Source organism: Sarcophilus harrisii, chromosome 2 (assembly GCF_902635505.1).
Source record: "Sarcophilus harrisii chromosome 2, mSarHar1.11, whole genome shotgun sequence".
Lineage (NCBI taxonomy): Eukaryota > Metazoa > Chordata > Mammalia > Dasyuromorphia > Dasyuridae > Sarcophilus > Sarcophilus harrisii.
This window is the reverse complement of record NC_045427.1, coordinates 117,609,866-117,898,223: the sequence shown is the minus strand read 5'-3', so window position 1 is coordinate 117,898,223 and position 288,358 is coordinate 117,609,866. Positions and strand designations below refer to the sequence as shown.

The following is a 288,358-nucleotide window of genomic DNA, read 5'->3' as shown; positions in this document are numbered from 1 at the left end:
GAGTTAACTTAGAAAGAAGTTTTCAATGAAGAATCCCAATGCTTCACCCCATACTATTGAATATTTTTATTTATGTTTTGGATAAAGTCATTGATAGTAAGCTTATCCAACTAAAATGATACAAAATTGGGGAAAAGCTAACATGCTGAACTCAACCTATCTTTTCATCTTTATTGGATAGTATTCCTCCTCCCACATAAGATTCAGCCAATCTGACCTATTTTCTCTTCTTTACACACGGCACTTCACCTGCTCTCTCTGTGATTTTGTATTAATCTATATTCATTAATTATATATCTATTCTGTACTTGCTCTCATCCTCACCAGAATGTAAACTTGTGAATAAGAGTTATTTCATTGTACTTGTATCTCCAAGACAGAGCATGGTTCTTGACAGACAGTACACACTTAAATGTTTTGTGGATTGACTGATGGATAAAAATCAAAATTTTATTGGCTCAGCTCTAGTAAGATGAAACTTAATCATGATTTTTCCAACATTTTTGTCAAATGAACTGTTCTCTAGGCATGACTCTCACACTTAGTACTTATTTGGTTAATTTTAAGCCAATTTTATTTTTTATTAAAGCTTTTTATTCACAAAGCATATGCATGGGTAATTTTTTCCAACACTGACCCCTGTATAACTCCCTGCCTCAAATTTTCCCCTTCTTCCTCCCATCTCCTCCCCCACCTGGCAGGCAGTCCAATACATGCTAAATATGCTGAAATACATGGCAGATCCAATATGTGTATACATATTCACACAGCTATCTGATTGTGCAAGAAAAACAAATCAAGAAGGAAGAAAAAGAAAAACTGAGAAAAAAAAAAGAAAATGAAAACAAATAATAACAGAGAGAGTGAGAATGAATGCTATGCTGTGTTCCACCCTCTGTTCCCATGGTTCTCTCTCTGGGTATAGATGGCTCTCTTCATCACTGCACAAGTAGAACTGGTCCGAATCATCTCAATGTTGAAGAGAACCGTGTCCAGCAGAATTGATCATCATATAGTCTTGCTGTTGCTGTGTATAATGATCTCCTGGTTCTGCTCATTTCATTTAGCATCAGTTCATGCAAGTCTCTTTTGGCCTCTCTGAAATCATCCTGCTGGTCATTTCTTACAGAACAATAGTATTCCATACCATTCATATACCATAATTTATTCAGCCATTCTCCAATTGATGGGCATCCACTCAGTTTCCAGTTTCTTGCCACTACAAAGAGGGCTGCCACAAACATTTTTGCACATGTGGGTCCCTTTCCCTCTTTTAAGATTTCTTTGTGATATAATCCCAGTAGAAACACTGCTGGATCAAAGACTATGCACAGTTTGATAACTTTTTGAGCACAATTTTAAGCCAATTTTAAAGCTTTATGTTATAGAACTAGAAAAAATAATTGCAATATTCATATGGAAGAAAAAAAGGTCAAGAATCTCAAGAGAAATAATGAAAAGAAATGAGAAAGAAAGAGGCCTGACAGTGCTATATCTCAAACTATATTACAATGCAGAAATTATTAAAGCAATTAAATGCTGGTTAAGAAATAGAGATATTAATCAGTGGGACATATTAAGTCCAAAGAAACAGAAACAAATAGATATAACACCCTAATATTTGATAAACATTTGAAAAAGATTGAGAGTTGTAGAGTATTTCAAACCCATTATAAATGAACAATGTCATATGACTATAAAGAAAGCTAAAAATAGAAACTGAGAGAAACATTACAGTACAAAAGGAAATCAAAGTATATGGGGCATCATAGTTTCAAGACAAAAAAGGATTAGGGTTTTGTGGGGTAGATGGGAAAGATGTTCTCCATTCTTCATTGAAAGGTAGGAGCCAGTGGGAAGATTATGGTAAAATGGCAGAGTAGGTCAGTAATTTCAAGCTCTCCATATTTTCCCCACAAACAGAGCAAATTTGTGACTCAGGGCAAACATAGAGTGGTAAAATATCAAGATGACTTGGGGCAGAACAAAGCTTTTCCTGGCACAACTGAAGAAAATCCAAAGACCAAGACCAGATATTGACCTGTATGAAGGACAGACATCTCTCACACAAAAACTAAGTGGGTACCCCAGGCACAAGTTGGACTAGGATGGAGCTTCTAGCAAGAACCACAGAAACTTTCATGTTCTGGACTATGTGCATAGTCAAGGATATGGATTTGGGAAGACATATATTATATTACTTGCCATCTAGGAGAGGGGTGGAGTGAAGGGAGGCAAAAAATTTGGAATACAAGGTTTTACAAGGATCAATGTTGAAAATTATCTGTGCATATGTTTTGAAAATAAAAAGTTTTAAAAATAAAAAATAAAATAAAAATACAATTGCCAAAAAAAGAAGGGGAAGAAGACAAAAGAGGGATCCTTGAGTGGGGGAAGGTTGAATAAAAGCAAGCCAAATTAAGGAGCAGAATTAAAGCAGAAGAATTAGCAGGGATAGAAAAGAAGAGATAAACATGAACACAACAATAAAGATCAGGAATAGAATTTATTAGGAAAAAAATAGAGCTGGCAATCAATCACTGATATTAGACAGTCAAACTTACATCAAAAAAGAAATCTACACAATATAGCAGTCATACTAATATTGTTTTAGAAGCATTTTTATATATGATTAAATGCATATATATATGTACGTCTGAGTATATGTAAATATGTTTGCATATTGCTCTATGTAAGTATGTAGATAAATATGTTTATATATTTTTGTGGGTCTGTAGGTAGGTGTAAATGTATATTTGTATATATGTGTGTGTGTATGTGTGTGTGTGTGTGAGGGTGGGTTTGAGTGTATACGTATATGTACATATATCTTTGTAAGTATATATAAATATATCTATGCTTCACTATAGCCTGTTTGGGGCAAGTTGAGAAGATGGAAAGGAGGAAAAAACAGCAAAGTAAAAAGTACATAGCAGAGAACAAAAGAGTATCCTACAAAAAAACAAAGAAAAGATGGATACTCATGAATATAATTTCTTCAACTGTTATATATCCTTTCTTGAATAGAAAATTTATTGTTATATATTTTGAATCCTTCCTGATGTTCTGCTGAGCACTTGACAATATTGTTCTGTTCTGTTTTGTTTTCCTTTTCTGTCTTTCTTTTTTCTATTCTGTTTTTTTAAATAGGAAAAAAAAAGAGAAGAAGAGGCCAAGTTTTCAAGATCACACAAGGAGTTTTCCAGGATAGACCTCCTTTTAGATCTGTTGATGGAATATTCTTAGGCTGTTTTAAAAGGGTAATAGTATCTAGGGTTATGGACTATGATAAGATGCTCATTGTATTTTGTTTGAATCAGTCCATGTCTGGACTTCTGTGTTCATTTAGGAAGGACATTGATAAACTGGAACACGTCCAGATATTTTGAATGAATAAAAAGCAAGGAGAGTAAAGACTTGTTTTTCCTGTTCACAGAAAATGGAAATAGCCACAAAATGTGGTGATTATGATCATCTTCATGATGAATGAATGGGTAAACCTCTTATAAGACAGACACTGTTTGAGGTGCCAGGGATACAAATAGAAAAGAGAGTCTTTTGCCAGGTGAGAAGGAAACACTTACTCCTACCTTAATGAGGCAAAAGTACTTATTTGCCTTCAAGAAGCCAACATTCTAATGGGAAAGACAAAATATACAAGAGAATAGTGCCTGAGGATTGGAGTTTTGACCTGGAGAGTCACAGTAATTTATAAATGAAACCATAGGGCAATCAACCATCACCTTTTTCTAGAAACTAGAAATAGTATTATTAAGTTGATTACTGTTTCCAGAGTGAGAGGCTGGAAGAGGAGAGAATAGCCAAGAAGTATTCTTAACAGAACAGATGGCAGGATTCCAGGGTTTTCTGGTGGTAGCTGGATATAGATCTGGAAGACACACTGGACACTGTCTAGTTCAATTCCATCCTCTCATTTTATAGGAAGTTAAGTGATTTGTTAACATCACATAAGTAAAAAAGCATCAGAAGCAGAATTTGAATGCATGATTCCAGAGCTAGTGTGCTTTTTCCATTATACCACAGAAAAGAAAACCCAGAGAAGAGATGATTTAGGAGAAAAAGATGCCATAACTATCTTCATTTGTTTAAAGTATTGTCAAGGAGAGTAAAGACTTGTCACAAAAAGTGGTGATTACAAAGAAGCAAATTACTATTTCATACTAGAAAAAACAATGAGTTATCTTATTGTGCAATGCCTGCCTCACAAAATCTGGATGTCAGCTATGCTGTAGAGAGGATTCATTTTAAGTGAGGGATTGAATCAGATAGTCTCTGGGATCTCCTTTATCATGGGCATGGTCATTCTGTGGGCTTATAGGGTATAGGAGAAATTCAGTGAAGACTAGAATTTCTGGTGTGAAGGCTTGCTCAGTATTTTTTCAGGGATGGTTCATCTAACATTCTAGTTGGCACTCAACTCTCACCTGTAGCTCTAAGAAGTGTAGTATGGTACATCCTGGTAAACAGATTAATAAACCAAACTAAGTTGAGAGTAAACAATGGGCCTAAAACCCATTGGTGAGTTATGGGAACATGTGAAGACTAGCAGGTGAAAACAATTTATTCCAATGGCCATGAAGGCAGCTGAAGCAGGCACTGTGGAACCCATAGCATCTTTTATATATCTCATTAGAAGTTGAGTTCCTCTTTCAAACTGGATCCTGCCTGGAGCCACTCAAACTGATTCATTCTCTAATTGACTTCTCTTTGAAGGGCCACCCAGAGGCATAGCCAATCATTGCTTAGCTGATGACCATTAGGCCTCTATTATAACTAAAAGAATTACTTTCTCCTTTACAATGGGATCACCAGTGGTTACATTTCAATACTAAATTTAAGATCTGGCTATCAAGCCTTCTTATTTCCTATGATTAGATTATAGGTTATAGGTGAAATTAAAACAGTTGGACTAGTTGTTTTCTTCTAGTACCAAATAACACAAATAGAACTAGATATTAAGAAGTTTGAAATATTTTTGAGTCTTTTCAGTCATGTCCAACTCTTCATAACCCTATTTGAAGTCTTCTTAGCAAAGATACTAGAAAGGTTTGCCATTTCTTTCTCTAGCTAATTTTATAGATGAGGAACTGAGGTGGACTGAATTAAAAGACTTGCTTAGAGTCATACAACTAGTAAGTGTCTGATACTGAATTTGAACTCATGAACATAATTCCAAAACCAGTATTCAGTTCACTGAACCACCTAACTACCCTATAATACAGGTACTGGGCATAAATGCTGATGGCTTATTTAAAGTTTTTGGAGTGATCATCTCATATCTCCACTTTTCATCCCAGTCATGTTCCCTATCCCATCCAATGTGGTCAAATTCTGTGTTTCCTCACTGATACAATTTACCTGAAAGGTGCAAATGGAAGAAAGGTAATTAGTAACAACATACCTGGGCTTACTCTCATCCATAGTCAAGTATATATTTAAGTATACACTTATTTAAGTGCACAATTAGACAGTCTAACAGTGGGAAGAAATTCCTGGTACAAAATGCATACATTTGGGGATAAATATCATGTTATTTAATTCTCTGGGATACAAAATCACAGCATCAATCAATTATAATTCCCTCTGTCATCATCTAACTGCCTTTTGTTCATCTTTTATCTCCAAAAAATTTAAAGTTTTATTTCTGACATTTTTTGACATAAGCTTATTATGAGTTCTATTTTTTTTAATTTGCAGTGTAATGTTCAAACTCAGAAATGGCTTATATGTATAGTCAGAATCTAATTTGTAATTGTCAAAACATTAAAGAAAAAGAAAACAGGGAATTTTCTGCAGACACCTTAAACTGAATACCAAAGAAGAGAATCTATTATTCCACATGGAAAATTCACAGTTCAATTAACTCAAAGGGACATTTTGGGGGGAGATTATTTTCAGATAAATTTCCAAGTACTAGAACCAAAGTAGTATGTGAAGTTTTGTAAAGATTTTGTTTTTGTTTTGTATATTAAGTATCTATGTCTGCTTAATAGCCAGTGAGTTTTTAGGTTTAAATTGAAAGTTATGAAGTGATCAGAAGATACAGAATAATGGAATGAAATGAGGTCTTTTATTGGCATAATGAGAAAGAAGTGTGAACCCACAGACCCATCAGCAATGAGTGCAATTCTCTGCAGTATTCAGATCAGCAACCAAGCCTCTATGTTTTCCCCTGATCGTCAGCCTGCTAATTAAAAGGGTATAGTAGAGCTAAATAAGCTTTGCTGGAGATAATCAAGACCACTACCCTAAGTATTTTGCCTGAAAAGTCATTTCTACTCAGGGAAAAACTTTTTTCTATCCCATAAGAGTTAGAAATGATTCTGTAAGATTTTTGTTTTTATTCACTGAAATCAATTCCTACAGAGTGGAAAACTACAGCCTATAACTCTAGGCTTGAGGACTTATTTTTGTTTTAAAATAAAATCCCTCGTAGCTGGCAATACAGAGGGCATCCACAGAAGAGGAGGAGGTTTAAGTTCTGGGCAGATACTTTATGGCTTTGTATAAGGAAGAAAACTGGGATCTGAGAAAAGCTAATTCTGGGGAAGAAAAATATAATTCTGGGGTCAGGAAGACCTGAATACTATCTTACATCTATAGGTTGGTTAATACAACAAAAAGATAAATGTTATGTTGCAACAGATTTTGGGACACTAATGCACTATTGGTGAAGTTGTAAAATGATCCAACCTGTCTGGAGAACAATTTGGAATTATGCCGATAATGCTACATACTCTTTAATTCAGCAATACCACTTCTAGGTATATAATCCAAAGATATCCAAAAAAAGGTAAGAGGACTGATTTGTACAAAAATAGTAATAGCAGCTCTTTTTGTGGTATCTGGGATTGGAAATCAAAAGGATTTTCATCATTTGAAGAATGGCTAAACAAGTTGTGGTATATGAGTGTAATGGAATATTATTGTGCTATAAGAAATGACAAATAGGCAGATTTCAGAAAAAATGGAAAGACTTACGTCAACTAATGCATAGTGAACAGAACCAGGAGAATGTTGTACAAAGTAAGTGATGCTGTTCAATACCAACTGTGAACTTAACTATTGTTAGAAATAACAATGATCTAAGACAATCCCAAACAACTAATGATTAAGCATAGTATCCACTTTCAAATAAAGAACCAAAATTGATTGAAAGACTGAAGCATGCTATTTTTCCACTTTCTTTTATCCAAATTTTCTTGTACAAAATAAATAATATGGAAATATTTAAAATAATGGCACATATATAACTTATATCTGATTCTTTACCATCTTGGAATAGGTAAGAGGAAAGAAGCAATAGAATATGCAACTCAAATTTTTTTTTAAATTTTTAAATAGAAATAATTGATATGAACAAGAAGACCTGAGTTCAAATATAGCCTCAGATATTTACTATGTGAACCTGACCAAGTCACTTAAGCCCAATTGCCTCAAAAAAATTCTGTAAAAGAATAAGAGAAATAGGATTAGTGATATCAAAAATTCTTCCTTTTTCCTTTTAAAGTAACTGTTTGAAGCCAAAAAGGCCATTTTCAAATGTTGCATAAGATGTATATCTGTGCCCTTCCTCACCAGACTCACCCTGGCCCTTTCACTCTATTGACATCTTCCAATTCTGTCACAAACTGTTTACTTTGGTCTCCCTTTGGAAGCTTTCCATGATATTTAGGTTGGAGGTCTTGAATATTCATCATGTGAGTTTCTGGTCAACATTAACCATGATCTAATAGAACAGGAGGACCACTGCATGTGAAGTCAGAGTTCCCGTTTCATTTACTCTTTCATGTGTATCTCTTCCATTTACCCCTCGTATGACATTGGGCAAGTCTCCCCCTTCTCTGGGTTTTGCTTTCTTGAACAAAATAATGTAAGAATAGAAATTAAATTATTTGGTTTTTATCACAAGGGAATATTCCATAGAGAAACAATCATTGGGAAGTAACCAGTTTTTTTTTAATTTATCAGTAAAATATTAAGTAAAAATCAGAAGGTTGGATGAAGGTCTCTTCCTGCTTCAAAACCTGTGATCCATAGGTATGGTTATTTGATTGTTACCTTTACAGCCACCTCTTTCACCAACTCAACTGGTGCTTCCTGGCTCTAATCTTATAATCCTCACTAAGAAAAACAATAACGCACATATTAGGAGATTGATAAATTCTTGCCTTGATTTCACTTGAATAAAATTGAATTTTTGTTCTATTTCTGGCCTGGAAATCAAGAAAATTGAATTCCATTTCTGGCTCTTCTACTAACTTACAGTCAAAAGGCATTTATTAAGCACTTACTATGTGCCAGGCATGAGTAACAAGATAGCATAGTAGATAAGAATTCTGGGCCTGGAATCAGAAAAACTCATTGTCCTGAATTCAAATCTAGCCTCAGACACTTTATTATCTTCATAACCCTAGCCAAGTCAGCTAACTGTTTATCTCAGTTTCCTCACCTGTAAAATGAACTGGAGAAAGAAATGGTAAACTACTTCAGTATCTTTGTCAAGAAAACTCTAAATGGAATTATGAAGAGTTAGACACAATTGCACAATAAAGAGGATGTGCCACACAATGTATTAAGTGGTGGGGAAATCAAAGAAAGACCAAAACATCACCCCAGTTCTCAAGAAGTTCACATTGTAATGAGCAAGACAACATGTAAATAAGCAGGTGCATCCAAAAAATAATAGGTAATCTCAGGGGAATGGCAGTAGCAATGAAAGGTATGGGAGCTGGAATCTTTTGTGGAAGGTGGAATTTGACTGATACTTGAAGGACACAGTGGCAGCTAAGAGGCAGAAGTGAAGGAGTAATCTCTTCTCCTTTCTGTGCTTCAGTCCCACCCTTCACTGTTAGATTGATTGTGACTGTGTATTTAAAAGGATGTATTAGAAATCTATTGAATTTTTCTCATGCAGTCATTGGATTCTAAGAGTCTATTCCTTTAGAGACAGCATGGTATAGTGAGAAGAGTACCATAGTGAGATTCAGAAGACTCAAGTTCTAATTCTAGCTCTGGGCCTATTATCTCTGGACCTTAAAAAACAGCTTAATTTCTCTGAACTTTTCCATCCTCACCTGCAAAATGAGGGATGTTGAACTAGATCATTTCAGAAGTCTCTGATGGCTCTAAGAGTCTGATTATTTGATCTGGAAATGCCATCAGCACAATGCCACTAGTACAAAATCTCTGTACTTTTGGTCAAGGCATGTTAAACCTTTATACTTCTTTTATATATTCCCCTAATTTCTCCAAAAATACCTTTCTGGTCTGTATACTCAGACTAATTTGGAAAAATTAGAGGAACTGTATACTCAGTTCCTTATACAGATCTCCCAATTTACCCTGTCATATGGTATGAATCCATATCCCCCTCATACGTATTCAGATATTTATGATATATAAATACATATTAAAGAAAATTCCTACCTGATCCCAGGAATCTCGCAGTCTCTAAAAATATTTTAAAATATTTAATATAATTGTTTTTAATTGAGTTATGTATAGCTATTTTTTATTTTTTATAACTATATTTAAATATAATTGCTATTTTTATGTACTTAAAAACATCAGTCTCAGAAAGGATCTATTCATGGGGTTTTACCAGACTTTAAAGGATCCATTACACAAAAAAGTTAAGAATCTTTAACTTAAAGCTTCAGGCTTCCATTTTAACCTACACACCTCCAATCCCTAATCTCTTCAAATCACTGTGACTTTTTGGGAAGGGGTAATTTTGCCATACCCTGTTCTATATTTGTAAAATTAAAGTTCCTAGTTATTATTCACCAAAATACATTCATCAAAGTATTTAACACTGCCATAGAAGATGCAAAAAGTCCAAATAGAAAAGGAATTCTTTATAGAGAGTAATCCTCCCTAACTGATGCCAGATGATTCTGTACTGATTGGACTGAGCACAATACTAATTGTACTTCTCAGTAAGATTTACGGGTCACTCAAAGGAGTAACCTTAGCAACTTTCTCCAGAAAAGTTGAATGTATGAAAAATGCATATTTACCAGATCATTAAATTCAGTTTAATGTATAGGTTATTATATTTGCTCATCAGAACATAAGAGTATAGTATCATAGACTCAAAGAAGGAGATCATCTAATTTCCACCCTTGTTTTACAGATGGGCAAATGAAGTCTTAAAGTTTAAATGTAAAATTTAAATGTGAAAAGTAGATACATTTACTTATACAGGTTGTAGGCTTCACAGATGGGATTTGAATCCACAGCCTCCAGCTCTAGAGTTAATGTGTATATACTTAAATATAATACATTATATACATATGTATGTAAATATATAACATAGAATACACAACATCTGCAATATAGACACTGCAGATGAACATTGACCTCAACCTAGAAATGGATAGGAGAAGTTTGAATTGGATGGATTTGGGAGATTTGGCAGATTTTTCAGTCATCCTAGCTTTGTGTTCCCACAAAAGTATATTTCATTAACAGCAATATTCTTCTAGTGATTCTGTTTGGTTGCCAGTCATGGAAGACAGTGCTCTCAGAATAACTATGACAGATGACCCAAATAGTAGGTATAATTTGGCTAGAGCATCATTGCAAATAATAACTTATGCAAATAAACTAATGTGTGAAAGATGGCATCATGGACTGATATCACTGGAAAAGGCATTTTGATTGGTCATGGAGCAAAAACAAGAGATAAAAGATGGACAGTCCAACTGCTACATTATCATATATAAAACATTAAAAGAACTAGGGGAAGGTCTCCTTTGCTTTTGTAGCCCTGAACAATACACTTTTTATTCCAGTCAAAATGGCCTATCACAAATTTAAACCTGAAAGACACCCAAGAATGTATCTAATCCAATCCATTCATTTATAGATGTGGAAACTAAAGTTCAGAGTATGTACCTTGCCCAAGGTTTCTCAGGTAATAAGTGGGAGAGATGATATTATTACTCAGACTATTTTTATATTCTTTCCAGTATACTATACCATTTTATATTTTATCTCCATATTTTTGGTGGACATTGCCCTTCAATTTACCATTCTGACTCCTTCATGGAAGAGTTAAAGAAAGATAGGAATCACAGAGGATAAAAAAGCTTTCAGGGATCATAGATTTATGAAAATATTACCACTACCTGACTTATGGGTTAAGAGGCAGAGGCTTTGGGGAAGTAATATGAATACATGGTAGTCTTGGGTCTTGTAAATGTAAATATAAATGTAAAGCATTTACCAGAATAGAAGCATAGGTGGTAGTAATAATTTCAATGAACAGAAAATTCAGGAAGTCTGGTTGCTTTCCCCAGATAGCACAGAAAATATAAGAAAGAAAGAAAACCTAGTCAATTTATGTAATGGTAGAAAGGGTACAGGTCTGGGGATGAAGAGACTTGGATCTGAGCCCTGACTTCACACTAGCTAGTTCTGTGACCTTGTATATTAAAGGCACTCTCTGGACCTAATGTGCCATACCCACAAGATGAAAGGTGTTGCACTAGATGATTTCCAGGGTTTTTTTCCAGCTCTGATAGTTTATGAATCTAATAATCCGTTTGTGTGTTAGACTAGAGCTTACTTTATTGTTGCTCGGATCCATCAGTACCAATATGCAACAAAATATGAATCAACAGGTTGGGGGCTAGGAGCTAGAAAGTAATAGAGCTGGAATGCTAGTCCACTTCCCTAAAATCAATTCCTGTTCTTAACAAACTTTGGATACAACAAAAACAGTTTTCTTCCTTTGTGAAAAGAGAAACAGTTTTTTTTCCCCTATGTTTCTTTTTTTATTCTTTGTCACAGCGGATGCTTCTCTGGGATGGGGAGAATGAAAGAATATACCCAAAAGTAAAGGTGATATAAAAATAAGAAGTATTTTAAAAATTTTAAAAATAGAGGAGAAACAAAACCAGGATTCTGAGGATAACTAGGGGGAGGGGACCTTAGGAAGGAATCGAGAGAGGGAGAAAGAAAATTACCCGATGTTCTTTTTCTTCTCTTTCTCCAGTTGGTTTTAGTTCATTAACCAATTGGGCAGCTTCTCATCCTGGGAAAGATGATCAGCACTCCCTGTCTCTCCCAAGGTCTGTGCCAGTCTTATCAGCATGCAGCCTCAGGCAGGTGTTGGGGAGGTAATCAGAATGCATAATTGGCTACGGGAGGAATTTTCCCTACCTGCCATTTCACACAACTGGCAAGATTGCAGGAATGATAGCAGAGATGGTTAGTGACCTGAAGTACAAACTGCATTTATATCTAAAATTGGTTGTTCCTGAAACAATTACCTTTCAGTTAGACATATGGTCAAGGAAAGATTTGTTTTAATTATTCACTTATCAAGGACCAAGTGAAGGGAAAGGCATTCTATTATAAGATATTATGGTTCAGAGCTATAACTATGGTGAGATGCTAAGATGAGCATCAGAACATGGAATTTAAAAGGTGCTGACAGTGGAAATCTTTTAGTTATGTAGGACATAGCAAAAAAACAAGAAACAGACAAACCACAACTAATTAGCTAAGCAGTAAGTTACTAGATGACACTATCTGATGAGTTTCACCCAGAGCCTATCCAGTAGAAGCCCTATGGGGTCCCTCTCTTCCCTAAGGGACAACTTGGCCCAGTTATCATTTTTATGCCTCTTGCAAGATTGATAGACTTTGCCATGGATGCAAAAATTTTTATAGTTCTTCCATGATTTAAGAGCAAAAGAAGATAAAAGTAGACAATCCCTGCTCATCCATCCATCATCTGAAGGCTCAGATTTCACCTTCTCTAAGAATAGCAGCTGATATTTCAACTTTAAAGTTCACAGAGTACTGCTTATAGGTTATCTAATTAGATTTTTTTAGCAATCCAGTGAGATGGGTACTATGGGATTATTATCACCATTTTACAGATAAAACAACTTAGATTGGGAGAGTTCACAAAATTCACAAAAGTAATGTCAGAAAAGAGATTTAAGTCCAGATGTCTCATAGACTAATGTCTAGAAGGCATGGTAAATATAATATGAACTTTGGATAGTTAGGTAAGAGTTTTCTCATGATTCCAAGTCCAATGAGCTTTGCATCACATCATTTTATCTGATCTCCCCCAAAAGCTAAGAACCTGTTTCCTTATTTTACAGATTATATTGTGTTACTTTACAAATAACTATGTTATGGGATTACTTTTTTAAAAGTGCTTTCCAAATTTTAAAACATCATAGAAATGTATGCTATTATTGCTATTGTTTCATTACTCCAGCCATCTCTATACAGATGCCACAATTTCATACTATTTCATGAATACTCTGTTAAATTCTGCTATAAACTATTTGAGGGAAGGGATTAGATCTTCTACTCTTTCTTCCATGGAACCTAGTCCAACTTCTGGTTGATTGTTCACTGATGAAACCATGATCTATACTCTCAGGAATTTTGTAAGGAAATCAGAAAGGCAAAATGTTTGAAATCTGTCTTTTGATAAATTAAAAACTTCAGCCTTTTGCCTTATTATAAATAAGTATTATGAAGGAAATAATATGCTGTGGTGTTAAAATCTTCAGAAGCAAAGCTTGTGACAATAGAGGATGATGCAAAAGAAGCCATCTAGCCTAATTCATGTGTAAATATCAATTTCAACATCTCTGATAATGAAATAAACAATATCTCAGATGATGTGTAAGTACTTCCAGCAGTAGGAAACTCACTACCCAAAGAAAGTGCAGTCTACTTTAGGATATCTTAAATTTAAGGATGTATTTTTTGTTACTTTTTTCATAGCATTTCCTTGTACCAGAAAATAACATCTATTTGATATGATTTGTTTTAAATGAACTCATCATGTTATTAGAATATTTTAGATTATTTTGATAGCACACCAGCTTATCTTAGAGCAATAGAAAATTTTGGAATGTGTAAAAATCCTGAATAAAACACTATAATATTGATACAATGACTAAACCTGATTTTGTGTTGTATCCTCTTTCTGGGACACAGAATATTGAAGTATACATTTCTAGAGTCAACCTCTTGACCTCATATTGAACTGGAGTTGGTTTTTTGAAACCATGCTGGTCTTTTCAGTCCAATAAGAAGTAATATGGAGCAAAGGAATGATAAAACTACACTACATCTAGGGAAAATTAATTTATCTTCCAAAAGGGTCTACTTTATAATAAGGAAGTGGCTCATTCCATGAGAAAGTGCATCTCAAATTTTGATGATCTTTACAAGATTAAACGAGAAAAATTTAGAAATAATAATGCCTTCTAAAATTTTAACTGTAGTCAATCAAGGCTCATGAGCCTATGGTTTGCAAACCCATCCTTTTTCTACTTTTTGAAAATTAACATAATTTTATGCCTCTGAAGTCTTGGAACATGTTCCTGTTCTCCATAATTCTCTAAACATAAACAGGAATGGTTCAAAAATTGTATTTTTAAATTCTTTTATGTTTGAAAGATTAGAGGATCCATCTTTCTAGTAAGCTAGAAAATTACAAAATTAAATTAAATTAGGTTGCAAATTACAAAATTCACTAATATCTGAAGTATCTCAAATTTTTCTTAGAAGCCTTTGTAATTACTTATCTTTCTGACCTCTGGAACTCCCTCCTGGGGGAGCTGTTGTCCTAATCACTATGTGCCTTAAAGGGCTGTGGGGAAGCAGAAAAGAAATAAGCATTTAGCAAGTATCAGTTGTATGCCAGGCACTGAGCTAAGTGCTTTATACACATTATCTCATTTCATACTCACAACAACTCTGGAGGGTAGATGCTATTATTATCTTCATTTTGCAATTGAGGAACATGAGGAAGGTATAGATTAAATGACTTGCTCAGGGTCACATAGTTAGTAAGTGCCTCAATCTGGAATTGAAGTTGTGCTTTCTTGACTTGATGTTCAGCACTTTTCCTACTGCTTTATTTCTATTTCTATATGGTCCATTAAGCCATCTCCAGTCATATTTTACTTGACTTTCTAGCCATCTTCTCACTAGCTGCCTTGTGGCCAAATGTGTGCCTGTTTCCTTTCCACTTCCCACCTCCAACATATACATTTCTGAAATTGTAAATAAATCAATACCTCCACTATTACTACATAAGGTATGTTAACTGCCATTATAACTCCCCTTACTATCCTTATAATTTTCCAAACTAAACACAGGTTTCCTGGCCACTATTTTGCTATATATGTTGCCTCTATTAAAATATAAATTCTTTTCAGAGCTCTGGGGGTGGAGCCAAGACAGCAGAGTGAAGCCAGAAAGGTTCTGGAGCTTTCCCAATTTCTGTTAAAAACCACATGAAACCAAGCCTCTGTACAGAGTCTGATGGAATGTAACTACTCTGCAGCTCAAGATAGATTGGAAGGACTTCAAGAAAGATGACTTTCACTGGGGTAAAAGAGGTGTTCAACTTAGCTCAGAGGGTATCCAGGAAAACCAATGAGAGGGTCTTAGTTATAATAAATAAACAACTGAAATCCTGAGTCCTAGCTCAGGAGCAGAGCAGACCAGTGGGGCAGCCTCTAGTCCCACCACAGAAGGCAAATTGCCAACCAGGGAAAACAGGCTGTTTTCTGGAGAGAGCAGTTAGGGTTACCCATTGCTGTGAGCAATATGCCAAACACAAGGTTTCCCTGTGCTCAAAGCCAAAGTTCAGAGTGGTGCAAGAAGCTTGGGTCAGTACCCCTGTGTCCCAGAAGCAGAACTCGACCTTAAAAATCATAAAGTAGTAGAAAGGAAAGAATGAAAGAAAATGAGCAAGAAACAGAAAAAAAAAACCTTAACAATAGAAAACTACTATGGTCACAAAGAAGACCAAAACACCAACTCAGGGGGATGAAGATAAAATACCCACATGGGAAATTTCAAAGGATGATATGAATTGGTCTTAAGCTCAAAGAGGCTTCTTGGAAGTTTAAAAGGCAAATAAGAGAGAGAAGAAGAAGAATTGGGGAAAGAAACAAGAGATATGCAAGACAATCAACAGAATGGAAAAGGAAAACAATTCCTAAAAAATACAATTGGTCAAATGCAAAAAAAAAAAAAAATCAACTGAAGAAAATAATATCTTGAAAAGTAGAATTAATCAAATAGAAAAAGATAAAAATGTTAATTGAAAACATACATTAAAAACTAGAACCAAATAAATGGAAGGTAATGACTCTTTAAGACATCAAGGTTTAGTCAAACAAACTAAAAAGAATGAAAAAATCAAAGAAAATGTAAAATACCCCATTGGGAAAATAGCCAACCAAGAAAATAGATCCAAGAGAGATTATTTTAAAATTATTGGTCTACCTGAAGACCATGATCAAAAATAAAACATATCAAACAAAAGTTTGTATAGCATTCTTCAAGAGATCAAAAACACTAGCTTTAGCAAAGTTATATGATATAAAAAAAAAAAAACTCACACAAATCATCAGCATTTCTACATGTTACTAACAAAGCCCAGCAGTAATAGATAGAAAAATAAATTTCATTTAAAATAACTGTAGAAAAATAAAATATTTGGGTGTCTACCCAACAAGACAAACCCAGGAACAATATGAACACCATTACAAAAATATTTTTCACACAATAAAGTCAAATCTAAACAATTGGGAAAATATCAATTGTTCATGGATAAGTCAAGCTAATATACCAAAAATACAATTCTACCTGGTCTACTTGTTCAGTGCCATGCCAATCAAACTGTCAAAATCAATTTAGAGTCAGAAAAAAATAATAGAATTCATCTAGAAAAGTAAATGTTGAGAATATCAAAGAAATTAATGAAAAAAATATAAAGGATGGTACCTAGCAGTACTAGATATAAAACTCTATTATAAAGCAGCAGTAATCAAAAAACATGGTACTGGCTAAGAAATAGAGTGGTAGATCAAAGGAATGGATTAGATACACAAAAATAATCAATGACTATAGCAATCTAGTATTTGATAAACCCCAAAACTACAGCTACTAGGATAAGAACTCACTATTTCATAAAAACTGCTTGGAAAACTGGACAAGAATATGTCAGAGACTTGACATAGACATGCATTTGTGTAGTTGTAAAATAATTCATCCTTTCTGGACAGCAATATGGAACTATACCCAAAGGGCTATCAAACAGTGCATGTTTGATCCAGTAGTGTCATTAATGTGTCTGTATTCCAAAGAATCCATAAAAGATCTATAAAAGAGAGAAAAAGATCCATATATGCAAAAATATTTGTAGCAGCTCTTTTTGTTGTGGCAAAGAATTGGAAAATGAGTAGGTGGCCATCAACTGAGGAATGGTATATGGAAAGTAATGAAATGCTATTGTTCTATAAAAAAAAATGATGAACAAGCTGATTTCAGAAGGGCTTTAAAAGATTTACATTAACTGATGCTGAGCAAAACAAATACAACCAGGGATACATTATACAGAATAACAGTAACATTGTGTGATGATCAACTATGATAGACTTGTTTCTTCTTAACAATTCAGTGATCCAAGGCAATCTTAATAAACTTGGATGCTAAACACCATCTGCATCCAGAAAAAGAACTATGGGGACTGAATGTAAATCAACACATGTTGTGATCACTTTTCCTCCCTTTCCCTTCTTTTTTTCTCCTGTGATTTTTGCCTCTTACTCTGATTTTTCTCTCCCAACATGATTCATAAGGAAATATGTTTAAAAAAATGTACACATATAACCAAAAAGTTGGCTTTTTAAGTGGAATTGGAGAAAGTAAAAAAAAAATTAAAATATGTAAGCTCTTTGAGAATTTGAACTATCTTCTTTTTTGGGTTTGTATCTCTAACAAGTGGGATAGAAATTGACAAAAAGTAAGGAATTAATAATTCTTTTTTCTTTCATTTCATCAAAAAATAGATTGGGATGTAATACATAAAGATAGATTATATCCTAATTTTCCCAAAGTTCTATCCTTTATTTTTCTTTTGAGCTTGCCTAATACCTTATAATCAAACATATTCATAGTCAGCAACCAGATTAATCAACGCATTTATTGCATATCTGTTCTTGGCAGAAGACTTTATGGACCTTACAAGAGCAGCACAGCACATTTCTTCTGCCTTCATGTAATTGGGGAGATACAATACATAAATGTGTAAATAGTAAGCAACATATATTAAAATAAGCTCATATCAGTGAGCAGGAGAGACCATAAGGACAATGGAAAATCAAAAAAGAGAAAAATAACTAGCATGATCCAAAAAGAATATGAAGAAAGGGCTAAAAGATTCTGAACTAGAATGAATAGACAGAATTTTTTCTATTTTTCTTTCCAAACATCCATTAAAGTCTTACTCTGATGCTTTCTTTTGTTTCCTTACAATGGAGTATAAGATTAGCATTCTATTACATTAGAATATGTAATATTCTATCTAAATATCTATCTATCTAAATAGATACTGTAGAGAATTAAATAGATAAATAGAACTAAATAGATAAATGTAGAGAATTCATTGGAATTTTGCCTTCCATATGATGACCTTTATGGGGGGGAGGGAATAGTGGTGGTGACTAAGAAGACATACTAACTCATAAAAACATCTTCTAAAGGACTGAAGGTATATTAGAATACATTTTTGTGAAGTGGGCAAAAATTTATCATAAACCAATCCCAATACTGAAGGGGGACAGGGAAGAATGTAATATGTTACAGTGTCAGGAACACAAGATATGAAGTCTGAAGACCTGGATTTGAAGTTCTGATATTTTTGTCCCAAGCATATTTCTGGGAGTCAATTTCCTCATTAATAACATGAGTTAAATAATCCTCAGGTTCCTTGTGGCTCAAAATCCTTTGATGAGCTCATTTCACTGGAATAACTATTGCTACCAAAGCTACACTTGTGTTTTCCAAACAACATCAGTACCTAAGATTTATTCTCAAATCACCAGTTGTTTATCTAGTTTAGACCTCTTCCTGAACATTGGGATACAATCCAGTTCTCTCCTACATACACTAAACATGTCTACTGCAGCGTGGCCTTGATACTATCATGTCTTTCTTTCTGGGATGGGGACCCAGTGAAGCTTCTTGCCAATATCTCTTAAAGATGATAGAGATTACTAGCCAGGAAATGTAAGTTACCCTCAGTTTGGAAAGGTTTCTGGCCTTGATCTGGACCATATCTTGATGTAGAGCCTCTCCTGTGATTAATTGGAGAATTTCCTTCCACTTCACTACCTTCCCACTAAGTAATTCTATTTATGTCAAAGTCACAAAGTATCACAAAGAACATACCAGCATCTTGTCACTTGCCAGAATTTATCAGAACTTTTGTTGGATAACTTAAAATTTTCATTCTATGGAGACTATGTATGATATTTTATGACAAAACCATATAGCATCATTGGAAAATTATTAATATTTAAAAGGTGGGCCTTTGTCTCAGGGAGATGCTTATAGTTGTTAAAAAACAGTGAGCCAACTTTATATTATCTTAGATGTTGGTTGTTAGATAATGGATTCAATTTAACAAGGTTAGAGGGATCTCATTGGATCACCCCAAACCTGAGGGTTCAAACAAATATTTTTTAATTTAAAATATATTTTAGTACCCTTTGGTAAAAGCAATTCACTATGAAATTCAAAAGTGGTTCTCAGGTAAATAAAAGCTGCTAAAAACCCTCCAACAAATAGGTTAGAAGTAATGAGCAAGAAAGTTCTTTGGAGTCTGTGGAGCTTCTCAGAAGAAACTTAAGAGCTTGCAAGACAGCTTCAAGTTTTCTTTATATTCTTCTTGCCCAATGAGCTAATAGTTAAGTTTCAGATCAATCCTCTTGGAGGTAAAACTAATTCAAACAGCCTCAAAAACTTCTTTGCTCACCTCAATACTATGTGGTATTATGGGATGTTTTTTATGCTTATTAATAGCTTTTTATTTTCAAAATATATGCAAAAATAATTTTCAACCACTCATGCAAAATCTTGTATTTCAAAATTTTCTCCTTTCCTTCCCCTCATCCTCTCTCCTATTCAGCAAGCAATCCAATATATCTTAAACATATGCAATTCTTCAAAAATATTTCCATATTCATGCTGCACAAGAAAAATCAGATCAAAAGGGGAAAAAATGAGAAACAAGAAGCAAGCAACTAACAATAAAAAAGGTTAAAATACTATGTTGTTATCCACATTCAGTCCCTATCCCTGTCTGTGGATGCAGATGGCATTTTCCATCATCAAGTCTATTGAATTGTCCTGAATTACCTTATTGTTGAAAAGAGCCAAATCCTTCACAATTGAAAAAAAAATCTTGTTGTTGCTCTGTAAAATGTTCTTTTTGTTCTACTCACTTCACTTAGTATCAGTTCATGTAAGTCTATACAGGCCTTTCTGAAATCATCCTGCTGATCTTTCTTATAGAACAATAATATTCCATTACACTCATACATCATAACTTATTCAGACATTCCCCAACTGATGGGCATCTATTCCAGTTTCTACTTCCTTGACATTACAAAAGTGCTGCTACAAACATTTTTTACACATGTGGATTCTTTTGCCTTTTTTTATGGTCTCTTTGGAATATAGACCCAATTAAGGCATTGCTGGCTCAAAAGATATGCAAAGTGTGATAGACCTTTGGGCATAGTTTAAAATTGCTCTCCAGAATGGTTGGAGTAAATTCTGCTTTAGTCTCTATTTTAAGCACTACTAATACAAAGACAAAAGTGAAACATTTCCTGCCCTCAAGATTTCTAATGGGAAAAATAGCATGCACATAAACACACCTATACAGACAAAATAAAACTATCTATATTTTGAATATATACTCACATGTATATGAATATATAAGATACATTCTTAGATACCAGATAAATTTAGAAGGGGAGTCACTAAAAGCTGGGAAACCTAGAAAGGCTTTCTGCAACAGGTGGGGTTTTAGCTCTGTATTGAAGGGAATGAGAGATTCCAAGAAATGGGAGATTCCACAAAAATAATTATGTTTAAAGATTTTCTCATTATTAATATCAAATAAAACATAAAACAAGGAAGCCCTATTCATCAAACATATTTGCCAGTATCATATGTCCTTTAATTCACTCGCTCTTATTTTTTCCAATAATTGCCCCTTCAATCACTTCCTTATTTAAACTTCAGCCCCTTCATAACTACTACTTCATTCCCTGCTGCCTTCAAAGGTGCCCAAATTATTCACATCCTTAAAAAGACTTTCACAAGACTATACCATCCTTTCAACATATAACTTTATATCTCCTTCTTTATGTAGCCAAACTCCCTCCAAACCAAACCAAAACCCTAACCCTAAATTCAGCTTTTTATAGCCTGATTTCTGAACTAATAATCCAAATGAAATTGTTCTATGCAAATTTATCAGATACCTTAATAGACAAGGGTTTTTTTTTTTGTTTTCTCACCCTTTGTGAGCCCTCTCATCTCTCTCACTATTGATCAGTCTATTCCCTTGAAGTTTCTCTGTTTTTTCATGATCCTGACAACTCCTGGGTCTCTTTTTATTTATCTGACTGGTCCTTATTCTTCTTTGCTAGATCATCATTTATCTGCAGAAATGTGCTGGAGCCAGTTTGAACTATCTCCCAAAAGCCCATTATTAAATTTTCAGTATGAGGATTTATACGTCCTAATTGGCAAGTTCTGTAAATCAGAGTTTTATTTACTATTTGGTTCTTTGTCTAGGTTAAAAAAAGTGATGGAGAAAATGTTAATAATACAAATTAAGTTTAAAAGTATGCCATATGTACACTTTTTCAGGAAACTGGTTGTAAAATATCGACCAGCACACAGTTGATACTACACTTCTTAACTTTGGCTGTCCTCTGAGACTATCATGAGCCCTTTCTTTCCCTTGTACACTTTAATAATAATTCATAGGCTTAATTATGATCTCTATACATAAGATTCAAGAAACTAGATATTCAATATCAGTGGCCCTGTTGAGTTTTAATCCTTTATCACCAACTAAACAGTAGAAATTTATTACTGGATGCCCTATAGATATTTCAAATATAACCTGTCAAAAATAGACCTTATCATCTTTCCATTCAAACTTAAACTTTGCTATTTTTGTCAGACACCATCTCTTTTAATTTTCCAGGTCCACAATTTTAGAATTATTCTTAACTTCTCACTCTCTTTCATCTTACATATTCAATCACTTGCCCTTTCCAATTCTACATCTTTCATTCTCTTCACAAAGAACTACTCTACCACTTTAGTTTAGGCTCTCATTATCTCTAATCTTCAATGCTTCAGTATCCTAGATCTCTCTGCTTCAAGGCTCTCCTTACTCCAATACATATTCCATACAGTGACTTGAGTGATTTTCTTTAAACATGGATCTTTGACAATGCGACTTGCCTACTCAGTCATCTTCAATAGATTCTTATTATTCTAAGTAAAAATTTAAAAAATCTTCTGGCTTTTAAATACTCTCACAGAAAGATTCCAAAAGATCTTTTAATGTAGCCATAACTAGAAGGAAAGAAGAAAATTGGGGGGAAATTTTATAGACATTTTCTTGGATAATGGCTGCATATCCTAAATGTATAGAGAATTGAGTCAAATTTATGAGAATATGAGTCATTCCCCAAATGATAATGATAAAAGAATATGACCAGTTTTTGGAAGACAAAATCAAAGATATATATCCATACAAAAATGGTTTAAGTCATTATTAGAGAAATTCAAATAAAAAAACTTTAGGGTACCATTTCATCCCTATTAGATGGGCTAAAATGATAGAAGGGGAAAATGATAAATATTGGACGGGATGTGGAAAGATTGTGAGACTAATACAATTAGTGAAATTGTGAACTGATCCACTCATTTTTAAAGGCAAATTTGAGGTTACACAACTCCATATATAATTTGACCAAGTAATACCACTATTGTGTCTCTTTCCCGAGATGATCAGGAAAAAAGAAAAGAATTCTGCAATATTTATGGTAGCTTTCTTTGTGAACTGTGTCCAGTCCTTGTATTTCTTCTATATATATTTACATATACATGTTGTCACCTCTAAGAGAATACTAAGTAATTTAGGGTAAGGATAATTTCATTTTTGGTATCATTATTTCCAGTGCTGAGCATAGTGTTTGCCTGATTGAAGGTGTTTTATAAATGTCTGCTGGTTGATTGAATGATTATCATGAAAGATGTACTATACAAATCCAGAAAGAATAGGGATTTTCTATAGATGATGTTTTAGGATTCCTCTGTTTGTAACTTGCATTCGTTTAAATGCATCAAGTCTTTGAAGACTAGAGGACCATGTCAATGAAATACACAACATTAAAAGAGATAGCCCTAATTTGCTCAGAAAAAAACTAAGTAGATGAAGAAGCACATTATCTATATACTACACATAGATAATTGAGGCATAAATTACAAGTCTGTCAGTATAGATATTTTGAATAGCCACAACGATAGGTCCCAAAGTAGATAAGAGAAGAAAAAGAGGCTACATTGTATTTGGGAAACTGCATGATGTTTTCAGAGATCCTAATCTCGTTTCTACCAAAAAAAAATACACTAATTTGTTCTGTTAAAAAGATCCTTGGAGAAAGACATATTTAAGGGTCATTACACTCCATGCCACAAAACAGTAAAGAGTTATTAGAATGCTTTTGGTTGCAAGGACACATTTTATTTCAGTTAAGAAATAAACACACCAGAATTAGTTAAAGGCAGCAGAAATTATATCTGTAGGGAAGGTGTTAGGTAGATGGGTGGGAGAGATGAGTAGAAAGAGACTTTTCTTTATATCAATTAACCAGACAGAGCAGTTTGGAGGCCATTCTGCTCTTTTAACTCTGAATTTCTAATGTTGTTCTCAATGCAATACTGTTGCCAAATCTTGGAAAATCTGAAGGCACAATGGTCATCAGGATCTCAAAATCTGGTACAGGGACCTGTCCTCAGGAAATGACAATGATAACCAAAACAACAATAATAGCAATAATTACCATTTATACAGTACTTAATGATTCACAAAATACTTTATTATGTATGAATTTATTTAATGGTCATTATCCTCCACAGTTTATAGAGGCAAGTGAGGTGTAATATGTCTAAGGCCACATGATGAATAAATGGCAAAGCTGGGGAGTGAATTCAGGATATCTGATTCCAAATATTGCATTCTTTTCTGACCTTGGTGGGATTTTTCTTGCATTATTTCGTAAAGTTCTTTCCACATTTCTTTATCTTTTTCATACTTTGTCATTACAGTATTACATAATGTTATAATTTACTTAACCATTTTCTTATTGGTAAGTATTCCAGTTATTCTGATCTTTTAAAAATAATTACAATTAATATTGCTATAAAAATTTTAGTAGCTAGCTTTTTTGTTTTTGTTTTTGTTAACTTTCTAAATTATATCCCTAACAATGCAGTTATTGAATCAATGAAACATGATAAATTTCATAACTTTTACCATTTTTACCAGATTGCTTTTTAAAATATAGTCTTCTACTATGATTCTACTCTCCATGAATAGTATATCTATTTCTCCATATCTATCTTAATATTGACTTTCATTGTTTTTAATTATTTTTGTCAAATTTATAGTTGTGATATCATACTTCAAAGTTATCTAAATTTGTGTATCACAGGGTAAGTATTTTTCAAGTGATTATTAATCATTTGTATTTTCCTCTTATGAAAATTATTCTTATCCTTTTACCTTTTGTCTATTGGTAATTAAAAGTTATCTTTATGAATGTCTAGTGGTTCATTATATATTTTAGATATTAAGCTTTTACCTGTCATGTTCATCATATATATTTTATCAAATAATTTCTTTTTCTTTTGATTATATTTTCTTTTTTATTCAGGCTTTCAAAATTAATATAATCAAGCATAACTATCTCATCTCTAATAATTTATAATATTTATCAAGTAGAAAAGCCTTCTCCCCATCACAGGTGAGATAAATACATTGTGCTTTCATAATCTATAATTTGTTTTATAGTTAGACTTAACTGAACTATATAATGTGAGATATAGTTCTAAATATATGTTTTTCCATTTACTAAGAAGTTTTGCTAAAAATAAATGCACCTTTTCAGTTTCAATTTTCTAAGAGATTATCAAGGATTATTTGTATATACACACACACACACGCACACACACACATGTTAAGGACCATGCCTTAGAGGGAAGAAGAGAGAGATCAGATAACACAACAGCTTTTCAATTTTTTGGGGGGTGGGGTCAGAGAACAGCAACAGCCTCTCAGTCTCATTGTATCATCATCATCCACTCACAAGAAGAGATAACAATTCCAGGTACTGGTGTCTAGATTCTGGAAACCACAAGAGCAGCACATAACACAGACACATATTAAACACATATGGTGTTTAAATATATGTATATATATATGGATGTGTGTACACATGTACACACATACACAAATGTACACACATTGCTTGGCTATCTTCTATTGCTTTTATTTTTCACTTAGTCTTTTATTCTTGCCCAAGATTAGAGAGTTTTGATCATAATTATTTTGTAATATGTTTTAAAGTATAGTAGTACAAATTTACCTTTATCACTTTCCTTTTGTTCACTGTGATCTTTTATATCCTTGACTTTTTCTATACATTCTTCATTATGTTCTATAAATAATCTCTTGAGTAGTGATGTATTAAATATGTAAATTAGTTTGGAAATTATACTACTTTGATATATTTATCTGACCCATTGACAAGTATGAAATATCCCTGCATTCATTTCAAAAAGCTCATCAGCAAGTGTTTATTAAACACCTACTTTGTACATTGTTGCAATTACTAAGAATACAAACCCAAATATGAATAGGTCTTCTTGTCAAGGAGTTGGATTTTTATTGGAAGGATACATTCCCAAATAAGTAAATCAAAAGTACCTATTGTCAAATGAAGTAACTAGGGGAATAAAAGGAAAATTCTTGAAGGAGGTGACAACTAAAATGTGCTTGGTAGAAAGGTGGGGATTATACAAGGTAGAAGTGATGAAGAAGATCATAAAATAAAGGTAGGAATTTCTGGTATTTAATGTTGAGGGAATGACTAGTGGTTTGATTGGAATTTGTGTAAAGGGCTCGTAGGATCTTAGATTTAGAGCTCAAGGGACATCAGAAATAATCTAATCCAGGAATTATTAAAATAGGGTCCATAGATAGATGTCAAGGAGTATATGAACCTAGATGAGAAAAAAATTATTTTTACTAACTTCTAAAAATTAGCATTCCCTACAATTCTACAATTATGCATATGGCAACAAACTACTATTAGCAATACCTGTGACTTTGTTATGAAAAAAAATCACAATTTCATGTCATTCACAATTGATGCAATTATAAAACATTGCTTAGACTTATTACCACTCTAAAATTATTGCCATTATTAGTATCTTTTACTTACATATATATATATAATATATATAGCTTTGTGATTCAATATAATAATAAGCACATATATTACCACACTGCATTCTTCTTCCTTTTAAAAAATTGTATTTAAAACTAAATACAAAATAAGAAAAAATCCAAATAAAATATTGTCATGTGCCCAGCATATCAAGGAAGATTCAAAATATGTAACAGAACAATGGAACAATTGTAATGGAACAAATGTTCCATTTTAAGAAAGCATAATAATAGAGAATATTATATTCATGATTGTCCATCTTTTCTTTGCTTCCTTGTATGTTATTCTTTTGTTCTCTGCTGAGTACTTTTTACTTTATTCTTTTTTACCTTTTATTTCCCCATCTTTCTCAAGCAAGCTACAGTTAAATAAGGATATATGTTTGTGTATGTATGTATGTATTATATATACATATGTATATATACACATCCATACCCATGCACATACATATATCAATACACACACATAAATGTACCTACACACCTACATACACACACAAATATGAATTATGCATACAAAGATATACATCTTAAACAATATTAATATGGCTGTTATATAATATAGATTTCTCTCTTGATTGAATCTTTTAAGTTTGAATGTTGTCTGAGATTGATGATTATTAGTTCTACATTTTTTCCTAATAATTTTACTCCTGATTCTTGTTGTTGTATTTGGTATGTGTATCTTATTTCCTATCCCTGCTAACTCTTTTACTTTAGTTCTATTGCTTAACTTGTCATGCTATTACTTAACCTGCCCCTTTCCATGGATCTCTCCCTTATTTTCTCCCTATACTTTTTTCTCTCCCTCTTTCCTAATTTTCTTATTCCTAATAACCTACATACTTTATCACACTCCCATTACTCTAAATAGCCTTCTGTATTCCACCTTGACTTCTGCTACCTTTCCTTCCTTCTTTATGTCTTCCCATTAATCTATACACCTTGTCCCATTGCCATAAATTTGTAGTGTGCTTTCTAGAGCCCCCAAGCTGGGGTGCCAAAATATACCATCTGGACTAGCATTCTGGAGGATCTCAGGATCAGCCAGACTCCTTGGTCTTAATGGAGGAGTAAAGAAGGCAGGAGACCTACAAGGCTGGTCAAAGATGGAGTCCATTTATTTCCAGTACTCTCAGCCCCTAAATACTTTAGTACAATTCCATCACTACAGCACACTAAGCATGTGCCAACTATAGAACCATTACATCACCACAGCACACTGTGCAAGTATTAACTATAAGCACCCTGCTATTGATATGTAAATGCCTCTCTTTACTGTAAGTATCCCTTGGTTCAAATAGAACACAGGTTGTCATGCCCTCCTTGACTTCTCAGAAAGGGTGAGAGCCACCAAAGTGAGATGAGGAGCCAAACCAGACATTGTCAGCAGGTTCCCTCTGTACTAAAGGGTTTTATACCTTACCCAGAGTTCCCGCACTATCAGCGACCCTCTATAGAAATTCATCATGTTTAATTATGAAAGTATATTTTGGTTCTAAATATTATGATCCTATAACTTATAGACACTTGTTTATAAGAACAATCATTTGAATATATACTAGAATGATGTGATTGTGAGATGAAACAGTGAAAATTCAGAGGATAGGAAAATATGTCCATGGTAGAATCAATGTTCAAGTATTGGATGAATACCTTCCAAATCCCCAGGACAATACCAGAAGATGTAAAGAAGATGGCAACATATAGTGATATACCATATAATCATAATCATTTGGACATAATATCATTAGAAAATCTAAATTTCTCAACCAAAAATTAATTGAAATAATAAATGAATTTAGCAAAATTACAAGATACAAGATGAGCTGATAAAAAATAATTTTCTTCCTTATGAACCAGAAACAAAAGACAGCAAAGCATCACAAAAATAAATTTTATTTACAATAATAACAACAAGCCATAAATTATTTAGGAATTAATCACTTAGAAATACATATGACCTCAGCTACATATACTAAACATAGACTTCAACAACTATAAAAATATTAGGATTAGGGGCAGCTAGGTGGCACAGTGGATAGAGCACTAACCCTAAAGTCAGGAGGACCTGAGTTCAAATCTGGCCTCATACACTTAGCACTTCCTAGCTATATGATTCTGGGCAAGTCACTTAACCCCAATTGCCTCAGCCAGTGAAGTTATGAGACCAAGAAATAACAAAACAAAATATAAAGAATGAAAAAATAGAAGAGAATATGAAATATCTTATAAGAAAAACAATAAATCTGGAGAACAGATAAGAGAAAACATAAGAATAATTGGATTATCTAAAAGCTGTGATTCAAAATAACAAGACAAGAAGTGATAGAACATGAAATGAAAGTAGAAATAGAAAAAATCCTCAATTATCATCTCAAAGAGATCCTATAAGGAAAACACATAGGACCATTATTGCTAAATTTCAAAATCCCCAGATCAAAGAAAAAATTCTATAAAAAACAAAACAAACAAAAAAAGCCAATTCAAGTATGCTGGAGCTACAGCTAGAACTGTATGGGCTTTGTCAGCAGTTACAATAAAAGACTACAGATCCTGGAATATTATATATTGACAATCAAAAAACTAGACCAGTGGCCACAAACATTATATCCAGGAAAAGTTAGCCCAATGTTGAACAAAAAATGTACATTCAATGAACTCACAAATTTAAGTATTTTGTCTTAACTAAACCTGAACTCAACAGAAAATTTAACAAAGAAGAGCCAACATGAAAGATTAATTTCAAGGGATTCAATAATGACAAACTTTTTGCATTTTATACATAGAAATATAAATAATATGTCTAAGACTAATATTAATAATTGAGTGGTCCAAAAGAAAAATTGGGGCATGATAAGAAACAAAATAATCTAGGAAAAAGTAAAATTAGTAATTATGTCATACAAATGAGGTACAGAGAAAGAATCAATACAAAGGCTTTAGATGGGTGAGGAGGATTGGTGATACTGAAAATCTACTCACATTGGAATGGGTTAAATAAGGTATAATTCACACATACACCATCAAGGGTATAGCACCTTCCAAAATCTATAAAGAAATAAGGGGGGAAGAAATAGGATAAGGTAGGGTACAGAAGGATGTATAGATTTATGTAGTGGGCCACAGATAGTGGGGGAATTCTGGGTAAGGTATAAGACCCTTCAGCCCAGAGGGAACCTGCTGACAATGTCTGGTTTGGCTCCCCATCTCTTTGGTGCCTCTCATCCTTCCTGAGAAATCAAGGAGGGAGTGACCACCTGTGTTATACTTGAAGCAAGGATACTTACAGGAAAGAGAAGCATTTATATATCAACAGCAGGGTGCTTATAGCAGGTGTAATACTTACACAATGTGCTGTGGTGATATGGTGATGTAATGGTTCTGTAGTTGGCACATGCTCAGTGTGCTGAAGTAATGTAATTGTACTAAGGTATTTAGGGGTTTAGATGACTGGAAATAAATGGACTCCATCTTTAACCAGCCTCATGAGTCTCTTGCCTTCTTCACTCCTCCACTAAGACCAAGGACTCGAGCTCCAGAGATCCAGTCCAGATAGTATATTTTGGCACCCCAGTGTGGGGGCTCTAGAAAGCATAGTATATTTTGGCAGCCCAATTTGGGGGCTCTAGAAAGCACTCTACAAACCTCCATCATTTTACGATGAAAATATAGAGACTGAGAGAAATTATACCTAAATTCTTTTTTTTTATTTATTTTTTTTATTTAATAGCCTTTTATTTACAGGATATATGCATGGGTAACTTTACAGCATTAACAATTGCCAAACCTCTTGTTCCAATTTTTCACCTCTTACCTCCCCACCCCCCCCCTAGATGGCAGGATGACCAGTAGATGTTAAATATATTAAAATATAAATTAGATACACAATAAGTATACATGACCAAAACGTTATTTTGCTGTACAAAAAGAATCAGACTCTGAAATATTGTACAATTAGCTTGTGAAGGAAATAAAAAATGCAGGTGTGCATAAATATAGGGATTGGGAATTCAATGTAATGGTTTTTAGTCATCTCCCAGAATTCTTTTTCTGGGCATAGCTGGTTCAGTTCATTACTGCTCCATTGGAAATGATTTGGTTGATCTCGTTGCTGAGGATGGCCTGGTCCATCAGAACTGGTCATCATATAGTATTGTTGTTGAAGTATATAATGATCTCTTGGTCCTGCTCATTTCACTCAGCATCAGTTCGTGTAAGTCTCTCCAGGCCTTTCTGAAATCATCCTGTTGGTCATTTCTTACAGAACAGTAATATTCCATAATATTCATATACCACAATTTATTCAGCCATTCTCCAACTGATGGACATCCATTCAGTTTCCAGTTTTTAGCCACTACAAAAAGGGCTGCCACAAACATTCATGCACATACAGGTCCCTTTCCCTTCTTTATAATCTCTTTGGGATATAATCACAGTAGTAACACTGCTGGATCAAAGGGTATGCACAGTTTGATCACTTTTTGAGCATAGTTCCAAACTACTCTCCAAAATGGTTGGATTCGTTCACAACTCCACCAACAATGCATCAATGTCCCAGTTTTCCCGCATCCCCTCCAACAATCATCATTATTTTTTCCTGTCATCTTAGCCAATCTGATAGGTGTGTAGTGGTATCTTAGAGTTGTCTTAATTTGCATTTCTCTGATTAATAATGACTTGGAGCATCTTTTCATATGACTAGAAATAATTTCAATTTCTTCATCTGAGAATTGTCTGTTCATATCCTTTGACCATTTTTCAATTGGAGAATGGCTTGATTTTTTATAAATTAGAGTTAATTCTCTATATATTTTGGAAATGAGGCCTTTATCAGAACCTTTGACTGTAAAAATATTTTCCCAGTTTATTGCTTCCCTTCTAATCTTGTCTGCATTAGTTTTGTTTGTACAAAAACTTTTCAGTTTGGAATTATGCCTAAATTCACATGGGTAGCAAGAGACAGACTAGAGATTTAAACCCATATCCTTTGACTCTAAATCTAGTGCTCTTCCCATGGCACAGCAAGGGTTTACAAGTCATATAATGCTTGCATTCCATGTTTAGCATGTCATATTTAATTGAGTACTGGAAAAGAGAGAGAAATTTGTGGCTTACCCTAGAACATGACAATAAGATAAAAGTATTAGAATCTCATTAATTTTGTCACACTATTTTATTTATGATTTTGTTCAAATCAGAAAGCTTTGACTAGAACATATTGTGTTATTGATGGAATGTTTGATCTCCCTTCCTTTACATGCCCCTTCATCTCCTTGGAATTAGAGAATTTAGGTCTAATTTACAGTTCTGAAAACTTAGGAAAACTAAGGAAGTCTTATGATAAATTGGAAGACCCTTCAACTCTCAGTCCTTTGGTTTCCAATCAAAGGAAAATACATGAATTACCAACCATACGTAATTGATTTTAAAAAGCATTTTGTAGATCTGTAAGTTATATAAGAATATTAGTGTTGTTATCTGAAGCCTGGCCAATTCTTGAAACTGGTACTATTTCCAAATGCAAAGTCAGAATCTGAAAAAGTTCAACAGAACATTATTTCTTCCCCATGGAAAAGTACACACTTGAAATCTGAACATCATACTGAATGACTCTGTTATTGATACTCAACACTTTCTTAACTCTTTCAGATTGTTACTCTTTTATAATTGGAGGGCTCAAAAGTAAAAAAAAAATCTTTCCAAAGTCTTTCAGGAGAAAACTCAGAAATTTGGGGGTAACTATCCACTTTTCATCAGTATTTCTGCTTGATTCTGACTCCACAAAACATCATTCCCCCATGTAAGGTCCCTATATTGGCTCTCTTCTCCAGTTCTCTAATGTTGCTCTTTCTGTTGTGTTTTATTTTCTCCAGTTTCATTGAAAGCTACTTGAAGGTAGGTCTATCTTTTCTCTATTTGTATCCACATAGCTTAGCAAAGTGTGTAGCACATTATAGGTGCTTAATAAATATTTATTGAATTGAACTATCATAAGTATGAATGTGAATGGAGTGAATTTGCCCATAAAGATGAAAAGGACAGTAGAATTAATATGTTATTTGCAAGAAGCAACCTTAAAATATAAATATTCACACAGTAAAAATAAGGGACTAGAAAAAAATCTATAAGCTTTTGATGAGCTTATAAATAAATTAAATAAATAAAAAGGGATAGCATTCATGATTTCAGACAAATTAATAGCAAAAGTTGACTTAAATAAAAAAGACAAATAGACTATGTTAGCATAGATACTGTATCAATATCAATACTTAACATAATTGTTCTGGATGGATTAGCATAGAAATAAAGTAAAAGTTAAATAACATACAAGAAGAAAAAGACATTGCTATATTATATTTCATTATAATAGTGGGAGGCTATAGTGCACATCTTTAATATTTAGAAAAAAACTAACCAAAATACCTTCCCAAGAAATAAGTTAACAAGCAATATAATTTTTGAAAAGTCAGATATGATATCTCTGATGACTATTAATGAGAGGAAAATGAAAAGAGAGAGAAGAGAGGCAAAGGAAATGGAAACTAAATATAGGGTCATATAAATATCTTGAGGAGTGAAGGCAAGATGTCAGAGAGTAGACAGAGAAGCTCTTCCTAGCTTCCCTCAGAATCAACTTTAGATCAAACTTCTGAATGGATACCGGAGAATAGAACCCAGAAATATTCGAAATGTAATGATTTCTAGTTTAAGATATCTTGGTAGGATTTCAGGAAAGGTCTATTTCAATTGGACAAGGTAGAACACAGTCCAACACAGGTGTGGTGTAGAGAAGAGCACCATAGGGTTGCCTAGGTAATGGGAGGCTCTTAGCCAAATATATTGGTTACTCTGTCCTGCATTAGGAGGTCAGTGGATTAGAAAGCCAAGTACAGGATTTCCAAGGCAACAACAAAAAGCAAATTGTGAGCTCCCATATCCAAGCATAACAGCTGAAACTTGGTCTGGCCAACTCATTGCAGTGGGAAAATCTGCAGCACACCCAGTCCCACTGCAGTCAGTTACAGGTCCCTGTTTCCTAACAAAAGGTGCTTGGGACAATCTTCCCTGTGTCTTAAACAGAGTTTAGCTTTTTTAAATGAGCAAAAAAGCAAAAAAAAAAAAAAAAGTCCTGACCTACTATGGAGATAGGGAAAATCAGAATACAAACCCAGAAGAGGAGAGCAATGGTAAAATGCCTACAGGAGAAACCTCAAAGGGGGATATGAACTGTCGTAAATTCAGAAGGCAATCTTGGAAAAGTTCAAAAATGATCTTAAAAGAGAAACAATAAAAATGGGGGAAAGTGGTAACATACATGAAAATTATGAATTTTCTGGGGGAGGAGAAGCCAACAACTTGGAAAAGGAAGCCTAGAAATAGACTGAAGAAAATACTCCTTTAAAAATAGAATTGGCAAAATGGGGAAAAATCCACTAAACAAACAATTCCTTTAAAAGTATAATTGGCCAAATCAAAAGGAGGTTATAAAAGCTAAGCAAAGAAAATTAGATTTGGACAAATGGAAGTGAATAACTCAATAAGACATCAAGAATCAATAAAACAAAATTAAAAAATTAAAAAAAGAAGAAGAAAATGTAAAATACCACATTGGAAAAACAACTGACTTGGAAAATAAAGAACTAAGAATTATTGGACCATGTGAAAGCTGTGGTGAAAAAAAGGGCCTGGACAACACCTTTCAAGAACTTATCAAGGAAAATTGCCCTATTATCTTAGAACCAGAGGGTAAAGTAGTCATCCACCAATCAGCTTATGAAAAAGACCCTTTAATGAAAATTCCGAGGAATATTATAGTTAGCAGATCAAGGAAAAAACAGTGCAAACAGCCAGAAAGGAAGAATGTATATATCAAGAAGTTACAATTAGGATTACTGAAGACCCAGCTTCCACATTAAAGGAACATAGGGCTTGGAATATAATATTCTAGGAAGCAAAGGAGCTTGAATTTCCACCAAGAATCAACTATCCATCAAATTAAGTATTATTTTGTTGGGGGGGAAATGGATATTCAGTGAAAGAGGAGATTTTCAATCATTTATAATGAAAAGACCAGATCTCAACAGAAAAATCAATCTTCAAATACAAGACTGAAGAGAAGCATAAAAAGGTAAATAGGGCAAAAACTATTTTACAAGTTAGAATATTAACATGCCTACATAGGAAGGTGATACTTGTAACTCTTGAGAACTGTATCTTTGTCAGCATACTTATAAGGGATGTACTTAGACAGAGGGTGTAAGTATAATTTGACTTTAATGTGATGATATAAAAAAGAAATTGGAGGGGAAAAGATTGCATTAGGAAAAGAGTAAAGGGGAAGTAAAATGGGGTAAATTATGTCCAATGAAGAAGCACAAAAGAACTATCATAGTTGAGGGGGGAAAGGGAAGTGGATGAGCATTGTTTAAACCTTAATTTCATCGGATTTGGCTCAAAGAGGGAATAATAATAATATACATAGTTTGGCATAGAAATTTGTCTCACCATAGGGGGTGAAAAGGGAAAGGAAAGGGGACTGCTAATAGGAGGGAGAGCTGAAGTAAAAGAAAAGGGAAAAGAAAGGAGAGAGGGCTGAAAAGAGGAGGACAGATAGAGGGAGGTAGTGGTCAAAAGCAAATCACTAATGAAGAGGGAAAGGGTGAAAGGAGAGAGAAAAGAATAACTTGGGGAAAATAGAATGGCAGGAAATACAGAGTTAGAAAATCTTAACTGTCAATGTGAATGGGATGAACTTTTTTGTAAAATAGAAGTGTACAGCAGAATGGAATAAAAATCAGAATACTACAATCTGCTGTTTACAAAAAGCACATTTATAACAGGGAGATACATATGGAGTAAAGGTAAAAGACTGGAGCACATTTCATTATGTTTCAGCTGAAGTTAAGAAAAGTGGGGGTAGTGATCCTGATTTCAGAAAAAGTGAAAGCAAAAATATATCTATTTAAAGGAGATAAGGAAGAAAACTACATCTTGCTAAAAGACGGTGAAGTAATCTAAATACTAAACATATATGCACCTAGTGATATAGCATTCAAATTCTTAGAGAAGAATCTAAATGACTTGCAAGAAGAAAAAGATAGCAAAACTTTTCTGGGAAGAGAGCTCAACCTTCCTCTATCAGAACTAGAAAATCTAAGCACAAAATAAATAAGAAAGAAGTTAAAAAGGTGAACAGAATTTTAGAAAAGTTTGTTATGATAGACCTTTGAGGAAAATTGAATGAGGATAGAAAGCAATATATCTTTTTCTCAGGGTTTGTGTTACTTACCCCCAAATTGACCATATATGAGGGCATGAGAATCTCACAATGCAGAAAGACAGAAATGATAAATGCATCCTTTTCAGATAAAGATGCAAGAAAAAATTACATATAATAAAGGACCACATAAAAATAGACCAAAAATTAATTGGTAACTAAATAATATAACCTTAAAGAATGAGTGGATCAAACAACAAATCATAGAAAAAAATCAATAATTTCATCTAAAAAAGAAAAATAATGAGCTAATATATCAAAACTTATGGGATACAGTCAAAGCATTTCTTGGGGAAATTTTATATCTCTAGATTCTTACATGAATAAAACAAAGAAAGAGAATATCAATGAATTGGACATCCAACTAAAAAAGCTAGAAAATGAACAAATTTAAAACCCCTAATTAAATACCAAATTACTAATTCTGAAAATCAAAGGAAATAATCACAAAATTGAAATAAAACTATTGAAATAATTAACAAAACTAAGAGTTGGTTTTATTTAAAAAAAAAAACTAACAAAATAGGTAAAACTTTGGTTAATTTGATTAGAAAAAAGAAAGAAAAAAAACCAACTTACCTGTACCAAGAGTGAAAAGGGTGAACTTACCAACAATGAAGAGGAAATTAAAGCAATATTAGGAGCTATTTTGCCCAAATGTGTGGCAATAAATCTGAGAGTCTAAGTAAAATGAAATAATATTTATAAAAATATAGATTTCCTATAGAAAATTATATATTATATGATGGAAAATTAGGTGATGAATGAATCCTACCAAATTTCTTTTATATGGTGCTAATAGCTAAATCACAAAAAAGGCAAAAGCATAGTAGAAATTATATTTTATTTAATTTATTTAATTAATATTGATGCAAAAATCTTAAATAAAACATTACAAAGTAATTTATCACCAGGATAATAACCTATGATCAAGTGCAATTTATACCAAGTTCAATATCAGACAAACTATTAGAATAATTGACCATGTCAATGACCAAACTGACAGAAATCATATGATTATTTCAATAGATGCAGAAAAAGGTATTTGCCCTTTCGTTTTAAAAACACTCGAGAATAGAGAAATCAATGGAGTTTTCCTTAAAATGATAAGTAGCAGATACTTAAAATTATCAACAAGCATATATATAATGGGGATAAGCTTAGAAGCATTTCCAATAAGATGAGGGGTGAAACAAAATTGCCCATTATCATCATTATTATTCAATATTGTACTAGAAATATTAGCTTTAGCAATAAGAGAAGAAAAAGAAATTGAAGGAATTAGAGTAAGTATTGAGGAAACAAAACTATTTTGCAAATAATATGATAGAGAATCTTAGAGAATGAACTAAAAAACTACTAGGAAAAAATAACAACTTTAGTAAACTTGCAGTATATAAAATAAACCCACATAAATCATCAGCATTTCTATAAGTAAACAATAATGCCTAACATCAAGATATAGAAAAAGAAATCCCATTTCAAATAACTGTAGAGAATATAAAATATTTGGGGTTTTACCTGCCAAGACAAAGTCAAAAACTATATGAACATGATTACAAAACAATTTTCACATAAATAAAATTAACTCTAAACAATTGAAGGAATATTAAATGCTCAAATGACATTTCTACCTAAATTAACTTTATTCAGTACTATAACAATTAAACTGACAAGAAATTACTTTATAGAGCTAGAAAAAATAATAAAATTTCAATCATTGTAGAGAACAATATGGAACTATGCTCAAAGGACTATAAAATTGTGGCTACCCTTTGATCCAAAAGTGTTTTTATTGAGTCTTTATACCAAATGGATCACAAAAGAGGGAAAAGGACCAACATGTGGAAAAAACATTTGTAGCAGTGGCTACAAACATTTTTGTAGTGGCATGGAACTGGAAATTGAGTGCATACCCATCATTTGGGGAATAGCTGAATAAATTATGGTATATGAATGCAATGAAATATTATTATTCCATAAGAAATGATGAACAGGTTTATTTCAGAAAAGCCTGGAAAGACTTACATGAAATGATAGTGAGGGAAGTAAGTAGAATCAAGAGAACACTGTACACAATAACAACAAGATTATTTGATGATCAACTGTGAGGGGCTTGGCTCTTTTCAATAATGAGATGATTCAAGGCAATTCTGATATACTTGTGATGGAAAATGCCATCCACTTCCAGAGAGAGACATGGACCAAAGCAAGGTATTTTCATCTTTTTTGTTATTTGTTTGCTTAATTTTTTTCTTTTCTTACACTAGAAACATTTTTTAAAAATTACATATATTTAACCTCTATCAGATTGTTTGCTGTCTTGGGGAGGGGGAAGGGACAAACATTTGGAACTCAAAATTTTGCAAAAATGAAGGTGAACATTATGCATAATTTTTCTGACTGATATTTAGGCCTATTTTTTTTGATTGCTAGTATATATGATTTCAGGACTTATGGTCTTTCACTGTGGCTACTGATAATTCTTCTACGATTCTAATTGTAGCTCCAGCATGAGAATTTTTTTCTTGCAAAATTTTCTATTTGATCTGGGGGTTTTAAAATTTGGCAATAATATTCATATGTTTTTTCCACAAAAAAATCTCTTTGAGGTTGTAATCAGTGGATTTTTTCTGTTTCTATTTTACCCTCTTATTCTATCACTCCAGAACATTTTTTTTTTATTATTTCTTGCATTATTGTATCAAAGTTCTTTTTTTCCACAGCTTTCAGGTAGTCCAATTATTCTTATATTTCCTCTTTTTGATATGTTCTCTAGATCTGTTGTTTTTCTCATATTTCATAGTCTTTTTTATTGTATATATTCTGTTTTATTATCTTGATCTCTTATGGCTTCAATGGCTTTCCTTGCTAAATTCTAATTTTCAAAGAGTTATTTTCTTCTTTAAGACTCCATATCTTCTTTTCTAGTTGGATAATTTTTTCCATAATTTTGTTTTTCTTGGATTTCTATTTTTTTAGTTTTCCCTCAATGTTTCTTCCTTGATTTTTAGATTCTTTTTTTAGTTCTTCTCAAAGAATGGGCAAGGAGCCATTTAACATTATTCTTTGGAGTAAAGGAAAAAATTTTTTTTTACTTCAGTGGTCTCCTCTAAAGATGATCCTCAGTCTTCTCTATTCCCATATTGAGTTTCTATGGTTGTGCTCTTTATTCTTTGCCAGATCATTTTTTAGAAGAATTAGATAAGCCCCTCTAATCATGGGGTAGAGGAATGGTATCTCTAGCTTCACATCAGCTCTTCTCTCTGGAGAGCTGGAATCTCAAAGCAAAAACACCTATACTTCTGCAAGTGCTCACAAGCAGCAGCACTCCTGCCCCACTATTTTTGCATTCACTGGGTGTGCTGTTTCTTCTCACCCAGATTGCTACATCTGTAGCACAGCTGGGTCTGGCATTCCTGTTTAGCTTACGTTCACTCAGTCTTCCCAGACTCAGAAGCCAACTCCTCATATTGTCCAAGAGGTGAAAGTTTCTTTGGTTCCTGTTGAGGCTGCAGCCAGTTCAAGCTACCACCAGGAGTCTCCTCTTAATGTTACTGCAGAGCCATTTTGGAAATGTTTGCATTTCACACTGTTTAATCCCTGACTGGGGTCTTTCTTTAGATCTTGTTGGATTATTCCCAGGAGGATTCTTGATATATCTCAACTCTTCTAGACTTTTCACCAATCTATGTTCACCCCGAGGCACAAATTTTTCTGTTTGTGAGAGATATTTGAAGAACTTTAAATTTGCTGACTTACTCTGTCATCTTCTCAGAATCCTCCTCAAGTTATTTTTTTAAATACTAATACAATCTAAATTAATTTACTGAAATTCCCTATCAATCAAATTGTTAAATGACTACTTTTTAAAAATGATATTTTTCTTGAGGCACAAAGATAAAAAAGTTGAAGACAAATAATGACAGGGGAGAAATGAACAGGAAGGGAGTTCTCCTACATCAGAACTCAAAATATATTAAAAAAACAAAAGTTATCACAACAGTTTTATACTGATTAAAAGAAAATGAATTCAATCAGTGGGGAAAATAGTAAAGAGTATATTAAAACAAATGAAGCTAAAGGTTCCAATTACTAGACTGAGAATTCATTATTTGGCAAACATTGGGGAAAAATGGATAACAGTCTTGCAAAAAACTACATCAGATACCAAGATAAGCTTCAAATGAATACATACCCTAGGCATAAAAGCACATCACAAACATATCAGAAGAACAAGGAAGAAATTATTTTTTATATTTTTGTCCATGAGAAGAGTTCATGACCAGTTAAATGATATAGAGGACCACAGAAAATAAAATGTGCAATTTTGATTAAATTTTTAAAAATTTTTCACAAATCCAGTGAAGCTAAGATTATAAAGAAAATAGTTAATTGAGGAGAAATGCAGTAAGTTTATCTAAAAAATGATCTCATTTCCAAAATCAACAAGGAATTACTTCAAATTTGTAAGGATAAAAGCGGTTACCTAAATGATAAATTATAAAGTGATAGGAATAAGTAGTTCTTAAGAAAATAAATCCATGTTACTTAAATCCTTAGGCAAAAAATGCTCAAAATTACTAATAAAGATAAAAATTCATATTAAAGCAAATATGCCTTACACAGATAAAATTGGTTCATTTCACAAAAATAGAAAGTGAGAAATATTTTTAAAAGGCCATGGGAAAACATGTATATTGATGCCTTGCTGGTAGAGCTATGAATTGGTCCAGATATTCTGGAAAAGTATTTGGAACTATGACCCTAGAGTTACTAAATGTGTATGTTCGTTTGCCCAGGTAATAACACTAACTACTATACCTATACACCAAGTAGATCAAGGAAGAATTATAAAATCTTTATGTACAAAAATATTCATGCCACCCTTTCCATGGTGGCCAAGATCTGGAAACTAATTAAATGTCCATCAGTTAGGGGATGGTTGAACAAATCATTGTGTATTAATATAATGTAATACTATGTGCTATAAGAAATGATGAGACATATTCAGAAAAATTTGAAAAGATCAAAATGATGTGAAATGAAGTCATCAGAACCAGGTGAATAATTTGCAACATCAACATCAACATTGCAAAAATGAACATTAGAGCAAACAATTCTGGAAATTCATGATTCCAGTGAACCAGTGATGAATATTAGTCACATTATGACTAATAGGTAAAGAAAGAGACAAAATTTTGGATGTGACCAATGTTAGAAGTTGTTGTATTTTACTATGCTTATGTGTTAAAAATAATTTTTTCTTGTGTTTTCCATTGATGGAGGAAGGTGAAAGAATAAAAGGAAGAAAACAAATGCTTAATAAGTCTAAATTTTCTAATTAACAATTTGAAAAGAAGAACAGACTCCCTTCAAAACTGTTTAAGGGACTTTCTTAGTCCTTATGGGAACAATTTATTAATTTGGATGACATAAAATTGAAAAGCTTTTGCATGAGCAAAAGTTTTTACAACTAGGAGAAAAAGAGAAGCTTCTAGCTAGAGAAAAAACTTTGTTTAAAGAGTCTTTTATAAGAGTCAGATATATAGGGTACTAAAACAAATACATAAAATCAAAAGGTAAGTGGGCACTCAAATGAGTTTTTGAAAAATAGACATACAAACTGAATTGGTAAACCATTCTGGAAAACTATTTGTAATTATGCAAGGAAAATGACTGAAATGTCCATATCCTTTGACCCAGAGATATGCCACTGTTAGTCACATATTTCCAGGATGTGAGTGATTAAAAGAAAGTTCCCATACACCAAAATGTATATAGCAAGATTTTGGGTAGTAAAAAACTCACACAAAAGTAAAGTCCAAAATAGACAATAACTATAGCAATCTAGTGTTTGACAAACCCAAAGACCCCAACTTTTGGGATAAGAATTCACTATTTGACAAAAACTTCTGGGAAAATTGGAAGTTAGTATGGCAGAAACTAGGCATTGACCCACACTTAATACCATATCCAAGATAAGGTCAAAATGGTTCATGCTCTAGACATAAAGAATGAAATTATAAATAAACTAGAAGAACATAGGATAGTTTACCTCTCAGACCTGTGGAGGAGGAAGGAATTTGTGATCAAAGAAAAACTAGAGATCCTTATTGATCACAAAATAGAAAATTGTGATTATATCAAGTTAAAAAGCTTTTGTACAAACAAAACTAATGCAGACAAGTTTAGAAGGGAAGCAATAAACAAGGAAAACATTTTTTACTGTTAAAGGTTCTGATAAAGGCCTCATTTCCAAAATATATAGAGAACTGATTCTAATTTATAAGAAATCAAGCAATTCTCCAGTTGATAAATGGTCAAAGGATATGAACAGACAATTTTTAGATGAAGAAATTGAAAGTATCTCTACTCATATGAAAAGGTATTCCAAATCATGACTGATCAGAGAAATGCAAATTAAGACAACTCTGAGATACCACTACATACCTGTCAGATTGGCTAATATGACAGTAAAAGATAATGACAAATGTTGGAGGGGATGTGGGAAAACTGGGACACTGATGCATTGTTAGTGGAATTATGAACAGATCCAACCATTCTGGAGAACAATTTGGAACTATACTTAAAATGTTATTAAACTGGGCATACCCTTTGATCCAGCAATGTTACTACTGGGCTTATATCCCAAAGAGATATTAAAGAAGGGAAAGAGACCTGTATATGCAAAAAATGTTTGTGGCAGCCCTTTTTATAGTGGCTAGAAACTGGAAATTAAATGGATGCCCATCAACTGGAGATGGCTAAGTAAATTGTGGTATATGAATGTTGTGGAATATATTATTGTTCTGTAAGAAATGACCAGCAGGATGAATACAGAGAAGCTTGGAGAGACTTAAATGAACTAATGCGGAGTGAAATGAGCAGGACCAGGAGATCATTATATACTTCAACAACAACATTATATGAGAATCAATTCTGATGGATGTGGATATCTTCAACAATGAGAGGATCCAAATCAGTTTCAATTGATCAGTAATGAACAGAACCAGCTACACCCAGAGAAAGAACACAGAAATGAGTGTTGACCACAACATAGCATTTCCACTCTTTCTGTTAATGTTTGTTTGCATTTTTGTTTTTCTTCTCAGGTTATTTTTACCTTCTTTCTAAATCTGATTTTTCTTGTGCAGCAAGATAACTGTATAAATATGTATACATATATTGTATTTAACATATACTTTAACATATTTAACATGTATAGGACTATCTGACATCTAGGGGAGGGGAAAAATTGGAACAGAAGTTTTTGCAAGGATCAATGTTGAAAAATCACCCATACATAAAAAAAATCCAAACCACTCCAGTCTTTGCTAAAAAAAAAAAAAAAAAAAAAAAAAAAAAAAGTAAAGTTCATCAATTGAAGAATAGCTAAACAAATTGTAGTAAGTGAATGTATATAATACTACCTTAATACAAATAAGTATAATGGGTGCATAATAGGAACTAGACCTACAATTTAGATAGTATAGATCATTTCAGAAAGTGGAGATACTCTTTATTAGCATGGGGAGGGGGGGGAGAGGAGAGAAGGGAAGAGGGATATCTTGTTTTAGTCTTAGATAGTTGCCTAGGGCAAGGTAAAGTGATTTGCCCAAAGTCATATAACCTCTATATGTAAGAGATGGTATTTGAATCTAGAATCTTTCTCACTGAGAAGCCAATTCTCTATTCAGTATCTCTATGCTATTATCCTTCTGCAGAAAAGACATATCATGAATAGAAAGAATCATGGAGTCATGTAAACTGATATAAAGTGAAGTAAGCAGAATCAGTAAAACAATATCCCTAATAACTACAACAACATACATAGGAAGAAAACAATAACAAAACAAACAAAATGAAACACTATCAAATTAATGACTTTCTAAGTCTCAAAGAAAAGATTTTCCTGAATCTTGTTTGCATATGTGGAGAACTATGGGTATGTCACTTTAGATAATATCAGAACATTTTAATGCATTGGTTAGCTGTTTTCCCCACCTCTTTTTCATTCCTGGTTATAAAGGATGGCTCTCTGAAAGATGGAAAGAAGGATGCATTAGGAAATGTGACTGATATAAGAAAGAAAGAAATCAATAATTTTTTAAAAAAGAAAAACAAGTTACCATCCTGTTCCAAGATATTTTCTATCTGAATTCCACTAAAAATATGAGAGGAATGAGATTAATAATGACAGTTCATTTGTATAACTTTTTTTCTAAAACAATCCTGTTAGGTAAATAATTCAAGTATTAAATTTCTGATTTTATAGATAAAGAAACAAAGAAGTTAAGTGAGTTGCACAAAATCACATTGCAAATTAATGTTGGACTCAGATCTTGAACTTGAACTTAAAGTCAAGAAAATGTTCTGATGATACTACCCACCCTGCCTCTTTCACAGGGTTAGAATCATTTTAAATAGTGAATGTAAAGCATTTTTATACCTTAAAGCATTTATATAAATGTTAGTAATCAACAACTTAATATCCTTGTCATTGTTATCATTAATCAGATAGATTATTATTGGTTTATTTAGATAAAATACTGGTTTTCTGGAAAATGTTTTCTGAATTTCAACAAATAATTGACAAAAAAAACCACATTTATTCATGATCTGTTATTGGGAATGTCTTGGGAGATTAAGGATTCTATAGAAGCCTGTTTCTGTAATGTTCTAAAGCTGGACAGTGAGAAGCTAAGCATCAGTGACCAGCCATTATACTCAGCTGAAGTTCTGAAACAAGGTCTGGGAAAAAAAGAGGTAATAAGAAGGGAGCAGGAGATTTAGATCCCAGAAATGAAGGCAATAATAATAAATTAATTCCCAAAGAATTATAGTGCTGTTAGAAAAGCTGGGGCAAATTTCCAAGGAATAGTGACACCATGGGGATAGTCAGGAAGGGATACTAGGTTAAAGAGACAAATAGAACAGCTAAGAATGAACATGAGAAGTGACAAAGAACAAAGGCAAGCTAAAAATCTGTGGCTGAAAAAATAAATCAGGATTTCATGAAGTTTAAGTAGACACGAGGGAATAAGAAACATTGTTGCTGCTGAGCAACAGTATGTGTTTCTATGGGACTTCTTATGTCTTGTGAACTAGTCAACTAGCCTCTGCCATTCATTCTCCCTCTTCACTCTTTAAGGAATAAACTTCCTAGAGCTTAGTAATAAGATGGCAAATTAGATAAAAGCATAAAGTGATGGTTAAGTCAATCCAGACTTACTTCTTTTGGACAAAGGCTATTGCAAAACATTTAGTTGGGAAAGTAGATAAATGAAAACTTTAGTAGATTTTATAGAGCAAAATAAAAAAGTGGCATAATAATTAAAGTTGAAGAAAAGAAAAATATTTTAAAGTTTAGAGCATAAGTTCTTAAGTTGGTGTCCATGAAATTTTTTAAAATTATATTTAATACAATTAGCTTCTTTTGCAACCCATTTGTATTTTATTTTATACATATAAAAACATTATTCTGAAAATGAGGCCATCAATTTCACTAGACTGCCAAAAATGTCCATGACACACACACCAAAAAAAAAAAAAAAATGATAAGAACTAATGTTCTCATGCTTTACATATAATTTGTCATTCAAGTGTCTAGTCATATAGGCAGAGCGAGGAGAAACTAATGGACAATTAATTATTCATACAAAGAAAATATCAATTGACTACCGGGAAAGCTGCTCATCATACTGAGTAGACTCTTGGTGGTGAGTTTATGAGGAAACATGAGCAAGATTCACATGGAATGGGAAGACATGAATGAGCTGTCATTGGCATCATTGAAGGGAATACTCACATAGATGAAATCTCAGATGCATTGGAATATTGGAGTGTTAAAAATAGAGGTTCTTTCAAAAGAAAGTATCTGAAAATCATTGAGAGCACTATTAAATTTCCCTAAAGGAAATTCAAATATTCTTTATCTGTCAATATTTTGTCCAGGATCATTTCAGTTTTGTAAGACCTTATAAGCTGTTTGCCCTTCCTGAAGGCAAAGATGTTGCTTTTGTATTTTTATTTTGATGCCTAAAACATTAAAAGTGTTTTAGTAATTTGTTTTTGTTGTTGTTCTTTAATCATGCTAGTCTAAGGCAGAGGTATCAAATATTACATAAGAATCCTCAGGGGCCACATATTAACATTATCTATCTATTTTATTTTTTAAAATTACATTTTCAATTCCATTTTAATTTAGCTTAACCACACTCTGGAGAGTAGATACTTCTGATCTAAGACGTCTTTAGCTCTGATTTTTAAAAATATATAATATGAAGAAAAACTCACCTTTAAATAAAATTTGAAGGTTTGTAAAGCATGTTCCTCCCAACAGTTTTTGGACAAACAGAGTGAAAACATTATCATCCTTACCATTTTTTAGATAACAAAACTAGGGTTGTGATTTTCCATGAATTCATAGGTAGTCAATGTCTGAGGAAGAATTTGAACCAAAATCTCCTTTTGGATTTCTATGTACATTATCCTATTTGAATTTTATAATAACCTCTAAATTGTCTTTTTTTTTTATTTGAATTTAAGAGCTATAAGGGAACTAGTAATTAAGTCCTTGTGAATAACATCACCTGTAGCCTGATTTTTTACATTAAAGAATTTATTTTATTTAAAAAATTAATAATAGCCTTTTATTTTTCAAAATACACGCAAAGATAATTTCCAACATTTGCCCTTGGCAAACCTTGTATTCCAAATCCACTTTCTCTCTCCTTCCCTCTCTCCCTCCTCTCCTAGATAGCAAGTAATCCAGCGTAGGTTAAACGTGTACAATTCTTCTAAACATATTTCCATATTTATCATGCTCTTCAAGAAAAATCAGATCAAAAGGGGAAAAGTGAGAAAGAAAAAACAAGTAAGCAAATAAGAACAACAACAAAAGTAAAAATACTATATTGTGGTCCACATTCAATCTCCATGATCCTCTCTCTAGATGCAGATGGCTCTCTCTATCACAAATCAATTGGATTTGACCTGAATCACTTCATTGTTGAAGAGAATCAAATCCATCACTGTTGATCATCACATAATCTTGTTGTTGCTGTGTTCAATGTTCAACAATCTCTAGGTTCTACTCACTTCACTTACATCAGTTCATGAAAGTCTCTCCAGACCTTTCTGAAATCAGCCTGCTGATCATTTCTTATAGAACAATAATATTTCATTACATTCATATAACATAACTTATTCAGTCGTTCTCCAACTGATGGGTATCCACTCAGTTTCCAATATTTGCCACCATAAAAAGTCGCCACAAACATTTTGCACATGTGGGTATTTTTCTCTTTTTTATGATCTCTTTGGGAGACCGACCCAGTAGAGATACTGCTGAATCAAAGAGTTACACAGTTTGATAGCCATATGGGCATAGTTCCAAACTGTTCTCCAGAATGATTGGATCAGTTTACTACTCTACCAACAATGTAATAGTGTACAAATTTTCCCATATCCCCCCAACTTTTATCATTATTTTTTCCTGTTAACCAATCTGAGAGGTGTGAAGTTGTACCTCAAAGCTGTTTGAATTTGAATTTCTCTAATCAATAGTGATTTAGAACATTTTTTGACTAGAAATGGCTTTAATTTTTTCATCTGAAAATTGTCTGTTCACATCCTTTAACCATTTATGAACTGGAGACTGTGTCTAGCCTGATTTTTTTTTTAACAATAAGAGTGTTCCACCTCACTTTTAGATGTCAGGGACATCAAGAGGAATTCCTGTGGAGAAGCAGCCAGAAATGGAGAGGAAGAAAGTAGATCAAGCAAGCAGGTTTATTCAGGCCATATTTATGAGCAGAAACAGCTTAAGAAAGGGAAGGGCTGCCACAGAATAGGTCATCTTTAGTTAGAAAGTAAGAACAGGGATTTGATCATAGTAGAGACTTTAAAAGAATTGGATTAAAGTGGTTTCCTATCTCTCTTTTCCCTAGTCAATGGAATTAGAGCTGGCCAGAGCTACATTAGACTCTAAGGAATGGAAAGGGTACCATTAGTCAATGATAAGAGGGTACAACACATTATTGGGGAAAGATCCCTAATAGTGAATGAGATGGGGCTGTCTGTCTATTACATTCCAGAGTATCAATACAGAAAGACAGCTTGACAGAGTGAACAGAGCACTGGACCTGGCTTCTGGAAGCTTAGATCTGAATATTGCATCACATATTTACAGATTATATTATCAATATAAGCCTCAATCTTCTCCTCTGAAAATGAAGATAATACTACTATAACATACTATATATTACCAACATCACAGAACTGTTGTTAAAAACTGATTTAAGTATTACAGAACATTTACATGATTATTAATGCACAATATAATATAAGACATTAAGTTCTGGAAATATTGATACCCTAAGCTAAAGGGAGAAAAAATTTACCACTGAGAAATATGTAGTTTTTTTTATATCCTTTTAGATGTTTATTATTTTCTTAGTTTATTTCTCAATTTTGACTTGGGCAATACTGAGTCCTTCTAATCAATCGTACTTTGAACAAGGCTTCATCAATATGCAAACTGAAAATTTTTTTTCTCTTCAGTCAAAGTAAAACTAGAGGGGAAAACAATATTTCCCTCAAATGTCACCTTCATAGAAGGGTAGAAAAATTTTAAGAGATACAAAGCGATTGGTGTTTTGAATAGAAAATTTGATGGGGCATGAACAAATCATGAGGCAATTTTGAAAAACATTGGAACAATTAGGAAAAAATTGTTAAAGTAACTGGGTTGAGCTATACAGCATTAACAAAATCAGTTGAAAAAGAGTTCCAAGTCTCTTAACTGACAGGACAAATCCAAACTGCAGACTGAATCAGATACTTTCTTCAGACCAAAGCTACTGCTTTTATAGTTTGAAAATGTATAAACTGTTAGGCTTGGAGAGGTTTAGTACAGAGGAGAATACAACAGAATGTTAGAGATGGAGATGTTTGAAGATATAATCATACATTTCTTCAATGATGTCTTTTTTTTGCCATTACACTCATGAAATTCCTCAATTGTAATGTGTTGCACCCTGTCTGCATCCATAAAATGTCTTTCTATTCCTTTTATCATGGTCCTTACCTTCAATTTTTACAGACTTTAATTTGACTCACAATCATCACATAATGTCATAGGAAGAATAATGGTGTTAAAAAAAAAAGATGGGCCTCATTTATTGAATTCCTAAACAAATTGTGGCATATTAAATTAATAGAACATTACTGAACCATAAGAAAGATAAATATGAAGAATAATGTAACATGAAAAAAATTAAAGTGTTAATAAGTAAAAGGAACTCAAGTGAAACTATGCTATCAGAGAAAATTATTTTTATAAACTGCTGAGACATCTTAACATTCAATTAAACCTTATTCCCTCAACTTTTCTTTTTAAAATGATTGCCTCTCCTTTTTGCTTATCTATAATTAGAAATATGTCCACTAAAAAAAAAGAAACATGAAGTAAACAGAACCAGGGAAACAATATGCACAATGATTACAACAATCAACAAAAAGCACCCAAACTGAAAGCTATATAATTATAGTGACCATTATGTAACCTTCCTTCTTCTGTTGTTGTGACTTCTCCATCTTACTGATCTCATCCAATGCTGTTATAGATCTCTTCAATTTAAGACTAAATATAGCTACTCTCCAGCATTAATCTCATTACTACTCTTCTCTCATCCAGATAGATGTTCTAGTTTCTACTATGGAGATTATTAGGGATTCAATATGGCACATCTGATAAGCCTTTATCATAACTGTCCTCTTAATATCTTCATGGGAAAACACTAATACCTAGAAAGTTCAATGGAAATTACTGAACAGACTAAGGAGTGCCGTTCTTCCATTTCCCCATGTTTCTCAAATCTAGGTGCACCTTAGATGCAGACTGTACTCTTTGGGGAGACATATCTACGTATGTATGTATAAAGACCAATATTTCTGTACAAACTAGAATATTAGATTAGTGATTTGTGTGGCTGAAAGGTTTGCAACTTAAAGGAAAATAGATTGAACAAAGACAAAAACCTATCTCTGCAGAGTTCACATAGTCATTTTGTTCTTGGTCTGCCAAAGATGAAGGATTATGATAGCTGAAGAGTGCTTCATCACTTTAGCACAACATAGCTCCATCCTGTTTCCAATGAGTGAAATTACTGATATAACTTGAGAGAATGAAAACTAGTAATCAGAAATTTTATAAAAATTCAAAGGAACTTGCTAACCCCAAATTAATTGGCTAAGGGGCAGAGATTTTGAGTTAGCACCAAAGAAAAAGCTGAAAAATAGAAACTCTTAGCCTGTGTATGTCTTATGACTTTTTTCTGGCTATTTTCTTGGATCCACTTAAGTTAAGTGGATCAATAGAGCTTTAGCCCTTCCTCATGATGCAATCAACTGCAGCAAATGGTAGCCAAGAGTAACAAATGGCACAAAGAAGTCCAGCAGATGGCAGCAGTGAAAAGTTCAAAATTTTGCAGTTAGGTATCAATAGACATAATGTAGAATTTGATGGAGATGAAATACCCACTAGAAATGATGCAATGCTCAAATAACAGCATAAATGTGATGCTGATCAGGAGGCAGCAGGTTTCACTGATGATATCAACAGAGGACATTGGTCATTCTGCAGCATCAGAATATGAATTGTCCTGGTCATACCTTATGTATGTGTGTTCCACATATGTTCCCTGGCTCCCTGCCTCAAGAATGTCTGCCCCTTCATGCACATCCTCTGCAAAGGTCTGTGGCAAAGAATAATATATAAATGGAAAGAATCCTTCATACCCTACAATTTGCTGTGCTATTTTATTAAATGTCATGGGAGCATAATTTTAGGGCTGAAAGAGATTTTGGAATTCATCTATCCAATGCCATCTTTAACAAATGAGGAAACTAAAAGTCAGAAGGATTTATTTACTTGTTCATTCAGGTGGGAGAAAGCATAATCAGGATTTGAAGGGAGGTTCTTAAGTTTTAATTAATTTATCCTCTGAACTTATAATAGGAAACATATTTATGGGGATTTGTAAGTTATATCTTTGAATGAATGATGCTATTGCTCAAAGTATTATGAATTAGCTTTCTAGTTGGATCATGAATGTGTGTGTGTATATGTGTGTGTGTGTGTGTGTGTAAATCTGGGAGCTATACCTATAAATTGTGCCTATTGACTCACATTCAGCTTCCCAGAGTCAGGTGATACTCTAATCACATTCCTTCTCTTGTCACAGATGTAGGATAATTTTCACTCTCTCCACTAGTTTGCTTCTTCCATTTTTTCACATTCACTGGACAACTGCCTAAGCCTCCAACTAACCCAGGACAAGGGGTGATTACAGCAGGAGGATTGGGTGCATCCAATTGTGTGTCCATACACTTAAGAGTATGAAAGGTTATATTTAGGGGCCAATTTCTTAACCTCTATACCTTAACATTTTCAGATTAACATTTTTCATTTTGTTTTATTGTCCAGGGATAAAGTGACAACTATGAACAAACCTGAATCCTCTTATTCAGGCACTACAGTGGTTTTCTTTTCAAGTTTTATCACCTATGGCTTCATTATTATCCATCCTTATAGACAATAAACTAGATGCATATTACCTTAAATGTCTTCTCAGAATTCTAGGCAAACCAACTGTTTCCTTATTTCCTCTTCTCCCCTGGCTCCATTTATATATGTAGATATTTCTCTTGTGCCCTGGAAATACTCTTACCTCTCTGTCTGCTAAAATTCTTCTTTACGACCCATAATAATAAGATATCCTTCAAAAATAGTTTTACCTTGCTGAAAGTGATCTCTTCCTCCTTAAATGTCTTACACTACTTTATTTGATTCTTGTCTAAATTTTATCTTTGTACATGGCTAGGCAAAAACATTTAGGATGGAAATGATGTCTTCAAGTGTCCCAAAGGGTCCAACTAAAAGCAGTAGAAATTGTAGATAGGTGGTACAAATGGATAGAGTACCTGAGCTAAAGTCAGCAAGACTCCTTTATAAATTCAAATCTGGCGTCTAATTGTATGACCTGGATAAACTCTTTTTGCTTTAGTTTCTTTATCTGTAAAGTGAGCTGGAGAAGGAAATGGTAAACATCAGTAACTTTGCCAAGAAAATCCAAATGAGGCCATAAAGAGTAGGCTATGAGTGAAACACTGTATGATAACAACAAGAAAGTGAGTAAGAAAAAGTTTGACATAGGGCAAGGGAAACTTTCTTAACAATTAGAGCTATTAGAAAGCCAGTCAATGGAAGTCCACTGTTTTGTGATCCTCATGCCTAAACTAAGACAAACAAAAAATATCTGCCTATTTGAACTTCAGTAGTCCTTTACACCATTCAGTTTTCTCCAAATATACAATTTTTTAAAAAGGCAATACAGAATAATCCTATAATTATGTAACAATTATAATATACTAATGTGCTGTAATATTGATATACTATTATGTTATAGATGATACATAATGTTATTTACATATATAATTAATTATAATATAGAATATGTTTATATATAATAATAATAAGTGCACATAGTAATCTACAGGGCTCAAAAATCAGAGTCAGCCCTATATCTAAGCATCTACTGTCACCTAGAGGGTAGCTTGAGGCACTCCTGGGAACTGCCCACTGTCCCCAAATATCCCCCAACAGAAGTCTAAAATCTCTCTCAGAGAGATAACCCATTGAGTCCTTCTAAAGGATCCACACTGGTCTGTGGGTCCTGCTGAACCATGTCAGCTTCCTGGAGCATCAACTACTTCAAGGCATCAGTCCAGGGGATTCTTTACTTTAGCCTTAGGGCTTGTGCTTTTAATTATTCTTTTTCAAACCCTTTTGATCTTTAAAGCAAAGCTCAAGCACTGAAAGCACAACCTTCTTAGTTCCTTTTCTTTGCCCATGTTGTCTTTAATTTCATTCCTTTACCTTATTGCTATTCCAGCATTTCTAGAATGATGTCAAAGAACCTTGAAGAAAGGAGACATCCTTGCTCTGCTCCTGTATTTATTGGGAAAGTTTCTAATATTTCACTGTTGCAAATAATACTGAATTTTAATTTTAGTTAATGTTCCTTATCATATTAAAATGTGGCCCTTCTATGACATATGGGTTTTTAAGGGGGAAAATGAATGTTGTAATTTGTCAAAAGCTTATTTTCTGTTAACTGTTGATATGATTATGTGATTATACTTTTTTATATTCATCATTATAAACATCAGTTTTTGACATTTAAACTTAAATAGGAAATTGGAAAAGAAAAAACATTGCCATGGGAACAGAAAAATATGAGAGGATTCAAAATTATAAAGTAATAAATTTCCATTTCAAGAAAGTTTATATAATAAATGTTATACATAGTGTTCAGAGCTGCCCAGCTTATCTTTGCTTGCTTGTAAGTTTTCTTTCATTCTCTGCTATACACTTACTTTGTTCCTTTTTTCCCTTCCCCCTTTTTCTCTCTAAGAAGGCTATATTCTTCAGATATATTCAGAAGGACAAATACATACATATACATACACACATATGTATATACAAACAGATATATACACATACACACAAATTTTATTATGCATCCATATACACATCCACATCAATATCTTTAATCATACATATCTATACACAAATACATTCATATGCATTTATGTAAGACTAAACTATTCTTATTTGTCCTCTGTTTCTCTGAAGTTGGATGACATCTTTCTTCATAAATCAAAGTCTTTCCATATTTTCCCCACAAACTCATAATTTCCTATACCTCAACAATATTCCAATCTTTTCCAATCTAGTTATTGTAAATAGTCTAAAACAATAGTCTAAAATAATATGACTGATGTATAGTTTCCCTATTTTTCTCTTTGGATTAAATTTATTTTGGTTTTAACTAAATGATATCATCATATAATCACTATTACTACCCCTGCTTTTTTACATCATAAATTCTACTCTTAATCTTTATTTTGTTTGTATGCATTTCTTATTCCCTATCCCCCTTAACTTTTTCTCTTTGATTAAATTTATTTTTACTTTTAACTAAATCATGTAATTATGTAATCATGATCACTATCCCTCCTTTTTTGCAACATAAATTCTATTTTATTTTATTTTTGCATGTATCTCTTATTCTTTATTTCTCCTAATTCTTCTACTTTATTTCTACCCTCTGTTTTGCACTCCTGTTATTTAACCTATTCCCCCATATCCATTAATCTACATACCTTTCTATTCCCTCTCCCTTGTCTTATTCCCTCACTGTCTTCTTCCTTTAAAAGTTTAGAAGACCTTTATTCCTTTCCGAATGTATATGTTCTCTCTTTAACCCTGATCTGAAGTAAGATTCCCTCTAAAATTTCCTCCCTTATTTTCTCCCTCCTTCCTATCCCCTTATCCTCTTATTTCTTTCTGAATTTAGAAGACAATTATATGTGTGTATGTATGTATGTATATTGTTCCCTCTTTAACCCATTCTTGAATGAAAGTAGGGTTCCAGAACTACCAGCCCTCTTCCCCATCTTATTCTTCTGTGTCAGTTCTTCCTCTCACACCTCATTTGCATAAGATAATTACTCTTTTTACCTTTTCAAATTACATGGTTTGACTTTTTAGAATCACATTATACTCAACCCCCATCTTCCTTTTGAAGTACCCAATAACTAATAACAATCTTCAGATCTTCTCTGGTTGTCCCAAGAGGATCACTGTTCTGCCTCAACTCTTGTTTATTTTTACTGCTATTTATTTGCCCTGAGGCAATTATAATATTTTGTCTTGGTTGTGGGGGAGATCTGAAGAGCTTAGAATTTTCTGATCTGCTCTGCCATCTTTCCATAATCCTCTCTTGTGCTACTTTTAAAAATATGACTCAATGTGTTCATTTTTTAATGTTGAAAGTTCCTTATATTTTTGACATAAATCCAAGTTAACAGGTACAATGAATATTTGACATATTACTGTAACTTTTGCTAAGATTTTATTTAAAATTGTTACAATAATAAGAATTAGTGGTATTAGTTTGATAGATTTGTTTCTTTGTATTTTCTTCCCTGGTTTAAGTATTAAATCTCTATTTAGCTCATACAAATTTGGGAGAATGTTTTTGGAGAATAATTTGTTCAGCATGAGCATCAGTTATTCTTCAAATACTTAATGGGATTCACTTATAAATCTGTTTGGAACATTTTTTTCTGTTTATTTAATAGTTCTTCTGCAACTAATTTGCTTTCATTTTCTGATTATGTTAATACCTACTTAATTTTCAGATTCTGTAAATAGTTTTACCTAACATTTAATACTTAAGATTATACTGTATATTCATTTTGAGCTTATAGGTATATTTTATGTAACATGTTGGTTTCAATGTAATATCTGCCAGCCTATTTTCTAGGTTTTTAGTATTATTTTCTAATATATTTTGTTAATTTCTTTTATTTTCATTGATTTTTAAATTCACATTTCATGTTTTGATAATTAAATGCATGCTTCTTCGTTTATTCTTTTTGTAATAATATTTCTATATTAATTTTTCTTTTAAGTTTGCACTTTGCATCTTGATTTGTTTTGGTTACACTATTTTAATGTCTCTTCCTATAAATTCTCCCTCATTATTTTGTCTTATCTCAAATTCTTGTAATTTACTTAAATTATTAGTTTCTTTCCTTTTATTTATTTCCCATCTTTTTTATCTCACATTTCTCCCTGCCCAGTTAATATGATGGTTTAAAATCTTTTACTTTTTTCCTCTCCTTCAAACTTTTATTTTAAGTAATCTTGTTTTACTACTCCCCTTTTTAAGAAGTTTTCCCTGCCTTTGTCTTCTTTCATTTTTTTTCTCTTCTTGTCCAGTCTCTTTTTAATTGCATTTTTTTATTCATAGGCTATATTCCTACTTGTTTCTTCCTTATTTTCAGGTTTTAAGACATCAAATACACACACACACACACACTACCACCACCACTACCATCATCAAAACTACCTACCCCAACACTAGTTTATTAACTACAAGAGTCTTCCCTGTTCTCCTATAGATTTTGACACTGATACTATTCTAGTGCAAATACTCATCACCTCACACCTGGATTATTGCAATTGTCTGCTGGGAATCTATTTGTTTCAAGTCTCTCTCCACTTCAAACAGTTCTCCATGTAGCCAGAACAGTGATTTAAAAAACAAACAAACAAACAAACAAAAAAACCTTTTCCCTCTACTCAATTAACTCCAATGGTTTCCTATTGTTGCAGGATCAAATATAAAATCATTTGTTTGGCATTTAAAGCTTTTTATAACCCATACCCTCTTACCTTTCCACTCTTTTTACACCTTACTTCCTGACATGTACTATTCCATATTGCCCCTAGATGGACTGTCCACCATACTTTGAATGCATTCCCTCTTTCTCTCCAAGCTCTTGGCTTTTTAAAAAATGCCAACAAAAATCTCATCTTTTACTTGAATTCTTCTACATGTGTTCAGAAAATGTTAGGGGAAGGAGAGAAATTGCTGAAGCTAGAGAATAGATGAGGAAGCATGGCAATAGCTTCCTGGAAAGGTGCAGAGGATTGTTATATATATAAAATGGAGTTAGAGACACAACAGTGTTGGCACCAGAACACTTCTCTACAGATTAGGATTCTCCTATATGTGCTGTGATTGATATACTTTTCTGGTCTAAAATCCCAGGCTGGGAATAATATAATTCATACTATCTACTTTCACAGGGCTGTTGTGGGAATCAAATGAAATAATGTGTGTAAAGCACTATATAAATGTGAATTATTATTACAATGCCACACTGTCTTTGATTGGCAAATAATTTGATGAATGGAAGATAATTTTAGGATTTCAATCACTTATCATATCATGTGTCTATAACTACTACATTCAGTAAAGTCCACTATCTTGACCCAGGCAGAAAGATTGCTACTTCCAATTTTGTTCTAGGGTTGTATTTATGGAGTTCATTTCAGACTCATTCAGTAGGCCACAGAGGATTTTGGAGACCAGCTTGGCAATTGCAACATCTGACATAGAAATATAGAGTTTAAAAAATTGAAAGCTTGAAGGAACTTAGAAATCATTTGGTGCAAATTCCTTATTTCACAGAAGGAGAGAAATATCTTGTTCAAATTATGATATGTATAATCAATTGTCAGTCATTGGCAACTTAGTTTAGAATAACATATCCACATTTTCTATATGTATGCATAATGTTCAACTAATCAGCAAGCACTGATCAGGTAGGTGCTACAGGGCTAAAAGGATTATTAAGAAGTTTGGGGTCAACAAAAAAAAAAAAAAGAAAGAAAGAATTTGTAGTGTCATTTCTAAAAGAGCCTATGCTAGGACCTCAACAAATTCATTCATTATCAGTTCCCTTCATAGTTTGCCATCACAGTGGAGGTGCCTAGAAGTAGGCAGAGAAATCAAGAAGAACAGGTAGATGGTACAGTAGACAGAGTGCTGGGCTTGGAGGCAGAATACCTGAGTTCAAATGTGACTTCAGACACTTTCTAATCATGTGTCTTTAGGCTTGTCACTTTAGCTCTGTCATTCTCAATTTTCTCAACTATAAAATGGAGATAAAAATCACACCCACCTCACAAGACTGTTGTGAGGCTTAAATGAGATAGTATTTGTAAAGTACAAACATAGTTTAAGAATCTGGGATCCCTCCTTCTTCCCTCCCTCTCTTTCCTCTCTCCCTCCTTCCTTCCTTTTCTCCCTTTCTTCCTTCCTTTCTTCCTTCTTTTCTTCTTCCCTCCCTCCTTCCCTTCCTTCCCTCATTCTTTCTTTCCTTCCTTCCTTTCTTCCTCCTTTCCTTCCTCCCTTCCTTCCTTTCTCTCTCCCTTCATTTCTTCCCTCATTCTTTCTTTCCCTCCTCCTTCCCTTACTTCCCCTCTTTATCTCTCCCTTCCTTCCTCCCTTTCTCCCTCCATCCCTCACTTCTTTTCTTCTTTCCTTTCTTCCTTCTTTCCTTTCCTCTTTCTCTCCCTTATTTTCCTCCTTTCCTTCCTCCCTCCCTTCCTTCTTCTCTCCCTTTTTTCCTTCCTCCCTTCCTTCCTTCCCTCTTTCTTTCCTTTCTTCCTTCCTTCATTTTTGTTTCTTTCCTTCCCTCATTCCTCTAAATACTTCTCATCTAATTTCATGTGTTAGAAGAAGTTATTTAATTCATTCCACCCAATTTTACAGAGAAAGAAACAAAGGTTCAGTGTCTTCATTATTGTCATAGAACTAGAAAAAATTTCATAGATGAGATCTGAACCCAAGTTTCTATTGACTCAATCAACTCTCTTTTCCTCTCCACCACAATGTGATAACTATAGAAAGATATGAGCAAAGTGTGATGGAGGTTCCATAGAATATGGTCTTCATTGATCCCTGGAAGAGGTAGTAATCTTGACTTAATCCTTGAAAGATTAATCAAATTCATCTGAGAAAGTTGAGGGAGGAGCATTGAAAGAGCAAGAGTTTTGAATGGCATGAATAGAGATAATGCATTATTGTGTCTGCCTGTCTCTCTCTCTCTCTCTCTCTCTCTCTCTCTCTCTCTCTCTCTCTCACCATATTGTTATTTGCAAATTAGCTTGTGAAAGAAGATCTCCCCAATATTTCTGTCAGGAAAAGTTACATAAAAATGAAAAGAGAATTTTCAACCAAAAGGGAAAGTGAGACCACGACATGAAATTACCTTTCCAAAGCCATATAGCTTATAAATATTCACTCTGCCTCACTTCCAATTACTGAGCAAGTGAAGACATTACCCATGATGTCATTGGTCCTCTTTAAAAACAAAGGGTGAACACAATGAAGTAAGTAGCCAAGTCAGTATCCCAACTCAGATGTCTTGATTACAGATTCAGACTCTACTGTAACCTACTTATAATTCTGAAGCTGTTAAAGTTACCCAGTGGAACATTTCTTTCTCCCCAGTGAAAGACCTTTATGACCCCCATGCTGTGCAGAAAACCCATGAAAAAATGTAGGCATGTATTTCAGGACTGTGCCTGGTCCCAATCAATCAGGACAGATGAGTTTCTGCTGTCCTTGGGGGTTTTGATTTTACTGCTATTAGGCATGCATCAGGTTTTCCCAGTGATGGGAACATTCTGACTCTGGCTTCAGAGTTAAGGAGCCAGTGAGGGCCTGACCAGAGCTGACTTGGGCACCCTAAGTGCTGGGTATCTCAAGGTTCCAGATTTCTTCCCTTCCCCCATCCTCTGTTGAATCCTTGCTTTTCTAGGAAATGGAAGGGACAGGTTTTTAATGGCAATATATAAGCCATAGCATACAAGAGGAAAACGGACTAGAAATGGTCTCCTAACCTTTTCTCTCTCACCTAATTGAAAATACTTCTTTGTTCCATCTGATTTTCTCTACTGGGTACCAAACTAGAAGAGTTTAAGAAAATATGCTTAAAGGTTTTGTTTTAGTTTCTTCAAGAATTTCAAAAATTCTCCATCCAAATAGTCTTCAGTCACAGCAAATAGGGGGATTTTAGTGGATATTTCACCAACTAGAAAAAGGGGGAAATCTGCTGCCAAGTAGGTAAGTGCTTTTCTGCCTTCATATAGCAGAATTAGCTTTGATCTGTCATTCAAAAGATTTGGGTACAAGTTTCAATTGTGTGGCCTTGGGCACTATTCTGAGCTAATTTCATAATTAAATTCTTTTATCAATATAAGTTATTATTCATCTCTAGTATTCCAACAGGTAGAAGTAGACTGGAGCTTGGTGAAAGTCAAGAGGTTTCCCAAAAGAGTTGTTGTTGTGAATATGACATTGTTGATTTTCAACATAACACTGGCAATATTCCTAAATACAAGTAAACATAGAATATAGATATATCTATATGTCATAAAACACTATGCACTTGGGTCAACTAAGTAGCACAGTGCATAGAGCACTAGACCTGCAGCCACTAAGATCTGAGTTCAAATCTATGTAAAACATTTCTATAAAAATCATGTTATAAAAGAAAACATAGATCTTCTACCCTTAAAAAAAACCCTCAAGAAAAATACAATTAAGAAAAGAGAATATATTTCAATCTACATTCAGACACAATTAGTTCCTTATCTGAATATGTATAGGATTTTTCATTATAAGTCCTTTAGAGTAGTCATAGATCATATTTCTGACAATATGAAAATCATTTACAGCTAATCATCCCAGCACATTGCTTTTATTTTGTACATAGTATATTTCATTTTGCTTGAGTTCATGGAGGACTTTCCAGGTTTTTCTGAGAGTATCCTGCTCATCATTTCCCACAGAAAAATAATATTCCATCATAATCACATACCACAATTTATTCAGTCATTCCCCAATTGATGGGCATCCCCTCAATTTCCAAATTTTTGCTCTGAAGGCAGCTATGATAAATATGAGCCTTTTCCTTTTTAAAAGAAAATCTCTTTTTGGATTCATGTCTACTAGTGGTATTGTTAGCTCAAAAGAAATAGCCTTTTAGGCATAGATCATATCTTTTGTTCATTTACTAGTGGGGGTATGCTCTTGTTTTCTATAAATTTGACTCAGTTCCCTCAATATTTATTAGAGATCTTATTAAAGAAACTAGCTTCAAAATTCTTTTTTTTTAACCAATTACTATTGCTAACTGCATTCCCTCCATTTATTCTCTGCTCTCTCTCCTTTTACCCTATCTCTCCTCAGAAGTGTTTTACTATTGACCACTTCCCCAATATGCTCTCTTTTTTTTTTTTTACCACCCTCCCCTTCCCATATTCCATTCTTCTTCCCTTCTTTATTGCAGGATAAGTTAGATTTCTAGACCCATATTGTATGTTATTTTTGATTTGAGCCAATTTTAATGAGCAATGTTCACCTATTCACCCTTTTCCCCTCCATTATAAAAGATTTTTCTTGCCTCCTTTTGTGGCAGATAATTTACACCATTCCATTTCTCCTTTTTCCTTTCTCCTCTCTTAATTTCATTTTTTAAGAAATTCAAATCACACCTGTGCCCTCTATCTATATATACTTCTTCTAACTGCCATAATAATAGGAAAGTTCTAATGAGTTACAAAGTATCATCTTACCATATAGGAAACTTTATTAAATCCTTTACGATATCACTTTCCTAATTACTGACTTTTGCTTCTCCTGAGTTCTGTATTTGAAAATCAGATTTTCCATTCAGCTCTGGTCTTTTCAGCACAAATGCTTGAAAATATTCCATTTCATTGAATTTCTACCTTTTCTCCTGAAGAAGTATACTTAATTTTACTAGGTAGCATTCTTGGTTGTAATCATAGCTTCATTACTCTCCAGAATATCATATTCCATGCCCTCTGATCCTTTACTGAAGAAGCTGTTAAATCTTGCATTATTCAGACTGTAGATCCATTATACTTGAATTGTTTTTTTCTGAATGCTTATAATATTATCTCCTTGACTTAGGAGTTCTGGAATTTGGGGATAAATATTTCTGACAGTTTTCATTTGGGGATCTCTTTCATGGGGTAATCAGTGAATTTTTTTCAATATCTATTTTACCCTTTCTTTCTAGAATATCAGAACAGTTTTCCTTGATAATGTCTTGAAAAATGACTTTCAGATGGACCAATAAATTTTAATTTATCTCCTGGATCTATTTCTCAGATAAATTGTTTCAACGAGATATATCACTTTTTTCTATTTTTTTTATCTTGCTTTATTGTATTTTCATCTCTCATAAAGTTATTAGCTTCTATTTGCTCAATTCTAATTTTAAGGAATTATTTTCTTCAGTGAGCTTTTGTACCTTTCTTTTTTCCCATTTGACCAATTTTGCTTTTTAAGGTACTCTTCTTCTCATTAGCTTTTTGTATTTCCTTTTGCACCACTCTCAATTCTTTTCCTAATTTCTCCTCTATCTCTCTGACTTGATTTTCAAAATCCCTTTTGATTTTTTTCCATAGACTGAAATCAGTTATTTTTCTTGGAGGCTTTGGAGATAGGGGATTTGACTTTGTTGTCTTCTTCTGAGTATTTTGATCTTCCTTGTCACCATAATAACTTTTTCTGTTGTCTGCTCATTCTCCTAGCCTATTACTAGGCTTTTAATTCTTTGTTAAAGTAGGGCTCTTTCTTCCAGGTTGGAGGGTGCACTCTTGCAAACTTCAGGGGTATTGTATAGCTGTTTTCAGAAATCTTTCTAGGGAGGCAGAGCCAAGATGGCAGAGAGGACACACTCATCTATCTAAGCTCTTCCTTACCCTCAGATTACTTCTTTTATGAAAGGCTACAGAATTAGTGCTTGACTGTCAAAACCCACAAATATTGGGAGTACAATACATTACAACAAAAGATATTCTTGAGATTTGTCAGAAAATGTCTGTTTTTGCTCACGGGCAGGGATGGTTAGACCAGACACAGCATCATGCAAGTAGGCAGTGAGAGCAAGGAAGGCAGCACACACTCAGCAGAACAGAGGGGAGTGGGGTGTAGTCTTAGCCAGGGGAAATTTGCAGAGAGAACTTTAAGACAGTGTGAGCAGCAAGCTAGTAGAGAAGCTATAAATGCAAAGGGTAAAGATTATAACCCCAAAACGCTAGAGTCTGTCGGGACCTGGCCATATCCACCCAACACCCAGAGTACTCAGCCCACTCTCAGAATGCAACTGCTGATCCCAGTGCAATCATTGCTATCCCACTGCTGCTTTACTGCTACTTCCTGTTGTCTATAGAGGAAGCTTGGTACTACCATACTGCCCTAAAAGCAGACTACAATTCTTTTTTATTTATTTATTTGTTTGTTTCTTTTTTGTCAAAATTAGTAAAAAGTTAAAGTGGGTTCTAACTATAGATAGCTTCTATATGGATAGAGAGCAGACTTCAAACCCTGAGGAGACTAAAAACAGATTGTCTGTAGATGAAATCCCAAAGGGGGATATGATCTAGTCCCCACTACACAATGCTCTCATAGAAGAAATTTTAAAGGCTCTTACAAGAGAACTAAAAGAAAAATAGGGAAAGGGAAGGGAAGCTTTGTAAGAAGGTCTGGATAAGTCATCCTACTCATGAAAAGATATAGTGGATAAAGAAATAAACTCCCTGAAAAACAGAATTAGTGAATTGGAAAAAGAAAATAGCTCCCTAAAAAATAAAATTGGTGAAATGGAATAAAATGACATAGAACAAAATAACTCATTTAAAAACTCAATTGGACAATTGCAAAAAGAAATTAAAAAGTAAATGAAAAAAATAATTCATTAAAAATCAAAATTGAACAAATGGAAATGAATGACTCAACAAGACACCAAGAATCAGTCAAGCAAAACCCCAAAAGTGTTAAATACCTCCTTGGGAAAACAACAGACCTGGAAAATAGATCTAGGAGAGATAATCTGAAGATTATTGTACTTCCTGAAAATTATGATGAAAAAAAAGAGCCTAGACACTATTTTTCAGGAAATCACCAAAGAGAACTGCCCATATGTTATAGAAACAAAGTGTAAAATAGACATTGAAAGAATTCATCAATCACCTATTGAAAGAGATCCCCGAATCAAAACTCCAAGAAATATTGTGGCTAAATTCCAGAATTATCAGACCAAGGAAAAAATACTACAAGCAGCTAGAAAAAAACTATTCAAATACAGAGTAACCACAATAAGGATTACTCAGGATCTAGCAGCGTCCACATTAAGGGATTGAAGGGCCTGGAATCTGATATTTGGAAAAGATAAGGAACTTGGTATGCAGCCAAAAATAACTTATCCAGCTAAAATGAGCATTTTTTCCAGGGAGGAAGATGGATATTCAATGAAATAGGTGAATTTCATCTATTTCTGATGAAAAAAACAGAACTAAACAAAAAGTTTGATATCCAAATATAAATAGGACTGGATTAAAAGCCAGAATCCTACAATATGATGTTTACAAGAAACACACTGAAGCAGGGCAATACATGCAGAGTGAAGGTAAAAGGTTGGAGCAGAAACTACTATGCTTCAGGTGAAGTCAAAAAAGCAGGGGTAGCCATCCTGATCTCAGATCAAGCAAAAACAAAAATTAATCTGATTAAAAGAGATAAGGAAGGGCACTGTATCTTGCTAAAGGGCAACATAGATAATGAAGTAATATCAATATTAAACATATATGCACCAAGTGGTGTAGCATTTACATTCTTAAAGGAAAAGTTAAGAGAACTGCAAGAAGAAATAGACAGCAAAATTATAATTGTGGGAGATCTCAACCTTGCACTCTCAGAATTAGATAAATCAAACCACGAAATAAATAAGAAAGAAATCAAAGAGGTAAATAGAATACTAGAAAAGTTAAGTATGATAGATCTTTGGAGAAAACTAAATGGAGACAGAAAGGAGTACATTTTCTTCTCAGCAGTTCATGGAACCTATACAAAAATTGTATATTAGGACATAAAGACCTCAAATTCAAATACAGAAAGGCTGAAATAGTAAATGCATCCTTTTCAGGTCCCAATGCAATGAAAATTACATTCAATAAAAAGCCAGGGGAAAATAGACCAAAATATAATTGGAAACTAAATAATGTCATCCTAAAGAATGATTGAGTGAAACAACAAATCGTAGACACAATTAATAGTTTCACTCAAAAAATGACAATAGTGAGACGTCATACCCAAATGGGTGGGATGCAGCCAAAGTGGTAATAAGGGGAAATTTTATATCTCTAGAGGCCTACTTGCATAAAATAGAGGAAGAGAAAATCAATTAATTAGGCTTGCAACTAAAAAAGCTAGAAAAAGAGCAAATTAAAAACCCCAGTCAAATACTAACCTTCAAATTCTAAAAATAAAAGGAGAGATTAATAAAATTGAAAGTTAAAAAAAAAACTATTGAGTTAATAAATAAAACTAAGAGTTGGTTCTATGAGAAAACCAACAAAATAGATAAATCCTTGGTAAATTTGATTAGAAAAAGCAAAGAGGAAAATCAAATTCTTAGTCTTAAAGATGAAAAGAGAGAATTTTCCAGTAATGAAGAGGAAATTAGAGCAATAATTAGGCATTACTTTGCCCAACTTTATGCCAATAAATTCGATAACTTAGGTGAAATGGAGGAATACCTACAAAAATATAGGTTGCCCAGATTAATGGAGGAAGAAGTAAATTGGTTAAGCAGTCCCATCTTAGAAAAAGAAATAGAAAAAGCTATTAACCAACTCCCTAAGAAAAAATCCCCAGGACCAGATGGATTTACATGTGAATTTTACCAGATATTTAAAGAACAATTAACTCTAATGCTACATAAACTATTTGAAAAAATAGGGATTGAAAGAGTCCTACCAAATTCCTTTTATGATACAGACATGGTACTGATTCCTAAATCAGGTAGGTTGAAAATAGAGAAAGAAAATTATAGACCAATTTCCCTAATGAATATTAATGCAAAAATCTTAAATAAAATATTAGCAAAAAGATTATAGGAAATCATCCCCAGGATAATATGCCTTGACTAAGTAGGATTTATACCAGGAATGCAGGGCTGGTTCAATATTAGGAAAAGTATTAGCATACTTGACTATATTAATAACCAAATTAACAAAAACCATATGATCATCTCAATAGATGCAGAAAAAGCATTTGATAAAATCCAACACCCATGCCTATAAAAACATTTGAGAGTACAGGAATAAATGGACTTTTCCTTAAAATAGTCAGGAGCATCTATTTAAAATTGTCAGTAAGCATCATATGTAATAGGGATAAATTGGAACCATTCCCAATAAGATCAGGAGTGAAACAAGGTTGCCCATTATCACCATTACTATTCAATATTTTATTAGAAATGTTAGCTTCGACAATAAGAGTTGAGAAAGAGATTAAAGGAAAAAAACCCAGAAATCTTTCTAGGTATCTGTGATGGCCACGTTGCACCCTGAATACTTTAGAATCAGCCAGAGTCAGGATCACCAAAAGTCCTTGATTTTTATTCTTTACTGAAGAGAGCACGTGGACACCAGAATCTCCTCTTTCTTCTCCTTCCCGGAACCACCTTGCTTGTCCTACGCCACCCTCTAAATCCTTCACCCAATCTCAACAGATCAAGCCTGCACAGAGTAGTGGGCAGGGCCATTCTTTCTCCAAGGATATGCTAATAGAGTATTGTCCAATTGGTAATTAGCCTTAAGTGCTGGGACCTCAGTGCGTCAACTCAGTTTCAGCCCATTACATCTTCCCCTTTCTTTTGTTTTAGAACACAGGTGCTCGCATGAGAGCCCCCAAGGGGAGGTGATCACGCCCTCCCTGACTTCTCAGGAAAGGAGGTGAAAACACTGAAAAGGAGGTGATCATGCCCTCCCTGACATCTCAGGAAGGGAGATGAAAAGCACCAAAGGGAAGTGGGGAATGCTAATGGGTTTCTGAGCTGAAGGGTCTTGTTAGAAACAGGTATGCACAAACCCATCAACATGGGAGGTATTACACAAGCACATAGCAATAACGCACAGGCTATTAGTGATGATTCTCCCCACAGTCAGTGCAGGCTCAATGTGGTGTAACAAACATGAATTGTACATGCAAGTACTGATATAACAAACAATATAAATCAGCATGGTATTGTAAAAGATTTCCAGAAGTCCTAGAAGGAGGGTATGTAAACAACAGTCACACATACACCTTCTTCAGCAGCCAAGAGATAGTCCAAAACCAATCTATTGTCCTTTGCTTCACATATCAGGGAATCCAATGATCCCCGCAAGTTTTTGAAATCCTGCAACAGTCTTTTTATGTGTTAGGAAATTCAACGATTCCAGCAGATTTTGAAGTCCTGCAACAGTCTTATCATTTCTCAGAAAAATCCAATGATTCCTGAGGGCTTTCAAGTCCTACAACAATCTTATGTCTCAGAGAATCCAATAATTCCTGAGGGTTTTGAAGTCCAACAATTTTTGATGTCCATGATTCAAATGCCATAGCTGCCATGCTCTTTCAGTGGTGGGCACAGTCAGCAATGGAACCACCCAATGTTTCTTGGGTCTTCTCTTTCATTTCAAGGGTCTGCTCCATCTCTCTGCGATGGACAAGGCAAATACGGCTCATGGCACCCATCTGATTCCTTCTCCACTTGTAGAGATACAAGCAAACCCTCTCCCCCAAGCAGTTAACCTATCTGGTCCCTTCCATTCACCACTTTCAGGGTCTCTCTGCATCACCTGGCGATTATCTAAAGATAGTGGAGCTGCTCGCACTGGACATTGCCCTTCCAGTGGGTTATAAAACCTGTTTGCTGGAGCCTGTGCATCTTTGTCAAAAATCAAGAAGTTAATAGTATAAAGGGCCAGATTTAGAAGTTCTTTAGGGTTACTGTGGCTCTCTCGTTCTTTTGTTTTTGGAGGACTGTCTTAATGTCTGTTTCTCCTCTCTACTATTGCCTGTCCTTGAGGATTAAAGGGTATGCCAGTGGTGTGTAAAATCTTATACTGTGCACAAAAGTGTGCAAAATGTTTAGAAGTATATGCAGGTCAATTATCTGTTTTTATTGCTTGTGGCACACCCATAATTGCAAATGCTTGGATAAGGAATTCAGTGACCACTCAGGCTCTCTTTTGCTGCTGGTATTGCAAAAGTGAATCCTGAAAAGGGGTCTCCCACAACATGGATAAAAACCAGATGACCAAAAGATTTATAATGGGTCATATCCATTTGCCAAATTTCATTGGGTCTCAAACCACAAGGGTTCTTCCCCGGAGGCAGTGTAGGAACATGGAAAGGAAGGCAAGCTATACAGGCTTTTACTATGCTCCTAGCTTCCTCTCTTGTTATTCCAAATTGTAAATGTAAAGGTCAAGCAGCCTGATGATATTTAAAATGAGATTCTTGGGCTTCTTGAAATAAAGGAGTATTGGCCAACATAGTTAGAAGGCTATCTGCCTTTGAATTACCATCAAACATAGGACCTGGAAGTCTACTATGCGAGCGGACATGCAAGATATGAATCTTACCTAGATGCTTTCTCACTTGCTCTTGAAGTTCCTTAAAGAGCTGATATATATTAGAGGCTACAAATTGTATTTGGGCTGTGGCAGTTCTTTGTACCACACCTACTGAATAGGCCGAATCAGATATTATATTTATATCTCCTGGATAATAAATAAGAGCTAGAATGATTGCATACAATTCATTCTGCTGAGTAGACTGAAAAGGAGTTCTGACTACTCTCTTTATAGTTAAGTCACAAGAGTATACAGCACAAATATTATGTCTAGATGCGTCTGTAAAGATAATTGGTCCTTTAAGAGGAACTTTAGAAACCTTTTCTTCAAGAATCCATCACCAAATATGTAATAGTCTGGTTAACTTTAATGGAGACCTGTGTGTAAAATTTGGAGCCATGGCTAATAAAATTTGCCACTCTGGGATGGTTTCACAGCACACATTAATTTGTGCACTAGTATAAAAGGTGTATATCTTCTCAGGTCTTGTCCCAGATAATTGTACTGCTCGCTTAATAGCCTTTAATAAGATTCTAGCCACAAGTACTGGGTAAGGAGTAAGTAAGGTTTTGTTCTGGTTGTGCTGGAGGTTCACCCACTCTATCCCACTGTCTCCTTGATGAAGGACTGCTGTGGCTGCCTCTTGTGGGGCAAAAACTGCTATTTCCAAGGATTTTTCAGTGACTCTTTCAACCACATTGGATAAAGCCAATTGAACTTCTCTCAAAGCCTCTTGAGCTTCTTTTGTAAGCTGGCGTAATGAGTTTAAAGCACTGTCTCCCCTTAAAATGTCATATAATGGTTGCAATTGATTGGTAGTCAAGCCTAACACTGGGTCACATCCATTGGATATCTCCTATCAAATTCTGAAAGTCATTTAAGGTGTTTAGCTCCTCTGTTCTTAAGGATAGTTTTTGTACTGTAAGCACCTTAGCGTATACTTCATATCCTAAATATTGAAAAGGAGCATATCTTTGAATTTTTTCTGGAGCAATGTGCAATTTGTAGTTTCTTAGTGTTTCTATAGTCATTTGTACACATGCTTCTAACATTTGTTCCTCAGGTGCATATTCCAATATATCATCCATGTAATGTAATAACATAACTTTTGGAAATGCTTTTCTTACTGGAGTAAGAGCAGCAGCAACATACATTTGACACATAGTAGGACTGATTTTCCTTCCCTATGGCAAAACTGTCCATTCATATCTTTTATAAGGCTCAGCTAAGTTAATGCTGGGCACTGAAAAGGCGAATCTTTTCATATCCTCCTTATCTAGAGAGATAGAATAGAAACAATCCTTAATATCTATAACCCAAAGAGGCCATTCTCTAGGCAACTGAGTAGGATGTGGAAGTCCAGGCTGAAGAGTTCCCATAGCTTCCATGTGTTCATTTACCTTCCTTAAATTAGTCAACATCCTCCATTTTCCAGATTTCTTTTTTTACAACAAATACTGGGGAATTCCAAGGATTTAGAGAAGGTTGTAAGTGTCCTTGGTCAAATTGCTCCTGTATTATATCTAATAAGGCCTGAATTTTATTGCTATCTAAGGGCCACGGTTCTATCCACACTGGTATATCAGTTTTGCATTGGATAGGAACAGATGAAAGTGTTGGCAGGCCTTCAACAGCAGCCCTGCCTAAAAGCAAAGTACTCATTTTTAACCCTAATTGTCATAAAAAATGTCTCTTTCCCACAGATTGATGGGAATTTTTTCAACTATAAAAGGAGCAAAAATTCCTGTTTCACCTTCAAAAATCCATCTCAAAGGGGTAGTACCAACTTCAGCTGCTATTGATCCTTCTATGCCAGACATACAGGTGTTTACCTTAATCTTTGGCCAATGACTAGGCCAGTTGGCACCTATAATGACTGTACAATCTGCACCAGTGTCTACCAGTCCTTCCAATGGTATGCCATTTATATAGATCATGAGCATAGGACTGTCAGCTATAACTGCTGCAGTCCAGTATATTCCTGGATTTTATTGCTTGGAGTCAGAATCTGGGCGACTATCACCAGATTGCTTATTAGGAGTCTGTATCAGTAAATCTGATGCTACTACTTCTCCTGGGTGATAAGTCGCACATTGTCTATCTGTATTAGTGACTGGGATATTATCTACACGTTCCATAGTTTCCCACATCAGTTCCCACACAGGATGGACACGGTTTTGTACATACTCTCAGGAGGTGAAATGGTCAAGCCTACTGTGCCTGGAGGCACAGGGAGGCAAGGGATCCATAGGCTGGAGAGGAACAGATTTCACCTCTCCAGGGGGTATCTCAATTGTCCCAGCTGCATACAATTCTATTCTCCCCAATTGTAATCCCTTTCTCCCATCATATTGCTTCTTGGCTGATTGATTGTATAATCCCTTTCTCCCATCAGATTGCTTCTTGGTTGATTGATTGTGTAATCCCTTTCTCCCATCAGATGGCTTCCTGGTTGATTGGTCATGTCTGGGTACTGGACTTCCAGGCACTCTCTGGGTGTAAGTGCTTGAACCTCAGTGCATCAACTCAGTTTCAGCCCATTACAGGTATCTGCCACAAACCTTCTTTTCTGCCCTGAAGCAGTTAGGAGTGTCCCTACCCCTCTGTAGCTGTAAGATATAGTGAGCTAAAGTAACAGAGCCTTTCTTCACTGCTAATAAAGAGACCTCATGTTAACTGAGGCCTCCAGAAGCTTCCACTGCCACCATTCCTCACATCCACTCTTAGTTTGCTAATTTCCCAAGACCCTCTCACCCTTCTGACAAAACCTTTTCTGTTTACATTTCCAGTTATTTTTGCTGTCTGTTGGCTGAGAGATCTGTAAGTCACTGGTATTACCATTGAATCAGAGATTTTTGGGCCAGTTCCCACTTTATTGGTGTGGGGCTGCAGCTGTGGTCAGGGTCGAAGTGGGAGCTGTGCTGACTCAGCCTGCACTGGGACTGCATGTTGAACTCTCACCCTAGTGCCAATTCTGCTGATCTTCTAAATTGTCTTAAGCTGGAAAATGTTCTACTCCATCATTTTTATCTTCTGACACTCTAAAAAACTAATACTTAAAGAGATTAGGTAACTTGCCCAAGATCCTTTAGCTAGTTCAGGACAATATTAGAAATCTAGTGTTTTATTACAATTAGCAGTGTGATACTAATGTATCCATTTAACATCTCTCATTTTTGATATATTGATAGCCCACTTTCTTTTTTGATCATATAAGTCCTTGATTATGTCTCATTTGCCATTTCTCACTAAGTCAATCTTGTTAATGCCCTGAACTCTACTGAAAACTATGCTATATTTTTTCACTGCTCTTTGAATTCTTTTAATTTTTAGTTTTCCAACATTATAGTATAATATTAATAAAGTTAAGTAGTATCACTGGGAGAATATTGATGTTAAAGAGATGAGTTTTTATTGCATTCATCAATGTAGACAACATTAAAATTCTTCCATTTACTAAATGACTAGTTACAAGGAAAAGAAGACCCTAAATCCTCAACCCCCTACTTGGAGAACTGATCATTTATGTAATGTTACGTGTAAATAATATTTTATGTTATTTATTAACATATTATGTTATATCATTGTGTAGTAATTAAAATAATATTACCATATTGGTAATTTGCTGTTAATTAAAGGTATGTTATATTATTGATATATTTATATAATAATATTTTATATGATCATAATAACTTATTTTTTCAGCAACAATCAAATTTGAACTAGTCTTTTAACTATTTTAACTTAAGCTGAAATACATGTTCCATTGGCAGAGTAGCAGCATCAGAATCAGGAATACCTCAGTTCCCATCCTTCTTCTCACACATATTGACTCTATGGTGCTAGGCAAGCTGCTATATTTCCCAAAAAATCTTCCCATTTTTTGAACTTCCTTATTACTAATAAAGTTATCACCATTCTACCAGCCAGCTACTCAGGGTTGAAAGCTCAGTGTTAAGCTTGATTCCTCATTCACATTTATTCCATATATCAATCTGTTGCAAATTTTTTTGCAGAAATATCTCAGTGGCACAGTGAAAGAATGCTGGACCTAGAGTCAAACAGGATTGACTTCAAATCTGGTTCTCTGAACATACTTCAATTTCCTGCCTTCAATTATTTGCACTCGTTACCTTGGGTCCAGGCATAGCCCCTCATTTCCACTTCTTAATTTCCTTGACTTCTTTAACACAGATCAAATTCCACTTTCTGCAAGATAGTCCCTTAATGCCTTAAAATATATATGTATATATGCGCATATATACATATATATGTATCATTTCATATTTACCTATATTAATTATTTTGATTTGAAAATTACCTATATCAATAAATATGAAATGATATATATATGTGTATATAATTTTATACTTATCGATTTACTTACATATTATGTACATTTTACTGGAATAGAAACTCTTCAAGGCTGCTTCCAAATTTCTTCCTTTCTTTGTATCCTCAGCATTTAGCACAATGACTGGCATCCTATAAGTCTCAATAAATTCTTGTTGACTGATTGTCTAATTAACTCTCATGGTATACAGAAAAATTCTCTAAGACCATAAGTTGCTAAAAAAAAAAAAAAAAAAAAAGCAGACAATCTGCATTGGTAAGAGAGTATTTCTCTCTACCAATGACAAGACTTGTCCAAAATGGAAAAATATATTTCAACACTTTAATATTTTAAAAAATGCTTTCTTCATAGCAATTCTATGAAAGACATGGTACATTTATAATTCATCCTATTTTATAGAGAGGGAAGCCAAAAGTTAAGGGATTTGTCCAAAGATGCACAGTTGGTAAGTGCCAGAGCTATAATTCAAACTCATGTCTTCCAATTCAAATTTCTTTCTCCTTTATACTACATGTTTTGAACCCAGAATATTAGCCCTGAGAACAGAAAGATGATAGAAACACAATTTATGTCATGTGCTTCTCTCAATAAGGTTAATCAGAATTCAGTTTTATTTATAGCATAAAAAGAGAAATCAGAAAATACTAATAATTTATTGAACCAATGGCAAACTGGTAGTATCTTGTTATGAATGTGGTAGTAGGAATTTCTGTTAAAGGAAGGGTGGGGTCAAAGAATCTAAGATTCCTCTAATCCTGAATTTTCTGATCCTATGATCTATATGCTACTATGCACTAGTACAATTTTCTGCACATAATGCTTTGTTATTTCTATGATCCATTCATGATTATAGATAATTCCCATAATCTAGTTTACAACCATTTTATCCCCCAGGGCATATAGATTCTTCACAATTGACATGTCATTGTTGAAAAATTGGCATGATATGCTGACATGATTACATAATTGACATGATTAAAGTATTATAAAGATTGCAAAATGCTATTTACATGTATTATTTCTTTTGAGTCTCAAAAATCTCCTTAAGGTAGGTACTATGTATGAGGAGGACAGGAAAATCTTTGATTTCATTGGTATAGGGAACTCCCAGTTCCAAGAAAAAATACATTCTATCAATGCAGATTGATAGCTGCTCTGCAATTTGTTCGTCTTAGAAAGCTGTGTGGTGTCACAGAGAAATCAATGACCAAATGACTCCAATTTACTAAAAAAGAGCTTTGCTCGTGGTCACATGCTAAGAAGTATCAGAGGAAGAATTTGGTTCAGGTCTTCCTAACCCCAAGTCCATGGATAATATAATTCTATAATGTTCAGGTGTTGTTCTGTCAAAAAAAAAAAAAAAAAAGACAAAAAACACTCTACCTGGCAATGATTCTTCCAATAATTAGTCTTTTCTCACTTCACTAATCCTGTCTCCAGATAACAGATAATACAAAATTCACCTACTGGGTCTGTACCTGAAGTCATGTAAGTAGATCATGTCAGAGCTCCCACAGGCAGAGACCTTAAGAACCCAGAGTCACTTCCATACCATAATAAGACATAGGAAGAGAACATGTATAGAAATGGGATATAAATATTTATTAGGCTCTTAATAGATGCCTGTTGAACTAAGTTGACTAGTCAGATGAAGTTGTACAGTTAAAATACTTTTTGTATTTTTTTTCCCAGACAAGTTGGGAAAAATTGTTGACAGAAGTCTATAAAGTCTGTAGCCTTCCATATTCAAGGAAACTAAAAGTTATTCTCTGTGCATAAGAGCATGGCTGAGACACTTTAAATGGGGACCAGATTTTTCTTTCACATAATAAACACAGAAAGACAGATCTTTGGTTTAAGATTTACTGCAATGCTGGTGTGTGTAAAGGACTGAAATTCTTAAAAGGTATGCTTGAATCAGACAACCAAGCACTTAAGGCTAATTATCTATTTGACCATGATTCTATTAGCATATGTTTGGGAAAATGGTCCTTCTCACTGTTTGGTGCTGGCTCAATGTTTGGTGTATACAGATAGATAATCAAATGCAAGGATTAGAGGGACTCACTTTGCAGCAGGATGAGGAGGAGAGAAGTTGGTGGTGAGCCTCATGGCAGTTTGTCTCCTTCACTTCTTCTCCTAAAGACCAAAGACTTTTACTTGTCCTGACTCTAGATAATTCTGAGGCCTCCAGGGAACTAGCCCAGACATTACAGGTATGTTTAACTGTTTCCAGTCATATATGATTCTTCATGACCACTTTTGGTATTTTCTTGGCAAAGATACTAGAGAGGCTTGCCATTTCCTTCTCCAATCCATTTTACAGATAAGGAAACTGAAATAAACAAGGTAAAGTAATTTGCCTAGGGTCATTCAGCTGCCAAGTAGTTGAGGTCAAATTTGAACTCAGAACTTCCTGACTCCTGGCCCTGTGATCTACCTACCCTGTTCCACTGCTACCTTGCTAATATGGCTCATTTTAATTAACTCTGAAATTAATGCACTCAAGAAGTCATGCTTCCTAGTGCCAGTGTGGTATAACAGTGTTCAACTTGGAGACAATAAAACTTGGATTGAAATCCTGCTGAAACACTTGTGTGAACTTGACTGAGTTATTTAATCGCTCTTAAACTGGATTTTTAAATTTATACTTTCCCTCTCCCTTCTTCTGGGAAGTGCTCACTTCTCCCTACTTCCTTTGTCCTTATCCTCCCAATGTTTGATACTGCCTTTGGTTGTGGCATCAGTTTAATTATCCATTTAATTCTAATGTTATCTAGGGCACTTGCTGATATAGTGGATAGAGTATTAGTCTTGGGGTCAGGATAATTCATATTCCTGAGTTAAATTTTGGCCTTAGATTTTTACTAGATGTGTGATGTCACTTTTGTGAAGCGAAACTTCAAAAGGAACAGGGTAACAAATAGAGGCAGTGAAAGATGAGAAATGATGAAAACAGAGATACCTTAAAAATTACTTAGCTCAAATAGCTGAAGAGAAATAGTATGATATTTACAGTAACAGAGGAAAGAATCATAACTTGAAAAAACAAATATACAGAATTAATAAGGTATTGGAAAATAATTTACTCTGCATCAAGTGAACCTAAAAAAGCTGGAGTTACAATCATGCTGTCAGACAAAACAAAAGCAAATATTCAAAACAAAAAAAAAAAAAGTGGTACTGGGAAGATAAACAAGATAAGTACATTAGGCTGAAAAGAAATATATAATAAACAATATCAGTATTAACCTTATTCACTCCAAATGCCTTCACATACAGATTAATAAAACAAAATTAACCCAACTACAAGAATACAATAATATTAGGAGCTTTCTATGTCTATTTTTTAGTTTTGGATAAGGCTAACAGAAAGATAAATAAAAAGGAAAATATAGAACTAAACAAATAGCTGGAAGAACTACAGTTAAAAGACTGATGATATTTTCTAAATGGGGCTACAAAAAAATATTTTTTTTTCTCAGCACCACAAAAGACCTTTATAAAAATTGACTACATATAAGGCACAAAGATATTGCAAACAAATGTGAAGAGGCAGAAACAGAAAGTATATCTTTTAAAAACCCTAAGACAATAAAAATACTTACTGATTCAAGGACCACAAACAAAAGACATGTAGCCATTATAAACAAATGGAAGAAAATATAAAGCTAACTCTCATAACTTTAAATGCAAATAGATTAAACAATTGGAGATTTAGCTATGAAATTCTAAATAAAGAACAAATCATAGAAATAATAATTGTGTGAAAGAAAATAATAATGAAACAATAAGTCAAAATTTCTGGGATTCCTACTCCTCAAGGGAAAAATCATTTCCCTACAAATATGCATTAACAAAATAGAATGTGAGGTTTAATTATCTTAATATACATTTCTAAGATTATAAAGCATACAAATAAATAAACTTAAATAAACACCAAAAAGGAGATATTATAAATTAGAGGGGAAATAAATGGTAAAAAAAAAAAAAAAGGAAAAGCTGCTTCTTTAAAAAAAAAAAAACAATAAAATTGATAAACCTTTATCTAAACTGATTAAAAGGAAGAATGCAGAAAATAAAAAAGTAAAATAGCAAATTATCAAGGTGAAATCACAATGAAACCATAATAAATAAAACCAAGAATCTATTATACATAAGTATATGCTAACAAAACTGAAGATGTAAAACAATAAAAAAAATCTTCAAAATATAAAATATCCAAACAGAAGACAGATGGAGATATTAAATAATCCAGTCTCAGAAAAGGAAATAAAAATAGCTATAAAAGACCTAACAAAGAAAAAAATTCACTGGTCATGATGAATTCATGGTAAAACATTTTCAAACTTTCAGAGAACAATTTGTACCTATACTACACAAATTATTCTCAAAATGGAGAAAGAAAATACTTTATCAGAATTATTCATTTAGGCACATATAGTCCTATTACCTAAACCAGAAAAGGATGAAACACAGAAAAAAATAATAGACCACTAAGATTCAATATTGATTTAAAAATTTTAAACAAAATTCTGTTAGTTTACAGTGATTTATCCAAAAAATCATTTATCATGTCCTAGTTGGATATGTACCAAGGATCCACAGATAACTCAATAAAAGCTGAAAAAGCTTTTCAACAAAGTATAGCACTCATTCATGCTAACCAAACACTACAAAACACACAGATAGAGGAATCTTTTTTAATATCATAAAAAGCATCTATTTAAAACCAAAACCAAGTGTCATATACAATGGGGAAACACTAGAAACTTTTATATTAAAAGCTGATTAAACCAAAGTTGCCCTCTTTCACTACTATTATTTGATATAGTTGTGGAAATTCAAACAATAGCAATAAGAGAAGAGGAAAAAATAAAAGCATAAAAAGAAAGGAGAAAAAACTTTTTATTTGCTGAAGATATGATGATATACTGAGAAAATGCTAGGGAATCAGTAGAGATTCTAATGTAGATTACGGATAGTTATAATTAAGTTGCAGGCTACCAAATAAATCCTTAAATTTCTTTATTTCCTTTATTTCTATATAGTAATAACAAAATCTAAGAAGTGATAATATAAAATGAAATTCCATTCCAAATAATTATAAAAATGCATGAAGTATCTAGGAATCAATTTATAAAAAGCACAAAAGGCTTTTATAGATTCAACTTAAAAGTGCTTTAAAAAAAAAAAACTTAAACAGCTAAATGAATATTTGGTGCTCATGGCTGGATTTAGCAAAAATAATAAAAATGAAAATTTTATCATAATTAATTTAGATTTTTAATTCTATGTCAATCAAATTACCAAAGGGACACTTTATAGAACTTGATAAAATAATAACAAAATTCATCTGGAAAAACAACAGGTCTAGAACATCAAGTGAAATGATGAAAACAAATAGGTAAGAAGGAGTAATAGCACTCAGTTCTCAATCTGTATTATAAAGTAGTATTCATCAATATTATCTTACATTGGTTTTAAAAATAGGTGTCATGGAATACAATAAATGAGGGAAATCAGAAACAATGGAACCTAACAATCCAATTTTTGATAAAGCAAAAGTCACAAATTGCCTAAGAAAACTCCCTTTAAATTTTTTTAAATGCTATGAAAACTGAGTCTGGCTAAAATTAGGCTTAGACCAAAAACCTTAGACCATATTACATAACACATCCTAAATGGATATATGATTTTAATGTTAAATACATAATACAAAAACATTAGGACAGAAGCAGGTTACATATTTCTCACAACTATAAGTAGGGTGTGTATTCTAGTGAAACAAGAGATAGAGGTAATTAAAAATAAATAAAATTGGTTACATGAAACTGAAAAACTTCTGCACAAAATTGATATACCTAAGATAAAAAGGGCAGTGATTGAATTGAAAAATATTTATATCAAAGTTCTCTAATAAGAAGTTGGGATTATATATATATTCCAAACTCTTATATATTTATTTACTTATATATAAACAATATATATTTGTTAAATAAATGTGCACATTATACATGCTACAATATGTGTAGATATATGCATATGTGCATGACTAATAGCTATTTTCCAAAAGATAAGTCATCAAATGATACAAATGATTTACTAAAGAATTGCAAAGTATTTACAACCACATAAAATGATTCTCTAAATCATTAATAACAATTCAATTAAAAACTGAAACAATAGTGAGTCTATAATCCATAGACTATTTATTGGCAAAGATAAGCAAAAATGATCAATAGTCAATTTTATGGTAATTATGGGAGGATACTCATATTAATGCATTATAGACAGACCTGAGAATTGGTATAACCATTTTACAAAGGAACTTGGAGTTATGCAAATAAATTAATTAAAATGTTCATATCCTTGGACCCAAAGACTCCATTATTATGGTTATACCACCAAATCTTCCATAAGAATAAAATCCCCATATACTCAAAAATATTTAAGCAACACTTTTTGTGATAAATAAGAATTGGAACCAAACAGATGCCCATAGACTGGAGAATGACTAAACCAATTGTGGTATATACATGTAGTGGAATAGTACTGTTGTGTAAGAAATTATGCTTATAAATACAGTAAATACTAAAAGCTCTATAAGAACTGATGCAAAGGATAGCAGAGCTGAGGAAACAATATATACAATCATTATAGCAATATCAATGAAAAGAATAAACAGACACACAAACACATGTACTCTCTCTTTGTCTCTCATATACACACACACACACACACACACACACAATCAAAAGTGAATATTAGAAAATTATAAAGATCAAGTCTTATTTGAAAGAAGAGAGAAGTGGATACTCTCAACCCATACTTTGTAAAGGTGAGAGATCCTCATGTTTTGAACACCCAAAATTTTGGATTTCCATTATATTGAACAATTGTAGTGAGTTTTTCTCCTCTTATTCCTTTTTTTTTCTTTAAAATATTTACTATTTTAGATAGCCTTCTGGAAGAAGAAGAAAAGAATACTGAGGGAAACTATGATGTTAACATTTTAAAAATACATTAATAAAATACTTACTTTTTTAATGTCAGGAATGCTAACGCCTTGAAAGGACTGAGGTTGGTGAAAGAATCTAAGGAAAGGTACAAAAAGAAAGGGGAGGAGGGTTAAACAATATTGGGAGAAAAGGAGGATAAAGAAGTAATAATTACTTTATTTAAGGTAGATGAGATAAGAATAGCAAGACAACAAAACTCATTCTTTTTTTTCTTCCAAGGAGAGTATTGTTTCCATTGGCAATGGCAGTACAAAATGCCATAATGCAATTGACATCAAAGATAGATAAGGAAATAATAGAGATTTTTTTGTTTGTGTCATATGAGAACAGGTTAAAGGACTAAAGATATTTAGCTTCGAAAGGAGAAGGCTTAGGAAGGACAAAAGAGTTGCATGACTTGGATGACTTTCAAGTAGAAAAGGAATTAATTTTGTTCTGTTTATCCCCAGCTAACCCTAAATGTGCCTGGATACTTCAATGCCACAATCAGAACAAATTTCCTTATATATAGATCAATCAAGTAATTCACCAACAAGCATTTAGTAAGTACTTACTATATGCCAGGCATCATGCTAAGCATGGAAGATGTAAACAAAGGCAAAATCTGCCCTTTCCCACAGGCACCACAAGGTACTTTCTAATTCTAATTCTAAATCTAATTCACAACAAATAAATAAATAGGTATGTACAAGATGTGTAGTACAGACATGAAAGCAGTCTTAGAGAAAAAAGACTATCATCTGGGAGGACCAGGAAAGGCTTCTTGGAGAAAGTAATATTTGAGCAGTAATGAAGGAAACCAGATATTCTAAGGGGTGGATGTCAGGAAAAGATATAAATCCCTTTATTCAGATACCTTCAATGATTCTTCATGGTCTACCTAGAAAATTACATAATTTTCTTCTTGTACTCTCCACTCAAAATAACTTGAATTTCTTTCTCCTGAGCATAGCTTATATTTTCCTCCATTGGTTCCTTTACATAGAATGCCTCATTTCTCCTTTTTTTCCCTTTCGAATCCCTACACATATGTTAATGCTTAACTCAACTAACTTTATCTCCACAAAGTTTTTTTAGCATCTAGATGATTTTTAAGACTTCTCCTCATACCACTGTTTTGTAACTCTAATATATTTGTCAAAGTAATCCTCTTTTATGTTCTTCATATACTATCATACCTGTGTATTTTTAGTAGACTATAAACTCAAAGAAGGCAACAATCAATATTTTACCTAAACTTCGTATCTCTCCAAAGGTCTATGTATGCAATATATGCTTAATAATTGATTGTTGAATAAAGAAATAAATGACTATTTTAGCCTTATGCCAGCTTCATGATCTTGCTCAGAAAATCATTATCCATATTCTTCCCCTGGTTGAACAATCTTTAGTTTACCCCTTCAATGATATAATGTCTTTTTCTCTCTTCTTTTACTTTCTCTAACATGTGCTTGTACTTCCATCTTCAAATTTCTGGATTTCCCTACAAGACAACACTACCTATTCTTAACAAAAATTCTGTTTTGACAGCCCTTCTAGAAAATTTCTCTTAGAAAAAGTATAACTTTCTATTCTTTCTACTACCATGTATGAACTACATCCTACTTATTTTCATTAGATCATATATATTCTTTCTATTAAAATTTCAAAGATGTATTGTCTGTCACCTAGACATTGGTATACAGAGATTTGAGGTAAATATTCTTTTTTTCCTACTTTGAATTCCTAAGCATTATTACTATTTTAGCTGAGAATTTTTTCATTTATTTTCATTTATTATTCCATTTACTATTTATAACCTTTTTGATCAGATCAGCAAATCTCCAATCAAGTGTATTTTCCTCTGTGCTCAAGGGATTTAGTATATATACTTTATTTTAATTCATAGATTAGGGGGAAATTGTTAATACTCTCTATATAACTACCTGTTTACTTTCAATATTTTCTATTCTGTGCTAAGATCCCAACTTTTTATTGGAAGAAGGAATGAAAATCAGACTTTTACCAGGTCTCCCTATGGCACTTACCATTCCTTTTGAATACTGTATTCATTTTATTGTGAGCTAAATTCCCTGTGTTCTCTAGCTTCTCTTTCTATACTCTTCACTTCAAGTAGCACTCATTTTATTGGTTTTAATTTTAATTGGTGCCTTTTATTATTACAGTACATTAATTTTTAAAAATATAACCTTCTTCAATAATTTTAGAAGATTATGTGATCTGATAGAAAGGGAAGTGAGCAGAACTAGGAAGATATTGTATACAATTAGTAGCTATATTGTAAAGATAATCAACTGCAAAAGACTTAGCTATCTTGATTAATACAAGGATCCATAACAATCTAAAAAACTCATGATGAAAAATTTTGTTCACCTACAGAGAGATATCTGATGAACTCTGGGTAAAGAGAAGCTTTTTTTTTTTCATTTTTTCTTGCCTTAAAAAAAAAAAAACATGGCTAATATGAAAATGCTTTGCATGACTTCACATATATAATAGGTATCGTGGCTACTCTTAATGGATGGAGGAGGGTCTGAAGGGAGGAAGAGAAATTGGAACTGAACATTTTAAAAATGAATGTTGAAAATATAAAAGTTAATATGTCCTTTCTTTCCTTCTAAGATTTTAAAGGAGAGAGAAAATAGTATTCCAGCAAAACCAGTCAACATATAGACTATATAGAATAATATATTCCATACCCATAGTTTCTCATCTCTGCAGTAAAGGGAGTATGGTATATTTTGTTCACTATTCTCAAAGCTTAATCAATATAATGATATATTATTCAGTTTCATTTTATTGTTTTCAGTTTGCCTAATAATTATACATATTGTCTTCCTGTTTTTCTTATCTCATATTGCATCATTACATATAAATCTTCCTAAGTTTCTCTTAAATTCTTCATATCCTTGTTTTCTCATGGTGGTATAATGATCAATTGCCATATTGTACTTTGTTCAGTATTGCAATTTGTTCAGCCCTTCTCCAATGCATAAGCATCAATTTTGTTTCCAAGTCTTCACTACTCCATAGACTACTATTATTAATCCTTAGACTCAAAGCCCAGGGCTCTTTCTACTAGTCTGAACATCATGTCAACTCTGAAAACTGATGAAATTTGTCTGAAGATGTTCTAGAATTCTTTTCATACCTGTCTGTTTACATGTCTTCTTGGGCAGCATGTTAGATAGTTAGCCCAAAGGAAATTTTATAGTTTAAATAAAGGAAAATTTACTTTGTGCTTTGAAATGTTGAATTCTTGTTTACTTAAAAAATAATTTATCCCTCCTCTCCCCCTCAAATCTTGGTCCCTAGAAAAGGTATCCCGGGTATGGGACATGCTGTTGGTCAGACTCCATTTAAAACCATAGCTAATGATCCCCCATTGGTACATTCACTTTTTACTTTCAGACAGAAGAACATTAATGTACATTCTCACACTACTATTAAGGAAAGGTACACATACATATAGTAAATGCATGTGACCAGAGATATTTAGGTAGGGAATGTGCACGCTGGGGAATATGTATCAAGAGAAATACACTAGGAATTCATGTGATCTGTATCACATTTGGAAGGCATTTATACCTGGAACAGTTATGGCTAGATACTCACATAGATGCTACTTTTAGGTCTCTTGGTCCAAACTTTGACTAGAAAATTCCTAATAATCTCTGTTTGTCTCCTGACTTTGAGTCTGTGTTCAAAAACCCATTTTGGGGACCCTGGCCAAATCTTCCAAAAATTCTCTAGGAAAAAACTGGTAAGACTAGACCCACTTGGACCTCAAGATCCTCCTTGGTAAAAAATAAAACTAGGTATGCAAACTAAAGCAAGGTGAAACAATCAGGATCCATACAAGTAATTCTATTCTGGAAATCTAACAACATCAACATCCCATATCCTATTTGTACTGCATTCTAACTAACATCAAATATCTGGTCTCTGAATTTTCTCTTCCTCCTCCCTTGGGTAGATAATAGAGGTTACATACAATAGATAATAGGGTTACTTAAAAATATGAGAGATGTAAAGACTCAGCCAGTAAGCTATGGCTACTCCTGATTGTCTAAGGATTTGGCTCAGACTTTGCCACTAGTAATAGCCAAGCAAGGAGAGAGATAGAAGTAAATGATCACAGCTTGAATTTTAGGATTAAAAACAAAAAACAAAAACAAAAACATGCCACAGATGGGAAATGAATAGAATAGAGGCTAGAGCTCTAAGTTAGAAAATGTTCATGGGGTTGGTAACCCATATAGCTTGAAGATCTATTTTTTAAGAGAGGTATCTTTGAATGAGCTTCATTTTCTTCAAAGCAATATAATGGTAAGTGTCAAAAAGACGTTCATCTTTAACTGAGACATCTGAGTAACAACTTTCTTAAATTATTCATTAGAAACCATCCACAAAGATAAAATAGGACAATTTCAAATGGATTAGGTCAGATTCAACAAATTTTTGAGGAATGGTCATTTGAGTAATGTATATGTAAGGGATTTTTTTCATCTTTCTTATGTTATAAAGATCATTCATTCAGTCTTATGAAAATATAGTCTTAGACCAAACTTGCCCTCTGTATTTACATTCCTCAAATCCAAGGTTTGTTTCAAAGACAAATTCTTCTTTCATTCTAAATTCCAAACAGTTGTCTGCCCAGAAACAAAAATAATGGAGATGGTAAGTGATAAAGGATAAGATGAGCTAACTTTGATGTTACAGGCTACAGATCCCAAATTTTTGAAGCAAAAATACTGTTTAAGAAATCATTGCATTAGTGACCCAATTGTGCTTAGCATCTCTAAAGGTCATCAAGGATATTTTGCATAGATAAATGAAAAAACTTCTGAAATGCTACTCCCTCCCTGCTACTCATCTTGACACGGAGGTTCACTGTGTCTATAAAAACTGACAGTAGAGCAAAAGCTCTGGAAAATACAACAGAGTTATAAAAACTTTAAAAATAAACCTAGGAAGGAATTCTAGGTCACTGGAAGACCAACTTAGCTAAGTTTAGAGACTCATATCCTGGCTGACAACAAGGTGATTGATTTTTTGGCTTCAACCAGAGATGATCTACTATAAAAGGGTTTCAGTATGCATGAATTATATATTGCTAACAATGATGAAATTGTGATTATGAAACATAAATAAAAGAACATTGAACTAAAAGATGGAAAGACCTGGGTTTTAATCCTGTTTCTCCTAATAAGTCTTTTTGTGACCTTAAGTAAATCACAATCTCTCTGACACTCAGCTCTCTCATCTATAAATCTAGAAGTTCTCAAAGATTAGCTAGAACTCTAAAATGCTAAAAATTCTAGATAGAAGAATAAATGGTGGAGTAGGCAATCATTTTGAATAAAAAAATTCTTCCTATATAAGTACTAAATATTGTTAGTGTAATGCAGTCTGACATTATAGAATAAATAAGTATGTCCACATATAGCAAATTCACCAAATGGAAGAGATTGGTCAAGGAGCTTGCTTCTGAGTCATGATCATATATAATCAACACCTAATAAGTGGTTTATCTTTATTCTTACCACAACTACTACAATACCAACAATTACTACTACCACCAATCATCATACAGAAATTGTGTGCTCTCAGCTCATTATCCCAGAATTAGTTATGCCTTAGAATTACCTTGGACTGTCTTTTCTATGAGCTTAAGTCCTTACTAGTTGCATTTTCCCTACTAAGCAACAGTGACTTGTTTCTATTTCCATTTAACCAGTAGCATCAATTAGCATTTATATAACATATATTTAGCTTCTTGATATTAAAAAAAAGTACAAATATTTAATATAACACCTTGGGGTCCCCTAAATCTCCTTGGGGTCTGGATTTCCTGGTCTTTGAGGCCAATTGACCCACTCTTAAAAGTTCCTACATAATATTTGTTCCATTAAGTCCACATTGAGATTTGACATGACTACTGGATAAGTCCTAGTCTCAACTACCCAACAACTACTAGGAGAGGTTTTGAAGTTCATCTCGTGCTCTTTGAGATATCAGTACTAATTTGACTTCCAACCTCTGATTCCTGAACTCTGAGAACTGGATCTCCTAGAGGCTTACTTTCCTAATCTTTTAAAACTCACAGTATTTGAGCCCACAATCCCTTCACCTAACATAAATAAACAAAACAAATGCAAAGACAAAGGATTGAGACCTATTTCATAAAGACATAAGTTGGCCTTAAGTCCCAAGGCCTTTTCACTTACTATCACTCTCCTTCCCAGAACATTGTCCAAAAAATCACTATCTTCAAGAAAGAAAAATCACAGAAAATGATAGAGCTTCTACCTATACCTACCTACCAGCATCTCTCTAGTTTTGCAAATGTGGCCAATTAGTGTGATCTGCCAAATGTTAAGCAGACTGGAAATAGTTACCAAAGTTGACATATTCTTCATCTGTGGTGTTCTCTTCTTTAAAATATAATGGTTCTCTCTGGGAGAGAGCAGGTTTCTCGGGGAGGTTTTCTGGAGGCAGCCTTAGTTTCACTTAGAGTGAAAGTAATAATCACTCCAAACTCAGCCAGGTGATACAAGTTCAAACGTTTATTTTCTCCTTCCAAAATAGCCTGATTAGTTTTTCTTAGAGGCCTATCTTTCTGCTTGGTTCCAAAAGCTCTTGCAGTTGTCCTTTGCCTCTGCCTCTGCTTTCTTCAGCCTCCAGCCAGCACAAAGGTGGAAGATGGAATGAATCTGACTTTTCTCCTAGAGAGGGCTTCTGGCTCTCAATCTCCTAGAAGGCTCTGTGTCTGTCCCAGAGTGCCTTTGTGTTTTTCCCAGAGTGCTCCTCTCCGACTCTTAGCAATGTTACGAACTAACTAGCTTGAAGCCCTAAGAGCTTCTATATATTTGATCTCCCAAAGGTTGACTCCTTCTCTGAGGGGGGGAAATTAAGGGAGGTGTGAATTCACAAAGTTAACTTGTGAACTCCAATGAGTACTTAAAAACATTAGTGAGCTACAGAATTTGCTAAGTACCATGCTAAATTAGGCAACTGACTTATCACTTTGTAAGGATTCTAACATTCATCCTTTACAAATCAGGTGGAAAATTTGCATCAGCAGACTATACTCATGCAGCAATGTGGCTTACTCCCTTGATCTGGATTTCCTCATATATAAAATGGGATTGAATAGAAAACATCTAAAATCTCTCCTAGTTTTAAAACTATTTTCCTATTTTATTAAGGAGGAAAATGAAAATCAGAAAGTTAAAGAGGCTTGCCAATGGTTACCCATCAGTGGCAACAAAGTCAGCTCTGAATATTAGGTTTTTTACCTCCATGTCCAAGAGACTTTCTACTGTGCCATTCTGGCAAATATTCCAGATTTACTTTTAGAACCTGATCTCCTTATTGGGTATCCCTGAATTAATTCTAATTAGTACATTTTCCCATCACATTCTTTACATTACTTATAGACTTCAATCACTAAGATAGTCAAATAATTATTTCTTGCCTTGGGAGAAAAAATGACAGCTACATTTTCTGAGTTCACCTGGCACATTATCAAAAGCCAAATGTTATAAAGATGAATCCTTGTAATGCCTGAATCACATCTAATTGTCAGCCCAATTTCTCTATGCTGTTGTATTAAGTACTACTCTAGGGAGTTTATTGAATTTAGAAAGTAAAGTTCAATGTTATATTCCAGTATTCTAGTGATTAGGGAATATTGAAAATTCCTGGCTAAAACTGACCAGCCGAATCTGGCAACTGAACTTTTAATACAAGTAAAGACAGCAATATTTTATTGAATCCTCCTATAGAAATAAGACCAGTACCAAGTAAAATGTCTGCATCAGAATGATAATCCAATAATAGGAATAGAAGCAGCCAGCTTCCCCAAGTCTTAAAAAACTAAGTCATTCAATCAATATTAATGCCATTTTTGTAGTTGCAGTGATGACTTCCCCATCCTTTGCTACCTCATCATTCACATGCATCCACCCATTTCACACCCTTGACAACCTCTTGCCAAGACTTTTATAATCATATCCTAATGATTCTGAAGCAGGTGTTCCTAACATGGTCCACAGACCACCAGAGGTGACAAAACTTTCAGAGGGTCTATATACTTGGGTGGAAAATAAATTGGATCTTTATTTCTACTAGCCTTTGTTTTCTTTTGTAATTCTATGTATTTTATTTTATGCATTTAAAAATATTTTTCTGAGGAGTCCATAGGCTTCACTAGACTGACAGAAAAAGTACAAGAACCTTTGTAAAGACCCATTCTTTTCCACTTTTTCTTTAATACAGTAGGCTAAGTAACTTTTCCACATGAGGAAAATGTGAATTTTTTAATTCAACCCCACTGTTTGTTTCTTTTTTAATCAGATATAGCTATCATTAAATGGCTGCCCACAATTTTTTTTTGCTATAGCAAATAATGAAGATTTTCTATTAACATTTGAAGAGTACTATAATCAGCATCAGGGTGGGGGAAACACCCACAAGAAATCATAATCTTTGAGGTGTTGAAAAAATATTGTTTATTTTTGCATTTTCTTTTTTAAACAGTATAAAGGAACAATAGACATTGGGTTGAAGTTTTTTTTTAGAATTCTTTGACTTATCAATTAAAACGAACTTGGGAAAATTCCAAAAATGGAAAATAATTTCTACTGTTATTTTCATGACATGAAGAAATTTCAAGTGAAAAAACAATTGTTACAATATACAATTATGACTATATTTCTTCCCTGCTTAAAAACATTTTCAAAGACACATTATTTTGTTTTACATAATTGAACACTTATTTTCTTTTTCTCATCTGCCCTCCTTTTATTAAAAAGAAAAACAAATAATCATAAAATTCCCATACACATAATTACAGTTAAGTAAAACCAATCCCTACATTAGTCAAGTTTCAAAACTGCATTTCTTGTTCTGTATCTCCATCAAGTGGGCAATGTTCTTTTTTAAAAATCAGCCCTAAAAAACAATGGTTGATTATTTAGTTGATCAGAGCTCTTAATTCTTTCAAAATTATTTAGTTGGGGGGCAGAGCCAAGATAGTGGAGAAAAGACAAGGACTGACATGAGCTCTCCTTAAAACCCTTCCAAACATCTCTAAAAATGCCATTTCCCAGAGGAGTAAAACCCACAAAAGGAAAGAGTGTAATAATTTTCCAGCTAAGACAACTTAAAAAGTCAGCAGGAAAGATCTATCATATCTGGATGAGAGTAGAGCAGGGTCCAGTACAAGCAGTCCCAGTAAAGACCCAGCCCCAGGAAACCAGGGAGCCACTGAATTAACAGTGGCAACAGCTAAAAACAGAGAAATAAGCCTACAAATAGTAATGGGATCAAGGGAATAATGATATTCCAGAGGACAAAGGAGCTAGGATTACAACCAAGAACCAGTCACCCAGCAAAACTGAATAAAATCTTTCAAGGGGCAAAATGGATATTTAATGAAATGAAGGACTTTTGAGTATTCCTGATGAAAAAGCCAGCACTGAATAGAAAATATGATTTTCAAACAAAGGTTCAGAAAAAGGTATAAAAAGGTCAACATGAAAGAGAAATCATAAGGGAAGCAATAAAGTTAAAATGTTTACATTCCTATAGAAGGGAATTTGATCATTATAACTCCTAAGAACTTTATAGGGCAGTTTGGACAGAGGGCATAGGTATAAGTTGACTATGAGAGGGTGATTTAAAAAAAAATAAAATTAGGGAAGAGAAAAGAAAAACAGAGGAAATTATCTCACATAAAAGAGGCCCAAAAGAAAGATCTTTTACAATGGAAGGGAAGAGAGAGGGGTGGCTAGCAACACTTGAACCTTATTCTCACTAGTATTGACTCAACAAAGGAATAACATGCACACTTATATAGAAATTTATTTTACCCTATAGGGAAGGGAAGGGAAGGGGATAAGAGAAATAGAGGAGGGCTGACAGAATGGGAGGATGGATTAAGAGAGATAATGTTCAAAAATAAAACTGATTTTTGGAGAGGGATAGAAAGAGAAGAGAAAGAGAGACAGAGAGACAGAGACAAAGACAGAGAGAGAGAGAGAGAGAGAGAGAGAGAGAGAGAGAGAGAGAGAGAGAGAGGTGAAAATAGAATGGAAGGAACATGATCAATAATAAGAACTGTGAATGTGAATGGGATAAGCTCATGCATAAATTGAGTAGATAGGAGAATGCATTAAAAGCCAGAATCCAACAATATGCTGTTTCCAAATAGCATACTTTTAAAGAGAGATACACAGAGAGAGTAAAAATAAGAGGCTGGACAGCTTTAAAAGGTTTTTTGTTGGTTTTGTTTTTGTTTTTTACTTTAGTCAGTCACATTCGTTCCCCATCAAGACTAAGAAAATTATTGTTGTGAAAGATTCTACCTCCTCCAAAGACTACAGCAAATATGAATTGATTCCTTGTGCCACAAATTCCAGTGTTCCTCCAAAGTTTCTACATGTTCATGTGAGGACTAGCCCTTCTTTAAAAAAAAAAAAAAGAGTTTAACATTCTACAGAAACTCTTTATTCTTTTTTAGCCAACTCAAAAACATGCAAGTTGATAGTTTCTTTATACTGTGTAGTGCCTTCTGAAATCTAGAAGAATGGCAGACATAGTTCATACTTTTCTTGTATTTAGTGTGGATTATCATTTCCTGTATTCTAGATGTGTGGGATGGATGCTAGACCCTCTTTCCCAAATTAACTAATCAGAGACATCTTCAGGTACAAAGAGAAAGAATTTATTTAGTCCTTGCAGGGAGAGGCCCAGCACACCCAGGAAGCATCCCAGCTCCTACCACATGCTCCACCAACCAGCAGGAAGTAGAACACCTGGTAATAGGAAAAGAACAAGCCTTTTCATTGAATACTGTTTGCTTCCTGTGGGTCACATCACTTCCTTTAACTTCCCTAACTTCATGTGATTTCCTGCATCCCAGGGTTCAAAGCCTGATCTTCTGGCTCTAGGAATAGGTATCATTTGACTTAGACCTAGTCTCATAAACTGAGAAAACTTCATCCAATCAGTCCCATTCATAGACCCGCAATAAAATTATTGTTTTCAATTTTAAAAATAAGGAGCTAGAGTAGACTCTAATATGCTTTGCTTGATTTAACTAGCTAGCTAGATAGATAGATAGATAGATAGAGATAGAGATATACAGAAAGATAGAGAGGGAGGGATAGCAATCTTTACCTCTAGCAAGATAAAAGCAAAAATAAATATAATTAAAAAGAGATTAACTGGGAACTGTATTTTACTAAAAGCTACCACAGGCAATGAAGCATCTATAACTTTAGAGGAAAGTTAAAAGAAGAAATAGAGAGTAAAAGTATACCAGTTAGTGACCTCAACTTTCCACTCTCAGAACTAGATAAATTTAATCATAAAATAAACAAGAAAAAAGTTAAGGTAATCAACAGAATTTTAGAAAATTAGATATGATAAACCACTGAGAAAACTGAATAGGAATAGAAAGGGGTAAACCTTTTTCTCAGCTATAAAGGAACCTTAACAAAAAATTGAACATGATTCACAAAAATTAAATATGTCCTGTTTTAGGACACAACAATCTCACAATTAACTGTAGAAAAATAGAAATATTAAATGCATCCTCTTCAGAGCATATTTCAAAAAAATCATAGTCAATAAAAGGCCATAGAAACATATGCTAAACATTAAGTGTAAACTAAATAATCTAATCCTAAAAAATGGATAGGTCAAAGAACAAATCTTAGAAAAATAAAGAATTTCATTAAATCGAATGATGACAATACAACAATATACCAAAATTTATGGAATTTAGCCAAATTATAATCTAGGGGAAATTTTATATCTCTAAATGCTTACATAAGTAAAATAGACAAAAACAAATCAATGAATCAGGAATGCAAATAGAAAAGTTAGGAAAAGGACAAATTAAAAATCCCAATTAAACATAAAATTGGAAATCAAATTGAAAAGGGTAAATTCATCAACAATGAGAATAAATTAATGCAATTATTTGGGAAATATTTTTCCAATTACATATCAATAAATCTGACAAAGCTAAGTAAAATCAATAAATATTTACAAAAATGTAAATTGAACAGGTTAACAAAACAGGAAAATGAATACTTACCCCACTCTCTCTTAGGAAAAGAAATTGAACAAGCTACCAATAAGTTCTCTAAGAAAAAAATCCTCCAGACTGGATTGGCTCATAAATGAATCTTACTAAACATTTAAAGAACAATTAATTCTAATACTATATAAACTATTTGGGAAAATAGGTGAAGAAGGAACCTTCCAAATTCCTTTTATGGTTATAAATGTGGTGCTGATACTTAAGCCCAAAAGAGCAAAAATAAAGAAAGACAATTGTAGACAATTTTCCTAATAAATATTGATGCAAAAAAATTTAAAAGTTAAAATTTTTGATTTTGAATAAAATGCATACAAGCTTACAACACAAATACAAAAAAGTTAGTCTAATATATCATTAAGATTATACAATTATAACTAGGGGGGATTTATGCCAAGAATGCACAACTGGTCTAGTATTAGGAAAACTGTCAGCATAATTGACCAGATTAATGGTAAAACCAACAAAAATCATGTGATTATCACAAAAGATGCATAAAAAGCTTTTTGATAAAATATAATACTCACTCTTATTAAAAATACTAGAAAGCATAGGAACAAATAGAGCTTTCCTTAAAATGATAAGTGATATATGTCTAAAACAATTAGCAAGCATTATGAGGATAAGCTAGATGAGAGGTGAATCAAGAATGGGCCAAAATGTGTACACAATTTGGACATAAAAGGACATATTATAAGCAAAGTAGCTGAGAACAGAATATTTTACTGGCCAAAATTATGGAGAAGAGAAGAATTCATGACCAAACAAGAGACAGAGAGAATTATGAGATGTAAAATGGGTGATTTTCATTACATCATATTTTTGAAATTTTGCACAAACAAAACTCATGCAACCAAGATTAGAAGGAAAGCAGGAAAGTGTGTGTGGGGGGGACATTTTATAGCAAAATTTTCTGATAAAGGCTTCACATATAAATATATAACAAAATAAGTCAAATCTATGAAAATAAAAGTCAATTCCCCAATTGATAAATCTCAAAGGATATAAACAGGCAATTTTCAGAAGTCAAAATTACCTATAGTCACATAAAAAAGGGCTTTAAACTACTATTGATTAGAGAAATGCAAATTAAAGCAACTCTGAGGTTCTACCTCATGGCTAAAAGATTAGTTTAATTTGACAGAAGAGAAAAAAAATGACAAATGTTGGAAGGGATGTGGAAAAATAAAGACACTGGGGCAGCTAGCTGATATAGTGGATAGAGCACCAACCCTGCAATCAGGAGGACTTGAGTTCAAATCTGGTCTCAGACACTTAACATTTCCAGGCTATGTGACCCTGGGCAAGTCACTTAACCCCAATTATCTCAGCAAAATAATAATAATAATAATAATGACTCTAATGCACTATTTTGGTAGTTGTGAACTGGTCCAACCATTCTAAAGATCACTTGGAGCTATGAAACTATGCACACCCTTTCATGCAGTAATACCAGTACTAGTTATAGCAGTTCTTTTTTTATTACAAAGAATTAGAAATTGAGAAGCTACCCATCAGCTGGGGAATGGGTGGATAATGATTATTATGGAATATTGTTGTGCTATGAGAAATGATGAGCAAAATGGTTTCAGAAAAACCTGAGATGACTTCTTTGAACTGATGCAAAGTGAAGGGGGCAGAACCAGGAGAACATTGTACATGGAAACAGCAATAATTTGTGATGATCATTTGTGAGTGACTTAAATATTCTTATCAAAATAATGATCTAAGACAATTTTAAAGACTTATAATGAAAAAACTATCCAATTCCAGAAAAAAACTAATTACGTCTGTATTTTTTTTTATTATTCTTGTTTGTTTTTTGGTCTGTATTTTCTTTTGCAATATAGCTAATATGAAAATGGTATGATCTCTATCAGATTGCTTGCCTTTTCAAGAGAAGATAGAGAACAAAGAAAAAATATAGAACTCAAAAAAAATTAAAAAAAAACATTAAAAAATTTATGTGTTATTTAGAAAAATAAAACAAAATTAAATATTAAAAAACTGTGTTTTTAAAGGAATAATTCATTAATATTTAAAAAAGGAAACAGTTACAACTAAGGATCTATGTGACTTTATCAAAGCAAAGACATGTGAAATAATGTCCTTTGTTTTTTGACAGGAAAATGCAATAGACACTTTATCTATATTTAACCAAAGCATTTGAGTAAATTTCTCATGATAGATATCATGGTGTGGTAGGAGTATCGCTGCCGTCAAGATGTATTGCCTGAGAAACTGAGGCAAGATAGAGATCAAAGAGTTTTTAATATTTTATTTGAAAAGGAGAGATTTATTGGGACCACATGAATCCATGGTTTGGTCCCAGGACTGAATGAGACTGTCATCTCCAAGAATCCAGCATCCAGCAGCAAATGTGAGTTCTCAATGACATATTTATACACAGTAGCTAAACAAAGGTTGGGGAAGTCCAAACTCTGGTGAGTAGGAATCTCCAGGCAAGAACCGTCAATCCGGTTCTGACAGGTTAGGGGGTAGGACCATAAATTCTAACAAACTGGGAGTTAAGAAAGTGTCTGGCTAGAGAGAGAAAGTCTGGACTCCCCCTTTTTGAGTTTACACATTGACAATTTATAACCTCTGAGTTATACCAGTCTTAATGAACTGGAGGGGGGATGGGTTTGCAACTAAGGGGACTGAGGCAGAACAGTTAAGGAAACTGAGGCAGGACAATTTAGGAAAACTGAGGCAGAACAATAAAAGAGAACTGTGGCACAACATTTGGACCTAAATTTAAATTGTTTTTCAGACACTCACTAACTGTCTGATCATGAACATGTTACTTAATACCTTTGATTTTAATTTCATCATCTATAAAATAATGTTTGTTATACCTCACTTGTGATATTTTTAATTTATAATATCTTGATGGACAAGATGGAAAGATGTGCACTGGATCAATGGTGCTAAACACAAACAGAAAAAATACAAACCTGTGTATACATACTAACTTAAAAAAACTATATTGACATTATTTATGTTTTATTGTATTTTTATTTATTTTGTTAAATATTTTTCAATTACATTTTAAAGATTCAGGCTCTGCTAGGCAGTGCTATGGACACAATCCATATGTTTGACACCTCTACTCTAGATAATAATACAAGTAAGAAGCTTCAGATCTGATTGAATGATCAGCCCCAAGATTAGATCTTAACAGATCAAGTAGGAGTGATGTCTACAGTAGAGAAGATCAGAGATCTGACCTTAACCCCATGCTGTTCAACATTTTTTGTCTGCAATTTAGATGATGACATATGTGACTTGTTTATAATTCCTAGGCATCATAGCACTGAAAATGAAGTTAACAAACTGTATGAGAAGTCAGAAAATTATAAAAAAAATTCAATAGTCTAGAATGATGGACCATATTAAAGAAGATTAATTTTACTGGGATAAATGTAAAGCTTAACATCTGGGTAAAAAATCAGTTTCACAAGTACAATATGAAGAAGTTAAGTACAGAGAAGTTTCTGTTATAGCAGTAGGACAACTAGGTTGTTATGGAAGGGAGATAAAAGGAAAAGGGTTTTTTTAATAACAAGAGTTAAGCTATCACAGTGATACTTTTTTTCAATGGAAATGAAGTGATTAATACAATAAAGCAAAAGGCATAGATTAGCTGTTTACTATTTGCTAGGTATTGTGCTAAGTGAAGCATATACAAAGAGGGAAAAAATTTCCTATTCTGGAAGATCTTACATTACAGTGTAATAAAATAATACTCTAAGAATGAAGAAAACTATATTTGTCTGATTTTTTAAAAGTCTATAATTTTAAAGTTCATAGGGAAAGAGAAAATGTCTAAGATCTATTTGTAGGCCTAAAAGCAATGGGACACATCAGAAAACAAATCCTTGACAATAACAATGGAGAAGCTATTTATAGAACCATCTTTATGCCATGCTGCCTGCATTTGATCATTGTCTTCATTCCCCATTCACCCTTTAGCCAAACACTGGATTTCATCCCTGAGCCACCAAGATCTGATAGTTGAATTTTTGTCTTATCCTTCATAGAACCTTCCAGACATTTCTGGAACCTGGAGAACTTGCTAGCCAGGTTCTCTTTTCACTACTCTTTTCCAATTTCTTTCTTTTGTTTTTCCCCATTAGAATGCAAGCTAATGGCTGAACAAAGTCATGGCATATGATTGTGACAAAATGCAATTGTGCTATAAGAAATGATGAACTCAGTGATCTTAGAAAAACATGGAAAGACTTGCACAAAATGATAAAGAGTGAAGAAAGGAGAAGTGAGAGAATAGTGTCTGCATTAATAATAATATTGTTTTAAGAATAACTTGGAGCAAATAAGCTCTAGTTATAAAGGACATGTGAAAAAAGATACTATCTGTATCCAGAAAAAACAACTGAAAAAAATCTGATCAACAGAAGTATGTATAGAATAATTTTACAGCTAGATACCTATTTGTGTCTATTAGACACATCTTTTGGGGTGAGCAGAGCAGAGAGAAGAAGAAAATGAGGGGAAAGAATTTGCATGATAATTTGCAATTTCATATGTAATCATCTTTTTTTATTGTACTGTGTTATAGAAATTCTTGTTTATTTCATAAATTAAAAGAATGTAAGCTATTTGAGGACAGGGACTGTCTTGCTTGGATATACATACACACACATACACAGATATATTAAAACATTCTAATATATTTGATTTATAGTAAATTCTTTTTTTTTTTTTTTTTTGCTATAGGCAATTGGGGTTAAGTGACTTGCCCAGGGTCACACAGCTAGGAAGATACAGTAAGTTGTTAATAAATTCTATAACTAGTAGTTAGACTAGCTAATAATTCACAAGCAACTTAAGAAAAACAACTCAGATAAGCCCAGTAGAGGTAATAAGCAATAGATAATAAATAAATAAGGTAATAAGTATTTACTTTGCAAGGTTGTTATATGAATCAAATGAAATGACTGCATAAGTATATAGCACAGTGCCTGGCACAGTACACAGTGTTATACAATGTTAAACAAAATGGTCCTTGACCTTGTGAAGTTTAGAGTTTGGAAGACTTTCACTCTTTCCTAGCATTACATTATTAGTTAAAATCCAATAAAACCAGTTTTCATCTGCTAAAACAGAATATAATTTGTCAAAAAGAAAACAAAACAACAACCAACCAACTAAACAAACAAAAACCCAAATAGGTTTAAAATCTGTTTTTTTTTCTCTAAAATATATTTTCAAATTCCAATTTTTATGATTTTTACCCCCCTTCCAGAATTTTCAAATGCTGACATAGTTAAGTTTGCTCTCATATATGCCTCAGGCCATTCATGATCTTTTTCTTTTTTTCTTTTTCAATACTTTTTGATATTGGTGGAAGTTGGTTTTCATAGAGAGAGCACTTTCTAGATAGCTCAAAATATTTCTCAGTAAAAAAATAATTACCATATAGATATATAGTTCTTAAAATTCTCTTCATTCTTCCTGCCCTCCAGATCTTGCATAAATTCCTAGTATTTGAAGGCAAGGGAAATTAAGATCTGTAGAATAACAATATTTACTAAAAGCCAACTCATTCACATAGACTTCCACTTGTTTGTTTTTTTCCCCCAAGCTCCCAGACTATAGCATAGGAAAGAAGGAAACAAGAACAAGCATTTAAATACCTACTATGTTTTCAAGAATTGTGCTAAGCACTTTATACATTTTCATTTGATTCTCACAATAGTTATGGGATGTAGAAGTTATTTTAATCCCCATCTTACAGTTGAGGTAACTGAGGCAGTTAGAGGTTAAATGATTTAACTAAAGTCTGTGTGTCTAAGGTTTGGTTTGAATTCTAGACTTACTCACTCTAGGATCTGAGCTTTATTTACTGTGCAAACTCTAAGAATTCTAAGAGAAAAAGGTGGATTTTTTTTAAACCAACAAAACTGATTTCTGGGCAGGAATCAATGAAATTTTATTGTCTTTTTTTTGAGATGGTTTTCAATTTATTCTGTATACATTTTGATGGCACATAATTGTTTCTATGTTTTCCTCCTTATTTAAAGTGTGAGGTTCTTAAGGGCAGGGAATGATTTTTTGCGTTTCCTTGTTTTCTCACTACTTAGCACAGTGTTTCACACATGTAGTAGGGCTTAATAAGAGCTTGTTTATTTGACTTTGATAGTGCAAATGATATTTGAGTTAAACTTAAAAGTATGTGTAGGAAATCAATAGAGGAAAATTGGAATGTGTTTGAGATATGTGTAATGTTGGAAGCATAAGAGTCCTTGGGGGTATGAGTAGCCAATTTGGTTTGAGCATAGAGATGATAGAAATATTAGATAAGGCTAAAGAGATATGAGGGTATTTTAATCCAACATGGTACTGAACTAGGTGTTCAAAGACAAAGATTAGCACACACACACACACACACACACACACACACATACACAGCCATCCTTGGCCTAAAAATACTTATGGATTAGCAGAAGGAAGGGATACAATTTTCACACAATTAAATACAACTAATACTCAAACTTCCACCATAAGAGACTCCCAGAGGGCTTACTACATCCAAGGTCCTAGGACTAACTTAGATACTGGCTAATGGTTATTCTCTTAAACATTAATTGCTGTTGTTTTTGTTGTTGTTCATTTATTTCAGTGGTGTCCAATTCATTGTGCCCTTATTTGGGATTTTTTTTTTTTGGCAATGAAATCAGAGTGGTTTGCTGTTTCCTTCTCCAACTCATTTTATAAAATAAAGAAACTAAGGCAAATGGGATTGAGTGGCTTGTCCAAGATCCCACAGCTAGTAAGTTTCTGAAGCCAGATTTAATTTAGGAGAACATTAGCTAAGTCCCAACTAGTGTCCTTCCTCTTGATGATCAGTCAATAGATTAATTTTGTTTTTTAGCAGAGACATTTTATCAAATGAAATAGAAAGATCATTAATTATAAATCATTTCCCCCAATTAATTATATTATATTATATTAATTATAAATCATTTCCCCCAATAACACCAGGGATATACTTTTCCACAAGTATATTTGGAGTCCAAGAAGAGGGAAGAATAAGCATAAATTTAAAATATAATGGTATTGAGATATATATAGCTAAGGCAAATCACAGCTCCAATACTACAAGCCTTCAGTGTTTTTTTTTTTTCTCTCCAGAGAGTCCTCATGGAGTTCCCTACAATGGATGTGTTTGCTCCTGGGCAGGCTTTGCTGCTTATAGATTGGCCTGGGCAATTGATGTCAATTGAAACTAAGAAAGTTATTTTGCTAGTAGGCAGTGACAAATAAGGGCAAGCAAGCCTCCCTGCCAATGGACAGTTAATGACCAGTTGGGTGTAATATTTCTGCTAGGTCAATCAGCTGGTCTATTGGGCACACTTTTTGATGAATATTCGTAACTTTTTCCTTACTTTCAGCCACTGGCTTGATTCAAGGGTACTACACTAGAATATTGCCATGGAAGAAGAAGAGGAAGAGAAAGAAAGAGAAAAAGGTGAAAAAAAGAAAAGGAATAGAAAGAAGAGAAAAGGAAAGAAAAGGAAGAAAAAGGAAGAGGAAGAGAATTACATAGTTCTTTAGGATTTGCAAAGCACTTTATAAATATTTCATCATATTTTTACAGCCCTTGGGAAGAAATTATTATCATCTTCTAGTTGAGAAAACTGAGGCTGACAAAGGTAAAATTATTCGCCTAGTATCAACTGTTGATAAGTGTCTGAAACTGTATTTGAACTCAGGACTCTTAAATTTCAGTGATCTAACCACTATATCACCTTGATGAGGTGCTGGATGGCTGGTTGCAGTTGGCAGAGAAAGATTGAAATATTGCCCTAAGGCAAACAGGGAAGAGTGCTGATGGATATCAGTTTGACCTTATAGCCCCACTTTGCTATATCTACCCAAGAAATCCAAATTATGACAAAGCCCTGAGGCCTTGCTTCTGTGGAGGTCATGGGCAGCCCCACCTTTCTGTCCAAGAAATCCAGCCATGCCCCTGAGGTTAAATTTCTCCTACAAAATGCCCACACCATCTTTCCTGAACCCCTTTGGTCAGTCCATCACTGCAGTCTTCCTTGTGTTGTCTTTCCCTTCACCTTGCCCCTATGCCACAGGCATGCTGTCTCTCCTCTGATCCTCCCCCACTATGCTTCAGAGTGTCTCTCCTTTCAACACCCCCCCCCACCATGCATTATGATGTCTCTAGCCTTCTTATGGCTAACTAACTCTCTTAAGGTGCTAAATTCCTTTTAGGATTTAGCCTGCCAGCTAAGAGTATGCCCTAACCTCTGGGGGTATTTTCTGTCTCCTGACTAATTGTATGTTCGCTAGGGAACTTGCCCTTTCCATCATTAATTATTAAAATCCTGTTTGTTGTGATGTGTTCTCCTACTCTATTTCATATTTACCATTCCTGGTGTCTATTATATCTCTTCATTTTGTCTGTAACCTCTTCTCCTAAATAAACCTATCTTTTGCCAAAGATAATAGTCATTGTGAATTCTTCACATGATTGAACCCCAACATTTGGTGCTTCACCTGCAAACCACATCATTTGCTATATTAGCCACATCAACCTGACTTCCTAAAAAACAAACAAACAAACAAAAAACAAAAACAAAAAACCTTTCAGTTAAGATAAAGATCCATAGGATCTGAGCAAAAAGATAAGATAAAATCTTCCTCTTCATCTGACAAGTTTCTCAAAAGCCTACCCCCCAAGAGCCACTACAATTTCATTGCAGTATTTGGTTTTTAGGTCTTTTTCACTTACCATACTCCAAGGATCTTGTGTAGATGATTTGCTAAGGAATAAAAGTAAGAAGCAATCTGTGTTCTGGAGGCACTATATCATGTGCATCTAAGGAATTCAAGCTTCATACCTTTCCTAGAGTTGGAAATGTCTATTTTTTAAATCATAAGTTTTTTCTCTTTACATTTCTAATGTCTCTGCATTTAAGTCAGGCAGACCTTCAGATTTTATAGAAAAATCACTGGGGTATCCCCACTTCCCTATCCTCCTTCCACCATCCCACACCCTAATACAGCCAGAGTGATAGAAAATATTTACATACTAAGAGGTGGTATGTGAACTGCAATTCAAAAGAAGTTAGAGATTCTATGAAGTAGTTAGGTAACTCAATGGATAGAATTCTGGGCATGTGACCACTTAAGACCCAAATTCAAATTTGACCCCATACACTTAACTAACTGTGTAATCTCTATTTGCTTTAAACTACAAGAGAAGGAAATAGCAAACCACTCCAATATCTTTGCCAAGAAAATCCCAGGACAGCATTGTCATGCTTTGGCCCAATGGATGAACAAAGAGTCAGATAGACTGCATAATAACAAGAAGAAAGTCTATGAGGCAGAGGTGAAGACAGGGCCATACAGGGAAAGGTACAAAGTTGGAGGGCATATTTAAAAAAAAAATAGGGATCAGCTAGCTAATAGATAGATAAAGAAGATTGAATGTAAATAGCAATCATTTCTGCTTTGGCTAAAAACCCTGAAGGTCTTTTCCTCCCAGATTTAATTTTTTTATTTAGTTAGATTTATTGGGCAGTGGGCTAGGTATAAGAGGAGATTCTTTGCCTCATTGCTATCTAGTTTTAAGAACTGAATGGATGAGATCTCAGACAAACAGATCTATTGAAGACCTTAACTTAAAAAAAACAAGGTCTCCCATTTCATCTCCAGTTATCTTGATCTATATCTGATCACCGAACCCAGATGGCTCTGGAGAGGAAAGTGAGGCAGGTGACCTTGCACAGCCCTCCCTCACTTAATTCATTTGCATGTCATGGCATCACCTCCTTGATGTCATGATCCTCTTCAAGATTGAAGGACAAAACAACAACTAATAGATACATTTTAATTGGAACAGAAAAGGTGGGAAATTATTCATTCAATTAACTGGAAAGATAAGTGGGAGCCAGGTTATTAAAGGGTTTTAAAGATCAGGCTGAAAATTTTATATTTTATCCTAGAGGTATTAAAGCATATACCATATCTTTCTTTTCTGGACAGCAGTTATATATTCTTGTACTTTGGTTCTATTTTTCCTAGACTCAAGATAAACTCCAAACCTTCTTTTTTGCATTCATCATTCTTACATTGCATATTCTAAGACTAAATTCAAGTTTTCTATTGTTATTTGCAATTAAATTCATGGTTTCTTGATTTTACACTCTAGCAGATTTCCCTAACTTATCTGGCCATAAAACATGTTGGGACTTGAAATATTGGCTTAATACATAAATTTTGATAGGCGGCTAAGGAAAGGGTTGGAGGATGGAATTCCATTCAATTCATTGTTCATGGTTATATTGAATGGTCTTGAATTGATCTTTTTATTTCCCTGCCTTTGCTCACATTTTTCTTCATACTTTAACAGGAATATTTATTAGTATTACTTAACATTATAGTTAAGACTCTGCTCTGTGGTAGCAACACAAAGATTGAAGGACTCTCTTAAGGAAATTAAGGTCTTTTGGGGGTAGGGAGAAGCATCATGTCTTCACAAATAATGATGAAACCAGATAAAGGGTTATAGAGACAAAGTATAGATCCAAATTCATTGGAATAGAAAATTTGAGAAGGGAGAGATTATTTTTGCTTCATACTATTAGGAAAGATGATATGTTATGTTCTAAATGATATGGCCTCTAAGATGAGTTTTGAAAGAAGGAAGGCATTTCAACATCTAGACATGTGAAGAGGGAAAATATGTTGAAAAGTATGAGTAAATATATCCATAGGACAAATAATAATAGGATTTAAGTCAATAAGAATTTATTAATCATATACCATATGTAAGATACTGGTCTGGTCATCATGACAAGAGGGAAAGACAAAAGAAAAGATTTCCTTCCTTCTGGGAAGAAACTGACCTTCTACTAACAAAGATGATAATGAGGGATGGAAAGTAGTCTCATTGGAAGGTTCATATAGTCAAAGTTATGTTTTTTTCCCATGGTAATAGCTGTGAGAGTTGGATTATAAGGAAAGCTGAATACCACAGAATTGATGTTTTCAAATTGTGGTGTTAGAAGAAAACTTTTGAGAGTCCTTTAAACAGCAAGGAGATCAAATCAGTTAATATATAAAGATATGGATTTAGATTATTCATTGAAAAGACAAATACTAGAGCTGCAGCTTAAATATTTTAGTCCCATAATTAAAAGAAATGATTTAATGAAGAATACCCTGATATTGTGAAAAACTGAAGGTTAAAGGAGAGGGGGATGACAGAGAATGAAATGAAGATAGTGTTGTGGAAGCAATAAATAAATAAATAAATAAACTTGAGGAGACAGCGGAGGATAAAAAGGCCTGGCATGTTATAATCCATGAAGTCACAAAGAATTGAACATGACTGAACTGAACAACAACAAAGACTATGTTCAAGGAAGTAATAAATGTAATATAAGGATGTATAAGGAGGTTGGAGGTAGGGTCTTAAATGCCAGAGCTAGAGAATCATCAGATGACAGGATTTAGACCTCTAGGAACCTTAGATATCATCTAGCTCAGAGGTGTCAAATGAGGCCCAATATGGACCACAACATTCCTGAATGTGGCCCAACTCAAATTTAAATATAATTTAGAAATATGTAATAAAATAAATAAAAATACAATAGAACATAATATTTCTATATGATATTCTAAGTCAATAGGCCAAAGGAATCTTTATATGCAGTTTAGTGGCCCTGTTTATATTTGGGTTTGACATCCAAAACTATATATTGCCACATGACTTCTCTTTAAATTTATACTAAAACCCCTGAAGCACTTTGTCTGACTCTCTTTTATCCTTATCATTTTTACCTTGTAACATACTAATATATATGTGTATATGGATCTAAATTGCCTACTCATTTTGCAGATGAGGAAACTGAGATCAAGAGAGGTGAAGTAATTTGACGAAGAGCAATAAATAGTAAATAGTAAATCTAGTATTTGAACTCAGGTTTTCTGCCTCCAGATCCAGTTCTCTTTCCATTACACCAAACATTACATGTAAACTTCATACTTTTCTTGCTCTCAGTGTTTTTAAGTCACAGAATCAGCAGTAACAACATCTGGAGTCGTATGACCAATGGAGTTCAAAGCTCTTTCTCAACATTTAGACTTATCACTTTTCTTTCTTTGTACCTTTGATCTAAGGGAAAAAATTCTAAAAAAGATGGACCTGAATTTTGAACTTGAATAGACTATTTCCCATTAGGGAAGTAGTTTGCTAGATCTGACATCTTGAACACTATGTCTTCTTTTTCACATCTCTTAGTAGTGAGAAATATTTTCTCTCATTCTCTGTATACATATGATATAATATAAAATGTTATATATATTAAAAATACCTGTCTTCTCATTTCTTAGGTATATATTGTATGTTTAGAGAACATATAAATATTTGAATTCAATTGAAATTGAATATATAATTCACATAAATATGAATATATAATGCCTTATAAATATGAATATATAATACATTATATTACATGAGATATTTTATATATGTACATATATATGAATTAGAAGATGTATTCTGTCTATGTGTATGTGTGTGTTGCATCTGTGTATGTATCTGTATTCATCAAGAATTTGAAATCAGAACTTGAGGGTCTTTGACATATATTACTAGATTATTAAGCTTATAACTTTGGCTCCTCTAGTCTCACAGTCCTGGATACATTGAGGTACAATAAATAGGCTGAGAAGAAAGGACTTGAGGGAGAATATTTTAAAATATCTACTGTGGACAGTATATTCTGTACTGGTAATAGAGATTTAAAAAAAACACCACCACCACCATAGTACTAGTCCTTGAGACCCTTATAGAATAATGGGGACAGGAGAATTATGGAATATTATCTGTGTATATATATATGTATGTATATACATATGCATATATTCATATAAATACATATAAGTATATATACACGTACACATGCATGTGCATAATCTACAAATACACATATACACACATATATTATATGTTACAAGGTAGAAATGATAAGGATAAAAGGGAGTCAGACAAAGTGCTACAGGAATTTTAGTATAAATTTAAAGAGAGGTTACATGGCATATGGGGTAGGAGTCTATGCTTTGGGTCAGGAAGGCTTAGATTTAGTATAGCCAAAAAAAAATGTTTTGTTCTGGATTATCAATCTAGGCCTTTCTAAATTTCTATCACTTCAGGTTCTGTCTCCCTTCTTTTTCAAAAAAATTCTTGTCAACTCTGCCCTGTTCTGACTTTAAAATGTAGGACTAGAGATATTCTGTATATATAATTTTAATTCTACTGATTTAGCTCTGGATATTTTTGCTTTCCTCTACCAACATCAACCTCATTAAAGATGGAATTTAAGAATACCTAAAAGGACCAAACTTCATCAATTTCTCAGGCAAAAAGCTTCATCAATTGGTACAGAATTTTTTTTAACCCATAAGGCAAATATAATTACATAAAAAATTTCCATTTAAAAGGAAAATTCTAATATCTCTTTGTAATTATTTGTTTGTAAAATGCATTTGCATACATAGCAGAAATTATAGTAAATTTTTTTCAATTTTTAAAATTTTAGGTCAAGTGTATGTTTGATTCTTCTAGAGTTAATTCTCTTAGTGATTTAGTGACCATGCAAATAAAACTAGAGGCAAAGACAGCAGAAGAAAATCCAGTAGGGTTGTTCTAACTGCCTTTGAATCCTTTCTTTTAAATTACTATGCATACCTCCCAGAAGAAAATTCTCTAGCTTTCTATTAATATGTAGAGATCCCAGCTTCTTGAATTGTAGGTAAAAACCCTATATGGGATCTTATAACTGAATGTGTAGGTCACAAAATTATGATTTCTTATGAGTATTTGATTTGTATACCTATTTTATAAACCTATATACCTGAGGTCATGTAAAAATTTCTCAAGGGAAAAGGAAAAAAGTTTAAGAAGCCCTGATATAGATGATCTCCCTGAAGTTGTATGATCTATATTTCTCATTTTGCAGGTGAGACATCATAATATTTAATTATCTTAATATACCATAATTTAATCATTATTCTCCAATTGTTAGACACACTGAGTTTTTTTCCCCTCTAGATTGGGAATGTTACAAATAGAATAGCTATGACTATCTTGTAAAAAAAAAAATATATATATATATATATATATATGGTGAAACACACATATATATGTGCATAGTATCTCTCTATATATGTGTGTATATATCAATCAATTTATATCTATTATATCTCTAGCTATATAAAATCTGGAAATGGAATCAGTTGAACAAAAGATATGATCAGTTTTGTGAATCTAGGTGTATATTGCCAAATTGCTCTCCAAAATTTACCCACCAGTTTATAGTCTCACTAACAATGTTAATACATTAGAGTGTTTCCCTTCCCTAAGCCTCATTAACACTAAATTTAGAATATTGCTCCTTGAGGGCAGAGAGTATTTCATTTTTATCTCTATATTTACAACAATTAGCACAGTGCCAGATATAAAATATAAGCAAAAATAGAATGTTTATTACTTAATTCTAGTGAGTACAAAGCACTATCTTATCTATCATGATTTGCATTGTTCTGGTTATTAGTCAATTTGAGAGATATTGTGTAGTTTGTAATAGTTTGCATTTATCTATTTACTCTTAGTGAATTATCTGTTCATTCTCTTTAACCTTTGCTCTATATTGGAGTGGAAGGGGCAGAAGAGAACATTTTTGTTCCAAAGTCCATGAAGGGAGTTGAAGTAGATGTTGTGGAGTGTTTGGAGCTTGGTCAGACATAGAAGATGCAATGGTCATTTATTGCCTCCTTAAGCCATTTCCAGGTATCTGGACTTTTATCCTGACACTGGACTTGGATGACTCAGAAAGAAGGAATGAGGCTAACAACTTTGCTCAACTCTGCCTCTTAAATCCAATTCACAGGCAAATCAAGACATCGTTCACTGTATCATACTCTTTGATAATAAAGGAAAAACAAATACAGAAACAGTAGTGGAGTACACACTAGTACTCTTATAGCTCAATAACATCATAAGAAGGAAGAAAGAGATCATTAATCTGAATTGATCATAGAAGGCTTCCTGGTGGAGGTGATCCTGAGCCTAGGCCTTGAAAAAAAAATAATTTTAACAGGTGCAGATGAGGAAGAACAATCTGTTCTGATAAAGCAAGGCAGGAGAGGAATAGATGAGATGGAGGGACAACTAGTAATTATTTAGCTGGAACATAAAGTACTGGAAGGAAAATTGTATGAAAGAAGGCAGATAAGATAACTACTTTGTGGATGTGGAAAAGACAAAATATGGCCGTGCTTAATGTACAATGACAGACTCAAAATAGATCTCATATATGCTTAAAGGGAAGAGCAAATTAGACTAAGATTGTTTTCGGGATTGATTTTAGTCAAAACCCTAATTTGTGGCTAGTTCTTTCCCACTCTCCCTAAAGGGTGTTCTATCCACTCTCAAAATCTAAAGTATGGAGATGATTAATGTAAATCTATGTATTTTATTGGATTAAATTAAAACAATAAAAAAAGAATACACAGGCAATACAGTATTAAAAAAAAAAAAACTATGAGAAATAACGGACAGAACAATTATTTCTTGTATCTCTGTGGTAGGTTTGAGAGAAAGAAAGTTGGAAGAGAATTCTTATACACCCTGCAACTCTATCCTTCAATAAAAGAAAAAGGAAAGGGATGCATCAAACTTAGTTTCCCCAACAGTTAAAAAAAAAGTAATATTTATGCTGCTTTCTTCACAGGGTTATTGTAAGAAAAGATTTTATAACATTATAATATTATAAATATAAGCTATTGTTTTGGTAGTGATTGTTATCAAGAGTCGTGTTGTAACAGAGGAAAGGATCTGATTATGGAATCGGGAGTAAATCCTGGCTCCGACACTTAATTGTGCTATTATGGACAAATTATTTATCTTATTTTAGTTTCTTCATTTATAATATGGAAATAATGATATTCAGACCACCCATCTTGTAAACCCTTAATCAACAGAAATAAATGCAAATTATTATTACTAATAGTGCAGAAGAGAAAAGGATCATTTGTGTAGATCCAAGAACTAGAAAAGGAGTGGATCCACAGAAGAAGAGATGAGGGACAGAGAAGGAATTTTTGGGATTGCCAATTTATCACCTTAGAACTCTGTGATCCTCATATAGACACATATGCAAAGTAGATAGTTGCATATGCAACACGCTCACTTGAGGGAAGGGGATTGCAAGCCAAGGTTTGTTACCCCTTCCAGAGATTTGATATTGTGCGCATTGGCACAATTGGGGGTTGCAGGGGTAGGGAGGAAAAACGGTGAAATACAAGTCTAGAGTCAATTACAAGTGAAATAATTTCTCTGCGGCGTAGCTCAACCACATTTTATGCAGTGGAATTCTGGTAAAGGCTGACAAACCCATAGTCACACTTTCGCCCCATGCCTGGCTCCAAATGTGCCAAGTCCTGTATCAGGACAAAAGTCCTACTTGTCCGTAGACAAGTTGAATTTCAAGTCAGCAGGATCAATCTAGGCAACAGCCCTAGGAAAAAAATCTGAGACCGAGGAGAGACGAAGGTAAAGAACCTTTCCCCTCCCCCTCTTTCACCATATCCAGGCGCCTTCCTCTAGCAGCCTCTCGCTGACTACGGGGCATTATTCCATAAGGTGGGGGGTGGGGTGGGGGGGGAATGGCTCTATGGATGCTAGACAGGACTAGGACGAGATGGTTCTGGTCACAACCTTTCCCAGCAGAGCTGCTCAAGCAGCGCTTTAGGATTAGGCTCCGGTGCCCCAGGCCCCGAGTCCATCAGCTGGAACAAGCTCCAGGTACCCACTGCGCCCTGCAGGAAGCAACAATCAGGTCACTCGGACACGTGTGAATGAAAGCACCCGACCCACCACCATTCTAGACAAAGACTAGAATTAAGGAATGCGGCTGGGTAGGCTAGATCAGTAATTCTGCTGACGCGTTTACGCATTTTAGCTCTACGAGAGAAAATGTAAAGTAGGCACATTGAGAAGAGGACTCTGACTCCTACTACCACTAATTCTCCAGGGAAAAGTTGTTTCCCCTGCTCCCGGGATTAAACTGTGAAGTTCCAAACTAAACCAATGTCTCGTCCTCTTGGATGGCCGCTTCTCCTTTGAGTGAATCAGGCAGCTAGCCTAGCATCCGAGGTGTCACTTCTCAGTCCCACATCCTATGTATACAATAGGTCGGCTTGTCTCCCGTAAGCTCTAGAGAGGTCCAGCTTCGCGCTTGAAGTCCCTAACAAAGTGTTTCGAGTAAAATACATCTCCACCTGACCTGCAGTGAGACACGCTCCTGCCCCCACCCAAAGTAATGCACACCCTTCCTCCACCACCACTACCACCACACACACACACACACACACACACACAAAGCCCGACTGAAGTTGAAGTGTAGCTGCATCTGAAGTTACCTTCCAGCTCGAGACCAATTGCCCCAAGGCGGACTCGGGTCCCTTCTCTCCCCCCACCACCATCCACACACATCTCTTTCCCCAGAACCAAGGAAAGGATTGAGGAATATATATATCTGTGAACAATTGGTGCAGCTGGTGCGTTGTTTGTTGCCACTGAGTGGGTCCGCAGCCTAAGCACTTCCCCTTTTACAAACCGTGACGTCTCTGCAGCGCGCTATAAAAGGCTCTGAGACTCCAGGCAGAGGCTCTGGCACCTCCAGAGCTGAGAAGGAAGGAGCGAGGGGGGGGTGGCATCCACGCCGTAGCCTGAGGGACTGCAGGCGGCAGTGGCAGCAAGTGCCGCTGTGCGACAAGACAAAAATCAGGTGGCTTTTCTCCAGCTAGGTTGACTCCAGATCGCTAGTCCTTGGCTCAGAACTTTTGGAGGGGGCACTATGTCTGGTGCCCCTTGGGCTTCCACAGCATCCCTTTTTCCCCGCCAAAGAAAGCGGTTGCAGAATTTAGAGCTCCGAGTTGCCTCCAAGAGCTGTGATTCGATGAGTAATTGCTTTTGTCAATTACTCTCTTAAAACCTAGACAGAGACAACCCCCCCCCCCACACACACACATATGCTTAATCTTGAAGAGAAGAATATCGAAGCTTCCTGAGTCAGATCAACTTTGCCCATTCTGCAATCACTCAATCCCCCCCGAAATCCGCCCAGATCTCGGGGAAGGATTCTGACAGGAGACGTTGAACCTCCTGTTGCTTGGAGCTTTGCACTTCAGTTATTCTTCATTGGACTCCGTTCCCTAGGGGCGTGCGTGGCAGATCCACAGGTTTTAATCCGAGAAGAACGATGGATAACATTCTGCAGAGTAATTCAGACCTTGCCCTCTCCCTAAATGTCTCCTCCAATAGCTCGGAAGCCAACCAGTTCGTGCAACCGGCCTGGCAGATCGTTCTCTGGGCAGCTGCCTACTCTGTTATTGTGGTGACCTCCGTGGTGGGCAATGTGGTAGTGATGTGGATCATCTTAGCCCATAAAAGAATGCGGACAGTGACTAACTATTTCCTGGTGAACTTAGCCTTCGCAGAAGCTTCTATGGCTGCCTTCAACACAGTAGTGAACTTCACCTATGCCATTCATAACGAATGGTATTACGGACTGTTTTATTGCAAGTTTCACAACTTCTTCCCGATTGCTGCAGTCTTCGCCAGCATCTATTCCATGACGGCTGTCGCCTTCGATAGGTGAGCCAGACCCTTGAAAGGAGGGGATGTGAGGAGAACGGGAGTAATATTGTATCATTTTGAGTGATGGGGTTGCTGTGCGTGCGTAAAGCGAACGGGTTGCTACTTGAAAGGAAGGATGGAGGAGCTAGGGAAGATTGTCACTGTTTAGCACATGAATAGCCTTCTTAAAATTCTGCTATTTAACTCTTTCCCCCTTTTCCTCTATTTCCCCTTACATTTCTTTTTTCTCCTCTCTGCTACTCTCTCCTCTTCCAGCTCAACTATCTCCTTTACTTTCTCCTCTCCTTTTTTTCAACCTTTTCTTTAAAAAAAACAAAAACAAAAACAAAAAAACAAACCTTTTTTCCCCCTTTGTGTTTCCCTGTTCTGGGACATAGTAACTAATAGCAACAGCAGTAAATCTGAAATCAAAGGGCTTGAGTTAATTTCTTAGTGTTATATGACATTAACCAATAGCCAAGTCACTCCCCTTCTCTCTTCTCTCTTTCCCCTCCCCCACCCCACTCAGCTTCTTCATGTGTAAAATGAGAAGATTGAACTGAATGATGTCTAAGGCCTCTTCTAACTCAAAATTATATGATCAATCATATGCTTATATTCAAAGCTTGGTGGTAGCCCCAGGATTGACAATTGTGAACACTTCAGGTTACTGGAGTCCAGTAAGTCTGCTGATATTTTTTTTTTAGGTAAAATCTTTCTTCCCCTTCTGTTCTTCACTTTCTCCAGCTTGGGTAGGGAAAAAAAGAGGAGAGAATAAGCTCTATTTTCCCTTCACCTGTGAAAATATTTTTTAAATTAGTGTATCACATTTGAATCTGGGATCTGGAAAGTACCTAGAGAGGTTATCCAATGTAGTCCATCTCCTGTAGGAGTCTTTCTTTAAACCAATTAGAGCTAAGAGATGAAAATTGTTATTCTTAAGAGCTCTCTGAAGTTGGAGATTTAATGCCCTGTCTTGGAAGCCTCAATTTTTTTTTCTTTGTAAAATGTGGATGATAGCAAGAACTCCCCAAAGGGCTGATATGAAAATCAAAAGAGAAAATATTGGAAATGTTTTATGTACATTTATAAAATTAAAGGACTTAATAAATATAAGTAAGTATGATTAATCCAATCTGGAAGTCCTTTGTATATTTATAGAGAAAAGGTAATTTAAAAGATAATTACATAGGAAGTAGGAACTCAATTCAAATTTCAGGTCTGATACTATTTGCCTGGGCATCTAGGTGTCACAGTGTATATTGTGCCTGCCTGTGAGTCAAGAAGACATCTTTCTGAGTTCAAATTTTACTTCAGACACTTATTAGCTGTGGACTAGTCACTTTGCCTTTTGTTCCTCATCTATAAAATGATCTGGGAAAAGAAATGGCAAACCACTCTAGTATCTTTATTAAGAAAACCATAAACAGGATTGTGAAGATTCAAATTCAGTTGAAGAATGACTAAACAACAACACAATTTGTTTAATGTTAGCCAGATCATTTTAACTTGCTTGGCCTCAGTTTCCACATCTGTAAAATAAGTAGTTTGGATTAAATAATATCTGATCAGCTCTGCTATTCAGATTGTAAAATTCTCTTTCTTATAAAATCTCTCTATCCTTTTCTCCAGCCTTTGTGGAGTTGTCAACATCTTTAGAGAGGGAAAAGGTACTTTTCTAATGACAAAGCAGTATTAACACGTAGAATGTAGAATGAGAAAACATAGAAGAACGTAGAATGAGATTTCTGAGGCAGAGATGGCTCAACAGGTAATGAATGGCTTCAAAAAATTGTTTGAAAGGAACAAGGCTGCTATGTAAACACACTCTAGATAAGTCCTAGTGAGGATATCTCTGGGTTAAATGGTTGAGACAGGATTTTGGAAAAACAGGAATCTTTTGAGAAGGGAGGATTCTTGTGTGTATAATGTGTGTGTGTGTGTGTGTGTGTGTGTGTGTGTGTGTGTGTGACAGAGAGAGAGAGAGAAACAGAGACAGACAGAAACAGAGACAGATAGTAATACAGAGAGATACACACAGAGACAGATATACACAGAGAGACAGAGACAGAAAGAGGCGGGAGAGAGAAAGAAAAAAGAGGGAAGAAGGGAGGGAGGGAGAGAGGGAGAGGAAGAGAGAGAGATGGGGGCATAAAGGCAGAAAAAGATAAAAATTCAAAGACAGAGAAAGAAGAGACAGAGAAAAGACAAAGACAAAAGAATCACGGATAGGAAGAGATGGTGAGAGACAAGGAGACAAACAGTGAGAGCCCAAGTCTGCTTGTATGCTTGTTTGTGTTTGTCTGAAAGAGCGCTTCTGTATATACATACTTGAACATTTGTGTAAATTGTTCATCCAGAAGATTAAATAGCATTCCAAATGGGGACTCCAGAGGTGGTTCTTTGGCAGTTTCCTCAAAGGAAAAAAAAAAAGGTTAATTAACTTAAAAGGGGGTGTAAGAGGGAGGGGGAGACATAATAATCCATTTCATTTGCTTCCCACTACCCTATTTTATCCACACAGGGTTTCCTGTGGTTTGCATTTGCCTTGAGGCTTTCTTGAGGCAATTTATCCTCTAAAACCACAAATAGCTTTTTTGAATGTGGGGCTTATGTTCTATATATGCTCCTGAACTTGTGCAGAAATTGAATTTTTGCCAAGTAAATTTCATTTTAAATATCCTAGGGAAATTGCCTATTTAATGGAATGTGATCATAGAATTTAAAACTGGAGAGAACAAAAGAAAAAGTATTTATTAAGCACTTATTATGTGACTCCTGGTGCTAAATGTTTTACAAATATTATCTCAATTGCTATTATGATTCCTATTTTACATATGAGGAAATTGAGGCAGCCTAATATCATACACCTAGTAAATATCTGAGGCTACATTTGAATTCAGGTTTCCTTGACACTAGAACCAGGGCTCCAGAAATTGTGCCACCTATCTGCCTCTAGAAGGTGTCAAAGACATCATCTTTCCACCTGCCTTTGACAGAGTAGGAAACTGAGTTTCAGAGAACTTGAATGATTTGCCAAAGGTCATACAGATAATAAGTATGCAATTGGAATTAAATCCAGGTCATCTGATTCCAAATCTGGTATTCTTTCAGTACATAGCACATGTTTGTATATTTATATTTCTATCTGTATATCTATCCCTTTTTGTCCAAAGTTTTATTTTAAAAAATTCCCTACGATTGTACATAGAAAAGGTATTTTTATCTTCAATTTTTTTGAATGGGGAAATTGAGACCCAGAAAGGTGACATGATTTGAGAAATGTTCCATCTATCTAGTGACAATGCTGGAGCTTGAATCAAAACCCTTGTTCTAATCCCAGAATTCTTTCTACCACATTATTCTGAAGTTTGAATATTTTTTTTTATTTTGCAAAATGAAAAATCACCATTTCTACCCCAATTTATCTTTTGTGTCAATTTGAATTTTATGTGGTAATATGTTCATATATATTTCACATTATATACATATATTTTACATTTCTTTAAGGGGAAGTATATTGCCTTCTTGGGGTTGCTCTTTTTACTTAAATCCATATTCCTGTAAAGAATGCAATAATCTATATTCCAAACACTAGATGTGCTTTGTAATTTAATGCTACCTCAACATTCTATACTGTACATATTAGTTAAATTTTTTTGTCACCAAATTAGGGAAAGGGACTGTATATTGCTCATTCTGGTCCTTAGAACTTATTCATGGTCTACTGAGAGATCTGTCTCCTGAGAATGGAAAGAAATATCCATTGTATTGTGGACTCTTGAGATACCAGTACTTTGATTTAACTGGGGAAGAAAGCTGTGACTGATTGATGTGCACAATGTCCTTCTTCCTTAGGCTTTAAATGTAGCATTTTAGAAGGAGCGGAAAAGTAAAAAGATTCAAATGGATAGGCCAGAGAATCATAATCATTAGGTCCTTGAATTCTGGGCTTCTTTTCTATTCTTTATTTTTCAGTCAGTAAAGGAGTCATGATCATAGGGACCTGATACCAGTCTCTGAGTCTGCCCCTTATTTGTGTGTGTGTGTTTTAGGGGAGATTCTATTAAAATCTTTCTCTGATTCCTGCTGATGGATTGGAGAAGACCCTGAGTTACTGAAGGCTTTGCCAGGGCCATATAGACTAGTAGGTTTTGAGTACAAATCTTGTAATAGATTGTTTATTCTTATTTAAATACCTGTCTTCAAAAGTCCAGAGAGGCTCATCTCTAGCTGATTGAATAGCAAGTGATATTTTTTTTAATTTGGAAATTCATGAAAGACTTGGATATAAAGTCAAAAAACATAATTATGAATACTCACTCAGCTACTTCCTCACTGTGTGATCCCAGTCAAGTTACTTCCTATCTCTGGGTATATTTGGTCATCTATCAAATGAAGCAGGTACTCTCTAAGGTTCCTTTCAGCTCTAAATCCTATGGAGCACATTCTAAGGCTGATTGATTGGATTATAGGTTCTTGTAGAGTTTAAATTAAAGGTGAGGCAGTTCAATCTGCCTGATCTGTTTCATTGCCTCTCCTTTTTTAAATTATTGAGGGTTAGATGTTCCAGTTATCTAAAGCTGACTTCTTTAAGAGGCCCCTTCCTAGCCTAAAACATTATGATTAAAATGTCAAAAGAAGAGTGATGGAGAAGCACCACGCATCTGTTCTGAAACTATTGTTTGCTCATATTTCTTTCTTCTGTTGATTTGAAAAACCAGCTTAGATTCCAAAGGATTTTGTCAATATTATAAACACATTTTGTGCAAAACCATGGAAATTAATTAATGTGTTGATTCTTGCTAGAAGATACTCAAACCTAGTAGCCAACAGATAGAATTTGAAATTGCTAGTGTATGATCCAACTATATATTCTGCTGAACAGAGTGATGAACTCAGAGCTTGTTGTTATTTAATCATTTCAGTCATGTTTGATTCTTTATGATCCCATTTAAGGAGGCTGTTTTTTGGTTTGTTTGTTTTTTATAGCAAAGCTATTGGAGTAGTTTCCCATTTCCTTCTCCAGCTCATTTTATGTGTGGAAGCTGAGGCAAACAAAGTAATTTGCTTAGGGTCACACAACTAGTAAGTGTCTGAATCCAGATTTGAACTCAGGGAGATGAATTTTTCTGACTTCAATCCTGATATTCTATCCACTGTACCACCTAGCTGCCCTCAGTGCGAAATTAGGAAATCTCCATTGAAGTCATGAGCTGTCATATTGTTATGGTGGATACAAAGCCATGTTGCTTTTAGCTATTCAGTTTATCATTATCAAAAAGTGAGCACCTGGGGCAGCTAGATGGTGCAGTGATCACCAGCCCTGAAGTCAGGAGGACTTTAATTCAAATTTGGCCTCACATAAACAAATGCCAGACAACAAATGGACTTGCTTCCTGGTCATCTCATAGTCTTCTGAAGACCTATGGAAATGGCCATTTGAAGTTGCCCTAGCTATGGCACACTTGCTTCCAAGTATGTTCACAAAGTAGAATGAGATCTAAGTAAATCATTGAATGCATGAGCACAAATTTTATTTCTGAATTCTTTTCTCAGATAGTAATTTATCTCTGTGACCATTTTTTAAAATTTTATTTTCTGCTAGCAGAATTGAAACGCAATAGCCGCCAAATTCCTACTATTAACTTAAGCCTGTTCTTCTCTGGGCAGTCCATGGACAGACTAAGTGGGCATCTATGATATGCAATGTGTCTCATAATATACCCCCTAAAAAAAAAACCAAACAAAACAAAACCTCATAAAGAGGTAAATACAAAATTGCTAGGTAAGAAAAAAACAAAACAAAACATGGAACCTCTCTCTTGAAGAGGGTGAATATATGGATATATGCACGCATGAATGAATGACAAAAGATCATGTATTATGTATGATGTCTATGAAGTAATGACACTGTGGTTTGGAAAGTTTTGTTTCTTTAATTTAACAAATAGACCAGAATTTATAACTGCAAAAGAGTATCATCTTTTGGATATTGTAGACATTTTAACAATGTTACCAGTGCTTATATTTTTGAAACTCAATCCTTTTTTCAAAATCACCTTATAAGTCAGATACCCTTTAACAAGAGGTGTCTCCTACTTTTTTTCTAGTCTAGGAAGCATATAAGAAAATCTTACTCTGTCTTTGATGCAAAATGGTTACTCAGCTAATTTACCGTAACTCCACAAGCCAATGTTTTAAGAAAGAGAAACCACAAAAGCCTTGAATTTGGGATCAAAGTACCTAAAAACTTGTCCCTTTGTCTTTAATGACCTGTGATACCTTAAGCAAATAATTACTTGTTTGCTAATCTATAAAATGGGATAGCTAGATTATGAGATCACTATGTCCCTTGAAGCTCTTCAGTCATGTAATCCTGCTCCCCCTGGACACATAGGGTCACTTTTCTACTGCACATCCAAATTCAGGATTGGTGGTACTCCTGATGCATTCTGATGATAGATTTCTTTGCTATAGACATCAGCTCCCTTGCAGAAAAAAAAAAAGTAGGTTTCTTCCTTAAGTCACATTCCTTGGTTTTCAAATTTCCTTGTAATGTTTTTAAAGGCATTTATGGGAGAAATTTAAGTGGAGGGAAGATGTAGCAATAAACAAAGATTTTAAATACAAAAAGTTTTATGAAGGAAATTAATTCTGGCTGTACCCAGCAACTACAACATACTTTGTTGTTGTTCAGTTGTTTCAGTTATGACTGATACTTTGTGACCCTATTTGAGGTTTTCTTGACAAAGATACAGGAGTAGTTTGCCATTTCTTCTCCAGCTCATTTGACAGATGAGGAACCGGAAAGAAACATAGTGAAGTGACTTGCTCAGGGTCGAGTAAGGGACTAAGGCCATATTTGAACTCATGAAGATGAGTTTTTCTGATTCCAAACCCAGTGCCCTAACCCCTGCTCAGGGATTATCAGAGGACTTAGTTCAAATCCTATTTCAGATATTTACCACTTGTATGAACTTGAAGAAATCACTTAATATCCCCAGGTCTCAGTTTTCAATTATAAGGAGGGGAATGGAGTAGCTGGCCCCTGAGGTCTCTTCCAGATACAGTTCTGTAACTTTATGGTCTATGATCCTTTCCTACTAATCTAACTTCATCATTATTGCTTCTATATTCATGAGTTTTCCTCTCAAAATAGAGTTTTATTGTCACTGACACTAATCTGGTGGGTAATCTGTAACTCTTCTCTCATTAGCCAAGATGAACTTAATAGATCAAAATTTCTTTTTATTTTCTCTATGGACTCTCCTCTATTTTCTCAGAATGTTTAGAAATGGCAACTTCATGAATTTTGAGGTTCATAATACCAAAAAAAAAAAAAAACCAAACCTCACAACAACAACTAAACTACTTCAACCCTTAGGGTTTTGGACATTCAGTTCATGGTATCTTCTGTTACATAGCAGTGCCTGCACAGTGGAGCAAGGAGATACCATTGTGAACACTGAGCTACTATAAAAGAACATCATGTTGGGGGGGGGGTAAGTCATGTAAGACAAATGATCATTTTATTGCTGTCTACTATCCCACTTCATAGTGCATCATTTCTAACAAATCCTTTATTAACTCCCTGACTTTACAACTCTAAATCCATTTCTGGCCTCCCCACCTGCACTTTGGATTCAGGTTAACTCTAAATTGATTCAGCAAGGCCTCCAGTTTTCTTTTTTTGATTTAGACTTTAAATAACAACTCTTTTCTCTAGGGGTCCTTTTCTGGCATTAGTTGATTTCTCTCATTCACTCTTTTAGTTCTATAATCATTAGGGGCTAGAGATTTTAAAATATCAAATTTTAACCTGCTTTATTTATCCTCTTATCATACTATTGATTGAATAAGGTCCTCTCTTAGGATCTAAATACAGAGAGAGAGAGAGAGAGAGAGAGAGAGAGAGAGAGAGAGAGAGAGAGAATGAGAGAGAGAAAGATCTTAGTTACTGCACTTGGCTCTAAGTGACTTTTCCAAAAATCAAATGAGTGACCCTTCTACCATTGCTTCATTCCAGAGCTCAGCTTCTTTATATGTAAAATGAGAAGGCTAGCCAAATGACTTCTAAGGTTAATTCCAGTTCTAACATTCCATAATTCTTTTCTGCAAAATACATTCTTAAATGTTGAAATTTTGATTCCACTGAAGATATTCTTAAGGTAAACTAAAGAAAGGTTATTCAAGTAGATGCCAATCAATTGGAGAATGGCTGAATAAGTTATACTATAAGAAAGTAATGGAATATTATTATTCTATGAAAAAATGATGAACAAGCTGATTTTAGAAAAGCTTGGAAAGATTTATATAAATTGATACTGAATGAAGCAAACAGAACCAGGAAAACATTGTACACAGCAATAACAAGATTGTATGATGATCAGCTATGATGTTTTTCAGAATAATTCAGTGATCCAAGGCAATTCCAATAAATTTTGAATGGAAAATGCTGTCTGCATCCAGAAAGAAAACTAGGGAGACTGAATGTTGTACTATTTTGACTTTTTGCTTTCTAATTTTTCTCTCCCAATATGATTCATATAGAAATCTGTAAAAAATCAATGTACATGTATAATCTTATAAAATGTGAAAGTGCATTGTACACATTAAAGTGCTATATAAATGTTAAAAAAAAAAAAGAAAATTTATTCCCTGAAAGGCAGCATCATTGAAGCAATAATAATACTAGCAATAACAATAATAATTAATCCTGGGGCAGCTAGATGGTGCAGTGGATAGAGCATCAGCCCTGATGTCAGGAGGACCTGAATTCAAATCTGATCTTAGACACTTAACACTGATTGGCTGTGTGACCCTGGGCAAGTCACTTAGCCTCAATTGCCTCAGTCAAAAAAGAAGGCAAAAAATTAATCTTTAGTGATTTAAGGTTTTCAAAGTATTTTACAAATATTCTCACTTGATCTTCACAAGAATACTGATAAATATTGTCCCCATTTTGCAGAGTGAGAAATTGAGGCAGACAGAGGTTAGATGACTTGCCTTGAGTCACATAGTATTAAATGTCTGAGTCTGGATTTGAATCCAACACATTGGAAAGCCTTTTCCTCTCCAGAGACCTACTTGGAAGGGAACAATACTCATTTGAATGGAGAATTGTGTGAAAAAAAACCTTAAAAGTTTTAATGAATCTATAAGAATAAACTCTATAAGAAGCAACAGTATGGCAGCTACTAAGATTGCATTGGTAAAATAGATTCCAAAAGAAGATAAGTCTCACAATATTTTTCCTTTAGTCAAACTGGATCATTACGTTTAATTTTATGCACCCCATTTTAGGAAGGATAAAAAAGCACCTTCCTTCCTCCTACTCATATGCTATTGAATAGCACTAGAAAAAGTCATGTGATTGAATCAATTGGAAGCACTACAAATTTGTTATCTGATCTCAACAGAATCCTCATTGCTGCATGATAATCCTGTTATTCTTCCTTAATTTTGTAATAAATAAATAAATAAAATTCATGTCTTTTGTTTCTACATCATCTACATTTTCTTTTCTTTGTATTTTTTTAGATGAATACCTCCTCTATTTTCTTATGATAAAGAATAATAAAACTGACATTGGGGAAAAAAATATGACATTAACATCCCTGATATCTTATCTTTTTAAAAAATTGAGGGATATGCCTTCTCATCTCTTCCTCCCCACCCCCATAGATGGTCACTAAGGTGCCTACCAGTTTATACATTCTTGATTAAATCCCCTATCTCTTCTGGTAAGCTGAACTTTAATCATCCCCTACCTCCATCTTCAATTTACTATCTGTTCTATTTTAATATTTTTCTATCTACTGTCTCTTTCCTTGCTTCCTTCAAACATCCTCTGGTCTCTCCATCCATTAAAAAGCAAGCAAACAAAAAGCCCCAAACAGCCCTTGACATGAATCTAACACCCTCAAGCTATTGTTACAGAATAATAGAAGGGACCTCAGAAGCCATCAAATCCAACACACAAATGTCTTACATGTCTTTTCCTTTTTATAACCAAATTTCTAGCAAAAGTCATCTACACTCATTATCTCCATTTTATGTTTTCACATTTACTTTTTTTATTTTGACACCCTGATCAAAATGTTATTATTTTTTCAAGCAAAGATCTATATGCCAGAAAAATATATAATAAGATATATTTATAAGGGGAAAAAGGAATTTTAAAAAAGCTATCCACTAGACAAACATGACTTGTGATTAAATTTGTAGGAGTCACATTTTCATACCATCACATTAGAAGAATGTAGCACTATCCCTTTTTCCCCCCAAATCACATTTTTCTTTATTTTTCAAAATAAATTTTTTTGTCTTTTTTTAATATCACCAAATTTCTTCCCAGTATTTCCCCCTTATTCCTCCAAGAGAACCATCCCATGTAACAAATAATGCTTTTTTATAATACTTTTTATTTTCAAAACATATGCATAGATAATTTTCAATATTCACCCTTGTAAAAACCTTGTATTCTAAACTTCCCCCATTCCCTCCCCTAGACAACAAGTGATCCAATATAGGTTAAACATTTTTTCCACACATCATATTGCATAAGAAAAATCAGAACAAAAAGGAAATAAAATGAAAAAACAAAAAGCAAGCAAACAACAACAAAAAATTGAAAATACTATGTTGTGATCTGTATTCAGTCCCCCACAGTCCTCTCTCTGAATGTAAATGGCTCACTCCATCATAAGCTCATTGGAACTGGCCTGAAATACTTCACTATTGAAAAGAGCCAAGTCCATCAGAATTGATCATCACAGAATCTTGTTGCTATGTACAATGTTCTCTTGGTTCTACTCACTTCACTTTATATCAATTCATGTTAAGTTTCTCCAGGTCTCTCTGAACTCATCCTGTTGATCATTCCTTATAGAACAATAATAATCTATAACATTCATATACTATAATTTATTCAGTCATTCTCCAACTGATGGGCAGCCACTCAGTCTCCATTTCCTTGCCCCTATAAAAAAGGGCTACTTCAAATGTTTTTGCACAGGTGGGTCCTTTTCCTTTTTTTATGAGCTTTTTGGGATACAGACCTAATAAAGATACTGCTGGATCAAAGGCTATCCACAGTTTGATAGTCCTTTGGGCATAGTTTATATTGCTCTCCAGAATGGTTGGATCAGTTCACAACTCCACCAACAATGTATTAGTGTCCCAGTTTTCCCACATCCCCTCCAATACTCATCAATATCTTTTCCTGTCATGTAAGCCAATCTGAGAGGTGTGTAGTTGTGCCTCAGAGTTGTCTTAAATTCCATTTCTGTGATCAATAGTTATTTAGAACATTTTTTCATATGACTAGAAATGGTTTTAATTTCTTCATTTGAAAATTGCTCACATCCTTCGACCATTGTTAGTTAGAGAATGGATTGTATTCTTATAAATTTGAGACAATTCTCTATATATTTTAGAAATGAGACCTTTATTCGAATCCTTCGGTGTAAAACTTTTCCCCCAGTTTACTGCTTCCCTTCTAATCTTATATGCATTGGTTTTGTTTGTACAAAATCTTTTTAACTTAATATAATCAAAATTATCTATTTCACATTTCATAATGTGCTTCTGTCTTCTTTGGCCACAAATTCCTTTCTTTTACACAGATCTGAGAGGGAAACTATCTTATGTTCTTCTGATTTGCTTACAATATCACTCTTTATATCTAAATCCTAAATAATGAACTCATTTTGACTTTATCTTGGTATACAGTGTTAGGTGTGGGTCAGTGCCTAGTTTCTGCCATACTAGTTTCCAATTTTCCCAGAAGTTTTTATCAAATAGTGAATTCTTATCTCAAAAGCTGATGTCTTTGGGTTTTTCAAACACTAATTACTATAGTCATTGACTATTTTGTCCTGTGAACCTAACCTATGACATTAACCCTAAATTCGCGCTCTATTTATTAGCCAGTACCAAATGGTTTTGATGACTGCTATTTTATAATACAGTTTTAGATTTGGCACAGTTAGGCCACCTTCATTGCATTTTTTTTTTCATTAATTCCCTTGAAATTCTTGACCTTTTGTTCTTCCAGATGAATTTTGTTATTATTTTTTCTAGACCTGTACAATAATTTCTTGAGAGTTTGGTATGGCATTAATTAAGTAGATAAATTTAGGTAGTGTTGTCATTTTTGTTACATTAGCTCATCCATGATCATTTGATATTTTCCTAATTGATTAGATCTGCCTTTATTTGTGAGAAAGTGTTTTGCAGTTGTGTTCATATAGTTTGCCTTCACAGATAGACTCCCAAATATTTTATATTATCAACAGTTATTTTAAATATAATTTCTCTTTGTATCTCTTGCTGCTGAACTTTGTTGGTAATATATAAAAATGCTGATGACTTATGTGAATTTATTTTGTATCCTGCAACTCTGCTAAAGTTGTGAATTGTTTCTAGTAGTTTTTTACTTGATTCTTTAGAGTTCTCTAAGTATACCATTATATCATCTGCAAAGAGTAATAATTTGGTAGATTAATTAAGTAAATAGATTAATTTAGGTAGAATTGTTATTTTTATTATATTAGCTTGGCTTACTCATGAGTACTTGGTATTCCAACAATTGATTAGATGTGACTTTATTTGTATGGAAAGTGTTTTGAAGTTGTGTTTATATAGTTCTTGATTTTGTCTTGGCAGGTAGACTCCCAAATATTTTATATTATCTACAATTTTTTAAAATAGAATATCTCTTTGCATCTTTTGCTGCTAGATTTTGTTGTTAACATATGGAAATGCTGATGATTTATGTGGATTTATTTTGTATCCTGAAACTTTGCTAAAGTTTTCACATTTATTTTTAATGTTTTGCAATCTGGCTTCCTATCTCAGTATTCAACTCCAACTGTTCTTTCTAAGATGATCAGAATTTTCTCCTTTGCTAAATTAGTTGACTTAATCTCTGTCCTCATATTTCTCAATCTTATTGAAATATATGAAACTGTTAACTTCCCCCAGGGATACTCTTATTTTCTTGGCTTTCATGATATTGGATTCTCTTTGTTTTATTCCTATCTGTTTTAGTACTCCTATTTAACTTCCTTTTCAGGATCATTCCTTTATAATAGGTATTTTCCAAGGCTCTATCCTGGGTCTATTTTTATTTCTTTATACTGTCTATTGATCCCATTATCAGCCATGAGTAAATTACTATCTCTGTACAGATAACTATCCATTAATATATCTATCCTAGTCTTTCTCCTAAAATTCAGATCCATATCACAAATTGCCATTTTCAACTGAATATCCCATAGACAACTCAAACTCAACACATTCAAGGCAGAATTCGTTATCTTCCACTCTAAACACACACATACACACACACACACACACACACACACATACACACACCCCTTACGTAACTTTCTTATTTATGCTTGAGGTACCATTATCCTTTTAGTCATCTAGGTTCATACATTGAAAGTCATTCTTGATCCTTTCCTTTCCATCACTCTCTTCCAGTCTTATCAATTCTGCCAGAGAATAGGTAGGTAACACAATAGAGTTCAGGACCTCAAATCAGTCTTCCTGAATTCAGATTGCCCTCAGATACTTACTAGCTGTATGATCCTAGGCAAGTCACTTAACTCTGTCTTAGTTTTCTCATCTGTAAAATGAGCTCAAGAAGAAAATGGCAAGCTACTCTATGCTGTATGTTTGCCAAGAAAACTCTTAATAGGTAAGAAAGAGTTAAACACAATTGAAACTGCTGAATAATAATAATATCAATTCTATCTTTACAACATATTTTGCAACAAATCGCCTATATCCATTTACATGTATATCATTTTAGTTCATGCCTCACCAAATCTTATCTCGAGTTCTGCAAAAATTTTATAGACTCCTGACTCCTAGATTCTCCCCTCTCCAATCCATCCCATCCCTCACTACCAAGATAATTTTCATAAAGCACAAGTCTGACTATATGTATCTGCAGCTCAAGAATCTTCAGTGGCTTCCCACTGTCAATAAGTAAAATAACAACTTCTCTACTTGGCCTTTAAAGGTCTACACAGTCTCGTTTCAGCTTGCCTTTCTAGGCTTTTTGCATATTATTCCCCATCATGTGTCTGAAATGATAAAACTCTTTATTTGTGAATCATTTTAGTTGATGACCAGAGCCTCAAATGGCCCTAGAGTGATGAGAAATAGAACCTAGAATAGTAAAGCTTCTTGCATAAAAATATTTTTTTCTTCAGGGCTCTGCTTGAGGACCAGAATTTATTTACTCTCACCTCTACTTCTTAAAGATAGTTTCCTTCAAAGCTCACCTGACCTTTCCAGTTGCTAGTTTTCTCTCCAACCTCAAATTATAAATATACATATGTAGTTATATGCATACATATATATGTGTATGTGTGTGTGTATATAGTTATAGTTATCAGTTTATTTCCTATATCTCTTGACAAGGCTTCTTATATTTGTATATCTGCCACCTAAAACAGGGCACTGCTTTTATTAGATGTTTAATAAATACTTGTATGATTGGATTGAAATACATCCAGAATGGATCTGAAGATACTCAAAACCCTGATTTTGAAGGATTTGTTTTAGGTGTATGTAGATGGGCAGGGATGGTATATGACTTTTATCTTCAAATATTTAAAAGAGTGACTCATAGAAGAGGGATTAGCCTTAATTCTGCTTGGTCCCAGAGGGCAAAACAATGTGTAGAAGCTACAGAGACTAGATTTTAGTTATATGTCAGTATAAACTTCCTAATAATTAGAGCTGTCTAAAAGATGAAATAGTCTGCCTTGGGGCATAGCAAGTTCCCTCCCACTGAAAGTCTCTAAACAAGAATCTCAATGAACACTATGATATAGCTGTAGATATAACTGAGGAGAATCTTATTCAGGTATTGCTGGTGTTAGGAGTCATCTGAAATCTTTTCTGTTGCTGAAATTCTATAATTCAAGCAGAGCTCTGAAGAAAAAATACTTTTGTGCAAGCAGCTTAACTACTCTAAGTTCTACTTTTCATCTCTCTGGGGCCATTTGAGGCTCTGGTTATCAACTGAAATGATTCACAAATAAAGTGTTTCATCATTTCCTCCAAGCCATTCAGTTAAAGCCTTAGACCCTAGGAGAATTGAATGGGTTAAAAAGGTTTAATACAACTGTCTTTCTTTTAGAGTTAAATTGAAAATATACTTTGGTATATATATATATATATATATATATATATATATATATATATATATTTTTTTTTTTTTTTTTCTTATTAGGAAGACAGAATCCAGCTTGCTAATGAGGAAGTGAGCCACAACCCCTACCACAAAGCTGAAAGAATACAATCTGAATTCTTAATGCTATGCAAGGTGATCACTGTGATAGCTTTTAATTTTTCTTTTCACCAAACTGGTATTACCAACTATGGTAAGGATAAGGGAGTCATCTAAAATTAAACCTTATTATAGTATATGGTATAATGTGTTTTTGAGGGAGTTTCTAGATATTATAAAAGGGAAATTATTTCAGGCTATCACTTTTGCAATCAGATGGATATACTGAGGGCCAAGGGCTCTTGGGATTTCATGCAGAAAGGTGCTTTAGAGATAACTTAGTTTAATCCTTCTATTTTACAGAGAAGAAAACAGGTCAAGAGAGAGGAAATGAGTTACCAAAAGTCAGGACCTGAATCAGATTCTCTGACTTAAGACCCAAGCTTCTTTTTTTCCACCACATCACTGATTAAAAATCCATTGAGTTATTTTGTAATCACTTAGTTCTCTCTGACCAAACCAATCCAATAAATAAATGCATTCCAAATCCTTCCTCCAACCAAGAACAATGATTTCCACACTTTATATGCTACAAAAGTGATTTCTGATTGGCTAAGGAAAAAAGAAAGGTAGTTATAGTTATAGTTTTGTTACTCAACATCTACATGATCCTAAGCAAGTTGTTTATCTCTTTGGGGTCTAGACTTTGTCATCTAGAAAATGAGAAAATTTGTTAACATTATGGTTTCTCTTTCTGTTACCTTTAGTTCAAACCCTTATCACTTCTCATTTAGATTATTGCAACAGCATCCTAATTGGTCTCTCTTTCTCAAGGTTCTTTCCATTCTAATACATCCTATATTTTGCTGCCAAAGGGGTGATTCTTGAGTGAAACTTAATATTAGTTAACACTATTAGAATAATTCTTCATTGTGGAATGGAGATGATCCTATGTTCTTAAAGGTTACACCAGTGGAAGACAAACTCTGGCAGTTGTGAGCAAGCTAAAAATCCATCAGGTTTTTTAACAACAGAAAATATTTTCTGTTTGAAAATCAATCTCCTCAATTATGATCACCTAATTATCTGCAGATTGGTCACCAAGTGGACAAATCTTGGTCCATAGGGACAAATAAAATAGATAGAAATACTTTTATCCATTAGGGAAATGCTACTGACTGAGTGGTTCTCTTCAGTAATAAAGCTAAGTACTATCAATCAGAAGTTCATTTACAGTGGCTATACACTTCACACAAAATCAAGGTAATACCAATCACTCTCTGTTTCTCAAAAGGCTGGTTACCTCTCTCTTCTAGCTTCAACCCTTTTGTGAGATAGAAAGACTTGTTTCATTAATTTAAAGATTTAATTGTGTGAATTTATCCAAATATAATCTTAACTCACTAGAAAATCCCACTAGAAAAATAAAACAATATTGTCTGAATTTTCATTTAAGAATCATCCCTTTGGCAGCTGAGTACAGAATGTATTAGAATGGAAAGAACCTTGAGAAAAGGAGGCCAATTAGGAGGTTGTTGCAATAATCTAAATGAAAAGTGAAAAGAGTTTGAATTAAAGGGAATAGAAAGAGAAACCATAAAATTGAAGAGATGATTTAGAGGTAGAAATAACAAAGTTATGGTGATTAATATGTGAAGTGTGGAAGTGTGAGGAATCCAGATTAATGACAAGGGATATTAAAAAAGATTGTTGTGCCTTGACAGAAATAGGGAAGTTTGGAAGAAAGGTGTTTGGTGGCAGAGATATATAGTTTAGTTTTTGACTCTTTAAATTTGAGATGTATTTGGGACTTCTTGTTTGAAATGTTTATTAAATAATTGGTGGTTGAAACTCAGGTCGAGACTAGGATAGCATATATATATATATAGAGAGAGAGAGAGAGAGAGAGAGAGAGAGAGAGAGAGAGAGAGAGAAATGTGTGAGTCATCTGCATAGAGGTGATAATTAAATACATGAGGTTTGATAAAAGTCAACATGATGGGAATTGTATAAAGAGAAAAGAGCCTGGGATAGAATATTAGGGAATGCCCTTAATTTAAAAAGTCTGATATGGATTATGAATTAGCAGTTTGGCTACATCTCCCCATCAAGGTTTATTGCTATCAACATTTATTAGAGAGTTCCCCTGAAAGATTATCAACTGAGAATCAACTGGTTTGCCATCATTAAATTTTAGAAAGAAGTATTTACCAAAGTGGCACAGTAAAAATGATTAATATAACACTTGCCCCTCTCCACCAAAGTCTGTGACACATTTTCCCACAAGTTCAGAGAAAGTCTTTTAAAAAAGTGGACTCAAGCTTAGAAAGCTCCTTTAGCAAAAGGGCAACTAATTGCTAGAAGACTTTTTCTCCAATTCTTGGTGTCCTCAAGAAGTTCCCTTTAAGCACAACAAATCTGTGTCCATCTGTCCTTGGTTCCTGATGAAGATATATTCTTAAAATGATCCAACCTTGTGGATCAGACATCAATGGAAAAATAAGAGATCCAACATTCTCCAAATTCTTTAAAGTTTATCAAGTCCTCCTCTGGCTAAAAGGGTTAAGAAAATACAGGCAACATTAATGCCAAGGTTGCTTCCATCTCATCTGAGGTGGTTCTTACTTAAGTGTGTGCTAAAAGCCATGCTTACTCCAATTCTTATTCATTCCCTTTTGATCTATGTGAATACATTCTTGTGCAACATCATTCCAATTCAAAAACCTTTTCTGACTTAGTCTAAGGCTTATTATTGAATTAATTAATTGGGCAATTTTTTCTCTTTTTTTTATAGCTATAGTTAGCATCTCTAGTATGATATTGAATAATAGAGGTGATAATAGATATCCTTACTTCACCCCTGATCTTAATGGGAAGGGTTTTAGTATATTTTCATTAAAGATAATGCTTGCTCTTGATTTTAAAGAAATGCTACTTATTTTAAGATTTCATTTATTCATACACCTTCTGTTGTTTCTAATAGTAATGAATATTTCTCAAAACCTTTTTTATCTGTTGATATAATCATACTTTTTGCTATTGATATCATCAATTTATAGTTATGATCTTGATGATATATTGCTTTAATCTCTTTGCTAGTATTTTGTTTAAAATTTTTGCATTGATATTGACTAGGGAAATTATAGTTTTCTTTTTTCTCTCAGATTTATGGATCAAAATCATATTTCTATCATAAAAGACATTTTGTGTGATTCTTTTTTTACTTATTTTTATCAAATAATTTACATAGTATTGGAATTCATTGTTTCTTAATTGTTTGGTAGAATTCACTTATAAATCCATCTTGTCCATGATGGATTATTCTTAGGGAGCTCATTTATGACTTGTTCATTTTCTTTTTTTAAAGATAGGATTATTTATGTATTCTGTTTTCTCTTCTGTTAATCTGGGCAATTTATCTCTTTGTACACATTCATCCATTTCATGTAGATGATTAGTTTTATTGGCAAATAATTAAGTAAATAATTCAAAATAATTATTTTAAATCAAGGGTGGTATATAAACCCATTTCTTTTTTGCTGCTAGTAGTTTGGTTTGTTATTCTTTTCTTAATCAGATTATTTAATATTTTTTCTATTTTATTTTTTTCATAAAACCAGTTCCTAATTTTATTAGTTCAATGGCTTTTATATTCAATTTTATTAATCTCTCCTTTGATTTTTAAGATTTTCACTTAATTATTTAATTTGGGGAGTTAATTTTTTTCTTTTCCTCTTTCTTTCTTTCAAGTTGCCTTCCCAACTCATTGATTTGGTCTTTCTTTCTTTTTCTTTCTTTTTTTTGCTAATGTATATATTTAGAGATCCAAATTTTCCTTCAAGTACTGCTTCAGTTGCATCACACAAATTTTAGTGTGTTTTCTCATTGTTGTTACTCTCACTTATGACATTAGTGATTGTTCTATGATTTATTCTTTGACCCATTCATTCTTTAGGATTAGATTATTTAGTTTCCAATTAATTTTTAATCTATGTTTCCATGACCCTTTATTGAATGTAGTTTTTAATTACATTATAGTCCGCAAAGGATATTTAATATTTCTGCTTTTCTGCACCTGTTTATGATGTTTTTATTCCCTAATATATGGTCAATTTTTCAAAAGATGCCACATACAGCTAAGAAAATTGTATGTCCCATTCTATTCCTATCCAGATGCCTCCAGAGATCTATCATATTTAACTTTTCTAAAATTCTATTCATCTTCTTTATTTCTTTTTTATTTATCTTATGGTTAGATTTATTTAGAAAAAATCCAGGTCCCCCATAAGTATAATATTACTATCTTTTCCCTTTTGTAACTCATTTAACTTTTTCTTTAAGAATTTGGATCTAGATCTGTTTGATGCATATGTGTTTAATACTGACAATACTTTATTGTCTATGGTGACTTTTTAGCAAGATGCAATTTCCCTATTTATTTCTTTTAATTAAGTCTACTTATGCCGTGGCTTATCTAAGATCATGATTATTACTCCTGCTTTTTTTTTTTTTTACTGTAGCTGAATTATAAAAGATTCTATTCCAATCCTTTGTTTTAAATCTGTATGGGTTCCTTCTGAAACTTGGATGTATTTGAAGGAAATAGAGAAGAAACCATAAGATGGGAGAGATAAAAGATTTGAGAGAAGGGATGATTGAGGTTGCAATTTGTTTAGTTAGTTAGTCAATCATTCAAGCATATTAATTATGTAACAAACAATGTATTAAATTCTAGGAATATAAATACAAGCAAAAATATAGTCCCTACTTTCAAGAATATTCCAATGTTGAAAAAGCATGCATAAGAGGAAGCTAAAAAGCAGTTATGGGAAAGGAAGGAATGTCCTCAATATGGGATCATGATTGAGAAGTCCAAAGTATAGCCTGGTGAGAAATGAATGGTTGCCAGCCAACCTCTGCAGATGCTAGGAAGAGCCATTCATTCCATCAAAGTGTACTTTCAAAGCATAAATTCCATAACTTATATGATATTATAAGATGACAAGTTTTGAAGGGCTACATAGTAGAAAATTCTAGAGTATGATCTGGGGATAAATAAAAGAGGAGCTGAGATTAATAGTATACATGGTAGGATTTGCCTTATCAAAGATTAGGATCATTTCATCAAAGACTTGAAAAATAAGGATAAAATGAGGATGATATCCAAGAATTTTGAAATAAAGAAAAAGGGAGAAGTTTACATCAAGTGGCTTCATTTTTTTTTCCAGTATAGGCAAAATATTTGATTGAGAAAGAAAAATACAGGAAGGCATGGTATGAATGAAAGCATGAAAGTTGGTTTAGCTTCATGGATAGTACTATAAATAATCTTTTAGGAAAGAATGAAATGAATGCCTTGCTTGCAATGAGGATCCAGTTGAAGTGGAGATGATTGAATTTATAGGGTATCTCACCAGCACAGTTGCATGATATCCTCCAACTCTCTTCAATCATGAAGAGCAATTGAGGAAGCTCATGGTTGCAGGAATCTAGGTAAAGGAACGAGGAAACATATATTCAGAAGTGAGTGTAATATGAAACAAATGATATTGATAAAAACTAAAAAGCTGAAAAAAAAAGTTAATTCCTTTGTGCAAGTTCATATCCTATATCACTTATCCTCAGATCGACTCTAATTCTAATTATTCCTTCTTTTATTCATTCCTGATCTTAAACTTTATATATGGGACTGATCTGACACATAGAATCAATGGATTCACAGACCAGTTTGTGGCCTCAGAACAACATCATTAGAAAATGAAATTACCACATTTTATCAGAATGGAAATGATGACTTGTTAATGTGGGAATCATTTCATAACCATAGAGCAAAAGTCAAAGCGAATAATGAAATCAGAAGAAAGTATTTTTAAAATTAGATGATGTAAAGAAAATAGGTTCCACCTGATTTCTTTGAACAAACTGTCAACTCCTTAAAAATGGAAGATGATAAAATTAGATAGTAAATAAAATATGTCTTTGAGTATGCTTCCACTGTTTTTTAAATTTGTTATTTGGTGAGATTATGTTTTCATACTCTCTCTCTCTCTCTCTCTCTCTCTCTCTCTCTCTCTCTCTCTGTCTCTCTGTCTCTCTCTCTCTTTTTCCTGAGGCAATTGGAGTTAAGTGATTTGCCCAGGGTTACACAACTAGGAAGTGTTAAGTATCTGAGATCAAATTTGAATTCAGGTCCTCCTGACTTCAGAGCTGGTGCTCTATCCACTGGGCCACCCTAGCTGCCCTTTCCTATTCTCTTATTATTTTCTTCAATATTTTGCAAGTGAGTTTCTATTCTAAACCAAAAAGACTTGATTCTGCTTGGTTCATATAACTTGAAGAATCCAAAATGCAAATTGCATTGACCATATGTGTATTCTTCTAAGTATGAAACTTTTTACTAGTTTCCTCTATGTCTCTACCTCTATGTCATTAATGTTGCATGTACTTGTAGGATAATGTAGGTTTAATGAAGAAATGTTATTGTTTATGTTATGCATTTCAGTAAATGTCTTTTGCTTTAAGTTAATTGTATCAACTTACTGGCAGTTAAAGGGTAAGAACACTGACGAGGAAATTATGAACAAAATTTTAGGAATGTGGATCCACAGGCCACATTAAACTTGACATGGCTATATTCTAGGGAACCCAACTTGTGAATTTAAATTCAGAGGCCATCCCAAAGAGGGATCCCACTTACATTTATATTATATCCTTTCAAGTTTTTCTCCTCATAAGTTTTCTTTCTTGAACCTCACTTAAGGATTCTGGAGTGTTTTGTTTGATTTTTTATAATAACTTGATAATAATGATTATGTGCCAATGACTCTGATGGTTTCTGGGGAAGAAATAAAGTTTAGATAAAAATTCCTTGCCCTCATGAATTTTATAATATGATTTAAAGAAATGATACTCTTTTATGATCCCTCATATTTATTTATAACCTTCTCTTCCCATGTTCATAGTATCACCATCCCCAAAATGTACTTTTATCTGTTTAGACCTTTCCCTACAGTCTCTTATGCCATTGTTGCCAAAAAGTGGTTCCTGGAATTCTTTCTTATTTTTGAAATCCTCGTACAGAAACAGTCATATAAGTCATGAATCTTTATAAGGAAGATTTATTCATAGTGAAATACAGAATGATTAGGAGCTACCCTCATAAATATGCTCTCTGCTTGTGCCTCATACCTGTCAATGATGATAAAGGGTCATTTTCAACTCTGTGTTTGTCTCTGATAACATGGAGTATGTTTAAGTTAATTGATTTTAAGATTTGCTATGCATCCCTTGTACTAGACTTGGGACATTGAATTTAACTGCCCTTCTTGAACTGTCCACTAATTAATATTTTTATAGGATGACATTGGAGGAAAGGCTTCTTGACATGCATATTCATGAAAGAAAATATGTTTTTATTCTAATACTTAAGAAAAAAAGAAACAGGTGAGTAGACTTTTAAACAGATTTATTTAGACATTGGAGGGTTAGAAATTGCCAGAGGATTCATGGTGGTGACCAACACTGAGTTCCCCTAGAGATATAGTATCTTCTCAGTCAGCCAACTAAGCAATCAAAAAGTTCAGTTTCATCAAGAACCACATGTGTCATCTTCATCCATATAGAGACAGTATCTCTTGGACCTCTTTCTTCTGTAAAATTGTGGGGTTATGTAGATAAGCTCTCAGATTCTTTCCAGCTTTGACATCTGTAACTATAAAGAAGGGTTGTTCACAAAATTGCTGGAACATGCCCATTTGCCATTCTGTATCTAAGCCCAGCTAGTGGAATATTGTTATGTTCCGGGCATTATATTTAGGAAGGTTATTGATACATTGGAGTATGTCACCAAAATGAAGGGTCTGGGGACTATTTCATACAAGATTGGGTTGAAAGACCTAGGCATGTTTAGAAAAGAAAATGCAAGACACATGGTAGCATTTGAAGACTCATTTAAAAGAAAATAGCCTTCTTCTGCTTGGCCCAAAAGGATAGAATGAGGAACAATTGCTGGCAGTTGAATTGAGTTAGATTTAGATAAGCAAAAACTTTCTAATGATTAGATCTATTCAAAAGTAGAGTGGGTTTCCTCTTAAGGTAATGAATTTTCCATTTCTTTACTTCCAATGGAGGCTGGATGTCTTCTTCTTCTTCTTCTTCTTTATTTTATTTATTTATTTATTTTTTTTTGCTAAGGCAATTGGGATTAAGTGACTTGCCCAGGGTCACACAGCTAGGAAATGTGAAGTGTCTGAAGTCAAATTTGAACTCAGGTCCTCTTGAGGCTGGATGTCTTCTTGAAAATGTTCCTGCTTCAATGCAAATTGACCACATTAGATTCCTACTGACCCTGAAAATCCATGTTGCTGTGAGCAACCTATGATGGCTTTGAATCGAGTATGAAAAATTACCAAGAAGTGAAATAAGCAGAAGAGAAGAATATTGTACACAGTAATAGCAACATTACATGATGATTTGCTGTGAATAATTTAGCTATTCTCAGCAAAACAATGATCCAAGACAATTTGATAGGACTTATGATGAAAGGTGATGTCCATTTCCAGAGAAAGAACTGGTAGAGCCTGAATGCAGATCAAAGATGCTTTTTCTTTACTTTATTTGTTTTGGGGTTTTGGGGGGAGGGGGAGGGTAGTCTGTCTTTTCTTTTTCAGAATGACTTACATGGAAATATCTTTTGCATGACTACACCTATATAACCTATGTCAGATTACTTGCTTTCTTAATAAAGAGAGGGAAGAAGGAGATTTGGAACCCAAAAATTGGGGGGAAATGTTAAAAGGGTTTTTTTGCATGTAATTAGGGAAAATAAAATATTAATAATACATAATTAAAAAAAGAAAAAATTACTGAGAAATAATTAGAAAACCTAATAGAATATTGTTCTTTGGCTATACCCAAAGGGCTATCAAACTGTGCATACCCTTTGATTCAACAGTATCTTTATTGTGTATCCCAAAGAAATCATAAAAAAGGGAAAAGGACCCACATGTTAAAAAAATATATATTTATAGTAGCCCTTTTTTGTTGTGACAAGGAACTGGAAACTGAGTAGGTAATCCATCACTTGGATAATGGCTGAATAAATTGAGGTATATGAATGCAATGGAATATTATTGTTTTATAAGAAACGATCAGCAGGATTATTTCAGAAAGGGCTGGAGAGACATACATGAATTGATCTAAGTGAGTTAGTAGAATCAAGAGAGCATTATACACAACAACAGCAAATTATGTGATGACCAACTGTGATGGACTTGGCTCTTTTCTACAATGAGGTGATTCAGGTCAATTCAAATAGATATGTGATAGAGAGAATCCAGGGAGAGGACTTTGGGGACTGAATGTGGATCTCAACATAGTATTTTCACCTTCGTTGTTGTTGTTTGCTTACTTGATTTTTTTCCTCTCTTTTTTTCCTTTTTGATCTGATTTTTCTTGTGTAGCATGATAAATGTGGAAATATGTTTAGAAAATTTGCAAATGTTTAACCTATGTTGGATTACTTGCTAGGGGAGAGAGGAGGTGGGCAGGGAAGGGGAAAATTTGGAGCACAAGGTTTTGCAGAGGTGAATGTTAAAAACTATCTTTTCATATATTTTTGAAAAATAAAAAGCTTTTATAAAAAAATAGAATATTGTTCCTTGGAAGTCTGTCCCATGCTAGTAGCCACTACCTTATATTTGGGAAAAATTATGAAATAAGTGAAGCTGTCCTCCCATTTATCATCTCTGCCCAAAGCTTCCCATTTCTCCAAATGCTTTATGTTCCCAAAGTGCCTCTCATTTCTCCTCTTCTCATAGAAACTCCAAGGATATCAGTAGCTAAGCTCAACTAGGAAGAAAGCAAACTAACTATGAATAACCTAGGAAGTTTAATACTCTCAGGGTATATTCTCATTTGAAAAGAAAAACATTTTAAAACTCAGGAATCTCTCCTATCATTTTCTTCTAGTCAACAATAAGTTTGTATATACATAGGTTATGTTCCTCTCTGGCTCTGCTTCTTTTTTCTCTATATTTAATTTTTGGAAACACATACACATATACACACAGAGTAGAGGTACCCTGAAAAAAATATTTAATAACTAACTCTGAAAGCAGATCATGCTTTTATACTTAATTTGCACCAACATTTTCTCCATCATTTTCTTAAGTGTTAACAGTCAACAAAGCAATAAATCAAGCCTTGATTCACTGATCTCTAAAGTATAAAAATAATTTAACAGTAGCTTTTGGCTTTTCCCTGTTTCTTTTGCTTTCCTCCTTAGAGTTCCTAGTACCATACAGTGTTCTAATTTATTCCAAATGTGGTCCTACTTTACCTAGATTTGTGTCACAGGCCCTGTGGTATTGTATAATTTATTACTAGGACACACTTACCAAAAGTTGCACTTTTATTTATTTCTAAGACACACTTACTTCCAAAAGTTGATGTACTGACTTCAAATTCACTTTATATGTGCATACATAGGATCATGAGACTGAAGATTTAGGACTGAAAGGGACCTTAGAAGTCATTGACTCTAACAGTCTCATTTTACTGATGAAAAAACTAAAATCTAGGGGAAACTGAAGTGACTTTGTCAAAGTTACATATCTCTATCTCTCTCTATATATATATCTATCTCTATATCTATCTATCTATATATACTCTATGTATATATATATACATATATATTCACAGACATATAGTCATATATCTAAAATCATGCCTATAAAATCATGTAAATATTACAATCAATTATATATATATCAATATCATTCATATAAAATTGCATACATATAAAATACTACCAAGCTTCACATATGCATTGTTATAATCATACACATAAAATAATATATAACATATAAAGCCATATAAAAATCATACATATAAATAATATGCAATCAAATATATAAAATCCTATGTAGTTATATATAGGAAAACATATATTTAATTGTATATTTTTGTTCAGTCATGTCTAAATCATGTTGTATCTACATATACATCTCATATATATGTGTGTGTGTGTGTGTATAAAATTCAGGATTTGAACCCAAATTCTCAAATCATAGATTCATTGTTTTTGTTATTATAATACCCTCTAGAACAGGATTTCTAAACATTTTTTGTGCTATGGACCTTTCAGCAGTCTGTTGAAGCCTACAGATTCCTTCTCAGAATCAAGTTTTTAGATAATTTTAAGAAATACTAAAGTTCAATAAGTGGTTAGTGAACATAAAGGTACATTTTTTTTTCCACAACCAAGTTTATAGATACCCTATGGTTCTTAGAATCCATGAACCTTGGGTTTGGAACTGTTGTTTTAGAAAAGCTAGAATAGTACATCATAATCAAGAATCCCCTCATTATTAAGGGAAAAATCACCCCAAATATTATATCTACACCATTCCATTCATCCTACTTCAACCTCCACCCACTATAAACACAGGAAAACTTGTTTTTGCTGCAATGCAATGTAAGACAATTGCAGTAAAAGGAGGAGGCAGATTTCTGCCTCCACTGCTTTACAATCAACAACAACAACAAAAAAAACTTTTCCACTCTATTTCTTCCATACCCACTCATCATTGTTTGCAAATATTGTTTGTACTGAACATTTGCTTTAAGGAGATGGATTTCAAAACCAATAAACAACAGACTTCAGTCATATGGAGGACATACTATTTTGATATCCCACCAGGTTTGTTCAAATAGGATTTTCACAGTATGACCAAAAGAAAGGACTGCTGAGCCCATAGAAATAACAAATTATAGTGTCCCAAACAGATTCAGAACTTAAAGCAAGAAATATACAAAATACTCTTCATTTTGGGGTTACATCACTGGAGGAACAAGTGAAAATGAAGGCAAGAGGGAATACTATCCTCTCCCCTCACCCCCACCACAGCAGTGTTGTAATTAGACCTCACCAGGGAAATTAGATGCAAACATATTATTTAATGTATCAGGCTGCCTGTCCCTTTGGATGGATGCATAGCTCTCTAGAATAGAACAGGGAGAGAGACAGCTCATTACCCAGTTGCTTGTTGTATAAGAACTAAGGAATCTAATTTCCATCTTTGTGGTCTGGAAGGAGTTTACTTAGTACTAACTTAAATTTTTTTTTTTTTTTGGTTAAGGGAGGAAATTTGAAAACATTGGTAAGAATCCTATACTGAGAGTGAGGAAATATAGATTCTTGACCCAACTGTGGCACAGGTTGCTATTTTGGACACATAGGGCTTAGTTATAATTTGGGGATCCTCATTTCTCTGGTTCTTTGTTCCCATACAAGGAGGACCTGGAAATATCAATATTTGACACTCCTTTAAGGTAACCATCAGCTCCTTTTGCAAGTACTCATATTCAAAATAAAATACATTTTATTTAGAGTTAAAGATATAAAATTTGCATGGGAATTCCTAGAGATTCAAGACTCTCCTGTCTCTATCAGAGGTCTTTTTCTGGAGACATATTTAGTCCCATGACTTACAGTACTATCCTGAGTGGATCTTCAGTAAAGAGAAGCCTGGGTTTGCTCCTTTATGTTGCTCTCTACTCTTCACTTCCTGTAGATTTTTAGATGATGGTTAATCTTTTAAGATCTGCTTCATTGTACTCCTTAGTTCCATTTCTGCCTTTATAATAGTATGCTGGAACAAGCTTGAGGCTTTCTAGAGCTGATTGTTCAATTTTCAGCATGAGCATTTATATCTAGTAATTTGGCAAATTCTACAAATTAGAGCTTGAATTATTATTTCGTTGATTATCTAGACTTAAAAATGGGTGGGGAAATGCACATTAAATTTAAAAGTATGTCATTTATACATTTCTTCTTCCACTCCAAGACTTGGTTGTTCAACATTTCCCAACACACCCTTACCTCCTTACTTTAGCACCTGAAGCTCAGTTCCTGTCTTTTCTATAGTGATATAACCACTTGGATTCCTTTGGTTTCCACATTTCTACCTTTTCTAGAAAATAATGATCATTACCTTCCATGTGGACCCAATCTCTAGAAAGTGGACCATCTTGAGCCATGTTCTGAAACTTTGTCTCATCCAAAAGTACTTAAAGCACAAAGCAATAGTCACCAAACCCAAATAGCTATATTCTTTTGAAGCCTTTTGTTATATTTTCAAGTCACATAGCCCTGCACTCATGTTTTCAGGTGATTGTATAAATCTCTCTTTTTTTCTGTTAGGACAAATTGCTTTTCTCAGTCAGTGTATCCTTTTTCAGCTAATGGCTACTTTGCCTTACCTTGTAGTTTCCCATTTTTGTCCTGACAGTCAAAAAAGAACTTCCATTTTGTCTACATTTGTCTTTTGTCACTATCTGTCTCCATTTGTTTTCTTCATGGTGCCTGAGATGAACTCTTTTTTTTTTTTCTTTTTTGCTGAGGCAATTAGAGTTAAGTGACTTACCAAGGGTCACACAGCTAGGAAGTGTTAAGTGTCTGAGACAAATTTGAACTCAGTCCTCCTGTTTTCAGGGCCAGTGCTGTTTCTACTGCGCCACCTAGTTGCCCCGAGATGAACTCTAAATTATCCTGGAGCTAGGATAGAGGGAAGGTGGGGAATGAAGAAGGCCAGTTCTTCCTTTCTCAACAATTTTTGCTCTGATAAAGAAGAAAATAAATGTAAAGTCATATAATTGAGTTCAAAAAATCAATCTTACATATAGAAGCAGGGGGAAGATATGGCTAAGTAGCAGTTCTGTATCTTTTAATGAATTACAAGCTCAACATGATTCAGGAACATTATATGGTAGCAAAACTAATTCTATCTAAAGCTGTACTGAAATGGAAATTATTATTTATACTAATATGGACAAAGCTATAATATCATTTTAATAACAATCATCAGTGTTCCTTTGGGGACAACTCTTTCTGAATCTATCAGTCACTTTGTGCTGGATTTGGAAATAAAGACTGTTTTCAGTCCTCAATATGACCATGGGCATCATTTTATCTTTCCTAGATCTCAGTTTTCTCATCTAGAAAACAAAAAGGTTAAATTGAATGATTTTCAATGTTCATGAGAGACATTATTCCTGAGTAGAAGACTAGAACTAAAGAAGTTAGGATATAAGAAAAAGTTAGGGATCAAAAAGGAGATAATGTGTAAAGTACTGTATAAATCTTCCAGTACTACACAAATTTTGACTGTGATTTTTGTTGTTGTTATTGTTACTTTATTAAGGAATTTTTGAGAGTTACTGGGTGTTTTGTTTCTATATTAAAGCCAAGGTCATGAAGAACTTAAATGTCCAGAAGAAGACTTAGGGTTTTTCTCCCTAAATTGAGTACTTTCAAGAGTTATTGTAGTTCTGCAACAAAACTAAGAGTAAAAAATAAGGTTGAGAATCAAGTTCAACCAAAAACACAATGACTACAATAGTATATGGAAACACAACAAAGAAAGACATCAGAATGGTTTGATGGAACTAGAAGTAAAGTCTCCTAGTATGTTGCTTTTTACTTTTTTAATTAAAGCTTTTTATTTTCAAGACATATGCATGGATAATTTTTCAACATTAACTCTTGTACATCCTTGTGTTCCAATTTTTCCCCTTTTCCCCATCCCCTCCCCTAGATGGCAAGTAATCCAATATATGTTAAACATGGTAAAAATATATGTTGAATTCAATATATGCATTCATATTTAAACAATTATCTTGCTGCCCAAGAAAAATCAGATTCAAAAGGAAAAAATGAGAAAGAAAACAAAATGCAAACAAATAACAAAAGAGTGAAAATTCTATATTGTGGTCCACATTCAGTTCCCACTTCCTCTCTCTGAGTACAGATGACTCTCTCCATCACAAGACTATTAGAACTAGTCAGAATACCTCATTATTGAAGAGAGCCACGTCCATCAGAATTGATCATCACATAGTCTTATTGTTGCCATGTCCAATCATCTCCTGGTTCTGCTCATTTCCATTAGCATCAGTTCATGAAGTATCTTCAGGACTCTCTGAAGTCATCTTGCTGATTGTTTCTTATAGAACAATAATATTCCATAACATTCATATACCATAATTTATTCAGCCATTCTCCAGCTGATGGGCATCCACTCAGTTTCTAGTTTCTTGACATTACAAAAAGGGCTGCCACAAACATTTTTGCACATGTGGGTCCTTTTCCTTCTTTTAAGATCTCTTTGGTATATGGGCCCAGTGGAAACACTTCTGGATCAAAGGGTATGCAAAGTTTGATAGCTCTTTGGGCATAATTGCTCTCCAGACTGGTTGGATCAGTTCACAACTCCACAAACAATATATTAGTGATCCAATTTTCCCACATCCCTTTCAACATTCATCATTATCTTTTTCTGTCATCTTAGTCAATCTGAAAGGTTTGTAGTGGTACCTCAGAATTGTCTTAATTTGCATTTCTTTAATCAATAGTGATTTAGAGTACCTTTTCATATGACTAGAAATGATTTTAATTTCTTCATCTGAAAATTGTCTGTTCGTATCTTTTGATCATTTATCAACTAGAGAATGGCAAGCCATTTTTATAAATTTGAGTCAATCTCTCTCTATATTTTAAAAATGAGGCCTTGTTCAGAACCTTCATCCATTACTTTTTACAATATACTACTTAACATGCCACCTCGCATAGGGGACACTTCTTAGTAACCCTATTCTTTCCATTTTGGGTTTTCTCTAATAAATCAAGCTATTTTTCTTATCAAGAAATATCCAAAACAAATATTATACAATGATACTGTATGAGAATGTATTCTGATGGAAGTGCATATCTTCGACAAAGAGAAGATTTAATTCAATTCCAATTGATCAATGATGGACAGAATCAGCTACACCCAGAGAAGGAACACTTGGAAATGAATGTGGACTACTTGCATTTTTGTTTTTCTTCCCAGGTTATTTTTACCTTCTGAATCCAATTCTTCTTGTGCAACAAGAGAACTGTACAGTTCTGCATACATACATTGTATCTAGGATATACTATAACATATTTAACTTGTATGAGACTTCCTGCCATCTAGAAGAGGGGTGGAGGGAGGGAAGGGAAAAATCGGAACAGAAGTGAGTGCAAGGGATAATGTAAAAAATTACCCATGCATATGTTCTGTCAATAAAAAGTTATAATAAAAAAAAAGAAAGAAGCCTAAACTATCAACATAGTACCAATGGAAGATCACAAATTCACAAAGTGATATTTCCTATTTTTTAGGTCAATCTGATTCATAAAATGGGTACTTAGCTACAAAGCAAAGAGGGAGCATCCAATTTAGTAAACGGATTCAGTTTCTTTCTTCTAAGCCTCCTCTATTATTCTGTGTTCATTCATTCAGGGAATACACTACTTTCAGCTGCCAAATTAGATCATACCAAAATTCAACTGGCATCCTATCCAGTACCATGTCCCTAACAAGCCCACTAATAACTGTTAATTTATGATAGCATATGGCCATCATTCAAAACTAGCAGAACCATTCTTTAAACTGTGTTGTTTAAAATACATGGGTTGCAAGGTGTAACCACTCTTGGCCATAAGCAATAGAGAGATCCCTGCCAGGAATATATCCATCTTTGTCAGTTAATCAAGTTGTGAGCTTCAATATTTGAAACAATTTTCTTCTAGCTGTCCCTTACAGTGATTACTATTAATAAGTAGTATTCTGGGTTTATATGATAAATATTTGATTCTGGGGAAGGCAGTGACCAAAAATGACTTACAGATTTGATTAAAATTAAATCAACCAACATTAATTGAGCATTTACTATATATAAGATACTTTTATTTTTTGAACAATATTTTTTTCTAAGTACATATGAAATCAATTTGTAACATTGATTTGTTTTTAAAATTTTGAATTTCAAATTCTCTCCCCCCTTTCCTCTCCCTCCTATAAATATGCAATCATGCAAAACATATATACATATCAATCATGTGAAAGAAAACACAGACCAAAAAATCCCATAAAAATAAAATGAAAAATAATATGCTCCAATCTGCATTCAGATGTAAGGTAATCTTTTACACAGTGTGGATACAAGGACAAAAATATAAAAGCCCCTGTCCTCAAGAGGGGACTTACTGGGAGGATACAACATGGATTTGATGGAAGAGACAAATAATGACAAGAATTACTAGACTGAGGTTCTCACTTAAGCTATGTCCCTGAATAACTGTGTAGAAAATCAGTAAACCTCTTATTGGCATTAATCTCTAAAGTGAGAGAGTTGAACCAGACAAAGTCCTCTTTCACTTTTAAAATTCTACTATTCTTATCTGAATCTCAGTTTTCATAGTGTAAGATAGACAGATAGCTACAGGATAACATGCGGGCATTAAAAAAATTATTTTTAAAATAAGCCTTTTCACAAATTCTCATTTTAAAAAACACTTTCAAGATCCTGTTGTGAATTTATTAGGTTAAAAAATGCAGATATAGTAACATGATCTCATAGAAATTCAAAGGTAAAATACATTTAATCAAACGAGAAACTATAATATATGTCAACCATATTAATACTGTGTTAGACTATTTAAAATAACTAGAAAGCATAAAGTTGGAATAGAAAGTGAAAGGTAAAATAAATTTAATCAAAAGAAAAACTATAATATGTGTCAACCATATTAATATTTTGTTAGACTATTTAAAATAACTAGACATCATAAATTTGGAATATTGCTGTAGTACAGGAAATGATGAGTTGGCAAATTAAGAAAAATATGGAAAGAATTTTACATATGAAGGAAGATATAATCCACCTTCAGAGAAACAGAGGACAGACAAGCAAAGTACAGCCTTATATAAATGCATATAAATGGATATGTGTATAAATGTTTATTATTATGGTTATCTATGTTTATGTGTATATATCTATATCTATATCTATTCACACTTAATTGTAGCCTTTAGGGAAGGACAAAAGGGGAAAAAGAATAAAGTAAAATGTGCATAGAATAAAACAAAAGAAAACCACAAGAAAGCAAAGATGAAAGCTCTGAACATAGTATGTTGAATTTATTATATAAGGTTTCTTGAAATGGAAATTTATTACCTTATAGTTTGAATCTTCTCATGTTCTGCTGTGCATATGACATTTTTTTTCTTTTTCCTTTTTATATAAGTTTTAAATAATTTTTAAAAAGATTTTGCTGTGCACAAAGGTTCTCACTATCCATAGAATGCAAGTAATTATGTTATGATTAATTAAATTGAAGAGGTTAAAATGAAGATTCAAAAGACTCCTATGGAAAAAAACACATAGTACATCCACTGGATCAGGTCAATCAGTCAACAAGCATTTATTGTGAACTATTTTTTTTCATGTGTTATTGTTATAATTGTTGTTGAGTTGTTTCAGTCTTGTCTGACATGCAAGTGAATTGGATTTAAATGAGGGAGGGCTGAGCAAGGACACCTGCCTCACTTTCCCCTCCAGAGTCATCTGGGTCCAGTGGTCAGATTTAGATCTGGCTCTGGATGCAGTGGGAGACCCTGGCTTTTTTAAGCTAATGTCTTCAATAGGTCTTAGTCTGACTAAGGCTGCACCTATTCAGTGATTAAGGTTAGGTAGCAATTGAGGTATAGAATCTCCTTTTTCACTTAGTCCAAAAAAACTCTAAATAAATGAATAATCAAATAAATAAACAAACGAATGAATAAATCTGGGAGGGAAAGACCCTCAGAGTTTCTGGCCAAAGCAGAAATGACTGCAATTTTCATTCAATTGCAGTCAATCAGGACCCAAACTATGACCAGAAAGCTTGGCTAGCCAATAAGAATCAGATTGGTTTTGGTTTAAGGCATGATCCTTAAAAAAGAAATCTAGTCAGTAAACCCCAAGATATATTGGGAGGGTTCTGAGATGCAAAAGAGGAAAAGAAATACTTTAAAGAACCTCTGTAGGCAAGGATATGATACTCTTTGTGGACAGAGGAAGGAAAAGAGGGAAGGAGAGAGGGAGGAAGAAAGAAAGGAAAGGAGGGAAGGAAGGGTAACTTCCAACTGACTAATTCATTTGTGGATCAGCTTTACTCATTGATCCCATTTAGGGTTTTCTTGACAAAAATGGTTTGCCATTTGACAAAGAGTGATTTGCCATTTCCTTCTTTGGTTCGTTTTATAGATGAGGAAAACTATGGCAAATAGGGTTGTGATTTGTCCAGAGTCACACAGATAGTAAGTGTCTAAGGTTGAATTTGAACTCCTATCCTGATTCCAGGACTGGTGCTCAAATGGTGTTCTTATGTGCTATTGAGTATTTGCTATAGTCAGGTAGCAGGTATAGTGAATAAAGCATGGAACCTAAAGTCAGGAGGCCTGATTTCAAATTTACCATTAGATATCTGGTATCACTCTGAGCCTAGTTAAGTCACTTAACCTAAATAGAGATTATAATAGCATCTACCTCCTGGGGTTGTAGTGAAGATTAAATAAGAAAACAATTGTAAAGTTTTTAGCAAAATATCTAGTTTATGTTCCAGGATCTGTGTGATAACAAAGAAAAACAAATACATAGTTCTTATCTTCAAAGAGTTTGCATTCTAATAGTGGAAAGACAACATGCAAACAACTATGTACATATAAGATACCTATATATTTATATATCTTTTATGTATACACATCTCTATACACATAAATGTATGTTTCTACACAGGTATGTATGTATGTATATATGTGTGTGTAAATATATACACACATATATTGTAATGACCACCTATTTTAAAATCAGCCAGAGTCAGGAATTCAGGTTAAGGGAAAATCTTCAATCTTTATTCTCAGTAGAGGTGAAGAAGGATCAGAGGTGAAGGGGAATTGGAGGTGAAGGGAGGATCGTGATAGCAATGTGTGCAGCTGAGTCAAGAAACCAGCCAGACCAGAAGCCAGCCAGTCTTCTCTTTCCGCTCCTCTCTCCTCCCTTCTGCCTCCACCCACCAAAATCATCATTTCCTATACAACACATCAGGACTTGTAACAAGAGTGGGCGGGGGGAGGGGAGCATTCTTTCTCCAAGCATATATATTAATAGAGTTTTAGCTTCACTAAGCTTTTTAGCTGCCATCTAGAGGAGGGGTGGAGGGAGGGAAGGGAAAAATCGGAACAGAAGTGAGTGCAAGGGATAATGTAAAAAATTACCCATGCATATGTTCTGTCAATTAAAAGTTATAATAATAAAAAAAAAGAAAGAAGCCTAAACTATCAACATAGTACCAATGGAAGATCACAAATTCTGGAATGGAAGCTATTTAGCTTCACTTGCTTGGGACTTCAGTGCATCAACTTGAGCCCATTACAATACATATACATACATATAGTGCAAATCAATAGAGAAAAAGTTTCCAGTAGAAGATAGAAGTTGAACTGAATTAAACATCCTCTATCATGAAACGAACTCAAGGCCCTGATAGTGTTGATTTTCTTCTTCTTGATGCTCTCCATATCACTCTTATCCTTTCTAAAAATGTCACCCAGAACTGAACACAATACCCCAAATGTGATCTGACTCAAACCAAATAAAGCAGGGCTATTTACCATCCTTGATTCAGTATGTCTAACATCACTGGCTATCTATCACACTGTTGACCTTATACACTAGTATACACTAGTTGATCTTTTTTCAGCTTTCTGGTTTTTGCAAAGTTGACTGAAATGTTATTACGAAGTTGGGCATTAATGGTTACAGTGGAGATTTATCCTTATGTGGCCACATCTTTATCTGAAGTACTTAGGGTTCTTTGCCAGAGAGAAAATAAGAATACTGTGAGAGTGGAATAGTATTTTCCCATGAGCCAGAATACTAGAATCCCCATCTCAGCCCTTCTAACAAGATATAGTAGTAAGAACAATAGATTTAGGGCCAGATGGTTTAAAAATATTACTTATTACCTATGTGTGACTTTGAATATGTGACAGCTTCTCAATTTCTTCCTCTGAAAGATGATGTTTGAGGGCCTTTCCAGTTTTAAGTCTTTCATTCTGATAAATTTTGCCACCAAGTCACTTTCTCACTTTGAACTTTGCAGCCCTTGTTTGGATTTACTAGAGTTACATGCTCACTATTTCTCCATTCGTTTAGATTATAGCCCTTCTGTGTGATTTTCCTTGACTTTCTGTAAATCTGCTATAGAAAAGTTAACCAGTGTGCTGGAGCCTTTACTTTCCTAAATTACTTGCTATCCCAAGGGTAGTAATAGAATACTCAGGCTGTCCACTTACTGTCTGTCATTCTTTTTATATAAGCAGCCTGCATCCTTTGTTGACTGTTCCAGGGTTATATTGTATGTCACTTCTTACATATAATTCATTTTTATGAAAATGCTCCAAACTGTTTCCACTTAATTTGTCTTCATATTATTTTTTGCATCATCCACAATTTCCTTGTCAATAAAATGAAGCTAATCATACTCTGCAATATAGTGGGGATTAAATCATTGAATATATGAATGTAAAAATTCACTGCAAGGTAAAAAATCTATCATGTTCTGCAGTTCATGCTGGAAGAGAGCAAACTGTTACAGAAATTGAAGATCCATTTAATACATTTGGAATGTCCTGGTTTTAGCTGAAGATATTTGGGCAATGATAAGGCTTTGTCATTAGGAATTAACTCTCTATGACCAGCAATGTTTGGGTTTTTTAAGTTTTCTTCCCTCTGAATTATTATGGAAATGGTTGGTGGGAGAAGGATCAAAACAAATAAGATTGAGTGGTAAAAAGCATTTTGGACCTTAGAAGACATGTGGTCGAGCCCTGAATCCATTGAGGTCATATTTCTTTTAGTCAGTCAGTCAACTAGTAGCTGTTATATGCACTTACTAAGTACTAAGTAGTCTACTAAGCTCTGGAAATATAAATGTCAATAGAATGAAAGTTCCTGCTCCCAGTGAGCTTATATTCTAATAAAGGAAGATGAGACATGAAAGGAAAGAGGGAGTCATAGAAATAAAGCTACATGACTAGGAGCATGGTAGAGGAAGTCCTAAATATAGCAGGAGAGAAAGAGACATAGCTGCCCTGGATACTCTCCATAAATGGAGATTTTAGAAAGAGCCATCCAGAGGGAGGAACACTCAGAAAAAAAGGCTGATTTGATAGTCAAGTTCTATGATTCCATATACAGCTGTCTGGATAATTACAAGGTCATAGTCTTAGATCTAGAAGGTAAAGGGACCATCAAGTCTAACATACTAATTTTACTAGTTTTACACTAAATTTATAGCTTACTCGGTAAGCTGAGGCACAGAAAGATGAAGTGATTTGCCTGGATCACATAATTAGTAAACATCTGAGACAGGATTTGAAATGAAATCTTCCTGGTGCTGAGAACTGTGCCTTATTCTCTATCCCAAACTGCTGCTTTCAGTGGATAGTCATAGACTGAACTAGAAATTCTGATCCTGACCATAAAGGGGTTCCTCTTAAATAAATATCTTTGTGTTGATTCTTGTGATTCCAACTCTTTTCTTGGCATTTAGTTTTCTGGTTTCATAAAGGAAATGTTTACTGGGATTCTAGAGTCTTGCTGGGAGTGAGACTGCCTAAGAGTTACTAGGCAATGACTCAGGGCAGGAAGATGGATGGGATTGTGTAAAGTGAATGGATTGGGTGGAGAAATGTAGTTTATAGAATCACTGGATACAGAGAAGAGACTCTACAGATTATCTAGGACATTGTTATTGCTATTCATGTGTCTGATTCTTGAGAATCCATGGACTATGGTCCAATACTGTCCATGGGATTTTCTTAGCAAAGATAGTCATGTGATTTTTGCCATTTCCTTCTTCAGTCATCTAAGCCAAGATCTCCCTATTATAAACCCAGAGGCTGTAACCAGAAAAATTGAATCACTTATTCCAGAGTCATGCAGATAATAAGTAGCAGAAACAGGATTTGCAAACAGTTCCTCTGATTGAAAGTTCTGTTCCTAATGTCCGAGAGCCCAGAGTCTTCTGAAGAAAAGAGCTTCCAATTCAGATATCTACAGAACATAAATTGGAAATCTCCTAGAAGATTTCTTCTGCACTTGCTATCTGCATGACCCTGGGACAAATGATTCAATTTTTCTGATTACAGCCTCTGGATCTATAATTAGCAGAATTAGAAAACCTGGATTTAAGTACTAGTTCAGCGTTTTACTATTTGTGTGACTTTAGACAACTCTCTTTGACCCTGATCCTCATCTGTTAAATGAAGGATTGAACTAGATCAGAGGTATCAAATTCTCTACTTCCCTTTCCCAAGGAAATAAGACTAAAAGATAATTGGGAGATGTTTAATGGCACTAATGAAAATGTAAAACAATGTAAGATAATGTTAGTTTGTTATTTTCTATGTCAATACGCAGCCCAAAGGCATTTGCCTCTATCTGAGTTTGACAGCGCTGGAATATTTAATATTTTAAGCCTACCAGATCTAAATCTATATTATGAAGATTTAGAAATGGAAAAAATTATAGATATAAACTGGCCCAAATCCCTCCTTTTATTGAGATGGTAAATATGTTGCTGAGAGGAAAAGAAACTTGGCCATGGGCACACAACTGGAATATAGCACACCTATCATTCAAACTTTAGTCTTCTCAGAAAATATTATTCTTAATGGAGAGAAGTTAGAAGCATTCCCTGTAAGATCAGGGGTGAAACAAAGATGCCCATTATCACCACTATTATTCAGTATTATCCTATAAATGGTGGCTTTAGCAATAAGAAAAGAAAAAGAAATAGAAGAAATTAGATTAGGCAAGGCATTGAGGAAATAAAACTATCACTCTTTGAAGATGATATGATGCTATACTTATTGAATCCTAGAGAATTAACCAAAAAACTACTCAAAACAATTAAAAACTTTAGTAAAGTTGCAGGATATAAAATAAACCCACACAAATCATTAGTATTTCTACATGTTACCAACAAAGCCCAGCAGAAAGAGAAAGAGAAATTCCATCTTAAAAAAAACTGTAGAAAAATTTGTCTTCTGTCTCCCAATTTAATATTCTTTTCATTCACTATATAACATTTATCTGTCCCTTTCTTTCTTGACTTTCTACCCCCCACTAAAGCATAAACAAAGCACATAATATCCTTTGAATCCCATTGAGGATTTTTTGCTGTAAGTCACAATGGCAGCTATGTGTTGGCCCTATGATCCAAGAAGAAAAAGCTTTAGACATTTAGGAGATGATATAGTAGAACAGAAGATGATGGTGGATTCCTGTCCTGGATCATACAATGAACTGTGGCTGATTTTGCAAATTCTCTTTGAGTTTTCTTTGGAGGTCACACTGACTGCCTAATTGACAAATCTAACAGCTTCGTCTCCCTAACTCTTATTTTCCTTGACTTCCCTGCAGCATTTGGTATCACTGACTTGCATCTCCTTTTTTTTTTCTGAGAAAGTTGGGGTCAAGTGACTCACCCAGAGTCACACAGCTAGGAAGGGTTAAGTGTTTGAGAGCAAATTTGAATTCAGGTCCTCCTGACTTCTGGGATGGTACTCTATCAACTCTATAGAGTGATATAGAGTGAGTGACTCTATATCACCTAAGCTGCTCCTTGCATCTCCTTTTTGAAACTCATTTCTCATCTTTAGTGACATTGAGACATTTGGATTCTTATCTTATTTCACTTCTTGGTGCTTTAAGTTTTTATTCTATTAATTCAATTTCATTCAATAAACTTTAATAAACTACCTACTATGTGTAGAGTTGTGGGATATAGTTCTAGAGCAAAGTTGGATAAGATAATGTTTCTGTACTGAAGCTTTTGTCATTACTCACCATCCATATTGTTTTTTCAAAAAATTATCTTTTAAATAAACAAGCTTTATGTTCTCTCCCTTCTAATTTCTTGCAGCCCAAATGAGAAAAACTTAAAACATACAAACCAATAAACCTTTTAACAAGTATTCATAGTCAAGCAAAACAAATTCCCACACTATTCATAATTTTAAAAAAAGTAGAGCTTCTACTCCTTATTATGTCTTCTCCATTAAGAGGTTGTCAGCATCATTCATCATTAGTCCTCTAGAATTATGGTTGGTTGCTATATAATCAGAATTTGAGAGTATTTCAAAATTATTTATTTTTATAATGTAATTATTCTTCAAGTTCTGTTCACTTTGTTCAGTATCAGTTCATAGAAGTCTAGGTTTCTCTGAAATCACTCCCTTAGGCATTTCTTTTATTTCTAATTATACAATCAATTTGGAATTTTTCTTTATGGAAAACTGTTCATATTTTTTTTTACCATTTATTGGAGAATGGCTCTTACTTTTACAAATTAAATTAGTTCTTTTTATATCTTATGGTGAAACTTTTATCAGAGAAACTTGCTTCAAAGATTTTTTTCCCCAGTTAACTCTTCTTTCTAATTTTAGTTACATTTGGTTATGTTTGTACAAAACCTTTTAACTTTTATTTAATCAAAATTATCCATTTATTTTATGATTCTCTCCATCCTACATTTGATTTTTAACTGTTCCTTTTTTCTATGGATCTGAAACATAATTTGTTTTTTTGCTTCTCTTATTTGTGATGTGACTTTTCCCTCTATAAATCATGTGGAACTTATTGTGGCAAATGATATAAAATAGTGGTCTGAACCTAATTTTTTTTCTGTGCTGCTTTCCAATTTTCCTAGAAACTTTTATTGGATTGTAAGACTTTATCCTTGTAGAAGGGGTCTTTGAGTTTATTAAAGACTAGGACCATTTGTTTCTACATGTTATATACCTAATCTCTTTCATTGATTGAATATTCTATTTTTCAACCAGTACAAAGTCATTTTTTATAATTGCTACTTTGTAATATAATGTAAGATCTCCTACTCATTCTCTACTTTAAGTGTCTATTTCCAATCTTTTGTACTCTTTCTGGGAATACCAATCACTTGATATTAACTTCTTCCTTCTTTTCAGATGATTCCTCAGTTTTCCTCTGTAGCCCTAATTATACTCTGAGACAGAAAATTCAGTAGCTAACCTCAAGTGCTGGACCTGAGAGATGAAAGGTAAAAGAAGAGAAAGTCTAATGAGACTTGTAAATTGACAGCTGCTTTAACAGCATAAGAGAGGAATTAGGAACAATTAGGCTTTGAGTGAAAACAAAAGGGATATTTTAGAATAGAACTGTGATCAAAACAAATAATCTGAAGGAAAATATCAAGATGAAGAATAACCAAAGAGGAAATGTGAGAACAAAACAATCACAACAAAAAAAAAAAAATCACAGGTTACTAATAGAATCACAAAATATTAGAATTGGAAGGTACATTAGAAATTATATAGTCCAATCTTCTTACTTTATTTTTAATATTTTAAAAAATATCAGTGTGAACATTTTAATACACAAGGAACAGAAAAAGAAGAATGTAGGAAACCATGAGTCTCTCTTCTTCTTTTCTTTAAAATGGAGGAAGCATGACTCATTAGCTTTTTAGAGTAGTGGCTGGACATTACCTTGCTCATAGATCTGAAGATTTTCAAAGTGCTTTTCTTTTCCTTTATAATATTTGTAGTTATATAATTTGTTCTTTTAGTTCTGCTTACTTTGCTCTGTGTCAGTTTTCTCTGACAGAGAAATTACTGAAACCAACCCATCTGTCATTTCTTGCAAGACAAGGATATAAACTATAACTTGTTCAGTCATTCCTCAATTGATGGACACTTCACTTTTGTTCTGTTTATTTGCTGGAATATGTGCTGCCATGAACAATTTTGTAACTAATCCTTTACTTTAAAAAAATTATAGAAATGAGGGACTAGAAATATGGTTACTTGTCCAACATTACCCAGCTGATAAGAGACAGGAAGAACTCAAAGCCAACTCTTGAATATAAATCCTCTGTTCTTTAGTTGGAAAAAGTCTGAAAATAAATCATTTGATCCAGTCTCTTGTCCTTAGCTACCTGAACATAGCATCTTTGAAGTTATTAGTTTTGTACTAATGCTAATAATTTAAATGACTTACTAATATTTAGGAATTTATAGGAGTTCTTGCTTTAATTAAGATTATATAATCTTAAATTAGAGTCATAAGGAGCTTAGACATCTTCTAATTCAGCCCCTTTTTATAGTAGAAGACACTGAGTCCCCCCAAAATAAAGTGACTTGTCTCATTATATACTGTTAGTCAGGGACACAACCAGAATTTGAACTTAGATAAACTGACTTTAAATTTAACATTCTTCTTCCTAGATCCCATATCCTCCTTGTGATTTTGGATTAAGCAACTTCCATCATGATCCTATGCAAAGCTAAAGTATTTTAGAATTACCACAAAAAAAATCATTGTCATAAAAAAGCCTTTCAAGTCTTGGTTACTGAATTAAGTGTGTTGGTTCAAATGATAAAAATGAAGAAACAAATGGCAGAATGCTAGAGGAGTAGTCCAGATGCCAGAACTAAGGTGGATCATGGGAAGTGAGGCAGCTTATTATAACCACACTTTATTCTCTTCTTTTCATGAAACATGAAAATTGTTTCTCTTGGTAGTGAATGCAGAAAAGAATTCTGAACTTAGTAAATATGCTGTAAAGAGGTCTAAAATGGTAAAGAAAAGAGTCCTGAATTTTTAACTATATGACTCTGGATAAATCATTTTATCCCTGTGTTGTTCAATTTCCTCATCTGAAAAATGAGGGATTTAAAACATATGAACCCTAAGGTCTCTTTTATCCTCAACATTCTACAAATCTGTAGTCATCCTTTCGTGTTTAGCTCTTTAGGGATATCAGCCTACCAAAATCCTGATTCTGATCTCTGATCTCAATTTGTGGCAAAAGCCCCATCTTTCCCATCAATAACTCGCTGTCTTCTCAACTTTTCCACTAATGTCTTCTGATGCTTCATTCTCATATGGAAGTTACTGATAGTTTTCAGAGCCTATTCCAGAGGGACATGAGTTTCTCCAATTGGAAAGACTTTCATTTTTGACCCAGTGATAGGCCCAGTGATAGGCTCTGTGTCTTTCATCAAAGGACCAACCTAGTCAAGTTCAGCTTCAATCCCAGGGTGTTAAAAAGCAGGTTTGTTCACAGTAATTCCATAACTGGCATTCTATGCATAAAAGGAATTGCCATTTATATATTAGTTGATGAAACCAAGGATCTTTGCAGTCTTCACATTTTCAAACTCTACAACACCCATAGTACATCTTATATTGTTCTCTTTTTATAGATCAGAAAAGTGATAATGACAGGGTCAGTCCAAGCTTTCAAAGCTATGAAATTGTTGGTTCAAGACTTCATCCCAGATTTCTGATTCTATTTGCTGCAATGTTTTATTCTCAATATGACATTCTGAGTGTGATTTGATAGAGGCTGGAGGATATGATCAAAGATGAACATACTTCCTTAAGCTTTGGTTAAGGTGGCTTTTATGGAAGCTGGATGAACTGATTTGGAGTGAAGGGATCTGTTGTGGGAAAATTTGTAGAAAAGGACAAGAAAGAAAAGAAAAAAGGAAGGTTAATGGAAAGGGGTAGAAAAAGCAGCCAGGGGATGTTTGAGGTGGAGTCTTAGTAAGGGGATGAACACCAGTGCTAGAAAGAAAAGTCACTTCAAGATCTCTTAAAGGCAGAGATCACAAAATGCTGTCGGAATAGACAGCTTAGGTGGCTTCCAGGATGACACTTTGGACTTGCTGCCAAATGACTGAGTGAAAGACCCAGACAGAAAAAGACCAGCTTCTTTAGACAGCTAGGAGGATGAAAATGAGAATTCACTCTGAGCCAGGGTATACAAAAAAAGAAAGATAAGCAAATAACACAGTAAGCTCCTGAGGGCTGAGGCCTTCAGGAACTATCTGTAGTCAGAAAAGGAGAGGGATAACTGGAAGCAATTAGAAAAGACAGCCATCTCTTTGATAATGATTACCAACATGCTTCTTCTCTCTGATCCTCAGTTACCTCATCTTTAAAATAAGGGACCCAAGCTAAATCATCCCTAAAGTTGTTTTCAGATAAAATTCCTGAGATCCTATGAACTGTATTCAATACTTAAAATTTAACTTCCTTGAGAGTAGGGATTTTTTCATTCTTTGTAGCTTTCTTGCCAATACCTTGTCTTGGCCTTAACAAATATTGATTAAGTAATACTCATAGATTAACTTGAAGAAATAGAGTAATGGACTTGCACTCCCACAAAAAATTGGTTACTTAAATTGCCCCTTTCTTGCTCTCTTTTCCCCTCCCTTCTATGCCATTGAAATCTATTTCTTTTATTATCCACCTCAAGCTTCATTGTCATTATTGTAAAACACAGATTTTTCCTGCCCAATTTTATATCTAAACTCAGAAGACAAATGCATGGCATGATCCATTATTAGAGAAGTAGGAAAAGTGAAAAAAGGTCTTGAGCCCAGGAAAATCATGTCTCAAGACATCTTTTCCATTTTTGACTCTTGGGTCAAGGCAATAATGTGAAAAGAAAACAAGAGAAGTAGACATGAAGCTGCACTTGTGAGAATCTTTTCTGGGAGCTGTCTCTGGTGAATATTTGGTTTAGACACAAGGCTCCTACAGTCTTATTTCTACTTGCTCATTAGACATCTTGATTTGTATCTCTCACCTCGAATCTCCATCACTTCAATCTGACTGTATTCCAAAACAAATTCACCTTTTCCTCCTCCCAAACTGGTTCATCTTTCCAACCTATCTCTAACCTACATGGTTCTCTAGGCGTGAAATACTCTTGGCAATCTTTTTGATGCTTCACACCTAAATTTTTGTTGAATTCATGTATTTGTGCTATATTTTTTCTCCACTTTGTTTTCAATTCTAGTCCTTCTAGTTCATTAAATCAAGCCAAGGGAAACCTGGAGAGGAAGTCTGGTGTCTTAGTTCCCAAGGAAATATGAATTGGTACACAAAGAATAACTAGCATTTGTATCACATCTGCCTTTCCCATTTTTATTAGTATTGAGGGGCAATATTTTTAAAAGTATAGAGTAAGCACTTTTGCCTTAAATCTCAGTATCTAGGGAGAACAGAGTTCAGTCCTTCTTTATAATTCAGCTCATTAACACTTTAACCTATAATTTTTTCAAATGTTGGAGAACAAAAGAAGTTGGAAATAATGCACTACAAACAAAGTCAGGACACAAACTTAATTATATTGTCACCTGTGAATGAAAAGAGCAGCCTAATTGTTTACCAATAATGCATGAATAGGAAGTGATCCACAGCTGTTATCTAGTTCAATATTAATCCCCCTCAACTACATCCTAGACATTGAGGAAAGGTATACAAGAGTAATCAGTATCATGGTCTTCAATGAGACATTTTTATTTATTTCTATCCTTTCCTATTCATTGTCAACACCAAAGGTAGTAGATGATTGGTGCTTCAGAACCCAGGGAAACATGAATTGGTCACTGTTTATAGGCAGTATGCTAAGCACAAAGAAATACATCTTGATATAGTAGAAATAATAATAACTAGTATATATTTATACACATATATATACACATCATGTTAAAATTTTTAAATAAAGTAACTGATTCATAATCATAGGTTCTTAGCAAATGTTTATTGATTAATCTTAAAATATTTTATACATATTGGTTATCTCATTTAATACTAAAAGAGTTGTTAGAGTAATAGAGTTATAGGATATAGATTTATACCTGCACAGAGTATTTAAGATCATTGAATTTAGTATCCACATTTTGAAGATGAAGAAATCGAGGCTTAAAGAGGTTAAATGATCTGCCCAGAATTACACAGCTAAGTATCTAAAGCAGAACTGGGGGTCAAGACTTCCAAAACCTAAACTCAGAACCATATCAGTTCCACTATCTAGCTGCCAAAAGATACCTAGTTTCAAATCTTTACTCTGATGGCTTACTAGTACTATATCCCTGGGCAAGAAACTTAACCTTCTGAAGTTTGATTTCCTTATCTATAAACTGGGCATAATTATATTTTAATTACCAATGTCATAGTACTGTTGTGAGGAAAGCACTTTCTAAATATTAAGATATGATGTTATTATTAGGCATTCCTTGTCCTCAAGGATCTTATAATCAAATAGGAAAGACTGGACATAAAAACAAAAACAATCTAGCAGAAAAAACAGTGTAGGTCAAGTACCAGATGAGTAATATAGAGGCTAAGTATAATTGGAATAACAGAGTACATACAGATTCCATTAGGTAATGGTTGGTGAGGAAAAACTCCACAGAATAGATGAAACTTGAACTAAGCCATGGAGAATGAATGAGATTTTGTTCAATATGAGACTGAGAGAAATTGACAAGAAATAGTCAATGGCTTGAGAAAAGACATAAGATTATAATAACATTGGAAATGATAATAGGAACAAGAATATACGGGGCATATTCTAGGGCCAGGAATCAAACATTTTAGACTCTTCAATAGATCAAGGATTTTACAATGGAGAATACCAACTAAGAAGATGGGATTTAGACTAAGAGGGAGCTTCAAAGACTAAGAGGGAGATCCAACTCCCTCATTTTAAAGAAGGAACAGAGGTTCTGTTTTCCTGTATCTCTGTTGTCTGAGTTCCATCTCTACAACAGCTCTCTTAGAGATAACAGGAAAGAGGGACAATTGAGCTGGTAGGGCCCCATCTGGCAACCTTGTAAATTTCTCAGGATTAGAGTTAATGGTGTTTGTTTTCTCAGCCCAATATAAAAAAAGAATAGAGTGTTTATTTAAGCATTGGTTTCTGCCTAGGCAAACAGGAAAACATTCCTCCATTCCTTCACCAGACCTGCCCCGGGACCTTACTGCCCATCCAAAGAATGATTTCCCCTGCTCAGAACAATGCTCCCTTGATGGATTAGTTCATGTGCAACTGGCAGCTTAGTTTGCGTCAGCACAGAGACACACAAAGGGTTGTGTTCCTCACTTCACAGATCCCACCACCTTCTTGGAAGAGAAATGCAGGAACCTGGCAGTGAAGGTGGCAGGGGAAATCATTCAGTGCCAACCCTTCAATTGCATTTTTCACATGATAGTATTAATGAGTCTAGGGAGAATTCGAATTAACATTGGAATCAAAAATAAATATTCTTATTTATCCCACAAAAAGGACTAGGTTTTATAAAGTTGCACTTTATTACAGCCATGTCAGAATAATTAAAAACAGCAGCAGGATGGAGTGCAAATCCCATCTGCTACAGATTGTGACCATTTCTATTTGGACTCCATCAAGCAAAATCAGAAGAAAAAATTATTGTCATCATGGCTAACAGTTATTTTTGTCATTCTTGTTGAGTTATGTCTCACTCTTCGTGACCCTATTTGGAAAACATACTGAAGTGGTTTGCAGTTTCCTTCTTCAACTCATTTTACAAATAAGGAAACTAAAACAAACAGGATTAAGAACTTTCCTAGGGTCATTATATAGTCATTAAATATCTGAGACTGAACATGAACTTAGATTGTCCTAGCTCAAGGACATGTACTCTATCTACTGCACCACCTAGGCAGTATAGGAATAAAAAGAGATAGTTGCACTGCAACACCTGAGTTCATACTTTCTTTCTCATTCATACTGGTCTAAGGTAAAATCATGTAACCTTACAGTGCTCTAAATTCATTTTCTACTAGAAAATGATTCTTCATCTGGGAGTCCCCTATACCAGTGAAATCATAAGTCTGGTCCCTTGCCCCTAGCTTTGAAGATTTGCAAAATTAAATATGTGTATGTGAATATATGTATATACATGTATGTTTGTATATATATACATATATATATTTGATTTGATTTATCACACATTTAGGTAATGCTTTAAGTTTTAATTAAATTTAATTAAGCTTTAAGTAAATGCTTTGCTCAATACAATACACTTCATCTTCCTTGCTTTTAATACCTAAAGTTTTTCAGCAAGTGGACTAGAACCAATAGAATGCAAGTTCCTTCAAGAACTGAGTTTTTGTTTTGTTTTGTCTTTGTATCACCAGTGTCTAACATAGAGCTCTTCATGTCGTAGGCACTTAATAAATGCTTGTTGAATCAAATTGGATTCTGGTATGGAGTAGCATGAAAAATGGAATAGAAGAAACAGGAGTTACTCTTAAAAGGATATTTTTGATGCAATTTTCTTTTCTTCTGTGTACTTCCCATTTTGACAGCACTAAAATTTCAGTACTGGAAAATGCAGGATTTATTTAATTAACACTAAAAACCATAGAGACAGACAATTGAGAGGATAGATGAAGACGTTTAATGCAACTAGTAGCCTAGTAACAATAAGGGTTCTCATCAAATTGTTCTACAGTAAAAGGACCAAGATGTTAATAGAGTGACTTATTCTTTTATCCTTGAGGAATTATAGTTCAGATGTTTTCATTGATATATTTTCTCCAGATTTCTGAGTAGCTTTTGCCTGATGACTTTCTAGGTTTTTCTAGGCTATCTTCCTTATTTTTCATTATTATCTATATAATCCTCAGAGTTTCTTTTCTCAATGTGATATAGTAAAAAGATCTTGTACTTTTATGTAAAAGATGGTGCATGCCATCAGTACAGTAAGGAAATGGAGAAGGGTTCCATTCAATCCAGCAAGTACTGATTGAGTAATTTGCATATTCAGCAGGCACTAGTTAGGGAGAGTTGGTACATTATTTTTTGTTTGTTTGCAGATGATTGTGTACTCGATGCAGCCTCTGAGATGCAACAAAGCACAGACCTATTCTCTGCTACTTATGATAATTTTGGCCTAACATTTAATATCAAGAAAACAGAGGTTTTTCATCAGTCAACATGTTATATGGAAACATTGATTACAGCAAATGGAGAAATTTTGAATGCTGTAGATAAGTATATTTACTTTGGCAGTATATTTTCCAGCAATGTATACATGGATAATGAGGTTGATGTGCATATAACTAGAGCTAGCTCAGTGTTTGGGAGGCTCTGAAAGAAAGGGTGGAACAGAAGAAATATAAGGCTGCTTACCAAACTGGAGGTCTATAGAACCATGTACTAGCTTCATTGTTGTATGCCTGTGACTCCTGCCCAGTATACCAGCACCATATCAGGAAACTGAATCACTTCCATTTGAACTGGCTTGAGAAGATTGTGAAGATCACCTGGCAAGATAAGGCAATAGACACTGAGATTCTTTCTTGAGCTAAACTTCCAAACTACTGCAGAGAGCACAACTCCAGTGGGCTGGCCATGTTGTTCAAACACCAAGTACATATTTGTCAAAAAGACTATTTTACAGAGAAGTCACATGAGTAGGAGTGCACACAGAAGTCAGAAAAAGTGATACAAGGATACTCTGAAGGTCTCTCTGAAGAATTTGAGACATGGGAGACATTGGTATAGATCTGCCTTCCATGGTTTGCCTACATCAAAGAAGGTGTTGTGTTCTATTAGTGAAGTAGAATTTCTCAAAAGAAGTATGAGATGCACAAATTTGAAGATATCTCCACTCCAAACATTCATATAGACTATACATATTCATAGAATATTCTTATAGAGGCTCCTGAATTCATATTGGTCTTATCAGCCGCAGTTGGATGTACTGTACCTTGATGTCATTTTGACACCCTTGGAGAACAAAGGACAACAACTTGTCCATTTAATAAATTGAATTGAATTTTCTCTAGATTATGTACAGAATAGCAAAGAAGCATAATTCCATCCAGTAAAGCAATACTACATAAATGCTTACTACTTATATTATATGAAATCCTGGAGAAAGACAAAGGCAAAATTATCCTTGACTTTTAGGAGTTTAGCAATCTCATTTGAAGATGAAGCATGAAGAACATAGTAAGAAACAAATAAGTAATTGTTAGCATGTGATAGAAGTAGCCCATAGTGGGGCGATATAATCAAGGAAGACTTCATGGAAGAAGTGAAACTTGAGCTGGATCTTGAAGGATGGAGATGAGATGAATAGAGGAAAAGAAAATGAAGGAGAGCATTACACGAGAGAGAATCAATCAATCAAGTCAAGTAGAGTTACTTGTTTACTGTGTGCAAAGCACTGTATTAGTGCCTGGTGATATGAAGGCATAAATTAAATTATTCTTGCTCTCAAAGGACATACATTCTATAACACTGTCTGAAGACACCATGGATATACATAGGTAAATGCAAATAAAATAGTGAAATAATTTGGGGACACTATTACCTAGTGTGATCAGGGAAGATCTTTATAAGAAGTGATATTTGAGCTGAGGTCTGAAAAAAATAGGGATTCTAATTAGTAAAAATAGGGAAAGAATATATTCTAGGCATGAAAAACAAATACAAAACATAGAGATTGGATATGGAGTATCATATGGGAGGAATGGCAAAAGAAAAAAAAGCAAACATAATATCATTTGGTACCAGACAGAGCTCACCAGGGAGGATATATTAAAACATCAGCTGTAGTCATGGAATTAAAAGATGCTTGCTCCTTAGAAAGCTATGGCAAAACTGAGCAGCATACTAAAATGTAGACATCATCTTGTTAACAAAGATCCATATAGTCTAAGCTATGGTTTTTCCAGTAGGAATATATGTGTCTGAGATTGGACTATAAAGAAAACTAAGCATTGTAGAGCTAGTACTTTCAAATTGTGATGCTAGAGAATATTTCTGAGAATCTCATGCACCAGAAAGAGATCAAATCAGTCTGTCTTTGAAGAAATTAATTTAAGCTATTCACTGGAAGGTCCAATTTAGGATATTCACTGGAAGTTGAAGCTTCAATACATTGATGACATAATGAGAAAGTGGAACTCATTGGAAAAGATCCTGATGTTAGGAAAGATTGAATGCAAAAGGAAAAGGATAGCAGAAGATGAGGTGAATGGATAGTGTCATAGAAACAATGAACATGAACTTAGAAAGACTTTAAAAAATAGTGAAAGATAGGAGGGACTAGTATGCTATGGTTCATGGAATCACAAAGAATCTGACATGACTAAACAAATGAACAACAAAATCTATTTTAAGAGAAAACTTTAGTGAAAAAGCAAGATTATTCCTGAGGTCATATTATATAAATTATGGTGCCTATTTTTTATATTTGTAAATATGTGTTATAGCAGACAATTTACTATTCTACCTATAAATGCAAAGGGTACTAAATTTGGGATTAGAGAATATAGGATCAAATCCTAGTCCTCTGATTTTGGATAAATCATATTATCCCTCTCTTGGTCTCAGCTTTCTCATTTGTGAAATAATGATACATGATCTCTAAGACTGCTTCTAGTTCTAAATACCATGATTCTATTCTTTCTGTAACTTTATGCATATTACCTCTTAGTAAAAATGTAAAGCTTTTTTTTTTGCTAAGTTTTCTTTGAGAAGAATAGTATTTCTTCCTTCCTTTTACATCATTCCCTACATCCCATTCTTTTTCTTTATTTATCCTCTTGGTTTTCTAAAATAGTTTTGTAAATGCCAGTCTTCACCTATAAGTCCAGAGGCAAGTGAAATAGATGATTGGGGGAGGGCCCTTTTATTCACTTCCAGATTGCAATTGCAAAGAATTAAGTATTTCCATTTATATCCAAGCCAAAAAGGGCGCAGATCTTCATATAATGGCTTCAAATGAGTCTGCTTCATGTGAAAAGGCTTTAATTTTCATTTAAATATGGGAACTTTGATTTAAAGGGAACAAAAGCTGATTTCTGAATTACATTCCCTTCTTCCAGTTTCCTTAACATCCTTGAATTGCATCTGGAATGGATGGACTGATTTAAGATAGATTTGATCATTGCGAGCTAGGTGACAATCCTAATAATCATCTCTTTTTTCTTATGTGTGTCTTTTCCCCTCATTTCTCACTACATCCCATCTTCCCATCACTATGAAGTTATTAGCTCTTTGATTATATTGGCAAATAAATGTATATTTGGGTCTTTATTTCCCTTGATTGGAGTGTCTGAAATCCCTTATCTTCACTGGACCAGAAAGGGGCTCCTTTTGTTAATGGAATATGGAAGATTGGTTAGTTTATTTCTCACACACTACACACATAAAGACTGAAATGTTCTATTTTATATACATATCAAGTCCTTCCTGTCTGTGTAGGAATAAAGAATGGATTAAGAACATAGGGAAATACCTTGTCACATAGACTTAGTAAGCAGGAAGGAAATCATGAATAAACTATGAGACTGTTATGTAGTCAGTTGCCTATAATGAGGGAATATTTGGATTTTCAGCTGGAAAAGACCTTAGAGACCATGCCATCTAACTATGTCATTTAATATATCAGGAAACTGAGGCCCAGAGAACATATAGAGTGAATAGCTAAGTGTTATCTTGGAGAAATATTCTTTTGTGAGATGAGAATCTATTGATAGATGAGCAAATCCTTCTTTCTGACACAGGACTTTGAGTATTTATGTTTGTATATATAATGTATATATTTCTGTTAAATTATTGATCAGGTAGAGAGAGTGACATGTCAAATCTCAAACACTGAATCTCCAAATAGACTTTCTGGGGAGAAGGAAAGAATAAAGGTCTATAATCAAAGGAGAAGCTAGGAAGAAAAAAAATTCATGTCTCATTCCTCTACTCTCATTGCATCTCTCTTACACAAAGAGTAAAAGGAGAAATGGCCATATGGGGAAATTAAGTGTGAGGGAAAAAGAAAAGGGAGAGATCCTTGAGAGGAGAATGTTAAGTAAAACCAAGGCAAGTTATGGAACAGAATTTAATTAAAGAGCCAGCAGGGATAGGAAAGACTTGTGGGTATGTGGGAGGCATGTGTGTGTGAGTGTGTGTATGTATATATCTATATATGTATACTTAAATATGTCTTTTCTTAACTGCAGCTTATTTGGGAATAGTAGGGGAATAAAAGGTAGAAAAATAAAATAAATAAGGTATACAGCAGAGAACAAAAGAACAATTTACAAGAAGTAAAGAAAAAATAGACATTCGTGAATATAAATTTCTTCTACTAATAGAGATATAGATATAAATATATTTCTTGACATGGTCATTTGTTCTTATATATTTTGAATCATCCATGATGTTCTGCTGGACACTTTACAATGTTCTCTTTTGTTTTGCTTTGTTTTTTATTTCTTTTCTATTTTTTTTACTCTGTTTTTTTTTCAAATAAAATAAATAAAATTACAAAATGAGTTCAGGTATCTGAGAGAGCCTCCTCTCTCATGTTCCTCTCTTATCATCAAAAAATGATGCATCTAGAGGTCAGTTTTAAAGCATATGATGAGTATATGTTGATGGAGAAGTTTAAAGAAGGCATATATTACCTAGTATGGAGGATGGTATGTGTCAAACCATGGAAATATATACCACCAAATCTCTTTCCCTCTTTCAGCCTCAATTTCCTTATTTGTAAGAAAAAGAGTTTGGACTAGATGATGCCTTTGGAAATTTTTTGTTGTAATGACCTTTTACTTTGAATCTCCTCCTACTTTAATTCATATAAGCAAAATGTTTATTAAAATTGCTGAGCTGCTGGATAGTAAATTGACTGTTGAATGTTGGGGTTCTTCTAAGTGGATGTCAAAGTGGCCACAAGTGCAAGGTAGCCAGTCACTAGAGGAACTTAGAAAACCCCTGAAGTAAACAAGTTGAAAAGGGATAAAACTCCAAAGCTGGTAGAGGTGGCCAGGAAATGAAAACAAAGTTATGTCATGTAAGCTGTTCAAACAAGGTCTTTAATCTGTTTGTGACACCTGTCACCAAGATACAAGGATAAGAGGTCAGAATCCTAGAAGACACTATATCTAGATATCAGGGGTTCTGTTGGATGTCATTTGAAGTTTGCTTTAATGATTGACAGTAGACTTGTGTTGGCTGTTAAAAGAAAAATCTCATTCTGATTAATTCCTTAGGCTACCCAAGGTGTTTTCTTTGATAGTTGAATTTGGTTATGATGGATAAATTGTTAGAATTAACATTTTAGTGGATAAAATAGACCTTAGACCTTGCACCCTTGCAATGATAAAAAAAAAAAACAGAAAGAAATACTCACAGAAAGTGAGGTAAGGTAAAGAAGGACATGTAATAGCTTGTCTCCTTTCATCTACCTTTACATTTTCCTCCCTCGTGCAATACATCTCCATTACATCTCCTATCTCCTATTTCATTTGTGCATTATTATTATTATTTTAAAGTAATTTTCATAAGCAGAATTCATGTTTTAAAAAAACACACTTATCAAGTAGCTGCAATGGATAAATCATTAGGCTAGTTATTCCAAATAGGAAGATAAAAGCAAAGTAAGTCTTTGCATTCAAAGAGCTTACATTCTATTGAGACAATACACAGGTACATATATAAATAAATATTATGTATACTTTAGGATAAAACAATTTCTATTAACTTGGAGAAGGAAATCAAAGACCTCTTTGTGGAGAAGGTGGAAGCCAAGCTTGAGAAGAGAGGTAGATAATTATGAGTCAGAAATGAGCATAGAATAAATTGTAGGTATTAGATATGACTTGTATAAATATATGGAAAACAGAAAGTAGTCCAGCCTGGCTGGACCATAGAGTACATAAAATTTTGATAGTAAGATAAGCTTAGAAAGGGAGGTTGCAACCAGATATTAAGATATTAATTAGTTTATTATTGAGTTTAAATGTCAGGCTAAGGAGGATTATACATTATTCTAGAATCAATAGCATGCCATTGAAAGCTTTTGAGAAACAAGGATGACATGTTCAGGCCTGTGTCTTAGTAAGATTATTTTATCAACTGTGTAGAGAATAGATGGGGGCGGGGACAGTGAGAGATCCTGAAATCAGTTTGATAAGTTGAAAGGCTTTTGAAATAGTCCAAATAAGAGGTGATGAGGACCTGAATTAAAGTATTTGATGTATGAATAAAGAAAAGTAAAGAGATATAAGAGGTCATAGAGGAAGAAGCAATAAGGTTTGGAAATTAATTGTATGTAGAGGACAAGGAAGATTCAAGGATGACTCCAAGGTTATGTAGGTAGGTGACTAGAAGAATGGGAATATTCTTGTCAGAAATAAGAAAATTTAGAGGAGAAAAATAATAGACAGATACAATACGTTTATTTGAGACTTGTCAAGTATGAACTAAAAATGGGACATCCAGGCAGAGATGTCCAATAGTCAATTAATGATTTAGAACTGATATTTTGCTGGAGGTAGGATAATAATGAAGAGGCAATTTGTGAAGTCATCAGTACAGAGATGATCCTTGAACTGGAAGCTGATGAAGATGCTGAATGTCAACTATAAAGAGAAATGAGGACAGAGTCCTGGTCGGTGTACATTCATTCTTAAAGGAATAAGATATGGAAGGAGAATCCACAAAAAAGCCCTAAAAAGAGCAGTTAGATAAATTAAAAAAAAAAAAGAAATAGAAAAAACCAGTGTCCCAGAAGCTGAGGGAGAAGAAAATAAGCAGGAATCATCAACAGCATCAAAAATTGTAAAAAGCTCAGAGGATAGACACTCATGAAAAGAATTGTAAATTAAAGTATTGTTGGCAAACTTGGAGAGAGGACTGTCAGTTAAGAGCTGGGTTCAGAAACTGTGAGTAGGAGTTGAAAAAATGATGGTTGATATAGATTTTTTTTCAGAACTGATAATGAAAGGGAGGGGAAATAGGATATGAGCATGGTAGGATCAAGTGAACGTTTTCAAGAATAGGAGAAACCTGGGCATATCTGGAAGTAGCAGAGAAGCCACCATTAAATAAAGAAAGACAAAGGTTGAGGAAAAGGGAAGAAATGATCACTGGGACAAATCTTCACAAAAGATGAAAGGAAAAATAGTGAATTAAATGTATTAAACAAATATAACTGAATAAACACAGAATAAAACCATATTCCCCATGGAATATTAAATCAAATATATGTTGTTTTATAAAAGGAAAACAAAAAATGATGCAACAGTAGAAAGAGAACTTTAGTAAAATAATAACAGTACTAAATTATTTTGCTCTGGGTTCCCTTAAATAGAACTCATTATTTTTTTCATCTGTCGGCTTACAAAAATTTGTTGCTACAGTTGGGACTTTTGAAATAATATTTTTTCTCAATTAAATGTAAAAACAATTTTAACATTCATTTCTTTTTAAATTTAAATTTTGGTTTTTCATTATTATAGCTTTTTATTTACAAAACATATGCATGGGTAATTTTTCAACACTGATCCTTGCAAAACCTTCTGTTCCAACTCTTCCCCTGCTTCTCCCCATCCCCTCCCCTAGATGGCAAGTAGTCCAATACATGTTAAATATTTTAAAGTATGTGTTAAATCCCCCATACATTTATATATACATACACATATTTATATAGTTATCTTGCTGCGCAAGAAAAATTGGATCTAGAAAGAAAGGAAAAAACCTGAAAAGGAAAACAAAAATGCAAGCAAACTATAATAGAAAGAGTGAAAATGCTATGTTGTGATCCATACTCATTTTCCATAGTTCTTTCTCTGGGTGCAGCTGACTCTCTTCATTACTGAACAAGTAGAACTGGTTTGAATCATCTCATTGTTGAAGAGAGCCACATCCCTCAGAATTGATCCTCATATAGTCTTGTTGTTGCCATGTATAATGATCTCCTGGTTCTGCTCATTTCACTTAGCATCAATTCATGTAAGTCTCGCCAAGCCTCTCTAAAATCATCCTTCTGATCATTTCTTATAGTACAATAATATTCTGTAACATTCATATACCACAATTTATTCAGTCATTCTCCAATTGAGGGGCATCTATTCAATTTTCAGCTTCTAGCCACTACAAAAAGGGCTGCCACAAACATTTTTGCACATACAGGTCCCTTTCCCTTCTTTAAGATCTCTTTGGGATATAAGCCCAGTAGTAATACTGATGGATCAAAGGGTATGCACAGTTTGTTATTCACTCAACCTATGCAAGAGCACTTAATATTTTTCCAATTGTTTAGATCTAACTTTATTTCTGTGGGAAAATGTTTTGTAGTTTTGCTCATATAGCTCCTGACTTTCCCTTGGCAGATAGATTCCCAAATATTTTATACTATCAACAGTTATTTTAAATGGAATTTCTCTTTTTATCTCTTGCTGTTGGATTTTTTTAGTGATGAATAAAAATGCTGATGATTTATATGGATTTATTTTGTATCCTGCAACTTTGCTAAAGTTGTGGATTATTTCTAATAGCTTTTTAGTAGATTCTCTGGAGTTCTCTAAGTATACCATCTTATCATCTGCAAAGAGTGATAGTTTGGTTCCCTCATTACTTACTCTAATTCCTTTAATCTCTTTTTTCATTTCTTATTGCAAAAACTAGCATTTCTAGTAAAATATTAAATAATAATGGTGATAATGGGCAACCTTGGTTCATTCCTGATCTTATTGGGAATGGTTCCAGTTTAACCCCATTACATATGATGCTTACTGATGGTTTTAAATAGATGCTATTGACTATTTTAAGGAAGAGTCCATTTATTCCTATACTCTCTAATGTTTTTTAATAGGAATGGGTGTTGGATTTTATTAAATGTTTTTTTCTGCATCTATTGAGATGATCATATGGTTTTTGTTAATTTGGTTATTGATATAGTCAATTACGTTAATAGTTTCCTAATACTGAACCAGCCTCGTATTCCTGGTATAAATCCTACTTGGTCATGGTGTATTATCCTGGGGATGATTTTCTATAATCTCTTTGTTAATATTTTATTTAAGATTTTTTCATCAATATTCATTAGGGAGGTTGGTATATAGCTTTCTTTCTCTGATTTCATCCTATCTGGTTTAGTTGTCAGTACCATATCTGTGTCATAAAAGGAATTTGGTCAGAATCCTTCATTCTCCATTTTTTTCAAATCACTTATATAATATTAGAGTTAATTGTTCTTTAAATGTTTGGTAGAATTCAAATATAAAGCCATCTGATCCTAGGGATTTTTTCTAAGGGAGTTGATTAATAGCTTGTTCTATTTCTTTTTCTAAAATGGGACTATTTAAGCAATTTAATTCCTCCTTTGTTAATCTGGACAACATATATTTTTGTAGATATTCCTCCATTTCACTTAGATTATCAAATTTATTGGCATAAAGTTGGGCAAAGTAACTTTTAATTATTACTCTAATTTCCTCTTCATTACTGGAAAGTTCTCCCTTTTCATTTTTAAGACTAACAATTTGATTTTCCTCTTTCCCTTTTCTAATCAAATTTACCAAAGGCTTATCTATTTTGGTGGTATTTTCATAAAAGCAACCCTTAGTTTTAATTATTAATTCAATAGTTTTTTTTAAATTTTATTAAATTAATTTAAACTTAAATAAATTAAATTTAAATTTTATTAATCTCTCCTTTTGATTTTTAGAATTTCAAGTTTAGTATTTGATTGAGGATTTTTAATTTGCTCTTTTGCTAGCTTTTTTAGTTGCAAGCCTAATTCATTGATCTTCTCTTTCTCTATTTTATGCAAGTAAGCCTCTAGAGATATAAAATTTCCCCTTTTTGGCTGCATCCTACACATTTTGGTATGATGTCTCATTATTGTCATTTTCTTGGGTTGAAGTTATTAATTGTGTCTATGACTTGCTGTTTCACCCGTTCATTCTTCAGGATGAAATTATTTAGTTTCTAATTACTTTTTGATCTATTTTCCCTTGGCTTTTTATTGAATGTAATTTTTATTGCATCATGATCTGAAAAAATGCATTTACTATTTTAGCCTTTCTGCATTTGATTTTGAAGTATTTATGTCCTAATATATGATCAATTTTTTTTTATTTAATAGCCTTTTATTTACAGGATATATACATGGGTAACTTTACAGCATTAACAATTGCCAAACCTCTTGTTCCAATTTTTCACCTCTTACCCCCCCACCCCCTCCCCTAGATGGCAGGATGACCAGTAGATGTTAAATATATTAAAATATAAATTAGATACACAATAAGTATACATGACCAAAACGTTATTTTGCTGTACAAAAAGAATCAGACTCTGAAATATTGTACAATTAGCTTGTGAAGGAAATCAAAAATGCAGGTGTGCATAAATATAGGGATTTGGAATTCAATGTAATGGTTTTTAGTCATCTCCTAGAGTTCTTTTTCTGGCCTAGCTAGTTCAGTTCATTACTGCTCCATTAGAAATGATTTGGTTGATCTCGTTGCTGAGGATGGCCAGGTCCATCAGAACTGGTCATCATATAGTATTGTTGTTGAAGTATATAATGATCTCCTGGTCCTGCTCATTTCACTCAGCATATGATCAATTTTTGTATAGGTTCCATGAACTGCCAAGAAGAATGTGTATTCCTTTCTGTCTCCATTCAATTTTCTCCAAAGATCTATCATACTTAACTTTTCTAGCATTATATTTACCTCTTCAACTTCTTTCTTATTTATTTTGTGTTTTGATTTATCTAGTTCAGAGAGTGCAAGTTGAGATCTCCCACTATTATAGTTTTGCTGTCTATTTCTTCTTGCAGCTCTCTTAACTTCTCCTTTAAGAATTTAGATGCTATACCACTTGGTGCATATATGTTTAGTATTGATATTGCTTCATTTTCTATGGTACCCTTTAGCAAGATATAGTTTTCTTCCTTATTGCTTTTACTTAGATCAATTTTTGCTTTTGCTTGATCTGAGATCAGGATGGTTACCCCTGCTTTTTTGACTTCACCTGAAGCATAGTAGATTCTGCTTCATCCTTTTACCTTTACTCTGTGTGCTTTAAATGTGTTTCCTATAAACAACATATTGTAGGATTCTGGCTTTTAATCCAGTCTGCTATCTGCCTCTCCTTTATGGGAGAGTTCACCCCATTCATATTTATGATTAAAACTACTAATTCTGTATTTCCTGCCATCTTATTTTTCCCATTTCTCTTTCCTTTTCCCTTTATACCCCTCCCCAATATTTAATTTGTGGGTGCCATTTGCCTCAAGCAGCCCTCCCTCATTAGAGTCCCTCCCCCTTTCTTATACTTTTCTCCTGCTATTTCTGTTTTCCCTTCTATTTAGCCTACCCCTTCCTTTTTTGCCTTTCCCCTCCCACTTTTCAATAAGATGAGAGAAGTTTCTCTGTAAACCAAACATGTCTAATATTTTCTCTTTGAGCCAAATCTGATGAGAGCAAGATTCACAAGGTATTCATCCCCCTCCTTTTTTCCCCTCAAATACAATAGGTTTCCTTTGCCTCTTCATGAGATGCAATTTCCCTCTTTTTACCTCCACTCTTCCCTTTTTCTGGTACAATCCCCTTTCACCTCTAATTCCTTTTTTTATAGCAGTGAAATCAAATTATACATGTACTCTCTATATATACCCATAACAGAAATACAGTTATCAAGAGTTCTTTTTACCTGTTTATGCTTCTCTTGAGTCCTATATTTGAAAGTCAAATTTTTTGTTTAGTTCTGGTTTCTTCATCAGGAATAAATGGAATTGACCTGTTTCATTGAATGTCCATCTTCTTCCCTGGAAGAAAATGCTCAGTTTAGAGGGGTAGTTTATTCTTGGCTGCATTCCAAGTTCTTTTACTTTTCAGAATATCAGATTCCAGGTCCTTCTATACTTTAATGTAGAAGCTGCTAGATCATGAGTAATCCTTATTGTGGCTCCTCAATATTTGAATTGTTTTTTCTGGCTGCTCATAACATTTTTTTCTTGATCTGAAAGTTCTGAAATTTAGCCACAATATTCCTTGGAGTTTTAACTTTGGGGTCTCTTTCAGGAGGTGTTCGGTGAATTCTTTCAATGGCTATTTTACCTTCTTATTCTATGACATCTGGGCAGTTCTCTTTGATGATTTCTTGAAAAATAGTGTCTGAGCTCATTTTTTCATCATGGTTTTCAGGGAATCCAATAATTCTTAGATTATCTCTCCTAGATCTGTTTTCCAAGTCTGTTGTTTTCCCAAGTAGGTATTTACCATTTTTTTCTATTTTTTCATTTTTTTGTTGTTTTGCTTGACTCATTCTTGATGTCTCAAGTCACTCATTTCCATTTGTTCAGTTCTGATTTTTAATGAATTATTTTCTTCATTTACTTTTTTTTACTTATTTTTGTATTTGTCCAATTGAGTTTTTAAATGAGTTTTTTGTTCTATGGAATTTTTTTTCCATTTCACAAATTTTTAAGGAGTTATTTTCTTTTTCCAATTCACAAATTCCATTTTCCTGAGAGTTCTTTACCTTTTCCATTCTATCTTTTAATGAGTTACATGCCTTTTCCAAACTCTCTTGCAGTGTTTTCCTTTCCTTTCCCCATTTTTCTTTTAGCTCTCTTTTGAGATCCTTTTTAATTTCTTCTAGGAGATCTTTGTGTGATGGGGACCAGGTTATATCACTTTTTGGGGCCTCATCTGGAGAAAATCTGCTTTTAGTCTCCTCAGGGTTTGTAATCTGTTCTTCTCTTTCACTATAAAAGCTATCTATAATTAGAGTTAACTTTGCCTTTTTACTCATTTTTTTTAAAGTTGGGATCTGCTTTTAGGGCAAGAAAGGCTTTCCAAGCTTCCTGTATAGACACCAGGAAGCAGCAGTAGCTGAATTGGGATTGCACTGAGTCACTCTCAGTGCTTGGTGGGTGTGGCCAGGTCCCATGAGATTCTGGTGCCTTGGGGTATACTCTTTACCTTTTGTGTTTGTGTTGGATATTTCATAACTTCTCTGTTGATCTATTGGCTTGCAACCAGGGCAGAGTAGCCAACACTGTAGTAGAGGCCTCCCTGTAGATTCTCTGCCTCACAGACTGCACCACTCTGCAGAGACCGCATCCTACTCCGGATCTGCATAAAATATGATGGCTTCTGTGCTCTGCCTCCTTGCCTGCGCCTGACCATCTCCCTTGCCCAACCAAAACAGACCTTTTGTGGCAATCTTAAAAATTATCTTTTGCTGATAATTTGCTGCACTCCCAATATTTGTGGGTTCTGCCAGTCCAGCAGTATTTCAGAAGCTGAATTTTGTAATTAGTGTGATATTAGTAGGAGAACTTAGAAAGAAACATGTATCCTCTCTGCCATCTTGGCTCTGCCCTAAGATTCATTTCTTAAAAATTTGAGTTCCAAATTCTTTCACTTTTTCCCTTCCTTCTCCCATCCTTGAGATGGTAAGCAATTTTGTGTAAGTTATATATAAGAAATAATGAAAAACATTTCCATATTAGTCATTTTGTGGAAGAATACTCAAAACGAAAAAATAATGAAAGAAAACAAAACATTGTATATTTTGGTCTGCATTCAGACTCCATCAGTTCTTTCTTTGGAGGTGGAAGGCATTTATTTTTTCATTATGAGTCCTTTGGGATTGTCTTTTTATTATGGAGAATAGCAAGTCATTCATAGTTGTTTGTCATACAATAATGCTGTTACTGTGTTATAATGTTTTCCTGATTCTACTCATTCTATTCTGCCTCAGTTCGTGTAAGTCTTTCCAGGTTTGCTAAAAACATTTTGCTAGTTATTTCTTATAGCACAATAGTATTCCATTACCTTCACATGTCACAACTTGCTTAGACATTCCCCACTTGACAGGCATCCCCTTAATTTCCAATTCTTGGCCACAAGAAAAGCTTCTATATATATTTGTTTTTCCTACAAATAGAGCCTTTTCTCCTTTTTTAAAAATCTCTTTGAAATAAAGACCTAGTAGTGGTATTGTAAGGGTATGCATGGTTTTATAGGCTTTTGGATATTGTGTCCAATTGTTCTCCAGACCTGTTGGATCACTTCATAACTCTACTTACAATGCATTAGTGTCCTACTTTTCCCATATCCTCTCCAACATTTATCATTGTCCATTTTTGTCATATTAACCAATCTGATAGGTATGAGGTGATACATCAAAGTTGTTTTAATTTGTATTTCTCAAATCATATGATCCTCTTTTTGATTATTTATCAATTGATATAGTTGGATTTTACCAAAAACCATTTTCATTTTTTGAAAGTCTTCCAATATCTTTTTGTGTAAATAAAATTTGTTTTATTGTTTTGTTGATTTATTGGCTTATCTAGTTTATACCTCTTAGATATGTAGATTATTTTCAAATTTTTAAACTTATACATTGTTGAATATATTTATATAGACCTTTTCATGATATATTCAGAATATAATCATAGTAATGAGCTCAGTGGGTCAAAGAATGATATACAAAACACTTGCATATCATTAGACAACTCATAAAAAAATTCCCTTTTTACTCTTCTAATAATAGTTAATAACAATAGTCCCGCCAGCATCAAGATTTTTATTATTATTTTTAGCTCCTTTCTTGGGCAATTTGGATGAAATAGCCTCATTTATTTTAATTATTTTGATGTGAATTCATTTGTTTATTCGAGAGTCCAAGACATGCTATGGGTCAGCATTAACTCAAACTATGGTTCAACTCCTTCTTAACAATATGTATATTTTACCATCCAACCAGAAGAAGCATTAGTTCAAGGCCAAAGACATTTTATTAAAATAGCATAGCAAAATAAATGTTGAAAAAGATTTCCTCCAGCCACACAAGGATACTTTCCCCCATAGTTTGCCATAATATTGGGAAAGAGGCGCACAGGCAAGGACATATAAAGTCAGGGCAATTGTGTGTCCAGACAATTCATGCCTCCAATTCTATTGCCTACTCAACAACAGAATTGCCAAAATCCTTTGTTGATACCATTAATCAATCTGTTTTCTCTTCTGAGCTGCAGTCTTCAGATGATCTTTTTGTTCTGCTATTTTGATTTTTCCTGGGTGTTAGAATTGGCCCTGGTGACTTTTCTCCAAGTGAGTTGTTCCCTGTTGTGTTTCTATTGAGTTAACTAACCTCTGTTGCCATCTTCTGGACTTCATCCATCATGCAGCCTTTTTTTTCCTATCCCCAGAGAAGAGATAGTCTATCATTTCCTTTAGTTCATAACCCCAAGTATTTATTTCAGCTCTTTAGTGATTACTAGACTACTTTCTTAGGGTTAGAATTTTTTCCACTTTCTTGATTTCAATCATGGTCTATCCAATCCAGTAATTGGTAGCTTGAATAATTGATGATTTATAATATATTTTGAAATCTTCCAAGTTCAATACTTCCACTTCCCTTAACTGACTTTTCTTCCTCATAGTTTCTGCTGGTATATTTTTGTTCATTATTTTGCTTGTAGGAGGTTTGTATATAGACAATTTAGTAATTTAAAAATTAAACAATTAACAATTGTAGAACTAAAAGGTAGTTAAGAAAAAATTGAACTGCAAGTAAGCTCAGTTCATCTTTTTACCTCATAGTCACCTACAAGGCCAATAATTCTTCATTAGAACTTTAGCTCTTTAGAAGTCAGACCAGAGAAAAGGATTTAATATAAGGAATTTGTTATAATCAGATCAATATTATATTGCTAATTTAAGGTTTCTACAATTCAGTTCAATTTTATATGTACTCAATGCCTATATTGCCTATATTGAGTTAGATATTGAGATATATTTAATCAATCAACAAGCAATTGCAAAATACATTCCTTACAAGACCCTAGAATATATGCTATATGGTATTATTTACCCCATTTTAAAGATTTAAAGAGAACAGAGATTTGTAAACATTATGAGAGTTGCTCATGGTTACATAGCTAGTAAGTATCAGAAATTAGGAGTCCTAACATTGAATATTTTTCATAAAGCTTAGTCAATGAACAACTATCTCCAGCACTATATGAAGTCATAGGACTTAACTCAAAAAAGGTTTTAGAGATTTAGTTTTCCCTTCCTCCCTATGACTTAGTAACTCTGGAACGTTATATTTGAGAGGGGTTATGGATATCAAACTGACATCGTTTGACAATTGATTCTAGATGTGACATAAGTGAAAATGAACAATTGACATTGACACTGAAGTGAATCTGCATAAACAAAAGAGTAATGGTACCCTTGACAAAATAGTGGAGTTTGAAAGAGGAATGTACATGGATGGAGAAAAAGGTGATTTCTCTTTTAGATATGTTGAATATGACATATTTATGAGAATTCAATGAGGAATATACAATGAAAAGTTAATGATGTAGGCTGAAGTCTCAGGATAAACATTGGAGCTAGATAGATCTTGGGAGTCATCTTCATAGAGATGATCATTGGAACATCTGGAGTTAATGATGTTATCGAGTGACATCTGGTATTTCTAAGTATGTAGAAAAAGAGGAGAGTGGTAGATGGAACTTTAGTATATAAATACAGATAGATTTGAATATATATATACTATATATCTGTGTATGTATGTGTCTGTATATCTATATCTATATATTCATAGTTAAGGGATGTGATATGGTTGATGATCCAGTAAAAGATCCTGAGAAAAGATAGAGAAGTGGGAAAAAAACCAAGAAAATGGTATCACAAGAGTCCACAAAAAAGAAAATATCAAGGAGAATAGATAGCCAACAATGTCTAATGTAGAGAGGTCAAAAAGGAGGAAATTTAAGAAAAGATCATTAGATCTGGTAATTAAGCAATCATTGGAGAAAATATTTTCTCCAATGAAAATACTTTCGTTTAGTGTTAAAACCAAAAGTCAGATTGCAAAGTATTTAGTAAAGATGAAGAGAAATATAGGCCAATAGGTGTAGGATGTGAGGATGTTAGTCTCTAGTGAGAATATGGTCTCTTCATAGGATTATAGAATTTTTATCTAGAAGGATCCTTAGAGACCATTTAGTCCAATTTCATTTTTGTTTACTAAGACCACAAACCAAGATATCAGAACATTTTATAATATTGAATTAACCTGATTTTCATGAGGCTTAGTTAGGACATAACTTTTAAGTGCCATTAGAATAAAAGAGATGAAAATTTATTTTTGTTTTGGTTTTTAAGGCTAGAAATGAAGCAGACATTCAGACTTGATCCCACTGCTATGGGGACAGATGCTGTGACCTGGGCCAATTTGATACTCCTACTGTTTCCTGAGAGCTCATTCTGCTGGTGCCAGACTTTCAGTAGACAACCATTTGGTTTTAGTCCTTCTGTAGTTCAAAATTTCCCAACTCTAGCCATTCAGCATCATCAATCTCCCTAGGAATAGGATTACAGGTATGCATTTTCACACCTGGGAAAATTGGAAAATTAGAGGACCTTAACCCAAAGCAAAGTTTAAAGTCAGAAAAAAGTAAGACCTGAGATTTCACTGAGATGACTAAAACAGATGCTTTCCTCCTAGCTAGGAGAAGCCAAAGAAGAAAGCAAAAAGAATCCAGATTTCTCTGGTGGTGGACAGCAAAAGGTGATTCCTTAAAGGAAGTAAAAAGCAGTTATTTCAGCAGAGTTGGTGTCCCATAAGTAGCCTGCTATCAGACTCATAAGAGCTCAGTAGGGAGTGTTTATGATCTAAAACAGGATAAAAAGTTATAACTAGGAGACTAACCAAGATTTGATCTGGTATGATTTCTAGTAAAACACCCAGGAATCTGCCTTTGGTTCTATTCTGAGTTAGACAAGATTTCTGTGTTGTTAAATCATTTTCAATTGTGTTTGACTCTTCATAACCCTATTTGGAGTTTTCTTGGCAAAAGTACTGGAGTAGTTGCCTTTTTGGTAAAGTTAACTTCACCTCTAAATTTTATGATTATGACTTACAGATGATGTACCAGATGAGAGAAATAGGGTCTTAAAAAAAATCTCAACAAGCCAATGGGATGGTAATATCTAATGTCATCATAGTTATTTGAATAAATATAAAGTCCAACTCAGGTTCAAAAGGTCAAATTCTAAAAGTACAGAACAGATAAAATGATGTGATAGTTTTGAAAAAAAAGAAGCTAATATAATCTTGTTGTTCAGTCATTCAGTCATGTCTGACTTTTCATGAGCCCCATGAACTATACTATCCATAGGATTTTCTTGGCAAGATGCTTCCCTTGTGGATTAAGACAAATAAAAGTTAAGTGACTTGCCCTGGCTTCCTTCTAGGCAAACAGGTTAGTGTAACTTGTAAGCAGTTAGGTGATGTGGACGGAGCACTGGACTTGGAATCAGAAAGACTCATCTTTATGAGTTCAAATCAAGCTTCAGACACTGTGTGACCCTGAGCAAGTTAAGCCTGTTTGCCTCAGTTCCTAATCTGTAAAATGAGCTGGAAAAGGAAATGTCAAACTACTCCAATATCTTTGCCAAGAAAGCACCAAATGAGGTCACAAAGAGTCAGATATCACTGAAAATTGAAATGACTGAAACAAAAGTGACTTGCCCAGGGTCACACAGCCTCATTTAAACTCAAGTTTTCCTGACTCCATACCAGCACTCTATCCATTGAGCCATTTAGTTGTCCTAAACTGATCTTAGCCTACATCATATTCTTCTATAGTGAACAGCAGCTTGCTATTTCTGACTTTGTCAAATTGCTTAGTGTTATCTTACTTCATTTTCATTTAAAAATGAGTTACAAAGCTAATATATGCAAAGATCTGGGATAGGTATGGGACAAATGGCAAGTTCCAGGCACCACATTTTAGTAAAAACATGGATAAACTGTAATAAGTAATCAGAAATACTACCAACATAGCTTCTATGTGTTCTCATTTATCTGCATTGCCTACGAGGCTAATAAGTACCTTTATTTAATGTTTTAGGGATTGCCAACATCTTTAGATGCACGGTCATTTGAGTCTCACATAGCTGCTATTACTATCCTCATTCTACTGATGAAAAAACTGAGACTCAGAGATTAAATGACTTATCCAGAGTCATAAAGATAGTAAGTGTCAAGAGCAGTGTTTAAATCAGGTTTTCCTGACCTTCAAATCCACCAGCAATTTTGCAGCATTTCAGAACAGTTGTTTAAGACTGTGTTACTATGGATGATCTCCTGGAAGAATTGCTAGAGATAACTTGAGAAGGAGTAGGAAGGGAAATAGAATAATCCAGCTCTATTCCCCAACCAAAACAAACAAACAAACAAACAAAAAACCCAAAAAACTAAGCCTCTATATGTTCACAGAAAAGCATTGAATTCTCAGTTATAATGCAAAGACTCTTGAATTCTGAGATCTCAGAGTTGTATTTAGAAGTTGTCTACTATATAACTCTATGAAGAACATATTATATGTGTTACCATGCTGACATTACATATAAGAAAAGGAGACTCATACATGACTTGCTCATAACCACTGAGTGAGTAGTATGAGAGGTGGGGGGTTGAATCTGGGCCTTTCTTTTCTCCATGTTCCACATGCCTTCAACCATACTCTTCTGCCTTTCATGAAGGATGGTTTTAAAAGGATGGTTTTTCAGTGAGAATTCAGGGTGTTCTCTAATTTCCCCAAAATGATGAAGATTTTGGGTTATTTTTCCCCTCATTTTTCACTGCAAAGATTTCAGATCCATTATTTAGATGGTTGTAGGAAGAGGTAAGAATATGGTCTTGATGGAAATTTTTTTTTCTTCATAAAGTTTGTGCCCTCACAAACCACAAAACAACCCCAGGCTCTTATCATATCTGAAATATGGTAGCATTCTAGAGAGATTCCCCTGTACTTTATTCATTTTGATCACAATTAGAACAATTCATCATTCTAGAGACTTCCAAACCTTCTAAAACAGCCTGGCTTAGCTGTCTGGCAGACGATGAAACAACCTATGATAGCGGCCAGAAACAAGATTTATAAATGAAGACAATAAAACTGGAGGAATGTTAGGGAATTATGGGAAGTACAGGGGGAAAGTTGGGAGGAGAGGGTGCAGAAGGAAGTTAGAAGGACAACAGGAGAGCCAACAGAGATATGGCTTTCTCTCTATATTCTTCACATCATTGAATCTTGAAATCCTCCTTAAAATGATGGCTAGAGAGTTAAACTTGAACAGAACTTTATATGGTCATCGACTGTTAGAGTTATAAAGGTCATTTCATCCACTCACCCTCATTTTACAGATTAGGAAACCAAGGCTCACAAGATGAAGTGACTAAAGCACAGCTACTTGGTGGTGAAGAGAGAGTTCTATTCTAGGTTGTCTGACTCTAATCCATTATTCTTTTGACTGTACCATGCTGCCTCAGTTCTATCCTATAGAATAAGCTGAGAAAATAAGAGGGATACAGATCATGCAATTGTCCATGCTTAGGGCCACTAAGCCAAGCCAGAGATGGGCTATATTTTAGCAGACCTCAAGCTGAAACTGCCTGAAAGTAACTAACATGGGGATGAGTGATACTGTTCTATTTAGTTTCCCTAGAAATTTCTCTCATCATAAATCCAGCTCTCCAAACCGACAACAGCATTAAACTGGTGCCATATCCTAATGAGTCTCTTTCTTCAGGAGTGGCTTTGAGCCTTGCCTGTGTGGCTGGCCCAGAGACATTGTCTTTCTTTTTCTTTCTTTTTTTTCTGTAGTTTTTTTTATTGTCTGGTACAACAGGAGTATACAGTAGGAGAGGGAAGAGGGAGGAGAGTGAAGAACTTGCTGAGTAGGGCTCTGGGGAGGAATAGTCATAGGTAATTAGACGCCAGAGGAAGGAACAATCTGGCTCATCCTCATGAGTTGCTGCTTACTCCTTCTTTAAAAGGAGTTGTGGTTTGCATTGGTAGGTCATAAAAAATGTTCAGGGTTTTTTTTACTGCCTTGCAAACTGTGAGAGGGAAGGCAGGGGTAAGGTGGAGAGAATTGCTTTATTGCTATTTTCATATATATAATCATATATGTATTTATATAGAATCACTTTACATGTTTTATTCTCAAAACAATCCTGGGAGGTATGGGCTGTTATCATTCCTATTTTACAGGCAAAGAGACTGAGGCAAATAGAGAGTAAGGGATTTGCCTAAAGTCAAAGCTACTGAGTGTCTAGGACTGGATTTGAATACAGATATTTCTGCCTCTAGACCAGGCATTCTATTGCTGTGACACCCATATGCTCTAAGAGGCAGCAGATAGGGGTTTGATTTATTGATTGATTCTTCATCTTCTTAAGTTTTCATTTAATGATGAACTTAGCTGTTTTGAGTGATTTTGGATATAACTGAGGAAAATTTGTAGTCTCCCAGCAAAGCATCTGCAAATGGGAACATATGAAGGATCTTACTCCTTTCCTGGGATTCTGAGCAAGGCATTCCTCCTTGGCTGACATGGTCACTAGCAAGGTTACGTTTCTTTTATTTGTTTGATATTGATAATATTGACTTACTGGGCAGTTATCTCTGTGGCTGCATCTTTGAAGGAATCTTGTATAATATCAATGAGCATGTAACTAACCTTGCTAGAGGACAACTCTTTAGGTGACAGTTGGTTATATTGCATCAGATTTATTGTAGTTAACAGCAATTGCAATATAATATAGTCTCTGGAGCATTAAGTCAATTATGTGACTATAAAGACATGGAAGATGCTCTAGAACTTATTTATAAAAGCTTGACAATTTTCTTATCATATCTTGATCAAAGATGCCCTATCTACATCTTGTATATAGTCTTGTAATAATGACATTCTTTTATGGGCAGCGAAGAGAGGGCTGAGTTTAGTGTCAGAAAGACCTGAGTCAAAATCTAGCCTCAGACACTTAAAAGGTGTGTGACCTTAAGTAAATCACACTGGTTGACTCAATTTCCTCATCTATAAAGTGAGGTTGATAATAGCACCTATCTCACAGGATCATTGTGAGGAACAATTGAGGTAATATCTATGACGTACTTAATACAGTGCCTGACACACAGTAAGTACTGTATAAATGATATTATTATTATTAACTTCTATTATTATTATCACACTTTTTATTACTTGAAAAGATTTGTATAGTTATGGGAAGTAGCCATATTAATTGAGGCTACCTGATATTTTCTTACTTTTAGGAGGAATTTAATAATAATATCCATGATTGTTCCTCCTAAGTATTTAATATTCTCTCCCCAGAATATCTGCATAGTACTCTGTACTGGTCAGATTTCATCTGGAGCATTGCATTCAATTCAACTGGAAAATCTCCATATAAAAATAACTAGAATGAGGAAGGGACTGGGGAAAATGCCATGTAAGAAGTAGTAAAAGGAAATAGAAATGAGAAAAAGATGGGGAAGGAGATAAGTGTTTTCAAGTATTTCAAAAATTATTACACTGAACAGTGATTAAATGTTTCCTACTTAGTCCTATGCAGCAAAATTAAAATTGATTGGCAGAAGATTTTCTCTTAATACAAGGACAAAATTGGTAACAAAGTTCTCCCAAAGTGATGGCTATTCAAAGTAGTGAGTTTCTCCTCAGTGGAGGTCTTCTAACAGAGACCAGATGACTATTTGTCCAGGATGCTATAAAGAAAATTACTGCCCTGCTAAAGGTTGGGATAGATGAGAGTCTCAGGTCCTTCCCCTACTGAAATTCTATGATTCAATGATTCTAATGCTTATTGCAATTTCCTTTGATCCCTACCTCACTAACATTAGTCACTTAAGGAGATAATTTATATTGTTAGTCTTTTCTTAGAAAGTGCTCCCCATTGGATACCCATTTAGTATGGAACCTTCTTCTCAAATTTTCTATTCAGGATTTCTTTCTTATATCCTAATGCCCCATAGTAGGAAATAGGCTACTGTTGGACTCATTTTGAAATGAACCAACTTTTTGCCTTACAAGGAAATATCCCTAACCAGTGACCTTAGAAAGTATACCCATTCAAGTAGAGCTCTATAGCAGGACTTCTTAAAGTTTTTCCACTCATGACCCCTTTTTACCTAAGAAAGTTTACATGACCCCAGGTATATGAGTATATGAAATCGGTATACAAATCAAGCATTTATTGATAATAAATCATAATTTAATGATCCTTCCATTAGTTATGTGACTCCATATAAGCTTGAGACTAACAGTATATGAAGTTTTGTTCTACATTGTTCTTCTTTTAAAATGCAAATACCTTTCAAAGGAACAGGGGAAAATGAGCCATAGGAAGGAAGGACTCTGACTACACTAGGACAATCTTTCTTTCAATTCATACATTTTACAATCCAGTCTATATATGATAATCTGTCCCACATCCTGTTGGCTATGCTTTCCCTGCTTTCCATCCCACACCATGCTTCTAGACTAGGAAGGCACAATTCCTCAGATTTAGAATCCTTGGCTTCTTGCAAGCTTTCAAGGCTTAGCTTTAGCTCCATCACCAACATAATATCTTTTTTGATCCCCTCTCTTCTCCTGTTGTTAAGCCCTTCCATCTTGAAATTACTTGGTATTTACTTTGCCCTTATTTTCTATTTACTTTTCTACATGTGTATTGTTTTCTATGATAAATTGTAAGCTACATGAAGGGAAAAATTGTTATTTTTTGTGTCCAGTGTCAAACACAGTTTCTGGAACATAGAAAGAGTTTAATCAGTGCTTGTTGGATGAATTAATAATAAAAGCTCATAGAAGTTATCTTCCATTTTACCCTCTCTGTCAAATTTTCTTTTCTTGACTACTCAAACTACCCTATCAGTGCTGTTAAACTTCGAATTCTTTTATATATATATATATATATATATATATATATATATATATATATATTTACCCCATTATTATGTCCTGAATTCTTTTAAAGGTTTTGCTATTTAAGGAAAAGCAAATAAAACAAAACCACCTTGAAATAGATAGAATTCCAAGTTATAGAACATATGAATGTAGTGAAATTTTCCTAATCTAACTAGGGGAGCAAACTGAAGCTTGGGAAAGTTAAGTAATATCTTCTAGGTTATTCTGTCAAGAGCAATGGAAAAAGCCTAGTTTGGACATTGGTTGGAGCCTAGATTGGACAATGAGTCCAACTCCCCCATTTTACAGAGGAGAAAATTTGGGTTCAGGAAATGGAATTAATTTGTCTAAGGACACAAATGTAGGAAATAGTAAGCTGATATTTAATCCTAGCTCCTCTGACTCCAAAACTAATCTAACCCTCTTCCCATTGCACCATATTGCTCCTGGTACTTAGCCAAAGCACAAACATAGATAACTGGAATCTACAATATCTTTAGTATATCAGAGCAATCCACAATTCAATGGATGAATTAGAATTTGGATATGTTTTAAGGGACAGGCAGAAAATCATTTAACAAAGAAGAGAAAGAGGCTATTACATGCACAGGAACCTGCATTAGAGTAAAGGCAAGAGAATTCAGGTCATGTTGTAAGGAAGGAGGAGTAGTCTAATAAAATCAATCCTTCAAAGGATGGATGAAAGGGGTTCTGTAAACACAATTATTCAATGTCTGCCTCAGAAAGAAGTGGTAATTTTCTTTACTCTTTGTATATCTTACTACACCCTGACTTTATATTTACCAGCTTATGTCCTTGGCATAAGTCCTGTGTTCTTTTCAAAGACAGCTTTTTCTTCTTTTCAAATTAACAGAAAAAAATGCAAGGCATGATACACAGCATCAGGGACAGGAGACTCAGATGAGTCTCTAGATTTCCATTAAGGTGTTCAGGTTCCCTTCCAGTCTTAAATCCAAAGAAATGTAACTAAGACAAGGAAATCGGGGCTTTGCTTCAGAGCACTAATATCTGAAGAGATTAACTTCTTTCCAAAAGCAGTCATTTACTTATCCATGACATGTGGTACAATTGCCTAAACTTCCTCACCCAAATCTGTCTACCATGCACATTATTAATAGGGCCCAATTGCCATGATGGCATTCTCCCGGAGTCTGCCTCCCCCAATGATATGTCTGCATTCTTATGATTGGTACAAGTTCAATTATAGGAATTTGGAAATTGATAAGGAAAATTGCAAAAGACTCCTAATTTATTTTGATAACTATTTCTATCTCATCCTTTTGAACATATGTTTCATAGGCTTCCCTTTTGATGGAGATTTTACATGTAGTTCTGTTAGCTCTTTTCTCAATTGCTGATCTGAGATTAAAATAGATTGCTGTTTGTACTATAACATCCTCTTGTTAAAGGATGGCAGGAGGAGAGTCCAGCTGGTGTTCAGTTTGCAAATCCCTCCTTCCTTAACTGAATTTACTCTGAGTACAAGAATTCTTAGTGACAGCACTGGAATTTTATATGCTTTCCCAAGGGAATTTCTAGATGTCAAGTTGAAACTCCAAAACTTCTTTATTCAGCATGATCCATGCTGGCTCAGGAAAGGCAGCAGATGGAGGGAAAGCTAGCTCTCTCCAATCAATCAATGTTTTTATTGACCTTGAGCCATATGACCATCTAGGTATTGTGGAGTTACAAAGTTCCTACATTGGAGAAGCTTACAATGTCATTGGAAAGAAAATTCATAAGATAGAAATATATTATGAAAAGTTCTGGATTTGGAATCAGAGTATTTAGCTTCTCATCTCAACTTTACTCATTTCTAGATGATTGACTTTGAAGATATTCACCTACTTCTCTAGATCTCAGTTTCCTAATCTGAAAAATAAGAAAGTTACACTCTGGTTTCTTAGGTCCCTTCCATCTCTAAAACCTGATATCTCTATTACCATTCTATTACCAAAGTCTCCTAACAGATCTTCCGTCCGTCATCCTCTGCTAGTTCCAATTCATCTTATATACCAAAGTTTCTTACACTGTAAATTGCAATTAGATTTGGGGTCATATAATATAGGGGTCACAAAATTATGATTTATTATCAGTAAATATTTGATTTGTATACCTATTTTATATTTTAACAAAGCTGGGGTCAAGCAAACGTTTCTCAGACAAAAAGGGGTCATAAATGGAGAAAGTCTAAGAAGCCCTGTTGTATATCTCACTGCCATGGTCATTTTTTTAATTATGAGTCTGACCATACCCATGCTCTGCTCAGAAACCTTTTCTCTCCTAAGTATTAAGGTTCTAACCCACTGTTTAACATGTAAAAACTTCTGCAATTACTCCTCACCCACTTTTTAACTTCATCTCACACCATTTCTTCTACACACTCTATACTCCAGACAAGTCAATCATCTAACTCTCTTCCCATTGACCATGTTCTTTTTCCTCTCCTCTTTCTCTTCATTAATGAGATACCATATGTCTGATATGTTCTCCATCCCCTCTAAAATTTCTATCCATCAACCAATCCACAGATCAATCAGCAGCACTTATTAAGCTTCTATTATTTGCCAAGTATTGTGCTGGGTGCTAGACAACAAAGGTGTGGAAATTTTCACAAGATCCAAACCTAAAGAGAACTTAATAGATATTCCACAATTTTCTAAAACCAGATACTTAGTGGTAGCAACTTGAAAAAAAATTCTGTGAAATGTATGCAGCCTGAGATCCTTGAAACTTGGAACACTGGGGAAAGGAATGTGTGGATGAGATTTATGAAGACTCTTTGGTTTCATAGCAACGTTACACAATAGAGCTAGGAAACAACTCTACATCTAGTGGAATCTCTAGACAAATGATTGTTGATGTCCTTATTAATGCTAACTTCATTTGCCAAGGATAAAGAAATTTTTAGCCAGCTTCCAGTGCTTCAAAATTAATGTCATCAAAAGCACAAATTTAGAATTATTGAGCTAGTTTATTCTAGGCTATGTGGCTCAGAAATGGGTTAGTCTCATGGCCAAGCTGACTGGTGGTTATGCTTGAATTATAAGACATAGGAATTCACAGTTATAGAGTGAAGAAGTAAAGCTAATAACAGAGACACATTGGGACACTATAAACCATCATCCCATTTGCTAGTGGGTGTAATTCATTATAAACTTTGGATTAGTATACAGAACAGTGTCACACTAAACCCCATATTTCCATTTATTATTTAAACTCCATCAATAACAACTGGGGACTGCTGCCCCAGGACTTAGCAACTCAGAGGGGTCCCTTACCTTAGAAATAAAGTGTTTTTTTAATTCCTTAGAGCCAAGTAAAAAATTACTGATAGAATTGAATTTTTTGTTTTTTTCTTTTGTTTTATTTCCCTATGGAAACCAGTTTTTAACCACAAAATGGAAGTCAAATTTTAGGAAATACAGGAGTTTTTCCACTATTTCAAAATGACATTTTATGAGTGTCTTCAGCATTTTCCATAGAACTTTTCACATAGTAAATGCTTAATAAATGCTTATTCTTTCAGTCTTCTGTAGGTTTTACAAAGTGCAATTAAGGAGAGATGGGAGCTTAGGACAAATAGTACATATCTCTCCCATCTGGTGGAATAAAAAAAACCAAGTGTTTTAGAGGTAAGGAGAAGACAGAATAAAAAAGAAATAGACTTGGAGTGGATCTAGAAATGTTCATGAATGGCATAGAGAAAACAGTTCCCTTGGATTAAATGATCATTTCTGTGTAAATAATTACCATAACTAAATATCCAAGCCTAATTACTCTCTTGAGCTCAAATTCTATATCACCTACTATTTTTTGGACATTTCAAACTATGTGTCCTATTAGTATGAGACTTGATATGTTCAATCACTTTTAATTGTGTCCAATTCTTTAAGACTCCATTTGAGGTTCTCTTGGCAAGAATCCTGGAGCTCTGCCATTTCCTTCACCAGCTCATTATATAAATGAAGAAATTGAGGCAAATGGGATTAAGTGACTTGCTCAGGAAGATGAGCAACTTCAATTCTGCCATTCTATCCACTCTACTATCAACTGCCCAGAGAAAACCTAATAAAGGAAAATTTTACAAATATTTGAAGGGTTCTCCTGCAGAAGTCATTAGTCTTACTTTGTTTGTGTTCAGAACTAGATCCAGTGGGTGAAAATTGCAGAAAAGTAGATTTTGACTTTGAATAAGAAAAACTTCTAAATAATTTGGAGCTAGCTAGCTATAAACTGTTGGAATTAGAATGCTGGGGGCAATATAAATCTTATATTTTTTTGTTTTGGAGGTTTTGTAGAAGGCATTTCTGCTTAGGGAAGAGTTAGATGAGATGATCCAAGATTCTCTGTCCTTAGGAGACTCTAACACCTGTCACCACAATTACTCACTCCCATTCTAGTTTTTTTTTGTTTTGTTTTGTTTTTCCCTCCTCTCACCTTGACACTCTATGCTGCCCTCTGCTGCCTTTAGAAGGACTTACTATTAGACTGGATGGTAGTCTGATTATTCCAGTGGAGCTGTCCAGTCTGCAGACATGATATGAGCTTGTAGTTCTAAATTGAGGTCAAAGCTAAAGATATAAATTTAGAGGTTATTTGTAAAGTTGCAACAGTTAGGTGTGGACTGATCACCAAAAGAAGGAAAATAAAGAGAAAAGGAGATAATATTAGAAAGTTGAGGCACATTTATGCTTGAGAGGTGAGAGAAAAAAAAAGAAGCTTTAGTAATAGTTAAAAATGGAATAACGAGAAGCTGAAGAAGGAAAGAAAAAAGAGATGCATGTGGTATTGTGAAAGCCAAAGAAAAAATATTTAAACAGTAAGCCATGAATAGTGATAATAGTTTATCTTTATATTGTGCTTTAAGGTTTGCATAGCATTTTACATGTGTTTTATTTGATCCTCACAACAACCCTGTGAAATAGATGCTTTGGGCATTATTATTTCCATTTTACATTTACAACTTCTACAAGAAGCCCTTTTAATCCCTCTAAATTCTAAAGCTTTTCCTTTGTTATTTCCTTTTTGTTCTATATATAGCTTTCTTGCATATATATGATTGATTATTGCTTCCCCCATTAGTTGAGCTCCTTAAGGACAGGGACTGTTTTTGCTTTTCTTTGTATTCTGAGAGCTTAACACTGTGTTTAGCACATAGTATATGCTTAAAAAATGCTTACTGACTGAATGGCCTTACTGATTTATTCATAGTAATAAAACTAATAAGCATGGAAGTCAGGATTTGAAGCCAGATCTCTGACTTCAATTCTAACACCCCATCTACTAACATCTACATATATTTTTTTCATATAAACACATGGCTTTTAAACATATGGATATTTTTATATTAAATTTCATATATGCATAAATGTGGGTATATGTATATGCATGTGTCTGTCATTTGATCCTCACAACAACCTTGTAAGGTAGATGCTATTGTTATCCCTATTTTACAAATGTGGGAAGTGAGACTGAGAAATAAGTGACTTGGCCAGATCCCCAAAGCTAGTAGATATTTGAGTCTCAGTTTCCTCATCTGAAAACTAAATAAATTGGACTAGATGTCTCTCTAATATTTTTACCTATGATTTTATGATCCTAAGTCAAGGAAAATGAGAAACTGGATTTGATGATTAGATCACCATCATAGACAAAATAAAGAACTGAAGCAAGCAACACCCTGCCTCCTTCATATCATCTATGTGACAAAAACATGTTTAAATATAAATAGCTACTGAAGGGAGCTGGGGTGGGAAAAAAAATAAAGATTATGGGAATGGAAACTTGCAGGGGTCCTCAAACTTTTTAATCAGGGGGCCAGTTCACTGTCCCTTAGACTGTTGGAGGGCCGGACTATAGTAAAAACAAAAACTTTGTTTTGTGGGCCTTTAAATAAAGAAACTTCATAGTCCTGGGTGAGGGGGATAATCATCCTCAGCTTCCACATCTGGCCCGTGTCCCATAGTTTGAGGACCCCTGGATAGAATCAAAATGGGCTAAACTTTTTAACCTTTTCTCCCAGTTGACCTGTGTAGACAATGGGATAATCTGATATTAACTCTGGGGACTTATAAAAAAGTCTCCTCCTTTTTAGTATTACATTGTATTACATTGTCCATTTAGTATTACATAGTATTTCACTTTTTTTCACTACTTATATGTAGTTCTTTAGATTTCTCTTTCCTTAGAGAAAAGGAGAAAATATAGAATCCCTAGCAGAGAGCTAATGTGATCTCAACTAGGTCTTATTTTTCTTTAAGTTAGTCTGACAGTGAAGTAAAACTAGGGACCTTGAGAGGTCATATATTGCCCAACTACAAGCCTTGAAATTTCTAACTGCCTGCTGGACATTTCTGCTTTATATGTCCTTCTGTCACCTCATATTTAACATGTCTAAAATGGAATTCATTATATCCCCCCCAAAAAAAAACAAACAGCTGCCCCTCTGGACTGTTCTCCCAGTCAGTAACTCACACTTGAAGTTTTGAAATCATTTTTGACTACCTCCCCACCCCCAACCCCAATACACACCTATTTGGTCATTCATAGTTTGTCAATTCTACCTCTGAAATGTCTCATTACTGGACTTACTTTTTTTATTTCCCTTTCAAGGTTTTTTCGTTTTTTGCTGCAATTACTGCAACCTACTATGATCTAATTGATCCTTTTACCTCCAATTTCTACTCTGCATCCCACCCCAGAGTCATTCTATCTTGCATACAGTCATTAGAATAACAGAGGAAGCTGGGTAGCACTGGGTAGTGATTAGAGCACTAAAGAAGTAAGACAAACTTGGGTTCAAGATCCATTTTCAGAAATTAATCAATTCTATTACCCCAGGCAAATAATTTAATTTCCAGCTGTAGTTCCAATTTCTCCCTCCTCCATAAAATGGTGGTTGTGATAAATTGAGAGAACATTTGTAAAGTGTTTTGCAAACCTTAAACTATTATGTAAATGCTAGCCATTATTATTGTTAATCATCATTTAATAACATCAGTCTTCTCTTCTTCCTCTTCTTTTTTTTTCTTTATTTTCCACTTCATCTTCTTCATTATCATCATTTTTATCTTCTTGTTCTTGTTCTTCTTGCTGTTGCTATTGCTGTTGTTGTTCTTGTTGTTCTTATTCTTCTTCCTCTTCTTCAACTCCCTAATTTGATTTGAGATTTTTAAAGATATTTTTCATTCAAATTTGGAATTAAATTAATCCAGCTTTATCGCCTACTTTTACTACACACAAACTCAATTCAATGATTCTCACTATGTTTTCATCATCTCTTGAGCAAGTGTTAGGCTTTCTAACCTCTGTACTTTTGCTCAAATTGGTCTTATAACCTATAACATCTTTCCTCCTCCATCTTTCAATCAATTAATTAATAAACATTCATTAAGGGTCTACTATATGGTAGACTCTGTACTACTACTAGGAATAACATTTAAAAGGCCCCTGCCCTCAGAGTGTTTATATTCAAAGATTACTTGTCTTTAAAGACTCAACTCAAATACTACTTTATCCAAAGACCCTTTTCACTCTGCTCCAGTCCACAATGGACTCTCTTTTCTTTAAATTCCTGTGCATGAAGGCTTTCAGTGAGGGAGAACTTATTCCAATTTGTAATAATTTTTAAAAATTGGAAAAAATTATCATATGTTAAATCAAAATCTGAATCTGCAAATTCCATCAATTGCTTGTAGTTCTGCCTTCTGAGATTAATGAAATAGACCAAGCTTAATCTCCTTTACACAGGACAGCTCTTCAGATATTTAAAGACTGAAATCACTTTCCCTTCCTATTCCTCCATGTAATTATTGTTATTAAGTCATGTCTGACTTTTCATGATTCCATTTGTGGTTTTCTTAACAAAGATGCTGGAATGGTTTGCCATTTACTTCTCCAGCTATTTTACAGATGAGGAAACTGAGGCACACAGGGTTAAGGGATTTGTCCACGGTCATACAGCAAATAAGTAACAGATCTTCCTGACTCCAAACCTAACTCCTATCCATTGTGACAATTAGCTACCCTAAATATAAAGTAAATATAAAATATATATAAATAAAGCAAAATAGCAGAGAGAAAATAGTAGATTAGTATCAGAGCCAAGAGACCTGGAATTGATTCACAGCTTAATCGCTCACCAGTCCTCTTCTCTTCCTAGCCCTTCTTCCTTTTATTTGTAACAATGAGCTAGTGGCAACAGCCATGACCTACCTTGCCTGCCTCATAGGATTATTGTAAAGACCAAATGAGGCAATATCTGTGAAATGTTGTGGAAGCTGAAAAGTGTCATCTATAAAGATAGATGACAGAATCTTATGATTGTCATTCTACAAATACTTGGTTGATTAGTTGATGTTAATCTTCCAGAGCGCTTGAGTTTCCAAGAACAGGAGGGAATAATCTTATTGTATTTACCCTAGTCAGACCTCATAAGGAGCAGTGTGTCCTTTTCTAGGCACCAAGATTTATGTGAAACATCAATGAGTTGGATTCTGCTCAGAGGAGGCCAAACAGGATAGAAAAGGACCTTAATCGATGGCCTATATTTTTAGTTGAAGGAAATAGATATCTTTGGTCTGTAGAAAAGAAGTTGAAAGCTGGAGAAGGATAAGGGAAGGGCAGGAAGTCAGACAAGCTAGTTATCTTCAAGTATTTGAAAAGATGTTACAGAGAAGATGGATTATATTTTCTGTCTGGCCCCAGACAGCTGAATTAGGAACAATGAATGAAAATTGTAAAGAGTCAGGTTTATGTTTAATTTCAAGGTGGAAGGAGAAAGAATTAATATTTTGAAAACTGTATTTAATATAATTACTCTCTTTGTAATCTTATATGGTTACCCCTTCCAAAACTTAACTTTCCCTACCGTGGTTTCAATATTTCTCCAACGGTTGGCATAAGAAATCAAATGGGAATTTTTTTGGGGGGGTGGGGTTGGCAGAAGTCATAGACAACACAGAAGACAAAACAGCATACAGTACAGAAAAAAGTTTAGAAACTCAAAAGTGAATAGAATAAATGTAGAATATTATATGATATTAATACCTCATAAAATAAAAAGAAAAAATTCAGACTTCCTTTCTGGTATAAAGAAAAGTCCAAAGAATTTTCAGCAGATTTCATAGATCATGGGGGTGCCACACCCCTAACCTCTGCAGTGTAGAATGGAAAACAATGAAAATAAAATATTGTTCTGAAGAGTCCGTCAGCTTTCAAAGAATGCCAAAGGGGTCCATGAATACAAGAAAGATTAAGGACCCTTGAATTCTAGTTCAAACCCATCATTTTATAAATGAAGGAACCCAAGAAGCAGACATGGCTTACCCAAAGTCTCCAAGATAGTCACATGTAAGAGACTGGATTTGAGCCCAGGATTTCTGACTCCTAATAAAGTTTTCTTCCCACTACATCACTGCTACCCCAAAATGAAATCATAAATCAAACATACCACAGAAGTCTGTGATAAATTGGAATGGTCAAAAGTGGAGAAGTAACGAAAAGAGGTTCTGAGCTCATAGTTTATTGCCAGAAAAAAACACAGTCCTGAGAGGAACACTTAGAGAGTGAGACCGAACAGCAAGGCTGGGAAGAGGGATGCTTTATCTAAGAAAATAAGCTCCTCATGTGCTAGACTCCTCAATGTCCCAACTCTCCAACCTTTCTTTTCTGGGGAACCAAGAACATACACAGTTGGCCCAGCTGGCAGTTTGGAGCTAAACTGACTTCATAACTTCAAGATTTTTTTTTTTTTTTTTTTTTTTGCTTGCTGCCCATGTTGATGCTGGCTCAGTGTGGACTCTGGAGCGAAGGAACTGTAGTGATTCAGACTGCATGTAGACATACCTTCTTTTTTGCCTTCTCCACTTCCACATTTGCTTCTCCTGCTTCTCTTTTGCCACCTCTCCATTTCCTAGCAAGCACATTTCCCTTTCTCTGAAACTAGACCTTCCTCACATCTTGCCATCAAGCCTCCCTTTTTACTGTATTTTTTTCTTTCAGCTGAACTTGAGGAAGTTTCATACACAGTACTTACTTCTAGACATGCTCTTCCCATGACCACTAAATAATACCCTTTGGTACAAAAAAGGCATTAAATTCCACTAATTATTAGAGATTATGTGTTCATTCAATAGGAGGGTTCTGCACAGTAACAGACCATATTTTAGAAGAGAAGGCTCAATATTGCTGAGATATAGGTAAAGCCTGTGGTTTGCATTGGGTTAAAATTGATATAACAAAGAATTGGGTTTAGATGTATCTCTGTACTTTTTGCTTTTAGCAAAGGTCCCTAGTTCCCATCAAGGATTTCCAAGCCTTTAAGTAATTGATTTTCAAATTAATTAACAAAAACATGCCCTGAAATTTCTAAGCTTTGCTTTAATTGTCAGGGATTGTGGTAGAAGGAAATGGAAAGAGACTGTAGGGGGATTGTGGTTCCTAATACTCTCATTCCTCAGGGACTATACATCGTGTCCACTACCCTCTTCCTCCTTATTTTCAGAGCCTCAGAGATGAGTAGGATTTCATTCCAAAAGAGACAAGGTCAATACACTGAGAAAAAAAAACTGGATAGGGAAAGCTGCAGTTTCAACCAGGGATGGAGAGAGCAAAAATACACTGAAAACCAAAAGCTGCCTGATATCAGGATAACTGCAAAATATTCAAATGGCTGAGATGAATGAGAAACCAGTTACTGGAGCAAGAATCAGAGCAGGAAAGTGAATATAGGAGGAAACCAAATGTAGAAACTCCATGGAACTGACCATTTATCTGATTCAACCTTGTTCCTTATAGATTCATTCTTTTTATTGTTAGCTCCATGAACTCGCCTTTTCCAATCCAACATTAATATACCTTATTGATAATGAGTATAATGCACCAATCTTTCCAATGATTCTAAAGTAGCCCTAGTTTTACCAAAGAGGAAGCAGAATTCCAGAGAAGTAACTTAACCAGGTCCAACAGGTGTTAACTAGTATCCTGGAATTTAAACCAAGTTTTTTATGATTCCAGATGCAATTCTTTTTTTACTACATGCTATCCTGTGCTGACCTGATATAATAAGTTCATGCTCTCAAACTGAACATTTAGATGACATAGGCCTCAGTCTGGAGAGCTGGGAGTATATCCTCCCTAGTAAACCTGTCCCTGCCAATAATAGAACAGGCCATGTTCAATTCAAATGCTTTCCTACCATTTAAACTCAATTCCACAGATGTCTGTGGAAAGTTTATTCTTCTCAGAATATTGTGCTAGGCCCTGAGAGAACTACAGACTTTAACTAAGACATATTCCTGCTCTCATGGAACTCAAAATTTAATAAAGGCAAATGAAAAATAACAATAATAACATTCATATTGATTTATGGTTTATAGAGCATTGTATGTATTTTATTTCATTTTGCCATCACAAAGCAACTCTAGGAAGTAGGTGCTATTATCATCTCCATTTGATAAATGATAAAACTGAGGTTAAAACAGGTTAAGTGACTTGCCTAGAGTCATACAGCAAATAAGTATCTGAGATAAGACTTGAACTCAAATTTTCCTGATTCTGAGTCTAATACTCTTTCTCTCTCCTCTGATACCTCACTGCTTCATGCCCTCAAATAGCTATATTTTACAAGGAATATATAAGAAAGGTATACAAGTAGGTAATGAGGCAAGAAGTGGGCATTAGTCACTGATCATATTGTTTAGTGGAAAGGGTATTGAATTTGGAATCAGAGGATCCAGATTCAAATTCTTCCAATACTACTTATCTCCAGGATGATAGACAAGTCATTCAACCTATCAGATGATCTCCATGGTCCCTTTTAACTCTAAATCTTCTCACCTTAGGGTGTTCTAGAAAGGAAGGCAGCATGGTATAGCAAGAGTTGGGGACTTAGAGATAGGATATGAGTTGGAGTTCTATCTCTGTCACCTTTTACTTAGGAGAACTTGAGCAAGAAGTTTCATTTGAGGATGGGATTCAGTTTCTTCTGTCAAATCAAATTGTCTAAATTACATCATAAGATTCCTTCCTTTTGCAAGTATATATGAACCTATAATACGAGCTTGAAAAGTGTTATGTGCCTGATGCCTGTCACTAGGAATGGGGAATAGAGATCTAGGCTGTATCTGATCAGAGCTTTCCTCAGCACTTACTCCCAGAATGTGTATGTTACATGTGGGTTCTGGAACAATATAACCTAGATTCCTGGATGAATACAAACCATTATGAACAAACTCTTGTTCCATTCACAGCAACCACAGAACAAAAGGAGAGACCTAAGACCAAATACTGAAAGTATTGCAGCTAAGCTGATCTTCCCAGACGTAGCCAATCCCACGCACTTACTCCAACCTCTTGCCATATGTCCTCCACCAACAATCTTACTCCCTTCTTTTAAAGATGAAGAAACAGGAGCTAAGAATGCTTATGAGATTTCTTCAAAGTCATACTGGTAGCCAGTGGCAGATCAAGGATCCAAGCCTACTTGTAATCCAAATCTCCTGCTTTTTCCACTATACTATGAAGCCCCCTGAATTAAGATAATGATAATGGTGAACAAAGACAGATTGGAGAGCTTTTGTCAGGTCAAAATACATAAAATTTCACAACTGATAATATCCCAGGAAGAAAAAAATAAAAAACTTAACTGTATCCCCATATGTAGCAGCTAGAGAAAGAATACATTTAAAAAGAAAAAAAAAGCTAAGTCATTTCACTGAAGATAGCCCCAAGATAGACTGCCATGTATGCACTTGCATTCTTAATGAATATTTATGTAAAAATCATTGATTTATCTATCTTGGGGTTTGCAGCACTTCCCTAGGTAGTTTATGGCCAAAACAGCTGGAAGGATTCTGGGTGGTTATAATAACAAAATACCATTCTCCTCTCCCATTTAAATAAATACATTTTTCATGAGTTTGTACTTTAAGATAAAAAGGCAAAGTAAAATATGCATCCACTTCTCAAAAGTGCCAGCAGAATTATGCCAAGTTACTACATGGACTTAAAAAATTCATTGGTTGTGGCAGACTCCAAAAAAGAGACATGACCATTTGAAATTTCAAAAAAGAAGAAGAAAAAATTCATCTAAGTTGTTTTAAACTTTAAACCAAAGAGGTTTTTTTTTTGTTTTCAATACCTGAAACATTATAATAACTGAAATACACCTGATTGCCTCTGTGTTTGTACTCCCTCTATTAATGTAGATTACAACCCTTCTAGACTTTCGTAGATGGTTTACTTGAGTTATTATGGAAGAGACATGAATTATCTGACCATTTTTTCTGTGTAACCATGAGGCAAACTGATCCTGGAACAACAGATAGCCAGATCGTCACAGTCTTTCCTGTTTGGTAGTAACTTCCAATCTTTGTAGTAGAGTATTTTAGAATCAAAAATTACTTCTACACCATAGTGAGATATTGCAAGAGAACTGTGGTCAGGCAGGGGTTGAGGGGGGATGAAGAAGGAGAGGACAGAAGGAAGTTAATTTTTTTTAATTAAAAAAAAAGACAACTATCATTCAGCCTGGCTATATATGAGTAATATGTATCCAAAAAAAAGTTTAGCTGTCACTTAAATGGCTCCTATACTCAAGAAATGGCAGAAAGCAGAATGAAATGATCTTTCAAATTACAGATTTTTGCTATAAAGATGAAAAATGACTCCCTGTTCTCTCATTCAAAAGTCATTCAGAATTCTAGCTCCATATTGGGCTACAATTATTTTTAACTCCTGGCCACTTGAGATCAAACAGGGCATAATGTCAAAATGGGCATGAGGGTTAGAAATGGATAAAATGTAGAGGTTGGTAGGGAGGAATTGTTTTAAGAAAGACTGATCCCAAGTTTGAAACAGATCAGGTTCTTAATGCTTAAGATAATATTAAGGGGCAAAATATCTCCCACATCATCCCCCTTGTGCTTTCCACAAACCCTTATAAGGCAGAGGATGCATTAGCACCATTCTCATGAGAAATTAAAGTCCATCCTGATAAATAAATAATTTATCTCTATGATTGGTTATTTAGCTTTACAGGCCCTAAACTTGACCCTAGGGAATATTTCTTTTTGATTATCCTGGACTATGTCTAATAAATTTTGAAAAGGAAAGAAAATCACATTCAGCTTATACATTAAAAGAAGTTGGTTCTGGTCAGCATCAACATTCAACAAAATGATGAAGTAGAAAATGCTTGTCTTTACTTTCTCTTCCCTTCCTTCCATCACTTTCATCTCAGCCCTCTCTTGTTTCTTTCAAGAAACCTTTGCCTTTGCCCCTTCTTGAGAGATTGACTTTGTGTCTCTTTCCAAAGGGCTATCATCCATCCTTAGGTAGAATTGAACCAAAATGGAAAATGTTGCACATCTGTATATGAAGGGACATTACCACATTTAGAGGTAAAAGTTATGGGCTATGAGCTTTTTCATGAATATTTGTGTTTTAATTGAGGACTCAAAAAAACTCCCCATTAAAAATGCAAAGAAATGACTACCTATTCTGGAATTTCAGAAACTTGTGAGCTCCAATAAAGAACATATAAAGTTCATTTGAGGTCAATATCTTTTGGATTAATACAATTTGAAATTACCAACTTAATCTTTCTAAGGCAGTGCTTGGATATAGAACTCTTCTTGTTGTCTGCAAAGTTTTGCTGATTGTTGGTAATCTACCAAATAAAGTCTAAACCTCTAAATTTGATGTTCAAAGTTCTCTATTATCGGCATTTTCAGCTAAAATTATGGGTTTTGTTTAGTATTTCAGCAGGCTGCAATTGGGAAGCTAGATGCCACAGTGGATAGAGTGCTGAGACTAAAGTCAAGAAAACTCATCTTTCTGAGTTCAAATCTTCTTAGCTGTGTGACCCTGGACAAGTCGCTTAATCCTGTTTGCCTCAATTTTTTCATCTATAAAATAAGCTGGATAAGGAAATGGCAAATTATTCCAGTATCTTTACCAAGAGACCTCCAAATGGGATCACAAAGAGTCAGACATGACTGAAATAACTGAACAATGGCAATAGACTGTGGCAAAACTGTGAGCAAGAAGGAAAATCAACTCAGGGATGAATTTATGAGCTCCTGATTAAGGATTCCTCATATTTCCCCTGATTGTTGCCAAGATTAGTCTGAATTTTGGGGCTGATAGTGAGAGAATGAGACCAATAAGTGGAAGAAAAATAGTCCCAATGGTGAAAGTTATGGGAGAAAAGGAAGGAAAGCAAATTGGCAATTTATATTAAGGTCTCATTTTTGATTGCCCAATATTCCTTCTCTTGCTTCTAAGATGATGTGGACATTTTTTCTTAAGGTTCCATTTGATTATAATTCAGCAATCAACAGTAAATCCATTAGATGCTCTTCTCTTTGTCTCCTCAACCTTCTGAAAGACAGAAAGAGAAGCCAGGAATTTATCATTTTTTCTCTGTTTTATCAGGATGAAATTTCCAGGAGACAGGAACAATGGAAATTTCTAATACCATTCCATCTTGCCTTGGTTGTCACTTTTGTAATCTGCACGAAATCTGTGATATCTCCCTCTTGTGACTCCCTGAAGCATTTCTTGTCTGGACTGGTGGGAGGATATACTACCTTGTCTAAGAATTATTTATGCTTCCATCTTACCTCCCCCATTAAGCAGTGGGCACCTGGAGGGTAGGAGCTGAGTTTCAGATAATCACAATAGCCCATATTTATATGAGTTTTACATATATCTCACTTAATCCTTACAAAAGCCCCAAATGAGAGGCAGTGTATTATTAGTATTAGTATCCCATATTAATTGAAAAGAGAAACTTTGTAACCCCTATGATTTCTAGCACTGTTCCTTATTCTGAATTTAATCCTTTTGTATAATAATCAATAAAATTACAATTTTCACAAGGTCCACTCTGAGGCATTGTTAGAGTTGGAAAACTGGAAAGGGAATTCATTAAGCACAGAGACAGTTAATGCTTTGGAATGTGACTTTTACTGTTAATTTCTGTCAAATTATCACTTGTTTAGTTTGGAAGTGTTTATCAACTACCTCCATCTTAAAGTGTGAGAAATTGCTTGTGCTACAGAGATGGTATATATATTAAACATTTACTGAATATAGTATTTCCCTAGACAGAGACACTACTATCACCCAGTTGAAACTGTTTTTCCCCTCCTCAAATTTTCCAAGAGAATTCTATCTTTATGTCTCTTTCAACTCTGTCACACTTTCTTGCATTGTACTTATTCATATGCAGTCCAATCCTTTATAGATTGTAAATTTCTTGAGGGCAAGGACAGTTTTTTTCTTTAGCTGAGTTTTATTCATAGTAATAACAATTATTGAACAAATAATTCAGAATACTTTGCTAACTGTATGGCCAACTCATATTTCCTTTATTGATTCCACGTAATTACTTTGGAGAAAACTATTGCATATTCTAATTCTAATCTAGACAGCAATACATAATAAAACAAAGCTTTTGTATAACTTTGGAGAAATAGAATCAAAGGATTGAAAGTACAGTGCAGGAAGGACTGAAGTTTTAGTAAATTGATATATCTATCAAACTGTTTTTAAAACTCACATCTGAACCATTAAGGCATACACACTAAGTTCCTCCACAGTATTTAAAGAAAGGCAAAACAAAAAAATAGATTATCAAAAATCATCCAAGCAAGTAGAACAAGCCTTTTATTGTTCTATCTAGAGGGTCTAAATTTTCCCCTAGTTTCTGTAGTTTAATAATATTTCATCTAACTATGGCGTTGTTCAGTTGTTTCAATCATATCTGATACTTCACAACCATGTTTGGAGCTTTCTTGGCAAAGACACTGGAGCAATTTGCTATTTTCTTCTCTGGCTCATTTTACAGATGAAGAAACTGAGGCAGCCAGTGTTAAGCGACTTGTCAAGGTCACATAGCCAGTAAGTGTCTGAAGCTATATGAATCTTCCTGCCAGGTCTGATGTTATAATCACTACTACCCCATTCAGCTGTAGAATCTTTGCAATGATGTCAAAATGCAAAAAGTGCAATACAATACCTATATTTGGACACATTAAATTAGTGCCTTACAATATTTCAAGGCAATATTACCAACCAGTTGGGTCAGAGAATTAGCTGGTCCTTAAAATTTTAGGTAGAAATTTTTCAAAATTTGGGCAAAAAAACATCAGTCCATTTAAACTGCACAGGTTTTATCTGAGTTTTGTTGTTGTTGTTGTTGTTGTTGTTGTTGTTGTTGTTGTTGTTGTAAGACCATTTGTCATTCTACTGCTTCTTAGAGTCAGGATTATATGGCCAGTGAACATGTTGCTTACAGTTTGTTTTATAAAGTAGGTATTTCTGTCACTATTTAAAGTGATGCTAGATCTAGGATTGGGAGAGGAAGAGAAGTAGTTGTGAACTTTGACATTCATTAAAACCCCATCTTTAACTACCCCCTTCCCCCCAAAAAAGAAGAAGCCTTAGATTTTGTATTCTTATTGGTTGGGAAGATGTGATGAGTATTTTTTTGTTTTTGTTTTTAGTTAACTAAGACCTATCTTCCTTCTGGTTTACAGGTACATGGCAATTATCCACCCCCTCCAGCCTCGACTATCAGCTACTGCCACCAAAGTGGTCATCTGTGTCATCTGGTCCTTGGCTCTCTTGCTTGCCTTTCCACAGGGATACTACTCTACCACTGAGGACATGCCTAACCGAGTTGTGTGCATGATTGAATGGCCGGAGCATCCCAGCAAGGCTTATGAGAAAGTGTGAGTAATAATTTCCATATTGGAAAGAACTGTGAAACATGTTTCTTTCTAGGCTGCCTTTTATTTCTCCTTTTCCTTTCATGTGCATTTTTCCCAGAACCATCATCAAATAGGATTGGTTAAATACCAGACACAATTCTCTACACAGAGCCAGGTACAATTCTCTAAGATGAGTGTGCCTACAGATATCACTGATCCTTGACTTCTAATACTGAATTAAACTGAACTAAATTTACTTCCTTTCCATGGGCCTCAGTTTCCCCATCTGTAAAATGAGGAAATTAAGCTGAATTATATTATCTCACTATCTCTTTTAGCTCGAATATTCTTTAGTTTGATCTTCTCTGTCACTTTTTTCCTATTATTTCTGCATGGAATAGTGTTGGGCATTGTTCTACTTTTGTCATTGTTCTTCATTCTCTATCTAAAATGTCAACAGAGTGTACCAAAAAGTTGGCTTAAATTAGCTCCAGACAAAAGGCCTATGGATGAGTCTTGGCTCTGTGACCTTTGTGGCCATAAATAAATCATTTCACTCCCTTAAAACCTCAGATTCATCATCAATAAGATGGACTTAATAACAATTGTGATGACAATCTCTAGGGTCATGAAGATCAAATGAGATGACGTATATGAAAAAATCTATTCACATATGAAAACTATTCTTATTCTCAATAGTTTAGATGGAAATTGGGCCCAACCTAATATCTATTTGTACTGCCAACCAGCAGTATAAATAGACAACAAGCTGGCCCCAGAATTATACAAAAAGAGTGGAATAGGCTGGATTTCTTTTGGGAAATTGCAAAGCTTCTTTAATGACCCCAGAAAGAAAAGTCTATGCTTTTAATGCCAATATTCTTTCAGTATTATATGGTTCTGATATCTTCCTGGAACAGAAAGTATCTAAAGAATTGCCAATAAATATGACACAGAGGGCAATGGAGAAGAAGGTGTTGGAGATGAGCAAGTGAAAATATATAAATGATGAAGAACTTAAAAGAAAAACAAGAAAAAGATCATCAGGGAAATTTATAAAAGAGAAGATGGGCTGGTCACATAGAGAGGGTGAAGGATCATAAGTGAAGAATCTAAATACTCAACCAATATCCTTGTGAAGTTAACAGAAAGGATGTAGATATCCTGTCTCATATTTGAAAGGATATGGACAAAATCCTTACAGAATAGGCACTCATACATGGGCTGAAATCTATATTAAGGTGGGATAGGGAGTGGTAACATCGAGATCAATGAGATCTGGATTTGAAGCTCCCTAAGTTAATCCTTATTAATAACAATTTCTCTCACAATTAATGCGACATAAGAATTATAACCAGAAGGAAAGTTTAAGGTTGATGGGATTCTCTTAGAATTCAATGCACTCAGTAATGGCATCAAATGGCATCCCATCCAGGGGGTGGATAATTGCCATGTACCAGTAATGGCTTTTAATAAAATCTTTGCCCCTTGACTAGGAAAAATAAAGAAAGTTTAAGGTTATCTAGTCTGTTACCTTATTTTATAAGTTCTGTTTTAATACCTTATTGATTAGAGCAAATTATTAATAATTATATTTTCTTATTAAAATAATTAGACACAGGAATATATATAGAAGATATAGATGTATCTAGACATAGATGTCCATGTGTGTGTGTGTGTGTGTGTAGAAGATATAATGAATAACAAGATGACATACAACAGTGATGTAGAACTCAAATAGAAACAGGGCCACTAATTCATACATATGAATCCCTGGAGCCACATATTGACTTAGAAAATGACATAAATATTATCTATGCTTTATTGTGTTTTTATTTATTTTATTAAATATTTCAAAATTATATTTAAATAGTTTGAGCTGCACTCAAGAGTGTTGCCCTTCTTCATGTGTTTGACATCTTCTTCTTCTTTTTTTTTTTTTTTTTGCTGAGGCAATTGGGGTTAAGTGACTTGCCCAGGATCACACAGCCAGGAAGTGTTAAGTATCTGAAGTCAAATTTGAACTCAGGTCCTTCTGACTTCAGGGCTGGTGCTCCATCCACTGCACCACCTAGCTGCCCCGAGTGTTTGACATCTTTAGCCCAGAGGATAGAAGACTGAAATTGGAGTAATATCTGAGTTGAAGTCTTGCCTTTGACATATGGTGAATGTATAACCATTGTCATATTGCTCTTAGTGCCCCTGAAAAATCTTTAAGACTGTAAGTTGCAAAGTTTCTAACCTATACCTACAAAAATATGTCCTTCAATTAATAGAAATAAATAAATGAAAGGGAGAGAAGGGAAATGGGTGATACAAATTAATAAAAATTTACATTTCTGTAGTTTTTTAATGCATATAAGTCATTTTCCTCACAACTACAGTGTTTGGGAGGTATTAGTGCAGATCTTATTATCCATATTGTACAGAAGGGAAAATAACTTCAGGTTGGTATAGACTTATCTGTGAATATTGCCAGTGTCAAAGATAAAATTGTAACTCTGGACTCCTTTCCTCCTCTATTACATTGTACATAAATAAATCAGTTAACAAGTAGGTGAGCAAATGCTGAGACTAAGAAATATCTCTGTAGCAGAAGGAGTGCTAGCAATTATAAACTAGGTGCTGACTTTGCAGCCTAATATGGATGAAAACCTTATGTCTTTTGTTATGTATTAAATCTCTTTTTTTTTTGTGAACTTAGTCATTATCAACAACACATGCACACACACCTACAAATATGTACACACACACACACACACACACACACACACACACACGAGCGAGAAGAATCTGGAGATTCTTTGTTATTGTTTTTTCTGAATATTGAAATGCTAGCTTTCCAAATTCCTCTAGATCAACACTCAACAAAAAACAACCTATTTGTATTTTCAGGACAGGTGATTTATTCAAATAGTAGCAATTGATATTCTCCTCCCTGCTACCCATTCTTTATTACTGTTGCCCAGAGTTCCTAGTGTCATCACTGTAACTGATTCAAAGCAATTGATTCAGGGAAGAAAGGCACTGGGAACACTCATACCTAAAAATGCTGCTAAAAGAACAGATCCTTCCATGCAGGATGCACAATACCTGACAAAACCTGCTGCCCAGCAATGAACTCATTCCCAAGCCTACAGCTGCTTCCAAGGGTAGGAGAAAACCAAGTGAGTGTAATTAATGAAGTCTAGTGAATGGTGGAAATAGAAAAGGCAATCCATCCCCTCCCCTCATATCCCAAAGGTCTGCACATTGCCATGCTGAATATGTCTAAAGCTTTTTGGATAGAAGGAACTTAATGATTATTGATTGGCTACATATTTATATGGCAATGATATAGGATAAGGTAAGTGCTGGGGTCAATTCAAACTAGCTTGAGAATTGATTGTTAAATTTTTATTGTGAATAACAAATTATACAAAATAGATTTACAGTTTCATGTAATAATAACATCTTTTTATTATACTGTTATAAAAATAATATCTTTTTATTATACTGTTATAAAAACACTTGTTTTGTTCCATAAATTAAAACATAAGTGAAAAACTTAAAAATCATTGTGAGCATTTCTACCTTGTCAAATGCTACAAGTCAGGGCTTGATTTGTTGTTTTGTTTATTGTCATACTTAAGAAAGTCATGGACAAAGTGTTAATAAGGCAGATGATGTGTCATGAGGACACCTTTTCCTTCCCTTCTTCCTTCCCACAAAGCTAGTTCTTAAACATTTATGAGAATAACCTCAGTTACACCAATTTGTGTTGACACAACTCCATATAATGGATACACACAAGCACCAATGAGGAACCCAGGTCATATATACATTTTAGCTAGGGGCTAGATTGTGTATCCTATTGGAAAGGACTAGAATTCATGATCAATTTTATGAGAAGTACCCTAGTCAAGCAGGTTGGGGGATTCCTCTGATTTCACCTAAATATAAGGAAAATAGAAAATTAATACTTTTTTAAAAGAAAGACCAAATTTAGCCTTAGAGGAAAAAGAATGTACCTCCCTTTCTTTTTTTGTGGATATCAGGGACAATGTATATGGAGCATTGCATACACTATCTGACCCAGTTGAGATATACATGTGAGCATGTGGGTATGGTTGTGTGTATGAATATGTATATATGCATATAAACATAGACATACACATATATATGATGTGTGTATGAAGGTATGGCTTGACTGAGTCTCAAAATAAACATAATACATGCAATATAATCTTAGAGGGGAAGACACCAGGAGCTGGGAGAAGTCACAAAGGTCTACTACAAAAGGTGAAATCTGAGCTTGACATGATAGAAGTTAGAGACAAGAAGGGAGTGCATAATCTTCATGGACAACTGATTGTGTGCTGAGGGATGGAGGTGAGAGATGGTGTGTCACTTGTGAAGAATAGCAAAAGAGTCAAGAAGAGTAGATCAGAGAGTATGTGTAGGGGAGTCAAGCATAAAAAAAAATAGAATGGAAATGCTCTGGTTATGGAGAGTTCTAAATGAAAAGCAAAGGACTTTATTGAAAATAGTTATATTGGGTTTTTGTGAGTGAAATGGAGGATGATGTAGTCAGACTTATAGCTTAAGAAAATCACTTTGACAACTATGTAGATGATGGATTGGAGAGAGGAGACATTTAAAGCAAAGATACTAACCTAAAAGACTACTATAACATGTTGTGGAGGAAAAGGGAGTTGGACACCTGAACTATGAGGTATGTCTATAGAATTAGAGAGGATGGGACTTTTGTGAGAGGTATTGTGAAGACAGAAATAGCAACACTTGTCAAATTATTAGAGATACAGAGTAATTAAGAGTAGAGTGTTGATAACATGGAAATTTTAAATCCAGATCACTGGGAACATGGTGCTACCCTCAATGACAGTGGGAAAATTTTGAAAATAAGTGGATTTGGAAGTAAACAGATTGAATTTTGTTTCGAACATGTTGACTGTAAAATCTACTTATGGAACATCCAGTTCAGCATGTCAAATGAGCAGTTATGATGTGGTACTCAAGTGCTGAAAAGAAACTAAATATATAAAACTGGGAATTATCTAAATAGAGATGATAACTGAACCCATTTAGACTTGATTTGATCATCAAGTAAGCTATTATGTAGAAAAAAGAGAAGGGGATCCAGGACAAAGCCTTGATGGAGAAGTACTCATAATTAATGGGCATGGATGGATATAAATGAAAGTCAGCAAGAGACTAGAAAGGAGTTCTCAGATAAAATGGAAAGAACCATATGCTTGGAAAACAAAACGTGATCAATGGTATCAAAAACTATAGAGAGATCAAGAAATATAAAGAATGAAAAAAGACAACTAAATCTGTCAATTTAAAAATTATCGATTTTTTAAAAGTTTCAGTTAAATGATATCAGAAGGCAGATTGCAGAAAATTTGGAAGAAAATGAGAGGATGGTAATTGGAAACAGCATAGATAGTTATTTTCAAGTGTATCTGAAAAGAGGGGGAAGAGATATAAGATGATAGTAGGGATAAACAAATTTAAGTGAGAGGTGTTTTTTTTTTAAGGATGTAGGAGACATAAGCATGTTTTAGTTATCTGGGAAGGTATTAAGAGAGGGAGAAAAACTGAAAATTAAAGACAAATAAAACACTATGTTAGAGAACACTGAAGGGGATCAAGGATACATATAGTGTAGAAGGGTTGCCCATGGCTAGGAGAAAAGCTACCTCTTCAAAAGTGAAGTAAATGAGGAGATTGGGGGGGGGGGGGGGGGGGGGGGGGGGGGAGAGGTTGGAGCAGAGAGAGAAAGTGATGTTATCAGGAAAGTGAAAAAATGGAGCTCTAGCAAATGATCCCAATTTTTTTCAGTAATCTGTGAAGCCAAGTCCTCAGCTAAGAGGGAAGATGGATCAGATTATGTTATGGAAGACTTGAAAAGAGTTTAAAATTTTTAGAATCCCCTTAGGATGAATGGGATAGACAATGGAATGAGGATTAGAAGGCTTGCCTTGCTGCAGTGAAACTCCATCTAAGATTGTAACAAAGTTATAATGGACTTATATATAAAACAGTAATAATAAGTTTGGTTTCTTGATTTTTCCCATCTCTTAGGCAGTACATAAATAAGAAAAAAAAGACAAAAGGGTAGGAATAATACAAAGTTAGTGTTTGGAGGGCACGATCAATTCTAGGGAAAGGATATTTGAGAGTAAAGAATAGTCTAAAGTTGAAATGGTTCACCAAATGGCTGAGATTGGGAAGTGAGGAGAGTGTAGCTTGCACAAGGGTAATAGCCCAAGTAGTAATGAGAGATTGAGGGATTAGACTACATGGTAAAGTCAGAAAGCAAGAGTTAGAGCTCATAAACAATAGAGAAATATGAAATAATGAAGATTTTGATTAAATAAAGGAATTTCAGAGTTCATGAACATGGAAGTGGAATAATTATGGGTAAGGTCAAAATTAAGAGCATAACCATCCCTATTATAGAGGTGGGGCTGAGTATTAAATCATGTAAATTAAGAAGATTGAAGAACTGGAAAGATAAGATATTCAGAAGACTATTGATATGTAGGCTTAAATGTCCTGGAGTAAAGGAAGGCGTTAGGGTAGAGATGGAAATGAGAGTGAGCACAAATTCACTGAAGGAAAAAGAATGAAGGCTGAGGAGGGAAGGGTTAGGAAGAGATATGAATCTGTAGATAATGACCACCATAATCTGGGTTAGGTTATAAATTTGGATAGCATAGACCTCAAAAAAGAAGAGGTTGTTGAACAATGTTATCAGAGTAAGAGTTTGGATGTGCAACAGGGAATGAAGAGTATTCTCACTTTCCAAAAGGCCCAAGAAGCCCAAGGAATGGGAAAAAGTCAACTAAAATGTTGGAAAGTGTTATGGGCCAGAACTTGAAACAAGGTGCTAAGTCAGTGGAATTGATAGAGACAATGATTATTTAGCATGGTATTTAACAGTTCTCTGGTTCAGTACATGTACTTAGTACTTACTATAATTCTACAAGATTCATACCTTTAAGAGAGCATATACAAGCTAGGAGCCTCAACCAGCATTCAGTCAGGAAGATTCAGAAGCCAGAGCTCAAGCTCTCTGAACCAAGATTACAAAAGGCCTCTAAGGAAGCTAACTGGGCCTCAGGAAAGGAGACAAGACTTGGAAAGAGACAATAAAGGATTTGGACTTTAATACCTGGCTGCATTTAGGGTGATTACTGAACTGAAACTAAGGCTGCCTCCAGAGACCCAAGGAAACCTCAATAGAGAATATTACATTTTAAAGAAGAATATTACAGGAAAGGGTAGTCAGGGAAGTAGTGTAATCAGGAGAAAGTAAAAAAATGGAAGGTGTAAGAATAAGAATTTGTCAATTATGGAGCAGGTTTTCTAGAGGGCACAGTGAAAGGAGGGAGCAGATCTAGTAAGGAACATTGGGTAGAGAGGTAGGATTGAGATAGACTGGAGTGAGAGCAACCAAATGGGTTTAAGGAAAGATGTTTCAGTAGCTAGTGATTCAGTATAATTGGGATGGGGGATGTATAAGGGATTAGGAGCCTGCTAATCCTTGAAGAATGAGTCCTGGCAGAATGTCAGTGAATGGAGAAAGGTACATTGAGGGAGGCAACTTGATTAGATTATTCAAAGTTATCCCTTGTTATCTTGTTATACATATGTGTTGTGTGCTGTGAAGCCCTGAGAGGTCAACCTTACAGAATGCAAGAATAGGAAGAAGTATGGCCTAGGGAGGTCAGAAAGCAGGAAGTTGTATGTCCCAGTTTCTTGCCTCCCATCACCTCAAAACAATCAAAAGAGAATTAAGTTTTCAAGGAAAGCAATCGGCACTGTTAAATTCTTCAAGGAAGGAAATGTTTTAAATTATCTAAAAAACCCTCCTCTATTCTGAAAACAACATTCATTTTAGTTATACTTAATTTTACAAATGAATATGTGTTGTGTAGCATTCTACCAAGGTTGATATATTTGTCAGAAGTGCATCAGTTCCAGATATGGGAGTGAGTGAGAGCCTTACAAGCTAAGAATAGGTCTTTCTTCAATCTCCTGCTTAAGTCCACCCAATTCCAGAAAACCAACCAGCACTGAAGGTAATAGGGACACTGACTGAAAAGTCAAAGTTACATTACTGAATGTTGTAAAAGAAGGTCAAACAACCCCACTCCCTGCTTTTCATACACACACACACATATACACGACTTTATTTTTACAGCATAAAATGATAAGACCTTTGTTAATGTGACTTCTCCAGATGCTTGTCCATTCACTCCATCTGCCTCCTCTATTTCCTTTAACTGAGATGGTCTTGATCCTTTATAGAATTCTGTACTGGGGATTAGTAGGATCCCTGATCCTGGTCACTTCCTATTTTTACTAATGGAGGAAATCAAACTAAAAGCTCTAAGCCTAGGGCTTTCAGCAGGCAAAGCTTCCTGGTCCCTTAGGGCCAGCCTACCTTATAATTCCTAGTATTTGCAGAATGTGAGATTATAAAGAAGCTATTAGGAAATGGAAAGGGGAATTTTTTTTAATCTCATATATGGGTATAAATGTAAGATGAATATATGGTGGTTAGAAAAGGCAGGACTAAACTGTTTTTTTCAAAGCTGGCCCTTTGGGCAAAACAGCAAAGTAGAGAAAAATCCTACCACATCACTTTCCCTTCCCTTCCCTTTTCTCTCTCTTGCATCAATTTCCTCCAAATGCTGAAATCTGAATCTCAGCTCAAGTTTCTACTCTCACTTTTTTTCATCAATTCATTCCCACTGAGAAATGCTGAGAAGTTAATACTTTACCATCCTCGGGGGATTTTAATTTTATAAGAGTATGCCTGGAGAAAAACTGCTTTTTTTTCTGAAAAAAAACCAAAGTAATTTATCCATAATGGTAGAATTTCTGTCACTACCAGGGATTTACTCAGAATGGGGCCCCAAACTCCAAGGAGCTTTAATCTTAGCATGTGAGTGACTTCCTATTGTTTCTCTATGGTCGTTGTTTCCTTTCTCAATGTGGAATCTCCCCCAGAAAAGAGTAACCTTAAACAAACTTTGAATTGCAAAGTCATAAATGAGCTCAGGAATCCCAAATAATAAAACCCACATAAAATATTTAGGACAAGTATCCATCCAAAAACTGTTTGAAGACTCTTCCCTGTCCCAAGTTAACTTTTCTTTTCTGAGAATTGTTCACAAGAAATTTTTGCCAAAATGTGTCAAATGTGTCAGTGGAATAATAACTAACATTTATGTAGTATTTTAAGGTATGCAAAGTTAGAGAGAGATTATTATTATTATTTGTATATTATATATGTACTGTATATGTGTGTGTATATATATATATATATGTAGACATATGTAAATATGTCAGAGGGAGAGAGGGAGAGAGAGAGAGAGAGAGAGAGAGAGAGAGAGAGACTACCCTCTTAGATACAGCATTGTGATTGTGTGGTTTGAGGGAAGCAGAATACGCATCCCTCATACCATTCTCCAAGGGAAACTATTTGTTGCCTGAAAAAGAAGTAGGAGGTTGGAGCCAGAAGCTTAGTCACTCAGAGTGAGGCTGGATACCAGACTAGAATTATAACTATCTGGTCTCTTAAATTTTGATTTCAGCTTCAAGCTAAACTTCTGATCATTCTTCATCTTTGGAGAAAGAAGAACTCAGGCTTTATGTTCAAAGCTTGTCTTTCTGCCCATTGAACACTAGTTCCACAATGAGCACACACAGCAAAGAACAAAAAAAAAAAAAAAATTCATTTGTTCAAACTATAACAAAACAGAAATCAAAAGGAACTATATGTAGGAAAATATATACTAGACAGTGCAGAATAAAAGAACTTCCACTGGGAGAGACTCAGCTCAACCAAGAGAAAGGCACATATTTCACTCAACAGGAAATTCTGCGGCATAATAAGCTGAGGATAGTCCATGATGGAGACCAACAGCTCCTTTCATGTTAGCTTTTTACCAAAGTCTTATTCTCCCTTCATCAATCTGAAGTGGAATTGATATCATACAGCTTCTTTCTCAGCTCTGGAAGCCAGAAGAGACCAAGTCTATGGCAGTGCCCAAAGGAAACTTAAAAGACTCTTCTCTCCAACTCAACTTTGGTCCTTGTGCAAGTGTGGGACATTAATCTGTTTCAATGTGGAAAGAGTCCCATACTAATGGGCTTTGGGACTTGTGTTAAATTTGATGAGATTAGTGGCAGGTTGGGGGTTCAGGGAACCAAATGAAGAGGTTTGGCTCCCCTAGATTCCCCTAGGATTTGGCATAGCGTAGGGAGTTTCTGATAGCACAGAGGTCCTTCGTAAAAGTATTTACAAATCTGAAAAGCTAGATTGGCAAAAAGAAATTTATTATAGGCATTGGGAAGTCAGCCTTTACTATGCATGAATAGAAAGGCTGAATTCCTTGGTGGCAAGGTCCCAGCAGAGAAGTAAAGTTTCTAGCAGAGAAATCCCAACAAAGAGGTATAAAAACTTGTTAGGGAAATAGGTGAGAAAGAGATAAAGAGGGGGTAATGCTGAAAGAGTTTTGGGGCTCCCCTCATTATATTTATGTATAAATATGTGCATTTGCTAGTTGTCTGATCCTAGTCAAGTCACATAACACTCTGCCTCAGTTTCCTCATATCTAAAATGAGCTGGTAAAAGAAATGGCAAAGGAATTTATGACCAAAAAAGAACTAGAGATCACTATTGACTACAAAATAGAAAATTTTGATTATATCAAATTGAAAAGGTTTTGTACAAACAAAACTAGTGCAGACAAGATTAGAAGGGAAACAATAAACTGGGAAACCATTTTTCCAGTCAAAGGTTCTGATAAAGGCCTCATTTCCAAAATATATAGAGAATTGACTGTAATTTATAAGAAATCAAGCCATTTTCCAATTGATAAATGGTCAAAGGATATGAACAGATAATTCTCAGATGAAGAAATTGAAACTATTTCTAGCCATATGAAAAGATGCTCCAAATCATTATTAATCAGAGAAATGCAAATTAAGATAACTCTGAGATACCACTACACACCTGTCAGATTGGCTAGAATGATAGGGAATGATAATGCAAAATTTTGGAGGGGATGTGGGAAAACAGGGACACTGATACATTGTTGGTGGAATTGTGAACACATCCAGCCATTCTGGAGAGCAATTTGGAACTATGCTCAAAAAGTTATCAAACTGTGCATACCCTTTGATCCAGCAGTGTTCCTACTGGGCTTATACCCCAAAGACATACTAAAGAAGGGAAAGGGGACCTGTAAATGCCAAAATGTTTGCGGCAGCCCTGTCTGTAGTGGCTCGAAGCTGGAAAATGAATATGGATGCCCATCAATTGGAGAATGGTTGGGTAAATTGTGGCATATGAATGTTATAGAATATTATTGTTCTGTAAGAAATGACCAGCAGGATGAATACAGAGAGGATTGGCAAGACTTACATGAACTGATGCTAAGTGAAATGAGCAGAACCAGGAGATCATTATATACCTCAACAATGATACTATATGTGGATGCATTCTGATGGAAGTGGATTTCTTTGACAGAGATCTAACTCAGTTTCAATTGATCAAGGATGGAAAGAAGCAGCTACACCCAAAGAAAGAACACTAGGAAATGAATGTAAACTGCTTGCATTTTTGTTTTACTTCCCGGGTTATTTATACCTTCTAAATCCAATTCTCCCCGAGCAACAAGAGAACTGTTCGGTTCTGCACACATATATTGTATCTAAGATCTACTGTAACCTATTTAACATGTATAGGACTGCTTGCCATCTGGGGGAGGGGGTAGAGGGAGGGAGGGGAAAAATCAGAACAGAAGTGAGTGCAAGGAATAATGTTGTGAAAAATTACCCTGGCATAGGTTCTGTCGATAAAAAGTTATTAAAAAAAAAAAGAAGAAGAAATGGCAAATAACTACAGTATTTTTGTCAAGGAAACTCCAAGTGGGGTCATGAAGAATGGAACATGACTGATAATGACTGAATTTTTTAAAATCCTCACAATGATCCTATAAGGCAGGTATTATTATTAACATCATTTTAAAAATGAAGAAATTGAGGTTGAGAAAGAGTAACTGGGCCAGGCGTCACACAACTAATATCTGATATGTGACTTGAACTCAGGTCTTCCTAACTTCCAGGCAAGAGCGCTCTCTACCCACTGTTCAAACTACCTTTAATATGAAGTACAGCATTTTCCTCATCTACCGGTACAAGAACAATGTTCAAAACATTTGAACATTACTGAAACTTTAGACATTTATATATGGACATTGGGGTCCATAGGTTTTATATACATATATATATATATATATTTATGTATGTATATATATATATATATATATATATATATAAATCCTTTTTTGGATTTCTGTCTTGTACACTTCTCAACATCTCAACCGTTTCTTCCTTCAATATATATATACTCTCTATGGCATCTAATTTGGCGGATTTACTTAGTTTCTTTTCCCACCTCCTCATCTCTTTTTTTTTCTTTTAAAATCCTTTTGGTCAGGTTTGTAAGACATGAGAGAAATATATACTTTTCAGCATCTCTTAGATCTACTCCATCCTTTACCTGAAGCCTATCATCCTTATATTTTAAGCAGTCATCCAGAAATCCAAATCTAATTCTCAGACACTATCTCCTTGGCCAGATGTTCACTTCTCAAATTTCATTTTCTCTTATGTGTCCCTTGATTTCAATGGAAAGTGGTTAGAAAAACATGGTTGAACTGTGCTTTGTTGCAGGAATTTTTAACCTAGGCTCATAAACTTTTTAGAAAATATTTTTGATATGCAATTATTTTGATTACTATATTTCAGTATGAGTAGTTTCTATTCTTATTTATTTTATACATTTACAAGCATGCTGAGAAGGGGTCCAGAGGCTTCACCAGACTGACAAAAGGGTCTATGACATTTAAAAAACAAAAATATTAAGAGATCCTGCAAATCAGATTTAACTCTCTCTTCTAAAACACTCTGATCTTTGGTCACATCTCCTAGGTGCTTTCAGAAAATTTCATTTTTTCCCCATATGAACCAGAAGTAAGTACTAGTCATCTGTTCTAACAAAATTTGGGAAATTCTGTCAAGTTTTAGATATATGCCCTGCCCCCTGCCAAAAAAACAACAGATCTCACTATTATTATAATCATCCGATCAAAAAAGAGTTGCCTCAGGATCCTTAAGCAGGAAGTATTTCACCCCTATATTTCTATTCTTTCTCGGATCTGAAATGGATGATTGTTTCTGTGGCTCAAGTTTAATGGATTCTGAGAGAACAGGCAGCTGTTTCCTCTTCAAATCCAGTTTCTCCTTTTCAGGAAGAATTTCCAATTTGCTTTTCAGTCCAAGTATGTAGTTGTTCTTTAAATATTCTTCTTTGTACTGTTTACTTTTTTTTTTTACTTGTAAACTTCTTGACAAGTGTCAAATTTCCTTTTTCCCCACTGAAGGAAGTCTAACTGCTATTATTTTTAGGAACACTTCATTCATTGTCCCTGATAACCTTCTTTTCTAGGAAGAATTCCAGCCTAAACTTAAAATATAGAGAGGAATCCCACAGGGAGGATTATGTCTCCCTGTGACAGAAACACAAATATCACATATTTGATGAAAATCAAATTCATTCTATTCTTCCTACAGACTGAGATTCTTAACTTGTTTTTTTTTTCTTCTCAATAGTATTTTATTTTTCGAATACATGTAAAGATGGTTTTCAACATTCATTTTTGGTAAGATTTTGTGTTCCAGTTTTTTCTTCCTCTCTTCCCTCTTTCCCCCTTCCAAAGACAGCAATCTGACAGGTTATACACACACAATAGTCTTAAACATATTTCTATATTTGTCATGTTGTGTGAGAAAAATAAGACCAAAAGAAAATAAAAAGGACACAAGAAAGAAAAAGCAAAAAACAATAAGAACAACAAAAAGATGAAAATACTATGCTTCAATCCACATTCAGTCTTCATAGTTCTCTCTCTGGATCTGGATAGCAATTCCAACTTAACTTGTTTTTAAACTGCTTATGGGCATAGCACTATGAAAACTATCTCATTTAATCATTAGAACATCTCTGTAAGATAGGTAGTAATATCTCCATTTTACAGAGGAGATAACTGAGGCTCAGAGAGCTTAAGGGACTTGCCCATGGTCACACAACTAGTACAAAAAAGGTGAGTTTTCTTTCCAATTCACCACTGCAAAGTGGAGGTTGACTAGACCGGTGTAAAGAAAAGTGATATTTTAATTGAAGAGAAGTTTGATTGTGAAAGACAGCTTCCTTATATTTAGAGAGGCATGCTCAGAAACTCATTGTTGATTCTTTAAACAAATTTGCCACCTTTCCAGTTCTTTATAATTTTAAACATCAGAGACACCCCAATCCCAGGTGGTTGATTGTTTTCACACTGTTGGAGTGGGTGTACTGTCATACCAATGCCAAGCAAGTGTGAAAAGATGTAATTCTGCAACCACATTGAAACAATAAGTAACATTTTATTTTTAGAGATGAACAAGGCAGCATTTGAAGGAACACTAAGGACCTGAGGTAGCAGAAAGAAAGGAACTGACCCTCCAGATTCTGGCCCTTCTATTTAAGGACAGAAGTAGGGACCCATACAGTGTACAGGAAAGGAATAGAAAGATCAAAGGATCATTGAGATGGAGCTGGAAAGTCAAGGATACTAAGACTTATCATTTTATGGATGAGAAAACTGAAGTATAGAGAAGTGAAGTGGTTTGTCCCTGGTTATGCAGTCATTAAATATCAGATGCAGCATTTAAGTCCAGGTTCTACTGATTTCAAGTCCAGTACTCTAGCCACTAGGTCATGCTGCATTGAGCCCTTTGGGTAGCAAAACTTTGGGCTTGTCAAAAAGCAATCTCTTCCTATGAGGAGCTTATATTCTAATGAAAGAATATGATACATAAAAGAAAATTAAAAGTGTAAGGAAATGGCATGATAGAGGAAAAAGTATGGAGAGGCAGGAACCAGCCTAGAGAGGAATGAAAGAATCAATACGGTTAGCCTGAACTTTTCTTTAAAACAGAGGTTCTGGGCCTAAGACTCCCATAGGAGCAGAGAAGATTTTCATATAATGTGACTATTGATTAATCAAGAACCCAAAATAATTAACTATGATCTTTTTAAATAGCAAAAAAACAATTTTGGAGTTTAAAAATAATAACAGCTCAGATTTATAGTAGCTACCATAATTCATCCAAAATATTGTCCACAAACTCCTATTACTTGCAAAAAAAATTTTTTTCCTTTTTTTGCTCATGCAAAGAATTTTTTTTTGTGGGGGGGAGAAACTAAGAAGGCATACAAAGAAAGAGTTAATGTTAACTTGGATAGGTTAAATGAAGAAAAGAAGATAAATAGAAGTATAATGGGAGTATAATATATAGGGCTTGACATTTGATTTATTAATGGAAAGATTGGGGAATGGGGAAGGAAATCCAGATAAGAGTTAAAGATGACAGCAAATCTTTAAGCTTGAATGATTAGGAAGCTGATGGGAAAGTCAACAGAAAGAAAAAAGTTATGATGAGAAGTCTTTTAAGGCAGATGAGTTCAGTTTGGTATCTATAAAGTTTAAAAGGCTAACTAGTCCTCCAAGTAAATATATCCAAGAAGTATAGCCCACGGAGCTTGTCCAAAATCACACAGACAGTAAGCAGCAAATTGGATTGAAATCCTTATCTGAGCCCAAAATGTAGTATGCTTTCCAATTAACCTCAATCTCTTCTCCAATAATATATGGCATATGTTTTTAACATCTTTCCTTACTGCTATTACCTCACTTCTATCTATAAGCCATTTTACTATTCAGAATATAAAATGCTACTTCAAAAGATATTTCATGAGAAAGTTAATCAATTTTCAGACGTTGTAAAGAATTTTCCATCCCACTGTTATGTTAAATATGTAATTTTTTAACATTGTTCATGCTGATATTCTATTCAAAGTGTAAGTACAGTTAATAGAGTAGACATTTAAGAGATGTTGAATTAAATAGAATAGTGTTGAATTAAAATGAAACAGGTAAGGAGAGCTTAGAGAAAATAGAAAATATCTGTGGAAGCATTATGTTCATCCAGTGAATAACTTTTAAACATTACAATTCCCTTTCTTCCCATCATCCCTCCCCCATGATCTTTTGTAGAACAACTCAATTTCAACATCCTACTTAGGCTTCAGATGTACAAAGTCTTGAAACCTTGAAGGATATTCACCATCTCAGGAACAAACAATACAAACAAGATAAAAGACTACTGACCAGTTGTTAAGTTGAACTTGGTAGCACATTATCATGGTCATGCATAGACTATACATAATGTTTTAAACAGGATTGACAAGTTAAGAGACACTGATAGGACCAGTAACATGATTTTCTAGAGGGTGAAAAAACCACTTGGTAAAAGGCTGCTGTGAGGTGTTAAATAATTTTGGAGAAAACCAACCCATCCCAGTGTTTGGAAGGTTATATAACTGCAAGAGTTTCATTCCAACTTTGAAGAAAATGGCAAATGGCATATTGATATCAGGGACTTTTTCCATGGCTCCTTCTGGACTGATTATCTACTTTAGACCTATTCTATAATGTACATTCATAGTAGCAGCTGTTTCTTCAAACATTTCATCATCATGACTATTTTGATAAAAGTGCAGTGGGTCCCATTTTCATAATACTTTATAAATTCCTTAATCATAAATCACTATATGAGGTATAAAGATCAGAAAGCCATATGACTTAAAGCTGGAAGATATTTAGAGAAGAAATTCTTAAACTCTGGTCCTCTAACATTTTAAAATACTTTTATATGTTCCTATATAATGTATTTCCTTTGGAATACTGCTAATTTGATTTCATGCATTTCAAAATATGATTTAGAGAAGGGGTGCATAAACTTCACCAGACTGACAAAGGGATCCAAGAACACAAAAAAAGGAATTTTTAAAAAACTTTATCTTTACCTTTATTTTAGAGATTACCTAATTCAATTCCTTCATTTTACAGATCAGAAAACTAAGTTGGGGGGGGGGGGAAATGACTTGCCTGTGATCACATCACAGTCACTAATGCAATAAACAAATTTAGCAAACATTTTACAGTCCCTATTATGTGCATAGCACTGATGTTTATAACAGAGACTGAATCATCAAGAAACAATTCAATTATACTCATCATATTCTGTTTAGGGAGGCAGGAATAGTATGTTTAGAAAGGTTCTATCCAAAATGATTTTGAAAAGTCCTTGCATTAATTTCTGCTTTCAAAATATGTGGCTATTCAGAACCATTTGTTCTCCAAAAGCTCCTAAAATCCAACCTTTTTTCTGTAGTTACTATTGTAGACAAGAAAATGGGGCTGAGGGTATATTAAGGATTTAATCTCTCTTTACAGAGGGGAAATTAAGAGATTAGGAAACCACATCCCAAAGAATAGTGCTAAAAAAGAGCCTACCAAATACAAACTAGGGGCAAACACAAAAACAAGCAGCTAGAAAAGGATGACCACCCATAGTCCCCCATTTCCCTACTCCAACATATACATTATTTAGTGAGACTTGGAAACATTTCAGAAGAAAATTCTAAACATGTCCTAGTCATTTTTAAACTTAAATATAGTAATTACTCAAAGTAACTTTTTATAACTCCTTAACTACTGTTGCAAGATAGCAGTTAAGCAATTGAAATAATGAACTTAATTGCAACTATGTCCAATTTTTGTTATAATGTTAATATGTGTACATTCTTCTGGATGCTTACTTTGGCCATTTTTAAAGAAGCAAAGCTCAGTGGGGATGTATCTAGATTAATAATGGAAGCGAGATTGATGAAAGTTTCAATTGGGAATAGAGAATTAAATAAATTCTCTTAGCATATGATTAACAGTCGCAAATGACTCATGGGCAAGTTGTTGACAATTTGTAGGTGCAAGAGAAAAACTGTTGGACAAAAGTAGGTGAAATTCAGTTTCCGTTTATGGATTCACTGTTGGGTTGAGTTGATTGTGATAATTTAGCACAAAAGCTTAAATTAGCTATAATTTTAATTTATATCAGGAATTCTACAATCTTTCTTGATACTAACAAGCTAGCCCTGCCAGATAGCAATCCATATAGTGATTATAATGGAGCCACACTATGTCTTCCAGTTATTCCAAATTCTAAATATTCCTTGTGTAAACGTAAAGCAAATCATATTACTCTATTGAAGTTGGCTAATGTAATTGATGGGAATATGATTTCCAAACCTTTATTCATATCTTACATTTTCTTCATGTCCATTTCTACTGAAGTGGACAGAACACTGGCCTTGGACATAATTTATTAGCTGGTCAAGTTACTCTTAGGTGTCTTGATTTCCAGTCCCCTCATCTATAAAATAAGGGATTTGGACTCAAAGGACTCTGATTTCCCTTACAACTCTAAATGAGCCAATGCTTTAGAATCAGAAGGAATTCTAAGCAAAGATTCTTAACTGAGGATATGTGGATATACATCTGGAATTCTCTGAATTTAAATGGGGAAAAATTACATCTTTAGTTTCATTAATTCTTGAACTGGTTTATAATACTGTATATTCTATTTTATACATTTAGGAATTTTTTTTTATTGAGAAGGGATCTATAGTCTTCTCCAAACTGCCCAGTGGGTCCATGATGCAAAAAACTCCTGCCTTGAAGGAAATCGAATATAATCCTCTTGCTTACAGATGGAAAAAAAAAATTATTCCCAAAGAGGTTAAGTGACTTTTCTTTGGTCATATGCTAGTGAGCATCTGATCTGAACATCTGCTGACTTATTTGGACTATTTTGAAGAGTAGAAAAACATGATCAGACCCAGGCCTTCGCAAGATAATTTTGGAATAGCCCTTCAGGAAAGAGGTAGAACTTAAGATGGGTTTTAAAGGATAAATTTTCTTTACTTATCAAATTAGGATGGTTTTTGTATTTGGTGAAGAAAGGAAGGAGAAAATTTAAACAATAGATAGAACAATGAGAAGATCCAAACCCTGGACTTTAGCTTAATTTTCTTACTATTTCATCAATGGCCCATATTCATTCCTACTTCTATAATTTTAAGCAGCATAAAAATCTCTGTGCTGACTAGGAGTCAAGAAAACTTACATTCAAATTAGAAGGTGGCTAGATGGCTCAATGGATAGAGCACTAGGCCTGAAATAAGGAAGTTATTGTTGTTCATTTGTTTCAGTCCTTTCTGATTCTTCATGACACCATTTGGGATTTTCTTAGCAACCATACTGGAGTGGTTTATCTTTTTCTTCTTCAGTTCATTTGACATATGAGGAAATTGAGGCAAATAGAGTTAAGTGACTTGCTCAGGGTCACACAGCTAATAAGTATCTGAGGTCAGATTTGAATGCAGGCAGATGCATCTTCCTGACTCCAGGCCTGATACTCTTTATCTACTGTGTGGCACCTAAGGAAGACCTTGAGTTCAGATCTGACCTGAGCCTTAACTCTCTGGAGAAGGAAATGCAAACCACTCCAATGTCTTTGCTGTTTTAACATTATAACAAAAACTGGATATAGCTACAATTAACTTCATTATTCAGTTGCTTAGCTGCTATCTTGCAACAGTAGGTAAAAGTTATGAAAAGTTACTTTGAGTAACTACTGTGTTTAAATGTAAAAATAACTAGGAAATGTTTAGAATTTTCTTCTGAAATGGTTCCCCATGGACAGTATGATCCACAGGGTCTTAAAGAATCAAAAAGGATTGAAAGGCTGAAAGACAGAAAAACAAGATTCAAATCACCCTTCTGGAGCTTATTACAAATGTAACCCTGAGGAAGTCACTAAACAGCTCTAAGCATTCATTTTCTCAACTATAAAATAGAACAATAATGTATTCTCACAAGGTTCTTATTAAAATCAAATTAGCTAATGCATATAAAATACTATACAAATTTTGAAGATCTTAGTGGTGATTAATTTTTCCAGTGATCTTTGAGAATATCTTCACTAAGGAAATTTTCCCAGGGCCTACCACCATCTGGAAATTTTGTTTGTTGGCCTAGAATAATGGGTATTCCATAACTGGTTTGGGGGAAGCACCCTAATACAATCCCAACCTTATTAATGAATATTCTTATATAATATTCTCTTTCTTCCAGGTAGTTTTCACAGGTCTAATAAACAAACGAATAACTATTTCAGAATATAATCATTATTATTATCATCTTAATTATCATCAGCAACAATGAATAATATTTATATGAGCTGTTTAACTTTCCAATCTAAGCTCAAACTAAATATCTCATAATCTTTCTTTACTTTTTTTTTTTTTTTTTTTTTTGGGGGGGCTGAGGCAATTAGAGCTAAGTGACTTGCCTAGGGTCACAGAGCCAGGAAGTGTTCAGTGTCTGAGACCACATTTGAACTCAGGTCCTCTTGACTTCAAGTCTGGTATTCTATCCACTATACCAACTTGCTACCCCTAAATATCCATAAAACCTTAAGAGGTAAGGATTTTTCCAAAGACATAGATATGTTGGAAAGTGGAACCAATCAGTTCACAAACAAACATTTATTAAGCATCTACCATGAGCCAAGCACTGTGCTCATTGCTGAATTAGAATTATGATCAGGATTAGAACTCAGCTCTCCTTCTCCCAAGTTGAGGGTTCCTTGCACTAGACTATGCTGCTGTTCTAGTCAACAAATCATCCTATTCTTCAGCTCTCTTTGAGTAATTCAATGTCTTGATAAGGACACTTAAGACAATAAATCTTAGGTACAGCTATCTCAATGAGTAAGCCTGTGAGTCCTTAGCATAGTAATAATAATAGCTAGCATTTACATAATATCTAAGGTTTCCACAACACATATACAAACATATATATAATGTTAGATATAATAAAACCACCAAATATTATATGATATAAAATTAAAATAATATAAGAAAAACTCATTTGATCCTTGCTACAACTTTGTAGGGTAGATGTTATTATTACTATCATTTAACTAATGAGAAAACTGAGGCTGAGAGGTTAAATGACTTGTTCAGAATCAGAAAGCTAAATGTCTGAGACAGGATTTGAATCCAGATCTTTTTAACTCCTAGTCCAACATTCTATCTACTGGATTCTCTAGAAGCCTTTATCATCTCTCAACATGTCAGGTATCTGTGATTTCATTAATTTGGATGCTCTTTCTACCACAGCAAATCTCAAATCCTTTTCACATTAGGAAATATTTTTTATAAGCTGCTGGGCTAGGGGAAAAAAAAAAACATTTCTGGTGATGAGACAAGACACTACAGATGAATGGCTTTAATATCTTCAAACTCGCATCCAGGGATGTGGCCGCAAGCCTCACAGGGCAACTGGGGGCAGAAGGCTGCATTAAAGCACATTATCTTCTATGACCCCAGACTCCTCTTCTGGGCCCTTTTCTCATTAGACCTTCCCTGTTGCTGTCCAAGATATGCAATGTTCTTTTTGTGCTTATATCCCATTAGTTCATATCTTCAGTATGAAAAGTGATCTATATCAGGCAATTTAATAATAGATGAAGATTTAATTAATAGATGAAAATCATAACACTTCTAAGTTTTAAAAGATAGTTTAACTGGTTGCTATGGTAAATATACACATAAATACTTGCACACACATGTACACACCCATTGCCTGCTCATCAACTAAGCAGTTCTATCTTTGTAAATTAACAAAGCTGATTCTTGGTCAACATTGAACTCTTACAGTCTTTCTACAGCTTAAAAGTCCACAGAACTTCTTTTGTATCAGGAGAAGGCATGTCTAATATGCCTTTGTTAATAGGTGCCAAAAACATCCTCATCATTATTATTAATGCAATTAATATCAGCAATAATAAATAGCATTTATCTAGCACTTTAAGGTTTTCACAAACATTTTGCATTTATTATTTCATTTGATCTTTCCAATAACTCTGTGGATTTTATTATTAATATCTATATTAATAATATCTATAGGCACTATTATTATTATACCCATTTTTTAGATGCAGTAACTTAGGCAGAGACAGGTTAAGTGACCTGCATAGAGTCCCATAGGTAGTAAGTGTATAAAGCGGGATTTGAACTCAGTTCTTTCTATCTCCAAGTCCAGCATTCTATTTTCTGTACCAGCTAGCTGCCCATGATATCAAATGCAAAGAAAGTAGACAAATTTGTTTCAAAGCTATAAGTCCACTTCACTTCTCTGTTGAAGGAAATGAGAACAGCATTTTTTTCTTCTCCTAATTACAAATACTCCTAGTGTTCCAGCCATTTGAACTGGGCTATTTTGCTCCTATAAATATTTATACCAACTTAATTAGAAAGTCTAATTGCACTTCAATTTCTAATTACAATAAGAATTAACATCTTCCCAATATTAATGTCCTGACATGTACATAATAGACATGTAACAACTTGACACTAGCCTGGAGAATGAGGACTTCCTCCCGGCTCAATTGATCAGCTTAATGAATCTACGGCTTGTTCACTGCACCCTGTTCTGTAGCACAAGCCAACAGGCAGCCTGTCTATAGATGTCATTCAATGAGGGAGCCATGAACCAAGCACTAATCAACCAAAAATAATGGATCCTCAGTGCCCTTGGCTCTGTGATTAAGGAGTACTTATCTTAGCATCAGAAAGTGGGGCTGAATGGAGTTAAAAAAACAAAATGAGACCAAGGCCTATTGAGAAAACAAGTCCAACTGACTCCAAATTGTGTTTCTCTTTCCTTTTGTTCATGGCCCCAAGCTCATCCCAACCTACTGTTGAATTTACTTCTTTATTTTCTTTCTTTTTTTTTTTCAAGGCAATTGGGGTTAAGAAACTTGCCCAGGGTCACACAATTTATAAGTGTTAAGAGTCTGAGACCGAATTTGAACTCCAGTCCTCCTGACTCCAGGGATGGTGCTCTATCCATTGCGCCATCCAGCTGTCCTCTCTCTCTTTGCTTATTTCGACAATTACTGGTTGATGATGATTCTTAAAATGACTCACTTTTATTTTTGCTCCAGACCCTTGTCTTTCTGTTTTCCCTCTGATAATTTTATCTGCCCTTCTATATAACTGAGGATTCTGAAATAAAAAAAAAAACTATGTAATTTGATCATAAACATTAAAATACTAGACTAGTTAAGTTAGTGAGCATTTTTATTAAGCACTTAAAATATGCTTAATACTTACCATTGTGCTTAGTACTTGGGATATATGAGAGGGGGAAAAGATGCCCCTTGACTTCAAGAAGCTGACATTATCTATAAACTATTACTATTACTAAACTATTACTTCAGCATCCTAATTATATGAATCTTTCTGTATTCTTCTTCATCCCTCTAAGAAGCACCAAGTTTCTCTTCTCCTTCCCATGTAATTCCTAACATAAGCCTACCATTTTAAGAACTTATCATTTTTGGGGGCAGCTAGGTGGTATAGTAGATAGAGCACCAGTCCTAAAGTCAGGAGGACCTGAGTTCAAATTTGGTCTCAGACACTTGACACTTCCTAGCTGTGAGACCCTGGGCAAGTCACTTAACTCCAATTGCCTCAGCCAAAAAAGAACTTACCATTTTTCTTTCTTCCCCATCACAACTCATGGTATTTTAGAACTGAAAGAGACTGAAGAGGTAACTTATCCCCAACAAATAGTCACCTGGTTCATCTAGTTTCTTCTTGAAAACATGAGGCAGTGTGGTAGTGGGAAGAATTCCGGGATAATAGAAACTGAGTTTGAATCCTACTTCTTCTGCTTATTCCCTGTAAACCTTTTGGCAAGTCACTGTGACTTTATGGGCCTTATTGTCCCCCTGTATAAAATGGAGTTTAACAATGCTCCTTCTAGGTTACTTTTATGTCGTGTTACCTCCAGTTATGGAGAACTCAGTTCCAATGAAATTTGGACAGTTCTGATTGTTAAGTGTTTTCTTATATTGAGCCAAAATCTGTCTTTTGGCATCTTTTACCAATTGCTTCCTAGGTGTGTCATGAGGCAAAGAAATCCAATAAGTTAATGACCGACTTAGCTATTAGTGCCAAATAACAATCGTAGGTCTCAGCCTTGCCAGGCACTTTAATAGAAGGCATTTCTGTTTACCCAAAAGAAGTAATCTTTAATAATGGAGTAGTATCATCCATCAGCAGAAGCCTATAGAGATGGTCTTTCTTAACTTGTTTTTGTTTGATTGTTTTGATTTGTTTTGTTTTCTTCCAGCAAGAAACCACATTTTTCCTTGAGAATTTCTGATACCCTATTCACAATTCCCAAAAGCCCCAAAACTTAGGATAAATACTATTTCTTAAATTTGATGTAATAAGTCTGGCTACTGGTTATTTCACACTAGATTGGGAATGTCTTCTTTCCTGCTTATCACTTATTAAATTCCTAAAGTTCAACTTAATTGCCATTTCCTGCATGAAGCCTTTCCTTTAAAGAATCAGCTTTCCCTCTCAAACTTCACTCATATAGACATTTCTATTGTATTTTTATGATCTTCCTACTGCACCAACAAATGCTTAATGTTCTCTGTGATAAGCCCAGAAAGGCTGCCTGGGGGGAAGATTTATTTATTTTTCCTAAGTGGTGGCCTCATTTCATAGGGACAAGATCTCTGACTTATTCCTACCTACCACCAGAGACCACTGGTCTATGACCTCTTAATTTACAGCTGCTTTGAAACACCAAATACAATTGTTCTGAAGAGCTGTACCCTGTGAACTTTCAAAAGATGACACCTATAGCTCAAAGAGAATATCAAAAAGGTTCTTTCTGCTAATGTTAGGGAAGAAAAACAATTAAATACAGCTCTAAAGGTCATATTTCTCAGCTTCTGCAATCCCTCCATGGGGCCTGTTTTCCATCTCTATGTAGCCTAAAGATAGGAGGGATATTTCCTAAGTATTTGAAATGTTGGAACTGTGACTAAGATGAGAAAGGGAAGGAGAAAGAAGAAACTTCAGAGATCATGCAGTCCAGCTCCCATAGTTTATAGAAGATAAAACTAAAGGCTTTTTCTCTTCTGTTCAAGATCTCTACCCTATCACTAATCATTTCCTTGTCAACAGATAGCTTGAGCTCCCACTTAATGAAAGCATAGTATGTAGAAAAAGATTCCTACTACACTCAGCTTTAGTCAGATACCATCTGAAGTACTTTTGCAATACTGAATTCTTCGTGTTAACAAATACATCAACAAGCTAGATTACAACCAGGATAGTGAGGGGACTAAAGACTTTATAAAAGAGGAACTAGGAATGTGTAGTAGTCAGAGAAGAGAATTGGGGAGGATTATATTACCTAATTGATATATTAAGATTTGTCATGTAGAGGTGGGCTTGATACAGTCAATAAGCATTTATTATACATATGTTTTGTATCAGGTACTCTTCTAAAGTGCTAGGGATTGAAGGGGGGGGTGGGGTATGGAACTCTCTGCCCTCAGCTATTCTATTCAACTGTAAAATGAGGATTGTTATTGTTGTTTTTTCTTCATTCTCAAAAAGGACCATGACATCACAGAAGTGATATTGTGACTTGCAAGTGAATTGATTTAAGTGAGGGAGGGTTGTGTAAAGTCACTAACCTCTCATTGTCCTCAGGAGTCATAGACTGAGACAACTAGAGATGTCACTAGATGCAGTGGGAGACCTTAACCTTTTTAAGCTAAGGTTTTTAAGTTTTTAACAGGTCTCAGTTGGATGGAGGTAACAACCATTCAGTAATTGAGGCTGGGTAAACGTTTGTAGAAGGCATTCAACAATAAAACATTGGACAATTAATGAAGATCAAGGTGTTTATTAATAAAAATAGCATGAAAATCTTTAGCATGACCTACCAATATGACAAAATAGTTCATAAGTGTATTAGCCTTTATATACTCATTCTTTCTAAAGCAGAAAGAGTACTAAAGTGAAAATAGAAGAAAGGTATGTTAGACCTGATTCTATCTATGATTAACTTTGTAAAGCAGAATATCATGGAAAAAGTCATAGCTTTTGTGGCCAGAAGACTTACCTATGGTTTGAGTCACTACTCAGGTACTCTGTGAAACTCATCAAGTTAGCACACCTAAGATTCCAATACCATGTCTGCCAGCTGTCATGCATATACTAAATCAGAGGATCACAAAAAGGGAAGAGATCTAGTTGCAAAATAATAGCTACTTCCAGGGTTGTTGTGAGGATCAAATGAACTGATAATTGTATAGCACTTAACATGGGTCCTGGTATAGAGTAGGCATTTTACAAATTTTTTTTTGCATTCCATTTCTATTGAGGAACCAAAAAATGACCATACAAGTATATACAAATAAATACAAGGCACTGGTGTAAGGGAAAGGGATGTCCTAGGAATTGGGAATATCAGGAAAGGCCTTATATAGGAAGTGTTCCTAGAATTTGATTCTAAGAGAAAGAAATGAAGAGGTATTGCCAAAGCATTCCAGGCACAGGGAGTTAGGAAATAGAGAATACTGAGTATGAAAAACAGAAAGGTTACTTGTTTTGTTTGGCTGAAATGGGCAGAACTAGGAATAATGGGTGGAAATTCTAGGGAAACAGATTTGGGTTCTGTATAAGAGAAAAAAATCCTAACAATTATAGCTGCCTGAAAATAGAATGGACTCCCAAAATAAGCATTGTGCTCCCCATCCTTGGGGGTATTGAAACAAAAGCTAGATGACTACAGATCAGGGATGTTCTAAAGAGTATTTTATATTTTGATATCAGATAAAAGGGATGCCCTCTAAAGTCAACAGAGTTTATGATTCTGCTTGCCGGAATTCAAAGCTTGCTATTGGGAACTCTTGTCAACTTTGATACTTTCATCTCAAACATCTCTGTGAATTATTATCCTTCTCCTCTGCTATTCTATCCTTTGAGGCATGAGTCTCTGGTTCTTTCAAAGAGCAGCTAGTATTAATCTTTTTCAGCCATTAGCATCCTCAAAACAATTATTTTTTCACTACTTCACCAATTTGGATTCTGTCTATACAGCATTACTAATGAAAGGCTGATGAACTGAATCTAGGAAGACAAAAAGGTAGATCAGAAAAGCATAATTGTTAGGGAATTAAATGTGGGATCAGGAAGATCTGCCTTGCACACTTACCAGTCCTGTGACCCAGAATCCTACAAGTTACTTAACTCCTCAGGACCTCAATAGTAAGAGGAAAAAGGCGTGGACTCTCTGACTTCCCAAATCTCTTCTATCTCCAAACCTGTGAATCCATGAATATGGATAGGGGAAAGAAGAGAGAAGGGAATCAAGAGAATACTCTGCTCATGCTTTTGATTCCACCTCTTTATGCCCCCCAACATCTTGCTCTATCAATCACCAAAACTCACTCCTGCATTATCAGTCTCTCCCTCTCTTTTAGTTACTTATGTATCTTTAAATACATTAAGTTTTCCACTATCCTAAATAATTAAATAAAAATCTTCCTTTGACACCATTGCCTCCTCAAGCATATTAATAATTATCCATTATTCTCTTTTTCCAATTCAAAGTTTGTTTTTGTTTTATTTTTCCTTTTATTTTGGAGGCAATCAGGATTAAGTGACTTGATCACACAGATAGTAAATATCTGGAGTCAAATTTTAATTCTGATCCTCCTGATTCAAGGATCAGTCTCTATCCACTGCCCCCCCCCCAAAGTTCTTGGAAACATCATCTTACATTTCAACTTTATTTCTTCTTCTTTTCCCATACATATCCCCACCATTGTGGTTTCCTCTTATTGTCCTCATGTTGACGATGGCCCTCACTCTGTCCTTGTGACTTGTAAATCCCAAGACAAGCTCTCTTTCCAAAGGATTCTATCTCCATACAAATTTTCACCTTTTTCCTGTCCTCAGTCTTCAGTAGAGAAAAAAGATTTGTCAAATTAATTCACAGCAACATGTAAAAGACTTTTAATGACATACTACCCCTTAGGCATACCTGAATTTTAACTGAAGCTAATCTCCAAAGGAATATTCTCTGATACTATAATTTCAAATGTGGATTGAACTAATAAGAACCATCTCTGAAATCACACATATGCATCTGACCAAGCTTTCCTTGAGAAAGGCCTGGCCTCAGTTTTCAGGATTCTGTAGCTTAGGGAACTTGATTCTATGTAATACAGTGGACTGATCCTATTTATAAATTGCAATTAGGATCATAGATCTATAGCCAGAAGAAGTCAATAGTATTGTCATAGTTTATGAAATAACACATAAATGCATTAGAAACATCAATGTACTAAGTAAATATCAACTACTATTTTTCTAGATTTTAAATTTGAAGAATATATGGAGGTGAAATGGAACAGTCCCTGACCTAATAAAATTATACTCAATTTAATTTATTGCTTTAAAAAAGAAGATAATTGCATTTACTTTTAGTTGTATGTGGCCCTTCATTGATGTCACTGGCCTTATAAGGAAGGCAGAGGCTTCTAAGGAAAGCACCTTTTTCTTCTAACTAGAGAAATATGGCACAAGTTGCAAAACCATACTATCATACCATAAAACTCATCTATAAGACTCTGCTCCCTAAAGTCTCTGATGAATAAGATTGTGACGTGACCTCCAACTAATAAAATTCAGCTGAGAAAACTGCAGTGAATTGGCAGCAGATGGAAATGTTATAATACTGCTCTCTCAAAATTTTAGGCCCATGTTTTCCACCAAGCTTATTAAAAGTACTGATGTGTGAAGGAATTGGGGATATCTGAATCCCTCCTATTTTCCCAGCCAAAATCATTTGGTATCTTTTCAAGTGACTGAACAGTAAGAGGATGCTGGTTGCCTAAGCCTCACTATGACAAAGATAAATTTGTATAAGACAAAAAGAAAAAGAGGAAACAATGATAATCTGTAAGCATATGGACTTGGGGAAAATTCTCAGCTCAGAATAAATTTACAAATCCATTTAAAAATAACTCCTATAAATTGAGGTTGTGATTCTTAAAAATCACTCCAAAGACACTGATGCTTCAATATTTCTACAAATTGGGTAGAATTAGATGGATACTAATTAATGCCTGCCTGAAGCCTATGTGAGTCTCTCATGTGGCTGTGGAAGAAGATAAGAAAGAGGAAGCAAAAGTAAGAAAGGAACAGAGGATGACCCTCCTTCAGTTGTAAGGGAAAGCAAAGAAACTAAAAGTTAGAGTCCAGTGCCTCCCTTTGGCCTTCTCTCCACTCTTTTGAACTACTCAGGTTATGTGTAATTAACTTTCTTTTTGGTAGAGTCTCTATACTCTATTTCTAACCATCCCCTGGGGAATGTAGGCAAAGATTTCATTCCAAGCTCTACACCAGATGTATCTGTACAAAAATATTCCTAGGAGCAAATAACTAGAAGTTATGAATCCTTCATTTGGAAAATGTCTGTAGAGGAAAAAAAGGTGGCAATGTCATTGTGTCATAAGAAAATTCAGACAAAGTTGGGAAAGTGTGTTGAGTATCACAAAATTAAGAAAGCAGAATTAAGTTTCATGGAAGATGTGTGCATATCTAGTTATTTACACATTCTTTCTTCCATTAAAATGTAAACTCTCTGATGGATGGACCTGTCTTAAAATTGTTTTCTTTATATCTCTTACACTTAGCACAATGGCTAGCACTGTTGTGCCATTAAGTGCTAAATGCTTGTTGGTTGATTGACCAAAAAAAAAAAGTTTAATATGAAACACAAATGTGCATTCACAGAAAAACAAATAGTAATAACTTCTTCCCTGCTCTCCAAGGAGATTTATAATTAGAATTCATATAAACATATAATTTGTAGATCTGAAAAGTACATTTCACCTTGATTCTGCCCTGTCTCTCTCATGATAAGTGCCTTCTAATGAGCTAGACCAAATCTTGGTCTCATCTTTCAATTGGTTGTCATCTATTCTAAGAATACAGGAGTAGTTGCCAAAGATTATCTCCCTTGCTGCCAATCAACTTTAACCAAAGGTACCAAGACTAACAAAGCAATCAAACTGCCCAAATCCAAGATCAGGATTACTCCCTTAGGCCACGAACTTTAGAGCTACTCTGCACTTGCAGTCATACTCTGTTTCCCAAAATAGGCTGACACAAAGCTACCTAGCAAGAGCAAAGAATGACAGAAGACTTTTAAAAATCCATTGGGTCATAAATTCTTCTTATTCAGTGACCAATAAAGAGATTACTTTGTCATCCCCAAAGCACCAAGCCTTCCTTAGCACTGAAGTAAAAAGATCCTAGACACTGAACTAGTTTGTGTAATTAGACTTAAATTAGCTTTGTATATACCCTGTTTAACCCCTGGTTTCATATATACACTATTTTATACATGTGCTTCCCCAACAAAATATAAATGCCTTGAGAACAAACATTATTCCAATGTTTTCTTTGTATCTTCAGTGTCCAGCATATTAATAGATACTTAGTAATTCTAATAGATTGGTTGATTCATTGATCTATGTCTTGATAAAAATGCAGTACTAGAAAATGCTAAACCACACTGAGCATCTCCGCCCTTGTTTCTGCATCCCCAGACCTTCTGTACACAACAGTGAGCCCAGTTCCAAAGTAAAGAAAGACAAAGTATAGAACTCTGAGTGCCACAAAAAAATGTGCTTTCAAAGAGAATTCAATATTTTTTTTATCCTGAGTTTTTAGCAAGGTATCTCATAATGAACACAATAGTTTCTTTCCTAGAAAGTCCACTTGAACAACCCTAGCGAATGTATCAATCAACTCTTAAATATCTATGAAATATAAGTGGAATCTTGTGGTTATAAGCAGTGACTAAATCATGTTCCAAATATCATAGCTTCTTCAAGCTGGAATTTAAAATAATAATAGCTAGAACTAAAATAAAAATAATACTAGCTAGAATTTATATAGCACCTTAAAATCAAGAAAGAGCTTTACTTATATAATCTCATTTGATCTTCATAACTACTGGTGAAGTAGGCTTTATTATTATTATCCTATTTTAAACATTGGGAAACTGAGGCTTATAAATTTAAGTGACTTGAACTCACTTCTTTCCTAAATTCAGCATTCTTTCCATTGCATGACCTGGTCTTTACTCATCTAATCCAACCCTATTATTTTACAGATGAGGAAAATGAGACAAACAGTTTTAAGTGACTTGCCCACAGTCACACAACTAGAAAGTGTCTGATTCTAAATTTGAACTTAGGTCTCCTTGACTCCACTTCCATTGCTTGATCCTGCACCACCTAGCGACCCCAGTAGCAGAGCTTAGATGAGAATATTCCCAGCCAAAAGTTCTTTCCACTACTTTATGTTGCCAATTGGTAGAAAGGAGAGAGATATTCTCAGGCAGTTAGGTGGCACAGTGGACAAAACACTAGGCTGGAATTAGAAAGACTCATTTTCCTTAGTTCAAATCTGGTCTTGGACACTTACTAGTTATGCAATACTGAGCAAGTCACTCAACCCTGCTTGTCTCAGTTTCCTCATCTGTGAAATAAATTGGAGAAAGAAATGGTCAACCACTCCAATATTTTTATGAGGAATGAAATGGCTGAAAAATAAATTCTCAAGTGAAAAATTCTATTGACCCATGTGGGATTTCAAATTTGAAAAGTGACTCAGGGCAACAGAGAACATATAGCCAGATTTAGCAATCATATAGGAGATTGTGTTTGGAGGCCAAAAGTTGTTTCTATAAAAAAGGAATTTCTGCCAGAATCTGTTTAGTTATTTCAGACCATCCCTAAGAAGTTACACTTTTAAGTTCTGCTTTGTTGAAGGCACTCTATCCACTGTCACCTAGCTACCTTCCTAACAATGTGAGTTGTCCAGATGGATCATTTCATGTTTAAGTGAAGATAATAAGAATTCTTTCATTCATCATTTTCCATGGTTTTTGTAAGGAAAGAAAGTCTTTTATAAGTTTGATATTGCTATAGAAATATGAAGTTATAAGTATTGTTCCTCCTCTGTTTTGTTACCCGATAATGGTCATCCAGCCTCTCTCTGCCATATTCTTTACCATAAGACTCCAAATATTCCGGTATCTCAGCTTATTAACTAACTTTAGCTTGCTTATGGAGTGTTTCAATTTAGCTAATTTGGTACCTTTGATAATTACTTGTAAGACAAATAAATTGCATTACTCAATTTGTTAATGGAAAATATAGGCTGGCAGCCCCCATTGCTTTCAGCCTAATTGTCTTGTATATGCTAGAAACCTCTTAGCAAAAGAACACAAAGTACAATTTGTCTTTTCAAATATGTTTCTCCAATGTGATTCATTATGAGCTAGAAGTTCAAGTCGGGTGATTGTAAGAATGGATACAGCTCTCGAAGAGAATCTACCTTTTGTCATATTCCAAAGTGTATAGAGTAGATCAGTGTTAGTGACTAGGGTTCTCAGGTAGTTGAAAGACATTTCTTGTCTGGGAGTGAAAGAACGTCTGAATCAGAAGCTAAGCAAACATAAAGGAAAAAAGTGAAGCTAGTTTGTAAGCAAGAAATCTGCAAGAGCTAAAAAGCAATCCATTAAGATGAACAGGAAAACAAATCATTTAAGACTCAAGCTAGAGAAAGAGGTAAAATGTAGGGAGTGTAGGTAAAATGAGAAGGAGATGGTCTAAAACATTGTTTATTGTGGCTACTGGAATTTCCCATACCACTACTAGGCTGATATTGCCAGCATGATCAGGGTACATGTTATGACATCCATCTTACTTCTTTAGTGACACCTGTCAAATCTTGGGCTCCTATAAAGGTGGTTAATTTTACTCTGCTGCAGTCTAGGTAGAGCCAAGGTCACTGCTAATTAAGACTGAGAATTCTAGATCAAGGCTTGTTTCTTTCCAATGACCACCTGCCCTCTGATCCTGGAATTGATTTTGGTGCCAGATGCTTTGTTAATTGTGAAAAATCACTCTTTCCCCACTCTTTGACTTTGTTTTTCCATCCTTCTTCCTACTTTGTTAACAAGGAAACATAACCCAAAAAGCAGATGTGGAAAAATGAGCAAATCAGTGCGCTACTCTCAATTTAACCAAACATGACTTTGGTCTTTTGATCTATAGGTACCTTATTTTTTCTACCTATAAAATAGCAATAGTAATACCTGCCATCTCTACCTAAAGATGCTATAAAGATAACATTCATTTTCATAGATGAAGTCAAATTCCATTACTACTAATATAATTATCTTGAAGAACTACAATGACAGAGAGTACAACTCCAGGTGTTAGTAAAAGGTCTTTGTAAGTTATGAGGGAAAAAAATCATCACCCAGTGGCCAACATAGTCATAATAATCCTTTTAGAACTTAGTCAAGCTGACCCTTGGACAACAACAGACAGCCATGCTGTCACTGGGTCTGAATTGAAGTGGTTGCATCTTGGTAGAATGCTACTAGGATGATAACTATTTACTGGCCATAATAGGAATGGAGGAGAGCTGAGAGTTTATAGAGAGCTTTTAGATTTGCAAAGCTTTTTATGTGCATATTTTTATTTGATTTTTAGAGTTGGCAAGGAACTTAGAAATCATCTAGCCTAGATCCTCTATGTTATAGATGAGAAAATTGAAGTGCTTAAAAGAGAAGTAAGGATTGCCTTGGGAACTTAGGACCCAAGAGGCAATTGACAAATCTTTGTTGTATTTTTTTTTAATTACCCAAGGTCACACAGCTGGCAAGTGGCTACCTAGGCCTTCTGACTCCATAAACTCCCAATGATTTCCTAATAATTTTCCTTCAGGTTCCTGCTGTAAAGAGCCCTCACAGTCCTCTCCCTCCACACTTCAGTGTAGACCTTAATAGAGGGATGAAAAAAATAATGAAAATAACATTTCCTACTTTTATACCACCTTAAGGATCACAAAGCATGTTCTTCACAACAGCCCTAGAACATACTTTTCTTTGATTTTCAAAGAGTTGTCCATACCAATCAATGGTGGGCACACTAATTCTGAACAAACTCTGATATAAATTCTGGTAAAAGGAAACAATGGAAACACTCCATTGGAGACTATAACAGGATTTGACTCATAACTGAGAAATGTTTTCAGGTCTTTGGGAATGAAACTATGCAAGTTTAGTGGATGCTTGCTTACCTAGTCTCTCCTTTGTAGCTAGAAGCAATTGGCAATGTGCCTTTCTGGATATTTTGGGAGAAAATTGGGTTATTATTTGGCATAGTTCCTATGGGCATGGGTGGGGTAACCAGTGGTCTAAGTATAAGTTGGATTGTTTGTTTTCCAGAGTTCTCAGGACCAGCACTGGTCCTACTCACAAACCCAACATACATAAGAGTGCAGAACCATATAATTCAGTATTAGGAAGGACCCTAGAGATTATCAAGCCAAAATTTCTTAACTCATTTTGTGCTGTTGAGGTTTTTGCTTTTGTTTAGTATCAGAGTTAGTGTTACCAGCTGGAAGAACCTTTCAAGCTGAAAGTTAAAAATAAGTAGTTTAAATGAACAGAGATTGCTTCAATTTGGTAGGCTATTAGTAGACATATAGCCTGTGTCATATATAGATCACTTGAAGGAAAAGGAGATGTTTAACCCGACCCACTCCTACCTTTCCAGACTTCTTATACTTTACTCCCGCATATTCTGCAATGCAGTGATGATGGCCTCTTGATGACTTGAAATCTGGGTGTTAGAAGTATTGCAGTTTGTGAACTATGGTGAACTGGTACATTTTTATGGAGCATTTTTGTTCTTTCTTGTATACAAAATCACTTATAATCAAACTTGAAATTTGAATTACATTTCAGTATCCCTAATATATCAATTGCATTGGGACAAATGCACATTTTAAAAACAAGCTTTAGAGCAGAACCGAACATATTTGTAAAGTGCTTAGCACACTGCCTGACACATAGTAGACAGTTAATAAATGTTTGTTTTCTTTTTTCCTTTTTTCCTTAAGATGGATATTCCTCTCAAAAAAATTTATTTTTGACCCATTTTTCTTCCCTCTTTTCTTCTCATGGCTATAACCATAGTATTCCCTCTGTGCAAATGATAATAGCCAAACTTATAATTCCAGCCCAAACTTCTCTTCTAAACCCGAGTTCCAAATCTTGAATTATACAAAACACAAAAGCAGTTATAGCATTTATCTATAAGGACTTTAAAGTTTATCAAGTGTTTTTCTCATAGCAACCCTAGGAAGCAGTGAATCTGCAATTTGTTATTTTATTGGCACATCAAATTCACCGAGTCCCAAAATTAACTTAATGTCCTTTCTACTTAGTGCCTGACAATGGCACTGCTGTTTACCACATCTCCCATTTTTACAAATTGGTTGAAATTAGTTTTGAGTCTCCCTATTCCCTTATTTTTTACATTCAGTCAACTACCAAGTATCACTGATTAAATCATTACCAATTAATTCACTCTATTCCCATCAGAACTGCATTGAGACGGCCATCATACCTAAACTATCACAATAGCCCCTAACAAATCTTTCATATGTGTGTATGATTATATATACACATATATACACCTAAATATTATATTTTATTTTCCCCCAATTACATGTTTAAAACATTTTTAACATTTGTTGGTTTATTTTAAATTGAGTTCCAAATTCTATTCCCCTTCTTGTCCTCTCCTTCCTATTCCTTGAGACAATAAGCATTAAAATGTAGGTTATACATCTGACAAATCTTTCTACCTCTATTCTTTATCTCCTCTAATCCATACTTTATTTTGGCCAAATTATGCCTTTGATTATGCCATTCTTTTTCTTTCAGACCTTTTAATGTTCTCCTATTGACTATCCAGTAAAATTAAAGCCTTTTTACTTGACCTCTACCATCTAACCATGCTACTTTTCCAGGCTTTTCTCATGAATTTGATACTTTAATCAACTTAAGATTATTTATACTCTCCTGAAAAAGTTTTGCCTTTCATCAGAAGAGTCAGCAGCAGCTCAGGATCACATACTGTCAAGATATGGGCTGTTTTTTCAATGATATGATGAGCAGATATTCTTATAATCACTTAGGTTGAGTAATGTGCCCCTGCACAATAGAAGCAGAGCTCAGAATGATCATCTGGTCCAATACAAAGACATGAAATATAAGAGCCTCATTTAATAATAATATATAGTGTCTTACATGAAATTATGAGATGAGAATATGGGATAAAATTCAGATGTGATTCTTTTATAGATATGAAAAGTAAAGCCCAAGCACATAAAATGACTTGTACAAACACACCTAATTAAATTAATATCAGAGCCATGTCTTAAACTCAGATTACTTTACCATATTCCTTAAACTTCATTTTATATACCTTGGAAAGGATATCATAGCATTTGAAAATTTGAAAGCTAATTTGCGAGATGTGGGAACAGATATCTTTACATCTCTGAAGGTCAGGACTATGACCAGGTTGTGGAAATTAAACGGAAGCCAATTTCATCTTCATGTAGGAAATAGTGACTACCAGTTGAAGCCATTCAAAAAGGTAATGGTATACTTTGTGAATGCTCTAGACATGACAGATAGTAATTGTTTGCTGAATTGAATTTTGTTGAATCTTGATATAATAAACTTCGTGTCGCTGGACTTATTCAAGTAAAAGCTATACAACCATCTATTAAGGATTCAGTAGATGTGATTCCTCCAATGAATGATACATTGGACCAGTCTCTAAGGTCTGTTGTATTTATAATTCTTTGCACTAATAATAACTTTTATTCCTATAGCACAGTGAGTACAAATTATTTTTCTCACAACAGTCCCAAAAGAAAAAGTAGTGGATGTTATTATCTCTATGTTAAAAATGAGAAAACTGATGCTGAGAGAATTTAAAAGACTTGCCGAGCAATATATCTAGTGTCAGAAAAGGAATGTGGACCTGGGCTTCTTATTGCAGGCCTATCCAGTATTCTTTTTATTATACCTCATTTGAACATCAATAGTTGTGGAAAGAAAAAGAACAAAGGTAAGATAAAATATTATATTCTTGAGTTATTCCTGATCTAATTAGTACCCTCCTTCCTTAACTACCTTGTAGTTTTTTTTCCCCATATATATTTCCAAATATATTTCACATATTTTTCTTATTTTTTATGTATTTGTTATCTCCTTGAAAAACTGTATAGGGATTGTTTCCTTCTTTGTATTTGTAATTTTAGTGCCTAACACAATAGTTACTTAACTGTTTATTGGTTAATTTGTAATCATCATCATTTAGGCAGTATACTGCATTCAAGTTCTGACTATACCAGTTACAAGTTATATGACTCAAGGTAAATCACTTAATCTCTATGAATCTCAGTTTATGCATTTGTAGAATAGAAATGCTAATAATTCTACATCCTATGATGATATGGTGATTATTTTATATGATGGATGTAAAGTGCATAATAATAAAGTCAATACTAATGTTTGGAATATCAATATTATTATGTATCCATTCCTTAAAAAAGAAAGAAAGAAAGAAATCACTGCAGCATACCTCCCTTAGAATGATTATTTTAGGGTTGAGATTTCACAGACCTAAATCACTTTTTAAATTTTGATATATTCATATGGGCATCTTCAACGATTTCTTATAAATTATAGACCTGGAAAAGCCCAAGAGCAATAAGTCAAAAAGGCATATCTGCTCCAGTGCATTTAGATGGGTATAAGTAGCAGGGGTTTTTATCCTGGTCCATTTCTCAGAGTATGGCCTTCTGAACTACTTGAAAAGGAAATGAGCTATTTCCTGTTTTGGAAATAAGTCAAGAGTTCTGTAAGAATCATCCTAGAAGGATGCCTTTGGACAGAAATAAAGTATACAGAGATTAAAGAGGAAACACTGTCTTTGGATAAAGCTATTCTCATACTGTATTGAGGGATGGGGAAGAGATTAATACAACAAGAAACTATTCCAGAAGCAATTTAGAGAGACTATGAAATTTGTATCTACCACAGACAGATAGAGTCTACCCCTAAGTCTAAAGTTATACCGCATTTCTGGTTGTATTCTGCCATATCTTAGTAATGATAATGTAATATAACGAGAACTTAGTAATGACAAGATAGCACATGTTTGGAGGAATAGGACCCAGAAGGATAGAAAATTCAAATTTGAGTTATATGAATATCAATAGAATAAATTAGGGATATTTAACCTAAAGCTGATAAGACTAAAGAAGGACATGATCTCAAGAGTTTGGAAGGTTATTAAATGAAAGAGAGATTGGAATTATTTTGCTTGGCCATAAAGGAGAAAACTTTAAATGAAAATCTTCCTAATAATCAGAATGACCCAAAAGTAAAATAGGCTCTTTCAGAATAAATGGAGTTCCTTCAGTCTTCTAGCAGAGATTGAATGATATGTGTTTAGGAAGATTTTACAAAACTAAAGTTCTTTTTTTTAATCCTAGATTTTTATTTTCAAAATATATGCATAGATAGTTTTCAACATTCACTGTAGCCAAACTTTGTTCCAAATTTTTTTATTTCCCTTTTCCCCATCACCTTCCCTAATTCAACATATGTTAAACATGTGCAATTCTTTTACACATATTTCCACATTTATCATGCTACATAAAAAAAATTAGAAAGAAAAAAAAGCAAGCAAACAACAAAAATGGTGAAAAAACTATGTTGTGATCCACATTCAGTTCCCACAAGCTTCTTTCTGGATGCAGATGGCTCTCTCTGGACTTAGTTTATTAGAATTGGCCTGAATCACCTCAGTATTGAAAAGAGCCATATCCATCAGGGTTGAACATCATATAATCTTGCTGTTGCTGTGTACAATGATCTCTTGCTTCTATTCACTTACTTAGCATCAGTTTATGTAAGTCTCTCCAGGCTTCTCTGAAATCATTCCACTGATTGTTTCTTACAGAATAATATTCCATAACATTCATATATCATAGTCTATGTTGCCATTCCCCAACTGATGAGCATCCACTCAGTTTCCAGTTCCTAGACACAACAAAAAGGGCTGCTAGAAATATTTTTGTCTATGTGGATATTTTTCTCTTTTTATAATCTCTTTGGGATACAGACCCAGTAGAAACTCTACTAGGCCAAAGGGTATGCACAATTTAATAGTTCTTTGGGCAGAGTTCCAAATTTCTATCCAGAATGACTGGAGCAGTTCACAACTTCATCAACAATGTATTTAGTGTCCCAGTTTTTCCACAAACCTCCAACATTTATCATTATCTTTTCCTGTCATCTTAGACAATCTGAGAGGTATGTGGTGGTACCTCAAAGTCGTCTTAATTTGCATTTCTCTAATCATTGGTGATTAGAGCATTTTTCATAAGACTAGAAATGATTTTAATTTCTTTGTCTGAAGAAATTTCTTTGATCATTTATCAATTGGAGAATAGCTTGTATTCTTATAAACTTGAATCAATTCTCTATGTTTTAGATATGAGGCCTTTATCAGAATCCTTGGATATAAAATTTTTCTGCCAGTTTTCTGCTTTTCTTCTAATCTTGGTGCATTAGTTTTGTTTGTACAAAAACATTTTAATTTAATATAATCAAAATCATCCATTTTGCATTTCATAATGTTCTCTAGTTCTTCTTTGGTCATAAATTCCTTCCTTCTCCACAGATCTCAGAGATAGATTATCTCTTGTTATCATCATTTGCTTATAGTATCACTCTTTATGTCTAAATTATGAAGCCATTTCATCTCATCTGTATATAAGATGTTAAGTATTGGTCAATGCCTAGTTTCAAAGCATGGATTCTTAATCTTTTTTTTTTTTTGGATAATGGTCTCTTTTTATAGACAAGTAAAGCCTATGGAGCCATTCTAGGAAAGATAATTTAAATACATAAAACAAAATACATAGGATTTCAAAGGAAACCAACTATATTAAAATATAGTTATTAACATTTTTTTTAAAAATACATGAACTCCCAAGTTAAAAATTCCTGTTAAAAAGAGAAAATAAATAACCTTATGTTTCTCTCTCAATTCAATTGGAGATAAAAAGAAGTAAAAAAAAATTATACTGGAACCCTTAGGCTACAGATGAGTTGAACAGAAGACTCTGGAGAGAGTGAGTTGAAAGACCCATTAGAATATAGTTTCCAAATTATAGTTTCAGTGACTTAATATAAATAAAAAATTCCTAACAAATGAAATTGCCCTAATCTGGAAGGGAGGGGGGAAACACTGCTTTATCAGGTAATGAGTTCCTTACCACTGGAGGTCTTTGGTCAAAGGATACATAAACACTTATCCAGGATGTTGTAGAGGTGGATTTATTTATAGTGAACTAGATAATATCTGTGGATCCCTTCCTATTCTGAGATTCTATAATTCTTTCTGATTCCCTTCCAATGTCTTTTATATATCATCATAAAACTACAGTATAATTTTGCCAAATATATTGCCTGATCTTATTTTTAGTCTCTTGTCACTTTTAGGTGCTAATATAATTGAGTTTGTGCCCTCACTTTCTTAATATATTATATCCAATTTCTTTTGGTCTCTAATAATTTAAATAAATGTTATAGGTTAAAGTGTTAATTGAACTGACCTGTATATAAAAAAGGTGAGCTTTGCTCTTTCTGATGCTGATACTTATGGCAAAGATGCTTGCCTGAATAGTATTTAGAAGATTTTTTTCCCCAAAGCTAATAGAAATGGGATGACAGAGTTGGCCCTTGAATATGTGTTTAAAAGATAACCATAGATTCAAGTTTTCTAAAGTATTTTCCTTTATCCTTTGTCTCTTTCCCTGATAGACTTCTGAAGGCTCCTTCCTAATGACACAGCCCCCCTGGTTATCCTTTCCTATACTGGCTACATTTTCATTCATTCACCTCACCTCATTAGTCAAGGTGGGAATGCTGGAATACTTCTTGCTCCCTATTGCCATTTCCAGGTTTTTTCCCTATCTTCATTACTCAATAATCTCTTTCTTAGAGGTTCAGTTAATCCATTTTTACCAACAAATAAAAATCCTAGTAGCTTTTTTAGAGGCCTCCAAATCATTCTTCCTTCCTTCAATTAGTTTAATATTCTAGTGAACAATTTTCTCTTTTCTCCTATTCCTATCATCATAATAGAACATTCCAGCACACATATTGACTGTCTCTCAAACATCCTAACTACTCAATTCCTCAACTTACTTCCAACTTCCCATGATGTACTTCTCAACTCTCCCTCAACCACCCACAATGGCCATACCTTGATCTTGCCACCACTTACAAATTCACCATTTCTATGTCCAAAAATTCAGAAATCCCCTTATTTGACAGTCTCTTAGTTTTCCATATTTCCCTCTGCCTTCCCTTACCAAGTAGTCTTCATCCATATTGTGACCTCTAATCCTTCAACAATTTAGTTCAATATTCTTAGTTCTCTTCACTAGCCTCTCTCTCTACTCCTTTCCTCATCTTGATCCTGTGGTAAAATAATTCAACTCTACACCACCTTCTCTTACATCCCTATTGCCCCTGATCATATTTCTGATTGCATCCAACCAAACCTGAATCTTGGATTATTTCTACTATCTGTCACCTTCATTTCATCATGCAAAGAGTGGAGAAAATCATGTCACTGTTCTAACTAGATCAACAATAAATGTATATTTCACAACCTGTTTGCTATTTGGCAATCCTACTATCCCTTATTTGTCAATTCACTATCCTCTACCCTTCCACGCCTTTTCATACCTCCTCAAACTTCTCGTGACTATTCTCTCCCCATTTTCACAGGTGAGAATTTTGCCTCATAATTTATGGGGGAAATGGTTAATTCACCATGAGCTCTCTCTTCTCTACTTTTTCTTATTTCATATCACTCAGATACTTCCTGCCATTATCTTGCTTATTCCTGTCTCATACAAAAAGGTAGTCTTACTCCTTACTAAGGTCAACCCCTCTACCTGCAAAAGTGATCCCATTCTATCCCATCTCTTCCAACAGTCTGTCTGCTCTGGCTTCCTCATTCTATCCCTCATCTGTAGTTTCTCTCTGTCTACTGTCTCCATCCCTACACCCTACAAACATGCTCATATCTCTCAATTCTCAAAAAAAAATCTCTTTTAAGTCTTCCATCCCTATTAACTATCATACTATATTTCTTTTTCCCTTTGTAGCTAAAATTCCTTTAGAAGGTTATCTATAATAGGTAACTTCACTTTCTGTCATCTCACTTGTTTTTTAATCACTTGTAATCTGATTTCAATCTTATCATTGTCCCAAAACAATCACTGTCATTGATCATTGTCAATGATCTTTAAACTGCCAAATCATATCTTTTGGTTCACATGACCCAGGAGTTCTCCATACCTTTTAAAAGTAGCCTAAAATGCATTTGCTATTTCCTAGGCCTGACATTCTCTCATCCTAACCCAAATCCCAATCTTTGCCTATAGAAACATTACTTGTCTTTTAAAACATTCCTAAGAACTATAATCAACTACCATTGTTTATAACCATGTATCAGGGCCATTTTACAACATGATAAATAGTTTTTTTGTAATTGTATTCCTTACCTCTGCCTCTTAGAATCTCTAGTTTCTTTCAAAGCTTACATTTTACAAGAGGCCTTTTCCAATCATCTCAGGTGTAAGTGCCTCCCCTCCTGCCATCCAACTCCCTCAAAATTCCTTTGTACATATTTATAGGCTGTCTCCTGCTATAGAATGTAAACTCCTTGAAGGCAGAAAATATTTTGTTTTTGTTCTTTCATGCACAGCACCAATATAGTGTATAGCCTTAATAAGTGATTCTTGACTGACTGACTGGTACCAGAGGTCAGATTCAGAAAAGTCCAAATGTAAAATTTAGAAAGAAATATTTGAAGTAGGGTAATAAGAATGATCTACTAGGAATGCACCTTCATGTTGTTGGGGGGGGGGGTTCTATCAATAATTCTATTCTTTTTTCTAGTCAGGGGAAAGAGTTTGATGAGCCCCTGTCCCAGGTTTTTTGATACCCATTTGATTTTACAGATTAGCAGTTCTCAGAAAGTTCTTCCATTGATAAGCCTTCCAGTTTGGCCTTAATGCTGAGGGCATTTCAGAAAGTGGAATTTCTGATTCTTAAACATTGAGGTGACAGAGGAGTAATAAAAAGCAAATCCCTGGATTAGTGAGCATTAGGGCATTAAAGGAATAGGAGAGGAGAGGATTTAGAGCCACAGATTCAGTATTCAGTACACCTATTCTGTTCCGGTGCCAAGCCACATCAGCTGCTTACTGAGAGTGTGAGAGCATTGAAAGGAATGGAAGATACACCTTCCTTCTGAATTCTAGTATTGCCATTCATTCCTTCTCTACCCCTCTATTCTAAGAGTCCCCTAACTGTTCTCCTTCATTGCCTCCAGTGTCTCTGCTTTCCAGTCCACCTTTCACATAGCTACTAAAATCATCTTTGCAAAAGACAGAATCAAAGACTCTTATAGTGGGGAAAAATTCAGTGTTGATATAGTCCAGCTTACTCTGGAATTTCCTGAGTTTTTTCACATAAAATTTGTTTGGCTGCTTTTTAAAACATATTTTCCCCAAGCTCTACCACAAACCTTCACCCATGTAGTGGTGCTGTTGTTTTTTGTTTAGCCCAAGTGTCATTCCTTACCTTCCTCCCTGGAACATTTCATTGTATTGGTTTTGACTAGTTGTTCCAGTTTTTTGAGATGTTTCAAAATTCTGACTCTTATCATCTAATATAATGGTTCTCTGGACTCCCTTGAGACAAAGATTTCCAGCCTTCATGTTTCCAAGCTGAATGATTTTTGTAGCTTAGCTCCATAAGACAGCTAGCTGTGTCACCCCTTAATCATTTTAGTCATACTTCTCAGGACTTTTTCCTATTTTGTCTTGACAATAGCAAGCAAAGCTGCCTGTGAAATTTCACATTTGTACACAAAGAAGCTGAGTACAAGGGTAAATTGATGCTTTCAGTTTTCAAATCAGTTTAATTAAGTGGATCAGGAGGACATTATAGATATGGTTTGCCCAGATTTTAGCAAAGCTTTTGGTAAACTCTGTTTTTCTTGTGAAAAATACAAAAGAATGTGCAGATGATATTTCAGCAAAGTCAATCTGGAGCTTTTTGAATGATTGGAAACAAAAATTTAGCAATAATAGGTCAGTGCCAAAGTTAGGATTATGGGATCATATATTTAAAACTGGAAGGAACCTGAGAGGTCATCAGGTCCAGCTTTTTTACTTTAAGATAAAGAAACTCAGGTTTAGAGAGATCATCTATAACCAAAGAAACCAAGGCAGATAGTAGTAAAGTAGAGTCCTGTGATTCCAAAAGTAGAGATTTTTCCACTCTACCATTTGAAGAGTTCTCCAGTAAAATACCCCAACGACCGCGGCTTGACTCTATGCTGTTCAACATTTGTATCAAGGATTGAAGACATGGGCATGTTTTCTCTTTTCTTTTGCTGAGGCAATTGGGGTTGTGACTTGCCCAGGGTCACACAGCTAGGCAAAGTTGTGTCTGAGGCCAGATTTGAACTCAGGTCCTTCTGACTTCGGGACTGATGCTCTATCCACTGTACCATCTACCTGCCCCAACGGGCACATTTATCAAGTATATAGAGGCCACAGGTCTGGAAAAATAACTGAACATTGGAGGACAACCAAGAGTCAAAAAAAATCCTGACAGGCTAGATTATAGAAAGATGAACTTTCATAGAGATAAATGTAACATTTCAAATCTAGCTTCAACTGAGCAGCTTCACCAGAGGGCTAGACAACAATTTGTTTATGGACTATGACTTTAGTGTGAGTCAACAGCATGATATGGCAAACAAAATTGATAAGGTAATCTTAAACTGTATTAAGAGAATTAGAGAGTCCAGGACTAATAGTGATAATAATCTCACTATTCTCTATCTTGGTCAGATCACATCCAGAGATTTCTCAATGCAGAATTTTAGGAAGAACAGAATAATAAAATTATGGACATTCCCAAAAGAGCAATCAGAATGGCAGGGTCCAGTGATTCATATGAAGATCAGGTAAAGAAACTTAAATTATTCAGGCCAAAGACTTCCCTTGGGAAGAAGGGAAAGAAGAACACACATGATGATTTTGGTAGTCTGGCACCAAGATAAAATATTAGATTTGTTTTAGTTGCTTCCCAAGGGCAGAGCTAGGATCAGTGGATGAAAAAGGCAAAAAGAGAAATTTAGATTTCACATAAGGAAAATCTTTCTGAGAATTAGACAATTCTGATTCTGTCATCCAACATGTTGACTCTCCAGCCAACTTTGGGATGAGGGTTCCAATTCTCAATATATACAGGTTGAATGACTTTTATATCCTGGCTTCATAAGGCAGCTGCTTCCTCCAAATCTAAAATGAGCTACTTGAGGAAGTAATAAAGCAAAAAGTGGATGATCCCATGATGGTTATGTATGAATTGATTAATGGACCAGGAGGTTCTTTCCAACTCTGAAATTCTACAATTCTGTGAACAAGAATTTACTAAACACTTGCATTAAAGTCATAGGGATACAACATGAAAAATGGTGGGAACCCTGCGCTCAAGAAGCTTAATGTCTAAATGCTCTAGATTGTCAAGGTCTTTTTGAATCCTGATGCTGTCTCTCAGTGTATTAACTATCTCTACCAGCCTTATGTCATCTGGAAATTTGATAATCATATTATGGATGCCTTTAGTCACTGATAAAAACATTAAACAACACAAAGCAAAACATATCATTGGAACTCTCCACTGGAGAATTATCTAACTATTAATACATAAGTCCATCTTGTATTTGAACCAGGCTAACATAATATTACTAGGGAGAGAAGAGACTTCAAACTGCTTTAATAAAGCAAGAATAATATAAGAAAAATTCTGCTATTGAGAGCCCTTGGGGATATTACACTTAACTAGTCTTTGCTATATAATTAGAATGTAAACTCCTATTTAAGTGAAAGCTCATTGAGAGGAGGAGCTTTTATTTATGGGTCCAGAATCTAGCACAGTATCTTGTACAGAGTAGGCATTTAGGCAATGCTTGTTAATTGATTGACATCAACACCACTTCTCTTCCTACAGTAAATTTGTTTCTATCGTATTTAAGAAAGCATAATATGGTATTCTTTTGATGACTTAGAATGAAGAGGGACAAGAAAGAACCTCAAATTCACATGTGACTTCTACTTTAATATATAACTTTATTATTATTTCTATTATTACTATGCTGATCATTTTAGTCCCATATCAGCCCCCCAAAGAGCTATGATTTCTTTGGTGTATGATTTCCTCCATCAATGTGGCATTCCCACTCTTCCATGACTTTAGCTAGTATGATATAATAAAGAGAACATAGACTCTGGGGTCAGAACATATGGGGTCATATCCTTCCTTTGAAACAGTGCCAATGTGACCTAAGGTCTTAGTTTCCTCACCAATAATAAAATCAATTATTTTTACGGTGCTTTTATAGTTCTTTGAGGTTTCCAATGTGTTTTATATATTTTATGTCATTTGATTCTCACTACAGTTCTGTGAGGCGATTGCTGTTATTACGTCCTTTTTACAGATGAAGAAACTGAAGCTGAGAAAAATTAAGTAACTTGTCTAGGATGACACAATGAGTGTTGGAGGTCTTTACTTTACCAGCTAAGTGAAAATTGAGGAGTTTGTATTAGATGGGTTCATGTCATTTTTTTCTCTAAATCTATGACCATTAATTCCAGTAGATTTCTAGGTCCTTAAGGGCAAGAACTGTGTTTTTTTCACCTTTTTTGCATCTTAAGCGCTCAAAGCTGGTACTTGGCACAGAATAAGTACTTGATAAATATTTGTTAGTTCATTGACTCTATACATACTTTTTTAGACAAATGTATTAGCTACTGGTGTGAAAATAAATCATCCCTTATTTGCCAAACTTCATGTGTTTCTCCATATGTAGCTAAACCAGTCCTCTGAGGATGGATATAATAGACCTGACTTGAAGCCAGAGACATAATTTTAGAGAGTAGGGACAATTTAACAACTGCACCACAGTTAGAGGCAACAATTGAACTTTGCACCTGATTATGGAGAATAGTATACTCAACCAGGAAGCTACCAGATTACCATTGTTAGTGGCTCCCATCTGAGAGCTACTACGATAGCCAATTATCTCTCTGGCTAAACTGACTTTGTTTTCATGATTTCTTATATTATTTTCACATCACAATTTATGAGATTAACTTCAGGAGCCTTTTCAGCACCACTTGTCTGAGGTTCCAAAATTATTAATTATCACTTCTCTTGATAATGAGTACCTGAGAGAGCTCAGATATATTTGGCATAACGTTGGAGATGCCAGGATTACCTCTAACTGGATGTGAAAATGGAAGCATGCTTTAACAATTGTTCATAACAACATCACCAAGAAAAATTATAGGAATAGAGTAGGTTAGCAGGAAGCTCAGGTTTGAATCTTCTCCAATGCTTAAACCAATGCTTTATACACAGGCTAAGATGTACATCCATCCTTCAGTTAAAGAACTTCCAGGAATAACAGTTCTAGTCACTGTCTTTGAGATATTCAAACTTGTTAAAGCCCTTCAAAAATTTTTGGCCTTTGGAACATAATATTCCAAATGTGTCCGATTCAGGCAGAACACAGAAGAATTATCATTCAGCACATAGTAATTACTCTCTAATCAATTGAAAAAACATTTATTAAGTGTCTAAAATGGTTGAGGGAGGTTATTAGATAATGCAATGGATAGAACACTAGACAAAGTCAGGAAGAATTAAATTCAAATCTAGTCTCAGACATTTACTAATTGTATGACCCCAGGCAAGTCATTTTATCCTCCTTGCCTCAGTTTCCTCACTTATAAAATGAGCTGGAGAAAAAAATGTCAAAATATTCCAGTATTGTTGCCAAGAAAACCCCAGATGGGCTCACAAAGATTCAGATACAAGTGAACAACAGCATTAAAAATGAGTAAGGCTCTGCACTTTTCTTAGTGCTACTTCCTTTCTCCTCAACAAGATCCTATTATCTTTTTTTGGCTGCTATATGATACTGTTGATTCATGTTTGACTTGTGATCCTTTAAACCCCAAGGTCTTTTTTGTATAAACTCTCATCTAAACTCAACTTCCTGGAACCTGGCAAGACTAGGCCTATGAAGTTATATATTCCAATCAGGAAATATAATAGGAAAGCCTCTAAGGAAGTGGTGGATGCATCATTATCAAGGAATAATATGGATGATATAGTCAGTGAGTGCTCTTTGCCATTAGGAAGAAAAGTGATTAGTTCTGGTTAGAGCTGCAGGGGATAAAACCTGGGAGAGGAAAGATTTCATATGAAACTGAAATGATTTGTAGAATTCTATTTGCATTTCAGTAAAATTTGGATCCAGTTTGGACAATCTACTTTGCAGAATCCTCACATAGTGACAAGCATTTTGGACTTCAACTCACAAAGATCTACTTTCAAATTCTAATTCATATAGTGCATTTATTAGCTGTGTGGTTCTGGGAAAATCATTTAAGTTCTCTGGGCTCACTTTTCTTATCTGCAAAGTGGGGATAATATAGACCTACCTCAAAAGATTACTAAAAGATCAAATGAGATCATGTATGCAAGTGCTCTGTAAATTTTACAAAATGTTATATAAATGTCAAATATTATTGATGATGATAATAATAATAATATGTTTTTACATAATTAGAGTGAGCCTTAAAATGTTTAGCAATTGTAAGACTTGTCAAATTAGTGAGTCTTTTAGAAGGAAAATGTGTGTATGTGCATGCACAAGCATGCACATGCATGCTTGTATAGGGGAAATGGGAAGTACAGTTAATTGAGAATGAAATATAGTTACTAAAATAACATTTTTTCTTGAATTAAAAAAATTATCATAGACTGGAACATAAATTTTATATAACTCAGAGCACAAATACATAAAATGATTTTTCCCCTCTGAACTGAAAAAGGAAAAATGTTTTTTAAATATTGGTGTTAGGATAGGCATAGAAGTATACAAAATACAATTGCAGCTTTTCCAGGGATCATCTAAACATTTTTCTTTAAAGAGAAAAACCAGAGCACCAGTGTGAAGAAGTCTTGACATAAACAAATTTAATTTAACATTAAAAGAAAACCCAGCAAGGCCCATACCAGGGTTGACTTAGTAAGAGGCAGTACAGAGAGACTGAGTCTAAAGGCTTCATCATAATCTGAAACAGTGAAGATGAGAAGAAGTTTTTCTAGGAGACAAAGGAAAACCACTTTATTTACATTTTAGTTAATAAAAGTAGAGTTTCTTTCTGTTACTGTTTGCTTGCATTTTTGTTTTTTTCTTCTCAGGTTATTTTTACCTTCTTTCTAAATCTGATCTTTCCTGTGCAACAAGATAACTATAAATATGTATACATATATTGTATTTAATATATACTTTAACATATTTAACATGTATGGGAATACCTGCCATGTAGGGGAGAGGGTGGAGGGAAGGGGGAGAAAAGTTGGAACAGAAGGTTTTGCAAGAGTCAGTGTTGAAAAATTACCCATGCATATGTTTTGTATATAAAAAGTTATAATAAAAAATAAAATAAAAAAATAAAAAATAAAAGTAGAGTTGTGGCAAAAGTGAAGTTAACAGCTTATACTTATTCCTGTATCATTTTTCCCCCTGTGTCCTTTAAAAAAAAAATTTAAACAGGATTATTTCTCTACTATGGTTAGACATTATAGGACTTTAGGTTTTGTCCTGGTGTGGGTTAGCACTAAGGTCTAGTCAAAATAGTCAAAGTATAGTATTGGAAATTGCCTTTAATGAGGAGTTAGTAGGCTAAGTTAGTTAGTTACTAGAATTAGGAATTAATGAGAAGCTTAGTAGCCTGATTAAACTGTGTCCAATTTTCCACTGAAGGAAAAAAAAAACTATTGACTTGTTGAGTTGAACCAAACCAGCATCTTACCTCTCACCTGGTACCAGCTACCTAAATGACTTGAACTGTGCCATGGATACTGTCAACCTGCATAGGTCTTGCCTTGAAAACCCAAGGCTATTAAGAAATAATAAATTTTCAGGGAAAACGTCTCCAGTTCTCAGCCTGTGGACTTCATCCTTCCCTCTCAAATTTCCCAAGCTACCGTTTCATGAAAATTACCATCTGCTTCACTGCAGGTACCACATCTGTGTGACTGTGTTGATCTACTTCCTCCCTTTGTTGGTGATTGGTTATGCATACACCATGGTGGGGATCACCCTTTGGGCAAGTGAGATTCCTGGGGATTCCTCTGACCGCTATCATGAGCAAGTATCTGCCAAGCGTAAGGTAAGTTCTTATGCTCTCAAACAAAGGCCCTCTGGGGCTAGCCCAGGAAGCTAAAAATCAATCAATCAATCAACGAGCATTAACCAAATGCTTTCTTATGTACCAGCCATTTTGTCAAGCACCAAGAATCCAAAGAACAAAAAGTAATCCTTGCCCTCAGATGCTTACATTATAATGAAGAAGGCAACATATTGAAATAAATATATACAAATTAAATGTTGAATAGATGGAAAATAAATTTAGAGGAGATGACCTTAATAGTTGGGTAGTCTGAGAAAGGTGGAGTTTGATCTGGGTCTTAGAAGAAGACAGGTGTTCTAAAGATCAGAAACTGGAAAGGATAGAAGTTTAGATGTAGAAAACTGATATTACAAAGATACAAAATGGCAAGTTATATGGAAGGAACAACAGTCCATCTAGTATAGGTTGGTTCTAAATTTTGAGATGTATTGTGTAGAAAGGTAGGAAAAAGCCTTGGCAACTTAACAGAACTTTAAGTACCTAACAAAGGACTTTCTATTGATTGTGGAGGTAATAGAGAGCCAATGAAGATTATTCAGTAATAGACCTGCTCTTTAGGAAAATCATTGTGGAAATGAGGTGCCATGGGATTGAGGAAGAAGAGAGAAGGGATGAGATGTGAAGCTATGATTAGGTTAAGGAAAGAATATGTCCATGTGAGAAACATGGCAAAAGTTTACAAAGTCACCTCTCATCATTTGACCATGTAGGAGCCCACATGGGATCAGTGGAAGATAGATAAGAAAAGAGACAACAGTAGGGAGAGGGAGATTTCCCACAATAACTTTGTGTGTGGTTGTATTCCTGGCAGGTGGTCAAGATGATGATTGTGGTGGTCTGCACATTCGCCATCTGCTGGCTACCCTTCCACATCTTCTTTCTCCTGCCCTACATCAATCCAGATATTTATATGGAGAAGTTTATTCAACAAGTCTACCTGGCCATCATGTGGCTAGCCATGAGCTCCACAATGTACAACCCCATCATCTACTGCTGCCTCAATGACAGGTAAAGAGCTCTGAATTCTATGTTATTCCTCTCCATCCTCCTGTGCTACTCCACTTGGATCCTATGTAAGGGGGAGTAAAAGAAGGATAAAAAATCAGCAGATTCAGAATCAGCAGAATCTTCAGTCTTTTGTGCTGTTTCATCTCTACCATACTTGCCTTTCCTCCCTTTCCTTTCTCCCTCTCTCCTGCTTGTTTCTGCTTTCTCACTTTTTCAGATTTCCTTTCTTTTTGCTCTTCTTTTCATTGTTTTTCTGCCTTTATTGGTGCTTCTTCCATGTGCCACTGGACTTCCTTGCATTAGTGAGAACAAAGATATAAAATGTCATCTTGAAGGTCTAAAACAGTACAGAGGAACACTGGACTGGGAGTCAGAGTCCTGGGCTGTTTAACCTGGAGAAGAGAAGACATAGAGGGACATGATGGTGAAGAGAAAACTTAGGGAGACTTACTAGGTTCTCTTCAAATATTTCAATTTCATTCAGGAAACTTTTATTAAATGTCAGCTACATGTCAAGAACAAAGACAAAAATAAAACAGTCTCTATCCTCTGGAATTTACAATATGGTGACAACAGGAAAATTTGCAGAGATAAGAAAATTTCAAAAATATCCGAAATAAGCATTAGTTATTCCTAGTGGGAAGCACTAGGGAAAACAGAAAAGATCTCCTGAAAGACTGAATTTAACCTTTGGGGAGCCAGAAATTTTAAGAGGTGAAGTTAAGAAGGGAACCATTCCAGGAATAGGGGACAGCCCAAGTAAAGGCAGAGAGAAGAAATGGTATATCATGATGGAAAATAGCAACTATGTTCATTTGATTAGCATTTCTAGTGCATACAGAGGAATGATATGAAATCAACTTAGAAGGATCAACCTAGAAGAGCCAAGTTGTAAAGGACTTTAAATGCCAAACAAAAGAGTTTATATCTTATCCTTGAGGCAACAGGGTGCTACTGAAACCTCTTAAGGAGAAGATACCATGATTTTATTTGTGCATCATTGTTGTTAAGTCAGTTTTTCATTTAGGTCTGATTTCCAATGACCCCTTTGATGGTTTCTTGGCAGAGATATTAGAATGGTTTCCTGTTTCCTTCTCCAAATTGATTTTACATGTGAGGAATTGAGGCAAACAGAGTTAAGTGGCTTGCCCAGGTTACTGATTTATAATTAGTATAATTTATAATATACTATCTGAAATCAGATTTAAACCAGATGGTACAGTAGATAGAGCACTGGTCCTAGGGTCAGGAAGATATTTCTTGAGTTCAGATGTGGTCTTAGCCACTTACTAGTTGTGTGATTCTGGCAAGTTACTTCCTTCCTTTTATCTCAAGTTTCTTCTCTGTAAAATGAGTTGGAGAAAGAAATGGCAAACCCCCAAGAAATCTGCAAATGGGGTCACTAAGAGCCAGGAACAACTGAAAAATGACTGAACAATAATATCTCTAATCAACTTGATTTTCAAACCTATTGTTTTTATGCTGAAAATCAGCTGGTAAACCAACAAATATTGAGTATCTATTTTGTGTAGACATTGTGAAGCAAATAGGAAATAATGAGATATGCTGCCTAACTCAAAATAGCTGACAGAAAAGTCAATTGGTAAATATTTACTAAGTGCCTCCAGTATGCCAGACACTATGCCGAAGATACAAGCATAAAGAATGGTCCATTTCCTACTCACAATAAACTTAGTATGAGATATGTCATCATTTAGTAGTAAATGGATTTGGAATCAGGGGATGAGGATTTAAATTCCAACTGTACTACCTACTACCTGGGTGACACCCTGGGCTTCAGTGTTCCTACCTGAAAAAGGGCTAGTTTGGATGATCTCCAATCTACTTTCCAACTTGAAATCCTCTGAGTATAATCTGAGGTACATGTATCAGAACTTCCCCAAGTGACTCATTTGATGAATGCTAGAATCAGACTTCAAATCCAGATTCTTTGACTTTTAAATTAGAATGCACTTTCTTCTAGATGATGTTGCCTCCAAGATAACAATAAACATGGGCAGTAGGGGTACGTGATGAAGTGCAAAATAATTAGTAGATATACATACATATTATTAAAACTCAGGGGAAGGTAATCTTGGAATCATGTAGCAATACATTTTAGAGGTCATCTAAACAAAGCTCATGAGATCATAAAATCAAAATGACAGCTTTGGGTCAGCCATTCTATCTGCTTATTATCTGACCATGGTACCCACTCCACTCAGTATTTTTCAACCAATTCTTATTGCCTCTAAGATAAAATATAAATTTTTTAACCAGGCATTCAAAAATTTCCACAATCTGGCTTCCATTCATTTTTTTTATTTCACATTATTTCCCTTCTTGTACTATCTGTTCTAGTTAAACTGACCTAGCATTGTTCTCCAGACATGTTGCTACAAATCCTATATTAATACCTTGGGATGAGTGGTTCCCCCATCTGCAATAAATTTCTTCCTCCTGTTCTATTGATAGAACCCTTATCTTCCTCCAAAGAATGACTCAGGAGGCCTTTTCTAACTCACACCATCCAATTATTAGCATTATCCCTCTCTTAAAATTACTCAGTATTATTGTATTTGCTTTTGATATAGCCCCCAGTAGAATGCAAACTCTTTGAGGGATAAGACAATTTTTTTTGTTTTTGTATGGAGCGAATTTGAAATCTTTGTTAGAATGGATGCTTCATGAATATTTCTTTAATTAAATTGGGTTTATTGCCTTGACAGATTTCGCATTGGCTTTAAACATGCCTTCCGGTGCTGTCCATTCATCAATGCTACAGAATATGAGGGTCTTGAAATGAAGTCCACCCGCTATCTTCAAACCCAAGGCAGCATGTATAAGGTCAACAGAATTGAGACCACTGTCTCTTCAGTTGTTGGGGTCACTGAGGATGAGCTGGAAGATGGATCTAAGACCAAACGCCTATCCCTAGACCTCACTTCCAATGGTTCCTCACGAAGTAATTCCAAAACCATGTCTGAAAGCTTCAGCTGCTACTCCAACACTCTCTCCTAAATTCGTACTTAATGGAGCAGCTAACCAAAAATTGCTGCCTTCCACTTTCACCTCAGGCCTTCATGAGCACATTCACCAAAGTACACCCATGTCACCATCTTTTTTTTTTATTTCATTTCAGACAGGCATAATATTCATGATCTGGAGGGCATCAGACATTCCCCAGGATGGGGCCTATGGAAAGTAATGGTGTGAGAAAGTAAAAGATGAATGGATTTGGGAACCTGGTTCTCATTCATCCATTATGCCAGTTACATGGCATTTCTGTGAGTTTTAGTTCTCTGCCCCATTCAATAAGATTGGATGACCCATTTTCTAACATCCCTTGCAGATGTGAGATTCTATATAGGCACTAATGAATAAGCACTGAAGAAAACACCAATAGACAGGAGAGATAATGAACCTCTCCTATATGTTCAGCCTTAATTATCCTGTGAAATTGTCCTCCCTCCAGATGAGAGCTGATTTGATGCTCCTCTTTATTCAAAGAGGTAATGTGGAAAAGAAACATTTTAGACATTATAAATAATGATTTTAATGTTGGAGAGGGTGAATGTCTACAAGAAGACTCTAATATCCCATCAATTCAACAAATTCAGCTGGCCTTGAGGTATCATCAGATTCTTCCATGCTGCCTTTTCTGGGTTACTGCCCTCAGAATGCAGAATGGATCCATAAATACAATTGAACATCTTTCAGGATCTGGGAGTCAAGAAACCAGACTTTACCACAAAATGACTAAGTAAGCTCAGGCAAGTCATTTAGGCCTCTTTTCTCTGGGGCTCAGTTTCCTTCTTTGTAAAATGAAAGGAAGTTGAATTCATTGGTCCATAACAGCCAATCCAGGTCTCACATTATATTTTCTAAGTTAACAGTTCTCATGATTTTGTGATCCAATGGCTCATCCAATTCACAAATATCTGATAAATTGTGTTGCCTCAAGCAAATCTTTTCACTTTTCTAAACTTCAGCTTCCATTCCTCTACAACAAAGGAGAGTTGGGATTAAATGCCTTGTCTGATCCTTTCCAACACTGACTTTCTGTTCCATGTCCAGAATAGTCTATATTCTAAGGTACATTCCACATCTGACATTCCACATTTTATCTTCTAATTTCCTTCTAGTTCTAACATTTCATGACTTCAGGATTGAAAGGTCCCACGTGACCAAAAATATTTGATAAATTACATGTCTCTGAGCACTGTGGGTCCCATTCCCTCTCCCCCCTTTTAATTAGAAGGGAATATTTCAGGGCCCACAGGTAAAGATCATTACCAACCTAATAAAGATAGGGTCAAAACAAGACTTAACAGTCACACAGAGATAATCCAGTATGCCAGAGTACAAAGAGTAGTAAATGCCAGGAATCAAAACCAGGAGCTCAAGGATCCTTTGACAACTTCTGAAGGAGTGTAACATGTATAGAAGTCAATGTACAACATGGCACAATACAGTGTACAGATGACCTCTCATTGAGGTTGGGGATCAATAACTTGGAAGAACTAGAAACATGGAACTAAATACCTAAGAACAAAGATGACTTAAACTATAGTAAGCATCTTAGAATCTTTGAGGGTTGTTGGCATTCTGAGCTCCAACCCCACTATAATCATCAACCCAGTTTTTTCCTTGACTTGCCTTGCTTTGACTATGTTCATCAATATGAAAGGCAAAGAAATGTGGGACTAGTTGATCTCCATGTTTCTTTCCAGTGGACATTCCATGTTCAATGGTCCCTTATAGCTCTGGCATTCTATGACTAAAATTATGCCATTAAAAAAAAAAGACTTATATGAAATGAAGTCCTCAAGAAGAAGAGAGAAATATGGGAAAATCCAGTTATTAATAAACAGCTTAGTTTTTCCTTTTCTGGAGAGGTGACTCTTGTCAGGAGTCACATGTAAATAGGCACATCAGATGTGCTTGCTGAATTCATTCTCAAAGCTGTCTACTGCATTTCCCTTTCAGGGACTTGATAGTCATCTCTACAATGAAAAATGTCGTTCATAAAGCTCAGTCTCTTGCTACTGTGAGCTTTCAGGAAACCAACCTTTCCTCATAGACCTTCCAACTGTACTCCTGATTCTAGCATGCAACAGGTTCTCCCCTCACTGCCAAAGGTCCCACTGACTCTCCTAATCATCAGCCAAGGAGAGAAAAAAAAAACTACCTGGATCTTGCTCCAACCAGTTATGTATTTCTTGGGGAATTAAATGTGCATGTGAATCCATGTGGAACTTCATCATTCACCAAGACTTTCTGAGAAAGAGAAAACATGTACAAAGCAATTGACTATACTGGTGATGCTTATACTGCTTGCCACTGAGATGTATCAAATGAAAGACTCTATGTTCAGAAACTCTTTGAAATTAGCCTTTTGGCTCCATCAATCTGACTATTATCTCCTGATGTTTGTGGTGGTTTTTATGATAAAATTGTTCCACTCCTTTGAGATAAACAGTCTACATAAGAGTGTTATGTTAAAGATGTTATGTTTCCAGCATGTGACCCTCCAGAATGCAGTCATCCTAGGATTTTATGTTGGGGATATTAGATATAAGATCAAAGAAGCCCTAATCAGGAAAAGTAACATGGCAATATTTCTTTCTAGATGCTCATTTAGTGGATGCACAGTTTATATTGGTAGCGGTAAAGGGACATAGGTGCATGTTAGTTTTGGGTATTCTAAGGAGGCCTCGAGCCATTAGTAGATTTCGATATCCCTGACATGTTAACAGCATAGTATAGCAAATAAAAAGTGAAACTAGAAATCAGAATCACAGTTCATGTCCTAACTCTATCATTATTATCTGTGTGGCCTTGAGGAAGTCACTTAACTACTCGATGCCTCCGTTTTCTCATATATAAAATGAAGGAATTGTATTAAATCTTTAAGGTCATTTTTAGCTCAAAATCTATGAGTATAGCTAGCTCACATGCTGGATTGGAGTGAAAAGGGGGACAAAAGGGGAGCACTGGATGAAAAAGGGGGAATAATTAGAATAATATATTTGTGCAATAGAAATATATCATGGAAGATTGGAACAGGAAGCAAAAATAGGGCCTTAGTCCATTAGAAATGGTATTGAGAAGAGAAAATAAATGAATGGAATAAATCAAATGAAATTTGGGTGAAACCTCTAAAGCCCAAATCCACTTTTAAAGGATTTGGCCAGTAGCTACAATAACAGAAACATAGGGCTTTAGTATCATCACCTGGAAATGCTCTAACTCATTTATCCCTTAGGGATATATCTAGCCAAATCCAGGGTTATTCCTTCAGATGTGTATTATTAAAAGATCAGCCTCACTGTCCCTACCAAACAGCTTAGACAAACTGTGTCCAGCTTGTTTCATTTTCATATATGGATGGCAATGGCCAAGCGAACAGTGTTGTTAAATTGAGTTAATTGTTAAATGAGTCTAAAAGGAAAAGTGAAGGAGAAGAAGAGCCAGCATAAAAAGAAAAAGAATTCAGAGCAAATATGTTGATTTGGAAAAGTAATAAGACTGAAGTTCGGTTGTAAAACTTAAAGAGGATCATGGTAGCTATCTTCAAGTGCTTCAAGGACTGTCATATGGAAAAGCTCAGAATTTTTATGTTTGACTTCATGCTAAGTCTATTTTGCCAGGTATCAATTCTGGATAACTGTAATTTCTCCACTTCTACTCCTGAGCTGCCTACTATTTCTCATATCATGTAACTCCTTGTTAATTGCACAATAGATCGATGCTTAACTTAAGCTGAATTCTCAATACTGTTAAGAAATCTTTTGGTTCATGTATAATTCAAATCAATTTAACAACTAAGTATCTACTACATGTAAAGGACTGTGCTAGGTACCAGGCTTACAAATTCAAAAAATAACCAACAGTCAGCTCCCTGTTTCATTTTGGCATTCAGAGCCAACCACATCCTATGTTGTTTCAAATTATTCCCCTTCTCCCATTCCATACCATCCTCAACATATACTTCACATTTCAATCAAACTAGATCACTAGCTCTTCCCAGAAATCAACATGCCATCTCCCATCTGCTCACACAGGCCATCCTTTCCCTTTGCCTACTATGAGCTTCTTTTTTATTTCCACCTTTTAGAATAAAAGCTTTCCCCACCAATTATTCTTCAAGTACTTATTCATTTCCTCATTTTCCACATATCCTGGCTTTAAAGTATACATATATGTTTACATGACATGTAATTTTCAGCAAAATATCAGTAAAGGCCCTTTCATTTGTGCAATCCCATTCCTCTGCCTTATAACATGGATACTGCTCTACAGGGTTCTTAATCTTTGTACAGGTTTGAGTCCAAGGCAGAAAGCTGCAAGGAGTTAGGTGCCAATCAGGAATAGAGTTTTTAATCTAATTTTGCTGTTAGAGAATATGGTATAGAAATCCCTGGATACGAGAGATATTAATGCACTTATCACCAATCTGCTTCATGCTCTTTTCTCCTCTTCCAGTTTCACTTTTTACCTCTTATTGATTGAAACCACTGTTACTCCTTACAAGCTGCCTACAGAAAGAGTGGGCACTTTTCTAAAATGTATTAGGAAAGAAACCATTGAGGATTCCAGTCTTCTGTCCTAGATTATTATATAATGCAGATCACACATAAAGAGTAACAAACAAAAATCCTGCCCACTGAGCTTAAAACTTAAAGCTATGGAAATATGTGAGAAAACACCACAAAATGTCTATGGCTTGATGGAAAGCACTGTGAATTTAGAATACAAAGATGAGGGATCAAATAATAATAATTATATTGAATAATTTGGGGTAAATCATTTAACCATTTTGATCATCCATTGCCCCATCTATAACCTGAGTATTTAAAATCCTAGGCTATTGTGAGGAGTCAACACCATAATGAAGTCATTGTTAGCTATTATTAAATCCTGACTCTTACTAGCTTATACGACCTTAAGAAAGTCATTTAGCCTTAGGCTCCCAAATATGAAATGAGAAGTTTAGAAGAAATTATTTCTAAACTTACTTCCAGTTCCAAAATTTGATGATTCCAAAATTTGATGATTCTGTTATTCTAAGAAGGAAATATTAGTACCTGAAAAATAAGCCATCAACTCCCTACTTAAATCTTCCCCCAGAAGGAAATCATTTGTGTCTCCTAGCTCCATATTCACTGCTACTCTCAGCCAATCATGAAATGAAGCAATATGTGACAGAGAACTAACAATAGCCTCAGATTAAAAGTGGAATACAACCAAGTGAACTAAATTTGAAATGGAATTACATTTAGTTGCTTTAGCCCTAAAGAATAGAGACAACCAATTGCAGAGGCAAATTTCAACAAGAAAAAAATCTCCTGATAATTAGAGCTGTCCAAAAGTAGATTAATTTACCTTAGAAAATAATAAAACAATAGGTTTGGAACAGGAAGGGACCTTAGGGGTTATGTAGTCCAACTCCTAATCTTATATATGAGGAAAATGGAGCACAGAAAAGTAAAGTGACTTGAATTCTGGTGAGTGGATAGCAGAGCCAAGATTCAAGTCTGGAAACTCTGACTGAATTCAGTGCTCATTCCACTGTACCACACTGTCTCAATAAGGTCTCTGTCACTGGAGATTTTCCACGAAGACTGGATGATCCCTTACAAAGATGTTTTAGAGAAAATTCCTATCTTGTTATGCAGTGAACTAAATGAATTTCTGAGGTTCCTCAGGAGTGTAACAAGCTCCCATGGCAAAGATGCATCATTAATAAAGATACAATATCCCTTAATATCTGAAGCAGGAGGAAAACAGAAAATTCATGAGTCAGGATTTTACTTATAGGTGTGTTAGCTGAGGAAAGATGGTGCCTTGATTTCAGGAATCAGCAAGTGATTCAGTAACATAATATCAGTGACTGCTGAGAGTTAGTTGATAACATGCTGAAAGATCATGATGAAGGAATGTAAACCCAGGCAGATCTTTTTTATCCTGCAGTTTTTATACTTTAGCTAACTTGTTTCAAATAAGCAACTTTTTCTCTTTACTAGCTACAAATTAAAAAAAAAAAGAACAAAGATCAACAGATCACAGTTTTGTGCTGGGTTTGATGTTAGGAATCCCTGGCATACCAAAAATAGTTTTAATTCCAAAGCCTTGAATGAATCACTTCTCTTATTTTTCTCTCATCTTTGTCAAAAATTATTTTTGGATATTAAAACTTGTTTCTAATTAATGCTCCCATCTCTAAACCCATTTTCCATCCTCTAGGAAAAAAGTGTCAGGGTTGAGAATTTGTTTCAGCCCAGAGTCTTTTAGGAAAGTAGGATAACATAAGAGCAAGGCAAGGGAAATAAAACTTCCCTGTGTATCAAATCACCTTGACAGCAAGCTTGGTACAAAGTAATTCAGATGGATATATAAACACACAAACATACATACATATAAGTATGTATGTATGTATGTGTGTATATATACACACATGTGTATAGAAAGAAAAAAAAAAGAAATTAGTTATTTCTACATGAGTTTAAGTAGTTGTAGCTTTTCTGTAAAGCTTGTTCTGGCCTTAACATTCTCACAAATTTCAGGGATGTAATGGCCTGTACCATTTGGTCTAAACAGATCAGGACTACTCTTTAGGCAAGGGACTTCTTGTTAAATAGGTTTAAGTAAGGTAGGTTTCTTAATTTGGCTTCTAAAGACTCCTTGGTATCTATAAATATATTTCAGGGAGTCCATGAACTTGATATCAAGGATAAAAATTATATCTTTATTTCTCCTAAGTCATTGGTTTCCTTTATCAACTGATATAGTTTGCATATTTAAAAACATTATTCTGAGAAACAGTCTATACACTTAATCAGACTGTCAAAGATTAAAAAAAAAGTTAAGAATCCCCTTGCTAAGGGGACCTCACTTCAACTTAGCCAATATGTTTACTGCTCAGAGTGTTTTCTCCACTGTGGGTTCAAGTACTGGGCATATTCCCAGAGCTGAAGTGATTTGTGTAGGACTGTGGAAAATATAATGTCTCCTGAACTGGGCATGCTTCCATAATATCTAATTAAAATGCTAATAATGACAGGGAGGATGCCTATAAACTATATCTGCTGCCCCTGGGATCTCTAAGGGTTGGATGGTCCCCATACTACCATGAGATAGTTTAATTGTACTGCTTCAGTCTTTGATGAAGTGATTAATTCCTAGTGTACAGATGGTCCTGGTAAAACTGATTTCATCCAAGATGCTGAACATAAATAAGATGGGTGAGTTCAGCAACTATCCTGCGCAGTGATGGTAGAATTTGAAAATAGTTTATTCCTCTCCTATGTCAGATTTTGGTAAAGCAGCTACTGAGACTCAGCAACAACAATCTATAGAAGTTGTAGCCTGAGTCATTGAAAGGATGAAAACAAGAAAGTATAATCGAAAAAAGTCCTAAACAAGAAGTTAAGAGATTTGGGTTTTTTCCCAGCTTTTTTGGTGTGACATTGTGAAATCTTCTATCTCTAGAACAGAGCTTCTACAACTATAAAATGAGAATGTTTCACTATGTGATCTTTATGGTCTTTTTTCAGCTATAACAACTGATATTGAAACCTCTAGCTGAGCCAACTTCTGTGAAAAGCTTTGCAAGCTCTAATCTAATATGTGTTGTTTGCAAAAATTTTCAGTCAAAACAGATCCTAGGTGGAAAAAAGATTCTGTATTTGCTCATTAAGGAATTGTCTGGGAAAGCAAATTTGCTTTGAATTGTATTAACTAACATAAAGACACCTTCTGTTTCCTAGTCTGAGGCTATGAACAAGAATGATTAGGATCACTTCCAGCCACAGCTGCTGAACACTGAAAACTTAACTGAAGCCAAACGATTAGCTCAGTCATTCTCGGATGCCTCATTGTAGCTCAGAGCTAATCTTGAGTTTTGAATTGCAGTGCCAGTGGAACACAAGCTCTATTATGTGCCACCAAGAGGGAAAACTTCAAGAAGGAACCCAGGATAGATTCTGTGCCTATCATTTGAAAATTAATCTGATATATTTACAGACACTTGTACAGAAGTGGACAAAAGCTTTTTTTTTTTCCAGCCATGGCAGCTCACAAAGATTATGTACTAAAGTTTGAGGAAATATAATCTGTATCAATAAGAGAAGCATTAAGATAGATAAAATTACAAATCTAAAAGAATTGAAATATGTGTGATCTTTTTGAATATGCCCATTGTGATGTCCAACTGGCTTTTGTGATGTGCTCTCTCTTTTTTGGTCTTGTCAATTTCTATAAATATTGTTGGAGAATTTCCTTAACCTTGCAGTGTGGCTATGTATATGTTAAAAGAAAAAAAATGAACAGTGTTGATTCTATTTCCTGTTAAGGCTAAACATATTTTCATAAATAAATGAATATTTCATGAGTGTGGAGTATGTTCCAACTGCTGGAGTAGCCAAAACAGCCTGTCTATCTGTAGGTTCTGGATAGCTAGAAGATGCCAGGTACCGAAAATATTCTTTCTCTCTTGGGATGAATGTTTATAAAATTAGCTTCTATTGGAAGTCATTACCCATAAGTCATTACCCAAAGAGGAATGGTTAGCATAGATGAAATACATCTTAAGAAATTTTCCCAGCATCCATGCTGCAGATGTTTTACAAAAGACTGGAAAGAGATCCCATTTTTTTCAAATAGAGGTTGTCCCCACCTCTATGTCATCACTCTGTCATCTGTATGACTGAACTCTCCAATCCTTTCAGAGATTCAGACAGGACAAGAAGGAGGTTGAAAAAGGAGGAGAATTGGTTAACTCACCTGAGGTTATTGTTGTTTGTCTTTTGTTCTTGAAGAGGACCCTGACATCAGGGAGGTAATGCCATACCATGCAAATGAATTGCTTTTGAGTGAGGGAGGGCTGTGCAAGGTCATCTACCTCACTTTCCCTTCTAGAGCCATATGGGTCCAATAGCAAGATATAAAACAGGAAAGCTGGAGATGGCCCTGTATGAAATGGGAGGCCTTGGCCTTTTTTAAGCTAACGTCTTCAACAGGTCTCAGTTTGACTAAAGAATCTCCTCTTTCACTAATCCAAAAAAAAATCTAAATAAATGAATGAATATGGGAGGGGGAAGACCCTTAGGGTTTCTGGTCAAAGCAGAAATGACTGCTATTTACATTCAATATCAGTTAATTAGGACCCAAACAATAACCAAATGGGCTTGGCCTAGAACCTGTTGGTGGCCAATCAGAATCAGATTGATTTTGGTTTAAGACATTGGTCCTTAAGAAAAAGTCTAGTCAGTAAAGCCCATAAATATCTTGGGAAGGTTCGGATACAATGCCATGCAAGTAATAAACCTAATTTCTCTACTTCATTTATTATTAAATTGTGTAATAGAAAAAGGGGCCAGTCTTAGGAGTTAGAAGACCTGGGTTTGAGTCACAGGTCTGACAGACTGACTCATGATGAGTCCCGTCACTGTTCTGTGCCTCAGTTTCCCTGTGTGTTAGATGAGTATAATACATGTACTGTTTATAACATAAGATCATAAGGAAAACACTCTACAAAAAAGAACTATTAGTCTTTATGTCTCTTTGTATAGAATGATCCTTAGAGTACAGCAAATCATGTCCCAGACTTAGAAATTGTCTGGGAAGGTGGTATATAACAAGCATGTATCTCCACTGAGTAATGCTTAAAAAGAAAAAAAAGACTTGGACATCCATGTCCAGTGAACTCATAACCACGACAATTTATTAGCAAGGGAAAGAATATGGTACTGTCAACTATCCATCAGGATACTCTTTCCCACTTGGTGTGTGGGAAGGGTGCTAGACTCCCTTACCCAAATTAACTAATCAGAGACATCTTCAGATACAAAGAGAAGCCATTTATTCCATCCTTGCAAGGAGAGGACCAAGCACATCTGAGCAGACATATAGCCTCAGCTCCCATCTTCCAACACGTGCCTGGCCCTAGAGAGCCAGAAATAGTAAATCTAGTTAAATAGCAAAAGACCCAAGTCTTTTCATTGGACAGACTAAAAAGAAAATAACCATTATTGACCAATGGTCAGCAATGTTGCCTGCTTCCTGTGGGTGACATCACTTCCTGAAGCTTGGATTTAGGGTGTGACTTTTCTGCCCGATAAAACTCCAGGTGTAGAGATCATGTGACTTTCTGCAACCTGGACCCAAGACCCGGCCTTTCCAGCCCTGCAGAACTCTGGAAATAGAGATCACATGTCAGGCCTGCAGGCCCAAGGTCTGACCCATTCTATCTCCTAGACTTTTTGAGAACTCTTCCCCTGGTCCCATTCACTCCCTCCTCTTTTTCATACATTAGAGGTTTCTCACATTAATACTGATACATTTCTTCACTAGGACATCCTGGTTACCCAGGCCTTCAGGCTCATCCCTTTCTTTAGTACTCACTGTAACCCGCCCTCTCCCATTTAGAACCAACCCCTGCACTCAGTGGAAGCTTCAGGAACCACTTTAGCTAAGAAATATCCAACTATTTTAGTGATTAAGAGCATAAGTGAGGGGGTGACAGGATATTGCTACTTACAGCAACGAGCAGGAGTCAGAGACCCCGCTTCCACCAACTCCCACCATCTGTCTTGGAAATCCAGTCATCCCAGACCAACAGATTGGCGTCTGTCAGCCATAGAACTCCAGCACTGTAGGGGTTTGGGGTCTCAGGGCCACTGTCCCATCATCCCCACCTCAAGCAGTCCAGACCCAGAATCATTTGGGACAAAGGGATGAAGGTTTCATCTTCTGGAGCTGCTTCAGGGGCGTGGGACAAGAGGCGTGGAGCAGGCCCTGCCCAGTGGGGTCCAGCCTGAGGAGGGGAGACAAGTGACCAGTAGGTGGAGTCAGCAGCGTCTGATGCTGAGTGTCAGAATCAGGTCTCAGGTGATCTCAGGCTGACCAAGGAGTTCGAATTTCATGGCTTGGAGTCTGGAAGAAGCAACTGTCACAAGTAGATTAAAAATACAAGGACCAAATATGAGCAAAAGAAAACAAATGAACAAAAGTGAAATTAATATGGGGGTTACTAGGAACAATAACCAGGAAGCCCACTCAGAGGAAGTCTGAGGGGGGTGGGGGGGAGATGAGGCTGTCATGAAAGGTTCTATTCCAAACAGCTTTTTCCTAGGATAAATACCAAAAATAAATACCATCTCCCCCAAATCCTGCTTTTGTTTCCTCAAAGGAGCAGGAGCAATGGGTAGAACATTGTGGCCTTTGTGAGTATGATCTTCCCCAGCAAAAACTCTAGAGCCTTTAGTCTTACAGGAGAAAGGCTTCTACCCAATTTGCACAGGTGTTAACAAAATTGAAAGCAGTTTGAAGCTAAGGAGGAATATGTGTAGGCCTTTCAGAATTTACTTACCTGGGAGCTATACAAGGGAATGCAGGAGTCAGGAGTAGGGGAATTAAAGATGCCGTTGATGGGGGAACCTTGAAACTGTCCTTGACTTTTGGGGTGAGCCCTGAAACTTGCCTGACAAGGACCCACCCTTTGGGGCAGTTAAGTGATTTCATTAAGATTAGCCCAGGACCACTCCCTACTTCACTCAAACTTAAGTGGTCTCATTCTACTGGACATCTAGGCCTGGGGACAGTGACAACATAGAAGTAATTTCTTTCAACTGAAACTTCAGTCTCAGATTTCCTATTTAAAGGACAATTTGGGGGCTCATTTCTTTGCAGAGGCCTAAAAGCAGGACCATGCCATGACAAGGGACCTCTCTTAGCCCTAGCTGCCTGCCAGGACCCCTGCCCACTGTGAAGACATTCTCTTCTCAGCATTAACCCCTCTTTATCTCTCTCCATGAGGAACAGGCAGCCACTGCACCAACTCAGTTACAGGCCCGAAGCTGGGGTCAGGAAGAACGGTATTGTTATCAGGAGAAGGGAGACAATCTATTGCTAATTAATAATCTTTCTCCAACCTCATCACCATGATTGGGGCAAACAGGCAGTCGCACAGGCAGCTTAAACAAAGCCTGTTTCCCTTGGTCTGAAATTAATCCCCCTTCTGGTGAGCTTTACAAGACATAATAGAAACCTTTCTAGGTCCATAGAGAGTTTGCAGTAATTTTTCTTCTGCATACTTAGAGGGATGTTTGGCTGTCAAAAATCCTCTTTCTTTTCATATATCCCTCATGAGCATACAAAACATGAAAAACATATTTGAAGTCAGTATAGATATTAGTCTTCATTTCTTTCCCCCAGTTCTAAAGCTCTGATATAGGCAAAAAATGCTCTGAAGTATTTTGGGAAGGGGAACAGAATCTCCAACCATTGGCCCAATATGAGCTTAGGAGCTTCCTCAATCTATGACAGCTAACTCTGAGGCAGGGGATTCACCCCCAAAACACCAAGTTTCTTTGAAAAGTAAGCAAAGGGGACTAGGATAGGGTTCCAGTGACCTCTAGGACCTGGAGGTCCTTCCATCAATGTACAATGTAAGCAATGTAATCTTTGATACAACATCAAAAATGACCTTGCCTTAAAGCAGTCATAGATTTGAACAATAAAAACAAATATTCAATTATTAACAACATATAAATGTTGTTATTTCTTTAAACAATAAAAGCAATTAATGTTAAAATAATTTCATTCAACCAACGGGGGGAGGAGGAATGGGGGCTCCAATGAGTGTAGTTTGTTCTCACTTCTAAGAAGCAGCAGCAACTCACAGTTGGGTGGAGAGTGAGTTAAATCTTCACCTTTTTAAAACAACAGATCTTTCCCTTTCCCCTTCTATATTTGTGAAAGGAAGAGATGAGCCTCAGGCAGCCAGAGGTTTGCATAAGCTGCTTCCTCTGGATTTAGAGGATCTTTCCCATTCACATACAAGTTTAGCTTCTGACACATCTAATCCTCAGAAGACCCATATTTTGGCTAAATCATCCCTCCTCCAATGTCTCTTAATGGCCTATGATTCCATCTGTCTATCTTTTGTAACTTCCTGCTTATGTCCGGTCATGTAACAACATTTGTAACAAAATGTACCTTAAACATAGACTCGTCTAGATCTAAGGGATCCAAACCTGAGTATTTTCTCAGATTTTTTTTCAGTCTCTCTAAAAACTCAGGAAGATATTCCTCCTTCTCTTGTATGTCAAATGCCCTCTTCAGGTTCTGTGGTTTGGGCACTGCACTCTTAATTCCTGTAATTATCAAATCCCTTGTATGTAACATTGTGATGGTCCCATCAGGGTCCCAGTTGGGATATTTCTGATCAGCTAGCACTACCCCAGCTGCAGGAGGATGTGTCCTCTCCCAGCCTACCATGGTAGTCCTTCCCACTAGAGTTCTCTCCTATGAAGAGAACAGTATATTTAATATAGACATTAATTTGCCCCAAATATATACATTAGAGCCCAGAAACTGATCTAGTTGTTCTGACAGATCCATTGGGTCTTCCTTAAGTGGTTTCATCTCCTTAAAATTCCTCATCTCAGTAGAGCTAAGAGATCCATTAACAAACGCTAATCCCCCTTGGGCTAAGGGCACCTATCTTAGTGGGTACATATGTGTCCCAGATGTAGATGGGTTGGGCATTGGAAGGCCACTAGATCCTTTCACTAAATTCAGTAAACTTTTTAAGTTGCTCTATTTACCTCTTCAGAAGCCTGGGGAAGGGGGGGAGGGAGTTAATAAGTCCTGGGAAGGAGAGAGAGAAGAGGGTCCCATAGGTGTGGTGGGACAGACTCCTATTCTGCCTTCCCCTTCCCCCATTCCATGTGATGTCTCTCCCAACTCCCATGCTTCTTGATCCCACTTCTTACAGCTAACTCTTTTTAGGGTGTCAAATCCCCCCAGGATCTGGCCCACCAGCCAATGACATACCCCAACCTCATGGGGTGTCTCCTTTTCCCTGGCAATTGTCAAGTTCCACTAGAAGCTTTCTCATTTCCATAATAACTCTACCTTTTACCAAAGATAATGGCCAATGTGAATTCCCCATATGACCAAACCCCAACTTTGGTGCCTATCATCATCTGGTGTCTACATAGCCCACATAATACCTAGCAGTTTTAGGTTCCAATATTACAACAATAACCCCGAATAATTTAATTAGCAGTTTTGCAATTTTCATAAGTGATAGTCAAATAAACATAACATAGCCTATCACAAAAATGGATAGGGGTGTCATATAATTTACAGTCATTTCCAATTTTAATATACACACCAATTAAAAGGCTATTTTAAAAATCAATATTTTTCCTTGTGTATTCTAACTAGATGTTCCATTCAAACTATCAATTGCTTTTGCAAATCAATCTTTCTTGTCCCTTGTCTTTAAAATCACCTTTTTTTAAGTTTTAAGATTCACAATTAAATAACTAGACCAAATTTCATAAAACTTATATATATCGAGCAGAGCTGACAAAATTTTATAGTGTAGCTTATAATTTTTACAAATTACTCAATATACATTTTAGAAAGCAACATACTTCATCTAAGTAGAGGATACAAACATGTGACCCTTCCCCCTAAGGTAAGCTACCAGAACTTTGTTTTAATAACCTATTTTTAACTCAAAATCAAATCAAATACAGCTTTAAATTTCCAGTAGTAATGTTTCAATATTTGTACACAATTTTCTAAGATCTTGTGCTTAAACTAATTCACAATTCTAGCACATAGTATTTAATTGTTTCATATAATTATAAGAGATTCATCATAAAAAAATTTTTTCTCCAGGCAGTGCAAAAGGATTACAATTTACATAAAATTGCTTTTACTATCATATCTCAAATAAAAAATTTCACTGAACTGATTGAGCATAGTTTCTTTCTCTCCCCAGCTACAGTCAGGGAATGGGGGAAGGCACTATCCTCCTCCAGGAGGCCTTAAGTTAGTTGAATTTGCTTTACACACACACAAAATTCATTTATCTCAACATTAGTATTGTATGTTGGTCACATCTAAAAACCCATATAAAGTTACCAAATATGAAGCAATTAAATTCAATTAAGAAGGTAACATTCATAGAGCATTTATTTGTTTTATGCTATCTTGAATCTTGAAATGACCAATTGCAAAACTCCCAAATCATTACTCTCAAAAATTAGCTAACTTGTTCTGTAGTCCCCAGCTTGGCCAGAACTAAAGTCTACAGGAAAAAGTCAGGCTTTTTTCTCTTTTTAACAAAATCTATCTCACAGAACAAACATGATACAGACATTCTACACAAAGACACAAACACAGACAAAAACTACATGGAAGAATACCATCCCTTCCCCACATAAAACAGTCAAGTGCACTTTTTGCTCCGAAGATTTAAATTAGACTGCTCTCTCCTCTCCCTCTGAGGAAAGAAGTTCCAATGGGCTTGAGTTCCTATAATACACAGAGCTGACCTCTGATCTCGGACTCTCAAGAGCTGAAGGAGTTGCCTTCTTTACTGCAGTCAGCCAGAGTGCCCCGGTTCTGTGCCATTTATCAGGACTTCCTTCTAGCTTTCCAGATGCCACCCCTTGATGCTGGATCCCCAAGCCTGATCCCAGGATCTCCTTCCACCCAAAGGCAGCCCAAGGCCACAGACAGTGTCCTGGGGAGAGCAGCTCCGATGTGGACTGCTTCTTCCCCTTCCTTCTGGATTAAACCTGCATTAAGTTACCTGACTGTTCACTTGCCCTCGGACTTCTTCTTCAGACTTGTGCTTCTGTTTGTATTTGGATGCTTCTCTTCTGGCCTATACTTCACAAAGATGGGGCTGAGGGGCTGATCTCAAGGTCGGTCAGAGAAAACCCAACCTGGTGTCTGCCTTGAATCAGGATCCCAGCCATCTCTCTGAGAAGTCTCAGATCCCAGAACGAGCCCCCATAAACTTACCCAAATTAACTAATCAGAGATATCTTCGGATAAAAAGAGAAAGCATTTATTCAGTCCTTGAAAGGAGAGGCCCAAACATATCTTAGCAGACATAGAGCCTCTCAACTACAGTCCCTACCATACAAGGGTGGGGAGGAAGCAAAAGAACAGTTTTTAAAATTACTCTCAAGCCACCAGGTTCATTATCAGGCCTTCTGGTATTTACTAGTCTATGCCTTTAAATCTGGGTTTGAATCATGGTTCTGCTGCAGACTTCCTGGTGGCTTTGGGCAGGTCATGTTCCTATTCTGATATTTCCTCATTTATAAAATTATAATATTGGACTCTGAGAGATGTTCCAGCTCAAAGTCCCATGAGCATCTATAAAGTTTCCCTTTATATCCCTTTCAGTCTGACTATACTTATCTAGGTATGAGATTTGACTAGCCTGCTATGAAAGAAAAGAGAGGAAAAGGAAAAAGGGAAAGAAGTTGAAGGGAAAGGAAAACATTTTTCTACAATTCCCCTAGAACTAAGGGAGTGTGATTAAAGCTATCACAAGAAGATCAGAAAACATCAGTGCCCTTAGCTAGCCTTCCATCTCTCTTCCTCTGTTTCTGTTTCTGTCTCTCTCTCTTTCTCTTCCCTTTCCCCCTATTTTCTATTCCTCTTATCTCTCTCCATCTCTCTTTCCCTGTCTCCTCTTTTTCTGTTTTTTTTCTTACGGCTCCCTCTCTCTGTCTCTGTCTCTTTCTCTTCCCTCGCTATTATTTTTCACTCTCCCCCTTTCCTCTCCTCTTTTTCTTTCTCCTCTTTCTCTCTGTATTTCCCTTTCCTTTTCTCCGTCTCTTTTTCTCTCTACACACACACACACACACACACACACACACACACACACACACTTTTTTTTCAAATCCTATTCTCCTGGATAGGAACAGGAAGCATAAAGCAGGCCCTCAGTGTTTTTCCTGATAAATAGGGAAGTATAAAAAGAGCATATTATCCTGGACTTCTCTAAGACCAGAGTTATCTCTTCAAGGATACTGGAAATGGTATCATGTTTTTTAATTTGTCATTTCAACAAAATTTAGTAAAGGCCTACTATGTGCAATGCAAGCACTAACAAGCCCAAACATGAAGCCCGGCTACAGATGGATTATTTGTCACTAGATAATTTTGCCTCACTGTTGCTGTTTTTTGCCTCCATTAACTAGCAGCAGGGCTAGTTTCCCTCATTGAAATTGAACTTTTATTTGTTTCCTGACTCTCCTGTCTCTATCCTGCTCTGTTCAGCTCCTGCCATCCATAGTTTGCAGGTCAGTTCAGTTCAATTGTCAAACCTTTCCACATATGTAGGCTAGTCCTCAGAGGGGGTAAGCACAATCTGTCACTAAGCTCAGTGAAGCCTTTCCAGCTCAATAGGACCTGCCAAAATTTGTCCACCTTTACAACTCAAGTTCACTTTCATGCCATGATGAAGCAACAGAGGAAGCTACAAAAGGCCCCTCTAAAAATCTAAATTCATACGAAAGGTATAAGAACTTAGAGTAATAGTGTATATTTTAGAGTCATAATTGAGCTCCATTCTCTCTTAGAATAACACATGGGCTAATTGCCTTCTTACTAAGAGAGGGACAAGGATTTATTAAGCACCTACAATGCTCCAGGCAACTAGTAAAGATCTAAGGCCAGATTTAAATTTAAGACTATCTGACTCCAGGCCCAGTATCCTACTCACTGTGCCACCCAGTTGAGAAAAATAATTTGTTGTTTTTAATTTAATATTTTGTTAATGTCTTTAAATTTAATATTTCCCCCAATTACATATAAAAATCATTTTTTTGCAAGGCAAATGGGGTTAAGGGACTTGCCTAGGGTCTGAGTGTCTGAGGCCAGATTTGAACTTGGATCCTCCTGACTTTAGGACTGGTACTCTCTCTACTGCAGCAAGTAGCTGCCCCTAAAAACCAATTTTCAACATTCATTTTAAAAATTGAATTTCAAATCTTCATCCCTTTCACTGAGAAGGCAAGCAATTTGATAGAAGTTATACATGTATATAGTCATGCAAAACATATTTCCATGTTATTGTAAAAGAAAATATAGATCAAAATTAAAACCCAAGAAAAATGAAGAAAAAAAAAAGATGCTTCAGTTTATATTCAGATTCTGTCAGTTCTTTCTCTAAGGATGGATAAGTTGATATCATAGTCCTTCAGAGCTGTTTTGGATCATTGTGTTGCTTAGAACAACTAAGTCATGCATAGTTAATGATCTTACAATATTGCTGTTATTATGTACAATGTTTTCCAGGTTCTACTCATTTTGTTTTGCATATGTTCATACAAATCTCTCCAGGTTTTTCTGAAAACATCTAGCTCATCATTTCTTATATCACAACAGTATTCCACTGCAATCATAAACTAAAAATTGTCTAGTCATTTCCCAATCAATGGACATCTCCTCAATTTCTAATTCTTTGCCACCAGAAAAGAATTGCTATAATTATTTGGACATAATTATAAACTACTCTACAGAATGGTTGAACCATTTTACCATTCAACTAACAATGCATTAGTGTCTCAATTTCCCCACACCTCTCCAACATTTATTCTTTTCCTTTCTGTCCTATTTGCCAATTTAATAGGTGTAAAGTAATCTCAGTATTGTTTTAATTTTCATTTCTTCAATCAATAGTGAGTTAGAACATTTTTTTTACATGACTATGGAAAGCTTTAATTACTTCATCTGGAAACTTTTCATATTTTTTGATTATTTGTCAATTGGAGAATGGCTATTATTTTTATAAATTTGACTCATTTCTCCATGTTTATGAGATGTGAGATCTTTGTCAGAGAAAACTGCTTCAAAAGTTTTTTTTTCACAGTTATGATTGCTAACTATATTTTCTTCCATCTTATTTGTCCCCCGTTTATTCTATTCTCTCTATCTTTTTACCCTGTCTCTCCTCAAAAATGTTTTGTTCCTGACTATTGCCTCCCCCAACCCACCCTGCCCCGCCTCTTATCCCCTTCCCTTCTATTTTCCTGTAGGGTGAGATACACCCAATTTAACATGTATTTCTTCCCTCTTGGAGCCAATTTTGGTGAAAATAAGGTTCAAACATTCTCTACCACCTCTCTTATCTTTCCCTCTACTATAATAGCTCTTTCTTGCTTCTTTTATGTGAGATAATTTACCCTATTCTATCTCTCCCTTTCCCTGACTCCCAGGCATTCCTCTTTCTTCAATTTTATTTTTTTTAGCTATCATCCCTTCACATTCTACTCACACTTGTGCCCTCTGTCTATATATACTCTTAACTGTCCTAATATTGAAAAAATTCTTATGGGTTATAAATTTCATTTTCCCATGTAGGAATATAAATAGTTTAACCTTAAGTTCATTATGATTTCCTTTTCCTGTTTCTCTTTGTTTCTCATTAGTTTTGTATTTGGAAGCCAAATTTTCTATTCAGCTCTGTTCTCATGCATTAGAAATACATGAAAGTCCTCTATTTCATAGAATATCCATTTTCCCTGAAGGATTATACTCAGTTTTTCTGGGAAGTTGATTCTTGGTTGTAATTCTAACTTCTTTAGCCTCTGGAATATCATATTCCAAGCTCTTTGATTCTTTAAGTACAAGCTACTAAATCTTGTGTTATCCTTACTATAGTTCCATGATACTTGAGTTGTTTCTTTCTGGTTGCTTACAATATTTTTTCTTTGATATAGGAGATCTGGAATTTGGCTATTATATTCCTGGGAGTCTTCACTTTGAGATCTCTTTTAGGACATGATTGGTAGATGCTTTCAATTTCTATCTTGCCTTCTAGTTCTAGAATATTAGAGCAATTTTTCTGCCTTAAGTTTTTCTTGTGTAGGCATTTTTTAAAATTTTGGTTTTCAGGAAGTAATTTTAAGTTAAAGATAATTTTAATATTATCTTTCTTACATTTGATTTCTAGGTCAGTTGTTTATATAATAAGATTTCCTGTTGTCTTCTTAATTTTCGTTCTGTGTTTTTATTATAATTATTTTTTGATGTCTCATAGAATCACTAGCTTCCATTTGTTCAATTCTAATCTTTAAAGAATTATTTTCTTCAGTGGGGTTTTGGACATCCTTTTCCATTTGCCCAATTCTACTTTTTAGTGAGTTCTTCAGTGAATTTTTGTGCCACTTTTCCCATTTGGCCTCTTCTGTTTTTAAGAAATTCAAAGCAAATTTTTGTATATATCCTTTCTATTTTGACAATTCTGATTTTCAAAGTATTCTCCCCCTTGGATTTTTGTATCTTCTTTGCTATTTGGTTTATTCTGTTTTTAAGGTGTTATTTTCTTCAATATTTTTTGTACCTCCTTTACCAAATTATTGATTCATTTTTCATGATTTTCTTCTCAGTTTTCCCTCTACCTCTCTAGACTTATTTTAAAATTCCTTTTTGAGATCTTCTATGGCTTGAGGCAAATTCATATTTTTCTTCTAGGATTTGGATGTAGGAATTTGATTTCGTTGTACTCTTCTGAGTGGGTATTTTGATCTTCCTTGTCAGAATTTTCCTATGGTCAGAATTTTTTTCTGTTGTTTGCCCAGCCTATTTCTTGACTTTTAATTTTTTGACAAAGTGGGATTCTGCTTCCAGAGTGGAGGGGGCACTGTCAAATCTCTTGACTGCAATCTCAGTACCATCCTAGTGTTTTGTGCAGATGTTTTTAGAGACATTTTCTAGGGACTTGTAAATTTTCAGTTTTTCCAAGGTGGTATGATCTAGGTAGAAATGTGTTTATTCCTCTCCTGGCCTATGCTCTGGTCTATGAGCAACCACAAGAACTCTTTTCTGCCCTAGAAGTGTATTGAGGATCCCTGCTCTACTGTGGCTACAAACTCTTGATGTGCTAGTTCTCCTCCTCACCCTGGGATTACCATCTGGGATTATAGCCCAGATCTTAGTATGAACAAAGCAACAGGGTGTTAATACCAGCAAAGAGATTCCTGTAATCTCCTTCTAACCACTTGTTTGACCTCCTTACTATCTGTGGGATGAAAACTCTGCAATGAGCCACTGAACTGCTAAGTTATCCAATTTCAATGGCTGCTCCTGGTTTTCTGGGGCCTAGACTGGACCTGTGTGGCTTACACTGGACTGTGTTAGACTGTGCTGTACTCTCCCCATAGTGTGACAGACCTTTCCTGCCAAAATTTTAAGTTGTCTTGGGCTGAAAAATTATTTCACTTTATCATTTTGTGGGTTTTGCTAATCCAGAATTTGTTTTAGACCAGTATTCAAAGGTCTTTAAAGGGATTTGAGGGGAGAGTCCAGGTGAATCCCCTGCTTCTCTCTGCCATCTTGCCTCTGCCCCTTAATCTCAATTTAAGCTTTCTTATTGTTATTTCATAGATCAGGAAACTAAGGTCCAGAGAATTAGAACAGGGTTGGAGGTGGGGAGGAAGGAGTGGTTAATGTCACATAAACCTGGGATTTAAATCTAGCTCTTCTGGTTCTGAATCTGTCATTCCAGCCTTCTCATGATGCTACCCCGTAAAAGGGAAGAAAAGTACTAATAAGAGTTAAATAAGTAACTTGGATAAGTTGTAGACAAAGTAGATTTTAACTCCTTCATGGGACTAGTGGTTTTTGCATAGGGAAATTGAATGGCTTCCTTTCACCCTTAAGAATGAAAAGCACTAGAATTTCCTCCTTCCTCTTTTGCCTTCTTTTTCAAGGTAAACTTTAAAAAATCAGAAATCAAAGATGGAATCCAATCCCCCTCCAAATTTTTTTAACAAATTCCAGAGTTATCAAGTCCCACTGACCCCTATCCCAACTGAGATTTGGCTTATTTCCCCCCATTAATTGACAATTCAAAGCATCTATTTGCAGAGAAATTCTTGCCTAGGCTATTTCTCTTAGCTCCATCCCAATAGTCAGTACAAGTTCAAATATTGGTCAGTGATCTAGAATTTCCCACTAACTGTTTAACTTAGCATCAAAGGCCTAAGGGAAAAGCATTGTTTAGACTAGCATAACAGAAGAGAATATTGTGATACAGTAGAAATGGTACTGGGTTTACAGTCAGGTTTACACTTAATAGCAGTGTGACTGTGGGTAAATTGTTTTCCTTCTCTGGGCTCAAGAGGGTAAACAGAGGCAATTAAACAAGGACACTTTTAAGGTACCGTCCAACTGCAAAATTCAACATTCCTGAACTAGAGGACATCAGCAAGAAGAACTTCCTGACATTAATTGGACCTTTATTGCCTTTATTAGACAGTAAGTAATTGGCCATACTAGGAGTAAGGAGAATTAGGGGTGAGAAAGATTTATATACCAGGGAAGCATCATGGTTCTTTCTAGCTCATTACTGCCCCAGCCTACTGGAAGGTCACAATCTTACATCTGTGGTATTAATAGAAAGCACACTGGCTTTGGAGTCAAAAGATCTATGTTTGTATACCAGTACTAGTGCTTAACTAGTTGTGATGCTGATTATTTTAACTATCTGCATCTCAATCTTTTCAGCAATAAAATGGGGATAACATCTGCATTGTCTATCCATTCACTCTATGTTAGAAGGATATTTTTAAAATCTTCAAAGAATGTATAAATGTGAATTTATTATGAATTCTATAATTATAAGATGCTTATAAATAATTAAAATAAAAATCTGAGGTTCTCCACTACCTTAATGGTCATGTTCTGGATATGTAGTACCCAAAACTTAAAACAATATATTAGAGGGAGTGCATCAAAGGCAGAATAAAGTAGTGATACATCCAGTCCTGGGCACTCTGCTTTTTAAAACAGGGTAATATTGCATTATTTCTGACTCATATTGAATGTTCAGTCCTTTAAAATCTCTACTTCAGATAAACTCCTTAAAAGCATTCCTGTCATCTTGTATTTACAAACTTAACTTGTTGAAAACAAGTGTAAGTCTTCAAATCTATCCACATTTCATCTTATTAGATTTGGCCAAGTGTTCTAACCTATCAAAACTTTTTTGAATCCCTAGTAACCCAGGGTGTTAGCTAACCCTTGCCAACTACAGTGTCCTTAGAAAATTTGATACATTGTGGTATATGAATGTTATGGAATATTATTGTTCTGTAAGAAATGACCAGCAGGATGAATACAGAGAGGATTGGCGAGACTTACATGAACTGATGCTAAGTGAAATGAGCAGAACCAGGAGATCATTATATACCTCAACAACGATACTGTATGAGGATGTATTCTGATGGAAGTGGATTTCTTTGACAAAGAGAAGATCTAACTCAGTTTTAATTGATCAAGGATGGACAGAAGCAGCTACACCCAAAGAAAGAATACTGGGAATTGAATGTAAACTGCTTGCATTTTTGTTTTTCTTCCCGGGTTATTTTTACCTTCTGAATCCAATTCTCCCTGTGCAACAAGAAAACTGCTCGATTCTGCACACATATATTGTATCTAAGATATACTGTAACCTATTTAACATGTATAGGACTGCTTGCCATCTGGGGGAAGGAGTGGAGGGAGGGAGGGGAAAAATCGGAACAGAAGTGAGTGCAAGGGATAATGTTGTAAAAAAAAAATTACCCTGGCATGGGTTCTGTCAATAAAAAGTTATTTTAAAAAAGAAAGAAAGAAAGAAAGAATATGAAAATTTGATACATCTGCTATTTTTGCCTTTATTTAAGTCATTTGACTTAATTTAAAGATTCATAGAGGGTATGTTCCAAAGATATAGTCAAACTTTCTGGTCCATTTTCCTATTATTTAACAGCCAATGCTCTCTAAATAGGTGATTTTTTTGGAAAGAAGTTAAAATTTTTAAAAAATGACTACCTGGACAGAATATTTGTATATCTTAGGGAGATTTATTGAAAGATAATTTTATAGCTAGCTGAGGCCTCAGAAGCCAGAAATAATAGGTGCTCTGGTTCTTCTAGATGTCTTAGAAGTCTATATTTCACTTCAGGTTTGTAGATCAGCTCTCATCCTAACTATTAGTAGGTACTACATTGTATCTGTGTTCTTAACTTGTTCTTTTGGGGAGACAACAGTACAAAATGATTTTTCAGCTTTTTCTTCATATCTGACAAGGTCTGGTGATATCCCATTAATTTTTTAATTTCTCGTAGATTTTTAAGGGCCATTTCTGGAGGGAAGCCATATATTCTCTTTTCCTGTGTTTCTAAATTTATATTTTGGTATATTTGAGCATTGTAATTGCTTGAGAGGGCAAAAGAAGAAAAAACTAAGGGAATAAAAAGTCTGGCTTACCTTCTATCTATCTTTGGAATTGTTTTGGATTTGTTCTTAAACCTTTGGTTGAAATTTGGGGAAAGTTCTTATTAGTAAATTTTCCCTGAGTTCAGAAGTGTTGTTCAGCCATTCCCCAATTGACAAACATCCCCCAAATTTCCAATTCATTGTCACCCTAAAGCTGCTATAAATATTTTAAAACACATAGCTTCTTTTACTTTTTTCCTAATCATCTTACAAAACAGACTTAGGAGCAGTATGTTTGGGCCAAAGGATATAGGCAGTTTAATAACTCTTTGGGCATAGTTCCAGATTGCTCTCCAAAATGGTTGGATCAGTTTACAGTTCCAGCAACAGTGAATTAGCATCCCAGATTTTTCCATATTCCCTGCAACATTTGTTCCCTTTTCTCTTCAATCATACAAATTAGCCAACATATAAATGATCATTATCTTTAGAGCTATAGCTTATATAAGGCTTCATAAATTAAAAAATGTAAGTTTAGCAAATAGCAATAACAAAAACCAAAAAATCACAAAGTTGTCATTAAAATATTGAGTAGTAGAAGAAGAAGGAAAGGAGAAGGAAGAGGAGAAGGAGGAGGAGAAGGAGAAGGAGAAGGAGAAGGAGAAGGAGAAGGAGAAGGAGAAGGAGAAGGAGAAGGAGAAGGAGAAGGAGAAGGAGGAGAAGGAGAAGGAGAAGGAGAAGGAGAAAAATAAGAAAGAGAAGGAGAAGGAGAAGGAGAAAGAGAAAGAGAATGAGAAGAAGGAGAAGAAATTAATGCAATTTGGAATGATCTGTAAATTCTTCGGGATTACTGCTTCCTTTGCTAGCTGTTCTCCAATAATTTATTGAACAGTAGTCTAAAATGTGGCTAGGAATTAAGGTTATGCTCATAAGTTTACAACTTGCAGATTCCATTCTCTTCCCTTTTTTTGGAAAGCCAGAATTTTTTTTTCCTTTTTTCCCATTCTGTAGTAGCTCTCTTGCTATCCATAGTTTTTCACAGATTGCCCACAATGACTCAGCAATCACTTGTGCCAGTGTCCGAGGATGTAGTTCATCTGGGCTAGATTACTTCAATTCATCAAGAGCAGTTGAGTGTTTTCTGGACATCTTACTTATCTGGAATGCCAACTCCCTCAGTCATTTTGACTCTCACCTTTCCAGCCCAGAGATCTTTCTCTTTGTCAGAGATAATAAACAGAATAAGAGTTGAACAATTGCATCTTACTTCACTCATAAAGTACAGTCATTCTATTCCTTCTGAGTGGTCATCTATATATTTTTTGATCTTCCTCTTTTCTCCAATGTAGATTTTTTAAAGTTTTTTTATCCTTAATTTTCTTCTATTATGAGTTCCATTTTTCCTGCTACCATTCTTACAGGACCATGCTTATTTATACCTTCCTTCTTTATTACTTGCCCTTGTTTCCATTTCTATTCAAATCTTTTAAATATTTCAGCAGGTTAGTGAGTGTGCTATTTTACTGGATTAGTTTAGTTAAATAGCTCCTCTTTTTTGTCTTCAAAATTATTTCTCTTTGAGTCTTAAGAATTTTATTCTCAAGTACTTCCCATTCATCCTGGGATGATATCCTTTAGAATGTTAAGCCACATTTTTTCTCTGAATCTTTTAAAATCAAGTCTCCCAAAACTGAGAGTGCATGTTAGATTATGCCTGACCTTCCTTTTTCCTCTGTCATAAATTCTAAATAGAAAGAGTTTTGTCTTCTATATTCTTAAGAACTATTGAACTATTTCCTTATTGTTGAGAATTTGATCCAGAATATGTTTTCTTTTGTTGATTCCTATAATTTTTTGAAGGATATTATCACTCAAATTAAGTAAAAAAAAATTAGAGGCCCTCCTTTTGCAAGAAATAGAGTTCTAGAAAATGTATAAGTAACTGAAGAGTCCCATCAAGCTTCTGTGTCAGCTTTCAATGTTTTCCAAAGTCTTCATCTATTTACTGTTTCTGAACAGATGACCTGTGGTACATTCTGAAAATTTTTAAATCTTTCTTTCTCTCCATTTATCTGCTTCTAAATATTCTCAATTATGCTTCCCATCTCTAGTTTCTAAAATTTTTAAGTAAGTGCATCTTTTTGAAATACAATGGTAGCATTCAGATAATTGAGGTTTTTAAAATACAATATATTTTAGCAAAGCATAACCATGAAACTCATCCCAAGTATGAATGATACCTATAGTCAAATTTTTCTTCCATGGTGAATTAAGGAGTCAGAATTCAGCCAGCCTTAATTTTTTTTACTCCAAATATAATGTCCTTTACATGCTGCCTGCTTACAATTATATGACTATCTGTTCCTGCCTTCCTTAAGATTAAGACCCAAATAAGGGTTTGGAGTTCCTTCTTTTTGTCTTTTGGCTAATATTTATTGGTCAAGTAAAGCATTCTTCATTTAAAGACCCAGAGCTAGAAGATTTTTTTAAGTTTGAGCTGAATAGATTTCTTTTTTATATAAAGCTTTTTTATTTTCAAAACACATGCAAAGATAGTTTTCAACATTAATTCTTGCAAAACCTTGTGTTCCAAACTTCCTATTTTCCCCTCATCTTTTCCTCTGGATGGCAAGTAATATAATATATGTTAAATATGTGGAATTCTTCTATCCATATTTCCACAAATACCATGCTGCACAAGAAAAATCAGATCAAAAAGGAAAAACATGAGAAAGAAAACAAAATGCAAAAAAAATTTGAAAATACTACATTGTGATCTACATTCAGTCCCCACAGTCTTCTCTCTGGGTGCAGATGGGCTCTCTCCATCACAAGTCCATTGGAACTGGCTTGAATCATCTCACTGTTGAAAAGAGCCACATCTATCATAATTGATCATTATATAATCTTGCTATTGCTATGTACAACATTCTCTTGGTTCTATTCATTTCACTCAGCATCAGTTCATGTAAGTCTCTCCAGGCCTTTCTGAAATCATCCTGCTGGTCATTTCTTACAGAACAATAATATTCCATAACATTCATATACCATAATTTATTCAGTTATTCTCCAACTGATGGGTATCTACTCAGTACCCCGTTCCTTGTCACAAAAAAAAAGGTTGACACAATCATTTTGCACCTGTGGGTCCTTTTCCCTTTTTTATGATTTTTTTGGGATACATATCCAGTAGAGACACTGTTGGATCACCTTTGATGTATGCACAGTTTGATAGCCCTTTGGGCATAGTTCCATATTGTTCTCCAGAATAGTTGGATCAGTTCTCAAGTTCACCAATAATCTATTAGTGTCCCAGTTTTTCCACACCACCTCCACTATTTATCATTATGTTTTCCTGTTGTCTTAATCAATCTGAGAGATATGTTATAGTATTTAAGAGTTGTCTTAATTTGCATTTCTCTGATCAATAGTGGTTTAGAGCATTTTTTTCATATGACTATAGATGATTTTTATTTCATCTGAAATTGTCTGTTCATATCCTTTGACCATTTATCATTTGGAGAACGGCTTGAACTTTTAAAAATTAGAGTCTATTCTCTATATATTTTAGAAATGAGGCTTTTATCAGATCCTTTGAATGTAAAAATGTTTTCCCACTTTATGTTTCCCTTCTCATCTTGTCTGCATTAGTTTTGTTTGTACAAAAGCTTTTTAACTTAATATAATCAAAATTATCTATTTTATGTTCAGTAATGATCTCTAGTTCTTCTTTGGTCACAAATTCCTTCCTCCTTCACAGGTCTGAAAGGTAAACTATCCCATGTTCTCCTAATTTATTTATAATATCATTCTATGTCTAGATTATGAACTCATTTCAACCTTATCTTGGTATATGATGTTAGGTGTGGGTCTATGCCTACTTTCTGCCATGATCAGATCACTTTAATTGAAAAGCAAGTAGCAGGTCTTGAGCAAGCAACCCACAAGGTTGGAAGCTTGGTCAAGTTTTGAACTAGAAGAAACTAGAAGCAAAGTTCAAGAAGTTAGAGAGGCGATGAAAGAATTCTTTAGCACAAAGACTTTAACTATGAGAATGTTTCATAAGAGCTAAAATATATGGGATGGAATTTATCAAACTTCTATGCTTCAGTTCCATAAAAGGAAGTGTTGCTGCTGGTCCAAGGAGAATCCCAGCCCCAGCCTTTGGTTGGATGTGTAACTTTGAGCACCCCTTTATGTTTTCCTAAAACTTTATCTCTAGGTGCCCTGGACCAAGACTCAGAAAGCAGAATCAATCCTGCCTAGAGCAGACACAGATGAGAGGCTTTGGTATTCCTGCCTCCTTCCTCTTCCCCCTACCCTAGGACTTCATCTTTGACTCTTTGTTCTGAATGTTCCCTTCCTTGTCCCTTCATAACCTCTTCTTGAGCTTAAATAATAAATACTGATTCATAGGGGAAGTTAAAGGGAAATATGACCTATGCAAATTTTGAAGACTGAAATGAGGGCAAACTATTTCCGTTTAATTAAAGTCAAAACAAAATATTCAGCAATTTTCCCCTATGTAAAGAGAATTATTCAATATAAAAAAGATGGAAACCTTGCTCTGGAGAGTTCATATAAGAATTTGAGTGTTTCCACCTGTCAGATTGGCTAAGATGACAGGAAAAAATAATGATGATTGTTGGAGGGGATGCGGGAAAACTGGGACATTGATACATTGTTGGTGGAGTTGTGAACGAATCCAACCATTTTGGAGAGTAGTTTGGAACTATGCTCAAAAAGTTATCAAACTGTGCATACCCTTTGATCCAGCAGTGTTACTACTGGGATTATATCCCAAAGAGATTATAAAGAAGGGAAAGGGACCTGTATGTGCACAAATGTTTGTGGCAGCCCTTTTTGTAGTGGCTAAAAACTGGAAACTGAATGGATGTCCATCAGTTGGAGAATGGCTGAATAAATTATGGTATATGAATATTATGGAATATTACTGTTCTGTAAGAAATGACCAACAGGATGATTTCAGAAAGGCCTGGAGAGACTTACACGAACTGATGCTGAGTGAAATGAGCAGGACCAGGAGATCATTATATACTTCAACAACAATACTATATGATGACCAGTTCTGATGGACCAGGCCATCCTCAGCAACGAGATCAACCAAATCATTTCTAATGGAGCAGTAATGAACTGAACTAGCTATGCCCAGAAAAAGAACTCTGGGAGATGACTAAAAACCATTACATTGAATTCCCAATCCCTATATTTATGCACACCTGCATTTTTTATTTCCTTCACAAGCTAATTGTACAATATTTCAGAGTCTGATTCTTTTTGTACAGCAAAATAACGTTTTGGTCATGTATACTTATTGTGTATCTAATTTATATTTTAATATATTTAACATCTATTGGTAATCCTGCCATCTAGGGGAGGGGGTGGGGGGGTAAGAGGTGAAAAATTGGAACAAGAGATTTGGCAATTGTTAATGCTGTAAAGTTACCCATGCATATATCCTGTAAATAAAAGGCTATTAAAAAAAAAAAAAGAATTTGGGTGTTTCTATCTTACCAAAGAAGTCTTGAAAACTTTTGTAACTTAATGAGGTAGCGGGGGACAAAAAGAAAAGGTCTGGATTTGGAGCCAGATGACCCAGGATCAAGTCTTGATTCCTCTATTTACTTTATCACCAGCAACTCCCTTCCCTTCTAGGTTCCAACTGTTTCTCTATAAAATGACAAGGGATGGATGAGATGGCTTCTAAGGTACCAGTTCTAAATCTGTGATCCTTTAATCCCTGTGTCATAGACTCTCTCCTGCCATGAATGACCCAGATACACATGGAGGGAGGATCTCAATCCCTTGACTCATAGCTTCCAATTTGGAATAACAAATGTATGGTAGCACACAATATACTCAGATTAATTCTTCAGTTATAGATTTACAATTCACAGTATTAGAGGGTAAAGATTATTAGAAAGAGGGAAATAAAACTAATCCTTGACTGAGAAAACCTTGTTCCCATTGATGTTTATAATTCATAGCACCATTTCCAGGTTCAACTAGGAAGACTAAAAGCCCTTCCCCACAAGTTCTGTTTAAACCACATATTCTATCCCTGTTACTGTCACCTACTGCTAGTCACTGACTCTCTGCCTGTCTGTCTGCCTCTGCCTCTCTCTTTCTCTGTGTCTTTATTTCTTTCCCTCTTTTTCTCCCCCCTCTCCTCTCTCCTTCTCTCTTTCTTTTTCCTTTCTCCACCCTCATGTTCCTTTCCCCAACTTTCTACTGACCTTCCTTCTCTAGTACACTCTCTATAGTTTCTTTGGGGACACTATAAAGTCTGCCATATCTTCGATTTATATCCTTGATACAGGATATTTGGGGAGGAAAAAAGCAAAAAACAAACAAACAAACCTCTTTACCTCCTCCACCACTAGTCTCTGGTGCCTATAAGAACTCTCTTATTATTGACACTTTTTCCTTTAATTCTATTCCATTTTTTATCCTCATGACTAGTCCACTGGATCTCCCCATGGTCTGTCGGGTAGATACAGTTTTTTCTCCAATTATTCTAGCAGGAAAATATATGTAAAAAGGCAAATATTCTTCTGCTCATTACCCTTAAGAGCCTTCAGAAACAAAAGTAGCAAAACTATTAAGAGAGAGGTAGGGTAAAGGGACAATTAATGACAATGTTAGAATTTCATTCTGCTACATCATACTTCCTATTTCATTTGACTTTAAAATATCACTTTTTATGTCATTTTGTCTCTGCTTTAAATGCCATGATGATTTATAAGGAACACAGATAAAGATGCCCTGAAAAGCTGAAATAGCCAAAGACAGGCTTTTGACCCTTTGATCTCTGACAATATGACAAGAGATTTTCATGTCTAGAGAATATGTATCTTGAAAAAGTAGCTCTAGTCCTAAGATCAAAAGATTTGGGCTTCAGTTTTGGCTCTGCTGCCATCTAATTGTATAATCAAATTCTCTCCTCTCCCAGGGACTCAATTCCCCCCATTTCTAAAATAAAATCCTAGGTCTAATTCCATGATTTACTTTTCTTTCATTTTTATATTTTATTTAAAAAGACATAAGATTATCTGATATGTCTAAATATGTAGATATTGTTCTCCAGGGCCATAGATAAATATGGTCTAAGGTGTTGCCATCCCCTTCCCTAGAGAAGGAAATGGCAAACCACTCCAGTATTTTTGCCAAAAAAAAACACCAAATGGGGTCATAAAGTGTGAGAAATGATTGAAAAGTGACTGAACAACATAACTTCCTCTTCCTAGAAGAGAAGAACCTCTACCCATGGCAAAATAACTCCTGGAGGGGGAAGATCAGACTGAACAATCTCTCCTTCAGTCTCCAACAGCATTATCAAGTTAAAATCATATCTAAATCTCACCCCTCATGTGTCTCTGCTCTAAGAATATGATTTGGAATTCAGAAAGAAAGCTGGTTCTCTATTTGCTTTTCAGATTGAGGGTAACACTTAGTTTACCTCATTAGCTTACCTTTTCCTCCATCAAATTCTAGTAACACAAAATACGATCACACAAAATAAAAAACAATGAATCCACTTATCCAAATGAAATAACAAACAGAAATTGGAGAAGGGCTACAGATTAAAATAAACCTAAGAAGATATAAGTGTAAATGAGTTTTTCCTGCTGGAGAAAATAAATCTCAGATCAAATCAGAAAACAAAGAACTTCAACCAGGGGCAGTACATTCTTTAGAAGGTGAAACTCTGGAGGTCAAGAAACATCCCTCATAAAACTGGGCATCCTATGTGTGGCCACAGTTAACTAAGGTACTGGCAATGAATTAAAGCTTTTCTCCACCACTTCCCTAGAGGTTCCCTTCTCATATCTTTCCATAAAATGTTGGGCTTCAACTGACATAAGTCCCTAAAGCAGGTGCAGTGTCACATTCCAGATTCTCTCAGTAGTCAGGAATCAAGTCTCTCTCTAAGCAAATAAACAGTACAGGGTTGTTCCTCCCCAAAACTGCCTCAAGCTTATGTGGGAGTCAGCTGGGTTTTTTTTTAAAGACCTCTATAAATTAAACTAATGAGGCTTGTCAGTGTGTAAGAAATTAAATTATGCACTCCACATATTAGAATAACTCACATTGCTATTATTAACATCTGACAAATAGAACTCTGGTCTTAAAAAGTGTTTTATATATGCAGTGAGACTATTTGCCACATATAGCATGGGGCCTCATGGTAGGGCTCAAAAGGAGGCAGAATAGACCTCTCTAGTCTTCACACACACACACACACATCTTTCTTTAAGAGAGATTTTAATTCCTGCCAGAGGGAAGCAGAGAGAAGAGGTACCAGGCTAGAATTACATCTATGCTCCCTTAAGTGTTGTTGTTCTAGTCAGGTTCAGTCAGCTTCTGATTGACGTCCATTAAAGAGGAAAGGAGACACCAAAATTCTATAACCAAGGTTTGACTCTCTTTCTGACAAATACCAGTTCCACAATAATCACATAAATAGCAACTAGCAAAGAAATCCATTTATCTAAGTCAACTGTAAAGCAGAAATCAGAGAAAGTATATATAGGAGCAATACAGAGTGAAGAAGCTCTCTCACTGGGAGAGAGGTAATTCAGATTAACCAAGAATTTCACTGATCTAATTTAAAGGGAAATTTCCCCCTATTGTCTAGTGTAGCAAATTGGCAATAGGAACATAATAAAAGACTACTAATTCCCCTTTTATCAGCTTCTTCTCAATCTTATACTCCCTTCAACATTCTGAAGTAAGGTTAGCATCATCCATCTTCTCTCTTAAAGCTGGAGCGAAGAGCACTGGAAGCAATGTCAGATTCCAAAGAGACTGAAGAGATTCAAGGAAATTGGAGATGCTCAAAGAGAATCCAAATAAACTAGAGCTCTCCTCTGTCCCCATTCTTTAAATCCTCCTTTCCTCCCCTCACATGGATGCAGGGTATTGATCTCCACTAATGGGAAAGAATCCCATACCAATGGACTTTGGGATTTGCGGATCTAATTTATTTTCACAATAACTATACACGGTAGGTACTTTGGGAATAATTATCTACGTTTTATAGTGGAAGGAAGTGAGAATTGGAAAAATTAAGTGATTTGGCTAGCTATTGTCAAGGCAGAACTATAACCCAGATTAAATTACATTTAGAGGATTCACAATTTGACCACGTGGGAGGATTTACATGTCAACATGGGATCAAAAATTAACCAATATGAAGGAAAAGCCACTGAAACAAAGCTCCAGTCAACAGCACTTCGTGCCATGGCCCCTATAATGAAGTGGACCTCAGAACTTCCTCATAATCAGGATATACAGATAAGTAAATAGTATACAAAATATAAACAAAATAAATACAAAGTTAATTGAAAGGGGAGAGATACCAGAAGTTAGTGGAGTAAGGAAAAGCCTTGTATAGTCCTTCTTTAAATGATCTGACTTGAAGAAAGCTCAGAATTCTAAGAGGCAGAGGTAAAGGGACATGGAATGAGGAACAACCTAAACAAAGTCACAGAAAATGAAAGACTGTGAGAAATAGCACAAAGACCAAAATATTCAGCACCACAACTGAGAAGTCATTTAGTCTGTCTGTCCTGAAAACCTGCAGCGAAGGGAAATTCCTTGAATTCCTGAAACAACCCATTCCATTTTTTAAAAATACTTTTCACTTTCAAATAAATTCTACTCTTTTATTTAATGTCTTCCATGTGACAGCCCTTCAAACAATCAAAATATTATTACTTTCATTTTAAAAATAAGGAACAGACTCAATAAGTTTTAAGAAACTTGATCTAGGTAACATGATTAATAAATGGTAGAAGTAGGATTCAAAGTAAAGTCTTTCTACTCTAATACTCTGTGTAAGGATTCATTTTTCTTGTAGCAGGAAAAACTCAAGTTTTTAAGT

At 34.7% G+C, this 288,358-nt stretch overlaps 1 protein-coding gene across 1 annotated transcript; it reads left to right on the top strand.

Moving 5' to 3' along the window:
- Positions 1-108,746: 108,746 nt before the first annotated feature.
- On the top strand, positions 108,747-258,532 carry TACR1 (tachykinin receptor 1). Its single transcript, XM_003757967.2, has 5 exons — positions 108,747-109,829; positions 199,977-200,171; positions 250,239-250,389; positions 251,222-251,418; positions 254,148-258,532. The coding sequence occupies exons 1-5, from the start codon at positions 109,435-109,437 to the stop codon at positions 254,437-254,439; spliced, it is 1,230 nt and encodes a 409-aa protein (XP_003758015.1). The 5' UTR covers positions 108,747-109,434; the 3' UTR covers positions 254,440-258,532.
- The last annotated feature ends 29,826 nt before the right edge of the window (positions 258,533-288,358 follow it).

Coding starts and splice junctions, on each gene's coding strand:
- TACR1 (XM_003757967.2), top strand. CDS start 109,435: ATGGATAACATTCTGCAGAGTAATTCAGACCTTGCCCTCTCCCTAAAT. Junction 109,830..199,976: donor ACGGCTGTCGCCTTCGATAG/GTGAGCCAGACC, acceptor TCTGGTTTACAG/GTACATGGCAATTATCCACC. Junction 200,172..250,238: donor AGCAAGGCTTATGAGAAAGT/GTGAGTAATAAT, acceptor GCTTCACTGCAG/GTACCACATCTGTGTGACTG.